Source organism: Homo sapiens, chromosome 6 (genome assembly GCF_000001405.40).
Source record: "Homo sapiens chromosome 6, GRCh38.p14 Primary Assembly".
Classification (NCBI taxonomy): domain Eukaryota; kingdom Metazoa; phylum Chordata; class Mammalia; order Primates; family Hominidae; genus Homo; species Homo sapiens.
In genome coordinates, this window is record NC_000006.12 from 88,202,012 (window position 1) to 88,490,369 (window position 288,358).

The following is a 288,358-nucleotide window of genomic DNA, read 5'->3' on the forward strand; positions in this document are numbered from 1 at the left end:
ATAAAGACACACATAGACTGAAAATAAAGGGATGGAAAAAGATATTCTATGCAAATGAAAACCAAAACAAAGCAGGAATAGCTATACTTATGTCAGACAAAATAGATCTCAAGACAAAGACTATAAAAAGAGATAAAGAAGGTCAGTATATAATGATAAATGGGTCAATTCAGCAAGATGATATAAAAATTAAATATATAAATATATATGCACCAAAATATATATGCAGTAAATATATATGTACCCAATAGTATACATGTATGTGTAAATATATATGCACCTAGGATTGGAGCACCCAGATGTATAAAGCAAATACTATTAGAGCTAAAGAGATAGAAAAACCCAATACAATAATAGTTGGAGAGTTCAACATCCCATTTCAGCATAGGACAGATCATCCAGACAGAAAATTCACAAAGAAGCATCAGACTTAACCTGCACTATAGGTGAAATGGACCTAATAGATATTTGCAGAACATTTCATCCAATGGCTGCAGAATATACATTCTTCTCCTCAGCACATGGATCTTTCTCAAGGATAGATTATCTGTTAGGCCACAAAGCAAGTCTTAAAAAATTCAAAAAAATTGAAATTAAATCAAGTATCTTCTCTGACCACAATGGAATAAAACCAGAAATCAATAACAAGAGGAATTTTGGAAATTATACTAACACATGGAAATTAAACAACACACTCTCAAATGACCAGTGGGTCAAGGAAGAAGTTAAGAGGAAAACTAAAAAATTCTTAAAATGAAAACGCAACATACAAAACCATATGGGATACAGCAAAAACAGTACTAAAAGGGAAATTTATAACTATAAGTGCCCACATCAAAAAAAAAAAACAGAAAAACTTCAAATAAACAACCTAATGATGCATCCTAAAGAACTAGAAGAGAAAGAACAAACCAAACTCAAAATTAGTAGAAAGAAATAAAGATCAGAATAGAAATAAATAAAATTGAAATAAAAAATATAAAAGAGCAGTGAAATGAAGCACTGGTTTTTTGAAAAGATAAACAAAATTAACAAACCTTTAGCCATACAAAGGAAAAAAGAGATAAGACCCAAATAAATAAAATCAGAGATGAAAAAGGAGACTTCACAACCCATACTACAGAAATTAAAATGATTATTAGGCTACTAAGAGCAACTATAAGCCAATAAACTGAAAAACTTAGAAGAAATGAATAAATTCCTAGTCACATACAGCCTACCAAGATTGAAGTATGACGAAATCTAAAACCTGAACCGAACAATAACAAATAACAAAATTGAAGTTGTAATAAAAAATATCCTAGAAAAGAAAAGTCCAAAACCTGATGGCTTCACTTCTGAATTTTACTGAACATTTAAATAACTAATATTATGCACTTAAATATGCACTTAAACTATTCTGAAAAACAGAAGAGGAGGACATACCTCCAAATTCATTCTATGAGACCAGTATTACCCTGGTATGAAAACCAGACAAAGACACATTAGAAAAGCAAACAAACAAAGAAAAACAACTACAGGCCAATATCCCTGATGAACATTATGCAAAAATTCTCAACAAAATATTAGCAAATGGAATTCAACAACATATTAAAAATGTCATTCATAATGACCAAGTGGAATTTATCCCAGGAATGCAAGGGTGGTTCAACATACACAAATCAATCGTTACATCATATGAACAGAATGAAGGACAAAAACCATATAATCATTTCAACTGATGCTGAAAAACCATTTAATAAAATTCAGCATCCCTTCATGATAAAAACCCTCAAAAAACTGTATAGAAGGAACATACTTCAACACAATAAAAGCCATAGCTAGTATCATACCAAGTGGGGAAAAACTGAAAGCCTTTCCTCCAAGATCTGGAACATGACAAGGATGCCCACTTTCACCAGTGTTATTTAACATAGTACTGAAAGTCCTAGCTAGAGGAATCATACAAATTGGAAAGAAAAAAGTCAAATTATCCTTGTTTGCAGAGAGATGCTATAATCTTATATTTGGAAAAACCTAATGACTCCACCAAAAAACTGTTAGAACTGATAAACAAATTCAGTAAAGTTGCAGGATACAAAATAAACATACAAAAATTACTAGCATTTCTGTATGCCAACAACAATCTGAAAAAGAAATCAATAAGGTAATCCCATTTACAATAGCTGCAAATAAAATAAAATACCTAGGAATAAATTTAATCAAAGAAGTGAAAGATCTCTACAATGGAAACTATAAAACATTGGTGAAAGAAATTGAAGAGAACACAAAAAATGGAAAGATATTTCATGTTCATGGATTGGAAGAATCAATACTGTTAAAATGTCCATACTGTGCAAAGCAATCTACAGATCCAATGCAATCACTATTAAAATACCAATGACATTCTTTGCAGAAATGGAAAAAATAATCTTAAAATTTATATGGAACCACAAAAGACTCCACATAGCCAAAGGTATCCTGAGCAAAAAGAACAAAACTGGAGGAATTGCATTAGCTGACTTCAAATTATGATACAAAGCTATAGTAACCAAAACAGTATGGTACTGGCATAAAAACAGACACATAAACCAATGGAGCAGAATAGAGTACCCAGATATGAATTCATACATCTGCAGTAAACCCCTTTTTCAACAAAGATCCTGAGAACACACAATAGGGAAAGGACAGTTTCTTAATAAATGGTGCTGAGAAAACTGGGTATCCATATGTAGAAGAATGAAACTAGACCCCTACCTCTTACCATATACAAAAATCAAATCAAAATCGATTAAAGACTTAAATCTAAGACCTCAAACTATGAAACTACTAAAAGGAAATATTGGGTAAACTTTCCAGGACATTTGTCTGGGCAAAGATGTTTTGAGTAATACCCTACAAGCACAGGCAACCGAAGCAAAAATGATCAAATGGGATCACATCAAGTTAAAAGCTTCTGCACAGCAAAGGAAACAGTCAACAAAGTGAAGAGACAACTCACAGAATGGGAGAAAATATTTGCAAGTTATCCATCTTACAAGGGATTAATAACCAGAATGTATAAGGAACTCAAACAACTCAATGGGAAAAAAATCCAATAATCCAATTAAAAATGAGCAAAAAATCTGAATAGTCATTTCTCAAAAGAAGATATACAAATAGCAAACAGATATAGGAATAGGTGCTCATCATCATTGACCATCAGAGAAACGCAAATCAAAACTCCAATGAGATGTCATCTCACCCCAGTTAAAATGACTTTTATCCAAAAGGCAGGCAGTAATTAATGCTTGTGAGGATGTGGAGAAAAGGGAACCCTTGCACACTGTTAGTGGAATGTAAGTTTGTACAGCCACTATGGAGAACAGTATGGAGGTTCCTGAAAAAACTGAAAACAGAAGTACCATATGATCTTGCAATCTCACTGCTAGATCCATCCCCAAAAGAAAATAAATCAATATTTTGAAGATATATCTGCACTCTCACATTTATTGCAGTACTATTCACAACAGCCAAGATTTGGAAGCAACCTATGTGTCCATCAACAGAAAAATGAACAAAGGAAATGTGGTATATGTACACAATGGAGTACTATTCAACCATAAAAAAGAGTGAGGTTCTGTCATTTGCAACAACATGGATGGAACTGGAGGACATTATGTGAGATGAAATAAACCAGGCACAGAAAGACAAACTTCACATGTTCTCACCTATTTGTGGGAGCTGAAGTCAATTGAACTCACGGAGATCGAGAGTAGCAGGATGGTTACCAGAAGATGGAAAGGGTAGTGAAGTGGGGAGAGTGAAGATGGTTAATGAGTACAAAAATATAGTCAGAAAGAATGAATAAGACTTAGTATTTGATTGCACAACAAGGTGACTACAGTCAACAGTAATTTATTGTACATTTAAAAATAACTCAAAGAGTATAATTGGATTGTTTGTAACACAAAGAAATAGTACATGTTTGAGTTGATAGATACCCCATTTACCCTGATGTGATTATTACACATTGCATGCCTGTATCAAAATAGCTCATGTACCCACAGAGTTAAATTAAAAAATTTAAAGATGACTTTCCTCAAGAAGTGAGGAACTGGATAACTGAAAGCACTTATACTTGTGGAAGTAGCGCAGGACTTCCATATAAGGTAATTACATATCAGCAGAGAAACAAGGGAAACATCACATTAAAAAACTACAATGAGTGATTATGAAAAACAACCAATTATATACTATAAAAATAAAATGAATACAGCTAAAAACTGGGTGAACGGCAGAATAAGCATAATTGAAAAGCAAGTTAGCGATGTAAAAGACTGTAACAAGAAATTATCCCAGAAGATAACACAAAGGGAAAAATAAGAAGAACAACATAAAAGAAAAGTTAAAACAAAACATGAAGAACAAGGCTTGAGAGTCAACATCAATCCATTAGGGGTCCCAAATTGAGAGAATATGGAGAATGCAGAGGGAACCATACTTGTTGATGACGTAGAAGCCAGAAAAGTTCTAGACCTAAAGAAAGATGTATGTCCTGAAATTTAAAGAATCCATCAAAGAACAACATAACAAAAATAACAACAGGAGTAACAAAACCCTATTCCAGATATTTCATGGTTATGTCAAGCCTAAATGGAAAAATTCTAAAAGTTAGAAGAGAGAAAAAAATCAGATTGCTTCTAAAGGAATTGGACTCGTATAGACAACCTTACTTCATAGCAACATCATTGGACACAATGGGGTAGTGGAGCATCAACTTCAAAGAGTTGAGGTGAAATAGTTTTGTCTGTAATTTTATATACAACTAAATTCTCGTTCATATATGAGGGCAGAGTAAAACATCTTCAATCATACAAGTCCTCAGAAAGCTTATTATTCAAAGACCCTTTTAGCTGGAGAATCTATGCCAGGAAGAAGAAAATGAATTCCAGGAGGAAGTAGTTGGATGCATTAATTACATAATTAAAAACTGATAATAAAATAAGTTTATTTCTAGGGAAGTAGTGTTTGGCTTTTTTACTGTAAACATGAAATTAGATACGATTGAAATTCTGTAATTATTTCCTTCAATTACAGTCATGCATCATTTAATGACAGGGATACGTTCTGAGAAATACATCATTAGGCAATTTCATTGTTATGTGAACATCATAGAGTGCATTTATACAAACCTAGTTGGTGTAGCCTACAACACACCTAGGCTATAAGGCATAGCCTATTGCTTCTAGGCTATACACTTGTACAGCATGTTACTCTACTGAATATTATAGGCAATTGTCACACAATGATAAGTATTTGTGTATCTAAATATAGAAAGGTACAGTAAAAATATGGTATAAAATATAGAAGGTGTCACAACTGTATAGGGCACTTACCATGAATGGAGCTTGCAGAACTGGAAGTTGCTCTGGGTCAGTGAGGGAGTGACTGGTGGGGTACATGTGAAGGCCTAGGACATTACTGTACACTACTGTCTTTATAAACACTGACCACTTAGGCTAAGGTAGATTTATGTTAAAAATTTCCTTTCTTCAATAATAAATTAAACTTAGCTTACTGTAACTTTTTTACTTTATAAATGTTTAATGTTTTAACTTCTTGACTTGTTTGTAGTGACACTTAGCTTAAAGCATAAATAATTGTACAGCCGTACAAAAATATCTTCTTTCTATGATTACTCTATAAGCCTTTTTTCTATTTAATTTTTTTTTGTAAATTTTTTTTTTAAAAACTAAGACTCAAACATACACATTAGTCTAGACCTACACAAGGTCAAGATCACCGATATCACTGTCTTACACCTCTACATCTTGTCCTACTGGAAGGGCTTCAGAGATAACATGCATGGAGCTGTCATCTCCTATGATAACAGTGCCTTCTTCGAGAATGCCTCCTGAAGGGCCTACCTGACACTGCTTTCCAGTTAACATTTTTTTAATAAGTAGAAGGAGTATACTCTAAAATAAAGGTAAAAGCGTGGTATAGTAAGTGCATAAGCCAGTAATATAGTCATTTATTATCATTATCAAGTATTATGTACTGTACAAAATTTTATATGCTATAGTTTCATATGACTGGCCGTGCTCTAGGTTTGTTCACATCAGCATCACCACAAACACACAAGTAATGTGTTGCGACAGCTACAGCATCACTATGTGATAGGAATTTTTCAGCTCCATTATAATCTTACAGGACCACTGCTGTATGTGTGGTCTATTGTTGACTGAAACATCGTTATGTGGCACATGATAATATATAATATGTCACAAGCCCATAAAGGTATAAACAGGAATAATCAGAAGCTTGATATTCTCTGATTAATCAGGCTCTGGCCTTTAGGGGAAGCCCCATGACCTGATGCCTGAGGAGGGGAAGGTCAGAAGCCAGGACTGAAACAGGCTCTAAACTCCCCACAAAGAAGACTGAAGAGCAAATGTACCACAGAATCCCTGACACAGAGCCACCTCTAACCTTTAATATACCCTCCTGAAGATGTGTATCTTCAATTTCTGTCAACAACTAGTTCTTTGCCAGTTTCAAGAACTCTTCAAAGGTTAGCAAGATTTATAGTGAGAGAAAATATGACAAATCAAATAAAATCGAGTATTAGCAGAATATTGAGATCTCAGAAATGCTCTGACTTGCACTCTATACCTTTACCTAACTTTCCTAACCCCTTTCCAAGTCAAGACATAAAAATCTTTGAACCGTATAAGGGTTTTCCCCTTAGCTATGGCCCCCCCATCATCCAGGTAGCTGGTGGTCTCATCAGAAGTTCTTTCTCTTGGCAGCTCAGTGTAAAAGCAGACATTTGTTAAACAAAGTTGCCTGTAATGACTCCCTAAGTCGGGAGAATTTTAGCTTTCCCTCCCATTACTGTCAGGATTGGCACTATGCCTTTGGAGGACATCTGTTGTTTGGATTGCCCTGCAAACCTCCATCTTCCTGGAAGCACCACACTCCCTCCCCACGATGGGAGCTGACGTGATCCTGTCTCCCTGGTCCCAGTGATTGGCCCAGGAAATGAGCTCATAACTTATGGGCCAAAATCGTTCTCAGAATTTTCTGTTCACCTCCAGAATTGGGAGAGATGAGGACCTTTTTCTCTCAGAAATCTGTGTGGATGTGATCTTGGTCATGAAAATATTTCCAGGACATGGAAGAAGAAAGTTTGTCAATGAAGTGAGGAAAACCAGAGAGACAGCCGTAAGGGGCTATGGGATGGAGTGTTAGTGGAGTGGGTCCCTGGGTCTTACGGCATTAGTTATACTCCATCCTGGATTCTGGGCCTTACATTTGTTCCTTTTGCCTAGCTAGTTCAAATTGTCTATCATTTGCAACCAGAAGAGTCCTGTCCACTTCAGTGTTTTCCCCAGAACAGGTGCACAATAAAGGTCACTGGCTCCAGGGGAGCAGACCAAGAATTAGTTCAGCATAAGTGATCAGGCTCCGGAAGAGGAAAGTGAGTGGGCCTAGCCAGAGCATCCTTGCAGGGGAAGAGCATGTGTATTGGGTGGGGTGGACCATGGGGGACCAATTTTGCAAACAGGAGGCAAATAACCAACCACATGGCAGCAGCTCATGCCAACAGAACACAGCAGAGGTGACAGTAAGTCCCAGTAGGAAAAGGTCCTTGATCCAGAAATTAAAAATAACATTTAGGGAATTCTGTTTGAGCATTGTAGGATTGGGACTGCAGTGATCTTTCTGTCGTCTAATATTTGATATGCGTTGGTTTTCCTTTGTCTTAATAACACTGTCTCTTTTCACTTTGTACCAGTATACTTATATGTGAATTTATGTACGTAATTCTAAAGGGGAAGGAGAAAATTGATGTCAGTCTATTGGGCTTTCTAACAGAGAGATTTTCTCAGGACTCTGGGTGAGGAATCAAGCCAAGAAGAGTATAACTATCTAAAAGAGAATCCCAGACCTTGAGGGCACAGGCCTTGTGTGACCAAGGGTTGCTTCTAACTTCTAATGTTGCTTTCTGTGGAACTACAGTTTTCATTTGTGACCACAATTATTACTTCTTATATATCAGATTAGGGAAATCTCCAAAGGTTACCTTTTTTTTTTTTTTTTTGAGACGGAATCTCACTTCTTCCCCCAGGCTGGGTGCAATGGCATGATCTTGACTCACTGCAACCTCCACCTCCCAGGCTCAAGCAATTCTCCTGCCTCAGCCTCCTCAGTCGCTGGGATTATAGGCATATGCCACCACACCCGGCTAATTTTTGTATTTTTAGTAGAGACAGGGTTTCACCCTGTTGGCTAGGCTGGTCTTGAACTCCTGACCTCAAGTGATCCACCTGCCTCGGCCTCCCAAATTGTTGGGATTACAGGCGAGAACCCCCATGCCCTGCCCAAAGGTTAGCAATTTTTTATAGTGGGAAGATGGCTTTGAACCGAATAAAATCAACGATTAGAAGACTGTTTACATTCCAGATGTGCCTTGACTTGTCTTGTATCTTTTATGCACCTTTTGCTTTACTTTAATCATTTATTTAAAGGTGGGAATCAGCTTAGGTTTGTACCAGGAGCTTGGTATAAAAATTATTTAACAGGTTGCTAGAAGGAACTCTTCCAGTCTCAGTTCTGACTTAAGTGCCAATAGAACATATAGCCAGAGTGAACATGAGAAAAATCTGCATCTGCTCAAGTTACAAAGGGATTGTGAAGATTGAGATTGAGATAGAAATAGAGAAAGTGCATGAAAAAAGGGGAAAACTTGGTGATGACACTGTTTTCAGAGAGCTGTTACCACTCTTTGAGCTTCCTAAGACAGGTAGCGGGTTCTAGCTCCATCAGCTCAAGCTTCATAAGGGAAGCTTATCTGGGGTGACTGACAGAACTTTGAAATATGTTGGGAGTTGAAAGACACAAAGACTGATGCCTAGAAAGTTAAAGTATACCTGTGTCAACAGGGCTAAAAGTGGCTGTATTGAGAGCAGCTCGAACTTCCAATATTGCTGGACCAACAAACACTGAAGTGTTTTCTGTGGACCAAATATGAATCATTTCTGCTCTCATATGTTAAGGTTTTCTTGTGGCTGATGTTGACCGAAAGTCAGTTGTGTTTATTTCTCAAATGTATTTATGCCAGTCATGCTTATTATTATAATGAAATAATTTAAATAAATAGTATGTGATAACAATGAAAAATAAATATGAATGTAAACACAATCATCATTTTTGAAAATTATAATAAAGGCAAGTCATTAAACAAATCATGGTTTAATAATCCAGATTCTGGGATTATTAAAAGTTTATTACTAAGTGACAGAGTGTGCCTCTTATTATCTCATATTTTTACCCAAAATGCTATGTGAATAAACCCATTTTGTAGCCCCATTTAATTCCAAATGAGAACAAATGTTGGCAGAGAACATACCGTCATTTTCTCACAGAGAGGAGCACTGTCAATCGCAAAGCCATTGTCTTGGCCACCAGCTAGGGAAAGTAATAACTTCCAGAAATTCTATTATTTGTGTGCCAGTAGGTCCATATGACCATTGCAAGGCAAGTCTTTTAGTATCATCTACCACATACTTCACGTCAGTTCATTCATTCATTCAATTCATATTGATTGAACTCCCACAGGGAGACTGGCAGAGAGACAATGCCTCCTATTGAACCAGCAGAGAAAATCGTGTGACTCATCTGATTCCATCAGTAGGCTTCTGTGGGGGAATCCTGAAAAAAGGATATAGCTTGTCATGGACTCTTTCTTCTGATAAAGCTCGCTGTGCTGGAAACATTAATAGCCTACGACTTGCTTCCAGGTATGGCATTCAGTTACTGTCATGCATTGTATAAGGATGTTTCTGTCAATGATGGACTGCACAATCCCATATGATTAAAATACTGTATTGTTATTGTACTTTTCTATGTTTAGATATGTTTAGATATGCAAATACTTAGCATTGTGTTATAATTGCCCACAGTATTCAGTACAGTAACTACTGTACAAGTTTGTAGCCTATGGGCAATAGACTTTGCCATATTGCCTAGGTGTAGAGTAGTTTATACCCTGGAGGTTGTGAAAGTATACTCTGTGATGTTTGCACAATGATGAACTTGCCTATTGACACATTTCTCAGAACATGTGTTAAGAGATACATAACTGTATCTATATCCATGGTCTGGCTTGTTGCTGGTGGAGGATAGGCTCCACCACAACACAATGGAGTGTTGGTTACACATGGATTTATAGATCCCGGGGCAGTGGCCCTGGGCCTTGCCTGTCATACAGGGCCAGGCAGCCCAGCCCAGGTAGTGGAGAGGTATCTTGGTGCCTCTGAGTATCTGAGGGAGACAAGCTGGTTCTCATGCATAAAAGAAACGTTATCATCAATTTCTCTAGTATTGATCAATTTCCATTTGCCTGTTGAATTTGTGTTAATTTTCCATAACCCTCAATGTTCATGAAGTGTTGAAAAATGCTAATAAGTGTTTGTGATAGAAGCTGTAAAATTACTGACTTTTAAGTAACCCTATTTCTATTTCAAAAGTGACTTAGACACCATATAAAATTATAGATCAAATCCCTTCCTATCTTAGTAGGGTGTTTTAAAAATTGAGACCTTATTCACAGAGTACTTATAACTTTTTTAAGAAAGGAATTACATAAAAATGTAATTGATATTAGGATTTGTAAATATCTTAATGCATTCCGGAATTTGAAAATAATACCCCCTCCGTGTGCTATAAATTTCTAAGTATATGAAATACAGTGTCTTAAATAGCCATTGTGGTTACATCCTATTTATCTCAAATCATGTGGCTATGAGCTTTAATTTTGAGCAATCATGATTCAGACAGGAGAAATTAGAATGGATGTTCCACCAACTCTATGTGTTGTCTCAAGTTAGCTATTAGAGAAGAAAATTGAATTGTCCTAATGTTTTCTTATCATTAATATGAATTTAAAACTCTCTTAGAGTTCTTTCTCAGTTTGGTAAATGCCAATCTATATAGGAATGAATGTTACTTGTCAGAACACTGAATTCTTACCAAACATGTATTTGATGATAGTAGGGAAGAGAAAGGGGATATGCAGATATCAATTATTCCTGGTGATTGGCAACCCACACTAGTCCTCTCATCTGCTCATTAACTGACTCATTCTATGCAATTTATTATTTAAGGAAGAGAAATAGTGAATTTGAGAAATTACCATACCTCATTCCTGACTCAGTGACTCCAAAAGAGGAATCAGCAGGAAGACTGTGTGAGCTTGAATATGGAAAACTAGACTATCCTTTGTTCTGAAGAGGCCTTATACCTCTTCTTGCCCTTGCCCTGTGTCTGTCAAGGTTACCAGGAAAATGCAAGAGTTTCTATCATTCCTCTCTAGCCCTTATTCTAGATTATTTCTCCCTCTTAGATGAACTCAGAGGCACTTGTCATGATGTGGAGGCTGTGAAGGGGCCCAGTGAGAACATGTCTGTAGACTGACTGTCCTTAAATGGAGTGGGCCATTTTGATAGGAGCAAGTGCTCCTGCAGCATATACACAAAGGACATGGCACAGTTGATCAGGAAACCTCCAGGCAGAATTTGATTATAAGCAGGCATATTTTAATGTAGCTTGGCAGTATACAGTATTTGCAAGGGAGAAGAAAATGCATAAAGCTACCATTTGGGGGCATTCAATAAATGCCAGAGACCATGCTATGTGTGCTACGACCCCAATCTCATCCTGTCCACACAATGTCTCCAACAGGATGATATTACTTTTATGCCCACAAGGGAACTGAAGGCTATAGAGACCACATAAGACCATGTAACTAAGAAAAGCAGAACCTTGATAAAAGTAAAGGATTATCTGAATTCGTAATCCACACATTGACCCCTACCAGGGATCATAACTAAATGAGAAAGACAATATTCATCCTTGAAAAGATGTTTATTAAAATCTAAAGCCATGGAGGTATTTATTAGATTGAAACATGAAATTGAAATATTCAACTGTTTGACCTGCAAAAATGGCAAGTTCATATGATTTAATCATATATATTTATAACTCCTTCTGTGGAAGACATTCACAGATGGGGGGAACACATTGCACGGCTTCCCATAATCACATGTTTTTATTGTGTAACATAACAAGAAAAATCACCAGAGCAATATATATTCACTTAAAGTGTATATAATTAAGAAAGAAAGTTTCTATGCATTAAAAATTAAAGTTTTACCATTGGGAGATAAAAAACTGGGAATTCTTTGTAAGTAATACATCAGCTCTGATAAAAGCTGACAGTTTGACATAGAGTAGCCCAGAATACCAAAGCAGACATTGTATGACAGAACAACAAAATAAGATAATCTAAATGTAGTGTAGGAGAAAGATACTTCTCTGGCCACTCTTGTTGGATTTATTTATAATTTACTATGCATTTGTTTAGCTGTTTAGTAATATGAATACAGTTCTTTCATTGTGCATATCTAGTTAATTTCAGCTAATGCTTGCTCTTATAAAATTCCAAAGTAAAAGAGTCACTTGAGTACTGTGGTTGTCATTGATACTGTTGACCAAATCTGTCCAGCTTTTCTCTCTTTCAGACACAAGAAAATGGAAGTGGCATTTCTGAGACCCCTGTGGCTGGGTGAGGCCTGTGACTAGCTCCAGACAATGAATTATGAGCAGAGCTAACATATGTCATTTCTGGGCTAAGCATTGAATTGCTGATGTGAGACCTTCTAGAGCTCTCTTTTTCCTGTGGCATGACAGTTGGCAATTGATACAATGGCTGCTTTCTCAGTCTAGATCCTGGGAGGAGAGAAGATTTGGAGCAGAGCTCCTAGCCCATCGTGATGGATATATAGCACAAGAGAGAAATAAACTTTATTACAACAAGCCACTAAGAATTTAGGGTTGCTTATTACAGAAGCATTCCCTAGCCCATCTTGACTGATGTAGGTGTCTTGAATAGCTCAACTACATTTTAAATCCCCATTCTAAAAATAAAAGTTGGGTCTATTTGGTTCGAGTATTTGTATTAGTTCTGATAAACAGACTATGTACCTGACCTACAAAATGGTGCCTGAAAAGGGCATTTTCCTCTGTGGGTGTAAGCTACCTTTTTTACTCACAAATAGGACCCTTCATGTCCCGTGATCAGTCCCCCAAATGAACTATCCCCTGATTGAAACAAAGCCTTCACAAAGGTAGGGAGACTTCAGACAGCTTCATAGGAAGTAGGATTTCACAGGAAACAAAAGCTCTATCTGAAAGAGAATTCCTCTCTCTTTCTCTCTGTCTCTCTCTGTCTCTCTCTCTCTCACACACACACACACACATACACATACACACACACACACACATAATTTACCATGCAGTCAAATTACTTACATTCATTAAAATTACTCATTTAAGCTGCAACACTGTCACCAGAAGAGTCTAATGACAAAGATGATGCCTAGAAATGTTAAAAAATCCACTATAATCCTTTAATATATTAGCAAGAGTTATTTATTGGCTAGAATTTTGTGATCATAGAGGCAATAGAATACCTGATTGTCAAATTGGAACTCAAGAAAGAGACACTAAAGGCCTAGGCAGACACTGGGGACTGACCAAACGAACTGACTTCACACTATGAACAGTAACACAAAAGAGTGGTGGGGAGCATGAAAAACTGATTTTGCCGACTTAGGATTTCACCCTGGAGAAGAGACCATTTTAACAGTGATTCCAAAAGAGGAGTCAACAGGAAGACTGTGTGAGCTTGAGCATGGAAAACTAGGCTATCCTTTGTTCTGAAGAGACCTTATACCTCTTCTTGCCCTTGCCCTATGTCTGTCAAGGTTACCAGGAAAATACAAGAGTTTCTATCATTCCTTTCTGATTCCAAATGAGGTTTTTCTTGAGAAAAATCCCCATAATTAGAGATGTATATCAGTAACATGATATAAGGGGAAAACAAATTTCTGTTAAGAACCCTGAGTCTCCGTAAATACATTTATACATTTTTAGTCTACTAGGTAAGATTTGCCTATTTATCAGCTGCTGCCAAATATGTAGCAATTGTTCTAATTTATAGAAAACTTCTATTGAAATGTGTAGCTATAGGCAAGCCTATGAAGCTCCTCACATTTCAGCAAAACAGTGAGTCTTGTCATAATGCACTGATATCTGCAAGATGCTAAGTACTATTACAGGTCTGGTCATGCCTAGCAATCATGTGATGAATGAGAGCATATCACAGAAAACAAAATATGTATGAAAACAACATTCATTTTAAGAAAAAATATGAGATAAAACATGACGACATATTTTGTTGACAAGCAAAAGAGAGAGAGCCTTCGCCTCTCTTCCCCACACTCAGCATCTCTGCCAGCATGGATCTTTGAAAGACCTGACCATTGCATAGGTAATTTATGCAGCTCTTGTAACACCCAGACACTAATGCAAATTCCCTGCTTAATAATGCTGACCTTCACTGCACCAAATCAGGGCCTAGCAACCAGAAATTTCCCTTCAATCTTGCATGGAGGAGTTAACATTTTAAAGCCTGTCATCCTGCATAGGCAGCTACCATTTAACTGTCATCAATACAGCTTTTAGAATTTAAATTGAGTAGCATATAAAATACTCCTTAGCTGCAGGTAATTGTAGTTTATAATTTGTTTCCTCCTTTGAATGTTCTACTGCAAGATTCTGTGCATTCTCAGTTTTGAAGAGTGGGTCAAGAAATATGGTTTGATAAATAAACCAAGGCTAAGCCTAAAACCTTTGACTTAAATTACATTGAAGTTTTAGAACTGTATTGCACTTGTTTTTAACTGCTTTAGTGTAATAATTTGCTATGGCTGCCATAACAAAAAACTACAGACTGGGGTGGCTTAAGCAACAGAAATTTGTTTTCTTTCAGTTTTGGAGACTGGAAGTCCAAGCCAAGATGCCAGTAGGTTTGGTTTCTTCTGAGACCTGTCTTCTTGGTTTGCAGATGGCCACTCTCTTGCTGGGTCTTCACATGGTTTTTCCTTTGCATATGCACATTTCTGCTGTCAATTTGGGTGGCTGAATATCTTCTTTTTATGAGGACACCAGCCAGATGAGATTTGGGACCACCCTAATGGCCTTATTTTAATTGAATCACCTCTTTAAAAGCCCCATATCTAAATACAGTCCCATTCTGAGATACTGGGGGTTAGGGCTTCAACAAAGGAATTGTACAGAAGGACACAATTTAAGCCCATCATATTTAGTACACAGAATATGATACAGCCTTTTCATGATCACTCAGAATCTCAGTGTTAGCCATTCATATGTTTTTCCATGTGGTCAGCATATAGAGAGTGAGGGGGTTATGGATCGTACTTTTTTAGAGAAGTCCCTAGAATCACTTTGCCGCCTGGAAGCCATAGACCTTTGCTGTTCATTACTGGAGTCACTAGCCACATGTGGCTATTTACATTCAAATTAACTAAACTTTAAAACATTAAAAACTTAATTCCTCATTTGCACTAGTAACATTTTGAGGGTTCAGTAGCCAGATGTAGCTAGTGGCCACCATACTGGGAAGTGCCAATATCGAATATTTTTATTATCACAAAATTCTATTAGACAGTGCTGCTGGACTATTGCGGCTTTCCTGTTGAAATGAACTTGTCCCATTTTTACCTGTTATATCTTCAAGAGAGCTTGACACAACCAGAGTCCCCAGGAGCTATGCTATTTTACCCTGTGTTTTGTTCCCTTTCTCTTTATCATGGTCATCTCAATTCCTCACTGTCATTGTTTTTGGTCACTGCCTTTACTCTTCATCATATTTTCTCCTAATTCCACTTTTCTGCCTTTTAATTTCTTGCTTTTTTTCGTTCTCACTCACTCTTTTCTTTGGCTTCATTTTCTCCTATCCTTTTCTTTGTTGGAATGGCACAGTTTTGCTCTGAATGGTTTTGTCAACCCGTGAAAAATTCCCTTTCTTCTAGTCAGTAAATACCATTAATCTTTATGTCGTTGGCTACTCTTGAAATTTTATTGGTGTTGCAATCAGATCTGCATCTTAGTTTAAGAGTGCCTCATGTCTGAATAGTGGATAAGATGGCCACATATTGTGTCTGGAAAGCACAGCAATTGCAGGAAGTTTGTTTCCTCTTATTCCTCTTTTTGACTCTGGTATCAGCTCCCGAGAGGAAGGAAGGGCTCTGGAGTCAGTCTGCCTGAGTTCAAATTGTGTTATCATCACCTACTAGCTATTAGGTTTTAGCAGGATTTAAGTTCAGTTTTTTCATTTGTAAAATGGAGTTTAAGAACAATATTTACCTTATAAAGTTGTTAGGATTAAATAAATTGACTTGAGAAAATGGTGTCTACAATATAACTCAATAGGTGGGAGCAGTTATTATTTCTCAGGAAAAGTTTAGCTCTTTACAAGATTGCTATTGACCTTGTCCACTGCACAGTACTGAGAGTGATTCCAAGCAGAGGAACATTTTTTTTTTCCATGTAGACTCTTTTTGGTGCACCTATTTCATACTCAATTTCTGCTAGGCATTCCATCCATTCGATCAGTCTGCCGTCTATCTACAGAAACAAGGTTTAAGCACAGATTAGTATAAGACTGGGAATAATCTGATGCTAAATCATATTCAACAGAAACTATATTTTGTAAAGTTTGGTAAAGATTGTGCTTAGTGTGACCTGGACTCATCAGGAAAGCCTTCAGAGGTCCCAGAAAAGAATAATTTTCCTTCCATAGAAGAAAAGGAGGAGAAATCAGAGCCATGTGAGGAAGATGTTGAACCAAGGTAGAGAGACTGGACTGAACATAGAGATGAAGCCCTGGGTAGGGAAACAGGATAGATGAATGGGGGTAAGAGTGAGCAGACTGGCAGGTACAGGAGTCAAAATCTGTGTGGGGACCAGAAGGGGACATTTTAGTTATCTCAGTGTCTCAATGTAAGTAATTTCCTATATAATTTTAAAAAAATATATGCTGTAATGTATTTTTGATTGTTTAATTTATTAAGCTCCCTTTCAATGACTTTATTTCTAAGTTAGAGCCTTTCAAATTCTCATCTCCCCTCAGGTTTTTAAGAATGAGTTCATCTTAGCATCATCCACATATGTAACGAAAATTCACCAACATGTCAAATATGTCATTAACAAAATATCAAATTGCAGTGAACCTCCCATTGACCAGAAGAACATTAAATAACTCATGTGTAGAACAAGATGTAATTGTTCATCATTCTTCAAGATGAATATATGTGAAGAGAAATTCAAACAATCAGTTTATTTCAAATCTACATTTATTTTGTACCATCTATGCATCAGAAAAATATACTTGATATTTAAAAGTATACAATAGAAATATAAGAAATACCTTTACCTTCAAATAGTAATAAAACACTTATGCAAAGAGAAACAACTAAATGATATCAAGTGATTTACGTTTAAATGACAAAGTGAATAGTATAGTATTAACTGGTATGAAATCTTATTAATGGGAGAGATTAAGGGATGTTGAGAAATATCATCATAAGAGTTGCTGATATTTGAGTATACCTTAAAAATGTGTAGCATTTAGTTAGGTGAAAAGAAAAAAGCCACTCTTCTTGCTAGGGAAAAACATTATGAATAGAGTACAGAGGCAAGAATGAGCCAGAGTTCTCCTGGGCAGTGTGAAAAACAGAGGCCAGAGTCACACTGGACAGTCTGCAAAGATAAGGTTTTTGGATAGAAAATTAAAGGTGAGACTTCAGTGATAGATGGATATTTTTTCTCTGAAACACAAATCTTCAATAAGTATTTACCCCAGGTGGCAAAGCATGACTCTCTGACAAAATCATAGAAACATCCTAAATGGTCAAAGTACCTACTGTAATGCAGAGTATAGTGTTAGTTATTGCAGTTTTTTAACAGGTGCACATTATCAAAATTAGTGACCTGGGATGGAGAGTTGTAGTCCCTGAAATACATATTCCAAAGTGGCTACTCAGATACTAATTGGTTTTATCCAATTTTGCCTTATTCATCATAACCTTTCTCTTAAATTCTTACTTTCTTCTTTCCCTGTTTTACTTTTCTACTTTTACTTATCTAACTACCTTTTTCCATATGTCTCCTAGAATTTAGTGATACCCAAGGACATTTTTAGTTTCAAGCTAATAAAATTTCTTCTTTCTAATTCATTTACTCAGCAAATATTTATTGAATACCTACCGTGTTCTGGGAAACTAGTCTAAACAGATTGTTTAATGAACCAAATAGATTTAAAAATCTCTGCCCTTAGAGAGCTTTAATTTAGGTAAGTAGAGAGAGATAATGAAAGGAAATCATGAAATATCCTCATTATTATTCCATTTTAAAGGTGAAAGAACTCATATTCAGAGAGATTAGGCGAATTTCCCGAGATCATGTAGTTACTAACCACCAAAATAAAGCTGAAACTCTTATGTATTCAGTCGCAATTACTTACAGTGAAATAAATGATTACTAAATTGTATACACATAAATCTTCAGTTGGCTTTTGGCACCTGAGATACACATCTGTTGCCTCCATCAATTCTACACATTCTTTGTGTCTTTGTTTTGAAAGACTGGCGTTAAAGCTTCAATGAGAAGCAGCATGAGGATCTCTAGAGTTAGACTCTATTACTAATCTTTGTGTCTCTGCAGAATACACAAATTGAGAATAGGTGGTAATTTGATCATGTTCCACTTAGCTCCACCCTTGACAGTTACTGGATATCAGCACCCTGGACAGCCGCTCTTCAGCCAACCCCTTTCAAAGTGATTCTCAATAAAATACTGCACACTATCTTCTCTTCTTCTGCATTTTAAGTATAATATGGCTATTATGACATTTCCCTACAGCTAATTGTCCAGAACATATCTAACCTCTATGTACTCAATTAGTTAAGTGGTAAAAAGTGCATAAGAATGACATTTGAATTTAACATTCCAAACAGAACATCTGGTTTAAGTGAGTCAAATAATAAAATTTGCACAGTTTTGCACCACCACGTGGTGGTATTTTCTTATTTATATATTATTTATATTTATTGACCATGACTGCCTTAAATGAATTGTCAAAAATTTGAACATCATATAAATATTTGGATGTATAGAAATTAGAAGCCAAGGAAATTCCCTGATCTAAATATACCCTACAAATATGAATGTTCACTGGCTGACAGGATTGTAATTTAGATAACTTCACTACAGTGAGAAAAATAAAGCCACTTTGGAAAGGGAGTCCAGCCTCCCAAAATAGAGAGGCTGTTTGCAAAGAAATTCAGGAAATGAACGCAAGACAATAGGTTTCTTCATTTGGAATTGTGAGGCGGTAAATTCCTTATTATTTATAAGAGGAACAGTAGACTTCTATGCTGGCATTTTGATAAATGATAAGACTTAGTGGAAAGAAAGCTTGTGAATTCTAAGCAGAGACTTCTCTCAATTACTGCATAGTCATTCTTTTCTGCATGAAAGGAATACTTTCCTGAACAACTTATGTTGTAGTCTGATCTTTGTAATTGTTTATGGTGTGGTTTACACAGAGGAAATTGACATTCATAACTTTTATTATGTTTATTATTATTATTATTATTTTGAGATGGAGTCTCACTCTGTCGCCCAGGTTGGAGTGCAGTGGTGCGATCTCTGCTCACTGCAAGCTCTGCCTCCCGGGTTCACACCATTCTCCTGCCTCAGCCTCCCGAGTAGCTGGGTCTACAGGCGCCTGCCACCACACCTGGCTAATTTTTTGTGTTTTTAGTAGAGACTGGGTTTCACCGTGTTAGCCAGAATGCTCTCAATCTCCTGACCTTGTTATCCGCCCGCCTCAGCCTCCCAAAGTGCTGGGATTACAGGTGTGAGCCACCACATCTGGCCCCAACATTTGTAAATTTTAGAATCAATCACTTACATAAGGTAAATGTACCTATAACTCATTGCTAAAAGATAAAATAAATAAACTAGCCAATGCAAAAGAAAGAAGGAAGGAGGGAAAAAAAAGAAGGAAGAAAGGAAATGAATTATGGGAAGAAGGAAAGACTCTTAACTTCCATTATGAAGAAATCTTGGTGGCAAAACGAATGAAGTGAATTTTCTAATTTCTTCAGTGCCACCTAATTTCATACACATAATGTATACAACATATAATTTGAAGTGCCAGTATGTGGTAGGCACTGTGTAGGGCAGTGTAAAAATTGTATATGACCAGAAAACTTTTCAGCTTTGAAATCTCCATTCCTTCAATGTATTGGTTGCTTTGACACAGTATAAAACTGACCATTTCCAAGGCTGGCAAAGTCCCTGTCTATGATCAGCTTCTCAGAAAAGATATCCAACCATCCTGTAAAATGGAGCAATCTGCCTATGAATCAGCTATGGAATTGGGAACTGTAGGTGTCACGACTGTGTCTGTGCACTTTAGTCTTTTTACAGTTTGTGTCAGTGAGGTCTTGTGGAAATAACTAGAACTTAAACAGGATCCAGTGTTCAAACACTTCAAAGTGCAGAAACGCCTCCAAAGATCCACAGCACCGCTTTGTAGGGAAGGTACAGACAGGAAAGTCACATAGAAAGAGCAGATGTCTTTGGCTTAGTTTAGAATTGTAGCTCTGTTTCTTCCTAGTTCCTAGTTCTTTGGCAAATAACTTAAATGCACTGAGCCTTAGATTGCTTACCTGCAGCATGGGGTAGTTATATTTACCTCAGTACCTCAATGTGAGGATTACATAAGGCTGTTTATGTGAAAGCACTGTATAAATTCTAAATCACTCTAGAAATATTATAAGAGATAGTATATGCCTAAGCGATGAACAGAATGGCAAAGATAAAGATAGAACAATATGTCTGCACAGTTTTTGTTGTGTAGTAAAATGCAGTGCAAATCTAAGGCCTTACTCTTCACCATGGCCTATGCATATAGGTGGAGATTTTGGAAATGTCTTTTTTTTTTTTTTTTGAGATGGAGTCTCGCTCTGTCACCCAGGCTGGAGTGCAGTGGCGCAATCTCCGCTCACTGCAAGCTCTGCCTCCCGGGTTCACGCCATTCTCCTGCCTCAGCCTCCCAAGTAGCTGGGACTACAGGAGCCTGCCACCATGCCCGGCTAATTTTTCATATCTTTAGTAGAGACGGGGTTTCACCTTGTTACCCAGGATGGTCTCGATCTCCTGACCTTGTGATCCGCCTGTCTCAGCCTCCCAAAGTGCTAGGATTACAGGCGTGAGCCACCGCACCTGGCCTGGAAATTTCAAGACCAAATTTTTGTTAATGAATATGGTGGAGAAAAAGTAATGAAATAATGGAATGTTCTGCTTTATCTTTTCCACCTATTCATTTTAGCCTGGCAAGTGAATGTGTACAGAAATGTGTGTGTGGAGGGGGTGTGAGTGTATAGTATATGTGTGTGGCTATGTGTGTATAACCGTGTAGTGTGTGTATGCACATGTCTGTTGTGTGTGTGATATATGCATTTGTGTGGTTGTGATGTGTTTGTCTATGGTGTGTGTCTGCCTGGTACATGTGACATGTGAGAATGGGGGGTCTGCATGTGGATAGTGGGGTGTTGTGTGTGTGTATATCTGACATAAGGCTCTGGAACTGATATTTTAATTGTACTTAAATGTACAATTAAAAGAAAAGAATTTCAGTGAGTCCATTTATTCATATTTTTTATTTTTTTATTCTTGTATTCTTGTGTCACAATTTGAATTCTTCTCATTCCCACATATGCCCTTGGGCCTAAAGTTGTCTTGGCCCAACAACAGTAAACAGGCAATGTCTAAATTAAATATTAAGGTCTGACCTTTCTTTTTCCATCTCATAAAGAACATATAAAGGCTAAATACTAAAGATTGTGGGACTAAAAGCTTTTCAGAGAAGCTGTGCTGATTTGGTTCACATTTATATTTTTGTATATGGGACATTTACATTTGTTCTAAATATTCCTGTAAAACATCCCAGACTTTTATCACCTTCAAACTGTATGATATTTAAGACATTTAATTTACTCATGTAGGATGAAAAATAATTGAGATAATTTAGCTGATAGTTGTTTAAAATATATATTTATTTCAAATTTCTACCAAAGTGGTATATGGCTCTAACTCTTCTAATAGGTCACTTTAAAATTCTTATTCTCTGGCTTTTTTCCTGCAGTAAATCACTATTGATTGATAATCTTATGGCATGAAGTAGTATAATGATGTACTTCTAGCATTTAAAGAAAGAGATTAAAGTTTTTTTGATAGTAATAATTGCCCTTTTACTTTAAAAATTGTGTTTCTGAAAATGATGTTATTCTGATCTCAAGTGGCATCCTATTCAGCTTTCATGCAACAGTGAGCATCGAATTGAGGTAGAAAGTACATGCACACAGCTTTTTATTAGAGATTTTTAAAAGAACACTATAGAAAGTGTTCAGTAGAGAATATGACTTAAACTGTGCATTTATTTGAAACATTAGGCAAACCAAATGGAGCTATTTTGCCAATTTAGCCATTGCATAGACTGGTGGCTTTACCCTTTCTATTTTTCAGTGTCTAAGATCAGGTACTCTTTGGTAACATGGTACAACTGGCTGGTCTAATACTTCCAAAATCCCTGAAGCCTTAAGTAAGGTCAGAAAATGTCCTCAATATAGGCCAGTGAAAATATTACTAATTTAGGATTTCCTTTCAGTTATTAAAATATACATACACATTAATATATGTTAACTAGGAAATAAAAAATTTCTATGTGGAGTTGTCAGGAGGAAAGGCCACAGATCACATGCCTTCTTCCTAATGCATTTCTGATTGCCAGCATATTGTGTGTGTGTGTGTGTGTGTGTGTGTGTAAGCATTTAAAAGAAAGAGATTAAAGTTGTTTTAATCTCATTTTAGGCTGGCAAGTGAAAATGTTGCTTTGTTGTATTATTTGACTTTATTCTTTCTTTCTTGCTAGCTAGCTTCATTTTTAGAGGTGGGGTCTTGCTTTCTGGCCCAGGCTGGAGTGCAGTGGCACAATCACAGCTCACTATATCCTTGAACTCCTGGGCTCAAGGGATCCTCCTACCTCAGCCTCCCAACTCTTGTTTTTTACTCTGTTTCTGACTATTACTACTGCTAAGAATATATTGAAGTAGTAAAAACCCATTTTTCAAAACAAATGTCTTATATAGGCTTTCATAAACAAATTAATAACCTTTTATAAACTAAATTGATGTATGTTGTGTTCCTTTACTTAACTGATTAAAAGGTTAGAACAATGCAAAAGTGCTTGATGGTTATAATGTGTACACTAAAGCTGACATACTGGCTGATGACTGGCAAAAGCATTAGCAAGTCCAATCAATGCGACCAAATATCTGAAAGGAAAAATGTTTATTACTTTTGCCTAGTAGGAATAGAGATAAAGAAGGTAGACTATAGAAAAACCTAGGTTTTTCAGGAGTCTAGGAAGTCTATCATCCTATTTTCTTTTCTCCTGTATCCCCACTACTGCTTCTCAATTTTACCCTCAAAATACAAATCTAATGATCAATGCACATAAAACTGTTGGGAAGGTGCTAAATGAAGGTGGTCATAAATACTAAGGCACAAATTTGACCTGTGGTAAACTAGTGATGACACCGGTTGCTGAACATATATGTTCACTGGTCCCTGCTCTGCACATACGTTGTATAGTTTCCATGTGTTCATAACTCAGAGATGATTCTTTTGTATTTTTAGTGCCTAGAAACCATAACATGATTACTGGTTGATTGTTTAGAAAAACCAGTTCTTTCTCCGCCACCTTAGGTTTCCCCAAATCATGTGTATATACATCATTCTTTCCCTAAAAGACTCACATGACAAAGACAAACTAGCTGCTCACCAAATCTGTTCTCTTGGGATTATAGCTTGACTGCATTTTCCAACCTCCCTTCTAGCCAGGTGAGGTTATATGACTAAGTTCTAGCCAAGGGAATGTGGGGGGGAAATAATGCAGTGATGATCCATAAATGCTTTTGGCATGGTCCTCTACTTTCTCTCCCCATGTGCTATCTGGATTTTGATCCCAGGGCCATCTAGGGCCCCATGTGTTGAAAACGGCAGATCATCCATCATCCTGGATCCCTGAATGACTATGCAGAGCAGAGATATTTTTCTACCACAAATCAGAGATCATGTAAGAAGCAAATAATTGTTTATCATGTTAAACCATCAAGATTTTAGGATTTACTTTTTTTTTTTTTTTGACAGAGTCTCACGCTGTTTCCCAGGCTGGAGTGCAGTGGTGCAATCTTGGCTCACTGCAGCCTCTGCCTCCTGAGTTCAAGCAATTCTCCCGCCTCAGCCTTCCAAGTAGCTGGGAGTGCACCACCATGCCTGGCTAATTTTTGTATTTTTAGTAGAGACCGAGTTTCAACATGTTGACCAGGCTGGTCTTGAACTCCCGACCTCAAGTGGTCCACACCTTGGCCTCCCAAAGTGCTAGGATTACAGGTGTGAGCCACTGCACCAGCCAGGATTTACTCTTACAGCATCCAGTATTACCTTAACCAATACAATAGGTCACATTCAAATAAAACTAATATATGTTTCAGCTACTACCTGTCATACAGCAGATGCTTAATAAAATATAGCTATTATTAATCACAAAAATGTTATTTTACCTATCTTGCTTATATAAGTCTCTATAATATGTTATATTGAAGTAGTAGGAGACAGAGACAAGCAGTAGTTACAGAGAGTTCTGCTTTGCTGTCATCCATAGGGAATTCAGAATCCATTATTTCTGCTGGAAAATAAGTACAAACAAGCTTAGTCAGGGGTAATATTAGGCACCTATATAGTGTCCTTCATACAGCACAGTCTTAATCAGTGCTTGCTCATTGTACTGATGAAAATATTGAGTAATTACTTCATCTTCCTCTATCAGTCCTTTTTCACACTGCTATAAAGAACTGCCCGAGGTTGGGTAATTAATAAAGAAAAGAAGTTTAATCAACTCACAGTTCCACGTATCTGGGGAGGCCTCAGGAAACTTAGAATCATGGTGGAAGGGAAAGCAGGCATATCTTACATGGCAGGTGAGAGAGAGTGTGTATAGGAGGAAATGATAAACACTTATAAAACCATCAGCTCTCGTGAGAACTCACTGTCACGAGAACAGCATGGGGGGGATCTGCCCCCATGATCCAATCACCTCACACCAGGTCTGTCCCTCAACACCTGGGGATCACAATTCAAGATGAGATTTGGGTGGGGACACAAATTCTAACCACATCACTCCCCTCTGGCCCCCCGTGATTAGGTTATGATCTGGTAACTTTTGCAACAGACCATGGAGAAGACAGAACTGTTATGGTACCCTGGCAAGGTTAGAAGCCTAACTGAAAGCAAATGCTCCAAGCACATCAAAATGTTTTAATATTGATAGCAGAAAACACTTGTTTTGGTTGACATTTAAATTATATCTGAATATAAGGCTCTAACATACAAAATAGTACATAAAGTAATAATTCAGAAAATGTCAAAATTCATAATGGCTTATTCTCACTTGGGTATGACATTTCTCAAAAGACTGAAATATCTCTTTGCAATTTGGTTGTTAGAGCTCTAACCTAAATTCATACAAAGTGAACATTCAATGCTAAAATTTCCATTTTTTAATGTATTACATTGGAAATATAATATGAAGCAGCCATCGTTGCCTTAAAATACCATCCTACTGTATGTTCAAATAGTGGTATTACACAATGGCTTTTTTGAACAGAAGTCTTAAATTCATGGATCTATTAGATGGGAAGATTATTTTAGGTAAACTATAACTTTTTATTTAAAAAGGGGGGTTAGGAAGTAGACTCTGTAATTAGTTATAAGAGGCCATCATTTACCATTTCTTGACATAAGATTCATCCCCAAAGGAAAGTAATATATTATTTGAATTTGAATTTTTATAATGCACATAGTATTTACATTATTTGTAGTATTTACTTTTTTGTAGTATAAACTTTTTATTAACATAAAACACACCTATAGAAAAGTGCACAAATTATAAATATACGACTCAATGAATTTTGCAAAGCTAATCTACCTGTGTAACTAGCACTCAGGCTTAAATACATGATGCTATCAGTATCCCAAGAAGCTCATGCTTCCAGTCACTAACGCGTTGTCCCAAGAGTAAGAACTACCTTGACCCTCAGTACCATACACTACTTTTGCTTCCTTTTGAACTTTATGTAAATAGTATCACATAGGAGCTTTAATATATATTGATAGATTTCCAAAGCAGTTGTAAAAAATCATACTCCTGTCAACAGAGTATCAGAGATCCAGTTGCTCCCATACTCACCAACACTTAAGAGTGTGCGCACATTATTTTTATAATAACAATAGTACTAATGGTTAATAATTATAAAGCCATCTCAATTCAAAGGAACTAATATGAGGCCTAGACCACTTATTTTTAAAATGGGGAAACAATATTTAAATTTTTATTATGAAAATGTTTATACTTACAGAAAATTAGAGAAAAACACCTAGATTTAACAACAGTTAATATTCTGCCATAATTCTTCAACTATTTTTTGACCTTAGTAAATTACAAGAGAAGGACAGAACAAGTGGTGAAATAAGACTCTCCAACAATCATTCATCCACAGAAACATCAACTTGAACTATTCAAACATTGAAAATACTTTCACAAGAACTAAGGAAACCAGGTGAGAGATTACAGTACCCAGTTGTAGCACAATCATAAGAAAAAATACATTGAAGAGGGTAGGAGAACAGTTTTATATTGTCTGTATCAACCCCTCACCCAGTCCCAGGCAGCAGTATGGACAGATATATTGTCCACTTTGGAGAGAGACAGGGAAGTGAGCACAGGGCTTTTTCTTGGACCCCAACAGCAGCACCAAGAAGGGCTCCATGGCTGCAGACCCCAGGCTGGTACTTTTCTACTGAGCCTCCAAACCACCATGGCTCAGTGGTGAACACAAAGGCCTAGGTTTCAGGCCAGTGCAGGAGAAACAATCTTCAGTTTGCACCACCACCAGGCTGACTTCAATGACCCTGGGTTCTGGACAGCCCTAGAGGCAGACAGGTCTCAGCAGCCCCAGGCTTCCAGTCCACCCCAGTGCCATATTGCCTGCAGTGAACCTGGGCTTCAGGCTTGCTCCAGCACTGTCAGCCCCAGTGCTTCCAGGCTTCAAGTACACCCCAACACTGCACAAGCCTTAGCAGCTCCAGGTTTTGGAACCATGCCAGGCACCCTGACCAGAATCTCTGGACAAAGCTGACTGTTGAAAGACTTTCTCAGACAAAGCCAGTCTGAGAAGATTGGAATAAGTACCTACTTCTTCAAATGTGCATACATTGGTACATGGCCACAACGGTCAAGAGCAATCAGTGAAACATTACATCACCAAAGGGACAAAATAAAATGCCAGGAATTAACCCTAAAGAATTGGAGATGTATGAACTGCCTGACAAAAAATCTAAAAGAACTGTTTTCAAGGAAATTCAGTGACCTTCAAGACAATACAAATAAATGAGTCAACAAAATGAGAAAAACGATTAATGATCAGTATGAGAAATTTAATAGAGAGATTGAAAATTAAAAAAAAAAATTAAACAGATCCTGGAGCTGAAAAATATAATGAATAAAATGAAAACTATAATAGAGAGCATCGACAGTGAAATTGATCAAGCAAAAGAGTCTGTGAATTCAAAGACAGGCAATTTTTAAATACTGAGGAGGAAAAAAGGATGAATAAAATAGAAAAGCTTTCAGAAGTTATGAAACAACATCAAAAGTGTAAATGTTTGAGTCGTAGGAGTTGAAGAAGAAGAAGAAAAAGATAAAGGGGTTATTAAATAAGCCTTAAAAGCTTAATTAAAGACATAGTAGCATAAAATTTTCCAAACATGGAGAAAGAGGTAAACATCCAAGTACAGGAAGGCTAAGGTCTCCAATCAGACCAAATCCAAACAAACCTACCTAAAAAGATATTTTAATCAATCTGTCAAAATCAAAGGCAAAGAGAGGATCCTGAAAGCAGCAACATTAAAAGACAAAACAACATATAAGGGAGTTCCAATACAGGTAGCAGCACATTTCTCAGAAGAAACATTATAGGACAGGAGATAGTGAGATTATATATTCAAAGTTCTGAAGACAAAAACTCACAACTGAGAAAACTGCACTCCTGAGCAAAGCTGTCCTTCAGAAATGAAGGAGAAACAAAGACTTTCCCAGATAAACAAAAGCTAGAGAGTTCGTCACAACCAGACCTGTCTTACAAGGAATACTAAAGGTAGTTCCTCAAGAATACTAATGATTAACATAAAAACATCTGAAAGTATAAAACTCACTGAAAAAATAAATACATGATCAAGTTCAGAATACCCTAATACTGTAATGATGATGTATAAGTCATTTTTATCTTTAGTATAAATGTTAAAAGACAATCAATTAAAAATAATAATAACTACAATTACTCACTAAGAGACATACAATACAAAAATGTAAATTTTGATATTAACAATTCAAAATGTGCAGAGAGAGTGGAATAAAAGTTTAGTGGGGTCCTTTTTGCAACCCAAGTTAAGTTGTTTTCAGCTTAAAATATCCTATTATAACTATCAGTTTTTTTAAAGTATCATAGTAACCACAAAACAAAATCCTACAGTAGATACACAAAAAATAAAGTTAGGACATCAAAACGTACTACTAGAAGCCAAGCATGGTGGTGTGTGTCTGTAGCCCTAGCCACCTAGGGGGCTGAGGCAGGAGGATTGCTTGAGCTTAGGAGTCTGAGGCTTCAATGGGCTATGATCACACCTGTGAATAGCCAGTACACTCCAGCCTGGGTAACATAGTTAGACCTTGTATCTAAGAAAAAACAAAAACAAAACCCACATATGCTACTAGAGAAAATTGCAATTACTTAACTAGAAAAAAATAACAAGAAAGTAAGAAAAGAACAAAGAATCTACAAAACAGCTAGAAAACAATTAACAAAATGACCATAGTAAGTCATTATCTATTAATAATTAGCTTGAATATAAATGAATTAAACTCTTAAATCAAAAAACACAGAGTGGCTGAATGGATTATAAAACAAAAGCCAACTATATTCAGTCTACAAGAGACTTACTTCACCTGTAAGGACAGACATAGCCTCCAAGTTAAGGGATGGAAAAAGATACCCCAAAGAAAAGAAAACCATAACAAGGCAGGGGTAGCTATATGTATATAAAGCAGACTTTCAGTCAAAAACTATAAAAGACATAAAAAAAGGTCATTATATAATGCTAAAGTGTTTAATTTAGCAAAAGGTTATAACAACTGTAAATATGTATGCACCTAACATCAGTGTACCTAAATACATAAAACAAATATTAATAGTTCTAAAGGGAGAGATGTACTGCAATACAGTAATAATAGGGAACTTCAACACTCAACTTTCAGCAATAAACAGATCATTCAGAAAGCAAAGCAACAAGGAAACAACAGACTTAAACTATTCCATAGATCAAATGGATCTAACAGACATATACAGAACATTCTACACAATTGCAGCAGAATAAACATACTTGTCAACCACAGCAGAATAAACATTCTTCACAACTGCCCATGGAAGATTCTCCAGGATAGATTATATGTTAGACCACAAAACAAGTCTTAGAATATTTAAGAAGACTGAAATAGCATCAAGTATCTTTTCTGGCCATAATGATGTAAAACTAGAAATCAATAACAAGAAAAATTTTGGAAATTTCACAAATACATGGAAATTAAACAACATGCACTTGAACAAGCAATGCATGAATAAACAAATTTTAAAATTTCTAAGAGAAATGAAAATGGAAGCACAACATACCAAAAGTTACGAGATACAGCAAAAGCAACTGTAAGAGGGAAGTTTAGATTAATAAATGCCTACAACAAAAAAGAAAAATATCAAATAAATGACCTAATGTTTCACCTCAAGGAACTAGAAAACCAATAATAAACTAAGCCCAGAGTTAGTAGAAGGAAGGAAACAATAAAGATCAGCATAGGCTGGGCACAGTGGCTCATGTCTATAATCCCAGCATTTTGGGAGGCTGAAGCAGGCAGATCACTTCAGGCCAGGAGTTCCAGACCAGCCTGCCCAACATGGTGAAACCCCTGACTCTGCTAAAATACAGAAACTAGTGTCATGGCACACTCCTGTAATCCCAGCTCCTCAGGAGGCTGAGGCATGAGAATCACTTGAACCCAAGAGGCAGAGGTTGCAGTGAGCTGAGATCATGCCACGGCACTCCGGCCTGGGTAATACAGCCAGATTCTGTCTCAAAAAAAAAAAAAAAAAAAAAATCAAAGCATAAATAAATGAAATAATGATTAGGGGAAAAAATAGAAAAGATTAAGATTAACAAAACTAAGGTTGAGTTTTTGAAAAAATAATCAAAATTGACAAACCTTTAGTTAGACTAAGAAAAACAGAGAGAAAACTCAGAGAAATAAAATCAGAAATGAAAAAGAAGACATTACAACAGACCCAACAGAAATACAAAAGATCATAAGAAACTATTATGAACTATTATATGCCAAAAAATGTGATAACCTAAAAGAAATGGATACATTCCTGGGCACATACAATGTACTAAGATTTAATTATGAAGAAATAGAAAACCTGAACAGACCAATAACAAGGAGATTGAATCAGTAATAAAAACTTTCCCAGCAAAGAAAAGCCCAGGACCTGATGGCTCCATTGCTGAATTCTACCAAACATTTAAAGAACTATACCAATTCTTTTCAAACTCTTCCAAAAAAGGAATGCTTCCAAACTCATTTTACAAGGCTAGCATTACCCTAATACCAAAGCCAGACAAGGACAGTACATAAAAATAAAACTCCAGACTAATATCCCTGTTGAACATAGATGCAAACATCATCAACAAAATACTAGCAAACCAAATTCAACAGCACATTAAAAAGATCATTCATCATAATCAAGTGGGACCTTTCCCAAGGATGCAAGGATGGTTCAATATACACAAATCAATAAATGTAATACATTACATGAACAGAATAAAGGACAAAAATCGTATGACAATTTCAATAGGTGTAGAAAAGGCATTTGACAAAATTTAACATCCTTTTATAATAAAAACTCTCAACAAATTATGTATAGAAAACATGCACCTCAACATAGTAAAGACCATATATGAAACTCACGGCTAACATTATACTCAACAGAGAAAAGTTGAAAGCTTTTCCCCTAATATCTGGAACAAGATAATGGTGTCCATTCTTGCCACTTCAATTTAACATTGTATTAGAAGTCCTAGCTAGAGCAATTAGGGAAGAGAAAAAAATAAAAGTCATTAAAATAGGAAAAGAAGTGTTTAATTATCTCTGTTTGCAAATGGTACGATCTTATACATAGAAAACCCCTAAAGATGCCACCAAAAAGTTATTAGAACTAATAAACAAATTCAGTAAAGCTACAGGATACAAAATTAACAGACAAAAATTACTAGCATTTCAATACACTTACAGTGAACTATCTGAAAAAATAACCAAGAAAATAATCTCATTTATAATAACTATAAAAAACCCACTTAGGAATACATTGAACCAAAGAGATGACAGATCTCTACATTAAAAACTATAATAATGTTGATGGAAGAAATTGACAAAGACACAAATAAATATAAAGATGCTCCATGTTCATGAGTTGGAGGAATTAATATTGCTAAGATGTCCATACTACCCAAAGTGATCTACAAATTCAATACAATTTCTATCAAAATACCAATGACATTCTTTACAGAAATAGGAAAAAAAAATCCTAAAATATACAGAACCACAAAAGACCCTCAACAGCCAACACAGCCTTGAGCAAGAAAAACAAAACTGGAGGCATCACACTACTAGACTTTAAAATTTACTACAAAACTAGAGTAACCAAATCAGTATGGCACTATCATAAAAATGCATATAGACAAATGGAGCAGCATAGAGAACCCAAATGGAAATCCACACATTTATAGCCAACTGATTTTCAACAAAAGTGCCGAGAACACACAATGGATAAGGGACAGTCTGTTTAATAAATGGTGTTGGGAAATTTGGATATCCACACATAGAAGAATAAAATTGAATCCCTATTTTACATCACACACAAAAGTCAACCCAAAATGGATTAAAGACTTAAATGTAAGACCTGAAACTACGAAATTACTAGAAGAAAACATTGGGGAAAAATTTCATGACATTGGTCTGGGCAATAATTTTCTGGAAATGACCCTAAAAGAACAGGCAATAAAAGCAAAAAAAAGAATAATGAAATCACATCAAACTAAAAAGCTTTTGCACAGCAAAGGAAACAATCAACAGAATGAAGAGACAATCTACATAATGGGAGAAAATATTTGCAAACTATATATGTGATAACGGGTTAATATTCAGAATATATAAGAAATTTAAACAACTAAATAGCAAGAAAATAAATAACTCGATTTAAAAAAATGGACAAAGGACCCAAATAGACATTTCTCAAAAGACGACATAAAAACAGCCAACAGATATATGAAAAAAAAAGCTCAGCATCGCTAATCATCAGAAAAATGCAAATTAAAACCACAACAAGAGATCACCTTATACTTGTTGCAATGGCTATTATCAAGGCAAAAGATAACAAGTATTGGTGAGGAAGTGGAAAAAAGGGAACCCTTATACACTACTGATGGGAATGTAAAGTAGTACAACCATTATGGAAAACAGTATGGAGGTTCTTCAAAAAATTAGAAATAGATTACAGTGAACCAGAGTATAATTTTTTTATTAAAAATAGAACTGCCATATGATCCAGCAATCTCATTACTGAGTAAATATGCAAAGGAATGAAAACAGTATGCCAAAGAAATATCTGTACTCTCATGTTTATTGAAGTATTGTTCACAATAGCCAAGATCAACCTAAGTGTTCATCAGTGGACAAATAAATAAAGAAAATGTGGTATATATACACAATGGAATACCATTCAGCCATAAAAAGGAAGAAATGCTGTTATTCATGACAATGTGAACGAACTTGGAGGATGTTAACTGAAACAAGCCAGGTACAGAAAGACAAATACTGCCTGATTTCACTCATATGTAAAATCTTTAAAAGTTGATCTCATAGAAGCAGACAATAGAATGGTAGATATCAGAGGCTGGGACAGTTGAGGTCAAAGGATGTGGCTGATGTTGGTCAAAGGATACAAAATTTCAGTAAGATATGAGAAACAGGTTCAGGAGATCTATTGTACAACATGGTGACTATGGTTAGTGTATTGATTCTTAAAGAATGCTAAGAGAGTGGATGCCAAGTGTTCTCACCACAAAAATAATAACTACCTGAGGTAATGCATATGTTAATTTGCTAGATTTAGTCATTCCACAATGTATATATGCTTCAAACCATCTTTTTTTACATGATAAATACTTACAATTTTATCTGCTAATTTTAAAATAAAATGATACAACAAATAAAGTAAACTACATATGTCAAGACATTTCAATCTAAACTGTTTAGTATACATTTCTTTAAAAGTAAGACTATTTTCCTACAGAATCATAACACTATGACATCTAACAAATTTACAATTATTTCCTTTTAACATCTAAGATCCCATATACACTCAAATTTCCCCTACTTATCCAAAAAATATATTTTTACAACTGACTTATTTAAACCAGGATTTGCTAAAGTAATACACATTTTATTTTATTCCATCTGGTTGTATGTTTCTGAAGTTCCTTAATCTGAGAGTCCATGCTCCACCTCCCTCCCTACTTTTAAAAATGATTTGTTGAATTAACAAAGCCACTTATCCTGTAGGATGTCCCACCTCCTGGATTTGCCTTACCATTTCTTCATGATCTCATTTAATTTGTTCTTCTATCCCATGTATTTCTCATAAACTTAAAGTTAGATCAAGCTTTACTTTAGAGCAGTGACCTTCACGTTGCATCACCACAAGATGCAGACACCATCTCATGTCTCACCATCAGTCATACAAAGACTAATCACTGGGTTAAGATAGTGACTCTGAGACCTTTTGATTATAAAGTGATATATTTTTCCTTCCAACCTTCCCTTAATCTGGAAGATGACTCTATTTTTATGTTAACAAAAATAAATTATGAAAGAAAATTAAAATATAAGGTGTGCCCTGGCAAAATTGTTAGGGAAGGTTTATCTACAGCACATATATCCCCATTTTTAATTTATTTGGCCCTTCATTTTTCTTCTTCCCCAACATATTCCATGGCCTCTACTTACCTCCTACATATATAGTGGTACTAGACCAATGACAAGTCGGTAGGAAAGGTATCCTGGAAGAATTTTGACTCTAAACTCCTATGTGCAATGTTCACAAGCTGGAAAAAGAATACCAACATCCTTTGGATTATTGCCTGTGTGGTGGCCTTCATTTTCAAGATGTTTTATAAACATTGGCTATTGGGTCAACCACTTTCTACAACTGTAACAATGTCCTCTTAAAGACAATTTATTTTACAAATGTGGACTAGTCATTAACTATTAAAAATAGTTATTATTATTAGTCTCACAAGAATGTCACCCTCTGACGGGACCAATAATAATATAAGACATAACAGCAGGAAGAGGGGCTTTTTTGGGTAATGTTTTGATAGTTTAGAAGAAGCCATAATAAGAAGGCAAGATTCTTCTTCTATCAGTGTACAAGAGCTGCACAATTACTCCGTGAACATTTGTCTCTTCAATGCACTATGTCAATCCTGATGTTTTATTGTCCCATGAGGCATATTATTGGGTCTCAAGCGTGGAAAAAAGCTAGGAGAATATTAAGCCCTGAATATGAAGGATGGATACTCACCATGTGCTCAGCAGCCTGGAAATCATTATTTAATATTAAGTTATTAGATGATTACTGAGCCAAAAGGACATAATATCCATTATGTAAATGTTCAGTCACGGACACTGTGCCCCAACACTTATTAACTCCAAGCTGAATATTGAATGGCATGCATCCAAAACTAAACATGTTCAAACAGACAAGTACTTTGTCTTTAAAAAGCAGGACCATTCGGTCAGTAGTACATTATGTCTTACAAATAAGAGAGCACTTTTTCTTGAACAATGTTAAACACTCTAGCCAGTAAAAGTGAGAGCTGGGGATGAAGCAGATAGTGTGCTGGGAAAGGGAGAGCATTTCACGGCTACCTGTGAAGTTCACATTTTGTCCTGCCTCTATTTGAACAAACATTCTCAAGGTGCAGCACAATTCCACGTGCAGAGGGCTGGTGGCTATACTCTGCAAGTCATTCAAAGATTTAGAAAAGAAATTCTCCTCTTTATAATGTTATGTATAACAGTAAGTGACTTTCGTATAATTCACTGGTTTATCTGTTCATCTTAGCATTTTCAAAAATGAATTCATGACTCTGTAATGCAGCTTTTGTGGGTCTTTGAGTTTTATAAAGTTGGCCTGACAACCTTTTATATATAGTAGCCCACAGAGAGTAAAGAGATTTTTTTTATTTTATCAGTCTTCCTGTGGCTCTGAGGGAGTTCCCCTGTCACATAAAAATTGCCTTTGTTTCTTCAAATGCTGTACAACCCCTAAATGACCAGTGTTGGGAAGACTTTTTGCTCCCATTTCGTACACCCAATGTTTGTCTTCCTTTTCAAGTCCTGGTACATTGTTTAGCATGGGAAAGACGCCCATTAAAGGATTGTTGAATTAACACATGATAAAATAAATCGTTGTATAATATCAATCAGAGTATGTGTTCTGGGCAAGTCTTGAAGCTTAGATCGTGAAACTTAAATAATTTGGTCAGTGTAATCATTTCCAGAGCAATTGAAACCATTTAATCCTTCTGATCTTGGCTTTTTGTGGGAGTGGGGGCAGAGTACATGAGTAAAGTACCAGAGGGAGCTGTTTTTATAATTGTGTTCTTTTACTCTTATGAGGAAACCACTACATAAATGTGAATCTCATAGGGGCAACATATGTTTCTAGAAAATATGCAACAACATGTGAGCTAGCAGGAGAGAGAAGCCATGAGAACTTTCATTTCTCATGGAAGGAGTTGATTAGCAGGCACAGCTAGCTGCTCAACTTTGACTTGTTTCTCACGTTTTCTGGGGAAGAGACTCCTGTCTCTGAGATATAGTCCTAGATCCCTGCTGCCTTGTCCCTTGAAGAAAACTGACTTCTTGTAGTCTGTGGTCAAACTCCTGTGGCATTTTGTCCTGCCTTCTGATGAAGGCTGTCTCTTGAGGCTTTCAGCTGGATCCCCTAGGACTGGCTGCCTCCTACTGGTTTTGCTGAGAACATTCCACTCATCAGCCTCTGCCCAGAAGATTAGTCCTTTACCTGCTGGCCAGCTCTGATCTTTCTAGATAGTAAATTGGCCAGGATAGGAGATACTGACCATTTCAGGAAGAAGTTACATTGTCACTATCTACCTAATTTGGGAAGTAAACTTCACTTGCCATAAACAAATCAGTACTCTTGTCTACTATGCTACATCACCTGGCCACAGTCACTGGATCTTGGCATCTGCTGCTGGGCCTGCCATCTCTCAGTTGGTGGCAGATACTTAGGGGGTCACAGTGAAAAGAATGCTCGCCTCTTCAGGCCCATTTGTATCCTGTCAATCACTCAGAAGAGCAGGGGTGTTGGATTATGTGTTAGGTCTCTCCTTCAAATCTTGCAGGAGACCATAATGACACCACCACTTTCTGGAGACCAGCCTTCCAAAAGCAGTCAGGAGAGAGAAGAATGTAAATGAAAAGTTCCTGGATGCTTAGAGATAAATGACCAATTCAAGAACCAAAGGCCTAAATATTACAAAAACACTGCATAGTAAAAGGAGGAATTTCCTGACCAGTGGCCAATGTCTCTAAAAGGTAGATCTTTAGATGTGAGCCCAGAAGTAAGTAGTATAGATAGGAGAGAAGCAGGGTGAAAATGAAAATAAATCAATGGAAATGAGCACTAAAGGCTGTAGCAACATCAGTCGGAAATAGCGATAGAGACAGTGGGCAGGGCCCTTCTGAACATTGGTAGAAAGAAAGCTAATGCAGGGAGAAGGGGAGTTAGGTGCAACTTGGACGTCTTTGAGGATAGGGCTAGAACCATCTGTTAACTACAGATGGTCCCTGGCTTTTTTCAGCTTTATGATGGGTTTATCAGGGTACTAAATGCATTTTTCACTTTCAATATTTTCCACTTACAATGGGTTTATTTGGATGTAACCCCATCATAAGTTAAGGAGCAGCTGTACAGAGAAAAAGTTGAAAACATATCTCTACCTCACAACATAGAGAAAAATAAATTCCAAATGAACCAAGGACTTTCATGTGAACGACAAAACTTTAAAAATTTTGGAAAAAATACAGGATAAAATGTTTATGAAATTTTGAAATTTCAGTGTATGAAAAGATTTCTTCACCAAGTTACAAAAAATATGCAACCCTAATAGGAAAAGATTCATAAGTTTGACTCCATTAAAATTAAGAACTTCTTTTCCTAGAAAGACACCAAACAGGGGAGTGAAGAGATAAGCACCAACTGGAAGAAAGTATTTGCAGCACATATAAATAAAGATGTTATTCAAAATATTTAATAACAAGTGTAGTGTAGGCATCACTAATTAAAATAGATGCCAATGGTCAGACTCACTGGCTCACACCTGTCATCCCAGCACTTTGGGAGGCCAAGGTGGGCGGATCACTTGAGGTCAGCAGTTCGAGACCATCCTGGCCAACATGAAACCCCATCTCTACTAAAAATATGGAAATTAGCCAGGTGTGGTGACATATGCCTGTACTACTACTCGGGGGAGGCTGAGGCTACTTGGGGGAGGCTGAGGCAGGAGAATGGGTTGAACCTAGATAGCAGAGGTTGCAGTGAGCCGAGATTGTGCTACTTCACTCCAGCCTGGGTGATAGAGTGAGACTGTCTCAAAAAAAAAGGATGCCAACAATAAACCACTATCACATCACAACACTACCAATACATTGCAGCTCAACATCGCTGTGTATAACAAAAGACAAGAATATAGAATATATAAAGAATGCCCATATATATATGCACATACATATATATGAGATAAACAGATAGTAGAGTGGGCAAAAAAAAGGTATTTCACAGAAAAGGGAACATGAAGTACTATACTAATATATAAAAAGACTTGGCTCTGTGGCTCATGCCTGTCATCCTAGCATTTTGGCAGGTCAAGGTGGGTGGATTGCTTGAGCCCAGGAGTTCGAGACCAGCCTGGGCAAGATGACAAAAAACTGTCTTGGCAAAAATTATAAAAATTAGCTGGTCATGATGGTGCACACCTAAGCACCAGCTACTCCAGAGGCTGAAGGATGATCACCTGAGCCTGGGAGGTTGAAGCTGCAGTGAGCCAAGATTGTGCCACTGCACTCCAGCCTGGGCAACATAGTGAGACCCTGTCTCAGGAAAAAAATATATATATATGTGTGTGTGTGTGTGTGTGTGTGTGTGTGTGTATGAAAAGACAAATCTCCTTAATAATCATGAAAATGTAGATAATAAACCGCCATAAAATCCTGTTTTTCAGCTACCAGACTGGTAAAAGAAATGAAAAAGTTTAGTCAGCCATAGTACTGGCATAAATGTGGAATAATAGTAACTCCCCTTCATGTTGACAGAAACATATACTGGCACAATCACTTTGGAAAACAGTTTGGTATTACCTAGAACATTTGAGGCATGCATGCACCCTACAACCCAGCATTTCCACTCATAGGTGTAAACCCTGGAAAAATTCTCACCCATGTGCACCAGGTTACATGTACAATACTGCTCTTTATATCATTGATTGTAATAGAAAAAATGAAAACAATTCAAATGCCCACTGATATATATATGTATCATATATATATCATATATCATATATAATATATATATATAAAATATATAATATATATATAATACTTTAAGTTCTGGGGTACATGTGCAGAACGTGCAGGTTTGTTACATAGGTATACATGTGCCATGGTGGTTTGCTGCACCCATCAACCCATCATCTACATTAGGTACTTCTCCTAAGGCTATCCCTCCCCCACACCCATACTTTCCAACAGGCACCAGTGTGTGATGACCGCCCCCCAACCCCTCTGTCCATGTGTTCTCATTGTTCAACTCTCACTTATGAGTGAAAACATGTGGTGTTCGGTTTTCTGTTTCTGTGTTAGTATGCTGAGACTGATAGTTTCCAGCTTCATCTATATCCCTGCAAAGGACATGAGCTCATCCTTCCTTACAGCTGCATAGTATTCCATGGTGTATATGTGCCACATTTTCTTGATGAGGTTGTTTGTTTTTTTCTTGTAAATTTGTTTAAGTTCTTTGTAAATTCTGGATATTAGTCCTTTGTCAGATGGCTATATTGCAACAATTTTCTCCCATTCTACAGGTTGCTGTTGACTCTGATGATAGTTTCTTTTGCTGTGAAGAAGCTCTTTAGTTTAATTAGATCCCATTTGTTAATTTTGGCTTTTATTGCCATTGCTTTTGGTGTTTTAGTCATGAAGTCTTTGCCTATGCCTACGTCCTGAATGGTATTGCCTAGGTTTTCTTCTAGGGTTTTTATGGTTTTAGGTCTTGTGTTTAAGTCTTTAATACATCTTGAGTTAATTTTTGTATAAGGTGTGAGGAAGGGATCCAGTTTCAGTTTTGTGCATATGGCTAGCCAGTTTTCCCAACACCATTTATTAAATAGCGAATCCCTCCCCCATTGCTTGTTTTTGTCGAGTTTGTCAAAGATCAGATGGTTGTAGATGTGTGGTGTTATTTCTGAGACCTCTGTTCTCTTCCATTGGTCTATATATCTGTTTTTGTACTAGTACCATGCTGTTTTGGTTACTGTAGCCTTGTAGTATAGTTTGAAGTCAGGTAGCATGATGCCTCCAGCTTTGTTCTTTTTGCTTAGGGTTGTCTGGGCTATGCGGGCCCTTTTTTGGTTCCATATGAAATTTAAAGTGTTTTTTTTCCAATTCTGTGAAGAAAGTCAATGGTGGCTTGATGGGGATAGCATTGAATCTATAAATTATTTTGGGCAGTATGGCCATTTTCACGATATTGATTCTTCCTATCCATGAGCATGGAATGTTTTTCCATTTGTTTATGTCCTCTTTTATTTCCTTAAGCAGTGGTTTGTAGTTCTCCTTGAAGAGGTCCTTCACAACCCTTGTAAGTTGTATTCCTAGGTATTTCATTCTTTTTATAGCAATCGTAAATGGGAGTTCACTCATGATTTGGCTCTCTGTCTGTCTGTTATTGTTGTATAGGAATGCTTGTGATTTTTGCATATTGATTTTGTATCCTAAGACTTTGCTGAGGTTGCTTATCAGCTTAAGAAGATTTTGGGCTGAGATGATGGGGTTTTCTAAATATACAATCGTCATCTGCAAACAGAGACAATTTGATTTCATATTTTCCTAACTGAATACCCTTTATTTCTTTTTCTAGCCTGATCGCCCTGGCCAGAACTTCCAATACTATGTTGAATAGAAGTGGTGAGAGAGGGCATCCTTGTCTTGTGCCAGTGTTCAAAGGGAATGCTTTGAACAGAGTTTTTGCCCATCACTATGATATTGGCTGTGGGTTTGTCATAAATAGCTCTCATTATTTTGAGATATGTGTCATCAATACCTAGTTTATTGAAAGTTTTTAGCATGAAGGGCTGTTGAATTTTGTTGAAGGCCTTTTCTGCATCTATTGAGATAATCATGTGGTTTTTGTCATTGGTTCTGCCCACTGATACTAAAATGGATAAATAAATCATGGTGTTATATATTTTCGCAGCAAAACACACAACAGTGAAAATGAATGAACTATAGCTATATGAATGAGTCTCAACAACATATCACAAAATGAAAAAGCAAATCATAAAGGATATATGCAAATTCATTCATGTATACAAAGTCAAAAGTAAGAAAAAACACCTAAGTGTTTAGGATCAACAAGGAATGTTGGGGGAGGTATGGGATAGTTCTATAGGAAATTAACCAATTTTATTTTATTTTATTTATTTTTTTATATTTTTTATTTTTTTGAGATGGAGTCTCGCTCTGTCGCCCAGGCTGGAGTGCAGTGGCACGATCTCGGCTCACTGCAAGCTCCGCCTCCCGGGTTCACGCCATTCTCCTGCCTCAGCCTCCCGAGTAGGTGGGACTAGAGGTGCCCGCCACCAAGCCCAGCTAATTTTTTGTATTTTTAGTAGAGGCAGGGTTTCACTGTGTTAGCCAGGATGGTCTCGATCTCCTGACCTCATGATCCACCCGCCTCTGCCTCCCAAAGTGCTGGGATTACAGGCGTGAGCCACCGCGCCTGGCCAAAATTAACTAATTTTAAAATGTAATTTATATTTCATCATTCCAAACTTAGAGTCCTGAGTTAAAATAAAATTGCAGTTCATTGGCTGTAAACATTTTGTTTGTTTTACAAAATATTTCCTGATCCAAACAAGCAAGTAAGCATGAAATGTCATTTAAAACAATCTGATTTGCATTATTAGACAAAATATATCCCTTTTATCTATAGTTTTCTTTATAACTAATCTTTTTCATTATAACTTTGTTTATAATTTGAGACTTAATTTTTAATAATTTGTTTAAAATTTTTCTTCCTATATTTTGAATAAGAAAAATAATTTTTAATCTTGTGCATTGAGTGATTTCAATGTATAGATACATATACATCTATATAACAATTTTTAAAAGGGTATAACTTTTGTTTAAAATTCACCTTTATAACTATATGTAAAAGTTTAACACATTTGTTCACAACTAACATTATTTTTAGCTTAATTTAATTTTAATTTCTACTCTTGAATATTTTATTACTTTTATGAGACACTTTAGAGGTTGGATTATTTTCAATTAATTGGGTAAATCTATTAAAATTTGTAATTAGTTTTAATACTCAGATAAGTTTATTTTCCAACAATGACATTTTTAATCTTCTGTATTCAAACATGTAATAAATGAGCATAATATAAAATGCCCAAAGTGCAAATTGATTTATTAAGTATAAAATTAACAGAGCAGCTATCTTTTAAAATAAGTTTTTAAACCTGTAAGATAATTATTTTTTAATTATTATTAATCAAATAAAAATATACGGACCCATGCTTAGAACCATATCCTTGTGATAATGTTTTCTCACCTCACAATAAATAAGTAAAGAAAAATAAGTCTGCTCGTATTGCTCTAATAAACTAATATGTTTTAATTTTATATTTGATCCAGGATGGGAAGAAAGTTTGCAGTGTTCTCAATATTTGAATACATTTATTTTACATTTCTATAAAATATCACTTTTTTTTCTTCTTTTTATTTTGGGACAGAGTCTCGCTCCGTCACCAGGCTTGAGTGCAGTGGCGCGATCTCCACTCACTGCAACCTCCACCTCCCACGTTCAAGCAATTCTTCTGTCTCCACCTCCCAAGTAGCTGGGACTGCAGGCGTGTGCCACCAGGCCCAGCTAAATTTTGTATTTTTAGTAGAGACGGGGTTTCACTATGTTGGCCAGGATGGTCTCCATCTCTTGACCTCGTGATCCACCTGCCTCGGCCTCCCAAAGTGCTGGGATTACAGGCATGAGCCACCTCACCCAGCCAAAATATCAGTTTAATACTCTGTAACTGATTACAGTTTTGCAATGTGCTAAAAGCATACTATGGCATGAAATATTACCATTTTAGTTTACATACGATTTCCTTTTTACATTTGTAAGACATAGGCCATTTGCAATGCAGTGTCTTTGTTGTATTTCTTTTTTTTTTGAATGTTTTTATGATGAAAAGCAGTGATCATTGTGCTCTCTATTTTCCATTACTAGACAGGTAATTTTACTCCTGTGTTAAAGCATTATGCCTTTTCCAGAAGTGTTGAAAAACTGTCATGTTGTACATGCATTTCATACTTACCGAGTCTGGCATTTGGAAACTTGAGAAAATCCTGCAAGTGAGGCTATTATCAAACACAGAATTCTCTATAGAAACGAACTGAGATCTGGGACAAGTGAAAGGAAGAATACCTACTGTATGGAAATTAAAATAGTCTCTGCAACACTCAACAATGAAAAAGCTCAAATTCCACTCCAAGGCAGAGATATCACAAATGGCTTCTGGCTCACAAAGAAAATCAACCCAGGAAGATGTGCTGATTTACACTGCTGATATGCCTGAAAAATGGGCATAGGAAGAATATAGCTTTCAAAACACAGAAAGGCGGGTGAATAATTAGATTTGTACTAGGAGATACATAATGCAGAAAGAGTCCTTCAGAATGAGTACCATACAAAAGGGATGCAGGACTGGAGTGAGGACCAGGGCGGACGCTCTGCCTGTGTCTCAACCTGAGAGCTGCTCCAAGAAGCGTCCAGCGAAAATGATGGTTTAAGAAGAATTCATTAAGGTCCATAATGGGTACCCAGAGGTGATCATAAACTTGCAAAGAAAGTCTGTCACTTAGTGCTGTCTTATTACAGTCTCTGCACTAGGTGTTACATAATTTCCCATTTCTCTAACAGATGGAAAAAGCACACTTTGATGTACCTTTTATTAATTTCACTGGCTTTTGAATTGTCTGAACTGTGGAGACCTACTACAATGCACCAGCCTGTTCATTACAGCTCTTGTCTACTCAGTTTTTGGAGAATGAATGAAATAGCCTAGAAATTGAAATATGAACTGTAGTTAAGTCCATGAGGACGGTTTGTCTGCATCAATAAATGTGCAGGGACACATATGCAGTGTGCTGCGATTCCAGGGAAGGATGAAATTGCGTACACTCCTACATTTTTTGAAGGCACACATCCATCCCTATCCTAAACAGCCTATAATGACATTTATATCACCCTTTACGTCACTCCTTTTTCTTTTCTTTTTCCTTCTGTCTTTGATAAAGGTGGAAGGGTGAGAGGTGATGGGAAGCAGAGTGAGTGAAGATTGTCAACGTTTTCTACACAGCCTCTCTCTCTCTCTGTCATGCATACAAATAAACACACACAAACTGTCATGAGTAGATCAAAACCCAAGGCCCTGACCTCGACTTAAAATCCAGGGCAAAGATTAAGAAGTGCCCACACTTTAGGAAAGTGAAGTTAAGTCCCACATCCATGGACCATGTCCTCATAGCATGATAAAGACAAATCTGTACTTTCTGACTTGGTTCAAGTCCTAGCTCCACCAGCTCTTTGGCCTTAGATAAATTGCTTAATCTCACTAAGCCTTACTTTCCTCGTGTACAAATGACTGACTAGCCAACATCCACTGCAGGGTCTCTCAGCCTCAGCACTGTTCATATTTGGGGCCTGATAATTCTTTGTCATGGAGCTGTCCTATGCATTGTAGGATATTTAGCCATACCCCCTGGCTTCTACCCACTAGATGCCCAGTAACATCCCCTCCCATCCCCAGTGTGACATCGAAAAATATCTTCAGACATTGCAAAATGTATCCTGGGTGACAACATTGCTTCTGGTTGAGAACCACTTTTCTATTATTTTGATAAGTGCCAAGAGATTTTCTAAAATCTCTTTGACTGTTAATTGTATCAATTCTTTCCAACATAGAGATGGGTACTATCATTATCTGCATTTCACAGAGGCAGACACCGAAGCACAGTAAAATTAAGTACCTTCCTGGAGATTACATGGATTTAGGAGGCTGAGCTTGGACAGCAAACCAGACATCAGGCTCCATGTGAGTACTTTTTACCTCTATAGTCTGAAATGATCAAAGCACCAGGCTCATATAACTGACTTGAGTATTCAATGACTCAGCGACTGTAGAGGCTACCACTACTGTTGCTGTTGTCACTATCAAAAGCACAGCTTATCCCTTCTGCAAGTCAAGGCTTTATCTATGAATCTCAGGGACAGCTGCTGCCCTGCCACACCCCCAGTCTGTGCCTCAGGAGAAGGGAGGAGGCAGCATTTCTGTTGGACTTCCCTCTTCATCTGCTGATTCCCACTTCGGTTCAGTCCTCCATCTCATTTCCATCACTATTTGATTCAAAGGTTCAGGGGAATCACAAGAAACTTCACATTCAGAAAGAGGGGTACTCAATATAGAACCAGTGCTTCCCAAACTTGGCTGCACTTGGGAGCCTCAGGAGCTCGGCAATACTGACTGGTGCTCAGAACCCTAACCTAGAGATTCTGCGTTAACTAGATTATAGTGAGGCCTGGGTATGGGGATTTTAAAAAGCCTCCCAGGTTGTTCTAACATGCAGCCCAATGTTTTGAGCCATTGACCTGAGATATCTTTTCTGTACTAATCTATTTTCAGTCCATGTGATTTTAATATCATTTACTGATTAAATTAAAGTGCTGTTTTATGTCACCAGGTGGTAACTAACTTGCAATTTACTTCATAAGCTATAATCACTTCATAATGGAAAGTGTGCAGAAAAAAATGAATGCAGGAGAGAAGAATTTAGTTTAGATTTGCTGTTTTCATGAATGCTGCCCAGAGGGTAATCCAATTACAGATGAATAGCCCTTGTTCTCTGGACAGAAACTCAGTGACAGTAGACAGGGGAGTTTATCAGGCTAAAAAAATAAATAAATAAAATAGAGTCTTTAAAGTCTAAAAATAAGTGATTGGCTAAATAAAGCTTATGTTATGAAATGGTGTGCTTCCTTCCATAAAGGTCATTGTTCTGAAATATATATATATACTAACACAGAAAAATGATCACAATATGTTATCCAATGAAAAAATTGGGTTACAAAATTGTGTATACATGACCACCTGTTTCTTTGTACAACAAAAATAAATATTCATAGGATGTATTTAGAAGGTTGTTCTCCAAAATGTTAACAGTAGTTGTTACTGGATGATGAGATTGAAAGTCATTTTTCTCCTTTCTGTCTCTTGATATCTTACAAATTTTCTGCAATACTTGTGTAACACAAATATATAAAAAGAAATGTCAAGAAATTCAACTCTCCTAGCCAGGCATGGTGGCATGTGCCTGTAATCCCAGCTACTCAGGAGGCTGAGGCAGGAAGATTGCTTAAGCTCAAGAGTTGGAGGTTGTAGTGTGCCATGATCATGCCTGTGAATAGCCACTACATTCCAGCCTGGACAACATAATGAGATCCTATCTCTAAAAAGAAAAAAAGAAAAAAGAAATCCAACTCTCTTTGTTCTAATCTCATATTTAGGGAAGCATTCTTCTAGTCTATAATCTGGCAGATTTAGCGGACCTATCCCAAAATGAAAAGGTTATTCTAGCTGGCTTTAGGCATCTAGTCTCAGGTAAGTTAAAACCACTAGTATAGTTTTTAAAGTAAATTTTTGCTGCAGCCAAGGTCAGGCCTGCAAAAGTCAGTGGACCAGGGTCTAATTCCCCACGCTCCATGGTGGGGCCTCCCTGGGAAGCTACCCTGAAACAGCCATATGGCCTTACCCTGTCTCCTCACACACAAAACCATATGCATGGGATTTTGTGTGTATGCTTTCATTTGGAGATCTTGCCTCAGCCACTCTTCTTCTAGGTGGGCCATTTAAATATTCAGACAATTTCATTATGAGGTCAATTTTGAGCTGGACCTAGGATTTGCATTCCTGTTTGAGAAAATAGTAAAAGCAGCTGAAGACATGTTGCTGAAAGCATATGGAGACAATAAAAGTATAGAAATCTAACTCTTGTATTCACAGTCTTTTATTTTGAAAGCAAATGCCTAATAAAATCATATCACCAACACAGAGCTTTGTATGTGATAAATATTTGATGAATGAGTAAATGAATGAGCCAACAAGCAAATATAAACAAAAGCCATCCATGTAGAAGGAAAATGAATTTTACCTAGTGTGGGGTAGGTCCCTCAGTGAGCCAACCTTATCTTTTTTTTGCACTTTCAGATTCAGACTTTTTCACAGATGAGTGACACATAGTTCCTGTGGTTAGAAGCAATTCACAGACTTCTAGTGCCAGAGTTCATACGATAAGCCAGGTGAAAATATCTTCCGAATGGAAAGAAAATTAAGAAAAACCCTTTCTTTACAATATCTACTTTTGTGTGATTGTTATATCCTTTTCAGAAGCCATTTTTTTTTGGTCTGATACATATACCATGCCTAATTCTACAATAATAGCTTAGTCATCACATTCAGGAATTAGAAATATCTTCGGGAAATCATTTAGTTCATCCCTAAACCCCTACCACACTGCCCCTCCACTCCTGTTTCTATAAAGAAAAACACCTAACCTCTTATAAACACAGGATTCTGATTGCATCATAAAGGCCTCCAAGGAAAGCGATCCTATCACTTTTCTTAGTAACATTTTCCAAGGTTTTATTTATCAAAGTGAAATTAAGAAATTATTAATTTGATCCCAGGTATCAGTGTTTATAATCATCACAATACATTATCATTCTATTGATAAACTAAAAATAATTTCCTTAATGTATTCTTTCTAATCTGAGTCAAATCTAAAATTAATCATCTATAATTATCAAACCTAATTTAATTAAAACTAGCTGTTCACCATCTGGTCTTATTTGTATAAATTTAAGAATCTACCATTTCATAAGAAATTCCTCTATTTAACCAATTATGTTAAGCATCATTACTATGTAATTAATCTCAGTTCAAATTACATTTGTTGTCACTTGACAGAAAAGTAATTTATGTGATAAAAAAGCAGTTGACCAACTAATTATTCTGCCAATTGGGGTCTTTTATCTCAATGTTTCACCTTTTTTTTTTTTTTTAAAAAAAGGTATTTTGTAAGAAAACATTCTTTTTGAAATATGAAATTAGCTTTTATCATTGCAAAGTAAACATAAGAAATTATATTTGGAATGAATCATCATTATGTTTTGCAGTTTCAAGACCTTTATCTAGATAAATTAGTAAACAAGGAAATAAATTAATGGTAAAAACAGGCCATAAATTTAAAACCAAATGCACTAAGTGAAGAAAATTCATAGGGAAGTAGGAATTAGGTAAGAATGTATGTATTCCCAAAAGCAGCTTTCTGCAGTATTCTTGATTGCAAGCTACATTCAGATTTGTTTCCCTCTTTGTGATTGATAAATCTAATAGAAGAGATGAATAGTTACTGATTATGAAAAAGATACCTTTATAAATAATTCTTATTTTTATGCATTTCTTTTTGAAGGCTTTCGGAAAATCAATGATGCTACCGTAAAGAGTCTTAAAAAATGTTGTTCAGTTGTTCTCCTTAAATCCTGTCATGTGAGATTTTGATCATCAAAGGACTGAGTGAATTTCTGAGTAAAAAGAAACAATTTTGAAGACAAGACTTCCTTGCTTGAGTAGGAGCTGGGCAGAAAATCCAGAGTATGGCAGAAAAAAATAAAACCATCTAGGATTCTTCCTCTGGCTCCAACCTTGCTCTAGATGAGTGGAGCCAAAAAGGGAAGGAGAAGAATAAGAAATGGACATATGTCCAAATCTAAGAAACACTTTGTAGGATAAAGAAAGAACTTCTTTCTACAAACAGGGCTCAGTAAGGAGTCAAGTAATATTGTGTTCCTCTATTTGTTCTGTTCTTATTCTGTGCTATAAGCTGGTGCAAGTGTACTAGGCATTCAAAAGTTGCCAAGTTTCATAGAAGTGGAGGCCATGTAACAAGAGGAGCTATTAAATATTTTTTTTATCAGCCTGATTAAGAGCAAAAACATGGTGGCAAATTTTTGTAATTTTAACATTGATTTTAAGTCTTAAAATCATGGGCTGTGTATTAAATAATAGAATTACATCAATGTTAAATCTTCTGAATGTGATCATTGCACTGTGGTTATGTAAAAGAATACCTTGTCTTAGGAAATATACACTGATATATTTAGAGGCAAATGGGGCACAATTTTTAAAAATTGTATATGTATATATGTATATTGTATATGTATATAGTATATGTATATATATAAATTATATATGTATGTATATATATAGCCATATATATGTATATATGGCTCTCTCTCTCTCTCCATATATATATATATATATATATATATATATATATATATATATGGCAAAGTGCCAAAATGTTAGCCATTAATGAACCTGGGTGAAGGAGTTCTCTGTGCAGTTCTTAAAATTTTTCCATCATTTGAAATTATTTCTGAATAAAACTTTAACAAATAAAGAGTATAACCTCAAGGAGTTGTCTGCATCTGAAAAACTAACAATTAGTGATCAGTGTATTGGGCTAAATCGTGTTAGATCTTCAGGTTCTGTGGTTGGAGCAGTTCTCATCTCCCTTTCTCCTAGCCAACCTCACGTCCCAGCCCCACTCCATAGAGTGTGGAGAGCTTCTTAACACGCCTGATGAAACAGAACTCTAACCGGGAAAGTATAAGCTATGAGAAAATTTGATGCAAAGAACACAACAGCTGATGCTCTGTCCCTAATGGGAGCAGAAAATGTTCAGTTTTTTTCTCTGAACACGCATCTCTGCAGTGAAACACAGACCCCCACTTTTCCACCAGCTTCCATGAAAACCAGATGGCATCTCTCGGATAGAATACTCATGACTACAAAGGTGGCATGTGGGTCAGCGCCAAGATGATCACTTACACGGCAGCTGCAGATGGTGGTCCACCACATCCTGAGGCAGGAATAATGAGAACAACATCCACTTCATCATCATCTGAATATCCAAACAAACACCAGGGGAAAGTTAATGAACACAGCAACGGGGCATGTCCCAGGAGGGGAGAGGGGGTAGACTGGCTTACCTGAGATGAAATGAGAACTGCAGCAAAACATATGCAAAACATTGAATTTGGCTTTTAATTGAGAATCAAGGATGATGGATCTATAAAAAGAGAGTTGTAAACTGTAAAGCACTATAGAAAAGGGAAAAATTATTTCTGTCCGCAAAACTGAATAATGAAAACAAACGTGTTTCTTAAATGTTGCAGCAGTGGGAAGAACTTCTCTAAGATTAATAATAAAACACTTTCATCAGGACAGATGGGGTGGATTTAATGTACTGTCAGAAACTAAAATGGCAGTTTCTATAATGTATATAAGTAATGCAATGGGTAGATGCAATATTATTGAATTAGTCTTGGTAATTATAGCTGATTATCTTTAGATAGGAACTACAACATGATAAACTAGATGAGTACCGGGACCATAGTAAATGATGTAGTTGAACATTCTCTAACTTGCCTGAAATTACATAATTACGTGCATGCTTGATTTCCAGTGTTATTTATTCACATCTTTTAATTATCAACAGGCAATTAACTTTTGCTGGGGAGAAAGAACAAAGGAATTATTGGGTGAATGGATGGAAGAAGGGCAGGAAGGATGAATGGCTGGGTGACCGGATGGACAGGAGGATGATGAATTGAAGGTGGTTGGGTGTTAAAGTGGATGAATGAAAGAATGGATGGGTTGATGGGTGAATAGAAGAATAGAAGTGTCTGCCATTGCTGAGATGAAAGGATGAAAAGATAGACAGATGGAAGGATGGATAGAAAGATGCTGGGTCTGACTAACATCAGCCCAATTAAAAGCCTTTGGATTTTAACAAAGCAAAGTTATTTAATAGAATACAGTTCTCAAATAGTCCATTGTTCCTACAATAATAAAATTGGATTGACAGTCAACTCATTGAATCTTTGCCAGGGGAATGGCCATTGGTTTGGCAGAGGTTCTACTTTTATCTCAATAATATTTCAACTTCCATTTTCCTTCATTTTATTTCAGTTACTTAAATAATGTGTCTAATACAACATTGATATACTGCCTTTGTGGAAGTTTTATACCTGTATTTTAACTTATTTAGTTGAAGTGATCCATCTGCTTGTTTATTTGCTGTTTTTATTCAACAAACATTGAGTGTCTACTGTGCCAGTTAGTGTGATGGAGGTACGATGGTAAGCATGCAGAATCATTCCTCGCCCTCACAGTGCACTAATCAAGTGATCATTTAAATACAGGCTTAGTGAAAAAGTGCGGTCAGTATTATGATGAAACGCCATGTTGAAATTGAACAAGGTTTCTGAGAAATCAGGTTGAAACATTCAACTCACAGTTAATCTACTGTTGTGTTTTTATTTATTTTTATTTATTTATTTATTTATTTATTGAGACAGAGTCTTACTCTGTTTCCAAGGCTGGAGTGCAGTGGTGCGATTTTGGCTCACTGCAAGCTCCGCCTCCCAGGTTCACGCCATTCTCCTGCCTCAGCCTCCCAAGTAGCTGGGATCATAGGCACCCACCACCACACCTGGCTAATGTTGTATTTTTAGTAGAGAGGGGGTTTCAGCGTGCTAACCAGGATGGTCTCGATCTCCTGACCTCGTGATCCCCCCGTCTCGGCCTCCCAAAGTGCTGGGACTACAGGCGTGAGCCACCACGCCTGGCCTACTGTTGTGTTTTTAACTAAGCCTGTATTTGGTGAGCTGAATTTACTTACCATATTGAAATGCTAAATTGCTTCTATTTTCTAAAGTTGTGTGTATTACTGAGGTGTATTCCATAATTTTAGGATGGTTTAGGCGTGTATTTTATTATTCATAATCATGAAGCCATCTTAAGTATTTTGGTCCATGAAAACAAATATGTTACAATCAGCTAGGTCAAGTTAATATTGTTATGGAGAACTGAAGGGTTCCAAAATGGCCGAATAGGAACAGCTCCAGTCTACAGCTCCCAGCGTGAGTGACGCAGAAGACGGGTGAGTTCTGCATTTCCAACTGAGGTACCAGGTTCATGTCACTGGGACTTGTTAGACAATGGGTGCAGCCCACAGAGGGTGAGCTAAAGCAGGGCAGGGCATTGCTTCACCTGGGAAGCGCAAGGGGTTGGGAAATTCCCTTTCCTAGCAAAGGGAAGCTGTGACAGATTGTACCCGGAAAATCGGGACACTCCCACACTAATACTGAGTTTTCCAAGTCTTAGCAAAAGGCATACCAGGAGATTATATCCCACACCTGGCTCAGTGGGTCCCACGTCCACGGAGCCTTGCTCACCACTAGCACAGCAGTCCAAGATCTAACTGCAAGGCAGCAGCAAGGCTGGGAGAGGGGCGTCTGCCATTGCTGAGGCTTGACTAGGTAAACAAAGCAGCCAGGAAGCTCGAACTGGGTGGAGCCCATCACAGCTCAACGAGGCCTGCCTGACTCTGTAGACTCCACCTCTGGGGGCACTGCGTAGTTGAACAAAAGGCAGCAGAAACTTCTGCAGACTTAAACATCCCTGTCTGACAGCTTTGAAGAGAGTAGTGGTTCTCCCAGCATGGAGTTTGAGATCTGAGAATGGACAGACTGCCTCCTCAAGTGTGTCACTGACCCCCGAGTAGCCTAACTGGGAGACACCTCCCAGTAGGGGCTGACTGACATCTCATACAGCCGGGTGCCCCTCTGAGACAAAGCTTCCAGAGGAAGGATCAGACAGCAACATTTGCTGTTCTGCAATATTTGCTGTTCAGCAACCTCCACTGGTGATACCTAGGCAAACAGGGTCTGGAATGGACCTCCAGCAAACTCCAACAGACCTGCAGCTGAGGGTCCTGACTGTTAGAAGGAAAACTAACAAACAGAAAGGAATAGCATCAACATCAACAAAAAGGACATCCACACCAAAACCCCATCTGTAGGTCACCACCATCAAAGACCAAAGGTAGATAAAACCATGAAGATGGGGAGAAACCAGAGCAGAAAAGCTGAAAATTCTAGAAATCAGAGTGCCTCTTCTCCTCCAAAGGATTGCAGCTCCTCACCAGCAATGGAACAAAACTGGACAGAGAATGACATTGACGAGTTGACAGAAGTAGGCTTCAGAAGATCGGTAAAACAAACTTCTCCGAGCTAAAGGAGAATGTTCGAACCCATAGCAAAGAAGCTAAAAACCTTGAAAAAAGATTAGATGAATGGCTAACTAGAATAAACAGTGCAGAGAAGACATTAGATGACCTGATGGAACTGAAAACCATGGCACGAGAACTACATGACGCATGCACAAGCTTCAGTAGCCGATTTGATCAACTGGAAGAAAGGGTATCAGTGATTGAAGATCAAATGAATGAAATGCAGCGAGAAGAGAAGTTTAGAGAAAAAAGAGTAAAAAGAAATGAACAAAGCCTCCAAGAAATATGGGACTATGTGAAAAGACCAAATCTACGTCTGATTGGTGTACCTGAAAGTGACAGGGAGAATGGAACCAAGTTGGAAAACAGTCTTCAGGATATTATCCAGAACTTCCCCAACCTAGCAAGGCAGGCCAACATTCAAATTCAGGAAATACAGAGAACACCACAAAGATACTCCTCAAGAAGAGCAACTCCAAGACACATAATTGTCAGATTCACCAAGGTTGAAATGAAGGAAAAAATGTTAAGGGCAGCCAGAGAGAAAGGTCTGGTTACCCTCAAAGGGAAGCCCATCAGACTAAAAGTGGATCTCTCAGCAGAAACTCTACAAGCTAGAAGGGAGTGGGGGCCAATATTCAACATTCTTAAAGAAAAGAATTTTCAACCTAGAATTTCATATCCAGCCAAACTAACCTTCATAAGTGAAAGAGAAATAAAATCCTTTACAGATAAGTAAATGCTGAGAGATTTTGTCATCACCAGGCCTGCCTTACAAGAGCTCCTGAAGGAAGCACTAAACATGGAAAGGAACAACTGATACCAGCCACTGCAAAAACATGCCAAATTGTAAAGACCGTTGATGCTAGGAAGAAACTGTATCAACTAATGAGCAAAATAACCACCTAACATCATAATGACAGGATCAACTTCACACACAACAATATTAACCTTAAATGTAAATGGGCTAAATGCCCCAATTAAAAGACACAGACTGGCAAATTGGATAAAGAGTCAAGACCCATCTGTGGGCTGTATTCAGGAGACCCATCTCATGTGCAGAAACACACAGGCTCAAAATAAAGGGATGGAGGAAGATTACCAAGCAAATGGAAAACAAAAAAAAGGCAGGGGTTGCAATCCTAGTCTATGATAAAACAGACTTTAAACCAACAAAGATCAAAAGAGACAAAGAAGGCCATTACATAATGGTAAAGGGATCAACAAAAAGAGCTAACTGTCCTAAATATATATGTACCCAATACAGGAGAACCCAGATTCATAAAGCAAGTCCTTAGGGACCTACAAAGAGACTTAGACTCCCACACAATAATAATGGGAGACTTCAACACTTCACTGTCAACATTAGACAGATCAACGAGACAGAAAGTTAACAAGGATATCCAGGACTTGAGCTCAGCTCTGCACCAAGTGGACCTAATAGACATCTACAGAACTCTCCACCCCAAATCAACAGAATATACATTCTTCTCAGGGCCACACTGCACTTATTCCAAAATTGACCACATGGTTGGAAGTAAAGCATTCTTCAGCAAATGTAAAAGAACAGAAATTATAACAAACTGTCTCTCAGACCACAGTGCAATCAAATTAGAACTCAAGATTAGGAAACTCACTCAAAACCACACAACTACATGGAAACTGAACAACCTGCTCCTGAATGACTACTGGGTACATAACGAAATGAAGGCAGAAATAAAGATGTTCTTTGAAACCAATGAGAACAAAGACACAACATACCAGAATCTCTGGCACACATTTAAAGCAGTGTGTAGAGGGAAATTCACAGCACTAAATGCCCAAAAGAGAAAGCAGGAAAGATCGAAAATTGACAGCCTAACATCACATTAAGAGAACTAGAGAAGCAAGAGCAAACACATTCAAAAGCTAGCAGAAGGCAAGAAATAACTAAGATCAGAGCAGAACTGAAGGAGATAGAGACACAAAAAACACTTCAAAAAAATCAATGAATCCAGGAGCTGGTAAAAAGATCAACAAAATTGATAGACTGCTATCAAGACTAATCAAGAAGAAAAGAGAGAAGAATCAAATAGATGCAATAAAAATGATAAAAGGGATATCACCACTGATCCCATAGAAATACAAACTACCATCATAGAATACTATAAACTCCTCTAAGCAAATAAATTAGAAAATCTAGGAGAAATGGATAAATTCCTGGACACATACACCCTCCCAAGACTAAACCAGGAAGAAGTTGAATCCCTGAATAGACCAATAACGGGCTCTGAGATTGAGGCAGTAATGAATAGCCTACCAACCAATAAAAGGCCAGGACCAGACGGATTCACAGCCGAATTCTACCAGAGGTACAAAGAGGATCTGGTAACATTCCTTCTGAAACTATTCCAATCAATAAAAAAAGAGGGAATCCTCCCTAATTCATTTTATGAGGCCAGCATCATCCTGATACCAAAGCCTGGCAGAGACACACAAAAAAAGAGAATTTTAGACCAGTATCCCTGATGAACATGGATGCAAAAATCCCCAATAAAATACTGGCAAACTGAATCCAGCAGCACATCGAAAAGCGTATCCACCATGATCAAGTGGGCTTTATCCCTGGGATGCAAGGCTGGTTCAACATATACAAATCAATAAACATAATCCAACATATAAACAGAACCAAAGATAAAAACCACATGATTATCTCAATAGATGCAGAAAAGGCCTTCAACAAAATTCAACAGCCCTCCATGCTAAAAACTCTCAATAAACTAGGTATTGATGGCACGTATCTCAAAATGATAAGAGCTATTAATGACAAACCCATAGCCAATATCATACTGAATGAGCAAAAACTGGAAGCATTCCCTTTGAAAACTGGCAAAGACAGGGATGCCCTCTCTCACCACTCCTATTCAACATAGTGTTGGAAGTTCTGGCCAGGGCAATTAGGCAGGAGAAAGAAATAAATGGTATTAAATTAGGAAAAGAGGAAGTCAAATTGTCCCTGTTTGCAGATGACATGATTGTATATTTAGAAAACCCCATCATCTCAGTCCAGAATCTCCTTAAGCTGATAAGCAACTTCAACAAAATCTCAGGATACAAAATCAATGTGCAAAAATCACAAGCATTCCTATACACCAATAACAGACAAACAGAGAGCCAAATCATGAGTGAACTCCCATTCACAATTGCTTCAAATAGAATAAAGTACCTAGGAATCCAACTTACAAGGGATGTGAAGGACCTCTTCAAGGAGAACTACAAACCACTGCTCAAGGAAATAAAAGAGGACACAAACAAATGGAAGAACATTCCATGCTCATGGGTAGGAAGAATCAATATCGTGAAAATGGCCATGCTGCCCAAGGTAATTTATAGATTCAATGCCATCCCCATCAAGCTACAAATGACTTTCTTCACAGAATTGGATAAAACTATTTTAAAGTTCATATGGAACCAAAAAAGAGCCCACATTGCCAAGACAATCCTAAGCAAAAAGAACAAAGCTGGAGGCGTCACGTCACCTGACTTTGAACTATACTACAAGGCTACAGTAAACAAAACAGCATGGTACTGGTACCAAAACAGAGATATAGACCAATAGAACAGAACAGAGCCCTCAGAAATAACACCACACATCTACAACCATCTGGTCTTTGACAAACCTGACAAAAACAAGAAATGAGGAAACGATTCCCTATTTAATAAATGGTGCTGGGAAAACTGGCTAGCCACATGTGGAAAGCTGAAACTGGATCCCTTCCTTACACCTTATACAAAAATTAATTCAAGATGGATTAAAGACTTAAATGTTAGACCTAAAACCATAAAAACCCTAGAAGAAAATCTAGGCAATACCATTCAGGACGTAGGCATGGGCAAGGACTTCATGTCTAAAACACCAAAAGCAATGGCAACAAAAGCCAAAATAGACAAATGGGATCTAGTTAAACGAAAGAGCTTCTGCACAGCAAAAGAAACTACCATCAGAGTGAACAGGCAACCTACAGAATGGGAGAAAATTTTTGCAATCTACCCATCTGACAAAGGGCTAATATCCAGAATCTACAAAGAACTTAAACAAATTTACAAAAAAAAAAAAAAAATCAAACAACTCCATCAAAAAGTTTGCAAAGGATATGAACAAACACTTCTCAAGAGAAGACATTTATGCAGCCATCAGACACATGGAAACATGCTCATCATCACTGGCCATCAGAGAAATGCAAATCAAAACTACAATGAGATACCATCTCACACCAGTTAGAATGGCCATCATTAAAAAGTCAGGAAACAACAGGTGCTGGAGAGGATGTGGAGAAATAGGCACACTTTTACACTGTTGGTGGGTCTGTAAGCTAGTTCAACCATTGTGGAAGACAGTGTGGCAATTCCTCAAGGATCTAGAACTAGAAACACCATTTGACCCAGAGATCCCATTACTGGGTATATACCCAAAGGATTATAAATCATGCTGCTATAAAGACACATGCACACGTATGTTTATTGTGGCACTATTCATAATAGCAAAGACTTGGAATCAACCGAAATGTCCATCAATGATAGACTGGATTAAGAAAATGTGGCACATATACACCACGGGATACTATGCAGCCATAGAAAAGGATGAGTTCATGTCCTTTTTAGGGACATGGATGAAGCTGGAAACCATCACTCTGAGCAAACTATCACAAGGACAGAAAACCAGACACTGCATGTTCTCACTTGTAGATGGGAATTGAACAATGAGAACACTTGGACACAGGGTGAGGAACATCACACACCGGGGTCTGTCATGGGGTGGGGGGAGGCGGAAGGGGGGAGGGATAGCATTAGGAGAAATACCTAATGTAAATGATGAGTTAATGGGCACAGCACACCAACATGGCACATGTATACATATGTAACAAATCTGCATGTTGTGCACATGTACCCTAGAACTTAAAGTATAATTAAAAAAATCGTTATGTAATAACAATATTGTTATTGTATATGGAAATACAGTCTAAATTGTTAAATGCACATATCGCTTTTAATGGCTGACGCTTCTTTTCCCCTTGAGACTGAATCTGGGTCATTTTCTGGCTTTTTCCACCTTGCCTTCAGAAGACTTTTTTTTGAGGCACTTGATACAGAAAAAGTTTTGAGAGAGCTTTTTTCTCTCCCTAAGATTTAAGAACATTTCTGACCATTTTACTCATATTGTTTTTAAGTCCAAGCTATAGTTCACCTTTGTTTATGTTAACTTAAGAAATTTTTTAAGACTAATGTTTTTCCAGTTGCAGCCTCTCTCCCACCAACCCCAAACCTTACACATTACTTCCCACTCTAGAATTCAGTCTGTAGATTCCAGTTTACTTAAATGTGTCTTTTAATGGCATGTTGGAAAGAGCTCAGGATTCAGGAGCTGGATTCTTGGGTCAAATCTATTAGTAATTCCACTAGTAAATGTTTATTAGTCACTTACCTCTCTATACCTCATCTGTCAAATGTAGATAATATCAATTCTTTCACAGAGCTATCGTGATAAATAAGGTAAAGTCTATTCTAATGCTATGAAAGTAATATGCTAATTTAAGCACTTAAAATGTAATTATCAGCTGATTGTATTTCTTTCCACTGCCTTTGCCCACTTTGGTTAAAACAATTCAGCAGCCTTTGATGTAGTAGCACAGTGCCGGCCACATCCCAGGTACTCAAAAATATTAACTTCTCTCCTCCCTCCCTAATAAAAATTTAAAGTGTCAACTTGAGTTTAGAATAAACAGAGATTAATGGTTTTACTAGTTCCCTTAGTACATCCCCTGGCTGCAACTGTTTTTCTCCTGGCAGGCAGGTGGATAAATACAGTGTTTGGCTTTAGCTAAGCAGGGTAGTAGCTAGCACATACAGCACCTCAGTGTAAATATCAAGAGGTCTCATTCTCCCAGCTCAGCCCTGCACTAGGGTGCTTGACAGGATTTGGGCATCACTAGCACTTAGATGAGTCCACTTTGTTCAGTGCACTAACTGCACAACCATAGAAGGCAACCCTGTAACCACTCAAGAAATGGGATATTGGAAGTTTCTGTCATTTAGCTATCACTGTCATATCATTCATGCTGAAAATATTAGCCCAGCTATTTCCAATCATAAGATTTTTCACAGCCTCTTCTCTTCTACATCTGTTGACTTGAAATCATGAGACTTATGTATATTAGACTTGTAAGACAAGCTCGTTTGCCTCATCATGGAACTGTATCTTTTAAGATATTTTTCTTTTCATTTTATACTACTACAGCCATCAAAATGGTGCCTTATAATTGAGCCAGAATTAGCTGAGATTAACAAGTGTGCTTTTCCTTGATTGTTCTTATAAAAAGCAAAAATATTCCCTCTATTAAAATAACACAAGAATTTGCAGTGAAGGAACATCACATGGGGACTTCTAATTTACAAACTTCCCACTGAAAATACTAACTCATGTGTCTGTTTGGTCTGTGCCGGGAAAAAAGTTTCTGAGAGGAAGGAGATATCCATCCAAGCCCTTTAATTACTTCCTCTTGCCCTTCCCCACGTGATCTGAAGTTTCTTGGATCTATGGCAGAGTGAAACATTCCTTAAATGGTCATATCTCCTTATGGAAAAAGATAGTTGCTATAGGAGCAGCAGGAATGAATGTGATTCCACCACAAGGCTTACCTTTTTCAAGGATTCACCATAAGCCAAGCAGGAAATCTAGGTTGAATAGACAGGAGATGTGGACTCTTAGTGCTGATGATGTATGCTAGATGAAGGGTAGGCAGGTGTGCAGATATTCCCAAACATGGATAGCTCCTTTTGAGCATGCCCTGGGGACATGGAGACAACACAGCCACTGTCTGAGTCTCCACAATTCCTTCTTCCGATGTTCCAAGGAACAACAGCAGAAGCACAAATGGTCCCCAAACCTCTGCGTAGAGACACTGCATGGAGTGGTTAGGGTCACAGACTAACCTGCAAAAACTTGGCATTTCAGTTACTTTTGGGTAAAGCAGTCTTTACAGGGTGTGCTGGGGCAACTTAACCACAATTTATAGCATTGTTTCTATGGGAAAACATGCTGTACATTTCAAAAGCTAGTTTATGAGTGGATTTCAGAGCCCAGCACAGGTGTAGATCAGAATTTATTTTTAAAAATAATTCCCATTCACGGTGGAATTAAATAAACACTTAAATATGATTACAAACTCTCTTACTATTCCTTACACATTTTGTCTGTCAAACTTGTTTTTAGACATAAGTTTAACCAAAAATGCTAACTTTTGGTTCTCAGCACTTTCCTTCTAATTAATATGAGTTAATATTTGCATTGATAATTTACAGTATTTTAGTTCATGAAGCCCTTTGACATATTTGAAGTCTTCACAATAACAGCGAGAACTGAGTGACTGTTGTTTTTTCCCATGTCGTAAGTGAGGAAACTGAGGCTCAATGAGTTTGGCTTACTTGGGTTAAAATAGGATTAAGCGAATAGAACTGGAAGTCATCCCAGGCCTGATGGCAAATGCCATGAGGCTCTTTCCGCAACATCCCACTGTATTGTAAAAACCTTCTGATCATGACAGAGCGAGAGAAATCAAATCGTGCTGTCTCACTAAAGGAAAGTCCTTGATGACTTTTTCCAACCGGGAGACTGTTAGCAGGTTGCTTCATTAACTAACTGGAAGCCTTCCCCATTCCTTATAATCAAAACTTGGCTCACTCTTGCACCACATCCTTCCCTTTGCAATCAGCAGCGTGCCTTTGATGCAGACCTTGGGCGTTTTCTGAAAGCAGAAGTGTGTTTTTGATAATGAACTATTCAAAACAGCATTTAAACAAAGAACTTTGGGTTTTTAAACAGAGTCTTAAAGCCATTTACTTCCCTTTGAGCAATATCCACATCCTTCTACAGTTACCAATAGACAAAGAAAATAGAAACATTTGCCTTCAGCAAATGTACTAAGAGGTCGCCCACAGACATAGATCCCAGTGTGGAAACCAATTGAAACAAAACAGACTAGAGTAAATGGATCAGTAGGGACACTGAGTCTTATTAGCATGGTTTTGTTTTAGTCCTGAATCTAGTGTTTATTTCATGAGTAATCAATTGCTTTTTAAGAAATGTTCAAGAAAGGAGAATCTATAAGCAATTATAATATCCTATTCCATTATTTAACATTATTTAATATTACCATCAACAAGCTCTTTTTCATTGTATTTATATTTCTACAAATAAAACCATATTTCTCAATCTTTTTATCTATGAGACTACAAGATTAGAAATTCAGAATTCCTCTTTAAATAAATACTTGATATTCCTTTTTTTAAATGTGAGAACTTTTTATTATCCTCCCTTCATCTTCATTGACTGTTGTCTAGCACATAGCAGACATTTGATAAATAGCTTTTGATGGAATGAATGTTGAAATTACTTATTAATTCAGTAAGTATTTATTCATATCATACTATCAGTTCATACTACAAGAGATATTGGAGTCAGAAAAAACAATAAGGAAGTTATTGTTACAGAAGCCCTGACAAAGTGGTGACAATGATAGCCAATGAAGGAAAGAGATATTGCAAAAGCAGAATTAGCTTGACAATGGACTCTAGGGCCTAAAAAAGAGGGAGCAATCTAAGATAATCAATCTTTTTGAGCTTCAGTGACCGTGATAGGGAGAAGTGTTAGGTTAGGAAACAGGATGAGAAGCAGCTTTTATGATGAAGAGATAATTATTTTTCAGACCCTTTAAGTTTGAGGTACTAGTGGGACATCCAGGTGAAAGTCTGGCAGTGGACTCTAAATGTGAAAGCGGAGCTCAGGGAAGGAGGCAGAGTGAGGCAATGATGTGGTGAGGCCTATCTTTACTGAGGTGTCTGCAATCCTGAAATTGCATAAGATGGCCGTGGGAAAGAGCACAGAGGGAAGAGAGGTAGTGACACTGATGCTGCAGGGCAGAAGGAGGGAGGAGGGCCAGGGAAGGAGCAATCTGAGAGGCAGGAGGAGAAGCAGCAGAGCTGAGAGGGGTGGAAGCCAGAGGGAGACAAGCATGCCCAGGAGTTGCTAGGCAGCCAGCTGACAGGCAAGTGAGTGAGAAAATGCCACTGGGAAGGAGACCCAGGTGGCCTCTGCAGAGCCGTTTCAGGAGATGATGGAAGCTAAAGGAGAAGCAAGAAAATCGAAGGTGAGGAGGTGAAAGGACCATGTGTAGACTCAGCTCTTGAATTGTTCAGAGGTTCCTGGAAAGAGCTGAGGCCTGTCTCAAAGATATTATTACAGAATCCTGAGTCACATTCATCATTCTGAAGGTTTGCTATCTTCTTTTCTTTAACATTTTTTTTTCTGAAACAGAGTCTTGCTCTGTTGCCAGGCTGGAATGCAGTGGTGCAATCTCAGCTCACTGCAACCTCCACCTCCTGGGTTCAAGCGATTCTCCTGCCTCAGCCTCCCGAGTAGCTGTGACTACAGGCACGTACCACCACGCCCAGCTAATTTTTGTATTTTTAGTAGAGACGGTGTTTCACCATGTTGGCCAGGATGGTCTCTATCTCTTGACCTCGTGATCCGCCCACCTTGGCCTCCCAAAGTGCTGGGATTACAGGCATGAGCCACCGCACCTGGCCTTTCTCTAACCTTTTTGAAAAGTCTTTTATAATCCCTTTAAATCTCCCTTTCTTCCATTCTGTGTCTGGGCAATTGCCACATTTACTATTCTTTTCCTGTGGTATTTCTAAAGTTCCTTTCTTCCTCCTCAAGATATTTTTCTGTAGTTATTATTTCCTCCCTTGAATATTGCAACATTTTGAATATTGAACATTTTATCTACTATTTTCTTCTGCTCTGGACTATTTCCTGTGACTATCTGCTTACCTCTTTGGAGATGGATTCCACTTACAACTATACCCCTATTTAAGTCTGGTTGGTTTGTATACTAAATCTTTTTAGCCCTTCACAGTTTAGCCTAAAAGCTCTAAAAGGTGATAAAATTTATTATTGACCCTTCTAGTTGTTGCATTTGCTTTCTAGACTTTACAGAACCAGCATAATTGATATTTACTAGGAATAAAGTTTAGGCAAATATAACCTTACAGATGCAAGTAGTAAGCTTTGTGGCATTGCACATTTTCTAAATCAGCTAACTTTATCTCCTTAAGAATTGTTTGTAGACAAATAATACCACAAAGTAATATTATCTAGTTTTTAGTGTAATTTTTATCCATTCTTTAATAAAAGAATAAATAGCAAACATGCCATTTTGGAAAATAGAAATGTGACAGTCTATTAGTATTGAGCTTTGTAGCATATAATTTCGCTTCTTTAAAAGATACGTGTAATGCACTCTTTACATCCTTTCACATCTTTTCATCCTTCACTGACACCTTTGTCCATGTCACCAATCTCATTGGCAAGAAAATCATCTGCAGCATGACTGGTGGGATGAAGGCAAAGGCTGACCAAGACGAATCCTTGCCATGAGTCACCATGTTGGCTGCCCAGGATGTGGCCCAGAGGTGCAACGAGCTGGGCATCACTGCCCTACAAATCAAACTCCAGGGCGCAGGAGGAAATAGGACCAAAACTCCTGGACCTGGGGCCCAGACAGCCCTCAGAGTCCCTGCCTGCTTGGGTATGAAGATCGGGCAAATTGAGGATGTCACCCCCAACCCCTCTGACAGCACTTGCAGCAAGGGGGGTCACCATGGTCACCATCAGTGAACAGGACTCCTCAGATTATTGTTTTCTGTTAATAAATGGCCTTTATGTAAACTAAAAGAGGGAAGCATTGCGTATTATAGTACCAGGAAGATTGGGATTAATATTTCTGCTACTGAAGTAGTTAGCACTTTGATTTTCTCTTCTTTAAAAGGAATATTTGAATTTTGTTTTTAAATAGTAACTTTGATTACTATTTTGTCTTTTGTAAGCACCCATGATTTTTCTTCAGTTTTTGGCCAATTTGACCAAGACACAGATAATGATGATTAGACATAGACAACCTTGAAATATTAAAACTATGATACAGATAGTGAATACAGTATCTTAATAAGTACAAAAATGGCTAGATTGTACAAAGAATGCCTGGATTATGCCCATATTATGTACATTCAGAAGTCTTTTGTAAATTTTTTCTCTGGGGAAAATTTCACAAAAGCACCCTCTTTCTACTTTGGATTAGCACTTAACAATTGTAAATGTTGATCCTTCACTTGTAAAGAGTGAAAAATCTTCCTTACTTTTCCACCTCTGGAAATAGAAAAATGTTTTTTTAAAAATCAGCTGCAGAATATATTCCAAGCTAGTTAAAGATACAAGATTTTCTGAAGAGTAACTTGCAGCCAGGGTTATCATTGGTTCATAGTTTACTCTTAGCATAAGCTAATGAATTTGAAATAAACCTGGCCCAAACATGTTAGGAGACAAAGCTCTATTATAACCCAACTCTAAGCTATCATTTATTCACTGGGAAAAAAAAAAAACTCAGGAAGAAGCCTGCCAACAAACCAGATGTCACCATCAGTAGACAATTATGTTCCACAGCTTGGCACCTGGGGCCCACAGTCATAATCCAAGAAGGAGGAGAAATAAAAAGTAGAACATTCTGGCAGACTCCAGACTGAAAGATTCCAAATGGCTCATGGAGAAAATGGAGGCTAAAGAGCTGCTTCTTTAATTCTCAGGAAGGAGACCCCAGAACTGAAACATGATCACTCTACCTATTGAGGATGTCATGATCCTGACAGATATAGCAGAGTCTACAAGGGCCTGGAGTGCTCCCAGGGGCTGGCTTTGGGAGCTGGCATGGCAGCATTTGTACACTGGAAGATTTACCATGTCACAGAGACGATCTCGTCTTTTGGGATAAATTACCAACCGAACTGAAAACGTTTCCTTCTTTGGCAAATTTTAAGGATTGAAAAGGACTTAGGATTTAGAGGTGATCTCGGTGAAATACTGTCCAGAATGTACTGGACTGAACTGCATAAAATAACTTTTCAAAATCTGCCTTATTCCATAATTAATCTATGATTAAGAAACTGTAGATTTACATGGAGAATCTCATCAAGGCCTCCTTTTTCTCAGCTGAGAAAAAAATGAACTCCCTCTTTTGAAATGCATTTCAATAGAAAGTAGACACTTTGCAATCCTCAGATGGTTCCAACATGAAGAGCCTAATATATGTGTTCAACTTTTATGTAATCTAGGAATTAAGGACATAAATGAAAGTTGAAATAATCAACTTTTATTTTTATTTTTATTTTTTTCTTTTTTTAATTATACTTTAAGTTCTAGGGTGCATGTGCACAACGTGCAGGGTTGTTACATATGTATACATGCGCCATGTTGGTGTGCTGCACCCATTAACTCGTCATTTACATTGGGCATATCTCCTAATGCTATCCCTCCCCCCTCCCCCGACCCCACAACAGGCCCCAATGTGTGATGTTCCCCTTCCTGTGTCCAAGTGTTCTCATTGTTCAATTCCCACCTATGAGTGAGAACATGCGGTGTTTGGTTTTTTGTCCTTGTGACAGTTTGCTGAGAATGATGGTTTCCAGCTTCATCCATGTCCCTAAAAAGGACAGGAACTCATCCTTTTTAATGGCTGCATAGTATCCCACGGTGTATATGTGCCACATTTTCTTAATGCAGTCTATCATTGATGGACATTTGGGTTGGGAAATAACCAACTTTTATTAAAAGTTTTCTGAACATTTCTTTATATATAAAGATTCCACTTAAATGGAAACTGCCCGTGTTCAGACAAAAATAAAATGTCTACATTAGATTTATTGGTTCAGCCTGTAACTAAACAAAACAACTAAAATATTGGTTAAGTGGAGACCGCTTTTTCCATTTTTCTCTGCCTTTATAAATCACCAAATCCTGCATAAAGCAAAAGAGATTGTAACTGAATTTAAAGATTATGTTTATTGTTATGTTTAAAGATTATGTTTATGTGTGTATGGTTATCACATATGTCCATGGTTGAAACTGATTTTTATAAAATTGAGGAAATATTTTTATTAGTTTTGAATAGTTATTAATGTTTTGTTTGGATAGAGCTAACTGGCCCACTTAAATTAGTCTATGAATCCACAAATAATTCTTCTCCACAAACAAACCTTACCAAATATCTTAAACTATATATACTACATTTGGGGCAAAGGGCAAGACTCTTCTTTATGTATGATAACTATAGTGCCAATTAGCTAGTTAATTAATATATGTTAAGTGATATAAATAAATTACATGTATAATTTATTACATAACACATTTTTAATTATACATTAATATTTGCCTAAACTTGGAGTTCCAGAGTCTATCTTTTAGACTTTCAATAGTTTTGATCATTCTTTCATGATGAGGTAGCACATTAATTGCTTCTGGAAATGTGATGCTTTTAATGTAGTGGTTTTCGAATGTTTTGCTTTGGGAATCATTTTATTAAAGGTTAAAAACAAAACAATGAGCACATGTCCCACTGCCACCACCAACTCCTACTTCCTCTGCCTTTGGCCCTTCTTACCAAAACTCTCTGTGGACATTATCAGAAAGAGCTTTGCTATGTATTTAAATGATACACATGAATAATGGCATTCTAGTTTGCCTCTGATGTGAACAAACAGTACTATTCTCTGACGGTTATAAATGTTAGTGCTACCAGCCCGTGTGTCACTCTTGATCGATGGGAAATTGTTTTCCTAGTGACAGGAAACAACAAGCTGAGAATCAGAAGTGGTCTCTGGCCATGCCACCCTGAGTGGGCAAAATCTCGTTGGAGAATCAGAAGTCCCCAATTCTATTGCAGGATTTGCATGATCGGATAGATAGCCTCTCTGCATCTGAGTTCCCTCAGTTGTCACGAATCATTGTTATTTCTGTCTCTGGTTCTCGTCACAGAGATAATAAATTCCATTCTGAGGGCTGTGGAGAGCTACGACCCTTCCGCAGACCTGTGTAAATTGAGAAGGCATAAGCGGCAAGCCACAAAGCAGTCCCTTTGTCTTGCTGCTGAAGCTTCCACACTCCCACACTCTCTCTGACACCTGTCTATCCTATTTCTAAAGTGGCAGGGAAAATGCCTGGAGTTAAGGGCCACACTCATTGCCAGCTCCAGCGGAATAACTTGGAACGGATGGAAAAATAAAGAAGTGATTTCTCTCTTCCTCAGCTCTCACAGGAGGTCTATGGTACTTTCTCAAGGTCAAGGAAAGAACTGAAGTGGGTGGAGAATTTCTGCAGAACACTTCAAGGCCCTTTGAAAACTGAAAGGGACATACTTTTATAATAGTACATGCCATATTGTAAACTCCTCTGCAAAGTTTCTTGACAGAAATAATGACTTTGATTGCTATAGCTCAGATAAATTATCAAGACACAGTAGGAAAAAGGGTAAAATAAAAGAGAAAAATACTTCATCATTGATGTCAGCTTTTAGAAAATTATTGTATATAATATTTGATTTAAGGAATATCTACTCTTAGTTTGAGGATCCCTGGTGAATTTCTTCCTATAATTTATAATCCAAACTGATACTTGCAGTTCTGCTTCTATATAGCCCAACATATTTTAGTAGGAAAGGGGAAATCCAAAGGAAAGTTTGGATAGCACTATATGCTCCAATGTTTCCTGGCATTGGGAAGGAGATTTTCTCAATTTTTCAGCTTCTTACCCTGCAGAATGGAAGCAATTAGTTAGGATAAATGCAGGGAATTCTCCATAGCATTCCCTGCTATGTAGAAAGAAGTAGAAATCAAGAGATCTGGGTCTGCTTCCAGCTCATTACTAACCATCTGTATGCCATTGGGAAAGTCATATAACCTCCCCAGATTCTAATGTATTACTCTATAAAATAAAATAAGTGGCTTATTTATTCATTTGAAAACATTTGTTAAGCACTCAGTAGACTGTGGCACTGTGCTAGGCTCTGGAAATAAAAAGCCAAATAAGATGCTGTCCTTGCCTTCACAGAGCATGCAGCCAAGAAGGAAGGGACAGAAGCATAAACAAGTGCAGGAAAGGGTAGATGCTGTCATGGGAAAGTTGAAGAGACCCAGGACAAGCAAAGGAGGCATATTGGTTGGAGTGGGCAGAAAGTAATTTCTAAGGTTTGTGAGTCTAAAGTCAGGGCTTAAAAAAAAAAGAATTTGTCAAGAGGACCTCAGAAGAACAGTGAGTTGGAGGAATTTCCAACCACTGTTCCATTCCAAACCAAAGGAATTTCCAAGAACAAGAATCAGTAGATGAAAAACACAGGGGTATAGAACAGTCTGGCGTGATAGGAAAACCACAGGGTTCAGGGTGGACAGAGAAGTTAGGAGCCAGATGGTGGAGCATACTAAGGAGTTTGGCACAGGTATGACCTTTAGTACATAGGCATGAACTTTAGTCTATGGCATAAGCTTTAATCTATGGCCATAACCTTTAGTCTCTGGGCATAGACTAGAGGCATGGCCTTTAATGTAAGAGGGTAACCTTTAGTCTGTGGGCATGACCTTTCGACGTGGTCAAGCAGAGCAGATTTATATGATCACTCTTGCAAAAAATATGGAGGATACTGAAAGGGAGAATTAAAAGGGGGCATTGTCTTACCTTATCCACGAACCCTTCTAGGAGAAGCTGCCCCACCCACTGCCCCTGCTGAAAGCAAATGAGCTATATTATCTACCATGTGACATTACCCTTCACTACACATGATTGGGTCAGGTACAGGTACCTAATGCAAGCATGGCAAACCTTAGCTCTGGATGAAGTGACTTAAAAAGATGAGCTATATTCAGAGTCCACTTGGGCAAAACTCAGAGAGCAGTATCATGAGTATTGATAAGGATCTAGAGAAATGGGAACCGTCAGGCACTGCGGGTAGAAATGTAAATTGGTAAGCCATTCTGGAGATTGAGTTGGCTATATTTAGTATAATTAATTATGCATATATCCAGCAATCCAATCTTGTTTCTGTTTATGTAAAGCAGAATATGAATGTGACTAATTGTGACATTCTCCCTTAACAAGTCCATAAATGGACACATACAAGGTTGTTTGTTGCAGTATTGTTTTGAGAACAGGGAATTGGAGGCCACACAGACATCTATCACTATGAGAAAGATAAGTAAAATATGATGGATGCATACACCAAAAGAACCGTAGCAAGCAGAACTAGATGTGTACAGAGAAACATGAAGTGTAAAAACAGTGTTGAGTAAAAAAGTAAATAGAGCTATAATATAACATCATTTATATAGATTTTAAATGGAGACCTACACAAAGCAACACTATATATTTTTCAGAGTCATATACTAGCCAAGGATATATATCACACATATGAGAGTCAATGCTTTTGATGGAAATGGAAGTGGGAAAGAGTCAGGATAAGACAGAAAAAAAAAACAAATAATTAATATGGCCTTGTATAAACAAATTATAGTGTGTCTGAGTAGAATGAATGCAATTCCATACACTTGTGGTCAGGAAGGAAAATTAAAATGTGAGTTTACAGAGCCATATTCTCTCTTTAAAAACTAAGAAACAAGGCAAAAGTTTGCATTTCTAATGAGTTAGAAAGGGGTGTGGCTAAGTCACATTTATGATAAGATATCAGGATGAAGATCTGCAAATTTGCAAATTCTTCCTTCTAGTCTGCTGAACCTTTTTAAATGCAGAAACACCCTTTAGCGCCCATTTTCTTGAAGTCCAACCATTTTGTAGCTTTTGACTAGTTCTCTGTTCCTGCACTCAAAGGAATCGATATTTAAAAAAAAAGTACCAGGAACATGACCACAGTCAGAGACACCTGTCAGGATATTGCTATAACTATCCAAAGGAGAAGTGCTGAATAACCCAGCGGTGTGGATGGGGGTAGAGATCAGTACTAGAGACACAGATTCAGGGATCAAAAGATGAGAGAAGATTGTTGAAGTCCTATGTGAATGAGTGAGATCATGGTTATAAACAAGGAGAGGAGGGGAGAGTTTAAGAGTTGTGTAAAGAGGAGCCACAGAAGAGAATGAAGAAGAACCAGCTGAAGAGAGGAACCAACAAAAGGGACTGAAAGGGAACAGCTGGAGAGGGAGAAACTCTAGGAGGGAATGCCATTATGGAGACCAAAAAAGAGGAAAGGAGCAGCCAATTTGATTTTTACTGCTAAACCATCAAGTAAGTTGAGAAACAGAAAGGTTCCATGGAACTTCCAATTGCAAGGCCATGGTGACCTTTTCCAATAACAGTTTTTGTGCTGTGGTAATGGCAGGAGTCAGTCCAGGGAGTCAAGAGTAAATGGGGTGCTACTTATTGCCCAGGCTGAAGCTGGTTTATCCCACCCCAAAGGACAAAGCCCAACTCACTGGTTTTCCTATGACAACACAAGTGAGAAAAATAACCGAGAGTAAATAGAACATAGTGAGATTAAATTAAATGAAATAAAGATGCTTTTTAACAAAAAAATGAAGTCTAAATTATTTTAAGTATAACCACAAGATGAAGCATTGAAGACAGTAAATGTAGAGTGTCCTTTATGGGTTTTGGTTAGGAAAGTTGCACTTGAGCTCTAAGCCTCTTCCAATTCTAATAGTCAATGATTATAGCTCATAAACTATAGTCCATGAACATAAAAATAACTTGATGTTAAAGAACTAAATAACTTACTTCTTTATTTTAGGCTGCTTGTTGTAGAAGGAATCTGTGCTTATTGTAAATTTAAGCAATGCAGAAACATATAAAGTCAAAATTAAGTCCTCTCTTTCACCTCTACCTCACCCTAATCTCAATCCCCAGAGACACCATATTTTCTAGGCACATGCAAACATATATATGTACATAAATTGTAATATAATGGATTAATTCTATCTTTGAACATTGTATCTATAAACATGAGTGATATTAAAAATATTAAACTCAGTGTGATGGGGTAGCAGCTAATCAGAACGGCTGTCAGTGCTAAGCAGCTGGGTTGAGTGGTGTGACATATTACATTTAACCAGACCCAGCAGAGGTGCGGGAGGCCTGGCATGGTGGTGGGAGCTGCACCTCAGTGTCTGGCCACAGCTACATGGCCTCCGAGTTTTACTCTGACTCTCCAGGATTTTTCTATAAGACACATGATATGCTTTAATAAATTGCCTTTTTTATTTAAACTGGACAGAGTGGTTTTTTTTTTTTGCAAGCAGAAACAACAGTGGAATATAAAAAGAATTAAAAGATTCTCAGCCGGGCTCGGTGTCTCACGCCTGTAATCCCAGCACTTTGGGAGGCCGAGGCGGGCAGATCACGAGGTCAGGAGATCGAGACCATCCTGGCTAACACGGTGAAACCCCGTCTCTACTAAAAAATAAAAAATAATTAGCCGGGCGCGGTGGCGGGAGCCTGTAGTCCCAGCTACTCGGAAGGCTGAGGCGGGAGAATGGCATGAACCCAGGAGGCGGAGCTTGCAGTGAACCGAGATTGCGCCACCGCACTCCAGTCTGGGCAACAGAGCGAGACTCTATCTCAAAAAAAAAAAAAAAAAAAAAAAAAAAAAAAAAAAAAAAGTCAGGTTCTCATCCCATTTAAACCAAGAATTTTGATCACCAGCAAATTTTGTGATCTGTAACGATCTGCACGGCAGTAACCAAATCTGAAAGACTGGTATCTCTCTTTCCTCTTTTTTCCACATAAAGAGTTGTTGACCTATGGCAGCTGTTGAGTGCCAGACCCTAGGGGTAGATTGATCTATAATCAGGACTGCTCTTTTGCACAAAATAATTTCCTTCCTTTAAATTTTTCTTTAAATACACATTACCTTATTTTAGATTTTTTCTTTTGTAGTTTATAAAGAAAAAGCAATCAAGAGAAAAATAAATTCATTTGCATATGTCTGCTCTGGAGAAAAAATATACTCTTTTTTCATTTCTTTCTTGATTACATCAGCAAAAGGCATTTAGAACACAGCGCTTTCAAATTAGTGCTTCAGGTCCTGATTATTTTTGAAGTCTTCATGAAATATTATTTAAAGAAGGAAGGTTTCTAAATTCTGTCAAATATACCAACTATGCATAAGTTAATGCTAAGAAAATAAACTTTTTAATTTTTGATGTAATATAATACACTGAGAATTGTTCTATGCATGAAACAAGAAGGGAGCATTACAAGTGCGGAAATATATTTCATATGTTCATTGTCTGTGCTTTGATATATGCATAACTATATTGCATTCTAGGAGCAGCTAATTTCCATATAAAGTGTAGCTACTTTCAATTTTACTATGTCTTGTCTACAAAGGAAGCTTTGATTTGTGTGCCCTAGGCTAGATCAGAGAATGCATCATTTTCTTGAAGTTCCTTTCTGTCATGCACAATTGGTGAGTTCCAGCACTGATTATAACATGGATGTTTAGAAAGACATTACCCAAAAGGGAAAAAAATAAGATAAATTGCATCAAGAAAGGCTAGCAAAATCAAAGAAAAATGATCAGAGAGAACCTGATGGCAATCCTCCCGAATTGTACACATTTGGGCATTAAGGGGCAATGAACCTTGGCCTATTCTGGTGATTATAACAGCTATTTCAAGCCTAATAGAAGAAGTGAAATTCTGCAGTCATATCAAAGCATCTGCCATCATTTGATCCTCTGTGATGGCTACTGCACATTGGTAACCATCTTCTTTGTAGAGCTGAAGGTGGACCAGCTGAGCTCACGTGAGGTGTGACTTGTGCAGTAGCAGAAGACCTCACCTCCAAATATTTCCTCACTGACATTCATCAAATTTTATCTTTCAATTCCTTTTGATGATGTGTGCTTTTGAAGTGGATTAATGAATTCTATTACCTGGAGGAATAAAATCAAGTACTCATCCAGTATCAGCCTATCCTATAATCTAATTATTTTACCTGATTACTATTTAATGGAAAGAGAGGCAAACTAGGAACAGGGAGTTGAGTTCTAGTCCCTGCTCTGTGGCTGTGCACCTCCGGGCAAATCACTTCTCTCCTTCAGTCTTAGTGTCTTCATCTTTAAACTGACGAGATGATAGTAAAGATCTCTCCTAGTTAGGAAATTCTGACTTGGTGACTAGATTATTACCCTTTTAACTTAGCACCCTGAAGGAATGGAAAAAAGAAGCAAAATTTTGATGGATTTGAGAATGAGAGAAGGAAGATAGGAGGTAAGTCATTCCGAGGCCAAAAGTGAGTAGAGATTTGTTAGGGAAGAGATACAAGCACTGAAAAAATTAAAATTGGGGAAGAAAACAAACTTCTGATTCTATACTTGAGTCATATATTTTTGAAATATTTGTATAATACTAAAAATACTGGATTTGATTTTCTTTTGAAAAAACCTTTATTGGCTTGGATTTATTAGTATCATTACAAAAATATAGAAACTGCATGCCCCCAACCTCATTATTGTATCTCCTACAAGATAACTATTGTTAATAATTTGGGGTTTCTTCTTGCAGACTTTTTTTTTTCATGCCTATTACCATATGCAAGGAGGTTTTTTTTTCTTTTTTTTGGTATGCACTTTTATTCAACTGGTCTCAAGTTAGTGTACAGTTAAGCCCTGGCTGCCTCCACCCACTCCGAGGGAGATGAAAAGCCTTCATACATCTCAAGTTGGGTGACAAAAAAGGGGAGTCACAAAGGCTGATCATTCAAAATTAAAAAAATAAAAAAGTATTAAGGCAAAGATTAAAAGATTTTTGCATTATATAATTTACCCAAAAGCAATGCTATTACCTCCCGTGTGTGGACTCGGGAGAGGACTGGGCCATTCTCCTTAGAGAGAAGTGGGGTGGCTTTTAGGAGGCAAGGGACTTCCTGTAACAATGCATCTCACGATATTTGGAATGACCATTAAAAAAAGAACAATGTACAATCAAAGTTCTCGGCCACATTGCAGAACTTTGGGGGATGCTCGCTCCAACCAACTGCTGTCACCTTCACCGTTCCAGTTTTTAAATCCTGAGTCAAGCCAAAACAAACAAACAAACAAAAACAAAAACAAATAAAGCCATGCCAATCTCATCGTGTTTTCTGTGCAAGTTAGGTTTTGTCAAGAAAGGGTGTAATGCAACTAAGTCACAGTCAGCCTAGAAGCATTTGTGGTGGACGATGGAGGGGCCGGACTCGTCCTACTCCTGCTTGCTGATCCACATCTGCTGGAAGGTGGACGTGGAGGCCAGGATGGAGTAGCCAATCCACACGGAGTGCTTGCACTGGGGAGGAGCAATGATCTTGATCTTCATCGTGCTGGGCGCCAGGGTGGTGATCTCCTTCTGCATCCTGTCTGTGATGCCAGGGTACATGTTGGTGCCGCCAGACAGCACTGTGTTGGCGTACAGGTCTTTGTGGTTGTCCACGTCACACTTCATAATGGAGTTGAAGGTAGTGTCATGGATGCCACAGGATTCCATGCCCAGAAAGGAAGGCTGGAAGAGTGCCTCGGGGCAGCGGAACCGCTCATTGTCGATGGTGATGACCTGGTCATCTGGCAGCTCATAGCTCTTCTCCAGGGAGGAGCTGGAGGCCGCCGAGGCCATCTCCTGCTCGAATTCCAGGGCGACGTAGCACAGCTTCTCCTTGATGTCACACATGATTTCCTGCTCAGCGTGGTGGTGAAGCTGTAGCTGTGCTGGGTGAGGGTCTTCTTGAGGTAGTTAGTCAGGTCCCCGCCAGCCAGGTCCAGACGCAGGATGGCGTGGGGAGGGCGTACCCCTCCTAGATGGACAGAGTGTGGGTGACCCTGTCACCGGGGTGCATCACGATGCCAGTGGTACCTCCAGAGGCATACAGGGACAGCACGGCCTGGATGGCCACATCCATGGCTGGGGTGTTGAAGGTCTCAAACATGATGAACTGGGTCGTCTTCTCATGGTTGAGCTTGGGGTTCAGGGGGGCCTCAGTCAGCAGCACGGGGTGCTCCTCAGCAGTCACACGCACCTCGTTGTAGGTGTGGTGCCAGATCTTCTCCATGTTGTCCCAGTTCGTGACGTTGCCATGCTTGATGGGGTACTTCAGAGTCAGGATGCCTCTCTTGCTCTGGGCCTCCTTGCCCACATAGGAGTCCTTCTGACCCATGCCCACCATCACTCCCTGGTGCCTAGGGTGCCCCACAATGGAGGGGAAGACGGCCTGGGGAGCCTTGCGCATGCTGGAGCAGTTGTCGACGACGACGAGCGCGGTGATAGCATCATCCATGGTGAGCTGGCGGCGGGTGCGGACGCAAGGCGCAGCGGCAAGGACAAGGTTCTGTGCTCGCTGGGCTGACGCGGTCTCCGCGGTGTAAGGAGGTTTATATATATTTCTACAACATCTCCCCTACCGCTATAGTAACTTGCTCTTTCTTTCCTTCCTTTCTTTCTTTCTTTCTTTCTTTCTTTCTTTCTTTCTTTCTTTCTTTCTTTCTTTCTTTCTTTTTCTTTCTTTCTTTCTTTCTTTCTTTCTTTCTTTCTTTCTCTTTCTTTCTTTCTCTTTCTTTCTTTTTCTTTCTTTTTCTTCCTTCCTTCCTTTCTCTCTCTCTCTCTTTCTTTCTTTCTAACTCTCTTTGTCTCTTTCTTTCTTTCTTTTGACGGAGTTTCACTCTTGTCGCCCAGATTGGAGTGCAATGGCATGACCTCGGCTCACTGTAGCCTCCACCTCCCAGGTTCAAGCGATTATCCTGCCTCAGCCTCCCTAGGAGCTGGAATTACAGACGTGCACCACCAAGCCTGGCTAATTTTTGTATTATTAGTAGAGACGGGGTTTCACCTTGTTGGCCAGGCTGGTCTCGAACTCCTGACCTCAGGTGACCCACCTGCCTTAGGCTCCCAAAGTCCTGGGATTATAGGCATGAGCCACAGTGCCCAGCCTTCTTTTCATTTAATACTATAGTAGTGTGATCCTCTCTACCTATTACATAAAATACTTCAGGTGAACATCCTTGTACATGTGTTTCTGAAACACTTTAGCAAGCTTGTCTGCAGGATAGATTTCAGAGAGTGAGATGGCCAGGCCGGGCACATGCACTTTAAAGCATGTCAGCTATTACCTGCCTTAGCCCTGTTTCCACAGGGCTTGTGATGAGGGCTTATGCATTAGTACTTTCTGAGGAGCATGATCCCAGGGAGAGGGAATGAGAGATAAGAGTGAAGGGGGTAAGGAGGGAGAGCCAATACTAAAATGCCTTATTGAGCTGGCTGCTGCTTTTATTTTATTTTATTGCTATTTTTTTAAATAAAGTTTTCATAGTCTTTAATTGGTTATTTTGCTGGTTATTGGTTAATAAATTGACAACGCAAGGAGGGGCCATGGGTGAGCTCCCAGCCAGGCTCCCACGTCCAGGCTCAGGCAAGGATGGCTGCTGCTTTTAGTTGGCTGGTTGCTTAATCCCACAGAAACTTCCGTGAAGCCAAAGGAAATATGTCTCAAGACTGTCAGAGAAGCCATATGAAATGTATTTCAGGACCATCCATTGTGGTGAGGAGGGGAGAGTGGGAAAGGGAGAAGCCTTTATCCATCAGGTCTGTCTCCCACTTGTCAAATGTTTGCCCATGAGTTGTTCATTCTCCAGCACTCTGGTTTGCACATGTGTCGGCCCTTGAGCACGTTCCTTTGGAGTCCTTCATTGTGGGTCATCCAAGAAGCCTGGGGGTGGGGCAGGAGATAAATCCACTTGTTTTTGTGTGAAGCCCACCTAAGTCCACATTAAATCACTGTAGTCATGACTGGAATAAGACACAAGTGTTGTCAAGGAGATCTGAAGTGGTACATGAAAGATTTCAGATACACTAACAACCTGTCTCACAAAACTATACCGATTTACACTCATCAATCATGCAAAAGTGTCTTCTTTCTTTTCTTTAACAACAGTGGATCTTGTCCCTAACTTTTGCCAATATGGTGGGTAATATGGAAAGTGTTTTCTTCTGTTGTGCATTTCTGTGCTACTGAGGTTGAATATCTTTGCAAATGTTTATTAGCCTTTATATTTTGTCTTTTGTGAATTGTCTACTATATTCTTTGGCTTTTTTTCTATTAGGTGGTTCTTTAAGGCTTTTTTTTTATTAAACAGAGAAGACTACTTTCTGAAGTTCATGTTCGTGAAGTTTTGTAAGTACTCTCCTTAATAATCTAAAATATGAATATGCTGTTTTCCACTTGCCCAATTTCTAGCACTTAGTGTGAACTGAAGACAGTAGTCACATACATGTTCTTTATATTAGCAAAATTACTATTTTTTTCAGTATTAGACTCAGAGCACAATATTCCATAGGTAATAGCACATATGGTTTTTATTTAATTGTGAATGCATTTACTTACAAATGCTTTCCAGAACAAAGTCACACTTTAAGCTTGTCCTTTCCTATTTTGTTTCTTGGGATAATGATTGCATAGTCTCTTTTTTTCCTTGCAGAGAAGTATTTTATCCTATCATAGTTCAACTTCATTCTTATTTGCTACTTGTTAAATGGCTTCTGAAAGAAAACAAGGACTTTTCTGTAAACTGCTCATGATTTCACTTCAGATCTAATAGTGCAACTGCCACATACAATCTTGTCATTCAGCTATCAACCAACCAAGGTCTTCTTGGTTTTATCCCTTGTTTTACAAACCTAACTTTTGTTCTTTTCTGCTATTTCCATTGTGATTATAAAGGATTAAGTGCCTGGAGTTTCAAGGGATGTAAACTCATTGCAGTAATATTGCAGAAGATAAAAACAGAGGGAGCTACGATATGTTTTTATAATTTTGTGTGTGTGTGTGTGTGTGTGTGTAATTCCAGGTATATTATAAGATGAACCTGATTTTCTAATTATTGGTTGGAACAAAACACTAGAGTAAATAATTATACATGTACCATTTTTAAAAAGTAAGTACATTTCTAATAGCATGCCTCCTAAGTAAATCTTTCTTTGATAAATAGCATCTGTGACTATTTTGTTTTCATGGCCTAAAGAGGTTGGTTGTGACTTGGGGAAAGATGACTCTACCTCTAACTCCAGGTATCACCTTACTTGGTATAAGGGTAATTCCATCTTTCTTACCTATTTTTTGTTCAAGAATGAGCTGTGTCCTAATTCTGACTAACAAGACAAAAGGGAAGTCATGCTGAGGGACTTCCAGGAAGAATTTCTTTCTTCCTGACAGAGAGCCAGAGGGAGGAACTTTCTCTCTTTTTCTCTGTGTGCTGTCATATCTGGATATTATGCCTAATATGGCTGTAGTTAATTCACTGGCAATTTGCAGATGAAGCCAATACTGAGAATAACAGAATGGGGACATGAAAATAACCTGGGTCTTTGTTGATGTAATTGAGACATTGAATCAATCAACCCTGAAGTCTATCCTACTTCTAGATTTCCTGTGCGACAATACATCTTCTTCTTGCTGGAACCAGTTTTGAATTGGGATTCCTCTATATTACAAACCAAAGCACCTTACTAAATCAGCTTCTTTCCACACAGGGACAGAGAAGGTAGGCTCAGTCTGGAGAAATGTACAGGCACCCTTTTTCTTTTAAGGTTCAGAGAGCCCATGAACTGAATCTGGTATATCACAAAGCTTGCAGAGAATAGAGTTTTCACACTTTTTCAAGGTAAGACCACAAGACTCACACTCTGTTACTTATAGGCTATGTTACTTGGGCAAATCACTTGAAGTCTCTGAGCCCCAGTTTTGGCATGGTGTTCAGGCGTGGTGGCGTGCACCTGTAATCCCAGCTACCTGGGAGGCTGAGGTAGGAGAATTGCTGGAGCCTGGAAGGCAGAGGCTGCAGAGAGCAGAGATCGCGCCACTGCACTCCAGCCCGGGCAACAGAGCAAGACTTCATCTCAAAACACACACACACACACACACACACACACACACACACACAAAACTATTAAGTGTTTCCTCAAATCCAAGATTCTGTCAATTGTAAGGCCCTCTATTAAGAAAGAAAAAAATGCTGCCAATTAAAAATTAAACTATGCCTTAACATTGTGCATTTGTCATCTTTTGACTTTGACTTTTTTCCCCATGTATTCCAGGGGACTTGGCAATACCTCCTTCAGTTGCACTGGTTGGCATGTGATAGGCAGTCCTGTTGTATGTATCTGGGTGGGGGGAGCAGAACATAACTCAGCTTCGTCCACTTGTGGGGTCTTCCTTTCTTAAGTTCCATAAAGTGCTTGCTGGTTGCTTTGAAAATGGATGGAATTATGGTTATTTCTCCAGCAGTGAATATTTGCTTTATCAATATCAAATTTATGCCCCACTGTTTTGTTTCTATTCATTTCTCTGTATACAAAATCTTTTTATTTCAATGTCAAATTATGCTGTAATCTTTTAAAATACATTTAAAAACCACAAACTCAACATGAGCAGTAAAAACCGCACACTATCAGCAGTAAGATGTGAAATGTAAAAACTTGTGTCTTAGAATTAAAACAAGGTATTTATGAAATGACTATGGTAGAGATGAAAGAGGCAAGTAACAGGGATATAGTCAAGTTTTTCTATTGTCCACTTTTTGAGGGAGAAGATTCAACTAATTGTATAAAGATGTTTAAAATGAATATAGGTAAGTGATAGAATAAAAACAGTTTAAAGAAAGATACCATTTTTTTTTTCCTGTACTAAATTAACAAAGACTCAGAAAATGAAAAAGATTCAATTTGGTGCAGAAAAAGAGAAACAGACATTCTCATTTTCTGCAAGTATTAATTTTTATAGAAGTAAGATCTGAGGCCCGCCTTACTTTCTTTTGTGCCTGGATATCTGGCAGAATAATTTCTTTAACCTGAGTTTCTTGCTGTAATAGAAAAATACGGAAAAGTAGAGGTAATGAGGTAGAGAAAATATTAACAACTGGCACTAGGATTCTCAGGGAGAGAACAGTCTTTGGAAAGTTGCTCTGAGAGATGTTTGTAACAGAAGGTGCTCTCTACCCTCACCCCAGGAACTGGGTGTTGGCAGGCACCATGGCTTTGAAGGGAGGGAAAGCTACTCTTTGTGAGGCAAGGGGAGGGATGTTTTACTTCTAAGGGAAGGAAGAAAGTGGCAGAAGAGAGACAAGTGGGGAATAAGGGAGGAAAGCCAGCGAGATGGAAAGCTGCAAGGACGCAAGAAACTTCATGGTGGCGAGGAGAACACAGCTCTTTGAGAATGACCACGACTCTTGTTTGTCCCAAGTTATCTCCCTTTCCCCTCCACTTTCTCCAGGAAATCTTCACTAAAGTCAGCTAAACCCACCAATATTTTCTATAAATGATTTTTTTTTAATTGTAGCTTTTGAGGAAATGGGTAAAGAGCCCTAGGACATGGAAGAATTGCCACGCTGTAAACCAGGTGCCAGATGAGAGCACCCCCTGCCCCAGTCCTGCCCCAATCCCTTCCTGGAAAACCTGCAGAAACTGGTGGGGATGGCTTTGCTCTCCTGCAGGCTGTGCGTTGGGCAGGAGGGCAGTTTATTTGTTCAATACTTACTGATCATCTACTATGTGCTAGGCATCGTTCTGAGTAGCAGGAAGTAAGGAATGTAAACAAAGGATCTTAATTTCTGTGAGTCAGATCATAAGCAGAGACAGACAATAACTATGATCTAATGTTCTATTTTCACAGCTGCTATGAGGAAAAATAAGGTAGGATAAGAGAGTAGAGATTGATAGGAGTGAGAGTGAATGCCTGTTTGGGGAAGTATTTTAGGCATGGACGGCAAGTACAAAGGCCCTGTGGCAGAAACCACCTAATGTGTGTAGAGGAAAGTCTGCCAGACATTGTGCCTGACTGACGCGGGGAGGGGAGAGTGATGGGAGACAAGGCCAGAGAGGCAGGGGCCAGGTCGTGAGGGCCTCCTGGGAAGAATACAGCCATTGGGTTTTATTCTGAGAGTAATGGAGACATTTGAGGAGAGAAGCAACAGGATTTGATTTCCTGTTTCAGAAGATAACTGGTATTGTGTGGAGAAGAGGCTTAGGTGACATGGGTGGAAGCAGGAGAACCAGATGAGATGATAAAATGATGAGGCTGGCATGGATTAGGGTAAAGGCAGAGAAGGTGGTGGGAGTGGATTTATTCTGAATGAGAAATTGACAAGACTTGCAGATGGATTAGATATGAGATATGAGAGAAAGAAAAGGATAAAAATGACACCTAGGTTTGTTTGCTTATTTTTTTAAAGAAATAATTTGTGATTTAAATTATAATTTTAAGAGCAACATATGTTCACTGCAGAAAATTTAAATAATGCAGAAAAATTTAAAGAGAAAAATAAATTACTCATAATTCCAGAATTGTAGACATTTTAGTATACAACATTGTGTGTGTGTGTCTAAGTGTCTATGTGTGTGTCAGTATATATATATAAATATATATATAAATATATAAATATAAATATATATAAATATATATATAAATATATAAATAAATATATATAAATATATATATAAATATATATAAATATATATATAAATATATATATAAATATATATATAAATATATATATAAATATATATATAAATATATATAAATATATATATGGATGTACATATATATGGATGGATGGATTATCTGAATTTTCCAACTATACTTGTAGTTAGAATATATTTTGAGTATATTATTTTATAGATTGCTTTTTAGAACATTTTACTTTAAACTATTTTAGACTTACAATATTAAAAATAATTGCAAAATACTAGAGTTCCCATATTTCTAGTTCCCATTTCACCTAGCTTTTCAGAACATTAACATCTTACATACTACAATGATCAAAACTAGGAAATTAACACTAGTATAATGCTACTAGCTACACTACAGGTCTTACTCAAATTTCATCAGTGTTTTCCACTAATGTCCTTTTTTTCTGTTCCAGGATTCCACATTGATTTTATTGTTATTTTTCCTTAGTCTTCTCCCATCTGTGAGAGTTCCTGTTTTTCCTTGTGCATGGCACTTGAAGAGTATTGATCAGTTTTTTTTGTAGATGTTACTTGATTTGGGGTTTATATTTTCCCATAATTGAAATGAGGTTGTGCGTTTCTGGCACAAATGCTGCTGTGTCCTTCTCAGCACACATCGTAGGTTCATCATATTGATACAATATTGATATGATATCCATGATGTTGAATTTGAACACATGGTGAAAGTGGTGTCTTCTGGCTTTCTCTACTATAAAGTCACTATTCTCCCCTTTGTAGTTAAAATATATCTTAGGGGTGACAGTTTGAGACTATGCAAATACTGTTTCTCCTCAAATTTTCACCCAGCAATTTTAGATTCTGTCAGTGGATTATGTCTGCAAAAATTATTACTGTGGTGTTTACTAATTTGTGGTGATTTTCTATGTCTCCTGTGATTTTCTGTTCTCTTACTTTCTGCTATATTTATTAATTGAAATTATTCTGTAAGGAAGAGCTCTTCCTTTCCCCCCGTTTATGTATTCATTTGATTATTCCTTTAAATCTGTATAGATTCATGGATATTTATTTTATTATAGGGGTTAAAATCCAATACTGTCATTATTTTCACCACATTTATTGAGGTATAACTGACAAAAAAAATCATGTGTATTCTAGGTGTACAACATTATGTTTTGATACATGTATACATTGTGAAATGATTACCACAATCAAGCTACTTAACATATCCATCACCTCACATAGTTACCATATGGTGTGTGTGTGTGTTTGTGTGTGTGTGTGGTGAGATTACTTAAGATCTACTTTCTTAGCAAATTTCAAGTATACAATGCATTATTATTAACTATAGTCACCATCTCCTACATTAGCTCTCCAGGACTTATTCATATTATAACAGAGAGTTTGCACCCTCTGACCAAAATCCTCCCATTTCTCCCAATTCCCATCCCCTGGCAATTATCAATCTATTATTGGTTTCAATGAATTAGACTATTTTTGGATTCCTCCCACATGTGGTAGCATGTAGTATTTGTCCTTTTGTGCCTGATTTTTCATTTAGCATAGTGTCCTCTAGGGTCATCCACGTTGCCACATGTGGCAGGATTTTATTATTTTTTAAGCCTAAATAATATTCCATTGTATCTTCTTTACCCATTCATCCTTCAAGAGATACTTAGGTTGTTCCCATATCTGGCTGTGGTGAATAATGCTGCAATGAACATGTGGTTGTACATATCTCTTTGGGATAGTGATTGTATTTTCTTTGTGGGACAGTGATTGTATTTTCTTTGTATCTACACACCTAGAAGCGGGATTGCTGGATCATATAGTAACCCTATTTTAAATTTTTGTGAGACACCTCCATGCAGTTTTCCACAGTGGTTGTACCAATTTGCATTCCCACTAATAGTGTATAAGGGTTTTCTTTTCTCCACACACAAAATATAACACTTGTTATTTCTTTACTTTTTAGCAATAGCCATTTTAACAGATGTGAAATGACAAATTATTGTGGTTTTGATTGGCCTTTCTCTGATGATTAATGATATTTCACACTTTTTTATATACTTGTTAGGTATTTGTATATACTTTTTCAAAAAATGTCTATTCAAGTCCTTTGGACATTTTAAAATCAAGTCTTTTTTTTTTTTTTTTTTTTTTGCTATTGGGTTGTATGGGTCCCTTAATGGACATGTGGTTTGCAAATATTTTCTCTCATTCTATAGGTTGCCTTCTGCTTTGCTATGCAGAAGCTTTTAAGTTTGATGTAGTCCCACTTGTTTATTTTTGCTTTTGATGCCTGTGCTTCTGGTATCATATCTAAAAAATTATAGGCCAGGCACGGTGGTCATGCCTGTAACCCCAACACTTTGGGAGGCTATGGTGGGAGGATTGCTTGAGGCCAGGAGTTTGAGACCAGCCTTGGGAACATAGGGAGACTCTCTCTACCAAAAAAAAAAAAAAAAAAAAAAGACTTTTTAAAATTAGCTGGGTGTGGTGGCACAGTCCTTAGTCCCAGGTCTTCAGGAGGCTGAGGGTTGATATATATCTCTCTACATATATTTTTATTTTGATCATTTAACCACTTTATGTCACTTGATGGGAGAATTTGTTTACATTTAAACTAATTGTTGATAGGTAAGGATTTATCGCTACCATATACTAACTGTTTTTTAGTTGTTTTATAGATTCTTTGTTTCTTTATACCTCTCTTGCAGTCTTTCTGTGTGGTTTATTCATTTCTATAGTGATATATTTTGATTCTATTTAACTTTTGTGTATCTACTGTAGGTTTTTGCTTTGTGCTTTCCCTGAGGCTTGCTTAAAACATCTTATAGTTATAACAGACCATTTTAAACTGATAACAATTTTGATTGCATACAAAAACTCTACACTTTTATTCCTCCCATTTTATGTTTTTGATGTCACAATTTACCTCTTTGTATATTGTATATTCATTAAAAATTATTTTAGTTATAGTTATTTTTAATACTTTCATCTTTTATACTGGAGTTATAAAGTATTTACAAACCTCTATTACAGTATTAGAGTATTCTAAATTTGACTATATATTTACCTTAACAATGAGTTTTATGCTTTCAAATGTTTTCATGCTACTAGTTAGAATCCTTTTGTTTCACTCTGAAGAATTTTCTTTACAATTTCTCGTAAGGTATTTATGAAGGATAGATTTGCTGGGTAAAGTATTCTTTGTTGGTGTTTATTTTTCTTTCAGCACTTTGAATATATCATCTGACTCTTTTCTGTCCTGGAAAGTTTCTACTGGGAAATCCACTGGTAGCCTTATGGAGGTTCCCACGTATGTGCTGTTTTCAAATTTTTCTTTGTCTGATTTTTGAAAGTTATTGTAATGTCTCAATGAAACCTTCTTTGGATTAAACCTGTTTGGAAGCTTCAAGCTTCATTTACCTGGAAGTCCCTGTCTCTCCCCAGGTTTGGGAAGTTTTCAATCACTATTTCTTTAAATAAGCTTCCTTCTCATTTCTCTTTTTTCTCCCTCTCTCAAATTCCCATAATACAAATGCTAGCTCTCATACTGATGTCCCATAAATTCCATAGGCTTTATTCACTTTTTGATTGTTTATTTTTCTCTTCTGTATAACTCTGAATAACCTGTCTTTGAGTTCACAGATTTTTTTTTCTTCTTGATCAAGTACGTTGTTGACAGTTTCTGTTGCATTAAAAACTTTTCACTCATTGTATTCTTCAGCTCTAGAATTTCTGTTGTGTTCTTTTTTATGATTTCTATTTCTTTGTTGAGCTTCTCATTTTGTTCATGTATTGGTTTTCTGATTGTGTTATCTCTGTTCTTTTGTAGTTTGCTGAGTTTCCTTAAAACAATTGTTTTGAATTATTTGTCAGGCAATTCATAGCTCTCTATTTCTTTGAGGTTATTTACTGGAATATTAATTGTGATCCTTTGGTAGTGCCATGTTTCCTTGATTTTTTAGGTTGCTTGAAGTCTTGTGTTGCTGTCTTCACATTTGAAGAAATAGTCACTTCCTTCAGTCTTTATTTACTGGCTTTAGGAGAGAAACACCCTTATCAATCAGCCTATCTAGGGATTCTCAGGCTCTCTCAGACTTCTGTGAACGTGCCCACTATGCACATTCTATTCCTTCGTTAAGGAAAAGTCTCAGGATTGTATGCATTCATTCACTTGATCCCACAAAGCCAGGCTAGGTGCTGAGTTGCTACTGTTTGTTTTTTCTAGGGCAGTGCCCTGAAATGCTGAAGTTTATATGCCTTCTCTCAATCTGACAGAGTTGATTCAGCTGTCTTCACAAGACACTTACACTGTCTAAGGGAACATGCTCAGGACGCAGGCCTGAAGGTAATGAAACATGCAGAACTTTTGGAATTTCTGTGGACCAGTTAGGGGAGGGCCCACAGGCAAGTTGTCCCAAGCTGCTTGTAAGCAGGCTTCCTAATGAAGCCACAGAGCAGTTAATAGGGTCCAAGACCTTTCTTACCTGTTCCCAGCCTCTTCCAGCTTCTCAGTTGTGCTGATTACCTTAGTAACCTGGGTAAGGTCAGGAAAAATGTGGGCTTCTTTGGCAGCATTCTGCACAGCTGGGGAAGCTGGACACTCACTATGGTATCATCTCCCCTTGTGAGAAAAATCTTGATCCTAGGGGATTTCTCTTGGCACTGAGCTGGACTGCCTTGGGGGAGGGATAATCTGCATAAGTGATACTTATGTTTTTACACCCTCCAAAGCATTTATTCTCAAATTATTTGTCCAATGATGTGCTGAAAGCTTTCCACTGTATTCACAGACTCCCACAGAGCTAGACTCATCCATAAGTAGTTGCCAAAATCTATGCTTCTGCAGGAGAATAATGATATTCTCCTTGGCCATCTTGCTGATTCACTCTATTATTATGTATTTAATTGCTCAAATTATTCCAGCTCTGGCTATTAGGAGCTCCTTTAGGTTGGCTAGAGTATTTTTCAAAGTCCTTAGACTTCTCTTTAAGATTATGAAATATTAGACATATAATTAACAATATACATAATATTTATAATATAAAAAACAGTATGATGAAAGTAAGTGTACCTAACTCCTCAATATTTTAACCTTAGTAATTGAGTGAAGATACAGGAAAATGAGAGAAAAGAAATGAAAAGAAAAATCAGTAGTTTTGTTTCAGATATGTTAAGTTTGAGTTGCTTATTAGATACCAGTTAAGGGTGCTAAAGAGAGGGTTGGACATATAAGTCTGGAGCTCAGGGTGGTGGTAAAGGCTAGTCGATAAAACCTGAGGGGGTTTAGGCTGACATCTATGTTTCAGAAAGAAGAAAAATATCATGCACAATCCCACCACTCAAAGATAAATTCTGTTAACTAACATTTTTAAGTAGCTCCCTCCAACGCATGTTTTTATATGGCTAAGATATACTGTATGCACAATATCACATTCTTTTTTCTCACTTAACATTGTAGTAGAAACATTTCCAATTTGTTATTAATATCCAAACATATTCACATGCCATAATTTATTCTTAGCATTACAAAAATTTACACCTATATGTCTTGGTTTTAGATTCTTTTCTCTGAATTTTCTTGTCCTAAGAAAAGCTAAGAGGAGCTCTTCTGACTTTTATAGTCAATATCCTAGTGCTCACCAACCAATTTCTAAGGTTAATTTCAAAGTAAGCTACAAGTTACATCTACCCATTTCAAGGAGTCTGTGGTTTTTTAAAGAGCAATACCAACTTCTAATGAGCATTTAACTCCACAATATGCTGCTTCCATAGAAATACAATAAAAGAAAAATCAGGCATCCATCCTGATGGGAGAAAAAAGTTACATAACCCTAATGTATCAGGGACTTATTCCCTTTGAAAATCTTAAATTTTTGTCCTGTGGAACTCAAATCATAAATTTTGAAAATCAAACAGCAACGATAGACTATAACAGCCACAAAACCTAAAATAATTCATCCAAAAATCCAGACTGGAAGATGAAATGACACTCTTCGGAAAGCAACTGCTTTTATTCAAGAGCTCTGACAGTTGAGAAACAAGATCAAATCAATAAGATACAGAAGTGTAGTAATCATGCATGCTGTTTAAACACCCAGAAGATAGCTCTTGATTTTCTGTGAAAATTAAGGAGAGGTGGGCCAGTCCACCTGTTAGTAAAAAATGTTATTTAAGTATTTCTGAAGATCTTTTATCCCAAGTGCCTCTGCTTCTGCCTCAACTCTGTGCCTTAAATGTTCCCAAAACGGACAGCCAGGCGCGGTGGCTCACGCCTGTAATCCCAGCACTTTGGGAGGCCAAAGCAGGCAGCTCACGAGGTCAGGAGTTCAAGACCAGTCTGGCCAACACAGTGAAACCCCGTCACTACTAAAAATACAAAAAAAGTTAGCCGGGCATGGTGGTGTGTGCCTGTAATCCCAGCTACTCGAGAGGCTGAGGCAGGAGAATTGCGTGAACCCAGGAGGCAGAGGTTGCAGTGAGCTGAGATCGCGCCACTGCACTCCAGTCTGGGTGACAGAACGAGACTTCATCTCAAAAAAAAAAAAAAAGAAAGAAAGAAAATGTTCCCAAAATGTTAATGATCCTACTTAAAGTTCTTAAGGCTTCTGTTTAAATGCAATTATATAGAAAAAATTTAAAAATTTTCTAACTCCATTCCATACTCCTTTCCAGTTATTCCCTAGCAAGGATAACAATGTAGGAATCAAAAATGTTCTTCCTGGGCTGGCCACAGTGGCTTACGCCTGTAATTTCAGCACTTTGGGAGACCGAGGCAGGAGGATCACTTGAGCCCAGGAGTTTGAGATCAGCCTTGGCAACATGGCAAGACCCCATCTCTATAAAATTTTTTCTTAAAAATTAGCCAGGCATGGTGATGTGTGCCTGTAGTCAGGTGGGATGATCGCTTGAGATCATGAGGTTGAGGCTGCAGTGAGCCGTGATTGGACCACTGCACTCCACCTTGGGTGATAGAGTGAGACCCTGTCTCAAAAATAAAAAAATTAAAAAAAAGAAAGAAAAAGAAAAAAATTTTTTTTTCCTTTAACTTTTTAATTTATTGCTGGTCATTCATTTAGCAAGGACCTGAAGGAATGAAGCCCTAAAGAGAAAAATTTACATGTAAAAAAACTTATCTATTTTGATTTTGATTATTTTATCCATGATGTGGTTAAAAAACAATCAACAGTGCAGAAAGGCTTGGACTGAGAAGAGCAGCTAAATTTTGACTGAGATCTTTGGAGAAATGTGTGGCACATCCAGAAGACAGCTGAGTGTCCTGTGGCACGTGAGAAAACAGTAAAAGGCAGTAAATAGGGAAGACACGTTACAGTCAAATTTCACTTACTTAGTCACTTTGCCTAAATCTAGCTCTAAAAGAGAGAGAAACAAGGGAAGTTAATTTGTTGCTGTTTTATCTATTTAGTTCAGTCTTCCCTAATTAGGTCTGTAAAGTATTGTTTCACTTCTTCTATTACTCTCAGGTCAATGTACTAATCTGCAGCAAATTTATCATAAGGCAGCTAGGCAGGCCAGGAGCAGAAGAATGCCCATGGTTACTCAGTGGAAACAGGTGGTGCTCTAATTCCTTTGCCAGGGTAGTTTCACAGAGGTTCAAGGGGCAGCTGAGCCTTCATTCTCACCTAGTATCAATGAAAGGGAACAAGGTAGCATAAGATGGAGATAATTTGCACTATACTCTTTTTCAGCAGAGTCAGCCAGGCACAATGAGGAGTTGAGCTTCATCCCCTACTCCAAGATGGAAAGAGAACAGAATAGTTGGTACTCTGATTCCTCTGGAAAGAATTGGCACAGCATTTTTCAAGTGCTGAAAGAAAATAACAAGTAACCATAAATGCTATACCCAGCAAAAATATCCTTCAGAGATGAAGGGAAAATCAAGGCATTTTCAGAGAAAGGAAAACAAAGAGCATGTGTTGCCAGCAGGCTTGCCCTTAAAGAGTGGCTAAAGGAATTTCTCTAAACAGAAAATAACAGATGGAGACTGTGACTTGGGAAAGAAATAACAATGAAATAGACAAAATAGATGTAAATACAATAAACTACCCTTCTCCTCATGAGATTTTTCAAATTATGTTTAATAATTGAAGAAAAAATTGTAACATTTGATGTGGTACTTATATATGTATAAAAAATACTTAAGACATATTTTTTAAGCAGGGAAGGTAAAAAGACCTACATGAAAGTAAGGTTGCACACTTTGCTTGTAGTGGCAAAATACCAGTTTACTGTGATGTGTTACATATGTATATTGTAATACTTAGAGCAACCTCTAAAAAACTATAAAAACAAATATATACAAAAGCACCACATATCAAAATGTAAGTCAAAAAATTTTCAAGTAATTCACTAGAAGGCAGAGGAACAAGATTCAGAATGAATAAACAGAAAATAAATAATAAAATGACATACTGAAATCCTAAAATATCAATAATTACTTTAAATGTGCATGATCTAATATGCCAATGAAAACAAAGTTGGGTAGTGTTTTTTTTTATTCATATGGGATAAAAAATAATGCAGATTTTTAAAACATGACCCAACTATACCCTGCCTATGTGAAATTCACTTCAAAGTGAATACATGGGTTATTTGAAAGTAAAAGAATAAAAAACAATATATCACGCAAAGTAATAAAAAAGCAGCAGGAGTGTCTATATTAATATTAGATAAAGTCGATTTTAGAGTGAAGGAAATTAGTAGGAGCAAGGAATATATATAATAATGAAAAGATTAACCCACCATGAAGACTTGTAAACACTAAATATGTATTCACCAACAACAAAGCTTCAAAATATAGGAAGAAAAAACTGATAGAGATGAAAGAAAAGCACACGTGGCACATGAATGGCTGTTATTTGAATTTTTATCCTCATTAGAAAATAATGCAGTAATGATAAATTGCAATGTCATCTCTGGCCATGGAAGACTTAACAAGACTTCAGCTTCCTCATCTGTAGAGTTAGACAGCAATTATGATTTGGACTTGACAAGAAATGGAATATGCTAACCCTAAGTGTTGCCCAGTCATTTCCCATGGTCATACCAGATACTGCCAATTTTTACCTTTTATTTATTTGCCAATAATTTATGGATTACCTACTTTATGGTAGTAGTGATGCAGTGGTGCCTAAGGACATGGGATAAGTTCGATGGAAGCATATAACAGTAGGAACAAAACAAAGAGATAAAGAGGATACTATAAATTAACCACAGAATATGCGAGAAATGCCTGAGGGCCAGATGGCATTAAGAATGAAGTATATGGAAGAAATGCCCACCTAGAACCCAGAGATACTCTGGTAGCTGAGGAAAATAGATTGCAGGCAAGCTTTTGAGTTCTGTTCCTTTTTATATTGCATATGACCTGGAGTGGGTCCCAGCTCCATCACTTCTGTGAAAGAGCCAGCAACAGCAGCAGCAGTTCAAATCATTTAGTGCTGGAGTGGAGGGGGACTTACATCATTTCTGACTGCTTCAGGTGAGGAACTGATGGTAAAAGTTATCTGTAGGACATCCAGCATTGTCATATCCTCCTCCATATCATCTGTGCTAGCCGATTACAATCAAAGGAGTTGACCACCTAACAGTGTGCTCTTTTTTCCTATAAGGCATTTTATGAAAGACATGGTTGCTAAGTAAGATAGTACCCAATATGAGTTCTTACTACCTAAAGCTCTTTCTCTGGAAGTATATCCATTCCTTCCTTCTTATCCTTAAAAGGAGAGACACAGGCTAGGGCTTGGACTATACCAACAATGACATATACTGAGACACGTTACTCAGAAGATTAGCTGATGTCACCAGAGGAAGGAAGGAAAAGTTCATGAACAAAAATAATTAAACACTGGAAGAGTATAGCCAATATAAAAAGGAAAAATAGTATAGTGAGTAGATGCTTCCGTAACAAATAAAATAATAAAACAGGACGATCAGTAATTTAAACGAAACATCATTTTTATCTTCAAAAAGATAAGGAACAATTTTGGTAATCAATTGGTAATCAGTTTGGACAATGACATACTGAAGTCATGTCCAAATTGATGTATAAAATAGAGAAATTTATGACAAGAAGTCATAAAGATGAACATAAAAATATTAAATATGAAAAAATTAATAGATAAAATTAGAAAGACAATAGATGAGCTAAATAGCATTATGATTACAATTGGTGCCAAATGATCAGATTGAAGAACTAACCCTAGAAGACAGCAGAGAGATGCAAAATGGATGGTTTTTTATGTTAAAGGGATATAGAAGATAGAAGTAGAAATACCAATAGCCAATTTAAAGAAGTCTCAAAAGGAAGAACGATAAAGAAAAACACAAACAAGAGGGAGAAAATAGACAGTGATAAACCTGTCAGAAATAAAGATGGAAATCTCAAATTGGAAGTTTCCATAGAATTTCAAACAGGATAAAGATATACCCATAACTAGCCTCATTACAATAAAATTTGACACTCTCACTTTAGAGTTAAGTTTAGTAATACCTAAAAGCTTCCAGAAAGAGTAGATCACTTCGAAAAGAACAAGAATTGGATGGATACCTGACTTCTCGACAGCAACACTGAATATGAGAGGACAATGAACAAATATTTTAAAAATATTAATGAGAAAGAACTTTGAACCTAGAATTAATATTTAGCCTGACTATCATTTAAATGCAAGAATAAATAAAAAAGTTATCAGGCATATCAGGCATAAAGCTTCAAACATTGCTACATAAAAACTTTCTTCGAAAACATTCCTTTTTTTTTTTTTTTTTTCTGTCACCCAGGGCCACGATCTCAACTCACTGCAACCTCAACCTCCTGGGTTCAAGTGATTCTCATGCCTCAGCCTCCTGAGTAGCTGGGATTACTGGTGCCTGCCACCATGCCCAGCTAACTTTTGTATTTTTATTAGGGACAGGGTTTCACTATGTTGGCCAGGCTGGAACTCCTAACCTGAGGTGATCCATCTCCCTTGGGCTCCCAAAGTGCTGGGATAACAGGCGTGAGCCACCGTGCCCGGCCTGAAAATACTCTTGAGGAACTACATGAATAAGAAGAGAAATAAATTTAAAAAGATGCTATAAGAGACATGGGGCTCAAAGGGATCAAGTAACTTAGAAAATATATTGTTTTAAACAGAAAGGATCAAATCAGAAAAATAAAAAATACAACACAAATGAACAAAAAAAGAAAAGAAAAAGAATGTGCATAACCCAGAACTTGCATTTTACATGATAACATCTGGGAATTGGAGTTAACGGAGACGACAAAGAAGATGATAATGTGCTAAAGCACTTATCCTGCTTGGGGACAGAGATATGATTGATTGATAGATAGATAGGTAGATAGATAGAGTGAATGATACAATTAAGAAATTAAGATAAATCTTACATAGGCACAAATGTCAGAATGACAAAATGAAATGTATAAACTTTCAACCCAAAAGAATGAAAGCGGAACTATCCAGTGGCAGGCTTCAGGAATGGAGAAAATAATAACATATAGTTAATATAAAATATGAAGTAAAGTCATAAGAAATAAACATTATAATTATAATTAAATAAACACAAATATGTTAAGCTCATTCTGAAACAGTGACTCTCAGATTGGATTTAAAAATAAAATCCAGTAATACACTGTCTATAAGAGATGTACTTTTATAAAAAGAACATAGAAAAGTTGAAAATAAAAGGATGTGAAAGATACACCTAGCAATTATGAAAGCTAGCAAGTTTCGTATGTGATGAAATAGAATTCAAGAGAAATATAAACCATAAGGAACAAAAAGAAACATCATCTTGACACAAAAAACAATATGTTGTGGGAGGTAATGAAATTGAGATAAGAAATATAGCTAAGTTACAAAATTTGGATATAAAAGGAAGGGAAAGACTGGATGGTAGCTGATGAGAGAAATGGGATTGTGGAGCGTATTTTTAGTATATACTAGTAGAGTTCTTGAGAAGGTGGTAGGACCTGAGATGCAGAACATAGGAAGAGAAACAATAGTCCCACAGTAAAACGAAAGAGGGGAAGACGAGGCACATGCAGGTGGGCCTACAGATTTCGTGGTGGAACAACAAGGCCCTTCTGTTTTGTTGACCCAGGGTGGGACCTTACATGGTTTTCAGCCCTGTATTTAGTTTGCAGACAGATGAAACTGTTATCAGAAAGAGGTCGAGATCCAGACCCCAAGAGAGGGTTCTTGGATCTTGCACAAGAAATAATTCAGGGCCAGTCCATAAAGTGAAAGCAAGTTTATTAAGAAAGTAAAGGAATAAAAGTAAACCCCGAGGGCTGCTGGTTTCCCATTTTTATGGTTAGTTCTTGATTATATGCTAAACAAGGGGTGGATTATTCATGCCTCCCCTTTGTAGTCCACATAGGGTAACTTCCCGATGTTGCCCTGGCATTTGTAAACTGTCATAGCACTGGTGGGAGTGTAGCAGTGAGGACGACCAGAGGTCACTCTTGTGGCCATCTTGGTTTTTGTGGGTTTTGGCTGCCTTCTTTACTACAACCTATTTTATCAGCAAGGTCTTTATGACCTGTATCTTGTGATATCCTCCTATCTCATCCTATGACTTAGAATGCCTTAACCATCTGGGAGTGCAACCCAGTATGTCTCAGCCTCATTTTACCTAGCCCCTATTCAAGATGGAGTTGCTCCGGTTCAAATGCCTCTGACAAAACTTGTGTCATCTTTCATACATCTAAGATGTTGAAAGATGATCTCTATGCATCTAAATTACTCCTGCACTGAACAACAAGCAAAAGAAGAAAAAACAAAATTTCACATTCCACAACCAAAATGCTTATCACATCTCAATAAGCACACAAAGCTTGATTTTTATTTCTTATTTGTATAATATGTACATTTTTTCATAATGCTGGTCTCTCTGATATGTTTAAAGACATAAAAACTAAGTGTATAAAATTCAGGCTAAGTTAAGAAGTATAAAATATATACAATTCAGATTTCCAATCCAGTTTTCAAATCCCAGAGATGCAGCTAAGCTTTGAAAGTTTAGATGTGCGTCTGAACTAAGCCTTTGAAACTTCTGTTGTTTGCCATCTCTGATGGAAATGTCTGCTTCAGGAATGTGCCTTTATTACACTGAGAATGAAAACCATCAGTTACAGTAAGTGGCCTGATGTCTTCATGAGGGACTTCAAAATACATGAAAGAAAATCTTGCCCACTGAACCACAGTAATGGTGTGTCCAGTACCAGTGCACAACAAGGGTCAGAGAAAGGGAAAGCTTGAGTCTGGCTTCTCTGGTCTAAGAAAATAATGGAGACTTTTTTTTCCTGGAAACAAAAAACTGGTGCAACATGTGCCTGGAGAAGAGAACAAAGGTTGCTATTTTTTTCTTAATGACAGCTCTGGGTTCTGAAATTGAGCACGGCAGGTAGGAAGAGCGTGTATAGATTTCAAAAGATATCTAAATGTTACACAGCCACTTTCCTTATGAACAAGCAGCACCAAATGTGTTAGCAGTTTTCTTTGTTTTTTTTAACCAAAAACAAGACATTCTGACAAAAAAACAAAACAAAACAAAAAAAACCGCCTGCTATTCTTGCCTCTCTCTGCCTTGACTTCACTGTCAGAAAGGAGAGATTTGTCCATGATGGAAGTTGGGGGCCGTGAAGGGCTAACCTGTCCATTCTGATGACTTCCCACTTTCAATTAATTCCCAGCCTCAGGGGATGCCTCTCTCTTCTCCTCTCTTTGTTTTTATAATTGTCATTACTGTTTGCTAAATGTCTCCCTGCATGCTCTTTACTTCAATACACTGTTTCAGGACAATTATGGATTCCTCTACTCCAGGACATTTCACAAATAAATCATGGAGATTGAGAAGTCTGTCTCCCATGCCTGATGCTATTTTATGCATTTACAAGAAACTCTAAAGGGAGATTTTTTTTTAAAGCATTGATCGAATGTGCAAAGTATAACAAAAAGATAGGTAATATTTTTAAAAGGTATTTGTGACAAGGCAATTTGATCAGCCTAAATTAAAGATTAGATGTCGGAAAAAAAAGGAATTTGTAAAAGTAGGTACAGAATAGTTCAAGGAGGATGTGAAAGTCTCAATTACTGCTTGATAATAAAAACCAGAGGCTAGACCCCAGCCGTGCATCAAAAGACTGCATTGATAGCTGATGAAAAAACAAAGATGAATATTCAATGTGATGTCATTATGATTGGAAATGTAAATGTGTCTCCAAAAGGCATAATTCCAGTCATTAGGCATCTAAGAAAAGATCCTTTCCTTGACTTATTTATGGCTAAATTCACAGATAGATGACAAGTTTTGTAGGATGGAAGAAACATGTCAAATGCCTTGCCAAAAGACTTAGAGGGGAGGGGTTGTGAGTGGTAAAGGAATGAAACCCTTCAAGGTTAGGATAATAAAGCAAATCATTCTGTTGTGAAAATACATAAAAGGAGGTTTCTAAATGAGGATGGATTAATTTTGCCCCCAGTAGATGAAATTAGATCATGAAAACTTCTGTTTAGATAAGAGTGAGGTGAGTAACAATGAAAATATGAGGAAATAGAAAGAAGTAGAATGAAGTAGCTACTCAAATCACTGAAATAGAGGAATGAAAAGGACCAGTCGTTTCTACCACAGCTTGATAGCCACATTTGTGCAATGGTCTCTTGCTATTACAGTTAGCATCCCTCCCTCACCCACCCCCAAAAAGAGTAGGAGGGAAATCTGAATACCCAAGACATTTTTACAATCCCTGACAATTTTATGACCTTTGCATGCACAGCATTACTTATTTTTCTCTGCATTACATTGAGAAACTCTGGTCATGTTCAGTTGAATTTCTAACCTGAAGTCTGTGTCCTCAGAAATGTGGAGATCATTATTCTGGGCTGGCTGTCTTTGGCTGTGTTGGTATTATCTACATCTAAAAACAAAATTGGCATGGAAGTGGGAATAGAAAGAATGAGAAAAGAGGAGGCGAGAGGGTGGCTCAACAGTTGAGACAGGTTTTCAAGAGTAAACCTCAAAAGGGCTTCTGGCCAGCAGGGTCAGGAGCAAACTTTTCTTATAGCCTGAGGCTTTTTTAAAGGGCCCGGTGGGGAATTGTGCTTTGAAGCAAGATTCTATTAGGGAGGGTTTGGAGAAGTGCTGGCTGTTCTGTTAGGGCCATTATGCTCTGTTGAAGCTATGGGCAGGGGTGACATTCGGGGTTCTGGCCAGGTGGCCAAATAGAAACTCAAAGCTTAAGACGGTGGGGTGTTCTGAAGATGGCGGCACTCTTGTCCTATCAGTTTGAAATGGTTTACAGTGGAAAAGCAATGGGACGAGTGTTATCCGATCTCTATATAACCATCTAGCATAATTTGGCCTCCTGTATGTTACCCTATTTTCTTCTTTGTCTGTAAGCTTTCTCAGATGAGGTGAACAGATGGTATATTGGGAGACAGGCTGAAATGAATGGAAAAAAAAGTGCATAGTACTTCAGTAGAAGGTGAAAAAGATGAGACCAAAGTGGACCCGATTCCCAGCCTCCCAGAGATCGTATTGGCGGCATCTGTTTGTTTTTAAATCAATTTTCTTCTTATTTCTTCCTCAATAAGACTTTGCTGAATGTTTTCACTTTAGTGTTTAAGTGAAAAAAATAGCACGTGGTTTATCTGGTGCCTTACCTTAATGAAAAAATACTGCCTTTAATATTTCCTCTGTGTTAACTGACTGGCTTAGCTCTTGATGTGATGAAAACAGATTATCCGAAGACCCATTCCACTAAAAGCAGATTCTGTTGATGGCGCGTCCATCCTAATGATTCAGGAGCTCAGTTTGCCTCCAGCAGAGAAACACCCAAAACAAGAAGGAAAAAAAAAGATAGTGGGAATGAGAATACAATTGTGGTTGCTACTTAATGGTTGAGATTTCTTATAACACTATCACAGGAAAACTGCTTGCCAGGGTTATGACAGTAATATCAAGATTTAGCTTAAGACTAAAAAATTACAATAATTTCTCTTCTTCCCTCCTGTTACTCCAACCTAGGAAGCCAGCTAAGTAAACACTATCGTTGTAAAGCAGATGGAACCTTTCCAAGGAGAGAAAAGCTATAGAGATGACTGAAAAAAAAAAAATCAAGGTGCAGGCACCACACAAGGGCAGGGCTGTAGTTTCAGCAGAGGAAACATTTGCTTATTATACTCATGGAACTAAAGATGCCTTGTGCTCACAGGCTGGCCTTTGGTATCCTATCTTAACACGATGCAATTATAAACTGTGCATAAAACTGTGATTATGACCCTAAAAATGGGTCTATCTTCCTAATGTCACCCATCAATTGTACAATGCCAGAAATCTCTCCAGTAACTGGTCTTGTTCAGCACTGAATTATTTTTCTATGATTCATTTGACACTTAACATTAGTTTCCTAGGGCTGCCATCACAAAGTACCACAAACTGGTGGCTTCAACAACAGAAATTTATTGTCTCAAAGTTCTGGAAGCTAGAAGTCTCAGATGAAGGTGTCGCCAGGGTTGGTTCCTTCTGAGGACTGTGAGGGAGAATCTGTTCCATGCTTCTCCTAGCATCTGGTGGTTTGCTGGAAATCTTTGCCATTCCTTGGCTTGTAGTTGCATCCCCTAGTCTGTGCATTTGTCTTCTCATGGCGTTCTGCCTGTATCTTTTCTTATAGTTCTCCCACAATGCATGTCTCTGGGTTGAAATTTCCCCTTTTTCTAAAAACTCATATTGGGTTAGTGCCAATCGTATCTTATTTTAATCTGATTAACTCTGTAAAGACCCTCATTCCAAATAAGGGTCACATTCTGAGGTTCTGGGGGTTAGTGCGTCAATGAATCTTTTTGGACAACACAATTCAACCCAAGACATAACCTAAACTAGTTGGTGATAATTCAGCTGTTTTTTTTTTTCAGCTGTCCTCAAATGAGAATCACTATCTGTCCCTAAAATGAGAATACTAGTCAAAACTTCTGATGTAAAGCTGCTCTCTCAAATGACTCCAAATCCTTCCAGAATAGAGCTGTACCTCTTCTGTACCTAAGCAGCAGGGATGACAACGTGATATTTAATTCCATGTTTTCTTTTGGGTGTTTTACTAGGGTTCCAGGGCTTCTAGTGATTTGCTTCTGCTGACAATCAAGAGGGTGTTGCATCCACTGCGCCAGCTATTGATGGCTCCCAAAATGTGTAGTACAGCCGTGGAAAACCCACTCCTCCCACCAGCAATGCCACCTGTACCAGATGACTGTTCACTGGCCTTTCTTTTGAGGTTGGAGAAAACCTCATTGTTGAGGGAGTTTGCCCCAGTGGTATCAGCTCTTAGAGATCTTAAACGTTAAACCCCTTATTTTAGCTTGCTGTCCCTGCTACTGGGACTACCAGAAACATTTCCCAAGATTGGGGCTGGAGATAGTTGAAGGTATCATTTGCTGTGTCACGTCACCTGATATTATAAATGTAATGCAATGTATATCGTGAACTTGAAAGCACACACATTATAAGTGGCCTGATAAGCCATATCTGGGGGCTTGAACTTACAAGGGAGGAAGATGACATCCCGAGTTTTAAAAATGATTGCATGATAGCATGGTGAAAAAGTTGTGTGTTCACCAAGAAGTCACTACTTAGGCATCAGATGTAGTTTAGTCATCTGTTTACTACTGCACATAACCCTCCCGTACTTGGGCCATGTTCAGAAGCCAGAATATTCATGGATTTGATATAAGCATGAAGATTTTTGGCTTCCACAAGTGTGCCTCACCTGGGTAGCAAATTTCTCATGTGTGTCCCAAGGCCATAGATTGAAGTTTTTCTTTTATCTCTTTACCCACCAAAGTTCAGCCACAGTAAAAACACCACTGTGGAGACTTTTATCAAATAATTCAAGGATTTAAGAAAAGGGAAATCATGTAACTAGGAAACAGACTACTGAAAAGATTATTTGTGGGGTCGTGAATATGTATTTCATTGACCCTTTACTTGTCTGTGATAGTAATGTGTAACTGGAATTCACTCAACCCAATGGCAACCAGTGCACTCTGCAGGCATGTGGAGGTGCATGCTCAGTGGTTTGGAAAACTTAGTAATAAAAGTCAAATGGTCTTCTTTATATTGTGGGAAGAAAGTGCTATTTCTTGAGAAAAATGGCAATTTTCACTTCTATTTTTCTTTTCATGAGTCAGATGTCTATATCATGTGGGTTTAAAAAATAGAGAGAGAGAAGTAATAAAAAATAATATTACTAACAGAAGACAGCATATTTCAGTGTTGACTTTTAAATCTATATTGCAACATACACATTTTGTTTTTATTATAAACATAAGGCCATTTTTTCTGCAAAAGGAACAGAATGCTAACTATTTGTGATGAGACTGAAAGCAAATAAGAAGGACTCCATTGTATTACCATTCAGTGAAAATTGGTTGCTTCTCCAGAATGACATAAAGAACTTTTCCTGCAGTCAGTTAGAAAGTAACTTGAAATTGGTAAAACATATAAAACAGCTCTCAAGTTGAATAGCAGGAGGTTGAAAGTTGAGTTTGTACACCACTCACATGATACTTAGGGAAAAAATTCAGTAAGTACAAAAAAATACCTTTGTCTCAGTGTTAATGGAAGCAGAAGAAGTCATGCAAGGCAATAAAATATGAAAGACCGTGCTGGGGAGAATTACAGGAAAGAGTCTCTGGAACCACGGTTTTTCAACAGATTCATTCTGATACTTCCCTAAGGCTGCAGAAATCTACCTATTGTCCATGTCACTCCTGAACACAGAGGCTGAACAATAGTTACCAAAACTTCCTTCTCCTAGGAAAGAGGGAGCTATAGTACTGTTATTGTTTGTTCCTGTTGCAGGAGAAAAGACGTGATAACAGGGAGGCCTGCATGTGACTGGGTGATAACAGGAAAAGCTATCTCTCCAGAGGGGAGCTTGCCCATTGCTTATTACTGACAAAATGAAGAGTGCCAAAGATGTGGGTCATTTCTGGGGAAAGATAAAGTGTTGGAAGCCTGGTGTGGTGACTGAAGATCAGGAACTCTGAGAGCTAGGTCAGGCTCCATTATTACCAGCCCTGTGACCTTGGGCAAGTCACACTGGGGTCTGAGTCTTGGTTTCCTTCTCTATGTTATGAGCATAAACCACTAGACTAGAAGTATTGGTGATATTGGGGTGATGCAGATTTGCAGGGACACACACACACATAAATCACAGTGTCAAAATGGGAGCAGAAACCATTTTATGACTAGCTGGACTAGTGCCTGTACCCTGTAGTAATCTGGACTACCGCTTGTTGCTTAAGTTCAGGTAAACTTAATGGGTCTTCTCCTTTTGCTTGAAATTCAACTGTTACTGCCAGCCAGTCCCTGGAGACCAGAGCATTCAGAGTTCACACACACACAAAAGAAAGCTAGAGAAATGCCAGCCCACTCTCCCAATCCAGACATTGCGCAAGCTTGCCACACAAGGCTGGGTGCAACAGGTCAAAGGGAGAGGATTCGTGTAATGCACATGCCTTTTAAAACACAGTTATCTGGATCACCAGTAAGCACAGTCCAGTCAGAATGGAATTTGGAGACAGAGGCAGGAGATGGAGGGGTAGGAGATTTCCCTGCTACCAACTGATTTCAAAGTTCTATGGTGGTAATCAGATCAGACAGTGAGGTGAAATCCCTTTTCTGAACTGTAAAGTTCTCTAGAGATATCATAGGTTATATTGTTATTATTAGAGTGAGTCAGAAGAGAGATTTTGCTAATGAACCACCACAACAAATCACTGTGGCAGAAACATGCTTGAAATGTCTTTGAGCCTCCTACTTTTAGGAATGCCAATCCAGTCTTAGTGGTGAGCCTTTAGAAAACATTGGGTTTTCAATCCTATTCAACAAACCAGAAGTAGGAGGTGATTACTTTAAAGCCCAGCTTCCCACATTGACATTGATACTGGTATTAACTCTGACATGTAAAATTAGAGTGCTGTGGTTCAGGGACCTGCCTCTGTGTCTTGCCTGCTTGAACTCAAAGGCAAGCTAATGTGATAAACCAATAGAGAGACACCATTTGAAGAAAAGAGTAAGTTATTAGTTCTTTGGGTACTTTACTCTGAGGAGCAATTCCAATTTACTCTTCAAGTTTAGAGGTGTTCAAATTTAATATTTGAATACTAAATTCCCAGTTTCTCCCCTCTCTTTGTTCTCCCTTTCCTTTGTTATCAAAGAGACTTCAAGAATTAGAACCAACCCAAATCCTGAGCAATACAGAAGTAGGTGAGCATATTGCACTGCATCCATTCAACTGGGCACTGTGCAACCAAAGGTGAACTGTTTGTGATGTTACAGACTAAATGAGAACAGTATCTTATAAGTGGTAAGCAGGGTTTGATTTTCTGATAGCTGTCTGGAAAAAAACCTAAAAGTATATGTCTACACACAAATTATCTATGAATACAAAATATTTATTTCCTTCTTTTCACTTTCCTCCATGTTCTATATTTTATAAAGATATATAGAATATGTTATCCTCAAAAATAAGTGTTAATTTTTTTATTCATTAAAGCATAACTTCAATTCTAAGGTATATCTTGGGAAATGTGACACCTCAAAACCATCATGTTTTTCAGATTAATATAGAAAATATGTGGTCAGTACCTATAAAGTAGGCCTACTTGTGAAGGATAGGGTCAGAAGAGTGGCCATGAGTTGTTAGGTACTTCTGGAGAAGCCTGAGAGCAGCCTGACTTGAACGCCGCCAGCATGGCCCCAGTGAGAAATAACGAGGTCCTCAAGTAAGAGTCTCCCTGTGCTCCAAGAAGCATGCATTGTGGAAATAATTCATTATCTCACCTAACAGCCAGTCCAGAAATAGCAGGATCCGCATGACTGGTTGATTCCATCAAGAACACAGGGTCATCCCATCTCTGAGCTCTGCCATCCCCTGTGCTTGTAGCAAGCTGGATGCAGCAGCTCCAGCCACTCTATCCAGATGTGACACCATCAGAGAAGAACAGACTGTCTGACTCTGGTTCTGTAATGAGAAAGACTTTCTCAGAGGCTCTCCAATGGGCTTTCCCTCTTGCCTTGTTGGCTGGATTGGACCACCTGACTATTCCGTGTCACTGAAAAGGGCAGTTGGATAACCCTTAGACCATTCTCATCAGCACCAGGATAGGCAGCTGCCCTGGAGGCATTGTTCAGCTACATGGGAGAATGGAGAATGCCTAAACAAAAACAGGGTCCTTTAAGAACAATGAAGAGGCAATTGATTCTAGGTGGGTAACCAAAAGTGTCTAGCACAGTCCACTGAACATGAACTATTTAGATTCTTATGGCAAGTGGGTAAGATTCTCTTTTATTGGTCTGACTTCTTCCCTGAGCAGTCATCAGAGACTGTATGTCTTGACCAAAGGTAGTGACTCCTCTCAAAACAGCCATTTTCCCACCACTCTCTTCTACTGGGTTCCAGAAACTACTCTCTGCTCTTATTTGTCAGATCTGTGGATAGCTTCAGCAGTTTCTAACCCCATGGCATTGCCCCATCTCTTTCCACACAGCCAGCCCACAGCTTTGTAAATTATTAAACACTCCTTAAATTATTCTGATTTAAGGCTATGTAATTAATTTCCTGTTAGAAAGCTGATACTGTGCCCATTCATACTGCTCACTCGTATTACAGCTATCTACCACAGGGAAAACTATAGACATCAATAGCCTTCCAAACTGTTTTTCTTACCTTTACACATCTATATATGTGTATACATATACATGTACACATGTATATGTATATATGTAAACATGTAATTGTTTTGATTTTAATAAATTATCATGTTATATATATATTGTTCTGTTATTTGCCTTTTTACTCCTACTCTGTTAGGAAATATTTTCATGTCAATGTGTTTTGATTTATCTTTACTCTTTATAGTGGCTAAATATTATTTGTTACTGTGAATTACCATAATTCATTAACCTCTTATCAGTACATATTTAGCTTTATTTATAATTTATTATTATAAGAACAATGTCACAATATACATCCTTACACATACATCTTTTTCATATGTGTAAATATTTCTTTAAGAGAAAAAAATTCCTAGAAATGGAATTGTTGGGTCCAAGGGCATTGCTTTTAAATTTTGGTTGAGACCAGAAAATTGCCTTCCAAAAGAGTGTCACTGATTTCCACGCCCACCAACATGGAAGAGTGGGCCAGTTTCTTTATTCTTGCTTACATTATTCATCTTTTTCAATTTGGGCATTCTAATGGGTGGAAAATATCTCATTGTTGTTTTGATGTGCATTTTCCTGATTACTATTGTGGTTGAGCATCTTTTCATATGTTTGTTGGCCATTTGGATTTTTTCTTCTGGGAATTGCCTCTTCAGATCTTTTGTGTATTTTTTCTATTGGTTTGTTTGTCTTTTCTTTTTGATATAAAGGAGCTTTTTATATGTCTTATACATTAATCTTTTGCTTATTAAATATGTTGCAAATATTTTCTCCTAGTGTGTCACTTATCTTTTAATACTATTCGTGTTATTTTCTGGCATATAGAATTTACTGATTTTGTAGTCAGATCAGTACTTTTTTTCTCTCTCTTTCTAACCCCAAGTGAAATTAAAGAAAAAAAATTTAAAGAGGTAAAGTCTCCTAATCCTCTTGTGTGTTTATTTTTTAAAATTAGCATAATTTAAAATTGACTGTTTTCCTTGGTATACAGTACTATGAATTTTCATAAATGTGTAGATTTGCATAACCATCACTTCATTCAGGATAAGGAAAAGCTTCATCACCCAAAAATATCCTTGTGCTATTCCTATTTAGTTACATTTTTCCCTAACCCCCAACTGTTGGCACCTCTGATCTATTCATTACTATTGTTGTATCTTTTCCAGAATGTCATTTAAATGAACTCATTGAGTATATAACTTTTTGAGATTGATTCTTTTACTGGGCATGATGTCTTTGAAATTAATTTAAGACATTGCATGTATTGATAATTCTTTCATTTTCATTGCTGAGCAATATTCCATTGTGTGGATATAGTTACAGTATTCATCCACTGAAGGTCATTTGGGTTGCTTCCAGTTTTTGGTGATTATGAATAGAATGATTATAAATATTCATGCACAGGTTGTTGTGTGAAAATAAACAGAAATTTTTAATTTTGACATGATCCAATCTATCAATTTTTTTCTTTTATGGATTGTGCTTTTATTGTCATCTCTAAGAACTCTTTACTTAACCCCTGCTTACAATGATTTTCTCCTATGTTTTCTACCTAAGGTTTATAATTTTGACTTTTACACTTAAATCTATGAACCATTTCGAGTTAACTTTTGCTGTAAGCTGTGAAGTTTGGCTCAAGTTTTATGTTTTGCATATGGATGTTCAATATTTCTATTTTGTTGAAAAGACTGTCTTTTTTTCACCTTGACCATTTATCCAAATCAATTGGCCATAATTGTTGGATCTCTTTTTTTATTTTCTCCACTTTATCTATGTGTTTATCTTTTCACCAATACCACACTGTCTTGATTAGCATAGCTTTACAGCAAATCTTAAAATTAGGTAGTGTGATTCCTCCAATTTCATTTTCTTTTCCAAAATTGTTTGACTTTTCTAGTTCCTTTGACTTTACCTACAAATTTTAGAACCAATTTGTAGCTCCAAAAATTGCTGCTGTAAATTAGTTTCAGGAGTATGAGCATCTTTACTATGTTGAATCATTCAGTCCATGAAGACAGTGTACTTCATCGTTTATCAAGGTCTTTATTTAAAAATATTTTTTATCAGCATTTTGTAGTTTTATTATTCAAATCCTTTAAATGTTTTGTTAGATTCATACTTAAATATTTCAATTTTTTGAACCACTGAAATATTTAATCTTTTACCATTAACTGTTAATATATGGATCATATTGACAAATTTTCAAACATTGAACCAGTCTTGCATTCACAAATAAACCCCCTTGGTCATGGTGTACTATTCCTTTTATGTATTGCTGGATTTGACTTGCTATTATTTTGTTGAGGATTTTTGTGTCTATGTTTATAAGGGATATTGGTCTACAGTTTTCTTTTTCTTGAAGTGTCTTTATCTGGCTCTGGTATCAGTGTAATGCTAGGCTCATAAAATAAGAAGTAGTATCTCTTCTATTTTCTGGAATAGAGTGTGTAGAACTGGTGTTGTTTCTTTCTTTAAATATTTGGTAGAATTTGCCAGTGAAACTATCTGAGCCAGAAGATTTCTTTTTACAGAAGGTTTTAAGACACAAATTTAATTTCTTTATTAGTTATAGGACTAATTGGGTTGTCTATTTCACCTTGAGTAAGTTTTGGTAGTTGGTGATTTTTAGGACATTGATCCATTTCATGTACGTTGTCAAATTTATGAGTATAGAGTTATCGACAGTATTCAATTATTATTCTTTTAATATCTATGAGGTGCAGTGATATCCCCTTTTTCATTTCTAATGTTAGTAATTTGCATTTTCTCTCTTTTTTCTTTTGTCATTTTTACTAGAAGTTTATAAATGTTATTGATCATTTCACAGAACCAGCTTTTGGTTTCATTAATTTTCTCTGTTGCTTTTCTGTTTTCTATTTCATTGATGTTGGCTCTTGTCTTTATTATTTTCTTCCTTCTCCTGGCTTTAGATTTCTATTGCCCTTAATTTTCTAGTTTGTGAAGGAGAAAGCTTAGATTGATTCAAGACCAGTCTTCTTTAATACTATAAGCATATAATGATAATGCTATACATTTCCCTCTTAGCTGTATCATACACATTTTGATATTTTGTATTTTCATTTTTATTAAATTCAAAATATTTTCTAATTTTCCTTCAGAGTTCCTCTTTGACCCTTGGATTGTTAAGATATATTTTGTTTAAAATCCAAATGTTTGGAGAGTTGTCTTTATGTTATTGGTCTGTGTTCTATTACTGTCAGAGATCATAGTTTGTATGATGTTGAATATTTTTAACTTGTTAGGATTATGGTCTGTCTTGGTGAATGTTTCAAGTATACCTGAAAAGAATGTTTAATCTTCTGTTGTATGAAGTGTTCTGTAAATGTCAATTAGATCCAGTTGTTTAATGATATTGCTCAGCACTGCTATATCTTTGTGTGTGTGTGTGTGTGTGTGACAGGGTCTCACTCTATTGCCCAGGCTGGAGTGCAGTGATGTGATCTCAGTTCACTGCAACCTCTGCCTCTTGGGTTCAAGTGATTCTCCTGCCTCAGCCTCTCAAGTAGCTGGGATTACAGCCATACGCCACCATGCCTGGCTAATTTTTGTATTTTAACCCTTACCATGTTGGCCAGGGTGGTCTCAAACTCCTGACCTCAAGTGATTCACCTACCTTAGCCTCCCAAAGTGTTGGGATTACAGGCGTGAGCCACCACACCCAGCCTGCACCCCTATATCTTAACTGATTTCTGTCTATTGGTTCTATTAATTATTGAGAAAGGAGTACTTGAGTTTCAAAATATAATTGTGGATTTGTTTATTCTTCTTTCAGCTCTGTTATTTTTGTTTCATCTGCTTTGCGACACTGATGCCAAATGTAACCATATTTAGGATCATTATGTCTTCTTATTAAATTGACTATTGTTTCATTACATTATTTCCCTCTTTATGTCTGGAATATTTATTTGCCAAATATTAATATATCCACAACTTTTTTTAATCAGTGTTTGCATGGTATTTTTTAACCTTTTCACCATATATTATTACATTTTTGCATAACACTATTACAAACATATTTCTTATCTACCTATATCATATATCCAAAGTGTGTTTCTTGTAGCCAGCATATAGATGGGTCACATTTTAAAAAATTCATTCTTCTAATCTGTCTTTTAATTGATGTGTTCATACCATGTGCATTTAATTTAATTATTGGTTTCCTTGTATTTCGAACTACCATTTTATTATGCATTTTTTGTTTCCTCAGTTTTTCATTCCTCTGTTTCCCCCTTTCTACCTTCTGTGGGGTTATTTGAACACATTTCTTATTCCATTTAATTTATTAACTATATTTTTTGTATCTTTGTTATGAAGTAAATGTTTGTGTCCCCCAAAATTCATATGTAGAAACCCTATCCTCCACTGTGGTGGTATTGGGAGGAAATTACCTTTGAGAGGTAATTAGGATTAGATGAAGTCATAAGGGTGAAGCCCTCAGATGGGATTAGTGTCCTCATAAAAATCATGAGAGAGCATCTTTCCTCTTTCAGCTCTACACCATGTGAGAATACTATGAGAAGTCGGCAGCCTGCGACCTGGAAAAGGGCCCTCACCAAAATTTGGCCATGATGGCACCCTGATCTCAAACTTCTAGTCTTTAGAACTGTGAGAAATGAAATTCTGTCATTTATAAGCCACCCAGTGTATTGGGTCTTATTATAGTAGCCCAAACTAAGACAATAGCTTTTTTAGTGGTTACTGTACAATATACACACTTAACTTTTTACAATCTACTTAGAATCAGCGATTTACCACTTCAAATGGAATGTGGAAATCTTACCATTTTATAGGTCCCTCCTCCATTTTATGTTGTAGTTTATAAATTATACTTACATATGTTGAAAACATCATCTTTTAATAAATGTTCAAACATTTTTACGTACATTTACTTATTTATCAACTTTATAATCAGTTTGTCTGTGCCCTTAAAACATTCATCTGGGGTTTGATTGGAATTTCAATAAAGTTGTAAATACTTGGGGGAGAATGACCACTGCTAAATAAAATGCCTGGTGTCTAGTAAATAATTATTGAGTGAATGAGAAATTTGTACTATTGAGAGTTCCCATAGTGGAAGATGTTATGCCTTTCTATTTACTTACATATTTTAAGTTTTCTTTTAAAAAATATTTAGTCTAGTCTTATGTCATGGTAATTAATCTACACATGAGTGGTTTCAACTGAGCCAACCATAATGACACTGTGACTCCCTTGACCATAACTGATTTGTTCAGGGATGCACACTTGACTCAAGCTGTGACAATCATAGCTCTTATAAGAAATTGAAAATTCAAGAAAAGAGAGAAATAGTTGTAGTTTCTCTGAGGTGCTGGATGCAGTAAGATGTGGGGCTCTTCTACTAAGGGCAGTTATGTCTGTGTTTCATAGAGAGGAAGAAGCAGAGACCCAGCTAGCCCCTTGCATCATGTGAGAACACGTGAGAAGGGACCTCTGCAAACCAGAAAGTGGGGCTGTCACCTGACATTGAGTCTGCTGATGTCTTGATCTTGGACTCCCCAGCCTCTAGAACAGTGAGAAATACATTTCTATTGTTTATAAACTACCCAGTTTATGGTATTTTGCCATAGCAGCTTAAACAGACTAAGACACTTGCCCTTCCTGCAGTTAACAGGGTGACAAAATTGTCCTTTTTGCTATGTTTATCAAGTTGGGTTTTTGTCATTTAAAACCCAGAAAAGATCTAACTATCATAAACGTCCCTAATGATTCAAAGAGGATTATCTCTAGGCTGCCAAGAAAATATACTACAGACACTACTTTCATGAATAGGTAATGATTATTATTATTATAATCAACTCAGTATTGCTATGTAAATGATAGCTTTTAAAGTATTTAAGGTACTTGAAAACTAGTTTCAAAAGTTGTTTAAACATTTTCCGTGCAATCTTGCCCAACTTAATTAGCCTGGTAAATTATAGTTAATATGAATCCATCAAAGATAAACTTCAGGCTAGCCTCTGTCAAATTACCTAAAATTATGTATTAATTAAGTAGTAAATTTTTTCAGGTGCTAGAATAAGCTACCATAATTAGAAACCAGAGATTTTCTAGAATATGAAAAGTCTTACAAGCATTTCAATAGTAACAGATCAGACTGCCAAATGAATTACTAGTGATACCATCATTACAGCAATGTCATTATTCTAAATGAAATGCTAAGAAAACCTTTAGCAGTTAATGCTTTAGGATGGCAAAGAAGGGCCCAGTGAATTACCTGTAATAATATATGAATGTTCATTAGCCCCTTTTGCTCAAATCTACATAACTAGGTCTTGTTATTTTCTGCTAAAATACCTGCCTCATCTTAAACCCACATTCACTCAGACTCTGAAGCCAACCCTATTCCTTCTCTAGTTTAAGGGGAATTTAAAAGCCCTTCACCAGTAGCATCGAGGTTCATGGTTAAGTCAGCTTTAAGGTTATTCTTGCTGTAATCTTGTTTCCTATTTAAGGCTCAGCTCTCTACCTGTCAAGGGTCCAGTAAAGTTCCACGGCCCTTGAGGATGAGGAACCAGTCTAATCCCATAGGTCTTAGATCCAGAGCCTTGTCCCTGAACCCTGGTAGTTGCATCTGGGCCCTATTATTGTTATGGGACCTTTGGGGTGTCGCTTTTCTGGCCTGAAACCTCTGGCCTGTGGTGCCTCTGCCCAAGTTTTGCTCAGGCCCATTGGGCTCATGCTGCCCACTTGGCCTGGCAGGCTGCACTCGGCTCACACTACTGGCCTAGATCGCATGCCTGCCAAGGGTGAATCAGTCATGGAGCGGTGAGGGGTGTGTGAGTGAGCATGGGATCCAGCCACTGCACAGTCAGACACGCTGGCTGCTGCAGCTGGGTGGGCCAGCATGGGCGCCGGCTATTTGCCAGGCTGTGAGGGTGTGGATGGACCAGGCACACTGCAAGCAGCTTCCCTCGTTGGCACCAGAGACCACAGTGGAACCCGTAAGCTTGGAAATGCCAGGCACCGCACACCTCCAAAGAGAGAGTCACAGCCCTGGCTCAGGGAGCTCCCAGGTCTGGGCTCCCCAAGGGGCTGCAGCTCTTCTCTCCTTCTCTTCACCCACAACATGGTGAGCAAGGGGCATATTTAAGCCCTGTTTGTGTTACAGCTCTTTTAGCTCCACCATTCAGTGGGTTCCGAGTTCTTGTCCTGCAACCAGGAAGAATGAGGTATGCAGATAAGTGGAGGGTGAACAAGATGAAGAGGAGCTTTATTGAGCAATAGAACATCTCACAGAGGACCCACAGTGGGTAGCTCCTTTACGCAGCCAGGGTGTCGCATCAAGTGTTCAGCTCCTAGCACAGAGGAGACCCTGGAGTTGGAAGCTCCTCTCTGCAGGCAGGTTGTCCTGTTGTCTTCCCAGCTCTCAGCAGAAAGGAGGCCCTGGAGTGGGTCTACAGGTAGGCTGTCTTGTCACCTCCCAGCTCCTGGCAGAGAGGAGGCACTGGAGTGGATTGCTCCTCTCTGCTGCCAGTTGTCCCAATGTCTCTTGCTATCAGCAGAAAGTGTTGCTCCTCTCTGCAGCTGGTCATCCCATTGTCTCCTCAACTGTGGCTGAGCCTGGGTTTTTATGGGCCTCAGAGGGGAGGGAGCGTGAAAGGATTGGGCCATGGGAAAGGCACCAGGAAAGGCACCGCAAGTTCCCACTCCGGTCTGTGAGACTGGCAACCCGGCCCCCAGCCTTCAGGCCCTCCATGGCCTGAAGGTGGGAACTCATGGGGATCCACTGCCTTCCACCCAGGAGTCTCTCTGCCTCCTGCTGCTATTCATGGTGCCCAGGGCTCTGCCTGATGTTCTGAGATCTGAGTGGGCTCAGAGAGCAGGGAGAAGCCAGGCAGCAGGAGGAGGCACTTCCGAGCCTGCCAGGTCAGGGGGGCCTTCCTGGACCCCCAAGAGTGCAGGGATATCTGAGTCTGCTGCTGCGGCTTCAGCAGCAGCAGCTGCACCTGGGGTGGGGGTGGGGCTCCTACCTGCTCCATGGAGCAGGAGCCTGGGTCTGCACCCAGCTGGTTTACCTGCCAGACTGTGAGCCCCTTGAAGTCAGGCACAGAATTCTATTCATCTTACATTCTAAGTACTTACAAATACTTCTGAACCTTCATAGATAGTCAGTCAACATGTATAATAGTAAAGTTGAGGTACAATAATACTTAAAAAATTTCTCTATTAAACAATATATTACCATCCCCAGTTACTCAGAAGACCTGAGAGACACTTTGTTGATTAGTAATCTTGTACCACAAAATTCTGTCCCTCTACTAAGTGCCGTGATACGCAGGAAAAAGTAACAAGACCCCACTATTTTACTCCATCTAAATTTGTCTTGAATATTCAGAATGATGCCAACGTTCTTCAGGCCACAATAGTACCAGACTCAAGGACAATACTGAATTTTTCCAACCTACTTCAGTGCGTCTTTGATCTTTGGCTTTAGAGCATTCAGCAATTTTCATAATGAATTATGGCATCCTGGATTTTACAGTGATAATTATAAAATAGTCATGCTAAAATATCAACAACCATTAAAAAATATAGGAATGTATGGTATAAAAGTTAAGATCACATGATCTAGAGTCACACTTGTGATTAAATCCTGGATCTGGCTGTGTAATGTTAGTCTAATATTCACTTAACTTCCATAATGGTGAGTTTTGTCCTCTTACTATGGGGACACGATTAAATGATTTAAAGTGTCAAGCATAATGTCAGGCACATAGAAAGTACTTATAAAAAAGTATTTGCTTATCATTATTAGCTATTATAAACTTGTAGGAGAAGCAACATCTCTTTTTTTATAATTTATTAATCAAAAACTGTTTATTGAACACCTTATTATGTGAGAAACACTGAGCTAATTATTTTGGGGAATATGAAGCTGTAAAATGCAATGTCTGAGGACTAAAGTTTATAATTCAAAGGAGGGGTAAGTCACGGACCAAAAACTAGACCCAAGGACAGAAAATAGGAAGTGACCCATGAGAAGCATATACAAAACACTTCCAGAGTTTAGTGGATGGAGGGTGAACACACAGGTCTCAGAGAGGAGGAGCCCTGGGCATCCATCCTGCACATTCTTGCACATTCCTGCTCTGTGCAATGATGTGCACATAAAAGGTGTCCCATAAATGTCTGGTTTTCTGTCCCTTACCCGCAATGTTCTGAACCAGTAAAAAGTAGTTGCTCTTAAAAAAAAAATGCTAATCTGAGTAATTTAAGGGATTTTTTTGCTTCTACTATTTATGATTCTACCACAGTGATATTTAATTGTATGGTATTCTTTAAGAACGTGTAAAGGGATCCTTGCAAGTCTGCCTAATAGATACTCATTAATTCAGCCAAGCTAAAAGAGCTGTAAATGAAACTGACAAATACTATTATCCCACTTGCTATATTTTTCTTTTTAAAATCAGCAGAATATAGTTTGAGGCTCTCTAAACTTCTGACACTGTGCTGGGAGCCAAAAGGCCACAGATAATTAATGTGGAATGGTGCTGAGTCCATTTCTCTTTCATCTTTAATATGTAGTAAAAGCCACAGGAATATCCAGTCCAGAGGTTTGAAATCAGTAGCCTTGATGTCCCTTAAAAGGCATCAGATGTAATTACCCTCACCCCTATCCTCCCCTTCCTTTTATGTAGGCAAAAGTGAGGAAGTGCCTGGGTCAGTAGAGGAGAGTTAGCTTCCTGCACTATGTCCTTTGGAGAGAGGTGAATCTTGTCCGCCTGTAAGGGTGGGAAGAGAGGTCCTTCCCAGGGGTTTATGCTCTGGGGAATGAAGAACAAGCCTGACTATTTTGGTGACTGATGCCAAGATTATAAAATCTGCGTTGAGTTTATATCCAGTCAGAGTTTATAGATGACTATGTATCAAGTTTTGAGGGCTTTAGAGCCAGCCCTGAAATCCTTAAATGCCAGGGCCTCGAATGACACCATTCAACATTTATTCCTTTGAGTTCTGCATATCTTGTCTTTGCAATTCTCCTTTTAAACACAAATGGCTCCGGGAGACAAAATGTTGCTGAATACTGTTATACTTTAGCAAGAATTGGTTTGTCAATATCCCTCTCATCGTCATCATCATCATTATCATCATCATCGTCATTCACAGCCATCACTTATTGAGTGCCTGTTTTATTCCAGGCATGCCATATCTGGGATAGAAGTGGTAAATACACAGAAGCTTAAACACAAATTTAGAATCATTCTTAGCAGTCATACATGGGGAAGACAATTTTAAATTATTTAGCAAAATTCTTCAAGTCAAGTAAGTTGTTTTTCTCTGGTCAACTTCTAAGTATCCAGTTCCTTACATTAGCACAAAATAGCTTATATTTGGGTTTGAAATGTACATTGTGCTTGTGCTTTTGTTTAAATGTAAGTGTGCCCATTACTCTGGGAATTCGAGATTACTTCTAAACAAACGATAGCATTGCACTCTCTGAAAGTCTCTATTGGATGGGAAACTGTCTGGGTTCTAAACAACCTTCTTTTTTATTTGTATAAATTTATGGGGTGCAAGTGCAATTTTGTTTCATGCATAGATTGCACAGTGGTTAAGTCAGAGCTTTGAGGCATCCATCTCTCAAATAACATATATTGTACCCATTAAATAATTTCTCACCTTCCACCCACCTCCACTCCCTAACAACCTTTTCCGGGATGTCAACCGGCTCACCACTCCACCACGGCAGGGAAGAGCACAATGTCTTTGAAACTGATGCAACCTCCACTCAGACTTGGGCATCCATGCTGCACATTCCTGGATTCCTGGCTGGGCGAGGTCAGGGTGGGAAGAGAAAGAAGGGAGATGTTCACACTCTCCCAGGAAGAGCAAGTATTACAAATGGAGGATTATTTGGTTCTCTCTCAATCTCTCCCTCTCGCTCTCTCTCTCTCTTTCTCTCTCTCTCTCCCCCCGACCCCTCTATCCTCCTCTCTGTGTGTGTGTGTGCATGTGTGGAAAAAATATATATTCTTATCAAGAGATATATGCTAAGGTGCAATTTTCTGCTTTTGTCACAGATCCTTGTGCAAAAATCTTAATTAGACTGCTACTTTATAGAGTCACAACTGGACTATCCAGGCCCACCACAGGGTGTCTGCTGGTGTTACTGGCTGTCTTGGCACTTAGGTCCCCATCTAAGCTGTTTCCCATGTGCACCAGAGACTCTGCCTTTTCTGTGATTGTATGATGATAGTTGAGTTACTCTATAACTAATAGTAATTTATTTTAGTCACCTGTGGCCACCAATACAGATTTGAAATTCAAATGCACTCAGTTGAAAGTGGCACACTTACCCAGCACAGAGCCTTCTCTTCCTTTACTTAAAATTGCACTTGCTTCCAGTCCCAAGCACTCCCACCTCCCTTCCCTCATTTACTTTTCTTTTTTTTTCTCAAAACATGTTTCACCATCTGACCTATTATATGTTCTATTTATTTATTGGTTTGTTTTCCATGTTCTCACCAGAGTAGAAATGAGCTCTCAAAGTAAAGAAATTTTTTTCTTGTGTTGATTATTTTGTGCCTAGCAAGCATTAGCATAATATCTGGCACATGATAGGTACTTAATAAGTAACTACTGAGTCTAATAAATAGGTAAAATTGTTCCATAATCATTTGATAAATGCAAAAATAGTACAAGAAAGATGGGAACTTTTAAAGCTACAGAAAAGCACCAAGAAGAAAATAAAAACACCCTCAGCCAGAAATGTTAATATTGTGGCATGAATATATCCAATGTTTTTTTCTCAATTTGTCCTTGATTAACATTACACTGCACATTTTGGCTTGTAATCTGTTTTTCACATGTAAGCAGTTTCTCATATAATAAAATTTTCTTCTACTGCATGATTTTAATGGGTACATAATATTTTATGGTATAGCCATACCATAAGGTATTTAATTAGTCACTTGTTGACTATTGAGTTTTTTGTTTTGTTTTGTTTTGTTTTGTTTTTTGAGACTGAGTTTCACTCTATTGCCCAGGCTGGAGTGCAGAGGCACGATCTCGGCTCACTGCAACCTCCGCCTTCTGGGTTCAAGTGATTCTCCCTCGTCAGCCTCCTGAGTACCTGGGATTACAGGCACCCGTCACCAGGCCTGGCTAACTTTGTATTTTTAGTAGAGATAGAGTTTCGCCATGTTGCCCAGACTGATCTCGAACTCCTGACCTCAGGTGATCCATCGGCCTCAGCTTCCCAAAATGCTGGGATTGCAGGCATGAGCCACCTCGCCCAGTAGACTATTGAGTTTTATTATAGGAGACTTCTTTGAAAATCCTTTTTGCTGCCATGTATCTAATTCTTCTCTATAAGAAGCATATGGAATAAACAAACTGAGAATAAGTATCCTTTCTTAAATAAGATGTGTCATAGACCACATAACTCTTCCTAGAAATAAGCAGCATAGATGCCATAAAGCAAGTACTGGTTAATACTGAGGGTCAACTTGATTGGATTGAAGGATGCAAAGACCTGTTCCTGGGTGTGTCTGTGAGGATGTTGCCAAAGAAAATTAATAGTTGAGTCAGTGGACTAGGGGAGGCAGACCCACTCTCTATCTGGGTGGACACCATCTAATCAGCTGTCAGCATGGCTAGAATAAAGCTGGCAGAAGAAAGTGGAATGAACAGACTTGCTGAGTCTTCTGGCCTTCATCTTTCTCCCATGCTGGATGCTTCCTGTCCTCAAACATTGGATTCCCCGTTCTTCAGCTTTTGGGAACTTACACCAGTGGTTTGCCAGGGGCTCTCAGGCCTTTGGCCACAGACTGAAGGCTACACTGTCGGCTTCCCTATTTTTGAGGTTTTGGGACTTGGACTGGTTTCCTTTCTCCTCAGCTTGCAGACGGCCTATTGTGGGACTTCACTTTGTGATCGTGTGAGTCAATTATTTTAATAAACTCCCTTCAACTATACATCTATCCTATTAGTTCTATCCCTCTAGAGAACCCTGGCTAATACAGCAAGAGAATGTCCACAAAAAGTTTTCTTGTTTGCTTGATTGTTTACCTTAAATTCTTTATAAAGGAGGGCAAAACCTGCTCTTCAATGTCCCAAATGAGATAAGAGAATTTCCCACAATTTCTGCCTTAGGAAAACAATGTCTTCTATAAAGGGGATCAGATCAAACTCCTTTTGCTTCTTGCAGTGGCCACCCAGAAGTTGACCAGGTGACTCAGTCAACTTTGCCAAGGTCACCTCCATCATCAGATGAGGCCGTCTAGGACTCAGGACCACACAGGGAAATATGGACTTACCTTGGGCCAAGGGCAGGGGCAATGGGGATGAAATATGTGTTACTAGGTATTGCCAGACACTGTGTCTTACAGGGAGTAGAAAGCTTTCAGAGGGGTCTATGTCTACTAGTGTCCTGTAATTTTCATCTTATATCTACCAAAAAGATATGATCTTACCCAAAGAAGAAATTGTCCCTAATTTTAGCAGCCCTCTAACAGTGTTGCTTCTAAGTTTTCACATTTATAAATAGTGCTGCTTGATTATCTTTATAATAAATTTTGGTGCACATCAATGATTGTTTTCTGAGGTTAAATTTCTGAAAGATATGTTAATAAGTAAAAGAACATTGAGATTTTTGGCTTTGAAATTTTTGCTGGTGTGTCCTCAGAAAAGTTGTACCAATGTACCTACCATTAGCAGTTGACAAGCCTCTTTTCTTACAGTCTTACCAATTGCCAGTTATCTTTTTGAAAAAAAATTAAGTATATATTTCATACATATTTAAAAGGTTTATAGACAGGTTTAAACTCATTTCACAACATCATTTCTAATTAGGTGTGAGTTTCATAGACCTCAGATGGTACTGTAGTGGGACTTGAGACCATGTTACAGATAGCATCTCCAGAAGAGCTTCTTAGAGAGATTTTTATCTAGTTGCATCATATATTTTCAAAATATTTCCATTCTAAATATATGTCTGTATACTTTCAAGGAATGTAAAATTCAAAGTATGAGCTACCAATGACTTTCTTCACAGAATTGGAAAAAACTACTTTAAAGTTCATATGGAACAAAAAAAGAGCCCGCATCGCCAAGTCAATCCTAAGCCAAAAGAACAAAGCTGGAGGCATCACGCTACCTGACTTCAAAGTATACTACAAGGCTACAGTAACCAAAACAGCATGGTACTGGTACCAAAACAGAGATATAGATCAATGGAACAGAACACAGCCCTCAGAAATAATGCCGCATATCTACAACTATCTGATCTTTGACAAACCTGAGAAAAACAACCAAGGGGGAAAGGATTCCCTATTTAATAAATGGCGCTGGGAAAAATGGCTAGCCATATGTAGAAAGCTGAAACTAGATCCCTTCCTTACACCTTATACAAAAATTAATTCAAGATGGATTAAAGACTTAAACGTTAGACCTAAAACCATAAAAACCCTAGAAGAAAACCTAGGCATTACCATTCAGGACATAGGCATGGGCAAGGACTTCATGTCTAAAACACCAAAAGCAATGGCAACAAAAGCCAAAATTGACAAATGGGATCTAATTAAACTAAAGAGCTTCTGCACAGCAAAAGAAACTACCATCAGAGTGAACAGGCAACCTACAAAATGGGAGAAAATTTTCGCAACCTACTCATCTGACAAAGGGCTAATATCCAGAATCTACAATGAACTCAAACAAATTTACAAGAAAAAAACAACCCCATCAAAAAGTGGGCAAAGGATATGAACAGACACTTCTCAAAAGAAGACATTTATGCAGCCAGAAGACACATGAAAAAATGCTCATCATCACTGGCCATCAGAGAAATGCAAAACAAAACCACAATGAGATACCATCTCACACCAGTTAGAATGGCAATCATTAAAAAGTCAGGAAACAACAGGTGCTGGAGAGGATGTGGAGAAATAGGAACACTTTTACACTGTTGGTGGGACTGTAAACTACTTCAACCATTTTGGAAGTCAGTGTCGCGATTCCTCAGGGATCTAGAACTAGAAATACCATTTGACCCAGCCATCCCATTACTGGGTATATACCCAAAGGACTATAAATCATGCTGCTATAAAGACACATGCACACGTATGTTTATTGCGGCACTATTCACAATAGCAAAGACTTGGAACCAACCCAAATGTCCAACAAAGATAGACTGGATTAAGAAAATGTGACACATATACACCATGGAATACTATGCAGCCATAAAAAATGATGAGTTCATGTCCTTTGTAGGGACATGGATGAAATTGGAAATCATCATTCTCAGTAAACCATCGCAAGGACAAAAAACCAAACACTGCATGTTCTCACTCATAGACGGGAATTGAACAATGAGAACACATGGACACAGGAAGGGGAACATCACACTCTGGGGACTGTTGTGGGGTGGGGGGAGGGGGGAGGGATAGCATTAGGAGATATACCTAATGCTAAATGACGAGTTAATGGGTGCAGCACACCAGCATGGCACATGTATACATATGTAACTAACCTGCACATTGTGCACATGTACCCTGAAACTTAAAAGTATAATAATAATTTTAAAAAAAAATTCAAAGTATCAAAGTAGTAGGTAGCCAGATGCAGTGGCTCACACCTATAATCCCAGTGCCAAGGCAGAAGGATCACTCGAGGCTAGGAGTTCAAGACCAGTCTGGGCAACTTAGTAAGACCCCACATCTACAAAAGAATATATATATATTAGTCAGGCATAGTGGCGCATGCCTGTAGTCCCAGGTACTTGGGAGTTTGAGGCAGGGGGATTGCCTGAGCCCAGGAGTTCGAGGCTACTGTGAGCTTTGATCGCACCACTCCAGCTGGGCAACAGAGTGAGACTGTCTCTCTCGCGCTCTCAAAAAAAGTAGTAGGTAATTCTAAATGAGAATCCAAACATGACTATGCCATTATATTCAAACCCAAATCTAAGAACTTGGATTTTGTTTTGCTGTTTTTTGTTTTTTTTGAGACAGGGTCTCACTTTGTCACCCAGGCTGGAATGCAGTGGCATAATCACGGCTCACTGCAGCCTTGACCTACTGGGCTCAAGCGAGCCTCCCACCTCAGCCCCCACCCCAGGTAGCTGGGACTACAGGCATGTAGTAGTCCCAGTAGGCTAAATTTTTTGTATTTTTTTAGAGGCAGGGTTTTGCTATGTTTCCCAGGCTGATCTCAAACTCCTAAGCTCAAATGATCTGCCCACCTCGGCCTCCCAAAGTGCCAGGATTACAGGTGTGAGCTACCACACTGGGCCACAAGCACTTGGATTTTGGGATAAGCATAGTTTCTCTCTTATGGACAATTCTGTAGGGCTCTTTCATACATAGGTAAAATAGGATGCATAGTTATAGTGCAATTTTCTAGAGAATTTTGCAAAATACAACATTTTTGTAATTACTGCTGAAATACCTGGATTTATTTCCATGGATTCTAAGCCACAAATGCACATTTATTTTTCTGGGAACATCCCAAGAACTATAAACCCAAGCTTTTAAAAGGAATGTAGATCCTTTTTGTTATCAGCCAGTATTGCTGGGTGACCAGAGAATCTTTTTGCTCTTTGTTTGCATTCTTGGGGTCAGCAGGGAGTTCAAATTAGTCCAGCCCTATTGCTGCTTTTTGGCATACACCGTGCTGGCAATATTTCTTTTTGCCTCATCAGTCCCAGCTTGAATGTTCACATACAGCCAACTCTTCCCTGTACCTCCTATGAGATGGTCTGAGCCCATTTGAGCCTGATTTAAGGTTTACTTCATCTATAAAATGAGATTTCCTGCATCCCAAATCCTACATGATTGCATTTGAATCATCAAAGCTTTGATCTCCTTCATTTGGTTTGGATCTTTGATGTACCATGTTATCAATCATTAAAGGTATTTTTAATTTTTGTATCCACAGCTACAATTCATTTGTTTTTCCACATTTTTAACCTGTCTCATTTTCACCCAGGACCTGGAAGGCTGTTCCTTCCATGGTTGAGCTTCTTGGATCTACCTGTCTTGTTTTAGAAAGGGTTAAAAGTATAGAAAAGGCAAGAAAAAGTATAAAAAATTACAGAAAAGTTTAAAAGTGTCTATCCCCTGGTTTGCAATCTCATATTCCCAAAATGTCTAACAATATTGTTATTTGAAAGGCACTGTCCAAACAAACATATTGCCCCTATTGACCTGAAATTATAAATATGCTTATTTTTTTATATATTTTTTGTCCAAGACAAAAAATGCATAAACACAGCTGATTTTTTGTCCAAGACATGTTCACCAGAAATTTCTGTTAAATAAAAATGTTATCTTAGACAATAACGTATTTGTGTTTAATAGATTGCCATGTTATATTAGTAAGAAGCATGACCCTAACAAAATGTGGGAAAAGAGGAGAGGAGGTCAGAATATAGGATTCAGAGCATAGGAAGCACAGGTGTAAATGGAAAACTGCAATGAATGCCCCAAGAGAACCCTATGCTAACCCCTAGGGAGGCATCAAAGAGGACAAAGCACACACACATAGTAGCAATGTCTGTCTATTATTAGGGACCTAGGATGTTTCAGGAATGTGACATAGTAATTTTATGTATTCAAATTCATAAAACCTGATGACCTCTCTGGCATCCATGTGTGATCACTTCCTACACAGAGGCTCAGCAAAGCTCAGGGACTAGCCCAAGCTTGAGGTGCTAGCAAGGGCCAGAGCTCAAGCTGGGCATGGCTGCCTGGCCCAATACCATTTCATGTACTTGCCGCTTGCCATTGATGTCCCCAGTGAGGAGAAAGAGGGAAAGGGGAAGGGAAGCTTTCTGGGGACAAAGAGTTTACAATGCCTGGTGTCATCTCTGACATCTGGGACACTTAGCACCTAAGGAAATATGTAAAAATCAGCTAAAAGCAAAAGTTTAAGCCATGCAGTCTTCAGAGCTTTATAGATCACAAGGTTTATTGTAGCCAAATATAAAATGCAGTCTCATGTCTTTCAGATTCAATATTCTTTTTTGGAGGAAGATGTAAGAACCTGAACTTGTTTATTAATATTTCACCTTGTTACTACTTAGATACTTTATACTACTCATATACTATAAAAAAGTATTTACAGCAGATTTAATAGGCTAAAAATGACATCAACAAAAATACAACATAAATAAAAATAGTGGCATGAAATGAAATCACTGTTGAGATTAATCCAAAAGGGCACACCATCGGTCTGATAAACTTGCTATGAGTAAGCTCTTGTCTTTCCAGTATGGGACAAAAGAACAGGGTGATAACATATCAATTCAGTGTGCATAAAATGAGGTAATTCAATTGCTTAGATAAGAATCAGGCAAAAATATGTCCACAGGTCCATTAAATGAAAGGAAAACATCAAATTAATATTGATGTTTACAAGTAAGGCACCATGCCTAGAATATAACACATGCTTAATAAATGGCCATTATTAACATGATCATCCTTGAAAAAAAAAACAGTTGCTGTGGTTTCTGGTTTACAATGGCATCTCTTCACCAGTGACAAAACATATCTATGATGCAAAAGCAAAAATTCCTTATCAATACTGAAAACTAAAACTGACATATACTCTATTGCAAATAATGAGAGAACAGACAATGAAATATAAGCCCCGTGGTCTAAGTTGAATAAAACAATTTGTATTCAATGCATGTCATATTGCCAGAAACAGAGCAAATCTGATGGTTAAAAATAAAACAAAAGATACATTTTCCCCTCCCAACCTGTGACCTCTGGCTCAGAATTATAGTCTATGCCAGCTAACAAACTAAGCAGTTCACTCTTTTTGATGAGGTCAAAATAATGCTCTCCAGACCAAAATATCAGTACCTCAAATCCTAGAAAATAAAAGACAAGAAAGTAGGATTTAGTCTGGTATGACGCATGGTGCCCCAACATGGGTGATTCAAACAAGTCAAATTCTGCCTCAAGAACAAAATGAGCAGAGAACAGTGAAAAGACTAGCAGCAAGGAATGAGGCTTCTTGGGTGTCAGAAAAATAGCCAATAGGTAAGAAGATAATCTCATCACCTCTGTCAGTGCTCTGTGCAATGAACACCTACCTGTCCGAGTCTGAAGATGAAGCCAGAATTAGGTATACAAGATGATCACCAGCTATAGACCCCCATGGAGAGTGAGCAGAGCCAGAGGCAAGCAAACAACTGCCTATTGTCCAAGTCTAGGTCTGGATGGAGCTCTCTGATGGAGGCTAAGGAGAAAAAAAATAGTTCAAATATATTGCAGAACCTGGGGAAGAGATTTCAAAACAAACAAAGAACATACTTCTGAGACAAATATACTACTAAAGTCAGAAGAAAATTAGTAAACTGGCACTCTTAATTGCATACTAGACACAGGATCTTTATGATGTAAGAGCAGACAAGTCTTTACAAAATCATATTAGTTAGAACCAAAATTAATTGGGTTAAGATGTCCTGTTTAAACATAACAAAACCAATCTGCTTAGGTTAAGGGGGGAAAAGTAATCAATTCTATCTGCCTATAAAAGATATACATAAAGGAAATAATACGGAAAGGTCAGAAACAATGTATTATAGAGACTGAGAGGGGAAAAAACAGGCTAACCATAATTGGAGTAAATGAAAAAGGGGGAATCACAAAGATAATGCCAAAGGATTCAAGATAAAAGCATGGAACAAGTAAAAAAAGATCATTTTATATTACAAAAGGTAAAATTCATAATAAAGAGATTTTATATGTGTGAATCTGTAAGCCCTATATAATATAGCATCATTATAAATTCTAAAAACTGTTAGATATGCCAAGAAAAATGGACAAAAACCAATTATTGGAGTGCTAAGCTAAAAGCACATCTTGTGCTCTATAAACTTCTTTCACAATATCATGCAAATTTTACAAAAACTGTCATATATTCTCCACCAGAAACCTCAATAGTTTCCAATAAAAAGAAAACAAACTAGACATATGATCTGTCTACTTTGTATTAAAACAATAAATAACAAAAGTTTAAGCAACAATGAAAATTTTAACTTCTTTATAACAATAAACACATAGTTATCCTCCTCAGAATGATACTCTAAAAACTTTTAAAAACTATTTTTTAAAAACAGAACAATAGGTACATAATAGTTTTAGATGATAAAAATGGAAACAATAGTCTCAATGTTTAAAAAAGGAAAACAAGTAAGTCATTCAACTCTTTAGAGAAAAATATCAAAAAACCTAAAGAAAGAACTAAAGTGAATAAGATGTGTTTTAAACAGTCACACAAGTAAGCAACAAAGGAAGCAGAATAAAGTTGACAGAGCTCTGGCCGACTGAACTGCAGAGAAAAGAACAGTACAAGGAGTGAATAGATATAAGTGAGAATAATACGGAGAATGTAATGACAGACATAAATTTTAAAATTATAAAACAATGTGTTGTATTACTCAATGCTAATATTATAAAATTTCAATGAAATATAAGCCTTTTTTAAAAAATATAAATTATTGAAATTGACTGAAGAAGGAGTCAAAATCAAATAGACTCACAACTACAGTTAACACAGAAAAGGTGTAAAAGAAGTAGTGGCTCTGAAATCAAGTAGAGTTTTTTCACATGTTCAAAGAACAGCTAATGCTACACAAATTGCTCCTAAGAACAAAAAGATATAGGTAGCTACATAATTTATTTTATAACGCCAACACAGCTCTGATACTCAAGCAAAAAGAAAAGCTAATCCCTTTTTGATATATCCCAAAACCAGAAATAAATTGCTAGCAGACTAAATTCAAGGATATGTTATAAATCACCCAAGTGAAATTTATCCCTAGAATTCAGATCTATTAAATAAATTCAATAAGAAAAAATTACGGGATAGATAATAGACATGCTGAAAGAGATTTTTATACAGCCCATTCTTATTTTCTTAAGGATTAGAAAACTAGAAGTTGAAGACTTTCAACATTATTAAATCACCAAAGAATATCACATTTCAAGATAAAATACTAGAGGCATGCCTGTTATGATCAGGGGCAAAGCAAAAATATCTGCTATAATGTTATTGTACAAAATCATACACTGAGTTCAAGATAATAAAATAAAATATAAAGCAACCAAAACATAAAATGTTTTAAAACATGAAAAATAGGTGACAGCTTACTATTGTTTACTGATGACTTGATTATAGGTCAAAAACTTCTGTTGTGTCATTCACAGTCCTGAGTAATCCTATCACAGTTCTTTGGTTCGTTTGTTTTCTCTCCCATCATGGTCATTCAGCCACGCATCCTCCTCCGCCTAAGCAAATTATCTGCCCCTCTCTCATTAGATGGGAACCCTCTCAACTTCCTGCTACTCAGTCTACCAACCTACCTGCATCTGAACACAACCTCTTTCTTCTCCCACAAAATCCTAGTGATCTCACCCTTCTCCCTCCATCCTTTCCCACCTTCTCAGGAACTTTACATTATGAATTATCCCTTCTTGCTTTGACAATATCAACCTCTCCTTACTCCTGTTTCTCTTCAATTACTTCTTAAATATGATAAGTCTCTCCCATCTTTCCAGACTCCCTGTTCCTTCTCTTCCAATTCTATTTGGTTTTCATCTTCATGGCCCCTTCTTCTTTACAAAAATCTGGCAAAATTATTTATATTTATCACCCTCATTTTCTAGCCTTCTACTTGGTCCTTCAACCCATTCTGACCTGGTTCCATCTACACTACTCCTCAAAAGGAACTGTTTTAAAGACCATCAATAACCACCATGTCACTAAAGGTAATGAATATTTTTCAGTCTTTATCACATCTGTCGATCACTTCCTTCTTGAATTCTTGTTTTTCCAGGGAACCACACTCTACCGGCATTCCTCCATTCGTGGTCTCTCATCCTACTTGTCTGGCTTCTAAATGTTTGGATTTCTCAAACTTGTGCCCAGATAACAGTTTTCACTTTGTAATCTCTATTTAGGTTTTATTATCCATACCTGAAACTTATAAAGGAGAGCTATGCTGTCCTATGAGGTAGCCACCAGCCATATGTACCTACTGAGAACTTAAAATACGGCTCATCTGAACTGACACATGCTGTAAGTGCATACACAGATTTCAAAAATTTGGTATAAAAAAGAATGTGAACTATCTCGGTATTTTTATGTTGATTACATGTCAAAATAATATTTTGGATATACTGATTAAATAAAATGTATTATTTTGTATGGCTAATAGAAATTTCTAATTATGTATGTGGCCTGCATTATATTTTTATCAAGCAGTGGACTGATCTGGATAGACATTGGCCATTTCAAAATTTATGACTCTGGATAAGACCTTTTGTTTGAGCTCCAGATAACAAAATCCAACTGCTTACAGGTTTGCATTTTCATATTACATATTGTGGTGGTTATTAACATATTCTTTCAGCTCCAGATCAACTTTTTTATATTCTTGTGATGCTAGGACTGGAACTCTGCTGTTCGCATTCTTTCTTGTCCAACTGGCTGCCTTTAGTTCTGCCAGGGCATGCCCCAGCATCACCAGCGATAGTTAATAGTTCTTCACCCTGGCTGCAGCAGTTGGTTCCAGATTTTGTTCAGCACTCCAAAGCCAGCTTCATTCCCCAACCCCTCCTCCCTAAGAGTCCAGCATCAGCCAGTGCCAGGCTGGAGGTTTGGTGGTCTGCCTCTCAGCTCTGTAGGGTCCTTCCTCAAGCTCTAGATTCTAAAAACCCCAGCCTCTTCCCTTTTTCCACTCAGCCTTATGAGGAGTAGCTGCTTTCTCTTGTTACTAACTCTGAATTGCTTCAGTGTTTCCCTTTTGTTCTTTAAAATTTTCTGATACTTATTTAATAAATTCTGCAGATTATAATACTGTTAATAGAACTTGTGTGGTTTCTGGTTTTCTGAATGGAACTTGACTGATATATACAGGTGGTGCAAACAGAGCATGTTCAAAATGAAATTCATTCTCCCTACTCCAAAACTTGATCCTTTTTCAGTGCTCACTGTCTTAATAAATGGCATTAATAGCCACCCGGTTTCTCACGCCCTGAGGAAGCTCTGAGTGTCATCCTGATACTCATACATCTTCCATTAGCATGGCCTGTTTTACTCCCTAAGTATTATTGGCATCCACTCAGTTTTCTTCCTTTCCACAGTCAGCTTTATTGTCCAGTTTTTCAGGGGTCAACTGCTCTGCATCCACTCTTTATCTCCTTACAATCCATTCTTTGCACTGCAGCTTGATTGACCCATTCAATAGGCAAATTTGATTGTGCCACTTATCTCTTCAAAAGTTCTTCCTGGAAAGCCCTGGAAACTTTCACCTACTAACTCCTATTCATTCTTCATCTCTCAGCTGAAAGAGCCCCACCTCACATAAAGTTATTCAACATCAAGACTTGAATACATGAAGAGAAATAATAAATAAATAAATAAATAAATAAATAAATAAATAAATGGGATTTTTTCTAAATCAATTATAAATATAACATAAGGCTAATCAAAATGACCAATGGAAGGTGGCATAACTTTGACACTAAAACTTAATAACAGTAGCCCAAAATGTTAAACCGATCTCACTTATTAACATGGAAGCAAAAAATCTTTAATAAAGTAGTGGAAAATAAGATCTTTTCCTTTAATGAAAATAATACGCTATGGCCTAGTAGGATTCAGGAAAAGAAACCAAAATACTTCAACATCAGGAACTGAATTAATAACATTTATTTTACCAATTGAATAAATAAGAAATATGTGTCAATCACTATTTGCATTTGATAAAATGTATGATTTATTCATAAAATCTCAACCTGAAGACAACATCGTATGTAATATCAAAGCATAAAAACCAAGAAAAGAATGACCACGGTCTGTATCATCAAAGAGTAATGCAACAAGACCAAAAGAAAATGAAAGACATAAATACCAGAGAAGAGATAAAATCCCTGTTATATATAGAAGATAGGGTTGTCTCCCTGTAAAACCAGTCAACTGAGTTAGCTCTTATAAACATAGTGAAACCAGTATCTTTATGATATACCATTAAATTCAGTTAAAAGAATTAAAAGAGTCATTCCAAGTGGAAGCAAATATATTGAATATTGAAGAATAGACTTATCAAGTAATGTGCTACCGCAATATATTTTTTAAGCTACAATCAATTTTCTTGTAGGACATAAGAGAAATTTGAATTATTGTAGAGATGCCATGTACTTGAAAGCTTGAACGATATTAAAATGCCAATTTCTTTCCAAACAAAATCTTACACAAAAGGAATTTGACAAAAGCCAAACATTTCTAAACTTACGTAAAATAAAAATTACTTAATGAGAAGAGCCAACATTTTTGAAAAATAAAAATAAGAAATGAGGCTTGTCTTGTCAGAATTTAAAATCCATATATTATAGAGTGAAAAATGAATAAGCCCAGTTCAGTGGTGTGTGCCTGTACTCCCAGCTACTCTGGAGGCTGAGGCAGGATTGCCTGAGCCCAGGATCAAGTCCAGCCTGGGCAAAATAATGAGACTCTGTCTCAGAAAAAGCAAAATAAATCAGAAACAGAAAAGTCAAATACTGCATGTTCTCACATGTAAGCGGGAGCTAAATAATGTGTACATATGAACATAGAGTATGGAATAACAGACATTGGAGACATGGAAATGTGAGAGGATAGGAGAGGGGTGAGGGATGAGAAATTACTTAATGGGTGCAATGCGCACTACTTGGGTAATGGCTACACTAGATTGCACCATTATGCAAAATATCCATGTACCAAAACTTTGCTGGTACCCCCTACACCTATAAAATAAAAATTTTAAAAATTTTAATGAGATTAAAAGATTAAAAATATAAATATAAACTTTATTTAAAAATTATAAATAATAGGAGAAATGGCATAGAGGTGGGTAAAAAAATCAGACAATATAGAACATATGATTTTAGTACATAATAAATTTTCTACTTCAAAGCCATTGGTAAGTGATAGATTATTTAATAAATAGTATTGAAATATCTAGCTACTCATTTGAGAAAAAAGATGAATCTTTTCCATATCACAAAATCAAGTAAACTTCAGAGATTTAAATGTTTAAGAATAAAAGTTAGCTGGGCGTGGTGGCGGGCACCTGTAGTCCCAACTACTTGGGAGGCTGACGCAGGAGAATGGCATGAATCCGGGAGGCAGAGCTTGCAGTGAGGCAAGATCGTGCCACTGCACTCCAGCCTGGGCAATGAGCGAGACTCTGTCTTTAAAAAAAAAAAAAAGAAGTAAAAGCATTATATGAAAATTTATATAAAAATGAGGATATAGGAATGTTCAAAACAAAGTGAAAACTGTAGGAAAGAAAATATTGAAAATTTGACTACCTAAAAATTAAAAGTATACATACATTTAAAAAACACAAACAAACATAGGGAAAGAAACAAGAAAGAAATATTTGTAATATTTATTACAGAAGAGAACATGGGAGAGATATCTTACAAACCAGGAAAAAGATATATAACCCTATAAGAAATGAACGAAGAATATAAATTGGCAAAATAAAATATACGAATATTCAAAATGTTCAACATCACTAACAATCAAAGACCCTAACTGAAATTGCCTTGACATAACTTTCCCGCTTTTATTAAATTGGTAGAGACTCATAAATTATAGTAAACTGTGATAAGGATGTAATGAGACTAACACTTATTACAAACTTGCAGTAATTTTAAAAATTTGGTATCACTCCTTTTGCAATTAGGTTTTACAGTGTATATCATAAAAGTTTAAACAACTTTTAAGGAAATAATTTAAAATGTGGTAAACAGTTTATATATTGTCTAAGTATATTATTAAAGCATTTTTATTATTGAAAATCATTAGCAATCAATCATCAGTTATAATGGAATGATTACATATGGGATATCCACCATATATCCATTAAAATTCACATTTTGGGGAAATACGTGGTAATGTACTGATGTATCAGTTGAGATAGTTTTAGTTCAAGTAACAGGATCCTACTTTAGTAACAACCATCATGTTATAAGGAAACTGGGCTGTCTTACAGAACCAAAATAAATGCTGAATGAGGAAGCCTTAAGAAGGAACCGGCCAGGCACGGTGCCTCACACCTGTAATCCCAGCACTTTGGGAGGCCAAGGCAGGCAAATCACCTGAGGTCAGGAGTTCGAGACCAGCCAGACCAACATGGTGAAACCCCGTCTCTGCTAAAAATACAAAATTAGCTGGGTGTGTGGTGGCGCATGCCTGTAATCCCAGCTATTTGGGAGGCTGAGGAGGCAGAGGTAGGAAAATCGCTTGAACCTGGGAGGCAGAGGTTGTGGGAGCCGAGACTGTGCCACTGCACTCCAGCCTGGGCAACAAGAGCTAAACAATGTCTCAAAAAAAATAAAAATAAAAGAAGAAGAAGAACCCAACTAGGGGTTGCTCTGAAGTCCTCAGCAGCAGGAGCTCTCAATTCTTCTGGTGTGAGCACAACGATTCAGATGTGTCCACTTAACCATCATCCATCTCTTAATGCCTCCTTTCAGTTGCTAGAAGGCAATCTGGTTGGTGCAGCTTTGGTTACTTTCTCTCTGCTTGACTCAATCAGCCAAGCAAAGATTCAAGGTGGGTAGCATCAACGCTGCCTTGTAAGACAGCCACTCCAGTAAGTGCCTAGTACAACCTATGTTATAAGCCTCATTTTCCAAAACAAGGTCTAAAAGTGTATAGCCTAGTTTCACATATGTGGGTGTATATATTAAAATATTGGAGGAATATGGGAAGAAAATACTTCAAAATGGTAGCAGCTGTTGTCTATGAGTGGCAAGTTTATGAGTCACTTTTTATTTTCTTCACATCACCTGTATACACAGTAAAATTATTATTATAGCAATATAAATTTGGCTACAATTCCATTAGCCATTGGCTGTACTCCTCAGCTAAGTCCCCATTTTCAAACAAAAGTATGCTAAAAAGGGGAGTGTGGGGTGGCGGTGATAGGAAAATCAAACAGAGGGAAAGCCTGCTAAGGAAGTGCCAATCTCTTCTTGAGAAGTAGAAAGCTTAAAATGTGTGTCCGGTTGTTCCCGGTATTCTCATAGCCCGGTGTGTTAGTCCATTTTGTGTTGCTGTAAAGGAAAACCTGAGGCTGGGTGATTTATAAAGAAAAGGGATTTATTTGGCTCACAGTTGTGCAGGATATACAAGCATGGCGCCGGTGTTTGCTCCACTTCTGATGAGGCCTCAGGACTCTTCTACTCATGGCAGAAGGCGAGGGGAGAACAGATGTGACACATGGTGGGAGAGGGATTGAGAGAGGGAGAGAGAGAGGAAAGAAAAAAGAGAGAGACAGAAAGAAAGACAAAAAGAGTGGGTGGTTCCAGTCTCTTTTAAAAATAACTAGACTTGTGTTAACTCTTTACCTCAGGGAGTTCACTAAGCCATTCATGAGGGATTCACCTCCATGACCCAGACACCTCCCACTAGGTCCCACCTTCAACAATGGAGATCACATTTCAACCTGAGATTTGGAGAAGACATACTTCCAAACTGTATCACCTGGTTTCTCCAGATTGGATTCAAAATGGGCACCAGCTCATTAGAAGTTTCCTGGAATTACTGCTGATGTCCTGCAAGTCCCAGTCAGCCACAGGGCCCAGAATCATCCTCATCATTATTGTTAAATTGTCCATACTGCCCAAAGCAATCTACAGAGTCAGTATGATGTCTATCAAATACCACTCACATTCTTCACAGAAATGGAAAAATTAATCTTAAAAATGTATATGGAAGCAGCTGGGTGTGGTTGCTCATGCCTGTAATCCCAGTACTTTGGAGGCTGAGGCAAGTGGATCATTTGAGGTCAGGAGTTTGACACCAGCCTGGCCTACATGGTGAAACCCTGTTTCTACTAAAAATACAAAAATTAGCCAGGCGTGGTAGCATGCCTGTAATCCCAGCTACTCAGGAGGCTGAGGCAGGGGAATTGCTTGAACCCAGGGACAGAGGTTGCAGCAATCGCACCATTGCACTCCAGCCTGGGCAACAGAGCAAGACTCCATCTAAAAAAATAAAAAAAATATGTAGAACCACAAAAGACCCAGAATAGCCAAAGCTATCCTAAGCAAAAAGAACAAAACTGCAGGAGTTACATTACTTGAATTCAAGTTATACTACAGAGCTATAGTAAGCAAAATAGCATGGTATTGGCACAAAAACAGACACATAGAACAAAGAAACAGAATAGGGAATGCAGAAACAAATTCATTAATCTTCAGTGAACTCATTTTTGACAAAAGTGCTAAGAACATACACTGGGAAAAAGACAGTCTCTTCAATAAATTGTACCGGGAAAACTGGATATCCATATGCAGGAGAATAAAACTAGATCCCTGTCTCTCACATATACAAAAATTAAATCAAAATGGATTAAAGGTTTAAATCTAACACCACAAACTATGAAACTACCACAGGAAAACATTGGGGAAACTCTCCAGGACACTGGAGTAGGCAAAGATTTCTTGAGCAATGCCCCACAAGTTCAGGCAACCAAAGCAAAAATGGACAAATGGGGTCACATCAAGTTAAAAAGCTTCTGCACGGCAAAGGAAACAATCAACAAAGTGAAGAGACAACTCACAGGATGGGAGACAATATTTGCAAACTGCGCATCTGACAAGGGAATAATAATCAGAATGTATAAGGAGCTCAAACAACTCTATAGTAAATCAGATTATTATATTATCTAATAATCTGATTACAAAATGGGCAACACCTGGGGGTGGTGGCCCATGCCTGCAATCCAAGCACTCTGGAAGGCCAAAGCAGGAGGATTGCTTGAGCCCAGGAGTTCAACACCAGCCTGGGCAACATGGCAAAACCCCATCTCTATTTAAAAAAAAATACATAAAATTAGCCAGATACGGTGGAGGCTGAGGCAGGAGGATCACTTCAGCCTGGGAGGTTGAGACTGCAATGACCCTGGTCACACCACTGCCCTCGAGCCTGGGAGATAGAGTAAGACCTGTCAAAAAAAAAAAAAGAGGCAAAATATCTGAATAGACATTTCTCAAAAGAAGACATACAAGTGACAAACGGGGATATGAAAAGGTGCTCAACATCGTTGATCATCAGAGAAACACAAATTAAAACTACAATGAGATAACATATCACCCTAGTTAAAATGGCTTTTATCCAAAAGACAGACAATAACAAATGCTGGCGAGGAAGTGGAGGAAAGTGGGAGTGTAAATTAGTACAACTACTATGCAGAACAGGTTAGAGGTTCCTCAAAAAACTAAAAATAGAGCTACCATATGAACCAGCAACTTCACTGCTAGGTATATACCCAAAAGGAAGGAAGTTAGTATATTGAAGAGATATCTGCACTCCTGTGTTTATAGCAGCACTATTTACAATAACCAAGATTTAGAAGCAACCTAAGTGTCCATCCACAGACGAATGGATAAAGCAAATGTGGTACATATACTCAGTGGAGGACTATCCAGCCATAAAAAAAGAATGAGATCCTGTCATCCGTAACAACATGGGTGGAACTGGAGATCACTATGTTATGTGAAACAAGCCAGGCACAGAAAGACAAACATCGTATGTCCTCACTTATTTGTGAAAGCTAAAAATTAAAACAATTGAACTCGTGGAGATAGAGAGTAGAAGGATGGTTAACAGAAGATGAGAAGGGTGATGAGGGTAGTGGGGGAAGTAGAGATGGTTAATGGGTACAAAAAAAATAGAAAGAATGAAAAAGACCTAGTATTTGCTAGGACAACAGGGTGACTACAGTAAAAAAATCACTTAATTGTACATTTTTAAATAACTAAACAAGTATAACTGGATTGTTTGTAACACAAAGGATAAATGTTGAGGTCATGGATACCCTGTTTACCCTGATGTGATGATTACACATTACATGCCCGTATCAAAATATCTTATGTAACCCATTAATATATATACCTACTCTATATCCACAAAAATTAATAATTAAAATATACAGATATATTTTTACATCAGAGCAGTCATAGACCACTAGCTGGCATCAAGCCACTCCTGGGCCAGGCCAGTTTTAGATGGCCTTGTTGGATTTCCAGAACACCAGGTGAGTCAGTTACACAAGCTTGCTCTGGTCATTTTGCATGTTTGATTATTTTAGAGCCATTCATCACATAATGAGGTTTTGCTGCATTACTTTCTTTCCTCATTTTTAAAAATTCACTTTCATTAATTGTTTAAATAGATGATTCATTCACTTCATTCAGATCCCCATTGAAATAATGGATCTAGGCAATGTTTGGCAATTTCTGCTAACATCACATTTTCTGTCTCTTGCTAGAACACTGTATATGAAGTCTTCTTGTCAAAATATCAAAACTATATCTTCTCAAGCCTCCATATCTAACCTTCTACTTACAGATAAACTGGGGATAGTGGAACCTGCAAAATGACACCATGGAAGCAATCAGCAAAAGCCAGAGTATTGGCAAGTTTACAAGACGGTCTGGTGTCTTAAAAAATAAATTTCAAGGGGGAAAACAAAAAAAAAAAAAAAGAAAGAAAGGGAAAGTTATAGATGATTAAAAGAGATTTAGTAATCAAACACCATCAAATCATGATATGAACAAACCACTGTCAGAGAATGAGGGATTTTGCAACTGACTGTTTTATATTTTAAGTTATTGTTAAAATATTAAAATACAATAATCACATTTTTATTTGTAGTTTTTAAAGTTCTCATATTTTAAAGATAAATACTAATATTTGTGTGTTAAATTATATGATGTCTGGAATTTGCTTCAAAATAATCCCACACGACAATAATGGGAGAATTTAACACCCGACTGTCAACACTAGACAGATCAACGAGACAGAAAGTTAACAAGGATACCCAGGAATTGAACTCAGCTCTGCACCAAGTGGACCTAATAGACATCTACAGAACTCTCCACCCCAACTCAACAGAATATACATTTTTTTCAGCACAGCACCACACCTATTCCAAAAATTGACCACATAGTTGGAAGCAAAGCTCTCCTCAGCAAATGTGAAAGAACAGAAATTATAACAAACTGTCTCTCAGACCACAGTGCAATCAAACTAGAACTCAGGATTAAGAAACTCCCTCAAAACCGCTCAACTACATGGAAACTGAACAACCTGCTCCTGAATGACTACTGGGAACATAACAAAATGAAGGCAGAAATAAAGATGTTCTTTGAAACCAACGAGAACAAAGACATAACGTACCAGAATCTCTGGGACGCATTCAAAGCAGTGTGTAGAGGGAAATTTATAGCACTAAATGCCCACAAGAGAAAGCAGGAAAGACCTAAAATTGACACCCTAACATCACAATTAAAAGAACTAGAAAACCAAGAGCAAACACATTCAAAAGCTAGCAGAAGGCAAGAAATAACTAAAATCAGAGCAGAACTGAAGGAAATAGAGACACAAAAAAACCCTTCAAAAAATTAATGAATCCAGGAGCTGGTTTTTTGAAAGGATCAACAAAATTGATAGACCACTAGCAAGACTAATCAAGAAGAAAAGAGAGTAGAATCAAATAGATGCAATAAAAAATGAAAAAGAGGATATCACCACCGATCCCACAGAAATACAAACTGCCATCAAAGAATACTACAAACACCTCTACGCAAATAAACCAGAAAATCTAGAAGAAATGGATAAATTCCTTGACACATACACCCTCCCAAGACTAAACCAGGAATAAGTTGACTCTCTGAATAGACCAATAACAGGAGCTGAAATTGTGGCAATAATCAATAGCTTACCAACCAAAAAGAGTCCAGGACCAGATGGATTCACAGCCGAATTCTACCAGAGGTACAAGGAGGAACTGGTACCATTCCTTCTGAAACTATTCCAATCAATAGAAAAAGAGGGAATCCTCCCTAACTCATTTTATGAGGCCAGCATCATCCTGATACCAAAGCCGGGCAGAGACACAACCAAAAAAGAGAATTTTAGACCAATATCCTTGATGAACATTGATGCAAAAATCCTCAATAAAATACTGGCAAAACGAATCCAGCAGCACATCAAAATGCTTATCCACCATGATCAAGTGGGCTTCATCCCTGGGATACAAGCCTGGTTCAATATACACAAATCAATAAATGTAATCCAGCATATAAACAGAACCAAAGACAAAAACTACATGATTATCTCAATAGATGCAGAAAAGGCCTTTGACAAAATTCAACAACCCTTCATGCTAAAAACTCTCAATAAATTAAGTATTGATGGGACGTATCTCAAAATAATAAGAGCTATCTATGACAAACCCACAGCCAATATCATACTGAATGGGCAAAAACTGGAAGCATTCCCTTTGAAAACTGGCACAAGACAGGGATGCCCTCTCTCACCACTCCTATTCAACATAATGTTGGAAGTTCTGGCCAGGGCAATTAGGCAGGAGAAGGAAATAAAGGGTATTCAATTAGGAAAAGAGGAAGTCAAATTGTCCCTGTTTGCAGATGACATGATTGTATATCTAGAAAACCCCATTGTCTCAGCCCAAAATCTCCTTAAGCTGATAAGCAACTTCAGCAAAGTCTCAGGATACAAAATCAATGTACAAAAATCACAAGAATTCTTATACACCAATAACAGACAAACAGAGAGCCAAATCATGAGTGAACTTCCATTCACAACTGCTTCAAAGAGAATAAAATACCTAGGAATTCAACTTACAAGGGACATGAAGGACCTCTTCTAGGAGAACTACAAACCACTGCTCAATGAAATAAAAGAGGATACAAACAAATGGAAGAACATTCTATGCTCATGGATAGGAAGAATCAATATGGTGAAAATGGCCATACTGCCCAAGGTAATTTATACATTCAATGCCATCCCCATCAAGCTACCAATGACTTTCTTCACAGAATTGGAAAAAACTACTTTAAAGTTCATATGGAACCAAAAAAGAGCTCGCATCGCCAAGTCAATCCTCAGCCAAAAGAACAAAGCTGGAGGCATCACGCTACCTGACTTCAAAATATATTACAAGGCTACAGTAACCAAAACAGCATGGTACTGGTACCAAAACAGAGATATAGATCAATGGAACAGGACAGAGCCCTCAGAAATAACGCCGCATATCTACAACTATCTGATCTTTGACAAACCTGAGAAAAACAACCAATGGGGAAAGGATTCCCTATTTAATAAATGGTGCTGGGAAAACTGACTAGCCATATGTAGAAAGCTGAAACTGGATCCCTTCCTTACACCTTATACAAAAATTAATTCAAGATGGATTAAAGACTTAAACGTTAGACCTAAAACCATAAAAACCCTAGAAGAAAACCTAGGCATTATCATTCAGGACATAGGCATGGGCAAGGACTTCATGTCTAAAACACCAAAAGCAATGGCAACAAAAGCCAAAATTGACAAATGGGATCTAATTAAACTAAAGAGCTTCTGCACAGCAAAAGAAACTACCATCAGAGTGAACAGGCAACCTACAAAATGGGAGAAAATTTTCGCGACCTACTCATCTGACAAAGGGCAAATATCCAGAATCTACAATGAACTCAAACAAATTTGCAAGAAAAAAACAAATAACCCCATCAAAAAATGGGCAAAGGACATGAACAGACACTTCTCAAAAGAAGACATTTATGCAGCAAAAAGACACATGAAAAAATGCTCACCATCACTGGCCATCAGAGAAATGCAAATCAAAACCACAATGAGATACCATCTCACACCAGTTAGAATGGCAATCATTAAAAAGTCAGGAAACAGCAGGTGCTGGAGAGGATGTGGAGAAATAGGAACACTTTTACACTGTTGGTGAGACTGTAAACTACTTCAACCATTGTGGAAGTCAGTGTGGTGATTCCTCAGGGATCTAGAACTAGAAATACCATTTGACCCAGCCCTCCCATTACTGGGTATATACCCAAAGGACTATAAATCATGCTGCTATAAAGACACATGCACCTGTATGTTTATTGCGGCACTATTCACAATAGCAAAGACTTGGAACCAACCCAAATGTCCAACAATGATAGACTGGATTAAGAAAATGTGGCACATATACACCATGGAATACTATGCAGCCATAAAAAATGATGAGTTCATGTCCTTAGTAGGGACATGGATGAAATTGGAAATCATCATTCTCAGTAAACTATTGCAAGGACAAAAAACCAAACACCGCATGTTCTCACTCATAGACAGGAATTGAACAATGAGAACCCATGGACACAGGAAGGGGATCATCACACTCTGGGGACTGCTGTGGGGTGGGGGTAGGGGGGAGGGATAGCATTAGGAGATATACCTAATGCTAAATGACGAGTTAATGGGTGCAGCGCACCAGCATGGCACATGTATACATATGTAACTAACCTGCACATTGTGAACATGTACCCTAAAACTTAAAGTATAATAATAATAAAATTAAAAAATAATAAATAAATAAATAAATAAAAAACAATCCAGTAGGTGTTAGGAGTATAGATAAGACAAGATTGGCCGTGAGTTAATAAGTGTTGAAGATGGATCACGGGCATAGGGGATTCACTGGACTACTCTATTTTTTCTATGTTAAAACATTTCCATAACAAACATTTAAAAAGAAATGACAATGTTTTCATTCTATACCCCTGAATGCCTCATTTCTAGTTCTCCCTAGGTAATAGCTATTTGTAGTTTCTTATGCATCTTTCCGGAGTTTTTATGTGATATATTCTTTTTATAATTAGAAACATTAAAATATATACTATTTTTAAAAAACAGATTTCTTGGGAAATACATAACTTTCAACCTAGCAGTTGACAGTTATTTGAGTTCATTCTACAAGACTAATGCTCATTTCCTTTCAGACTTCCATGGACACAACAGCAGATCATCGGGACCAGTGTAAGTGCTTGAAAATAATCACAAATAATGACAGCAGACTCATTCCTGGTGACTTGTTTCCACAGGAATGAGAATAAATCAGTGGCAGAAAACTCTTAAATTTCAGCCTGAGGGTCATAGGAGGCCATTCCATTTTCAAAGGGTTGTGGCTATTTATAGCTTTTATGTTTGGAGGGGATGAAAAAATATCAAACATAAATTTATTTCATTGAAGAACATTACCTAATCCTAAGTATGAAAACCAAGCCATTACTCAGGGAGATCTGACAAGCATTCTGCCTATACATGTGGCCATGGCAGTGGGTGGCTGCTAAACCCCATCGTTTTTAGCACAGCTGTGATTGTTCTGAAATTCTGCCATTCCATAGTATTTTTGAGTGAAAGGTAGATTTACATGGGTTTTAAAGAATGCTGGTTTACAACTTTGAGTCATACTGAGAGGGCTTTCTGTGGGATAATTGAAATGCAATGCATTGAAAAGCTGAAAATTGGGATGAACTCAAATTAATATTTGATGAGAAGCAATACATAAAGAGTTTGAGGAAGGATTGCAGTCTCAAAAACTCAAACGAAAATAAGTTTAGGGAGAAGTTATTTAAGGATATTTTAAATAATTTAAATAATTATAGTCAATCCAAATGCTGTTGGTACATCTGTCTTTTTATTGTTTAGTAATACTAGATTGTGGTTGCAGAACAATACGTGTTCTCTTCTTTATGCACATCCAGCAGCATGAATCTTGGCAATATATCATCTGGGAAAATTGTTTTTTGGGTGATGAATTGCCAGGTTAAGGGTATTATATTCCTGCTATCATGCCTTCATTATCAGAGCATTTAAAAAATATATTTCTATATGATACAGGAGTATTTTTGTGATAAGAATTAATATAACACCTTAACAAGCAGTTTAAGAAAGTCAACATGATAATTTTAGATTTATACTCAACAATGTTATATAAGCAATGTAAATAATAACATTAATAGCAATATTTTTAAAGCTGTGTAAATAATACCTACTTATAAAAGTGAAACACAAGCAAAAGAATAATACAAAGGCATTTTTAGCAACAAATTCATCAAAATAGACAAGGATAAAGAAATTTCATGTGTAGCACCAGAGGACAGCATAATTAATTTCACTTTTTTTGGTTTGGAAAATCCATGTGTGTGTGTGTGCATGTGTGTGTCAGAGGGTACAAAGGCAGAGATACTAACGTGTATGCAAAGAAACCATAAACTCATAGTTTTTTTGCTCTGGTTTAAAGCAGTAAGTAATTACTCAAGCTATGCAATGAATTTTTATGTAGGTAAAATTCAGGACTTCTTTGAGATGTGAGACATTTAAAACTAATTAATAGTTATTAATATTGGAAAATTCCCAGGCTTTAAAAAAGTATTTTTTTTAATAGAAGCATGTGGTAAAGACAGAGTGTTAGAGAAGGGCTCACCATTTTCTCTGTTAAGTGAAATACAAGACAAAGCAATGAAAAAGGACCACTTACAACTACCATGAAGCCAGCTAACAAAAAGGACAACTACCAGCCAACAAGTCCCGATCAAAGGACTCGAAGAGCATAAACAATGGGGCGGGCATGGGGATGAAGAACGGTGGATGTTTGTAACATGGAAAAAAACTCTTGGCAGTGTTGCTTAGATTATTGTGTTGTTTCTTTATATTTTTCCTTTCAATTCCACATTTCTCATTTAGAAAACACTACGCAAATATATACAAAGGCAATACTATATTTCACCTTTTGTTTACTTGCCCTGAGACTTATTTATAATGTAATATTTTCACAACTACTAGCCAAATGGAGTTCAAGCTTTTAAAAGTATAAAAATTCAAAATGTACTTACTAATTTTTAAGCTTTTGTTGTGTATATTTACATGTCCACACATGTATGTTTAGACTATTGTTTTTGAGTATTATTCTGATAATCTTTCATACTTGTAAATTTGTTAACTAAAATTGATTTGGGGGAGAATTTGAGTTACCTTCTAATAGTAAATACTCATTTTAGTCCTTGCAGTGTACAAAAGAAAAAAAAAACCTGAAAACCTTGGGTATCGATTGCCATGTACGTTCTAGCATGCACTGTCTATATAAACCTTTACAACCCTCCTTTCCCACAGATATAATGCCCCCATCCATAAAAGACCTGGCACCATGCTAGCCTGTTACAGGCGCTTGACAAATATTTGATGATCTGTTGAAGAAATTGAGGCTGAAGAGCTATATAATTCATCCAAAGTCATCTGCTTTGTGTGTGACAGATCTTGGATTCAAAACTCAGGCTTCTGATTCCAAACCCTTTCCCCTCTCTGGAGTTCCTTCTTTTAGATTCAAAATATGTGCCAAGTATTGCACTTGAGTCCACTTAAAGATAAGAGAGTTACCTGAGGAATTGTTTATGAAGATACTGTATCAGAAAAGAAGCAACTTTTTAATACAGGACTTTGAATATATCTCTGGCTTTAGAATTCAGGAATCATAACTCCCCAGCCCAGGAAAAAAAAAAAGCAGAAAAAAAACAAACCCTACCAACCAGGTTATAAGATCTGTGCCCTTTATGTGAAAATTGTTCAGTGGCATATTATAGGCATATGTCTTCAAGTGTACTTGGGAATCAGAAGATGGACTATAATAATGGGAAATGGGTTGCAGTCCTTCTCCAGATCATAAAATGCAATCGTTTATGCCAGGATGACATATGGGGCTGGCGGCCTTCCTGCAGTGAACTAAATTCAGAGGAATATTTCAGGGTCTTCTTCCCAGGGAGAGCACTGAGTAGTTGGGCATTCATCCACTTCTTATTTTTCAATCAATAAATATTTGTCAAGTGCATTTTAAGTACATGTAATTATATTTTAATTAACATTTCCTCGTCTGCAAAGTGAGGACAAAAATAGAACCTATCCTATAGAGCTGTAAGGATTAAATGTGAGTGTGTGCAGAGTGCTTAGAACAATACCTGGCATTCAGTAACTGCTCAATAAATGTTAGCTGTAATGATCAGGTTTTTATAATGTACCAGACACTGCATTAGGTGCTGGAAATTCAATGACGAGTTTGATATTAATCCTTTTCTCGGGCAATTCACAGTTCAATGAAGGGAGGCATACTTGTAAACTGATGACACATAGATAAGACAGTAGATGGTAGTGTAGGATGCCCAAAGGAGGGAGTAGCCAAGTGAATTTGGGGGTCAAGAAAAGTTTCATGCAGGAGGTGAAAATCTGAGTCTTCATGGATAAGGAACTTTATCTTGTCAGCAATGAAAAACCATTGATGCGCTTTCAACAAAAGGGCATTATAAACAGATGTATGCTTTAGAAAACTCATGGGTGAAAGTATGAAAGATAGATGGAGCGGACAGGGAAAAGATATGAGTGGGGGCAGGGAGAGTAGTCAGGCTATGCTTGAAACAGACCAGGCAAGAAATGAAAATGGCTTGAACTGTGAGCAGTAATGAATGGGCATAGAGGGAACCACAGATTCAACAGCTTTCAAGAGAGTCGGATGGAGAAGACATTGGGATCATTGGGTAGGGTAGAAGTGAAAACGAAGGTTGGATACCATTATTCCTGACTTAAGTGCTTTTGAAGTGTGTTCAGCAATGTGGGGAGTGAAGGAGGAGGAGGAGCAAATGTGGAAAGATAGATAATGAATTCTGCTTTGAATATAGTAAATTGAAGATGCTGATAGAACATCCTGGTAAAAATATGCAGTAGGTTTTTAAATGTAAAGGAATGGTGAGGCTAGAAATAGAGATTTGGAGGTCATCAGCATAGCAATGGACATGGAAACCACCAACAGTGAGTCCTCAGAGAGACTTTGTAAGCAGAGAAGAGTGCTAAGGACCAAAAGTGATGGCATATATAAGTGATGACAGAGAAAGACAAGCCTGAAAACGAGGCTGAGAAACAGTAACTAAGGAGATAGAAGTTGAACTAAGACAGAGTGGTGTCACCAAAAGCCAAAGAGAGTCTAGAATCTCAAGAAAGTTGTCAGTATAAAATATCATTAAAAGCACAACAGGAAGCCTGAAAGAAGCCTATTGGATTTGAAGACTAAGGGTTTGTTGTTGTTTCAGTCTTTGCTAGGACAGTTTCAGTGGGAGCCAAACTGCATATGTAGGTTTCCTGGCATATGCAGTTATCTGTGTGTGCTTATGTATGCATGTGTGTGTTCTTGTGTGTTTGTGTGTGTGTGCACATGCATATACAGTATCTATATTTCCTCTTAAGTTTACTACCTTCATAAGACTGCCTAAATATTTTATATTGCATGTTTCTCTCCCACTCACATTTCTAGGTCTCTCATGTATCTGTGCCTGAATTGATAGTCTGAGCATTCATAGGTTGAGTTCCAAACTATATGCAGCTTAATTGGCAGTGTTTTTCAATGCTTCCACTGTAATAAACATGGACAAGTAAAAGCACTTCCCCCCGAGGCCTTCTCCTAAAGACTTCCTAATGACTTTCAGCAAACAGAAAAGAGCCACTCTTTATGATTTCTGTCACATCCACTCACAAAATACCCTGACAAATCCCTGTCTTGATAGGAAGATATGCCAGATCTGCAAGTAAGTGTTCCTCAAGTCAGTTCAGTATGAAGCAATGTCCTCCAACTTCTACCACAAGTGAGCTGTTTCAAAACAGTCTTAAGAAACTCTAAAGAGATAGTTGTTATGTAGTTTTCCCCATGGCAAGAGCAGACCCTCAGCACTGCAGGTCTTTATGCTCCAATTTAATCCATTCAAACTCAAACATATGAGCAAAAAATCTATATGTGAATGTTTAACTTTTAATTTGGAAATAATTATAGATTCACTGGAAGTTGCAAAGATCATACAGAAAGTTTCTATATACCATTCACCGAATTTCCCCTAATGGCTACACCTTATGTAACTATAGTACAACGTCAAAACCAAGAAGTTGATATCAGTAAAATGTGTGTGAATAGCTCATGTGATTACCCTGGAACCCCCATGGCAATCAAGGCACAAAACTATTCCATCACCATGAAAATCTCCTCATGTGATCTTTTGTCATTTCAAAAATGTTATAGAAATGGAATCATACAGTATGTGATCTTTTGAGAATGACTTTTTTCACTCAGACAATGGCTTGAGATCCATCCAAGTTGTTGCAAGTCTCACTAATTTGTTCTTGTTTATTGCTGAGTATGGATGTACCAGTTTATATAATCATTTACCCACTGAAGGATATTTGGGTTGTTTTCAGTTTTTTAGCTATTACAGATAAAGCTACAATGAACATTCATACACAGAATTTTGTGTGGACTTAAGTTTTTATTTCTCTAAGATAAATTCCCAGGAGTGTGATTGCTGGGTTGTATGGTAAGTGTATATTTAGGTTTTTTGTTTTTTTAAAGAAACTAGTGAACTACTTTTCAGAATGACTAAATACTATGTTACTTTCTAACAGTAGTATATGAGAGATTCGGTTTTTAACATCCTCAAAAGCATTCAATATTGTCACTAGTTTTTATTTTAGCTTTTCAAATAGGTGTGTAGTGACAATTCATTGAACTTTTAATTTGCATTGCTCTGATGTAGTGATGTTAAACATCTTTTATTTGTTTATTTGCCATCTGTGAAATGTCTCTATGTATTTTGTTCATTTTCTCATTGAATTGCTAGAGTTGTGTGTGTGTGTGTGTGTGTGTGTGTGTGTTTTTGTTGAGTTTTGAGTTCTTTATATATTATATACATCAATATAGGATATCTATATGTCCTCTGTCAGGTATGTGATTTGCAAGTATTTTCTCCAAATATGTAATTTTGTCTCTTCATCCTAATAACAGAATCTTTCACAGAGCATAATTTTCAATTTTGATAAAGTCTAATGTACCAATTCTTTATTTTATGTTTTGTTCTTTTGGTGTCATATCATATTTGGATTTTAAGATTGAAAATTCATTTGAATTTCTGGAGGACAATTAAATAATCAGTATTGATTCAAAAACTTATCATACCTGAAATGACAGATGTCTGGGATTTGCTTCAAAACAACCCAGTTTGGAGAGTGTATTAGGTCTTGCATTGCTATACAGAAATACCTGAGGCTGGGTAATTCAAGAAGAAAAGAGGGTGTATTGGCTCATGGTTCTGCAGGCTCTACAGGAAGCGTAGGGACATCTGCTTCTGGGGAGGCCTCAGGAAGCTTCTAATCATGGCAGAGGGCAAAGGGGGAGCGAGCACTTCACATGGTGAAAGCAGGAGCAAGAGGGGGGCAGGTGCCACAGGGGGCAGATGCCACATACTTTTAAACAGCCAGATCTCATGAGAAGTCACTCACTATTGCAAGGACAGCATCAAGGGGATGGTGCTAAACCATTCATGAGAAATCCACCCCCATGATCCAATCACCTCCCACCAGGCCCCACCTCCAATACTGGGGATTACAATTCAACCTGAGATTTGGGTAGAGACACATATCCAGACCATATCAGAGGGTAAAGTGAGGAAGAAGTAGGTGGAGACAGATATGAACAAGAATGGCCATCAATTGATCATTGTTGGGGCTGGGAGGATAGATACATTCAGCGCATTATATTATTCTTTCCACTTTTGCATACATCTGAAATTTTCATAATAAAACGTTAAAAAAATAAAACCAGCACATATCCTTTGACTGAATAATTCAGTTTGGGAAACTTTACCCTAAGGAAAATATTGAAATATTGGAAGAAGAAGGCTATTTGTAGAGAGAGATGTTTATAGCAACATTATTTGTGAAAGTGGGAGGACAAATCAAAAACAATACAAATAGCTAACGATTAGGGAATGGTTATATATCTATGGTATATCATCTCCAGAGACCATTATGGAGCCATTAAAGTGATAAATGTGAAGGCTGAAGATATAAAAAAAGTTTTTTTTTAACAAAATAATGTTAGAAAAAACAAAACACAATCCTTCAACTGTAATTTAGCCAGCTATGGTACTAGAATAGTGTGATTTTATATTTCTGCAACAAAATTTTAGTTCATTGCCCTTAAACAGTTTAATGATCATTTTTGTTGTCATAAATGAAATAATATGGCACCAAGAATCATACCCTCCTAGAAAACACTGGCAGATCTAGGCAGTACGACAGGCAAAGGAGTCTCTTGTTCCACCACCTCAGTATGAGGATAGATGGTAGCACCTCACCCCACCCCAATATACACCCATAAGTGTATTGACGATGTGTTAAAATTCCTGACAGTTACATACAGTATTTTACCAAGACTTATAAAAATTAAACAAAGGGGGATGTAAGTGCAAAAGACATTAAATGTTAAGCCAATTAATGGCTAATTTAGAAAAAGTTACTAAAGAGATATATGAGGGGACTTTTAAAAGTTTGTGGAAATTGAATTCAAAGATAGAAATTAAAAACAAATACTTTATTTTTCAACATAAGCACCATCGAGTTCAAGACAATTTTGTAAGTGATGATACCAGCCATTTAGTTCATCCCTAAAGAACTGAGCATCCTGGGAATTTAACCATGTCAATGTAGTTTTGTTTTGTTTTTGTTTTTGCCTTATTACCTGAAGGGTGTCCTTTACAGATTTTTTAAGATTAGGAAACAAAAAGAAGTCAGCGGGGGCCAAATTAGGAGGCCAAATCAAGGTGAATACCTAATGATTTCTCACTGAAACTCTAGAAAATCACCTTTATTTGATGAGAAGAATGAGCAGGGGCATTATCATGGTGAAGGACTCTGTAGTGGTGCTTTCTCAGGTGTTTTTCTGCTAAAGATTTGGCTTTCTCAAAACAGTCTCATAATAAGCACATATTATTGTTCTTTGGCCCTCCAGAAAGTCAGCAAACAAAATGCCTTGAGCATCCCAAAACAACTGTTGCCATGGCCTTTGCTCTTGACTGGTCCTTATTTTCCTTGACTGGACCACTCCCACCTCTCAGTAGCCATTGCTTTGATTGTGTTTTATTTTCAGGGTCATACTGGTAAAGCCATGTTTCATCTCCTGTTACAATTCTTCCAAGAAATGCTTTAAGATATTGATTCCACCTGTCTAAAATTTCCATTGAAAGCTCTATTCTTGTCTGCAGCTGCTCTGCTCATAATGGATAACAAACAGTTTTGGCACCCATTGAATGAAAGTTTGCTGGACTTTAATTTTTTAGTCAGAATTGTGTAAGCTGAACCTATTGAGATGTCTATGGTGTTGGCTATTGTTTGTGCTGTTGATTGTTGCTCCTCTTCAATTAGGGCATAAATAAGATGAATTTACTCTCGCAAATGGATGTGGATGGTCTGCTGCTATGGGCTTCATCTTCAATATAATCGAATCCCTTCTTAAAACAAGTTATCCATTTGTAAACTGCTGATTTCTTTGGGGAATTGTCTCCATAAACTTTTTTGTAAGGCAGCAATGATTTCACCATTCTTCCACCCGAGCATCACCATAAATTTGATGTTTGTTCTGGCTTCAGTTTTAGCAGAATTCATGTTACTCATGTTACTCTGATAGGGGCTCTTTTCAAACTGATGTCTTATCCTTCTTAGTGCCTCAAACTAGATATCAAACTAACATGTCCTGTTCAGATATGTTATAACAAATTAGTACAAGCTTATTTTGGCACAAAATTCTTTGAAATCTGTACATAATTTTTTCATAATATGCATTTTTCATGAATTTTTGGAGACCCTCATATTTCACTTGATTTATAACTTGAAGGAAAATCAGCTTTAGTGTATGCAATGTTCACACATGCTTCCTAGATAAATGTGGTATATGAAAAGAAGGGTCAGATCATGGCTTCTTAAAGGCAACAGGTCTAGTTTGTGTTGGAAATTGAGATGGTTTTAAAATTTATCCACAAATTCTTTGATATCCCTATCATCAAAAGATGGAGACTAATTCCCTCAAGTATGGGCTGGACTTAGTTACTCACCTTAACGCATAGATGGGGTGGAAGTGAAGGTGTGTGACCTCCAAGATTAGGACATAAAGGCGTGTGGCTTGCTGCTCACCCTCCCTCAGATCATTTGTCATAGGCAACACAAATACCATGTCATGAGAACACTCAAGCAGTCCTTAGAAGAAGCTCATGTGAGAAAGAGCTGAGGCCTTCTGCCAACAGCCACGTGATTGAGCTTGAAAGAAACTCCTCCAGCCCCAAAAGTCTTCAGATATCTGCAGCCTCTGATGATATCTTGATTACAACCCGAGGAAAGACCCTGAGCTGGAATCACCCAGCTAAGCTGCTCCTGAATTCATGACCCACAGAAACTGTGAGATAATAAATGTCTGTTGTTTCAAAGCATTAAATTTTGGAGTAATTTGTTACACAGCAATAGATAATAAATTTCTAGAACACTTCTAGAAATTTTATTTAATGTGATTTTTAAGAATATATGTTTAGTGACATTTTATTAATATCTCCTAATCCCTGATAGTCTCCTAACAGACTGTGATTTTGCCAGTAGAAGTCTTATCAACTAGAAACTTTTTCGGAAACATAATTCTACAAAGGCAAAAAGACATCTAAATCTAAAACCTATACACCCATATAATGTGGACTAGAAAGTATTTGTGATATAAATAATGTTAAGGTGAAAATGATTTGTGAATACTTTTAAGATGTTTAAACATTAACAATGTAAAATATCTTTTATGTTAATATTAGTTCCAAAAGTTTGTCTAAAATGTTTCATTGTTTGAAATTTGTTTTATTTCCAGTTTTACCTTTAATATTTATGCTAAAAAGAAAGAAAGGCAAAAGAAAGATGAACAGATTCTAGAGCTTGAGAAACATAGGACCCTTTATTTGTGGAAATATTTCTCTTGTGACACACATGTTTGGATTGTTAGGAAAACACCCTTTCTTTCTTGGCAGACAAAAGTATTATTGTCTAAACGTGTACCAGTGTTACTTTTTTTTTTTAAGAAAATAACATAATATGTCATATTCTAGACATGCTTTAAGAATTCTTTTCAATGCTTTCTGTGACTGTTTCTTTGGTCAAGTTTAGATTCTTTCCCTTCATCAAAGGTTTCAACTAATAGTTACCACCAGAGAAGTGTTTGGAATCTTGAAAGAAAGGCTACAGATCTCAAAGATCTCAAAGTCTTTGATTTTTTTATACTCATGTATGAACTAGGAGACATATTCTGTAATGACATTATAGTATACTCCATAAGAGAGGGTTTATATTTCATCTTAGGAAGCAATCCAGTGAGAAACAGATTCGCTTCCAAATACCACCACAGAACTAATGTAATGAAAATCTTTCTACTGAGTATGGGGATATCCATCCATATCAGGCTGAGGGAGAGGAAGACGGGTTTGGAATAATGATCATGCACCATGAAAGGCAGACTTTAGTTAAGTAAGGCAAAAAAAGCTTTCCTGATGCTGAACAGCCATGAAAATGATACATTCTAATGATAAAACCCAAGCCTGATTAATGCCTGTGGAAACTTGACTCAATAGAATTGAAATATGATGGACCAAAAAGGGGATAGTACCAGAAAATATTTAAGGTATAAATGTAAGGTGAAAATATCCCTCAGGTACTATACCAAAGTAACTTGGGGAAGCAAGAACATTTGCTTTTGATTCCTGGACTTCGAAGAATACAAAGGTAAGAAAGCCATATGTTAATTTGATAGTATGGTAGGAAATCTCCATGTTGAGTGGCTTTGAGTAATGAAAGAAATTGTGCAGAACTCATGTCTGTGCCCATGAGATGTTTAACATATTCCTAAGTGGCTTCCATGTCATAGTAATCATACTAATTAAACTTAAAATAGGTGACCTGTCATTTAAGGCATAGGATTAAGCCTTACAATGTGTAATAATTAGAAGCCAATGCACAGACTTTCAATAAAAATAATGGAAGCCTTATTGGAAAAATAGACATCAAAATATCAATGTACAATGTGGGATTTCTCAAAGAAAAAAATATAGGATTAATAGTGGAAAAAAAGGTACCATGATTTATTGTTTTTAAGAAAAAATCAGGGAGGATGAGCCAAGATGGCCGAATAGGAAGAGCTCCAGTCTACAGCTTCCGGCGTGAGCGACGCAGAAGATGGGTGATTTCTGCATTTCCATCTGAGGTACCGGGTTCATCTCACTAGGGAGTGCCAGACAGTGGGCGCAGGACCGTGGGTGCAGCGCACCGTGCGTCAGCCAAAGCAGGGCGAGGCATTGCCTCACTCGGGAAGCACAAGGGGTCAGGGAGTTCCCTTTCCTGGTCAAGGAAAGGGGTGACAGACGGCGCCTGGAAAATCTGGTCACTCCCACCCCAAAACTGGGCTTTTCCAACAGGCTTAGGAAACAGCGCACGAGGAGATTATATCCCGCATCTGGCTCAGAGGGTCCTACGCCCACTGAGTCTCGCTGATTGTTAGCACGGCAGTCTGAGATCAAACTGCAAGGTGGCAGGGAGGCTGGGGGAGGGATGCCCGCCATTGCCCAGGCTTGCTTAGGTAAACAAAGCAGCCAGGAAGCTCGAACCGGGTGGAGCCCACCACAGCTCAAGGAGGCCTGCCTGCCTCTGTAGGCTCCATCTCTGGGGGCAGGGCAGAGACTAACAAAAAGACAGCAGTAACCTCTGCAGACTTAAATGTCCCTGTCTGACAGCTTTGAAGAGAGCAGTGGTTCTCCCAGCACGCAGCTGGAGATCTGAGAATGGGCAGACTGCCTCCTCAAGTGGGTCCCTGACCCCTGAACCCCGAGCAGCCTAACTGGGAGGCACCACCCAGTAGGGGCAGACTGACACCTCACACGGCCGGGTACTCCTCCGAGACAAAACTTCCAGAGGAATGATCAGACAGCAGCATTCCCAGTTCATGAAAATCCGCTGTTCTGCAGACACCGCTGCTGATACCCAGGCAAACAGGGTCTGGAGTGGACCTCTAGCAAACTCCAACAGACCTGCAGCTGAGGGTCCTGTCTGTTAGAAGGAAAACTAACAAACAGAAAGGACATCCACAACAAAAACCCATTTGTACATCACCATCATCACAGACCAAAAGTAGATAAAACCACAAAGATGGGGAAAAAACAGAGCAGAAAAACTGGAAACTCTAAAAAGCAGAGCGCCTCTCCTCCTCCAAAGGAACGCAGTTCCTCACCAGCAACGGAACAAAGCTGGACGGAGAATGACTTTGATGAGTTGAGAGAAGAAGGCTTCAGACGATCAAACTACTCTGAGCTACAGGAGGACATTCAAACCAAAGGCAAAGAACTTGAAAACTTGGAAACAAATTTAGATGAATGTATAACTAGAATAACCAATACAGAGAAGTGCTTAAAGGAGCTGATGGAGCTGAAAGCCAAGGCTCGAGAACTACATGAAGAATGCAGAAGCCTCAGGAGCTGATGCGATCAACTGGAAGAAAGGGTATCAGTGATGGGAGATGAAATGAATGAAATGAAGTGAGAAGGGAAATTTAGAGAAAAAAAGAATAAAAAGAAACGAGCAAAGCCTCCAAAAAATATGGGATTATGTGAAAAGACCAAATCTACGTCTGATTGGTGTACCTGAAAGTGACGGGGAGAATGGAACCAAGTTGAAAAACACTCTGCAGGATATTATCCAGGAGAACTTCCCCAATCTGGCAAAGCAGGCCAACATTCAGATTCAGGAAATACAGAGAACACCACAAAGATACTCCTCGAGAAGAGCAACTCCAAGACACATAATTGTCAGATTCACCAAAGTTGAAATGAAGGAAAAAATGTTAAGGGCAGCCAGAGAGAAAGCTCGGGTTACCCACAAAGGGAAGCCCATCAGACTAACAGCGGATGTCTCGGCAGAAACTCTGCAAGCCAGAAGGGAGTGGGGGCCAATATTCAACATTCCTTTTTTTAGTTTTTTAAAAGAGCAATAGTTTATTTATGAAAGTAATCTTTCCCTATTATATTGAAAGACTTTTAATGGTTTTTTTTGTATTTCTATAACATCTTTATACTACTACTAAAGTATAGAATTTAAATAAAATATGTGATGTAGTTATAGATTAGTCTTTTTTTATTATTATTATACTTTAAGTTTCAGGGTACATGTGCACAATGTGCAGGTTAGTTACATATGTATACATGTGACGCTGGTGCGCTGCACCCAGTAACTCGTCATCTACCATTAGGTATATCTCCCAATGTTATCCCTCCCCCCTTCCCCCACCCCACAACAGACCCCAGAGTGTGATGTTCCCCTTCCTGTGTCCATGTGTTCTCATTGTTCAATTCCCAGCTATGAGTGAGAACATGCAGTGTTTGCTTTTTTGTTCTTACGATAGTTTACTGAGAATGATGATTTCCAATTTCATCCATGTCCCTACAAAGGACATGAACTCATCATTTTTTATGGCTGCATAGTATTCCATGGTGTATATGTGCCACATTTTCTTAATCCAGTCTATCATTGTTGGACATTTGGGTTGGTTCCAAGTCTTTGCTATTGTGAATAGTGCCGCAATAAACATACGTATGCATGTGTCTTTATAGCAGCATGATTTATAGTCCTTTGGGTATATACCCAGTAATGGGATGGCTGGGTCAAATGGTATTTCTAGTTCTAGATCCCTGAGGAATCGCCACACTGACTTCCACAATGGTTGAAGTAGTTTACAGTCCCACCAACAGTGTAAAAGTGTTCCTATTTCTCCACATCCTCTCCAGCACCTGTTGTTTCCTGACTTTTTAATGATTGCCATTCTAACTGGTGTGAGATGATATCTCATTGTGGTTTTGATTTGCATTTCTCTGATGGCCAGTGATGGTGAGCATTTTTTCATGTGTTTTTGGGCTGCATAAATGTCTTCTTTTGAGAAGAGTCTGTTCATGTCCTTCACCCACTTTTTAATGGGGTTATTTGTTTTTTTCTAGTAAATTTGTTTGAGTTCATCAGATCAATAGAACAGAACAGAGCCCTCAGAAATAACGCCGCATATCTACAACTATCTGATCTTTGACAAACCTGAGAAAAACAACCAATGGGGAAAGGATTCCCTATTTAATAAATGGTGCTGGGAAAACTGGCTGGCCATATGTAGAAAGCTGAAACTGGATCCCTTCCTTACACCTTATACAAAAATTAATTCAAGATGGATTAAAGACTTGAACATTAGACCTAAAACCATAAAAACCCTAGAAGAAAACCTAGGCACTACCATTCAGGACATAGGCATGGGCAAGGACTTCATGTCTAAAACACCAAAAGCAATGGCAACAAAAGCCAAAATTGACAAATGGGATCTAATTAAACTAAAGAGCTTCTGCACAGCAAAAGAAACTACCATCAGAGTGAACAGGCAAACCACAAAATGGGAGAAAATTTTCACAACCTACTCATCTGACAAAGGGCTAATATCCAGAATCTACAATGAACTCAAACAAATTTACAAGAAAAAATCAACATTCTTAAAGAAAAGAATTTTCAATCCAGAATTTCATATCCAGCCAAACTAAGCTTCGTCAGTGAAGGAGAAATAAAATACTTTATGGACAATCAAATGCTGAGAGATTTTGTCACCACCAGGCCTGCCCTAAAAGAGTTCCTGAAGGAAGCACTAAACATGGAAAGGTACAACAGGTACCAGCCACTGCAAAATCATGCCAAAATATAAAAACCATCGAGACTAGGAAGAAACTGCATCAACTAATGAGCAAAATAACCAGCTAACATCATAATGACAGGATCAAATTCACACATAACAATACCAACTTTAAATGTAAATGGAATAAATGCTTCAATTAAAAGACACAGACTGGCAAATTGGATAGAGTCAAGACCCATCAGTGTGCTGTATTCAGGAAACCCATCTCATGTGCAGAGACACACATAGGCTCAAAATAAAAGGATGGAGGAAGATCCACCAAGCAAATGGAAAATAAAAAAGGCAGGGGTTGCAATCCTAGTCTCTGATAAAACAGACTTTAAACCAACAAAGATCAAAAGAGACAAAGAAGGCCATTACATAATGGTAAAGGGATCAATTCAACAAGAAGAGCTAACTATCCTAAATATATATGCACCCAATACACGAGCACCCAGATTCATAAAGCAAGTCCTGAGTGACCTACAAAGAGAATTAGACTACCACACATTAATAATGGGAGACTTTAACACCCCACTGTCAACATTAGACAGATCAACGAGACAGAAAGTCAACAAGGATACCCAGGAATTTAACTCAGCTCTGCACCAAGCAGACCTAATAGACATTTACAGAACTCTCCACCCCAAATCAATAGAATATACATTTTTTTCACCACCGCACCACACCACACCTATTCCAAAATTGACCACATACTTGGAAGCAAAGCTCTCCTCAGCAAATGTAAAAGAACAGAAATTATAACAAACTGTCTCTCAGACCATAGTGCAATCAAACTAGAACTCAGGATTAAGAAACTCACTCAAAACTGCTCAACTACATGGAAACTGAACAACCTGCTCCTGAATGACTACTGGGTACATAACGAAATGAAGGCACAAATAAAGATGTTCTTTGAAACCAATGAGAACAAAGACACAACATACCAGAATTTCTGGGACACATTCAAAGCAGTGTGTAGAGGGAAATTTATAGCACTAAATGCCCACAAGAGAAAGCAGGAAAGATCCAAAATTGACACCCTAACATCACAGTTAAAAACTAGAAAAGCAAGAGCAAACACATTCAAATGCTAGCAGAAGGCAAGAAATAACTAAAATCAGAGCAGACCTGAAGGAAATACAGACAAAAAAAACCCTTCAAAAATTAATGAATCTGGGAGCTGGTTTTTTGAAAGGATCAACAAAATTGATAGACCACTAGCAAGACTAATCAAGAAAAAAAGAGAGAAGAATCAAATAGATGCAATAAAAAATGATAAAGGGGATATCACCACCGATCCCACAGAAATACAAACTGCCATCAAAGAATACTACAAACACCTCTACGCAAATAAACTAAAAAATCTAGAAGAAATGGATAAATTCCTTGACACATACACCCTCCCAAGACTAAACCAGGAATAAGTTGACTCTCTGAATAGAACAATAACAGGCTCTGAAATTGTGGCAATAATCAATAGCTTACCAACCAAAAAGAGTCCAGGACCAGATGGATTCACAGCCGAATTCTACCAGAGGTACAAGGAGGAACTGGTACCATTCCTTCTGAAACTATTCCAATCAATAGAAAAAGAGGGAATCCTCCCTAACTCATTTTATGAGGCCAGCATCATCCTGATACCAAAGCCGGGCAGAGACACAACCAAAAAAGAGAATTTTAGACCAATATCCTTGATGAACATTGATGCAAAAATCCTCAATAAAATACTGGCAAACCAAATCCAACAGCACATCAAAACGCTTATCCACCATGATCAAGTGGGCTTCATCCCTGGGATGCAAGGCTGGTTCAATATGCACAAATCAATAAATGTAATCCAGCATATAAACAGAACCAAAGACAAAAACCACATGATTATCTCAATAGACGCAGAGAAGGCCTTTGACAAAATTCAACAACCCTTCATGCTAAAAACTCTCAATAAATTAGGTATTGATGGGACATATCTCAAAATAATAAGAGCTATCTATGACAAACCCACAGCCATTATCATACTGAATGGGCAAAAACTGGAAGCATTCCCTTTGAAAACTGGCACAAGACAAGGATGCCCTCTCTCACCACTCCTATTCAACATAGTGTTGGAAGTTCTGGCCAGGGCAATTAGCCAGGAGAAGGAAATAAAGGGTATTCAATTAGGAAAAGAGGAAGTCAAATTGTCCCTGTTTGCAGATGACATGATTGTATATCTAGAAAACCCCATTGTCTCAGCCCAAAATCTCCTTAAGCTGATAAGCAACTTCAGCAAAGTCTCAGGATACAAAATCAATGTACAAAAATCACAAGCATTCTTATACACCAATAACAGACAAACAGAGAGCCAAATCATGAGTGAACTCCCATTCACAATTGCTTCAAAGAGAATAAAATACTTAGGAATCCAACTTACAAGGGACATGAAGGACCTCTTCAAGGAGAACTACAAACCACTGCTCAATGAAATAAAAGAGGATACAAACAAATGGAAGAACACTCCATGCTCATGGGTAGGAAGAATCAATATGGTGAAAATGGCCATACTGCCCAAGGTAATTTATAGATTCAATGCCATCCCCATCAAACTACCAATGACTTTCTTCGCAGAATTGGAAAAAATTACTTTAACCTTCATATGGAACCAAAGAAGAGCCCGCATTGCCAAGTCAATCCTAAGCCAAAAGAACAAAGCTGGAGGCATCACGCTACCTGACTTCAAAGTATACTACAAGGCTACAGTAACCAAAACAGCATGGTACTGGTACCAAAACAGAGATATAGATCAATGGAACAGAACACAGCCCTCAGAAATAACGCCGCATATCTACAACTATCTGATCTTTGACAAACCTGAGAAAAACAACCAATGGGGAAAGGATTCCCTATTTAATAAATGGTGCTGGGAAAACTGGCTAGCCTTATGTAGAAAGCTGAAACTGGATCCCTTCCTTACACCTTATACAAAAATTAATTCAAGATGGATTAAAGACTTGAACATTAGACCTAAAACCATAAAAACCCTAGAAGAAAACCTGGGCATTACCATTCAGGACATAGGCATGGGCAAGGACTTCATGTCTAAAAACACCAAAAGCAATGGCAACAAAAGCCAAAATTGACAAATGGGATCTAATTAAACTAAAGAGCTTCTGCACAGCAAAAGAAACTATCATCAGAGTGAACAGGCAACCTACAAAATGGGAGAAAATTTTCATGACCTACTCATCTGACAAAGGGCTAATATCCAGAATCTACAATGAACTCAAACAAATTTGCAAGAAAAAAATAAACAACCTCATCAAAAAGTGGGCAAAGGATATGAACAGACACTCCTCAAAAGAAGACATTTATGCAGCCAAAAAACACATGAAAAAATGCTCATCATCACTGGCCATCAGAGAAATGCAAATCAAAACCACAATGAGATACCATCTCACACCAGTTAGAATGGCAATCATTAAAAAGTCAGGAAACAACAGGTGCTGGAGAGGATGTGGAGAAATAGGAACACTTTTACACTGTTGGTGGGACTGTAAACTACTTCAACCATTGTGGAAGTCAGTGTGGCGATTCCTCAGGGATCTAGAACTAGAAATACCATTTGACCCAGCCATCCCATTACTGGATATATACCCAAAGAACTACAAATCATGCTGCTATAAAGACACATGCACACGTATGTTTATTGCGGCACTACTCACAATAGCGAAGACTTGGAACCAACCCAAATGTCCAACAATGATAGACTGGATTAAGAAAATGTGGCACGTATACACCATGGAATACTATGCAGCCATAAAAAATGATGAGTTCATGTCCTTTGTAGGGACATGGATGACATTGGAAATCATCATTCTCAGCAAACTATCGCAAGTTTGCTTGCGACAAAAAACCAAACACCGCATGTTCTCACTCATAGATGGGAATTGAACAATGAGAACACATGGACACAGGAAGGGGAACATCACACTCTGGGGACTGTTGTGGGGTGGGGGTAGGGGGGAAGGTTAGCATTAGGAGATATAACTAATGCTAAATGACGAGTTAATGGGTGCAGCACACCAGCATGGCACATGTATACATATGTAATTAACCTGCACATTGTGCACATGTACCCTAAACTTAAAGTATAATAATAATAAAAAAAAATAATAATAAAAAAGAAAAATCATAGTAAGATAGAAAACTAAGAATGTGGAACATGTGACACAAGGTTCCAGCTGTATGATGTCTTAGCCATACCCTTTTTACTTTTGTTTGCTAAGTATTAAGTGATGCTATATATGTAATACTCTTCTATGCACCCTATTTAATAAAAACAAACATACACAGCTAATCTCACAAATTAAACATAGAAAATGGTGTTTTACATCTGTAGCTCTAAAAATTCAGAAGTACATCGTACCTGGAGTGCCTCTTATCCATGAAGATAATGCTATGGTCCTTCTATGGAGAGGCTTTGAACTTCATGCCATTCCCAGGAGTGGTGCTGGCCTATTTAGGGTCTTTCTTTTGGCCTATGTCATGTTGTTATTAGCTGACTGATGACATAGAGGTGAAGGTCAGGAGCAGAGAACAGAGGGAGGCTAACTGAGCTTACCAGAGCCACATGCATGCATGTCTCACAGAGCTCTACCTACATTCCTTGACTCATAAAGAAACTCTGAAGGAATTAGATTTATTGTGTAAGCTGTGAACTGCCCTAATGACAATCTTAACAATGTACTCAAAGCTGCCCAGCAAATGTCCAACTGTTCTTTATTCTACATAGAGGTATAATTTACAAAGAGGAGATAGTCTTTAAAATTGTAGCTGAACAAACACCTGATGCAACATAGTTATTGCAATGTAGAAGAAAAAGGCAAAATGGTGCCTTTTTTTGGTAATGGTTAGATTTTGGAGTTTCCTTTTTGAAAATGAATAAATATAATCAATCGCATATGATTATTCTGTGATCCCCAAAAGCATGGTCTTCTGCTTGCAAGGGAAATTTTAAAAAGCAATGTTACTGTTGATTTCACATCCTAAAATATCAAGATGCCAGTTTATTTTATAGAAACTGTACTAGTCACATAGAAGGTTTTGTTTTCACAGGATTCTTTTTCATGGGAAAAATAATTATATATTTTAACCATAGAAATTAGTTTTAAAAAATTAGACTTTTCTTCCTTGATGTTGCCTAATGTTTGGGGGTGGGGAAGGAGAGATCTAGAAAAGTGCTCTGAGAGTGAGGGTGGCCTTTTCAAACTACACTTTCATATTCACACCAACTCCATTGAGAGTCTCTACTGTAGGCATCCACTGTGTGGCTCATTGTATGGTACCACTGGGTGGCAACACGTCCCTCCCTGGGTTTGGAGGAGAAATGACTTAACTTCGCTAAGGGAGATCAATGCAAGATGAATCTGATTAAGAGCTGAAGTTGTGAGGGTGAACCACCCAGGTTCAAATTTTGACTCTACTGCTCCCTAGTTGTGTGACCTTGGGCGAGTTATTTAACTGCTCTAAGCCTTATTTTTAAAATGGGGATAATAACAGAAACATGCTTGCAAGTGAGGATTGAGAGATTTCAATTAGGTTAAGTAAGTAAGACACTCAGCACAGTGACAGTGCATATTAACTAGCACTCAATGAAAGTTACACAGTATAGCCATTGTCCCTAAAACTATTCAAAAAATCTCAGATCTGTTTAAGAAAGAATGCTGCTCTAGTGTCTAAGTGGGGACTTAATTCAAGGTATTTTCTCTACACAGTTGTAAAGAAAAGTCTTCCATTGGGTGGAATTTGACTAAATCTTCTCTAAGTTTTCTTTTTTCATTCTAGGACTCTGCAATGCAATTGAATACAGGAACTTTTGCCCCTTTGGCAGTCTCTATAGAATGAACACTGTGTGAGCAGATGATGATTATATACTTAGTAATTTCATTGTAATTCAAAGTTCACTGGTCAGGTTCATGCCTACAATTTTTTATTTCAGTTGTCCTCAGCCGACCTGATTCTCATTATCTGTGAAGATTCCCATGGAATGATTCATCAGACTTTGCAACAAAACTCCTAAAGGTCAGCCAGTTGGTCTAGGAGAAAATAAGATTCCTGTGCTGAATTTTATTTTGCCTGCAAAAGTGCCATCCTTAGTGGCTTCTTGCTGTTGAGGTTCAAAGTCCTCCCCAAGTGTGTCCTAAATTATGCAACCATGTTTGCTTCCCTCTGCTTCCTTCTAACTGTTCACTCAAGGCTCCAGAACATGCCTTCCTACTGTTCCTTCTGTGAGGAATAGAACCATCCTCCTCTTCATCTCTCTGTTCTTCCCTTTAAAGTCTTTCAAAGGGCAGTGCAAATTCCCTGCCTGCCCTTGCCTTGGCAAAACAGATATCTCTCTCTCTTCTACTCCCTCCTTCTCTTCCCTCCCTGTCTCCCACCTGCCTCCTTTCCCTCCTTTTTTCTCTGTCTCTCTCCTTCTCTCTTCTCCTCTCTCCTTCCTTTGAATCTCCATAGCCTCTGTGATCTGACCCATTCCCTTACTGCTTCAGATAACATGCTTTTTATTGTTGGAAAACCTCTTTAATGTCTATATGTTATCTCAACTAGACTGTACATTACCTGAGGAAGGCACTGTACTTCTTGACCTTATCACGGTCTGAGCATGTAGAAGAACTTCAATATAGATGTTACTTGATCAACTCATTACAGAATACTTCCAATTCAGTGAAACTATCCACTATAGGATCCAAAAAGAGGAATTATTACTGATATTCAATGAAGGCTTTTTATGAGCTAGGCACTGTTTTAAGTGCTTTAAAAAGCATTAATTTGTTGTCTAAAAGAGTTAACTCACTTTATTTAAATGTATACTTGCCACGAGCCAGGTGCTTTGCCTATGTGTCTCATTTCTCATTTAATCCTCACTTCAACCCTGTGAAATAACTATTATAATCACCAGTTTAGAGATAAGAAAACTGAGGTTCAAAGAAAGCAAGTTCCCTAGGTTATATGGCCAGTTAGAGGTGGAAATGAAGTGCAAATCAGACGGGGCTGATTCTAAAACCCACATTGTCTCTGCTACACCATACTGCATAGAATCCACACTGCCATGCAAAACAAGCCAGCCAATGCCTGACTCTCTGAGAGCTTTCACAATGGCATCTCAACTGCTCCTGGACTGAACCATTATTTAGACACTGTTGAGCTTTTGCTGCTGGCAAAGGCAGCAGTAGAAATTTTTGTGCAGTGTTAGAATGTTTTAAGTAACCCAGTAGATGATAAACGCCCGCTATGCTTATAAGGTTGCCATTGGTGGCCAAGTTGATTTTGTCTGTCTTGCAGAGCAGTTGAGCTCTACTACACAAATACTACATGGGGAAATTCCTATTCTGCTGGTTCTGAAACAACAAAATCCTAAGGTGTACAGAAAGAGCACGTGGAGACTGGCCACAAGCTGGGATTTTGCGCTGAGGAGCCAGTGGGCCACCAGGTTGTGAAAAACTCAGGCTGTCCAGATAAATTAACACACCAAAACCACAAACAGAAAGCACATTTCTTAGTATTGCTCAGTAATTTCATCTCCAAGTAATGTAATAATGTAAAAGCAATAAAAAGGTAAGTCTAGCGGGTGTAGGGAAATGGGTTTTCTTGATCCGTTGCTGGTGGTTATGTATACTGGAACCACCTTTCAGGAGACAAACTGGAAATACATATTGAAATCATATCTTTGAGCTAGCATTACAGATTCCTCTGAGCTAACTAGAGGAAAGAAAAAAAACACATGGCAGTGAGAATCATTTCCTTCAGGGCACCCATATTCACTTACGACCAATCAAATGGAGCAGTCATCTGCATCCTTGTTGAATTGGGGATTTGAGGGAGAAGGAGATGTGTTTTATTATGTTATTTTTTTCCATATAATAAGAAACTAAAAAAAATCAAAAGGATATACAACACATAGTGAAAACTCCCCTTCCTAAACCCCATAGCCACCCAGTTCCTCTCTCTTGAAGCAACCTGTTACTAGCTTATGAGTCCTTCCAGAAATATTTTATGCAAACACACACACACAGACCACGTGAATGTCTTACCTTGTGACCAGGACTATATACATAGGCATCCCTTTGTATCCCCAGGCAATTGGTTTCTGGACCACTCCTCCTTATCCCCCTACTTTCCTATACCAAAATCCTCAGATGCTCAAGTCCATTATATAAAATGGCATAGTGTTTTCATATAACCTATGCACATTCTCCTATATACTTTAAATCATCTCTAGATTACATCCAGTACCCTAACGCAATGTAAATGTTATATAAACCGTTGTTACACTGTCTTGGTTTTTTATTTGTTATTTTTATTGTTGTATTATGTTTTTTTTTTTTAATATTTTCAATACTCAATTGGTTGAATCTGTGGATTTGGAACCTGCAGATACGGAGGGCTGACTATATATTTGGCATTCAGGTGACTTTTGTTTTGCAGTATATTCATTCAATAGGGGTAGAAGACTGTAATATTAGTTATAGGAGAGGCACTAAGCTTTAGGGTAAATTTTATATTAGAAATGTATTTTATTGTCTAATCATTGAGGATCTGATCTCATCAATTCGCTGACTTTCATTATATCCACCTGGAAAGAATGGCCATGAATATGGAAACTTATGTTGTCCTTGGCCACAAATGTTTGAAACTCTCCAATCTGGACTAGTTGTCTTTTCTTCCTAGGATCCTCCTTCACCAAAATCTGGGAATCTTTTTTTCTGACCTGTGTTTGTATGCTTTGTTTTCTTCATGCACCCTTCCTCTTTCTTGATATGCTTTCTGCTTTTGGTTTGGTACGCCCTCCAGGAGCCTCCTGAGAAAATATGAGAATAAAATTTTTGTATGTCTGAAAATCTCTTTATTCTACCCTTTCCCTTGACTGATAGTTTGGCTGAGTATTGAAATTCTAAGTTGAAAATAATTATCTTTCTGACTTTGAAAGCATTGCTCTAGTGTTTTTAGAGGCTTTGTGGAGGAATCTGAAGCTGTACCAATTCCTATTCTTTGCACTCCTTCATTTGTAGAGAGCAAGAACAAATAAAGCCAGGCCACAGTCATCCTTACCATTCTCCTACTCCTTGTCTCAAGGCAAGATACTCACATGGTCTGGGCTTCTCTCCTGAGTTGGAAGTGACTGCTGATCTATGAGGTCCTTCCCAAATGTAGGGTTCACTTGTGAAGATATAGATAAGAATATTCTAAAACCCCTCTGAGTAGGAGAATTGTTTCTTATCATCACTGTTTAATAATCATGAAAATTATTGCTTTTATACTTCTTATCTTTATCCAACCCTTTTCTTGACTCTATTCACTGATTTGGGGAAAACACATTAATTCAAACTAATAGGCATGTCAAGATTAATGAAAAGTCTAAATTACAGAGCATATTCAAACCATTACCGGCATCTGTGTTGCAGTGGAGTGAACTTTGGATTATGCATCTGAAGACCTATGTTCAATGAAGTCCCAGCTTGGCTATGTCATGTGTTCTTGGACTAGTCCATTGTCCTCTTTGAGCCACTGCTTCCCTCTCTATAAAATAGGCATGATGCCTATCTCACAGGGTTGCTGTGACAATAAAACATATCACATGCAGTGGTTTAGTACATTGTACAACAAAGCATCACACACATGCGGGAAGCGCTCTCACAGTCATTTAAAGCAGATAAATGATACTGTCTAGTGTACTTCCTTGGGGAACCTAGTTTAATATATAGATAAGAGTGTGTTACTTGCATATTTGTTAATATTAATGTGCTTTTAGGTTGCTTAGTAACTGTTCTACTTAAGTTAAATTTTTTGCTATAATAATTAGTTTAACAAATCCTTTTTTCCAAGACATCATAAAACTAAACTTTAGCCCAAGTCCTTGTCTAAATTATTAGAAACTTCAAATACATAAATTTTATTGCAGTTGTACTTGTTTTATCATTTAGAAAAACATAAAATTGCCACTCCAGAGTAGCAAGATTTTTCTGGGAATAACATTACTGAAATAACACTGAGGTTTTGGTGATTTGAAATAAATGGAACCCTGTTATTATTACTTGAAGCTGAATTGGGTTTTTTAGTGGAAAATAAAATAGGACAAAAGTAACTTAAAGGAAGAAGTGGCAATTTTATTTATTTTTTTATAAAATTGTACAGACATATCTTATAAAATGCCCCAAACAAAGCAACAATGACTATAGATTGGATTGAAATGGGTTTACATGCCAGCTACATTTGACATTATACCTCAAGGACTCTTGCCCTTTCTATGTACTGCTGTTTAGATCAAAGAAATAAACAAGAAGCATCTGAGAATTCTGTCATTCAGGAGGAAATATAGTTAAATACTGCCAAACATATAAAGGGGGATTCAACCAAAATTGAAACCTAATGAGAATATAGGAGTCATCTTTTTTCTTCCTATCACAGATTTCTCTGATCAAAGTGTCCTTATTTCTAATATTATCGCACATTTGTGAAAAGAATTTGGTATAGTTCAGTCTTTGATCAGGTAATATCATTTTATTCCACAAATATGTACTGAGCACCTGCTATGTACCAGGCACAGTTCTAGATGCTGTGAATGCAGCAGAAAATAATATATACAACCTTTCTTGCCCTCGTGGAACTTCCATTCTAGAGACTGTCCAGAGACCAGTCAGGTAAGAAAAGCCTGGGTGGCAGACATTCCAGAACATGAGAGGAAGTGATGATCATGAGCCAGTATCATCTTTCTCTTGGTGCTTAAGGGAACTACAAGCCTTTGGCTCCAGTATATTTTGACTCCAGACCTGATTCCAAAACTTCTACTTTTGTATACATCTGGAAGGCAAAGAGAGACTCAAGGCACAGTGGTCTGAAGAACCTGGGTGCATATGAAGGAATCGTATCATCTAACTGGAAAACTCACTGGTCTCCTCTTTCACCAAAACAACAAAGGCAAGCTGCCAATTTTATCTGGTATAGCAGAAGTATTGCAGGACAGCCTCAGTTTTTAACATTCTGTCCTGTTCTCCTCATGAGTACACACATACTTGTCACACCATGTTCTTCTAACTTTGGGATGGGAAAATGTGGCCTCTGTCACCATAAATCAAATACTGGAGCAGCAGCTGAGACATTTTAACTCTGCAGTGCCAGCACCATGTAGCAAAGACACCAAGGGGAGATAGACTGATTAACAGCCACAGTAATGGCTGCAATCGTGAAGAAAAGATCCATAACTGTTATATGCCAGGAAGCCTCGTGGCAACTGAGGAGTAGAAGAGGGGACTTTCAAAACATCTAAAACCATGTTGAGAGCCATTAGGGAGAACCAAGCACTACCTAAACAGTAAACTTTTCTTCCTATTTTCCTATTGCTTCCCTGATTGGGTAAGAGAGAGCTCTGATGTGCTTACTGAAACTCTCCGGTTGAAATTCTGGCCACATCTAGCTTTTCCTGCCCTGCTCTTTTCCTATTGCAAATTCACCATGTATAGTCTTCCCTAAGAAATGAGGTCATAGAGGCAGAACTGGAATAAACATCCATCCAGTCACAAGCTCCTCAATATAAAATAGTCTCAGCTTTGTATCATTTGACTAGAGGTTCCATTTCTTCTTAATAACAAAACAACAAATTATATAAATGTGTATTTGCATTTTTGGAAGTTCACTTTAGTTTTGTAGGAATGGAGACTGTCTTGTTCTCTACTCTCCTTTCTGATCACGTCCAGAGATGTGAAGTCTCGCTTGCTCAAGTTATTTGATTTTGTTAAACATAACGTCACAGATTTTTTGAGCCAAATCAGATTTTATAGGTCACCTAGTCCAAACCCTCATTTAGCAGATGAAGAAACTGAGACCCAAGGAGGTTAAGTAACTATCCCTGGTCACAAATCCAATCAATAGCAGGGTGAGGGGTCACTGACCCAAACCCCACAGTCATTCCACTGAATGCAAGAACACACCGAATTACATTGCCAACAGACTTCTCATATCCCCAAGATCCTCCAGTGGTTTGGGGAGGAAATGAAATCTCTTACAGAGAGATTTCACAGGGAGGCAGGAAAAGCACTCAAGTACATAGAAGCAGCAAGATCCCCCGAGAGTGACCTGAAGCTTCCCATGTATTCAAATGCATGGGGGCATTTTTGACCACTCTTGGAGCATTTCCCAGCCTGTAGATGGTACAGTTGGGCATAGAGTAATTTAAGGGAGTCATCTTTGTGAACTCTTGTGCCTGAGGACTTTCGTTCATATCAGATGCAGGAATCATCAAATCCTAAGATCTGTATGATTCTTGATACATGATATAGCCCTAGCCAGTGGCTAGGACATGTCATCACATGTAGTATAGGAAGCTTCATTTGGACAAGCATGAACAGAAGCCCCTTTTCATCACAGTGGATTTCTAAAACTGATTTTGTATAAAGATGACTGCAATAAAATGGGCTATAGTTGCCATAGAAACATGATTTCTAGAGTTTGGTAGCAGTTTTACGTGTGTATGTGTGTGTGAGTGTGTATGTGTGTGGGGAGGGGTGTATTCTTGACCAAAAAGGAGCTGCCATAGACACGTAGCACCTAAAATGGGTAAAACCAATTTGCTTACACCATAGTCATGCATCATTTATTTGGCTTAGAGATGATTTATTAGCTCTCACATGAATTAATTAAATATTTAATTTACCGTCCTCTGGTTTGCCTCCATAGAATTTAGAAGGACTTCGAGATGTTAATTTAAATAGCTCAGTTCTCTTTAATATGCTACCCACTAACTTTGAACTGCTACCTTTTTTCCTCCTTGAAAAGTGTCTCCATAGCAAAGAGAATCATTTAAAATTATTCTATTGCCCAGAATTTCTTTTAAAGTGGTGGGTACTTAATACATTTTTGTTGGTGATAGTAACTGAAAAATTTCTGGAAAACATGGGCTAATCCTACAATTCTTCCCATCTTCTCCTGCCCCTTCAATTTATTTAAAGCTACAAGTAAGGGCAACAGTTCACCTGTCAGTCAAAAAGCACCGTGGCCCAGAAACAGGAAGAGACACACCCTTCATGGTCATAGAACCTACATGAACTTTGTGGCTGAGCTTTTTGACCACCTCACATGCCACTGAAAGCATCAAGCCAACTACCAGACTTTTAGAATGGGCATTTTATTAAAGAGTTCACAGATTTGAGATGGGGATAAGCAACAGTCTAGCTGTACTGGTTCTTTCTTTCTTCTGGAGTGGGTACACAGTCACTGGAAGTGCTGAATACAAGGGAGTGAGTGTGGAGAATTTAATTATGGGTGTTGATTAGGCAGCTGGATAATTGGGACTGACAATGGTGTCTGTATAGCACAACAAGGCAGAAATGGTCCTGGTCAATGTAAAATTGGTAAAATTTGCTGGGTTGTTTTCTCTCTGAAGATCTGAATTTTGACTACAGTAGTCAAGTATTCCCCTAATTGTGTGTTCTGTCTGCAAATGTATTTAGGAAGATTTTTTATCCTGGGACTTTATGAACAACTCAAAGTATAAATGGTTAGTAAAACTGAAAAGGGTTTAATGTGGCTGCTAATAAATAATATAAATAAAAATGATAATCCTCTAGCTTTTATCTGTTGTCCATCCTAATACTGCCAAGGATGGAGTTAGCAGGTACATTCATGTACTGAAGGGGCAAGGGTAACAAAATGTACCCTTTCTGTAAAACAGGGAGAAATTCATAATTTTCTAGCCAGTATTTACATTCTTAGGAGCCCTAATTCCCAGTACTTGGCAATCTATATTTTCATTATTCTGGTTAAGAATTACCCTCTCCTCACTAATGACTCAGAGGAATATAATGTTTCAAAGCAGAATTTCTTGACGTAGTTTCCACAGAAAACTTGTCCTGTTCTTTTGACTAATCATTTCAAGATCTGAAAAATACAGAGTCCTGGATGGTCCCTAGGGACTTCCATGATGAATGGTTGACATATTAATACTCTAAGAAATCATGCAGTAAAAAGACTTGCCTAACATTACCTTTTTTTTATTTCTCACAAATTTACTTGACCATGGAATCTGTTGGTCAGATTATACCTATCAACCTCCTCGGGTACTTTACAAAACCCTGTCCTACAGCAGAAATCCTCATAGAATGCTGTCATGGAGAAGTTAACCATCTGCTCAATGCTTTCTGCAAGCTCAGGAATCTCTGCTACTTTACCCTCAAGGTGAGATCACACAAGTCTAGTAAAATGAACTCACTATTTCACAAGGATGCCATATGGCTACTAAAAACTTCTTCCTTATATTGAGCCTAAACTTGTGATTCAGGAGCACTCACTCATTGCTACTAATTCTAGTCCCTGGAGCCACACAAGTTAACATTTTCTTCTATTTGGCAGGCTTTCAAATATCTAAAGATAATGATTATATACATACTGAGTTAATACATACTACTACAGGTTAACAAGCTCATGTCGTCAAATTTTTGGCTTGTGATGTTATTTTCAGTTCTTCAACATCCTAATTTTCCTCAATTATGCTTTACTTTGTCAATGTCCTTCTTATAACATAACCCCAAAGACTGCAGTTATGACAATATTATGGATATAATTAGAGCATTTAAAGACAGTGGGATTATTACTTCCCTCAGTCTCAACTATCACTTCATAGATTGCCACAGGTTGTGTTTCTGGAAAACAGGCTCTGAGATAGAGATTAGTGTGTGGGATCCACACCCACGGAAGGAAGAGATGGAAGTGTGACAGGACAAAGGGAGAAGTTGAGTAGAGATGCAGGATTGACAGAAATTGTCTCTCAGAGTTGACAAGTTGGCGATAACCAAGTTTAGGTGAGAAGGCTTACCTTCTATACCTTTCTCCTCCATCATCCATTCGTCACTGGATGAAGGCCACCTAGAAAGGGGGTGTCATCTCCTTAAGAAAGGCAATCCCCAAAGGGACTGTCACCTGAGGGCTGGCAGCTGGCCACACTCCCAGCAGTGGAGGGAATAAGTCTTCCATTCCTGAAAGCTGTTCTGACAGCACATGATGGCATCCATCATACAGCTCATCCATGACCTTATAGACCCCAATGAGGGTTTATGTTAAACTCGACTGAGGACCGTGAATGAGTATCAAGGAGGTGAATGACATGACTGTTTTTGCATTTTTAGTGGCTCACTCATGCTATTGTACAGAAACTAGAGTGGAGCCAGGGTAGAAGCAGAGGAGACAGTCAGGAGGCCAGGGCTGAAGTCCTGGGTGAGACAAGGCCATGGCAGGGCCTAGAATGATGGCAGTGGGTGAACATGGAGAGACGTGACTACAGGTGGATCTATTTCAGAGAGAGAGCAGTTAGATCTTGTAAACAAAGTGAAGTCGATTGTGAGGAGTGAAATGGGGTTGGACATGACTCCAAGGGCACTGGCCTGAACCACAGAGGGAGGAGGGAAGTCATCACCAGGACAAGGAATACTGGAGGAGGGACCATTAGGATGAGGGTACAGAGGGGACATGCTAAGTTTGATGAGTATGAGACATCCAAAAATATAAAGTAAGCAGTTGTAAATATAGATCTGGAGCTCAAAAAAGAAATCTGAGCTGGCAGTATAAATTTGGGAGCCCATCGATGTGTATTGAGCCCTTGGAAAGAGATGGATATTCCAGAAAGATCCTATAGAATGAGAAAGAGAGAAAGGAAAAGGAGGTCCAAGACAGACACTTGAAAGGCCCCAAAATCGAGGGGCTGGTTAACAGAGGGTGACATACAGAGGAGACTGAGAAGGAAGGAGAAGAGAGAAGAGCAGAGGGAAAGCCAGAGGGTGTGGTGCCATCAGAGCCAAGGAAGGAGAGCATTGAGGAAGGAGGGAGCAGCAGTCGGCGGCAAATACTGCAGAGGGGAGAGTGAGAGAAGAACAGAAATGCCCAAGGGGAGTTATTGCTGAGTCAGCACTGCTTAGTAAGCACTGCTTCAGACAGACCTAAAAGATGTGAAGGGAAGAATAGAAATGCTTCTGTTTTATTTTGTTGTTGCTGTTGTTATTGCTATATTTTCAGCATCCTTCCTTCTGGCCACCAAGCACATGGCTTGGTGAAGAGTGGTCATCACATCGGCTGGCTGGCGTCTGGGATGGCACATGGCCCAGGCTGTGCCATCCCCTACTGTGTTCATTGTCCATGGCTGCTGTAACAAATGACCCAAAACTGGGTTGTTTAAAATAACAGGAATTTCTTCTCTCCTATGCTGGAGGCCAGAAATCTGAAAGGAAGATGCCTTCAGGGTCATGTTTCCTCTGGAGGTTTAGGGGAATATCCATTCCTGAGCTGTCCCAGCTCCTAGTGGCTGCTGGCATTCCTGGGTTTGTGTCTGCATCACTCCCATCTCTGCCTCAGTGGTCACATTTCCTTCTCCTCTTCTATGAGTAGATCTTATTATATCACTTATAAGTACACTTGATATGGCATTTTGGGTCCGCTTTGCTTGGAAATCTCCTTAGCTAAATATCCAAGTTCATCATTTACAAGGGATGCTGTCCACACAACTCTAGGGCACAATTCAGCTAAGTTTTGGTCACTGCATAACAAAGATCACCTTTCCTCCAGTTTCTAATAAAAAGTTGAGCCTTCATTAGAGGTGTCTTCAATGTTTATATTTCTACCAATATTTTGTTCAAAGCAATCTAGATTTTTTTTGCTGTTGTGCACCTGAAAATTCTCCCAGCCTCTGCTACTATTTAATTCCAAAGCCATTTATAAACTTTTGGTACCTGTTAAAACAGCACTGCATTTCCAGATGCCAAAGTCTGTATGATTTCCTATGGCTAAGCTTCTCCTCCTGTCACATCACTCATCTGAAGAGAAGGCACAGACCCCAACAGGGGCTCACCAGGGGCCTTCTCTGGGCTTTTAAAAACTTTGCCTGAAGTGAGAAGATCCTTGTTTATTCTCTAGTTAGGACTGTTAGCCTATGAGTCTAGGGTTGAAGGCAACCAGGTTCTCAGTAAGGTAGAGAAAGTCGATGTTGTCTATCTAGTCTGAAAAAGAAGGAAGCCAGCACACTAAAAGCACAGACAAGAAACACATATAGAGTGTGAAGGTTCATTTTGTATCCCATTTTCTACATCCCATTGCTCTTGAGGTCATGATCAAGCATGAGAGACTCCTTTAGATGTTGAATAAACAAAGCGGGGGGGGTGGTCTGAGGGGCAGAGGACACTTGGAGAGAGGGTGGCTCAGGAGGGAAGGGGTCAGCAGCTCCGGCACTGCAGAGTGTAGATAAGAAGACTGCAGAGACTGCCCTGGGTTCAGCCATCAGGAGTGACTGGTTAATGCTTGAGAACACAGCTCTGGGTGAGGACTGAGGCAGGATTGGAAAGGATTGGCCAGTGAGAGGGAAGTAAACAGGCTCAGAAGGGCACATGGGGATGAATGAGCTTTTGGTAGGAGAAGGAAGAAAACACAGTAGATGCAGGTAGGATTGGCAATTTATTGGCAGAAATATGAGGATTTTTATTTTCTCTATAAAATATGAGGCCAAGTCTGTTGTGCATGAGAAAGAGAAAAGCAGTAAAGTGTGCTGGGACTGGGAATGAGGGTGATAGACAGGAGTTCTGGGGGCTGAGAGTTTTGAAGAAAATGGAGAAGATAATAAAGTTAGTGAGGATGATGAAAAAATACCTGACTTGAAAACCATCCAAAATTGCCTGGCAATTTTGAGAGCCTGATTGAGCAGCCCTGTGAACCAAGTCACATTGCTGCTCATATTCAATTTGGGGCAGCCAAAGTCTCAAGGTCTCCAAAGGGTTATCAATCCAGTCCTCCTTGCTAAAGAAAACTCAGTCCTATGAGTTCAGTTCCTGAGCCTCTGAAGCCAAATGGAGATTGAGTAGAAAGAGATAGAACTGGGGAAAGGGAGGGGATGCTGCGCTGCATAGGGTTGAGATTTATTTTTGACCAAGACTAAGGAATAAAGGCAGAAAGAAAAAGGAAGAAAAACCAAAGGCCATGTTGGTTAGGACAGAGTTTAGTTTGGGGAGTTGAGAGTAGGAAGGAAATTAAGGGAGCAGCTGCCTGCCAGTGGGGAATGTTAAGTGTGAAAGAAGTAGATACAGATGAGTTTTAAGATGTTTCTTTGTGCATTTAGAACATATACCTGCTATGGGACTGTTTTAGAGGGATCTTTCACATTTCTGCATTTCTTGCAGATGATCCAGACTGTCTTTTAAAGAATGATTGTCTAGCAAAAAGCCTTGGAAAGTAGAGATGGTATCTCTCTCCAGAGCATTGAGCAGGTATACTTACAGCCCAAATATAACAGTCAGGTTCCCTAATCTCAGAGTTTCTCTCCTGTAATGCAACCCACTGTGTGTGCAGGTGTCATTTGGCCCCCTTTGGGCCACCATGTAAGAATTGAAACACTGGAAGTGGAGCAAAATGCTGATACTCTGGCCACTGCTACTGCTGTAAATGATAAGCTGTTCTCACCTTAGATTCAGTAATCTCATGTCTTCTAATGGCATAGTCAGTAGCTTACAAGTAGGGTAAAATCTCCACCCTGCACAGTTCTTGATGGTACCATCTATCCATCCACTTTTTAAAAGACTAAAGCACAAATTTGAATTACTTAGATGATATTTTTCTGTCTAACAGTTATTTATTTGAGTTGACACTATGAAGAGAACAGGCTATAGCCACAGGGCCCAACTTTTATTCAGGTTATATCCCACTTCCATCTTTGCCTGTAATCAGTCCATACTAGTCCTTAAGAGTAGATTAATGCCACAATGTGATTTTTATTTATTTCTTTATTTTTACCCTGCCACGCTCCAAAAGAGGACTGGCGTTACCTGACAAAAATTCATCAAATGCAACAAAATAAAAAACGAGTAAATGAGGAAGCTGTGTTAAAAGAAGAAATCAGGGCAGGATAAATAAAAATGAAACTAGGCATGCATGCTGTCACGTCCTGGAGATGGGTCATAGATCCGGTACTGAGCTTTTTTACAGGCATTGCAAAGATGAAACTATGTAAGGCCCAAATGTACTTGCTTTTCATGTGCTTCATTAAGTTTATTATCAGCTTTTCCCTACACAAGATTTGTATCCTCATAAGTCTAGTTTAGGGGTGAATCACAAAATCCAAAAACTATTTACACTTTATTCACATGAGCATTATTGGAGAGAGGAAAACTAGTGCAACATTTAACTCTATCACTTACTATTTGTATGAACCTGGTAAAATCCCCTAGTCTTTCTGACTGTCTATTGTGTATCTATAAAATTAGGGGCAAGACCAATCTCACAAAGTTCATTTGTTCATTCATATTTTCATTCAAATACATCATGAGTGCTTACAATGTCCCAGGTTCTGTTCTGAGAACTGAAATAGGAGTGAACAAAACATCATGGAGTGTATATAAGGCAGGAGATATGGGTCAGAAACAGTGTAACTAAGTAAATATAGATTATCTCAGGTGATTTTACTATGGAATAAATAAATCAGGCAGGGTGTGGTGGCTCACACCTGTAATCCCAACACTTTGGGAGGCTGAGGCAGGCGGATCACCTGAGATCAGGAGTTTGAGACCAGCCTGGCCAACATGGCGAAACCTCATCTTTACTAAAAACACATACACATACACAAAAATTAGCTGGGTGTGGTGGCGTGCACCTGTAGTCCCTACTAATCAGGAGGCTGAGGCAGGAGAGTCGCTTGAACCCAGGAGGCCGAGCTTGCAGTGAGCCGAAATAGCGCCACTGCACTCCAGCCTGGGTGACAGAGCAAGACTACATCTCAAAAAAAAAAAAAAAAAGAAAGAAAAAAAAGACATCATGGAGGGGCACAGTGAATGCTGGGAGAGGGCAGGAAGATTGCAGTTTTAAAGAGAGATCAGGGAAAGTCTTATTGAGAAGATATGAGTCAAGCAGAGATCTGAAGAAGAGAGGAGTGAGCCTATGGATACATGGGGAAGAGCACTCCATGCAGATGAAACCCTAAGGGCAAAGGCCCCAACTCGATAGCTGGGAACAGTGAAACAGAGAAGGAGGGAAATCCAATCCAAGGTCATTATTGAGCTGTAATTGTATTTGATCTTTATACTTTTTTCTAGTTTCCTTTTTTTTTTTTTTTTTTTACTACAAACATATATTACTTTTACAACTGGAATGTAGTTTTTCCTTATATACATGACCTCACTGGGGACCATCTCAGGAGCCATGTAGAGTGTGCCTGAAGATTGCCCATTCAAGAGATGGGGGGAGGAGGATTCATCTATGTGCTTCTACCCCTGACTGTTCATGGGCTGCCCCTGAAGCATGTGTCAGAGTGGCTGAATGGGTTCCTGCTGCCTCCCCATGCAACATGAGAGAAAGAACCCTGAGCACACAGTGGACAATAGGTAGGCAGATAGGGTGTCATGTTGTCAGCAGGCAGCTGGCAGCTGCAGCTATGGCTGGCATAGGGGTGGCCAGGAAGATGTGAAACACAGCATGAGCACCTCTGCATTCACAGCAGGGAACACTTTGGGGTCTGTAAAGATGAGTGTAGATACGTTTTCTAGAGTTCAGCATCAGGAAGTAAAATGATGATTTCTTAATAAATTTAGCTATGATTTAGTGAGCAGTGACATGGACTTGGTGAAAAGATTTCATTTCTAGCACAGCACATGCTCCTTTCCCACCTTGTGGCATCTCCAAGGCTCAGATTCATTATGTGAAAGCAGAAAGCAATACTTCAACAGCTGGTATAAAAATGAAATTAGATGATAGAGACATTTACATACATATACATATATACTGAATATATGTGTATATGCTATCTTTGTAAAGTGAATACATAGAATTTTATAAAATGTGAGTCCCTATGGAAATGCTCTTGTTGGTCCCCATCACGATGCTGAGCAGAGCTCTGGCAGGGGAAGGGTCCTGGGCAAGGCTTACACAGACCTCTTGGATCCCACACAGCCAGCACAGCCAGCTTCCTATTTCCTGAAGAGCAACATAGTTGAATCTGGGGCACCAGTTCTTCCCACTCTGTTCTCTTTCCTCCTTCCCAGTGTGACCCCTTTCTGTTATCAATCAATGAGTGTGACCATCAGAGAATCCCACTGTGGCCACTGAGATGCTCTTTTACAACAACATGCAGTGTGGATTCTGCCAAAGACTCCCCTACCTACACTTATTTTGTCAGAGAAAACCACTGACAATGTTCAGCCCACTCTACACCGTTGTTTTATTAAGTGAAATCCATAATCCATAGAAACCAGGAATGTTAAATTGTTAATAGTACCTTAAAAGTTTCACTTCTTCCCTTTAATTATTTCATTGAACTTTAAAGGAGGCAAAAGATTATAATTTGTAATCATAAATTTGTATTGTTTCCTTAATTTGATTTGATATATCCCAAGATATACCTTATGTACTTTTTTTTTTTTTTTTTGAGACAGAATGCCACTCGGTCGCCCAGGATGGAGTGCAGTGGTGTGATCTCAGCTCACTGAAACCTCTGCCTCCCGGGTTCTAGCAAATCTCCTGCCTCAGCCTTCCAAGTAGCTGGGATTACAGGTGCCTGCTACCATGAGCAGCTAAATTTTTTGTATTTTTAGTAGAGACAGGGTTTCACCATGTTGTTCATGCTGGTCTTGAACCCCTGACCTCAGGTAATCCACCTGCCTTGGCCTCCCAGAGTGCTGGGATTACAGGTATGAGCCGCTGAGCTCAGCCTGTATCTGATATACTTTATATGAAAAAAATACAGTTGTAAAAGTAATATATGTTTGTGGTTAAAAAAAGGAAACTAGAGAAAAGTATGAAGATCAAAATACAGACAATGACTTCTAATATGTTGATGTATTTGTTTCCAATATAGTCACTTTTTATGTACTTGGGATTTTTTTCAGAAGTACAATTTTGTATCCTGTTTTTCTCTATAATTTTATAGTGAGATCATTTTCATATGCAAGTGTAAAAAATCAGAGGTTAGCAGTAGAAAAAGTGAGTGAAAGGGAATTCAGCACCTCTGCAACGGACAGATGGGTCCTCTCAGGCATGGCCACAGAATAAGGTGGAGAGGAGAGCTCTGGGCAGGTGAATAAAGACAGGCCACAGTGAATAACTAAGGACTAGAAGCTTCTGATGTGAGCAGAGGGACGAGAATACTTCCCCCAGTTGTCCATCACACACTGTTGTATCCTAGGCAGCCTCAGAGCAAAATCCCACATGCCCACTTGGGTAGTCTGATGCTGTTTCTAAATAAATTTGCTGTCCAACCATTTTCTGTTGGCTGTCCAGATAAGGTTTTATTGTTTATTGCTATACAAATCTCCAGGAGTCAGATTTATTCTTTCAGCTTCACATAGTCCCCCATGTGAAACTCAAAGAAAATAAAAAGCTGGAAGATGTGGGAGGAAGAAGTGATAAGCTTAGGGATTCTTTATTCAGTGAATAGAGAATTATTTTCTCTGAATTCAAGGTTATATTCACTTTCATAGATCAGGACGCTGGTCTTTACATTCGGATTTCAAGGAAGGCTACACTTATAAATTAGTAAAATGTATGAGTCATCCCAAAGTTGTGTTTGATCCAAGATTCAGCTACCAGCCTAGCATAACACCCAGCATCTGTCCTACATTCAGTGGGCCCTTTATTAAAATATCATTCCTGGAATCAACCAGTCTTGGTTTTAAACTATAGAATTTTTATTGCTGTCCACATTAATACACAATTACCAAAAATACTAGACTCTTGTTAGAGGTCAGTGATGATTTGAGACTGTATATTTATATGTTAATGCATGCTTGGATTATAAGGCAGAGCTTCCCAAAAACCACAGCAAGTGTAGTTTTCAAAAATGAACTTTGGATAATAACCATGACCCCTGCATTCCAAAGACATTACAAGATGTGAACCACACTGTTATGTGGTTGTGGCTTTTGAAACAAAATTAATCTTTTGGGAAATACAAGGCTCAAGAGGAAAAAATAAGAGAAAAAACTGGGTAACTCAGTGAAAAGCATACAAAGATGGGTTCCATTAAACCAGTAGAAAGTTTCTTTTCAGGTCAATTAACCTCACAGATCATAGAAGTTATTAAGCTGAATTATTTATTCAAAGGATAAAACCCTAAAGGAAAGGAAGAAGATCTTTAAATGGCACTGCCTTGCACAGATTTTAGGCAATAAATCAAGTTCCCAAACAATTTCAGTTACTAAAGTCCTGAAGTGTATTAGATTACCAAATCAAGTGATATAGAAGGAGGCAGCACAGTCCATGTTTGAATATATATGCATTATTGCATTCATGCCTGACTCTGCTGAGTTAGGAAGAAATGCACGTGTTTTCACAGGTAGAATAATTTTCCAGCTTTTAGTCCCAAATGGACACAACACTGACACCAAGAAAATTGACAGAATATTATTGAAGCTTAGATCCTGTTATATGTGAATACAAATGCTTTGCTCCTTTTGAACCCTTAGCAAAAGGGAGCGCTTCTTAGAGATTAGGGTCTCCTGCAGGAGATGAGGAGCAAGCATCAAAATTGGCAGTTTTGTGCTTTCATGCAATCAATATTGTTTATGAATTGCTCCAACATGGCTGCATCCATTTAAAGTGGGGGAAGAAAGACACTACAAATACACACACTTGAGAATTTCAGGAAATTACCCAAATGCTCAAATCCTTGCTGGGGGCAATGGTTTTCAATAGGAGTTTACATGATAAATCCATGCACTGAATACATTTAAAAAATAATAATCTGGCAGTGCATGGAACAATAGCACACCCATATCGCCTGTTTATTTTGAAACAGTCCTTTGTCAGAATGTGTCTGAAATTAGGCCATCAAAAAGGAAACAAGACAAAGAAGGCCCAGAATGACTGAAGCAGGCAAGGCCGCTTATCCAGTAGACCCTGACAATGCCACGCATGCTGCGGAAACTGCTCAGACAAGAGCTTACAAAGAAGCAGACAAAGCCAGCATGGAAACGGGTGATAAGCAGAGATCTGCGGCCATCAAGAGGGAGAGAAGAGGAGGCAGCTGCAAAGACTGAGGCCAGAAAACCAATGGAGAGTCAGGTAGTAGATAAATGCAGCGATAGTAATGATGCTGCATTTATCTGGGCTGGAATTCACTGGCTGGGTGTCACTATTGTCAGTGTGCTCTTGGTCATCTGACGGCTTGTGAACTACTGATGAACAAGGTTGATTTCCATGGCCAAAGTTATGTTAGGGTTTTGAAAGGGAGAGAAAAGATCTTGTAGATCCCAAGTTTGGTTTTGAAAAATATCATGTCTGAAACTAGAGTAAACAGCAAAGGCTAAATTTTCAAAAACAAAAAACTAGGGCCAGCATTTGTGAGAAAGCCCATTCACACCCACACGCTGGCTGGCGCAGGAGATGTGGGCATAACTTGCAGGGAAGTTGCTTCGGAAGTGAGAGCCCACTGACAGCCGTCATATCTCTCCCAGCATAATCTTGTAGTTACAGCCCCATCTTCTGTGAGTGCAAGATTGCCACTTTTTTAAGAACTTTTTTTAACACCTGAGTCATTTCTTTACAAGGGACAAGTGTTCCCACAAGACAAGTGATGTTCAAGGTGCCAAGAGAAGCTGTTTTTGTGTGTGTTTTGTTTTGTTTTGTTTTGTTTAAAAAAAAAAAAAAAAAGGAATGGGCAAGAACCATAACTCCAAAATATCCTCCTGGGCTGAACTTTCCATTTCCACACCTGCAGTTTTCTAAGGTGTGCTTAAATGATCCATTTAAGGAATTTTGCCAGCTAGTCCGTTTTGTTTTGTTCCTTCTACTGTGGATGGATGAAAAAGCAGTTATAAAACCATCGCTAAAGAACCAAAGGCAAAGACAGGATTCGTACATCCTAAACTCCCTGTTCTGGATTCTCGGTGGATGTAAGAATATCAAAAGTTACATTGCATTTTCCACAGTGGAGAAATATAATTTAACAAAAGCACCGTGAGTGGTACATAAACTCTTTAGTAGCTGGTTAAAAGGTTAAAGGAAAGGAGAGTAAATAACTCATCCTTAAGAAGGGAGAAGACTCCCTGATCCTGGTTTTAGAAATTGATCCCTAGTTCAAGCACAAAGCAATGACGGGGAAAAAAACTGACCACAAATATTGTTTTCTCCCCATTATGTCTCACTCCAGCCTGCATAATTAGTTGGAGAAAGTTTCACGTCTGATAGCCCCACTCTCAGTCCATGTCTGCAAAATTACGACTGTGTTGTGGTTTCTTAGCTCCGAAGACTCCATGGGCATTTAGCAGGAAGGCCACATCTCTCATTCAGCAAGGTGGCAGGTTTTGCGGGGGTTCTGGGGAGTTTGTGATTGCTGCTTCGTGTGCACAGAGTGAGAATTGCTCTTTGAAGCACATCCATAATTTCAAAGTGAAAAGCAGTCTTTGAGAAAAGTGCCTGTGATAGGTAGTCTCCTAATAACAGTAGAAAATTATTTCCACAGCATTTGGGACTCTAACAACCCTGGTGACATCTCCTCCCAGTTCAGCAGTCACCATTCCTCTTTGGGATTACAAAAAGGTGATAGCACGCCTGGGCCTCATTATAACAAGACTCCAGGGGGTGTGGAAAGAGCTTTTCTCCAGTCTAAAATAATTGTGTCAGCTGTAAAAACTGTGTACTGACCCCCTTTGTATCAAAGATCATATTGTGATGAAGAGGCATCTTTCTTTCTTTCTTCCTTGTAGTTACATTCCCAATGCTGGAAGAAAAGATTTCCCTGTGTGATTACCTTGAGGGGTACCAGCACTGTTAATAACAAGTCAGTCCAGCCCAGATTCTAAATGTTAATAGACTGACGGGCCTGGGGGAGAGTTTTCAGCTGGGGAAGCGGGCTGGCAGCAGCCCATCTCCCAGCATTGACTCATGCCTGAATCACAGCCAGGCTGGCAGGATGTTGTTTTGGGGAAGTTCACAGGCCTGTCAAAAACCTGCTGTTGCCATTGGCTGATATTATGCAAGATTCCAAATGATATTTATTTATATTCTCCTTTGAGTTTGTTTTGTGGCTCCCCCTCCCCCCTACAGGCACTAGAGCTTCAAGTGACCAAAAAGAAAAAGAACATTTAAAAGATAGGCAAGAGCTCATCAAAAATAAAAGGCACTCTGCCACCGAACTCCCTTCAGCTCTCAGGTCAGAGCAGTGCCAAGCAATTTGCTCTAATTCATTAAAGCCCTTTCTTCACTCTTCCATTGGACAGGTGCAATTGAGAGACAGGCCTGGGGATAAGGCAGAGCCCCCGTTTAGATTTCCACCCATGGCAAAGAAAAACGTGCAGTTGCATGCAGGCATATTCCTTTCCACACTTGTAAAATATCTTTATAACTTGCTGGGCTAACAGATTAAGCATTTAACTTCTCTGATGGGGTTTAGCCTAGGACTGGGAGGATTTCCTTTGTTTCATGTCTGACTGATGATGGGTGTGAGGGCGGGGCAGTGACTGTGCAGCTCTTAGAAGATTCAAGGAGACTTGAGCTTTTCAATCTCAGTTTCTCCCACTCCTGGAGTCTGTAGGAGTTTAACTGGAGAGCTAAGGAAATTCTCCCAACTGTATATTATGAAGCACTGATAAGTTCCTTTGCAGAAACTTGGTAGGCAGAAAGAGTGTGAGTGAATTCATTTATATGCCTAATTTAAGACATAATTGAGAGGCACAGTGTTCTAATAGATGGAGTTCTGGCTGAGGAATTAAGAAACCTGAGTTCCATTCTTAGCACAGATGATGGCTCAGTGCAGGGAAATCAAGGGCTGGCACTTTCCAGAGGAATTTGAACTCTAGAGACAGTCAATTCAGGACACAATTATTCAGAAATACAGCCATGATCCCCATTATCTAGAGCTTTCATTGTTCCGATAAAAACCAAATTTAGCTCTCCCTAAATTCTTAGCAAAGTCCTAATAAAAAATGGTATTTGAGTTGAGCCTCTAGAGGGGAAAAGAAGGTATTATTTAGCATTCACTCTTCAAGGGGGAGCTTTCTTTGGAACATTGTTCAAAGCAGACCTGTGGTGTGGAGGAGGGGCTCCCCCAACCCTGGTGATGGGGAGGCACACCAGGGCTCTTTCAAGTCCTGCCTAGGGCACTGGACACAGCTGTACTACTGCCTCCCTGAAAATATGACCTTGGCCATTAGCCTGAGTGCTTGGTAGTTGTTTCCATCTAAACAGCACACTCTGGGAAGATGTGGGGAAAAGCAAGAGAGATCAGATTGTTACTGTGTCTGTGTAGAAAGAAGTAGACATAGGAGACTCCATTTTGTTATGTACTAAGAAAAATTCTTCTGCCTTGAGATTCTGTTAATCTATAACCTTACCCCCAACCCCGTGCTCTCTGAAACGTGTGCTGTGTCAACTCAGAGTTAAATGGATTAAGGGCGGTGCAAGATGTGCTTTGTTAAACAGATGCTTGAAGGCAGCATGCTCCTTAAGAGTCATCACCACTCCCTAATCTCAAGTACCCAGGGACACAAAAACTGCGGAAGGCCGCAGGGACCTCTGCCTAGGAAAGCCAGGTATTGTCCAAGGTTTCTCCCCATGTGATAGTCTGAAATATGGCCTCGTGGGAAGGGAAAGACCTGACCGTCCCCCAGCCCGACACCCGTAAAGGGTCTGTGCTGAGGAGGATTAGTAAAAGAGGAAGGAATGCCTCTTGCAGTTGAGACAAGAGGAAGGCATCTGTCTCCTGCCTGTCCCTGGGCAATGGAATGTCTCGGTATAAAACCCGATTGTATGCTCCATCTACTGAGATAGGGAAAAACCGCCTTAGGGCTGGAGGTGGGACCTGTGGGCAGCAATACTGCTTTGTAAAGCATTGAGATGTTTATGTGTATGCATATCTAAAAGCACAGCACTTAATCCTTTACATTGTCTATGATGCAAAGACCTTTGTTCACGTGTTTGTCTGCTGACCCTCTCCCCACAATTGTCTTGTGACCCTGACACATCCCCCTCTTCGAGAAACACCCACAGATGATGAATAAATACTAGGGGAACTCAGAGGCTGGCGGGATCCTCCATATGCTGAACGCTGGTTCCCCGGTTCCCCTTATTTCTTTCTCTATACTTTGTCTCTGTGTCTTTTTCTTTTCCAAATCTCTCGTCCCACCTTACGAGAAACACCCACAGGTGTGTAGGGGCAACCCACCCCTACAGAAGATTTTAGATTTAGAAGACAAAGCAATCAATGCTCATAGCTTCACTGCCCTTACATACACTGCAATCTGCTCTCTGCCTAAAGTTGTTGGGAATACTAACGAAGTAAATGCAAGTAATTTTAGGAAACTTTCTCAAGCCATCATGATTATATAAACATAAATCTCAAGTACAGTTATCACCAAATTATGTTACCAAATATTCCCCTCGAACTAATGATCATTTAACGAATTAACAAAGTGGTCCACTACATAATACCGTAATTGGAGGTTCCACACAAAATAGTCACTTCCTCTCCAGCACTAAGAACCTCTTTTGATTTATTTTCCCCATGTGTCTTAATTTGTTGAGTGTCAAAAATTGTATTCCTATCATTTTTGGCTTTATCAATGATGAACATGTTTTTATTATATTTTACTGACTTGGTCTTTCACTAGACAGTTATTGGTGTCAAATATGGACCATGCACCTTGCTAGGTATTTGGGATGCAAAGACAGATGTCTATCCCTGGCCTTAAGGAGTGACAGTCTGGAAAGGAAAGACAGACCAGTCAGGATAGGACTGGGTCACAGGCGCTCCGGTATGAGTCTCAGGTTTAGTAGAGATGCAAAGATGAGAGAGTATGGGAAAAGGAATAGGAGAGAGGAGGTAATGAATAGATATTTACTTATTTTTCTCAGTGGAAAAACAGGGTGTAGCCTTCTGAGCAAATTCAAGGCACAGCACAGTGTGAGGTGTTTGATGAATCTCAATGTTTGGAGCTAAGACATAGTAGAGAGCAGATGAGAGAAGGGCATAAGAAGTATGCAGAGGTCAGATCTTTGGAGTGCTGCTCATGCTTGTCTAGACTTTATCATGTAGGCAATGGGAAGTTATGGAAAGATTTTATCAAGACAAAGACATGACTCCGTATGCTTGAAAAGATCACTCTGGGGGTGGTCCATGGATAGAGGCTGGATTAGAGAGAGGTTTAATAAATATATACGCCCAAGTACACATTTTCTCTTCTATTAACAAAACCTGTATTTTTCTTGAGAAACTAACTGCTCCCCATGCACAATTGATGGGGGTTGTGTAGGATAACTTAACTCTTAACTCTTTTTCTGGCTCATTTGGGTAAGAGCAAAGGACAGCCCATCCTGGGATTTTGCTGAAGCAGTTAAAGAGGAGGCTGTCTCTTTCAGCTGAGATGGCAAGAACAGGCTGTAAGCCTGGAACTGAGCTGCCACCATGATGCACATTGGGAGAGCCTGCCTAGATGGAGTCGCACAGCGGAAAGTCCTAGGGTATAAGGATGGAGTGAGACAGAGCTCTCATTATATATTTCTATGATCTGGACTGAGCTGTCCCTGGGCCTTCAGATTTCTCAATTGTATAAGCTTATTTAGTTGAGTTTTCTGTCACTTGCAACCCAAAGTTTCCTAACTAATGCAGTGAAGAAGGGAGACCAGTTCTAACAAAACAGTTCAGATGAGAGATAAGAAGCGGCCAAACTAAGGCAGTAGCAGCAGGATTGAAGAAAAGAGTGACAAAAATGAAAGAAACTAAGGGGGCAGAAAACTAAGATTCAGTGACTGATTACATCTGAGGGTGAGGAGAGGAAGATACCTAGGATGATCCCCAGGTTTTTCACTTGACTGCCATGGCAGTGAAATTTACCACCATAGAGGATAGTTGATAAAGAGAAGGTACGAGGGAGAAGAGAATGAGTTTGATTTGGGATATGTTGAATTATGTCCTCAGGGACATCCAGGTAGAGATTAGAATAAGCAGTTTGATAATGATTCTGGAAGTCAGTAAAGAAGCCTGGACAAGCTTGAAATTGAAAATAACAACTGTAGGTTACAGATTCCTACAACTCATAACAACTATTTGAGATCCCAAGATCCCAAGGTGGGAGCAATCAATGGATATGAACAAAAAAATTGCTGTTTCTCAAAGAAAGTGCAACTTATGTTTTTGGTATGACACTTCTTGTTTTTCAGAACTGTTTAGGACATTGTTGAATTTTAACATCTCCAGATGCTGGCACTAAACGCTGGAGCACCTTCCATCCTTCAGTAAATGCAACAACTGGAAATGGCCCCCTATGGTTCTCAGTGTCCCCTGGAGGGGTAGTATCATCTTCCATACGCCGTGTGAATCACTATGACTAGTGTGTGGATCTGTGTGCTAGCATATGGGTAGCCTTCTACTCCTGTGTCCTTCATACAAATATAGAGGAAATCGCTCATCTGTAAGTTCAATGAAAAAGCCGCACAATGAATCCAACTCTGAAAAAGCTGAATGCTTTCACACTATGTCATCCTGCCTGCCTGTCCTGCTCTTCTCAGAACCCCAATCTTCTTAGATGAATGCTCAGAAGCTCTGTCTCCTGTAGCCACCTTCAGCCCACATACCACCTGTGCAAAAATGTACATACATATCAATGTGCATGAGCATGGTGTCACAACACACATCTAACTTTGTGTCTGTTTGCAGATGCGCATCCATGATATGGACCACTTGTGCCATTTCTAAGTTTGGGAAATATTTAATATCATTCAAAGCCAACCAATATGGCAGTATGCTTTGAAAGTGAAATTCTAGTAACATAAAAATCACATTTATCTGAAAATGAGCAGGTTTCCATGTGTGAGTAGTAAGGTACCCATGTGTTGAGAGTGACATGTAACGTGGGGTTTGTAAAAACCTCCGACAATGTTGAATATATAAAAGACATTACTGAAGTATGCAATGATTGGCTCCTTGATTCAATGAGTAATAGGTACCTCTCAGACTAATTTGAAAGCCTTCATTTTTTTTTGACAAGCTCTTTAATTTGCACAGTATCATGAATTAACTTGTATGTAAACATAGCAATTTGATGAATTAAATGCATTAAATAAAACGCATTGAGTGCATGAGATTTTATACACTTGCTCTTGGAGTAAGAATCTCAAGGAAATTAAGCTGTCTTTATCTTTTAAAGCAGAAGCTACAAGGGGCTAATTTTTTCTCTCATTTCTATTGGAATAAGAGAGGCTGTTGGGGAGGCAGGGGGAAGAGAAGAAAGGAAAAGTAACAGGAATCTAAAAGCAAAGGAAGAGTCATTGTCCATCAGTGCCATGTCTACTAGGCTAAAGGACAGTTTTCAGGCCCAGAGCCTGTGCAAGACAGAGAAGAACATAAATTTTAAAACATCTGGTCAACATTTCATGGCATCTTCACTTAATTTTCAAGTTGAGTCACATGTGTACCTGACTAGTTTATACTTTCCTTCCTACACCATTACTACTAAAGCAGAGACAATGGGAGGTAGAAAAATGAACTAGAAAATGTCTTCTCTCTACTGTATTTGCTACCGTATGTTCTACAGTGTGGTGAAGAAACTGGAGCCAGATACACTTGCTCCAGGGTGTAAAAAGGAAGCGGGGAAGAGCCAGGTCATTTTCTCTGCTCCTTTTTTTCCCAGGGAGGGGGCTCTCCAAGTGACACAGGATAGGAGAGCTCTGAAATTGGGGCTCACCCTGGGAGGGTCCTTGGCTTTGCTCAGGAAAGAATTCAAGAGTGAGCCAGGAGTGGAAGAAAGCAGGTTTATTGAAGTGGCAGTGTATAGAGAGTAGCAGTGTATAGGCCATTGGCTATCAGTATTTATGTTTATTTCTTTATTACATGCTAAATATGGAGTAGATTATTCATGAATTTTCCAGAAAAGGGGTAGAGAGTTGCCAGAACTGAGGGTTTCTCCCCCTGTTAGACTATATAAGGTAACTTCTGGACACTGCCATGGCATTTATAAACTGTCATGGCACTGGTGAGAAAGTTCCTTTTAGCATGTTAATGCATTATAATTAGTGTATAATGAGCAGTGAGGGCAAGCAGAGGTCACTTTCATTGCCATCTTAATTCTGGCTGGTTTCAGCTGGCTTCTTTACTACATTCTGTTTTATCAGCAGTGTCTTTGGGACTTGTGTCTTGAGAAACAAGTCCTGCCAACTTCCTATCTCACAAGTGCAGAGCCATTTACCAGAAAGAATGGCTTAGAATTGAGCAGTAGAGAGATCTGGCAACTCTTTGGGCTTTATATCTACTAAAACTCGGAAGAAAGCACAAATGTAGGTGTAAAAAAATGTTTTTGAAGCGTACTCAGCAATTTTCTTCAAATTGCATTTGCTTTTAATGTGGCAGTGTCATCCTCAAAGTCCCAGGATGAGCTACTTGTCTCACACTGAACAGAGTCTTATTCAGGATAAGCTGCCTCCTGGCAACGACCTCAACAACAAAGAAAGTCTTCTATGAATTGAAAATGCCAAGTTTACTTTTTAATATGCTTCACCAACGAACAAATAAAATTATGATACTGTTTTGTGATATCACATGGACCAAGGACAATTCTTTACCTCTTACTATTCCTGTGAAAACTAGATTTCCAAGACTCATTTTATTTATAAAATAATTATAATAATAATAACAGTAGTATTAGCACTAGCACTGTTGACAGGAATAGTATCAATAGTACTATGTATCAAAAACCTCCATTTTGTACTTGATTAATTGTAGCAATTATTCTCCCCATTTTATTGTTGAAAACACTGAATAGTAACAAAATCAAGGGACTTGCCAGAGATTACCCAGCTAGGAAGTGGTAAAGCAAAGTTTGAGGCTAACTCTGAAGACCTCACTTTTCCTGCTACAGCATTTCCTTATGCCCATAGTTTTCAAACATTAGCATGCATCAGAATCACCCACAGGACTTACTAAAACACAGATGCTGGGCCCTACTCCAGAGTTTCTTTCTGAGTGGGTCTGGAGTGGAACCCAAGAATTTGTATTTTTAACAAGTACCCAGGTAATGCTGATGCTTCTGGCCCAGAGATTGCACTTTGAGAACTACCACTCTATTTATATATTTTTTTTTATCATCCTTCTGTTCTCTGAAGGCTGTCTGCCCTTGTATTCAGAAGACCAAAGTGCTAATTCTACCTGGCATTGCTTTCTCCAATGTTGTCTGAAGACATACGTAAAATATGGGTTCATACTAAAGATGGAAACATGTTGGGTTAATGAGGCATTACCAACAATTAATGTCCTTAATGTTTAGCAAGCTCACAGGCTGTGAAAGGCAATTGGATGCAGGAGTCCCAGTAATGGTGCTCTTTCAAAGAAGTCCTTTGGGGAACATATTCTTATTTCAAAGGTAATGTTATTGAATATTCTTATGATAGTAAATCTGTATACTTTGTGGAAGTAACCTAGAGTCACCCAAAGTCTAATGAAGTAAATAAACAATAGAACAAAAATAAAACACATGATTTTAGACTTTTTATAAAAGGTCATTTTCTTGTGTGCCCTTTAGACAAATCCTGAATAAGATTTCAAAGGAAGAGGTTCAAACTTTCACAGAGTAATGGTAGGTTTCCAATGTAACTGCTTTGTGTATGTGGAAAGGATTTGGATCAAACAACTGTAACATTCCTCAAACTCTGAAATACAATTCAGTAGGAGGCTGTATCATAAAGTAATCTCAGTGCTTATCACTTTATATTGTCAATTGCAGCGTCCACAAATTCCATGGGAAACCAGCTGTATGAAATATTTTTCAGTGAACCTTTATTGAATCAACACATACATATGAAAATGTAAACAAATTCTAAGTATACGGCACAATGCATTTTCAGAACGAACACCTCCATGAACTCACCACCAGGTTAATGAAGCCTTACCAGCACCCCAGAAGTCCTCACCCTCTTGCCTACCCCAGCCACAACTCCTCTTGACGTAACCACTCTTCTGACTTTTATCATGACTGATTAATTTTGCTTATTTTTGAACTTTAAATGCCCTTGTGTCTGACCTATACCACTCAATATTATGCTTATGAAATTCATCCATATTATTGATGTAGCGATAGTGGTTCATTCTCATAGTGACATAGTATGCCATTGTATAAATAGACTACAATTAAAAAAATCATTCATGTTGTTAAAGGACACTTGAATTGCTTCTAATTCGGTGATATTACAAATGACATTTCTATGAACATTCTGGGGCTTGTCTTTTGGTGCCACCCCACATGTATCCCACCTAAAAGTGGAATTACTGGACTACAGAACATGCCCATGTTCAGTGTCAGTAGATACTGCCAGTTCTCCAAAGCATTGTGTCAAGGCACTCTCCCTTCAACAGTGTACAAGACACTGCACATCCTTGCCAGCACATGACATTGTCTGCATGTCTAAGTTTACCCATTCTGGTAGGCTTGTGGTTGTATCTAGTGGTTTCCACTTGCATTGCCCTGTTGACTCTGTACCCTTTTTCATGTTTACTGGCCATCTGAATAGTCTCTGTTGTAAGGGACCTGTATAAAGTTTTTGGTTTTTTTTTTGTTTTACTGGTTTGCATGCCTTTTTCTTATTTACTTTAAGAATTTTAGAATATATTTTGCATATGAATTATGTGTCAGTTGCATGTTTTGAAATTCTCTCTCTCATGCTTGCCTTTTCACTCTCTTAATGGTGGCTTTTAATAATTAGAAGTTCTTAAATTTTAATGTAGCCCAATGTACTCTTTCTCTTCACATTCAGTGATCTGTGTGTGCTTTTAAGACATCTTTGCCCATCCTAATGTCAGGAAGATAACTCCCAGTTTACTTGAAGGAGCTTTAATGTTGTGCCTTTCACATTTCAATGAACAATCTATCTAGAATTAATGTTTGCCTTTGGAGTGAGATAGGGGTCAATATTTGATTTTTTCCACTATGGATATGCAGACGACTCCAAATAATTTATTGAAAAGACCACTTTTTTCTCCATTGCACTGTGATGTCATTTCTGTGAATACATGTGTGTGTCTCTTTTTGGTCTCCATTCTTCCAATTTGTCTACTCAACTGTCTTTTCACAAACACCACACTGTCTTAATTACTGTGGCCTTATATTAAGTCTTGACATCTGCAAGTATAAGTTCTCTAGCTTTTTCCTTCTTCATTATTGTCATTTGCCACCCCTTGTATTTCCAGATATTTGAGAATCAGCTTCTCAGATCTGACAAAAAATTAACCTGGTGGGATTTTAATTATGACTGCAATAAGACTATAGATATTTGAAGTGGGGGAGAACTGACATCTTAACCAATTAAATCTTCCAAATTATGAACATGCTATGTTTCTCTATTTATTTAGACCTTCTTCAATGATTCTCAATAATATTTTATGGTTTTCTGTATAGAAACTACAGTTTCCCTTCACATCTTTTGGTCAATTTACCCATAAGAATTGGTGTTTTTACTTTTACACTGTTGGTGGGACTGTAAACTAGTTCAACCGTTGTGGAAGACAGTGTGGTGATTCCTCAAGGATCTAGAACTAGAAATACCATTTGACCCAGCCATCCCATTACTGGCTATATATCCAAAGGATTATAAATCATGCTGCTATAAAGACACATACACACATATGTTTATTGCAGCACTATACACAATAGCAAAGACTTGGAACCAACCCAAATATCCATCAATGATAGACGGGCACCATGGAATACTATGCAGCCATAAAAAGGGATGAGTTCATGTCCTTTGTAGGGACATGGATGAAGCTGGAAACCATCATTCTTGGCAAACTATCGCAAGGACAAAAAACCAAACACCACATGTTCTCACTCATAGATGGGAATTGAACAATGAGAACACTTGGACACAGGAAGGGGAACATCACACACTGGGCCCATCGTGGGGTGGGGGGAGCGGGGAGGGATAGCATTAGGAGATATATCTAATGTAAATGACGAGTTAATGGGTGCAGCACACCAACAAGGCACATGTATACATATGTAAGAAACCTGCACATTGTGCACATGTACCCTAGAACTTAAAGTATAATAAAATAAATAAATAAATAAAAGAAAAGAATTTGTGTTTTAATGCTATTGTGGTAATAATGTTCATTTTCTATTTTACATGCTGTTATAGATATATAATTGATTTTCATATATTGATCTTATATCTGGCAACATTAATAAATTTATTAATTCTAATAATTTATCTATAGACTTTTCTATTTTCTACATACATAATCATGTTACTTCCATATTTAGATAATTTTCTTTCTATTCAGTCTCTCTCCATTTTTCCTCTTTGATTTATTGTACTTGGTAGGTCTCCTTATACAACCCTGAATAGAAATGGTAATAGCACCAAGATGGCCAAACAGGAACAGCTCCAGTCTCTAGCTTCTAGCATCATCAATGCAGAAGACGGGTGATTTCTGCATTTCCAACTCAGATACCTAGTTCATCTCACTGGGACTGGCTGGACAGTGGGTGCAGCCCATGGAGGGTGAGCTGAAGCAGGGTGAGGTGTCACCTCACCAGGAAACACAAGAGGTTAGGGGATTTCCCTTTCCTAGCCAAGGGAAGCCATGACAGACTTCTTGGAAAAATGGGACACTCCCACCCAAATACTGCACTTTTCCCAAGGTCTTAGCAACTGACAGACAAGGTGATTCTCTCCTGTGCCTGGCTCCATGGGTCCCACGCCCATGGAGCCTTGCTCACTGCTAGCACAGCAGTCTGAGATCGATCTGCGAGATGGCAGCCTGGCTGGGGGAGAGGCATCTGCCGTTGCTGAGGCTTGAGTAGGTAAACAAAGCTGCTGGGAAGCTCGAACTGGGCGGAGCCCACCACAGCTCAACAAGGCCTACTGCCTCTAGACTCCACCTCTGTGGGCAGGGCATAGCTGAACAAAAGGCAGCAGACAACTTCTGCAGACATAAACGTCCCTGTCCCACAGCTCTGAAGAGAGCAGGGGTTCTCCCAGCATGGTGTTTGAGCTCTGAGGATGGACAGACTGCCTTCTCAAGTGGGTCCCTGATGCCTGTGTAGCCTAACTGGGAGAAACCTCCCAGTAGGGGCCAACAGACCCCTCATAGAGGTGGCTGCCCCTCTGGAATGAAGCTTCTAAAGGAAGGGTCAGGCAGCAATATTTGCTGTTCTGCAATATTTGCTGTTCTGCAACCTCTGCTGGTGATACTCAGGCAAACAGGGTCAGGAGTGGACCTCCAGCAAACTCCAACAGACCTGCGGCTGAGGGACGTGACTGTTAGAAGGAAAACAAACAGAAAGGAAGAGCATCAACATCAACAAAAAGGACATCCACTCCAAAACCCCATCTGTAGGTCACCAACATTAAAAACCAAAGGTAGATAAAACCACAAAGATGGGGAGAAACCAGAGCAGAAAAGCTGAAAATTCTAAAAATCAGAGCACCTCTTCTCCTCCAAAGGAACACAGCTCCTCACCAGCAATGAAACAAAGCTGGACAGAGAATGACTTTGACGAGTTGACAGAAGTAGGCTTCAGAAGGTCGGTAATAACAAACTTCTCCGAGATAAAGGAGGATGTTTGAGCCCATCACAAGGAATCGAAAAACCTTGAAAAAAGATTAGACAAATGGCTAACCAGAATAAACAGTGTAGAGAACCTTAAGTGACCTGATGGAGCTGAAAACAATGACATGAGAACTTCGTGATGCATGCACAAGCTGATTTGATCAAGTGAAAGAAAGGGTATCAGTGACTGAAGATCAAATTAATGAAATAAAGCAAGAAGACAAGATTACAGAAAAAAGAGTAAAAAGATACGAACAAAGCCTCCAAGAAATATGGGACTATGTGAAAAGACCAAATCTACGTTTGATTGGTGTACCTGAGAGTGATGGGGAGAATGCAACCAAGTTGGAAAACACTCTTCAGGATATTATCCAGGAGAACTTCCCCAATCTAGCAAGGCAGGCCAACATTCAAATTCAGGAAATACAGAGAACACCACAAAGATACTTTTCGAGAAAAGCAGCCCCAAGACACATAATTGTCAGATTCACCAAGGTTGAAATGAAGGAAAAAGTGTTAAGGGCAGCCAGAGAGAAAGGTCGGGTTACCCACAAAGTGAAGCCCATCAGACTAACAGCAGATCCCTCGGCAGAAACTCTACAAGGCAGAAGGGAGTAGGGGCCAATATTCAACATTCTTAAAGAAAAGAATTTTCAACCCAGAATTTCATATCCAGCCAAACTAAGCTTCATAAATGAAGAAGAAATAAAATCCTTTACAGACAAGCAAATGCTGAGAGATTTTGTCACCACCAGATTGCCTTACAAGAGCTCCTGAAGGAAGCACTAAACATGGAAAGATACAACCAGTACCAGCCACTGCAGAAACATGCCAAATTGTAAAGACCATCAATGCTATGAAGAAACCGCATCAATTAATGGGCAAAATAACCAGCAAACATCATAATGACAGGATTTAATTCACACATAACAATATTAACCTTAAATGTAAATGGGCTAAATGTCCCAATTAAAAAACACAATCTGGCAAATTGGAAAAGAGTCAAGATCCATCAGTGTGCTGTATACAGGAGATCCATCTCAAGTGCAAAGATGCACATAGACTCAAAATAAAGGGATGGAGGAAGATCTACCAAGCAAATGGAAAGCAAAAAAAATCAGGGGGTGTAATCCTAGTCTCTGATAAAACAGACTTTAAACCAACAAAGATCAAAAGAGACAAAGAAGGCCATTACATAACGGTAAAGGGATCAATTCAACAAGAAGAGCTAACTATCCTAAATATATATATGCACCCAATACAGGAGCACCCAGATTCAAAAAGCAAGTCCTTAGAGACCTACAAAGAGACTTAGACTCCCACACATTAATAATGGGAGACTTTAACACCCCACTGTCAATATTAGATCAGCGAGACAGAAGTTTAACAAGGGTATCCAAGACCTGAACTCAGCTCTGCATCAAGCGGACCTAATAGACATCTACAGAACTCTCCACCCCAAATCAACAGAATATACATTCTTCTCAGCACCAAATCACACTTATTCCAAAATTGACCACATAATTGGAAGTAAAGCACTCCTCAGCAAATGTAAAAGAACGGAAATCACAACAAACTGTCTCTCATACCACAGTGCAATCACATTAGAACTCAGGATTAAGAAGCTCACTCAAAACCACACAACTACATGGAAACTGAACAACTTGCTCCTGAATGACTACTGGGCAAATAATAAAATGAAGGCAGAAATAAAGATGTTCTTTGAAACCAATGAGAACAAAGACACACTGTACCACAATCTCTGGGACATATTTAAAGCAGTGTGTAGAGGGAAATTTATAGCACTAAATGCCCACAAGAGAAAGCAGGAAAGATCTGAAATCGACACCCTAACATCACAATTAAAAGAACTAGAGAAGCAAGAGCAAACACATTCAAAAGCTAGCAGAAGGCAAGAAAAACTAAGATCAGAGCAGAACTGAAAGAGATAGAGACACACAAAAAAAAAAACTTCAAAAAATCAATGAATCCAGGAGGTGGTTTTTTGAAAAGATCAACAAAATTGATAGACCACTAGGAAGACTAATAAAAAAGAAAAGAGAGAAGAATCAAATAGACTCAATAAAAAATGATAAAGCGTATGTCACCACTGATCCCACAGAAATACAAACTACCATCAGAGAATACTATGAACACCTCTACACAAATAAACTAGAAAATCTAGAAGAAATGGATAAATTCCTGGACATATACACCCTCCCAAGACTAAACCAGAAAGAAGTTGAATCCCTGAATAGACTAATAACAGGCTCTGAAATTGAGGCAATAATTAATAGCCTACCAACCACAAAAAAAGTCCAGGACCAGATGGATTCACACCCAAATTCTACCAGAGGTACAAAGAAGAGCTGGTACCATTCCTTCTGAAACTATTCTGATCAATAGAAAGAGGGAATCCTCCCTAACTCATTTATGAGGCCAGCATCATCCTGATACCAAAGCCTGGCAGAGACACAACAAAAAAAAGAGAATTTTAGACCAATATCCCTGAAGAACACTGATGCAAAAATCCTCAATAAAATATTGGCAAACCAAATCCAGCAGCACATCAAAAAGCTTATCCACAACGATCGAGTTGGCTTCATCCCTGAGATGCAAGGCTGGTTCAACATATGCAAATCAATAAACATAGTCCATCACATAAACAGAACCAAAGACAAAAACCACATGATTATCTCAATAGATGCAGAAAAAGCCTTTGACAAAATTCGACAGTCCTTCATGCTAAAAACTCTCAATAAACTAGGTATTCATGGAATGTATCTCAAAATAATAAGAACTATTTATGACAAACCCACAGTCAATATCATGCTGAATGGGCAAAAACTGGAAGCATTCCCTTTGAAAACTGGCACAAGACAGGGATGCCCTCTCTCACCACTCCTATTCAACATAGTGTTGGAAGTTCTGGCCAGGGCCATCAGGCAAGAGAAAGAAATAAAGGATATTTAAAATTAGGAAATAAGGAAGTCAAATTGTCCCTGTTTGCAGATGACATGATTGTATATTTAGAAAACCCCGTCATCTCAATCCAAAATCCCCTTAAGCTCATAAGCAACTTCAGCAAATCTCAGGATACAAAATCAGTGTGCAAAAATCACAAGCATTCCTATACACCATTAACAGACAAACAGAGAGCCAAATCATGAGTGAACTCCCATTCACAATTGCTACAAAGAGAATAAAATACCTAGGAATCCAACTTACAAGGGCTATGAAGGACCTGTTCTAGGAGAACTACAAACCACTGCTCAAGGAAATAAAAGAGGACACAAACAAATGGAAGAACATTCCATGCTCATGGATAGGAAGAATCGATATCGTGAAAATGGCCATACTGCCCAAAGTAATTTACAGATTCAATGCCATCCCCATCAAGCTACCAATGACTTTCTTCACAGAATTGGAAAAAACTACTTTAAAGTTCATATGGAACCAAAAAGGAGCCCACATTGCCAAGACAATCCTAAGCAAAAAGAACAAAGCTGGAGGCATCAGGCTACCTGACTTCAAACTATACTACGAGGCTACAGTAACCAAAGCAGCATGGTACTGGTACCAAAACAGAAAACTAGACCAATGGAACAAAACAGAGGCCTCAGAAATAACACCACACATCTACAATCATCTGATCTTTGACAAACCTGAGAAAAACAAGCAATGGGGAAAGGATTCCCTATTTAATAAATGGTGCTGGGAAAACTGGCTAGCCATATGCAGAAAGCTGAAACTGGATCCCTTCCTTACACCTTATACAAAAATTAATTCAAGATGGATTAAAGACTTAAATATTAGACCTAAAACCATAAAAACCCTAGAAGAAAACCTAGGCAATACCATTCAGGACATAGGCATGGGCAAGGACTTCATGTCTAAAACACCAAAAGCAATGGCAACAAAAGCCAAAATTGACAAATGAGATCTAATGAAACTAAAGAGCTTCTGCAGGGCAAAAGAAACTACCATCAGAATGAACAGGCAACCTACAGAATGGGAGGAAATTTTTGCAATCTACCCATCTGTCAAAGGGCTAATATCCAGAATCTACAAAGAACTCAAACAAATTTACAAGACAAAAAAACAAACAACCCCATCAAAAAGTGGGCAAAGGATATGAACAGAAACCTCTCAAAAGAAGACATCTGTGCAGCCAACAGACAAATGAAAAAATGCTCATCATCACTGGTCATCAGAGAAATGCAAATCAAAACCACAATGTGATACCATCTCAAGCCAGTTAGAATGGCAATCATTAAAAAGTCAGGAAACAACAGATGCTGGAGACGTTGTGGAGAAATAGGAACACTTTTACACTATTGGTGGGAATGTAAATTGGTTCAACCATTGTGTAAGACAGTGTGGCAATTCCTCAAGGATCTAGAACTAGAGTTAACATTTGACCCAACAATCCCATTACTGGGTATATACCCAAAGGATTATAAATCATGCTACTATAAAGACACATGCACATGTATGTTTATTGCAGCACTATTCACAATAGCAAAGACTTGGAACCAACCCAAATGTCCATCAATGATAGACTGGATTTAAAAAACGTGGCACATATACACTGTGGAATACTATGCAGCCATAAAAAATGATGAGTTAATGTCCTTTGCAGGGACATGGATGAAGCTGGAAACCATCATTCTCAGCAAACTGTCACAAGGACAGAAAACCAAACACTGCATGTTCTCACTCATAGGTGGGAACTGAACAATGAGATTACTTGGACACAGCGCGGGGAACACCACACACCAGGGCCTGTCGGTGGGTGGGGGACTGGGAGAGGGATAGCATTAAGAGAAATACCTAATGTAAATGATGAGTTGATGGATGCAGCAAACCAACGTGGCACATGTATACCTGTATATCAAACCTGCATGTTGTGCACATGTACCCTAGAACTTAAAGTATAATAAATTAAAAAAAAAAAGAAATGGTGATAGCAGACATCCTTATCTCATGGCATAGCTCAGAAACAAAGCTGTATGTTTTTTACCATGATGTTTGACATTTACTGGATGTTGTTGGGCTTTCTTAGTCAAATTAAAGAAATTTCCCTTTGTTCCTAGTTTGCTAAGAGGTTTTTAATATGCGTTGAATTTATCAAATGTTTTTTCTATATTCCTTAAAATGACTGTATGACTATATTTCTGCTTTATTTGGTTGCTATAGTTAATTGTATTGATTGATTTTCAAATGTTAAACCACACCTAAACATTCTTCAGATAAACCCAAAGTAGTTGAAATTTATTACCTTTTAATTTATAGATGGATTAGAATTGCTACTATTTTGCTTTGGATTTTTGCATCTAAATTTATGACAAAGTTGATCAGGTTTTATCATGTTTTGGTGTAAAACTAATGTTAGTCTTACAAAAAAGTTGGGAAATATTCTCTGAAGAGATGCGTAAGCTTGAAGTCACTTCTTCCTTAAATATTTGGTAAAACCTGCCAGTGAAACCTTTGAGGATTGATTTCTTTGTTAGTCAATTTTTAATTCAAGAAACTAATTTAATTGGCATAGGATCATTCAGATCTTTTGGTAAGACGTGAGATTCTAGAAATTTGACAATTTCATTTAAATTTTTTAATCGATTGGCACAAAGTTGCTTATAATATCTTTTTATTCTTGTAACATGTAGGATTTCTACTGATGTCTTCTTTTTAGTCCTTATATTTGTTATTTGTGCCTATTCTCTTTCTTCCTTGACTGGAAGTTACCAGTTGCATTTGTTCAAGGCTTCGACTTTTGTCTTCCTTCAACTTTTTTTTCATAAACTGTAATATTTTCTAAACTATAAATTCTGTAATCACACAAAGAGTGCAGAGCAAGAGAAACCTCAAACAACAAGGACTAAACATCAAAGACTATAGGAACACCACGAAGTACATTACAGACAAGATTCTGAAACATAAGTTATTAACTGGTTTCTTTACATTTTTATTTCAGTAACTTTATTGTAAAATTATTGTTATTTATATATTTTAAAGTACCAAATTCACATCTATTCTCACATAAAATTTAGCTTTCCACTCATATTAATGCCAAATATCTCATAGCCAAATTTTAGTGATGTTTTTATGTCAATTTGTGCAGAAAAATAAGACACAATTCAAGAGTCAGATGCAGATGGTTCTACTAAACATTTGTTTTCTATTTCAGTAATTTCTGACTTTATCTGTATAATTTATTTCCTTCTACTTCCTTCAGATTTCATTTGTTGTCATTTATCTAACTTTCTAGGCTGGATATTTAGATCATTTATTTTATGACATTTTTCTTTTTATTAGTTTATGAGCCCATAAATTTTCCTTCTAACAAGCTTTAGCTTCATACCAAAGTACTTGTATGTCACATTTTATTATCATTAAGTTTAGAATACTTTCTTATTTTCATTTAATTTATTCTTTGATCCACAGATTGTATAGAAGTATACCTTTTTATTTGAAAAACATTGTGGATGTCCTATTTGTTTTGTTTTTTTGTTTTAATTGTGATTTATTTATTTCTAGCTTAATTCCACTGTGTTTAGTAAGCATACTTTGAATTGTCTTAATCTTTTAAAACTGTTAAGTCTTACTTTATGTCTCAGCATATAGCCAATTTTGATTAAATATACTTGACTTTATAGTTAAAGTGTGTTGCCTATAAGAAATATACGATTGGGCTTTTTTCTTTTTCATCTAGCATGAATTTTAGTTTAAACATTTAGTCCATTCATTTTGAATGCAATTATTTATATATTTGAGTTTCTGTCTAAAATTTTAAATATTCATTTTCTTTTTGTCTCATATATATATATATATGGGTTTTTGTTATTGTTTTTGATGCAGAGTCTCACTCTCTTGGCCAGGCTGGAGTGCAGTGGTGCAATCTTGGCTCACTATAACCTCTGCCTCTTGGGTTCAAGCGATTCTCCCACCTCAGCCTTCTGAGTAGCTGGGACTACAGGTGCCTGTCACTACATCCAGCTAATTTTTGTATTTTTGGTAGAAACAGGGTTTCACCATGTTGGTCAGACTGGTCTCAAATTCCTAACCTCATGTAATCCACCCACCTCAGCCTCACAAAGTGCTGGGATTACAGGTTTGAACCACCACACTTGGCCTATATTTGTTTTATTTATATTTTGTGCCTTCTTTTGGATTGAGCAAGTATTTTTCTTCCACTTTTTCTCCTCTGTTAGTTTCTTAATTTTTCTTTTTTACTATCATTTTAGTTATTATCCCAGAAATTACAACATCCCTCCTTACTACAGTCTAATATGAATGAAAAGTTTTACTACATAATCAGCCAAAGCTAAAGCCTTAAAGCACTTTAAATTTATCATGCTTGCTTCTGTATTTTGGCATAGTTGTTACACATTTTCCACATATATTGCAAACATGCAAAGGCTTTGTTATTATTGTTGTTTTTTAATCTATATTCACCTAGATTTATTCATATTCTCACTTACTCTTTTGCTGTTAATTTTTTCCTGCATTTCTTTGCTTTCATTTGGGGCTACAGTCTTTCCTTAGTGTTTCTTTGTCTAGACATGTCTTTATTTTACTTCACTAAAATTCTAGTTGGCACTTACTCACTTTTGGCACTTTAAGATGTAATATTATTGTTTCCCAATATTTCTCTTGAGAATCTTTTCATTCGTCTTCCTTTTTCTCTTTTGAAGATAGTTTATCTTTTTTTGCCCCTTGGCTACTTTTAAGATTTTTCCTTTGTCTTTAGTTTTCAACAGTTTTACTATGATGTGCCGAGTTGCAGTTTTCTTTGTATTTTCTCTGGATGGGGTCTGTAGTGCTTCTGAATTTATAGCTTGATGTTTACATTTTCAGTAATTTTGGAAAGTTGTTAATCCGTATTTCTTCAAGACTGTTTCTGCTCCATCCTCTCCCTCTCTCTCTCTCTCTCTCTCTCTCCTGACATTCCAGATGCACATGTATTAGAATTTTCAACATGTAGCTTATGTCTGCTTCAGTCTATATATTTTGTACTATCATCTCTTCCAGTTCCCTTATCCTCTCAACTGTGTCCATCTGATACTGAGTTCCTTATTATAGCTATTGTACTTTTCAGTTCTTAGAATTCTATTTTGTCTTTTTTTGATATATAGATTCTAATTATCTGGTGAAATTTTCCATCTCATAGTCTGTTTTCTCAGATATACCAATCGCAATTCTTAAGAGAAAAATGTATGACTGATAAATTAAATAGCTTGGATTCCCATAAGTCTTTGTCTATGGTGTGTTTTTCTCTTTGTTTTGTTTCTTAATATGAGTGGCAATTTCCTATTACTGCCAAAAATCATTTTTGGAATATTGTAAAGTCACAATGTTACCTCCCTCCCTAGTGAATTTACAATGTCCTTTGGCACAGAGTGAACACATCATTGTTACATTCTTTGAAGATTTAGTCTACTTAATCCTTAGGGTGTAGCGAATTGAAAGCCTAGGGCATTTACTAGTATCCACAGTTTTGGCTTGGCAGGTGTTGGACTCAAATTTTTATCTCCTTAGCACCATAAAACGGCCACATACACACAGACACACACACACACACACACACACACACACACACACACACACAGCCCTCCACTTCACTCTGCTTTTTAGCTGCTTTCTGTTCAGCTTCATAGCCTCTGGCCCTGCCTGGTTTCTAAATCACAAAATGCATTAAGGGGAAGACTAGTGCCAAATGTGAACTTACTTCTCTGTACTTGCCTTCTCTCTGGGATCTTGGCCCTTCAAGACCTGGTTGCTTTATCAGGCCCAAACTCCATTTTGTTACCCCAGCTCTGAGAAATCACCTGTACTTCTGCTTAGCTCCTCAGCCTCTTTCTTCATTTCACAAATTGGAAAAATACCTCTGGGGAAAAGCAGCATGCAGAATATTCCTCTCGCTGCAGTAAACTTCTCTTCTCTCTTAGATCTTGGTCTCTCAAGTCCTGGCTGCCTTGCAACCTCTAATCCCTTCAAATAACAGTTTTTGCTTTTCTTCTTCTTTTTTTTTCTTCTGGCTTTCTAGTTGTTGTCAAGGGACCTTTTGGTATTTTATAAATGACACCATCAAATCCAGAAGCAGATGTCCTCAGTTCCATGGACTATTTGTTATATAACACCTTCCCTCCTCCCCATGTCAACTCCAGCTCTCCTGTAGATAGCCGTAGCACAGGATAATGCTCTATATATCTCTTCTGAAAACATTGTTACCCCAAATTTATTACTAAATTATTAAAAAGAAAATCTTATTCTGCATTTAACACATACTAGACTCATTGCTGAAATGACTCCTACAAAATACATACAATAAATTTTAAGACTACGCTTTGCATGAAGAAACTCAGATTTCCCAAGAAATGCCTATGGAAGTGTGTCTTCAGGAGCTACAGTACTGTTTGAATCAAGGGCACATGCAGTCCTAGTCAATAACTGAGCATGGAAGAAATACCAGATCCTGGACATTTCTACTCAACATGGGATTCTGCTACAGGGAGTCTTTGTACCAGTACTCTGCACTGAATTGGCCTGGACTTTTGAAATGGTACCACCAACTGAGGCTCTTCCTATGCAAACTTTCTTCCTTCCTTCTCTCCTTTCATAGGTGCCAAACCTACATTTCAATATGAAGACTCTCTCTGCCCACTCCTGCTCCCTCTCCCTTTATCCTTAATAAGTGTTACTCCAAGTACACTTTTGTACTTCTAACTCCATCTTACTGTCTGCTTCCCAGAGGACGTGAACTGATACACACTCACATAAACCTCGCTCTTCTAGATATATCTCCCTAACTTACTCATGAAGGCTGAAGAAGTAGAAAATCTTCATTGGGCTTTCCCACCAGTTTCTATTGTGTGTAATAAGCTGATATTTATCTAATTTCCCTGGGAACTCAATATTGGGCACTTCTCAAATGTTGACATATCTTCTCTATATAGTTTTTGTGGCTTTTTGTTGTTATTGCTGTTTTTTGGGGAATAAACATATTTATTCGTGCATCCTTCCCTTTGTTCTTTAATTTATTTAATTTTTAGTTTTAATTTTATTATTTTTTAAGGACAGGGTCTCTTTCTGTAACCTAGGCTGGAGTGCCATGGAGTAATCATAACTCACTGTAACCTCAAACTCCTAGGCTCAAGTGACCCATCTGCCTCAGCCTCCCAAGTAGCTAGGGCTACAGATGTGCATGCCACACCTGGCTCCTTTATTTTTTAATTTAAAAAGAAAATCTTATTCTGCATTTAACACATACTAGATTCATTGCTGAATTTTCTTTTCATAAAAAGAAAGTAATAAGAATACAGGAAAAAAAAACCCAAATAACAAAAAACCTTAGATTCCAGCAGTTCACGTCCAATCGCTTTTTGGCATCTCTCATGCCCTTCAGATCATAGGCTCCTCCATTCCTCCTCAACCATGTACAGCCTTTGTCATCCTATGGTTTCAGTCCATGAATAGGCTGCCTGCTTACTACTTATGGCCCAATTGTAACCATGTTTCTGAACAAACACCTAATACACTGTTGGTTAGCCTACGTGAGTGGCTCCAAAAGTTTGAGCATTATTTCTTCTACTATCAAACAACACCTGGAAGGCTCTGGGTTCCTTTCTTCCTCTGTTTCTGTTAGAAATTGCACAGCCAAGGCAGTAGGGGGATGTAGCTAAAGAGAAGAGAAATCATAGAACAACTGCACTAATAGCAAGTCTGAGAAAAGGGCTTGCCAAGAAGCCGAACTTAAGGAGAAGAAGACACAAGGCAACTATCACAAAGCCAGTGATTTTCCAAGGACTGGCATTTCCCTTAGAAGTATGGTCACAGAAAAAGCTCTTGATGGCCTGTGGGAAGCTTGTAATGGCTTCCCGGTTCCCTTCCATTACTCGTACTAAAATAACTCTCATTTTAGAAAACATTTTCTCAGTCATTCTCCTAAAACCCATGGTCAGGCTGAACAGTTTCATTATCATTATATTGCAAAGAGGAAAACTAGGTCTCTGACTAAAATGCCCACTCTAAAGCAGTCATGAGCACAAATGGGTCAGTGACAGAACTGAAAAGAGGCTGACATGATTCTAACACATCATGCATCTCTGGGTTTGCCAATCCCTCCTGTGGTCTCATGGTCAAATCTGCGCTGCTGAATAATTTTAAGGAAATAGCGGGGTCTTGACAGCTAGAGAAGATGAGCTTTCACTCTTGCACAGTGTCTGACACCAGGGTTCCAATTTTGATTGTCTTACATGGATCAGTAATTTCCTCTTTTCTTGACAGGGACCCCACACTGAAGTCTACTATATTGTACAGGGTAAAGCGTGCAATAAAATACAAGTACAATAAACTCCAATGAGAAGATTGAAAATATAACTGATAAGCAAAAGGATCTCAGAACAGTAAACTGGAAATACTTGAACTGCCAAAGATAAGATGATACTGGAGCAATTTTTCAATCTTAATTATAGTGAACTCTCTCTTTTTTTGGTCTTGCATCCCTCTGTGGATGAGTCAATGCTTCTTTCTTTTAAATTCAGTAGGAAATTTATGGTTGAGCTAGATAAGAAAAATGTGCAGTATTTGTCTGATCTAGTTTGCCATTATTTGCTGATGTTAGAGAGAGTGTGTGTATGTCAGGAATGTTCTTGCCCAAACTGTGAGATAACCCGGTGTTGCACCCTCCTACCATCCCTTTCAGCACTCTTCCTGGTGAGATACCCAGAAGTTTCCACCCCAGGAAGCCAATTCTGTGTGCTCTTCTTACTCTCCACTCCCTGTCATCCTTGACCTGCTGAGGTGTTAATTCTACCAAGCTGTCAGAGCAGAGCATGAAATGCTGGCCTCCAAAGCTTGGCTCAGCTTCTTCCTTGCCTAGAATTTCCTCCCTGCCCTTCTCCATCTGTTTAATTTCTGCCTATTCTTAAAGGTATACATATTGGCCAGTACTCTTTTGATTATAAGTAACTAAAATCATACTCGGCCTAGCTTAAGCCAAAGGGCATTTTTTGAACTCAGATAACCAAGGCCAGGGCAGAGTAGAAACTAGCTGACCATAAGATGTCTGGAGTCAGGGTTCCAAACGCTGTCAAGACCCACTGTCTTCACTTTTCATCTGTGATACTCAGTGATTCAGCTTCATTCTCTACAGGGAACTTGCACATAACATTGGAAACTTGGTCTTCTGCAGCTCAACCCTTTCCAGCTTTGCCAACAGAAAGGAGCATTAGGCCTTCCTTAGGTTAAAGTTTAAAATTCTGTGGAAGGACACCGAATGGCCTAAATTAGGTCACATAGTCATATTTATGTGCATGGGAATAGGCCAGTATGGTTTGCAGGGCCCAATAGGGTTACGTGGTTGGAGAATAAAAAAAGAGAATTCCCTAAAAGTATTTCCCAAAAAGATGGAGCTTTCTCCAGAAGAAGAAAAATATGATTGGTAGACCAAAAAATTGAGCATCCTCCTATATTACAGTTTTGTTCTGTCTCTGTTCAAAGTCACCATCACATACTTGGGCAAGTCACTTTGACTTTCTCCACCTCAGTCCCTTCAACTACAAAATTAAGTTGAGTTGAATTATCTTTAAAGACCTTTTAAGGCCTAAATTTTATATGTTTCAAGGGTCCTTTATCAATCATGAAGGCTTCCTTGTGCATCCTATATTACTCTCTCCCTTCTCTGAATTGCAGCATGCCGATGTAATTTATACAGATAATATGAAGAAAAATGATTATGCTGGACTTCGTAATTATCTTCAGTTAACTATTTGGAGTTAACTATTGGAGTTTACTATTAATATCATTAATAACTTAGGATATTAAGAATATCAAATATGTATGGCTCCTAAAACAGAAGGTTCAACAACAAATTGTTGAATTATGATAAATTATTCACTCAGAAAACTAGAGAGGAGCCAATAAGAGTTAAATAAAAACAAGATAAAGTTACATTATAAACCACCACTACAAAAAGGAAGAAAGAAGTTGAAAGAAAGGGATTTATCTTGCAGCCAACAGGTAAGATGGTAATTTGAGCCCAGGTATTAAATATCTCTTGAAATCATCACCCTAGTCAGGCTGGAAAAACTAGTGGAATGTAGGGGACAGAAATGTGGGAGAAATTTCACCCTAGCCATGGTAAAATGAAAGCGCATCATCTATGAGCCACAAACTTCAAGGAATTTCAGCTAGACATATTGCAGATATAAATAGAATTATGAAAGATATTAAGCTATCTTCCTAAGGAAGCAATGCCAGATTGTAAGAAAGAAGATGAGATATCAGAAAAGTCACCATAAATATGTTATAATGGGGTTTTGGCTAAAAGCATGCAAAAGACAAGGAATAGAGATAGAAGCCAGTTCTGTTGGAACTCATTTCAACAATTTGGGTAAACATATTCAGTAGTTGCTGCTGAATAATTCACATGTTACTGAATAAAACTGATGAAAGCTAATAAGAGGGGCTTCTTAATGCAACAAGCTTTTCCTGTCCAGTAGTAGATAATAGAATGAGGAAGCAGGCAGATATTCTTATCTTCAGTATCTGAAGTGGAGACTGAGATGAATTGAAAACACAATCAATGAGATGGTCCCTAGTGCACTAGCATCAGATGAAGTTTGTCTTTTTAAAACATACAGAAAATGGAATTCGACATTTAAAATATCTTACAAATTTAATAGATATTGTGTGCAATGAAACACATAACAAGTGCTCATACGAGCTCACCAGAAAAAAAGAATAAAATGGTTATCAAAGATACAATAAAAGCAAATTTAACTGAGGTAAAGGAACATGAATTTAAAGACTGAAAATTCCCTGCATGCCAAGCAGAATCAATGAAAAGAGACTCACATTTAGACATATTCTGGCAGATTGTTGAACAAAGCAGAAGAAAATCTACAACTGTCAATACAAAAGTTGCTGAGAAAGAAAAAAATAAATTCTTTTTTTCAGATTTTTCTTCTGTTATATAAAATGAAACAAATCGCGATATATTAAAAGAAAAAAGTTGTGGCCAAGAATTCTATACCCAAATTTATACTTGAGTAGAAATAAGGAATGTACAAAGAGAACAGAGAGACATTTTCAAATGTGCAAAAGCCAAAAATGATATAATATGCAATAGAAAAAAGTGAAGAAATGAGAAAATAATAGAATCAAGGAAATTTTGAAACAATCAAAATAAAGTCTAAATAAATGTTTTAAATATGGTATATAAATGCAAATATTAAAATAATTTGTAAATAAGTACACTTAAGATATAAATACTAATTTATCAATATTAAAATTAATAACAATAATAAAACAGGTAAAAGTCTTAAAGTATGCCAACCAAAATCAAGATGGGAGACTAAGAAGGATGGAAGTAAAACTCATCAAATAGTATACTTAAAATTGGTTTTATTGTTTGTAAATTATACCTCAATAAATAAAGCTAAATATATGTACACACACATACATATATATATGTACACACATATGCAGAATATATTCTAGACAACTATATGCAAATAGGCTCAAACATTTAGATGTAATAAACATTTTTTTAGAAAACACAACTTTAGATTCTGAGGAGCCAAGATGGTAGAATAGGAACAGCTCCGGTCTACAGCTCCCAGCGTGAGTGACGCAGAAGACGGGTGTTTTCTGCATTTCCATCTGAGGTACCGGGTTCATCTCACTAGGGAGTGCCAGACAGTGGGCACAGGTCAGAGGGTGCGTGCACCATGCGTGAGCCGAAGCAGGGCAAGGCATTGACTCACTCAGGAAGCGCAAGGGGTCAGGGAGTTCCCTTTCCTAGTCAAAGAAAGTGGTGACAGACGGCACTTGGAAAATTGGGTCACTCCCACCCGAATACTGCACTTTTCCGACGGGCTTAAAACACGGCGGCGCACCACGAGATTATATGCCGCACCTGGCTCGGAGGGTCCTACGCCCACGGAGTCTTGCTGATTGCTAGCACAGCAGTCAGTGATCAAACTGCAAGGCAGCAGCGAGGCTGGGGGAGCGGCGCCCACCATTGCCCAGGCTTGCTTAGGTAAACAAAGCAGCCGGGAAGCTCGAACTGGGTGGAGCCCACCACAGCTAAAGGAGGCCTGCCTGCCTCTGTAGGCTCCACCTCTGGGGGCAGGGCACAGACAAACGAAAGACAGCAGTAACCTCTGCAGAATTAAATGTCCCTGTCTGACAGCTTTGAAGAGAGCAGTGGTTCTCCCAGCATGCAGCTGGAGATCTGAGAACGGGCAGACTGCCTCCTCAAGTGGGTCCCTGACCCCTGACCCCCAAGCAGCCTAACTGGGAGGCACCCCCGAGTAGGGGCAGACTGACACCTCACACAGCCGGGTACTCCAACAGACCTGCAGCTGAGAGTCCTGTCTGTTAGAAGGAAAACTAACAAACAGAAAGGACATCCACAACAAAAACCCATCTGTACATCACCATCATCAAAGACCAAAAGTAGATAAAACCACAAAGATGGGGAAAAAACAGAGCAGAAAAACTGGAAACTCTAAAAAGCAGAGCACTCTCCTCCTCCAAAGGAACACAGTTCCTCACCAACAACAGAACAAAGCTGGACGGAGAATGACTTTGACGAGCTGAGAGAAGAAGGCTTCAGATGATCAAATTACTCCGAGCTACAGGAGGACATTCAAACCAAAGGCAAAGAAATTGAAAACTTTGGAAAAAATTTAGAAGAATGTATAACTAGAATAACCAATACAGAGAAGTGCTTAAAGGAGCTGATGGAGCTGAAAACCAAGGCTCGAGAACTACATGGAGAATGCAGAAGCCTCAGGAGCTGATGCGATCAACTGGAAGAAAGGGTATCAGCAATGGAAGATGAAATGAATGAAATGAAGCGAGAAGGGAAGTTTAGAGAAAAAAGAATAAAAAGAAACGAGCAAAGCCTCCAAGAAATATGGGACTATGTGAAAAGATCAAATCTACGTCTGATTGGTGTACCTGAAAGTGATGGGGAGAACGGAACCAAGTTGGAAAACACTCTGCAGGATATAATCCAGGAGAACGTCCCCAATCTAGCAAGGCAGGCCAACATTCAGATTCAGGAAATACAGAGAACACCACAAAGATACTCCTAGAGAAGAGCAACTCCAAGACACATAATTGTCAGATTCACCAAAGTTGAAATGAAGGAAAAAATGTTAAGGGCAGCCAGAGAGAAAGGTCAGGTTACCCTCAAAGGGAAGCCCATCAGACTAACAGCAGATCTCTCGGCAGAAACTCTACAAGCCAGAAGAGAGTGGGGGCCAATATTCAACATTCTTAAAGAAAAGAATTTTCAAACCGGAATTTCATATGCAGCCAAACTAAGCTTCATAAGTGAAGGAGAAATAAAATACTTTACAGACAAGCAAATGCTGACAGATTTTCTCAGCACCAGGCCTGCCCTAAAAGAGCTCCTGAAGGAAGCACTAAACATGGAAAGGAACAACTGGTACCAGCCGCTGCAAAATCATGCCAAAATGTAAAGATCATCGAGACTAGGAAGAAACTGCGTGAACCAATGAGCAAAATAACCAGCTAACATCATAATGACAGGATCAAATTAACACATAACAATATTAACTTTAAATGTAAATGGACTAAATTTACAATTTAGTCCAACTAAAAGACACAGACTGGCAAATTGGATAAAGAGTCAAGACCCATCAGTGTGCTGTATTCAGGAAACCCATCTCATGGGCAGAGACACACATAGGCTCAAAATAAAAGGATGGAGGAAGATCTACCAAGCAAACGGAAAACAAAAAAAGGCAGGGGTTGCAATCCTAGTCTCTGATAAAACAGACTTTAAACCAACAAAGATCAAAAGAGACAAAGAAGGCCATTACATAATGGTAAAGGGATCAATTCAACAAGAAGAGCTAACTATCCTAAATATATATGCACCCAATACACGAGCACCCAGATTCATAAAGCAAGTCCTGAGTGACCTACAAAGAGACTTAGACTCCCACACATTAATAATGGGAGACTTTAACACCCCACTGTCAACATTAGACAGATCAACAAGACAGAAAGTCAAGAAGGATATCCAGGAATTGAACTCAGCTCTGCACCAAGCAGACCTAATAGACATCTACAGAACTCTCCACCCCAAATCAACAGAGTATACATATTTTTCGGCACCACACCACACCTATTCCAAAATTAACCACATACTTGGAAGTAAAGCTCTCCTCAGCAAATGTAAAAGAACAGAAATTATAACAAACTATCTCTCAGACCACAGTGCAATCAAACTAGAACTCAGGATTAAGAATGTCACTCAAAACCGCTCAACTACATGGAAACTGAACAACCTGCTCCTGAATGACTACTGGGTACATAATGAAATGAAGGCAGAAATAAAGATGTTCTTTGAAACCAATGAGAACAAAGACACAATATACCAGAATCTCTGGGACACATTCAAAGCAGTGTGTAGAGGGAAATTTATAGCACTAAATGCCCACAAGAGAAAGCAGGAAAGATCCAAAATTGACACCCTAACTTCACAATTAAAAGAACTAGAAAAGCAAGAGCAAACACATTCAAAAGCTAGCAGAAGGCAAGAAATAACTAAAATCAGAGCAGAACTGAAGGAAATAGAGACACAAAAAACCCTTCAAAAAATTAATGAATCCAGGAGCTGGTTTTTTTGAAAGGATCAACAAAATTGATAGACCGCTAGCAAGACTAACAAAGAAAAAAAGAGAGAAGAATCAAATAGATGCAATAAAAAATGATAAAGGGGATATCACCACCGATCCCACAGAAATACAAACTACCATCAGAGAATACTACAAACACCTCTATGTAAATAAACTAGAAAATCTAGAAGAAATGGATAAATTCCTCAACACATACACTCTCCCAAGACTAGACCAGGAAGAAGTTGAATCTCTGAATACACCAATAACAGGAGCTGAAATTGTGGCAATAATCAATAGCTTACCAACCAAAAAGAGTCCAGGACCAGATGGATTCACAGCCGAATTCTACCAGAGGTACAAGGAGGAACTGGTTCCATTCCTTCTGAAACTATTCCAATCAATAGAAAAAGAGGGAATCCTCCCTAACTCATTTTATGAGGCCAGCATCATCCTCATACCAAAGCCTGGCAGAGACACAACAAAAAAGAGAATTTTAGACCAATACCCTTGATGAACATTGATGCAAAAATCCTCAATAAAATACTGGCAAAACGAATCCAGCAGCACTTCAAAAAGCTTATCCACCATGATCAAGTGGGCTTCATCCCTGGGATACAAGGCTGGTTCAATATACACAAATCAATAAATGTAATCCAGCATATAAACAGAACCAAAGACAAAAACTACATGATTATCTCAATAGATGCAGAAAAGGCCTTTGACAAAATTCAACAACCCTTCATGCTAAAAACTCTCAATAAATTAGGTATTGATGGGACGTATCTCAAAATAATAAGAGCTATCTATGACAAACCCACAGCCAATATCATACTGAATGGGCAAAAACTGGAAGCATTCCCTTTGAAAATTGGCACAAGACAGGGATGCCCTCTCTCACCACTCCTATTCAACATAGTGTTGGAAGTTCTGGCCAGGGCAATTAAGCAGAAGAAGGAAATAAAGGGTATTCAATTAGGAAAAGAGGAAGTCAAATTGTCCCTGTTTGCAGACGACATGATTGTATATCTAGAAAACCCCATTATCTCAGCCCAAAATCTCCTTAAGCTGATAAGCAACTTCAGCAAAGTCTCAGGATACAAAATCAATGTACAAAAATCACAAGCATTCTTATACACCAATAACAGACAAACAGAGAGCCAAATCATGAATGAACTCCCATTCACAATTGCTTCAAAGAGAATAAAATACCTAGGAATCCAACTTATAAGGGATGTGAAGGACCTCTTCAAGGAGAACTACAAACCACTGCTCAATGAAATAAAAGAGGATACAAACAAATGGAGGAACATTCCATGCTCATGGGTAGGAAGAATCAATATCGTGAAAATGGCCATACTGCCCAAGGTAATTTACAGATTCAATGCCATCCTCATCAAGCTACCAATGACTTTCTTCACAGAATTGGAAAAAATTGGTTCATTTGGAACCAAAAAAGAGCCCACATCGCCAAGTCAATCCTGAGCAAAAAGAACAAAGCTGGAGGCATCACAGTACCTGACTTCAAAGTATACTACAAGGCTACAGTAACCAAAACAGCATGGTACTGGTACCAAAACAGAGATATAGATCAATGGAACAGAATAGAGCCCTCAGAAATAATGCCGCATATCTACAACTATCTGATCTTTGACAAACCTGAGAAAAACAACCAATGGGGAAAGGATTCCCTATTTAATAAATGGTGCTGGGAAAACTGGCTAGCCATATGTAGAAAGCTGAAATCGGATCCCTTCCTTACACCTTATACAAAAATCAATTCAAGATGGATTAAAGACTTAAACATTAGACCTAAAACCATAAAAACCCTAGAAGAAAACCTGGGCATTACCATTCAGGACATAGGCATGGGCAAGGACTTCATGTCTAAAACACCAAAAGCAATGGCAACAAAAGCCAAAATTGACAAATGGGATCTAATTAAACTAAAGAGCTTCTGCACAGCAAAAGAAACTACCATCACAGTGAACAGGCAACCTACAAAATGGGAGAAAATTTTCGCAACCTACTCATCTGACAAAGGGCTAATATCCAGAATCTACAATGAACTCAAACAAATTTACAAGAAAAAAACAAACAACCCCATCAAAAAGTGGGTAAAGGACATGAACAGACACTTCTCAAAAGAAGACATTTATGCAGCCAAAAAACACATGAAAAAATGCTCACCATCACTGGCCATCAGAGAAATGCAAATCAAAACCACAATGAGATATCATCTCACACCAGTTAGAATGGCAATCATTAAAAAGTCAGGAAACAACAGGTGCTGGAGAGGATGTGGAGAAATAGGAACACTTTTACACTGTTGGTGGGACTGTAAACTAATTCAACCATTGTGGAAGTCAGTGTGGTGATTCCTCAGGGATCTAGAACTGGAAATACCATTTGACCCAGCCATCCCATTACTGGGTATACACCCAAAGGACTATAAATCATGCTGCTATAAAGACACATGCACACGTATGTTTATTGCAGCACTATTCACAATAGCAAAGACTTGGAACCAACCCAAATGTCCAACAATGATAGACTGGATTAAGAAAATGTGGCACATATACACCATGTAATACTATGCAGCCATAAAAAATGATGAGTTCATGTCCTTTGTAGGGACATGGATGAAATTGGAAATCATCATTCTCAGTAAACTACCGCAAGAACAAAAAGCCAAACACTGCATATTCTCACTCATAGGTGGGAATTGAACGATGAGATCACATGGACACCAGAAGGGGAACATCACACTCTGGGGACTGTTGTGGGGTGGGGGGAGGGGGGAGGGATAGCATTAGGAGATATACCTAATGCTAGATGACTAGTTAATGGGTGCAGCACACCAGCATGGCACATGTATACATATGTAACTAACCTGCACATTGTGCACATGTACCCTAAAACTTAAAGTATAATAATAATTAAAAAAAAAACACAACTTCAGAAATTTGACAAAAGAAGAAACAGAAAACATAAGTTGTTATGTGTGTACTAAAGACATCAAATCTGTAATAAAAACTTCCCCACACAGCATTTGACAAAATCCAATGCTAATTTATGATAAAAACTTCCAATGAATTATGAAGAAAAATGAACTTCTTTAATCTGAATAAGTGTATCTCAGAACAAAACAATAAAAATCATATTTAATGGTGAAAATTGAATACCAGCTCCCTGAGATCAGGAATAAGACAATAATGTCTCAAGAATAAGATAATCACCACTACTATTCAACTCACACTGAAGAACCAAGCCAGCAGCACAAGACATGAAAAATAAGCAAAGGTTTTAAGGATTGGAAAGGAAAAAATAAAGTTGAAAATATTTCCAGATAATATAATTTTGTGGCTAGAAAATCCAAAGTCATCTACAGATAAACTATTTGAATTAAAAGTAAATTCAGCAAGATTGCTGATACAAAGTCAATATACAAAAACCATCTACTTAGAAATAATTCCATATATAAACACAAAACAATAAGAAAATAATATGTGAAAAGCAATAACATTTACAATTGCATCTAATAAAAACACCAAATACCTAGTAATATATTTTACAAAAGACATTGAAGACTTCTATTCAGAAAACTGCGAAACTTAATTGAGATGAATTGAAGAAACCTAAACAGATAGAGAGATATATAATGTTTGTGAGTTGAAAGAGCCTATATTGCAAAGCTATCAATTTTCTCCAAATTAAAGTATGTATTCAATTCCCAAAAAATCCCAGCCAGGCTTTGGTGGTGGTGGTAGTGGTGGTAGTGGTGGCGGTGGCAGTGGTGGTGGCAGTGGAGGTGGTGGTAAGGATGTCTTTAATTGACAAAATAGTCCTAAACTGTACATGGACTTTTAAAGATCCAAGAACAGCAAAGATAGTCTCCAAAAAACTAATCTGGAAAACTTGTAACACCAGATATCAAGATTTATTGTAAAGCTACAGTCACAGCACAAAGATATGTAAATAGACCAAGGGATCAAAATAGAGCCTGCAGAAACAGACACACAGTTATATGGTCACTTGATTTATAAGAAACGTGTTACTGCATGAGATAATGGTCTTTTAAATATAGACCCCTCAAAAATAAAGTATGACCTCATACTATACTTGCAAATCAATTGAAAACCAGTCCTATGTGGAAGTTAGATCTCAATGTGGAAGATGAAAAAAAACCCTCTAGATTATCATATTATAGTATAACTTTATAGACAAAGCTCTTTTGTTTGTTTGTTTAAGAGATGAGGTCTTGCTTTGTAACTCAGGCTAGAGTGCAGTGGCATGATCAGAGTTCACTATAACCTTGAACCCCTGGGCTCAAGCGATGTTCCTGCCTCAGCCTCTGAGTAGTGGGACTATGGGTCTGTGTGACCACACCTGGCTAAATAGCTTTCTTTTAAGACAGAGAAAAAGTCATAAGAAAATAGAAAAAGATGGATAATTATGTATACTAAAAGCAAGGACTTGTGTTCATCCAGAGACACCTATAAAAGAGTCGAAGGCAAGCCAAGGTATAGAAGATGTTAATATGCATATATTTGCAAATTACTCATACTCAAAATATATAAAAAATTTTTTCTTTTTTTTTTTTTTTTTTTGCAGTTGCAAGATTTAATAGAGTGAAATAGAGTGAAAACAGAGCTCCCATACAAGGAGGGGACCCAAAGGGGATTGCCATTGCTGTCTCAAATGCCTGGGTTTATATCCGGATCCTTGTCCCTCCCACTGTGCTCTCAGGCAATTGATGATTGGCTATTTCTTTACCTCCTATTTTTGCCTAATTAGCTTCTTAGTGAGCTCTCTGATTGGTTGGGTGTGAGCTAAGTGGCAAGCCCCATGTTTAAAGGTAGATGCGGTCACCTTCCCAGCTAGGCTTAGGGATTCTTAGTCGGCCTAGGAAATCCAGCTAGTCCTGTCTCTCAGTCCCCCCTCTCAACAGGAAAACCCAAGTGCTGTTGGGGAGGTTGGCTGATGACTGCTCTAACTGCTTCCTGCTGAATTGGGTCATAGTAGGGGTTGTGCAGTTGAGATTTCCTCGGGAGGGGTGCCTTCAATGTCATTAACATTGGAGCATGGGCTAGGAGGTTGATCAGGGGTCTGCAGTGGATCTTAGTCATGGACTGCATCTGGGGCTCCATTTGAAGAATGATTTGTAGTTTTACAGTTTCAATTCTGGAAGAGACAAACTTAACAAGGAGGTTAAAGATACAGGGATTGAAATGTATGGTCTGCAATGCAGGGGATTATTTCTTTGGCACACTATAGAGGCCCTGCTTGATAGTTTTGAAAAGGCCTGGTGCAGTAAATAATAATTTGGCCATCTCATGGGTGCTATCAATGCATAAGTGAAAGGTTTGGTGAAGGGTTTTAAGTAATTTCCACTGGTTAGCTGCAGGCATAAGTATTTTTCCTTCTTCGGTGGCTAGCCATCCTGAGGGGAGGAAACTATGTCTTCATGAGGTTCCTCATTCTATTTCTTCTTCCGAGTACTGGGGCTTGGTTTCCTGGAGGGGATTACCCCATACTAGGGGTCCTTCTATAAGCATTTCTAATGGAGGGTCCTGCCTTGTGGCTCTTTTGGCTTCAATATCCGCTTGGTGGTTCCTTTCTATTTCCCTTTCCTTTCCTTCCTGGTGACCCCGGCAGTGTAAGACTGCCACCTCTTTAGGTTTCGGTACAGCCAATAGTAATCTCCTGATGGCTTCCTGATGTTTGATAGGTATTCCCTCGGAAATTAGGAATTCCCTTTCTCTCCATATTGCTGCATGGGCATGGAGGACTAGGTAAGCATACTTAGAGTCTGTATATATATTTACCCTTTTCCCTTCTCCTAATTCTAGTGCCTGAGTGAGGGCTATTAGTTTTGCCAGCTGAGCACTAGTTCCTGGAGTGAGGGGATTACTTTCAAGTATTCCATTACGACTGACCACTGCATACCCTGCTTTTTGAAGTCCTTTTTCTACAAAGGAACTTCCATCAGTATACAAGTTGAGGTCGTGATCAGTCAAGGGCACCTCTAAAAGGTCCCCTTGAGTGGCATAGGTTTGAGCAATTACTTGTTGACAATTATGTTCTTTCCTCTCTTCATTGTCTGGAAGAAATGTGGCTGGGTTAAGAGTTGCACAAGTGCGCAGTCGCAGCACTGGCTCTTCAAGTAATAGAGCCTGATATTTAAGTAAACGGTTGTCTGACAGCCACAAGTCTCCTTTAGCAGTGAGTATGCCGTTCACATCATGAGATGTCCACACAGAAAGATCTCTTCCCTGTATTATTTTAACTGCTTCAGATACTAAGACTGCTACTGCTACCATTACCCATAAACAATGAGGCCAACCCTTTGCCACTACATCAATTTCCTTACTCAGGTATACCACGGGTTGCAAGCTCATCCCTCAGACCTGCGTAAGGACTCCTAGAGCTATTCCTGTTTCTTCTGTGACATATAAAGAAAAGTCTTGCCCCGTTGGCAAGCTTACAACTGGGGTTTGGGTTAGGGCCTTCTTTAGGGCCTGGAAAGCCACTTCTGTTTCAGGTGTCCATCTTACTATATGGGTATTGGCTTTCTGAGTTTCCTTAATTAATGTACATAATGGCCTGGCTATTTCACTGTATCTGGGAATCCATATTCGGCAGAAGGCTGTTATGCCAAGGAACCCTCTTAGTTGCTTTAGGGTTTTGGGATGAGGATAAGCCAGTATACGCTGGATACGTTCCTCTCTGAGGGCCCTGGTGACTTTGGATAATTTTAGCCCTAAGTATTTAACCTGCTGTGAGCAGAGCTGAGCCTTTTGTTTGGAGCCACAGGTAGCGAGGAAATTTAAGAGCGCTTGGGTGGCTTGATGCCACAAGGTTTCTGAATGGGTGGCTATAATTAAATCATCCCCATACTGAAGAACAAGAATGTCCAGCTATGACAATTGGCTCAAGTCTTGGGCTAATGCCTGGCCAAATAGACGGGGGCTATCCTTGAACCCTTGGGGTAAAACAGTCCAGGTGAGTTGAGACATTGGATCTTCAAAGGCAAACAAGAATTGAGAGTCAGGATGTACAGGGATGCCGAAAAAGGCATCCTTAAGGTCCAGGACTGTAAACCACTCTGCTTCCTCTGGTATTTGGGAAAGCAGAGTATAAGGGTTAGGTACAGCTGGGTATAGAGGAACAACAGCCTCATTGATAATCCTGAGATCTTGCACTAACCTCCACTGTCCATTGGGTTTCTGTACTCCTAAAATTGGAGTATTGCAGGGGCTATTGCATGGTTTTACTAGGCCTTGGGCTTTTAGGTCCTTAACAATCTTTTGGAGTCCTTGTTGGGCCTCGGGTCTGAGGGGGTGCTGCCTTCAGTAAGGAAAGGAGGTGGAATCCTTTAGTTTAACTTGAACAGGATGGGCATTCTTTGCTCATCTATGTTGTCCTTCTGTTGCTCAGACTTCAGGATTAATTCCTTCCTCAAGCAGGGGACAACAAACAGGTGTTCCTTTTCCTACGTTCAGATGTATAATGGCCCCTGCTTTTGCTACAATGTCTCTCCCTAACAAGGGAGTGGGGCTTTCAGGCATAATTAGAAAGGCATGTGAAAAGAGTAAAGTTCCCCAGTCACAATTTAGTGGCTGGGAGAAGTATCTAGTGACTGCCTGTCCTAGGACCCCTTGGATAGTGACAGATGCGGAGGACAGTTGTCCGGGACAGGCGAGTAAGACTGAGAAGGCCGTGCCAGTGTCCAGGAGACAGTTAACCTCCTGGCCCTCAATGGTCAAGCATACCCAGGGCTCTATGAGGGTGATGGCATGGGCTGGTGCTTGCCCTGGGCACCCTCAGTCCTGCTGCAGGATCATCTGGTTAGTGGCTTCTGACTCAGAGGACCTTCATCCCCTGGGGCAATGGGTCTTCCAGTGATTCCCTTGACATAAGGGGCATGGACGAGGGGGTGGCTTATTTCTACTTGGACAATCTTTTTTAAAGTGTCCTTGTAGACCACACTGGAAATAAGCCCTATTAGGCATTTGATTTGCCCAGCTTTTCCCTTTTCCAGAGCCTCCAAAGTCTGATTGCCTGAGGGCCGTGACTAAAGCGGTGGCCCTTTTTAAATCCCGTTTGTCCCATTCTGCCTGCTCCTCCTGATCTCTATTATAAAAAACCGAGGTTGCCAAGTTCAATAGGGTTTCTAAGTTTTGCTCTGGGCCTAAGGTGGACTTTTGAAGTTTTTTCTAATGTCTGCAGCTGACGGAGTGATAAACTTATCATTCAAGATTAGTTGGCCTTCAATAGAGTCAGGTGACAGAGAGGTATGCTTCCTCAATGCCTCCCTTAGTCTCTCCAGAAAGGCAGTAGGATTTTCTTCCTTTCCCTGTTATAGTGGGTGTTATAGTGGATATCATTTAATAATTCATAAGCTTCTTCCTAGTTTTCCTTAGTCCTAGCACGCAAGTTAGCGAATGTCTGTGGCACCAATCTCCATGTTCTGATTCTGTGTCCCAGTGACGGTCTACACTGGGAACTGCCTGCTGGCCTGTGGTGAATCGTTCTTTCCTCTGTTGTCATCCTATCATTGACCTGGCTGAGATACCAGAGATTGCCAAACTCTCAGGCTGCACTTATGGCGGCACTTCTCTCATTTGGGGTTAGTGTCTGATTTAGCAGTAACATGATATCTCTCCATGTCAGATCAAAGGATTGCCCCAACCTTTGTAAAACATCAATATAGCCATCAGGGTTATCTGAGAATTTACCTAGGTCTATTTTAATTTGCTTTAAGTCTGAGAGAGAAAAAGATACATGCACTCTCTGGCTGGGCCAAATTCTCCTCCTCCCACTGCTTGGAGGGGGCAAAATCAGGGAATATTGGCACTGTTTTGTTCATCGTTTATCCATTTGTCTATCTCCTTTGGACCATTCGGGTAAAAGGGGGGTCCTTATTATTTGGGGAAGGAGTCAGGGGGATGCTGGGATAGGGAGGTAGAATCTGAGGGCTTCCTGTAGGACATAAACCACACTTTTTACATAATTATGAGTTGTCTCTTAATGAAAAGAAAGTTTGCAAATATGGCACTTCACTCCATTTGCCCTCCTTTCTACAGAAGAGGTCTGGCTGTAAGATGGTGTTATAATTTATACTTCCCTCAGGAGGCCAAGTTTCTGCCCCTTGAAGAGGATATCGTGGCCAGGCGGTACTGCAGAAGAATATAAGTCATTTCTTTCTTAGCGTCTGAGGGTCAAATTGGTCCTAATTCTCCAGAATACATCTCAGGGGCATTTCTGCCTTGGGGTGGGGGGAACATTTCCCATCTGAAAAAAGGACATAGGGGTGCCAGCACCCTTAGTCATTTTCCATCGAGCGTTAGTCCTAGAGCATCCTCTAAGGGCCTAATGTTTATTCTTTTCCAGGGTGCATAACCACCCATGGACCTCTGCTTATTGGATTAGTTATGCTAACTGATGTAGCAGTTCTGCACCTGTTTTCCCGCCTCTCTTGACCACAAAGAAAGGGGTCCGGGCTGCTGGATTCTAGTGGTCCTTTACCAGCGTGCCCAACATTGCCTTTGGGCTCAGGGGTGAGATCCTTTCCAGGGTGCGTAACCACCCATGGACCTCTGCTTATCGGATTAGTTATGCTCACCAATGTAGCAGTCCTGCACCTGTTTTCCCGCCTCTCTTGACCACAAACAAAGGGGTCTGGGCTGCTGGATTCTAGTGGTCCTTTGCCAGCGTGCCCAACATTGCCTTTGCACTCAGGGGTGAGTCCTAGAGCTGGGCTGGGTTCTTGAGTATTTCATAACAACCCAGCTGCCCCATCAAGATGCATTCCTATAAAAAACAATTCTTATGTAAATTCATTTCAGAGAGGGTGTAGCGAACCTTTTGATTCAGGATTGAGATAGTCTTTTGATTCTGTAAGTACTTTAAGGCTTGGCTGAGTGCAAACAGCTCACATGTTTGAGGAGACCAATTATTAGGCAATTTTTCTCACTCTGCTTCCACACCAGTCTCTGTATCAATTACTGAATACCCATTGTGGTTTTCTCCTCAATCGCCTGGGAGGAACCATCTATCCTCCGGTCCTGAAGGGAGTTCCTCCTAGGTCTGGTCGGACCTTTGTATGGTAATTAAGATTTAAATCCCCTGTTAGGAAATCTGCTGGGTTAAGGGAATTATCAGTGGTTGGAGTTACATTACCCTTTTCTAACACAATAGCCCCATACTTTAAGATTTTTGATTTAGTAAGCTACCTTTTTGCTTTTTTTTTTTTTTTGACTTAGAATAGTTTAACTGGTGAGGTGTGCTGTCAACGAAGTTTCCTCAAAAAGTTCCTTTTCTACTTTTAGCAAAGCAATTGCCGCTACCGACCGAATGCATTTGGCCCATCCGCGGGTTACTGGGTTAAGGATTTTTGATAGGAAAGCTACAGGTTGTCAGTGGCCTCAGTGCTTTTGGGCTACGCCCTTATTTACATTGACAACAAAGTGGCATTGAAGTGTTATAGGGTCACGGAGAAGACCTTCAATTATCAATTACAGGTTTTAAATTTACCCTGGCTTTTAAAGGAATAGGGCACACTTTTTTTTTAAAACTATTTCTATCTTTTTCTTTCTTTCTGTCTTTGACTCTGTCTTTGTCCCTCTCTCCATCTCTCTCTCTCCGTCTCTCTCTCTCGCTCTCTCAGTCTCTCTCTCTTAGCCATTACAAACTTGGGGCCCTGGCAAGGGTGGTGGGGAACGGGTCCCACATAACTGCCCATAACTGCCCATGTCAAGAGCTGTATACCTAAATCGGGAGGGACACCAGGGATAAGACTGCCTGGGTTATAGTCTAGCTGCCTAAGGACGCAGCGTAGAGCTTCCTTAGATCCCCTTGGAGATACGACTTGCTAGAGGAAATGAAAGTCTGAACCATTAGTACCTAGGAGGCAGGGATCAGAGGAAGTAGATTCAGAGGTAAGGAGAATTTTGGGGCTACACTTTCAAGAAAGTCGTGGTCGGGACCCAGGAGGTATGGGTCAGAAGGAAAGGTGGGGCGCATGCACAGGCGACTGCTGAGTAGAGACTTCTGGCTGTGCCATGATCTCAACCGGCTACTGCCGGGAGTTCAGGACAACAGCTTTCTGTCTCTAGGCGGCCCTTGGCTTCCCCAAGAAAACTGAAAGTGGAAGCCGGCGCGAGGCAGACCAACGTCCCCAATAGAAGGGTTGGGGGTTGTTAGAAATCCCTTCCCCAGATAGCCTCACACCTGAGTCTTAAGTCCTGTGGCCATGCTAATCGTTTTTAACTGGCCGACAGGTGCCTGGTATTTTCCTCCAGTTCTAAGGAAGGATAGGACAGAATAGCAAGTGAAAGTGGTCCGATATTACTCACCGCTTTGGAGGTCCCTTCGTGGTCGCCAAAATGTTACCGGGGGGTCCTTGCTCACAGAGCTCCCAAGATGGTGGTGGGCCACTTCCAAAATGGCGGCGGGCCACTTCCAAGATGGTGGCAAGCCCCGTGTTCTCTGACCTGGGGTTCTTGGCCTCACAGATTCCAAGGAATGGAATCTTGGGCCATGCGGTGAGTGTTATAGCTCTATTAGAAGTCGTGGGTCACGGAAGAGAACCATGGAACCCAGTGACTAGTGTTCAGCTCGATTAGGACGAACCCAGGCACTTAGCCATGCAGGAACAATGGCAAGCCTTTAGCCCAATCGGGAGTGGCAATGGGCGCCTCACTGGATCAGGAGCACAGCAGACACCCTGCCGGATTCAGAGGGATGGGTGTCAGCGGCGGGTCTGCGAAGGCGGCAAACAACAGTGGTGGACGGCGAGCGAAAGCTCAGTTTGAGCCGTAACAAACATGGACCAGAAGAGGGCAGTTGCAAGATTTAATAGAGTGAAATAGAGTGAAAACAGAGCTCCCATATAAGGAGGGGACCCAAAGGGGGTTGCCCAAAATATATAAAAATTTCTAACAATAAATTTTAAAATTCTGACCTAATAGAAAAATTGGCAAAATGCTTGAACAAAAACTTCTCAAAAGCAAGTATTCAAAACGTCACAAATATATATGACCAAAAAAATTGTTCTGCCTTTTCAATCATCATTTAAATATAAATTGAAACCACAATGAGGTGCTACTGCATACTTAGAATAGCAGTTTAAAAATTACCAAGAATTGAAAAGTATGAGGAGCAACTGAAAATCTCATACACTACTTCTGGGGATGTAAACTGGCAACAACATTTAGAAAAAGCTTCTTGGCATTGTTTCTAAAGCTGAACATATACATGCCCCTAGCACCCAGCAATTCCACTCCTTAGTGCATAGCCAGCCAAAATTCATACATATTTAATCCAAAGGAAATGTACAAAAATATTTATGGCAACATTATTTATAATAGCTCCGACTGGAAATAAACCCAATGCCCATTAATAGTAGAAAGAATAAGTAAGTGTTGGTATGGTCGTATAATGAAATACTACCTAGCAATAAAGATAAACAAACTGCTAAAAACAACATATATGAACCTCACAAATACAATGCTGAGATAAAGGAGATATAAGTATACGGGCCACTCACATAAAAAGTTCAAAAGTAGTCAAAACTAATCAGTGGTATAGACCTCAGGATAGCAATCATCTAAGTCTGGGAATTGGTAGCCCAGGTGGGGTGCACAGAGGAGGCTTCCAGGGGGCTTCCTTTCTCATCTGTATGGTGGTGACACAGAGGGACTGATTCATAATAAATTAATCACACATACACTTATGATTGGTGTCCTTTTTTTATACAACCATATAAAAATTATCTAAAATCGGCCAGGCATGGTGGCTCATGCCTGTAATTCCAGCACTTTGGGAGGCTGAGGCAAGCAGATCATGAGGTCAGGAGATCGAGACCATCCTGGCTAACACGGTGAAACCCCGTTTCTACTAAAAGCACAAAAGATTAGCCGGGCATGGTGGCAGGCGCCTGTAGTCCCTGCTATCCGGGAGGCTGAGGCAGGAGAATGGCGTGAACCTGGGAGGCAGAGCTTGCAGTGAGCCGAGATCACGCCACTGCACTCCAGCCTGGGTGACAGATCGAGACTCCGTCGCAAAAGAAAAAAAAAAAAAAAACCTAAAATCAACCTATGAAGTATCATATCTATTGATGAAAATGGTGATGTAAGTATAAAAAAAGACAAAAAGTTAAAATGTGGTTGTTCCTGTATGTTAGAAATAAGAATTAATTAATTTACAATTAATTTAAAGATTACTATTTTCTTTTCTGTGTTGTTCTCAGTTTTCAATTTTTCATGTTTGACCAAGAATCACGTTTCCATTTTAAAAGGGAAATTTAAAGTATTTTAAATAGAGTAAGACCTCTGCAGGCTGACCCATCAGTTAGCCGGACCAGGAAGATAGATCATAGTTAACAGATGAATCCAATTATTTCTTTTTTTTTTTTTTTTTGGCAGCGTCTCTCTCTGCTGCCCAGGCTGGAGTGCAATAGCGCCATCTTGGCTCACTGCAACCTCAGCCTTCCCAGTTCAAGCGATTCTCCCTGACTCAGCTTCCCGAGTAGTTGGGTTTACAGGCATCCACCACCACGGACCCAGCTAATTTTTGTATTTTTAGTAGAAACGGGGTTTTGCCATGTTGTCCAGGCTGGTCTCAAACTCCTGACCTGACCTCAGGTGATCCGCCCTCCTTGGTCTCCCAAAGTGCTGGGATTACAGGCATGAGCCACCGCGCCTGGCCTAAGAAAATGCTTCTTAAAGAAGTTACTGGGCTGAGTAGGAGTAAGTGATAAGCAAATAAAAAATGAATCAGTCCAGAGGAGAATAAAACATTGTACTTCAAGTTAAACTCAGTGAGAAATGATCATATGTTGTATTTCATTACCCCTTTATAGTTTCAGCATGGTTTCTTGTCCATTTTCTCATTTTAACCTCACAGAATTGTATGAAAGAATTGCGGAAGGGGCTATCATTATCATTTCATAAATAAACACATGAGTACTAGAGACAGAAAGTAACATGCCAAAACCTAGAGCCTGGCAACTATTTGTGGAAAAATAACAGTGACCCAGAAATTCTTGTCCCAATTGGTTTACCTTTTATGAGAAATGGCAGTAGATACTTTTAAATATTCAAAGATACTCAAAATATACCCTACAAGTACTCATCTCAAACATTATTCAAAAACCAATTATAGACAAAAAAGTTGTAAATTTTTTACATTACTACCAGTAAATAATTTAAAATAATTTAAAAACAGGAAATAGAAACTAAGACCTTAGGCGTTAAAATGTAGGAACATAAATGAATTTACAATGAGTTTTAAAACCAAATAAACTTATGAAATTAAATATAAATAACTAATAAATATTACCAAGTTGAATCTAGAAAATAAAAACAATTCTAAAAAATCTTGTACTCTGAAATATATAATAGTCTGAATCCATAACTATTAACATAGTCAATATTGGCATGTGTTTGACATATCAGGAAGTCAAAAATTTTTTTTTATTCCTAAACTTTGAAAATTAAAGATATGCTTACGGTATTTTTTTAACTTTTAAAAAACCATCAGCAGAATTTGAAACAAAATAACCCCCTTATATTCTCTACAGAGTAAAAGATATGCAAATGCAAGAAGCACACATAAACGTAAAACAAGATGATTGGAATGAGAACTAGTAGCTCATTTAGATCAATGTAAATGACTTAAACTTTTAATTAATAACAAAAACTCTAAGATCGGATTGGAAAATAAATTCTAGCCAGAAGATTCTTACAAAAGACACTCAAAAGTGATGCTGAAACTTTAAAATTGAAAAATGAATAATATAGTTGGATATTTGTCCCTGCTCAAATCTCATGTTGAAATGAAATCCCCAGTGTTAGAGGTGAGCTTGGTAGGAGGAGTTTGGATCATGGGGGTAGATCCCTTTTGGCTTGACGCTGTCCTTGAAATAGTGAGTTCTCGTAAGAGCTGGTTGTTGTCAAGTGTGGCACCTTCACCCAACCCCTTCCCGCTCTCTCTCTTGCTCCTGCTTTTGCCATGTGAAGTGCCTGCCCCTCCTTGGCCTTCCACCATGAGTAAAAGCTCCCTGAAGCCCCCCTAAAAGCTGAGCAGATGCTAGCACCATTCTTCCTGTAAAGCCTGTAGAAGCATAAGTCAATTAAACCTCTTTTCTTTATAAATTACCCAATCTCAGATATTTATAGCAATGCAAGAATGGCCTAACACAATGAGTTTACATCAAAGACAAAGAAAAAGCAAAGGCAGAAATATTAATATCAGACAAAGATGATTCAAGCCACAGACATTGACTATGGTAAAAGAGAAATATTTTATAATGAAGCATCCCCATACTGAATATATAGCAACTAAGAAATATATAAAATGGGCAAATAAATGTATACAATAAAACCTTTTGCAAAAGAACAATGTCAGAGGCAATTATAGTAGAAGCCGTAATACAGTATTCTCAATCTCTGACAGGCTAAGTAGACATAAATAAGGACATGAAGCTTTAAATAATTTAAATTCCAGCCCTGAATTAACAGATATATAGTATTTGTTCTCTACAGGTAATATACTTTCTTTCTTAAATTTTATTTTTAATTGAAAAATAATAATCGTATATATTATATATTTATGGGATACAGGGTGCGTTTTGATCCATATTTACACTATGGAATGATTAAACCAAGCTAATTAACAAATACATTGCCTCATGTACTTATTGTTTTATGATGAAAACATTTAAAATCTACTCTTCATAATTTTGAAATATACAATGCATTATTATTTAATACTTTATTTTTAATTGTCTGTTCTTCATTTCCAAAAAGTGACTACAACTTTTGAATTCAAAAAGCAGACATTGTGTGACCCACATGCTCAGAAAGTCAGACAGGGCACTACGTCTACAGCCAGTAACAAAGGCTTAAGACAAAAATCTCAAACAACCTGAACATTTTTTAAAAACTCTGTCTTAAATAACTATCGGGTAAATGAAGACATCAAAATTAAAATCACAGATTCTTTTTAAAATAACAAAATTAGGAACATCACCTTTTAGAATGTGAAAAGTGGGGACAAGAGCTGTACTTCATATTTTAGAAGTTAAAGGAATTTTTCTCTCTTTTATCCCTTTTTTTAAAATCTGGGTCTTTCTGATTAAGTTCTCTTAGCTGGTGAGATTTAAATATAGTCATCTAATTGTCTCTAATAAAAGTTGGAAAACGAGACTACATTCTCTTGGCGTATCTGCCCCAGCAACTGACCTTAGAAGCAATTGAATTTCTGCAGCTGAGCTGTAAAGCAGGCACTGGAGTTGACGCATCACTGAGTTTATGTCCAGTGACTGGAAATGCCATCCATAATAACAACACCTCTGCTCAAAGTCATCCTCAGCTAAGTTTCTTAGCTGTCTGAAATATTTGCGATCTATATCTGCCTTTGTAGAAAGGATGCTGTTAGAAGACATTGTCAGGGTAATATAATAGCAGGTTGGACAGGAGAAGGGGAGCATTGTCTAGCTGAGGCAAATTTCATACTTCTGGTACCAGCTTAACCTGAGTAACAGGGCTGCTGAGGGCCTGCAGGGCCCCACTCTGGCTGGACAGTGATAATATGTATGGGGCAGAGGGGAACGGCAGCGCATCAGGCTGGATGACTCTGATAACTGGGAAGTCAGCTGTGGCTTTTGGCCACCTGTTGACAAACACAACAGTCCTGTAATGAAATTCAGTAAATACAATGATAAGCAAGTTTCATCTGCACCATTTCAAAAGAAGAGTTTTAAAATCTGAATCTGGGACTTTTTACACTCCACTGAAGGCAATAATGTCAGTATCAGACAGAGCCAAATTTTCTCTGTACAATTTGGAATGAGAAAATGGTTCTGCTTCCGGAATACAGTGTCTAATATCTATATGCTTGCTTAAAGTCTATGAAATGCAGGCCGCCTAGTCCCATTTCCATAGAGATCACAATAGGCAGGACCCTGAATCCAAAAAGCTCCCAGCAATCTAGCATGGGTTGTCTTCAAGGGACAGCACAACACTATTGCCTGGACTGGGATGAGGCTTTGGTGTGCCTGAGAGATTTGCGAAGTAGAGAAGTGTCTGAGCACATGCCTTAAAACATGACTTGCCTCAGAAACACTGGGTCCAAAGACAGAAACAAAAGTAGGGTGGTGGCCAAAATGCCTTTGGATATTTAACAGAGACAGATGGTACGTACAGTGATTTTAAAACTACAGTTTGCAAAGTGCCTCCAAATATTAAAATGTGGATACAAATCAGTGTCCCTTCATTGGGGAAAGAAGAGAGGCTGTTTTTGCAGAACCTCTAGTTTGCTGTCCAAACATTTAACCTAGATTCTACCATTTAAAACTGGTACTACTTGAAAGTAAAACCAAATGTGACTCTTCCGTCTGATACTCTTGCCTCTCAGCAAACTCTCTCCTATTTATTAATTAAATATATTATTTGTCATTGGTAAATAGTGTGACATTGTGCCTTGGCTCTTCCTACCCTTTTCTGCTTTGATTTTTATAGTTCCTATGAATGTTGAATTGTATTGCTCCCTTTTCTACCCTGGAGATAAGTACTCTGAGCCATCCACATTGTTTTGCTAAGCCCATTGAGGGTTAAAGCTCCAATTTTTTAGGTGATTGTCCAGAGGCAGGGGTTGAGTTTGACCTTGAAGTGGTTTTTCTCCCAAGTCAAGTCAATTGGCTAATGCAGGAACTAAATGAAGGCTGTGAAGCCATGGATTTCCATAGTTGTCTTCTGGTTTGTGATTCTTCCCATTGCTTTTCCATTATGCTGGAATCTTATAGAAAATAGTTTATGGCTCATTAAAATAAAAACTGTAAAATTATATTGCAAGATAAAATAACTATTGCTGAATTAAAATTTTCATGTATCTTCACATAGTCTCATGGCATTAAGAGAAAATGCATTTATGTCATGAAAAAGGATGGCATTCTTAGAGATGGTCACACTATCTAGCTAGAGCCATATTGACCTCTATAACTTGTGTGTGAAAAGTGCTGAGCTTGTGTCCAAAACTGACTTTATTTTTATCTTGTGCCGTTGCTTCAAATTTGCTCTGTAGGAAGTTTTCCTCTTCTTTTTCTTTGATGACAACTGGGGCAAGCTCCATAATTTTTTTTTAAGTATAATTTACATATGGTAAGGAAATCCATTGTAAATGCACAATTCAATGATGGTAGTAAGTATCTAGTGAGTTGCACAACCATCATAACAACCCAGTTTTAGAACATTTCCACGACTCCCCGACCAAAATTGCTTCAAGCCCATTTACAATGAATCCCTGCTCCCTCCCCAGACCCAGGAACCACTGATCTACTTTCTGTCTCTATAAATTTACCTTTTGTGGTCACTTCATATAAGCAGAATCATACAATTTGTCGTCTTTGTGTCTGGCTTGTTTCACTTACCACAATGCTTTTGAGATTCATCCATATTGTAGCATGTATCTGTGTTTCATTTCTTTTTATTGCTGAATGGCATTCCATTCTATAAGTATGCCATGGTTTTGTTCACCCATTTGCCAATCAATGTGCATTTAGGTTGTTGCCATTTTTGGCTGTTATGAATAATGATGCTGTGAATTTTCACCTACATATCTTTGTGTGGACGTATATTTTCATTATCAGTTGACCTTAGTCAATTGATGGGTTAGTTTTTGGACTCTCAGTTCTGTTTCATTTTTCTATTTATGTATCCTTACATCAATACTAAACTTTCATGATTACTACAGCTTTATATTAAGTTTTGAAATTGGATAAGTCATCCAAGTTTGTTCTGTTCTAAAATTGTTTTGTTTTATGTAGATCATTTTCATTTCCATATAAATTATTGGATCATCTGCCACTCAGAGTAAAACCAGAGAAGCAGAACCAGTAGGAAAGATATATATTAAGAAATTTATTATGAGAAATTGGCCTATGCAATGGTAGGGGCTTTTTAAGTAAGACTAAAACCCACAGGCAGGCAGTCCAGAAGGTCAGGCTAGAACTGTTGGGCATGAGCTAATGCTACTGTCCAAAGTAAAATTTTCTTCTTTTTTTTTAGGGATGCCTCAGACCCAGTTTTAAAGTCTTCTAGCTGACTGAATCAAGCCCATCAAGATTATCCACCATCATTTCTCTTAAAGTTAAATATTCATTAATATTATGCACACCTGCAAATTTCCTTCACAGCAACACCTAAAATTAGTGTTTGATTGAATAGCTGGGGACTGTAGGCTAGCAAAGTTGACACATTAAACCAACAAACAAAATTACAATCAGGTTGTCAATTTCTATAATGAAAGCCTGCTGGTATTTTGAAAGGGAATGTGTTGGTTCTGTATATCAATATGAAGACAACTTCCACCTTAACAATGAGTCTTTCAAACCAAAACATAAAATGTCTCTCCATCTCTTTTTTAATTTATCTCAGCAATATTTTGTAGCTTTCACTGTGGGAAGATTTTTAATTACTAACTCAATTTCTTGACTTATCATAGGTCAATTAGATTTTCTGGTTCTTGAATCAGTTTTGGTAATTTGTATCTTTCTAGGAACTTTTCCGTTTCATTAAGTTGTCTAATTTATTGGCATAAAATAGTTAATGATATTCTCCCTTAATCATTTTAATTTCTATAGTACCAGTAATTCTGTCCCCTCTCTTATTCCTTATTTTGGTAATTTGAGTCTTTCTTCTTATTTTCTCTGTCATTCAAGGTAAGGGCTTATCAATTTTCTCTATCTTTTGAAAGAATGAACTTTTGCTTTCATTGGTTGTCTTTATTATTTTTGTTCAGTTTTGTTTTGTATTTCAATAATTTTCAGTCATTATCTGCTTCCTTATACTTGCTGTTAATTTACTTTGTTCTTTTTCTAGTTTTTTAAGGTAGAAGCTTAGATTATTGACTTTTGATAGCTTTATTCTTTTCTGATAGGTTTTTAAAGTTACAAATTTTCTGCTTAGTACTACCTAGATTTTTCCATATACTTTTATATATTGTGTTTTTGTTTCATCCAATTCAAAATATTTTTTTACTCTCCCTTTTGATTTATTCTTTGACCCATAGGTTGTTCAGAAGTGTGTTAATTTCTACATATATTGGGTTTTTACCAGATGTCTTTGTATGGTGAATCTCCAATTTAATTCTTTCCTAGATTAGCATATTGTATAACCTAGAGAATGTTGTATGTGCACTTGAAAAAAACTGTATTTTAATTCTTTGGATCAAGTGTTCTATAAATATCATTTAGAGCATGTGGGTTGATAGTCTTGCGGAAGTCTCACATACCCTTGTTGTTTTTTTGTCCAATTGTTCTATCATTTATTGAAAGTGGGCCATTGAGATCTCTAACTATTATTGTTAAACTGCCTATTTATCCTTTCAAGTCTGTCAATATTTGCTTCATGTATTTTGAGGCTCAGTTATAAAATACATATACATTTTAAATTGTTGTATCCCCTTACTGTATTGATCCTTTTATAATTATGAAATATTTTTAGTAATATTTCTTATCTTAAAGTTTGTTTGATATTATTGTAACCACTCCAGCTCTTTCATAGTTACTTCAATATGTCTTTTCCATCCTTTTACCTCCAAACCATTTCTGTCTTTGCATCAAAGGCATGTCTCTCATAAACAACAATTATTGAGTCTTGTTTTCTTTGGTTCAGACAGACAATCTCTGCCTTTTGAGTAGGGTGTTTATTCCATCCACATTTGTGTAATTATTAATATCACTGTATTAGACAGACAACTTCGCTATCTGGTTTCTATTTGTCTTATGTTGGTTTTGTCCCTCTGCTCTTCCTTTGCTACTGTATTTTGTGCTAAGTAAATATTTAAATGTCTAATCCAAAAGGAAAATCTTCTAAGCCTAGAGCTAGATGAAGAGTGTTAAACATGAAGCCAAAAACATAGCTTATAAGAAAGAAATTAATAAATTGGACTTCCTCAAAATTAAAATTTTTTTGTTCTATGAAATACCTTTTATCAGAGGGTGAAAACACATGTTACAGACTGGAAGAAAATATTTACAAACTACACATTTAACAAATAATTTGTATTTGAAATATATAAAGATATTTCAAAACTCAACAATAAAAAAACAAAAACTTTAATTAGAGGATGAGCTAAAGACATGAACAGATATTTCACCAAAAAGAAGATGCACAAATAAACACAAAAAAAATGTTTACCATCATTATCCATGAGAGAAATGCAAAGTAAAACTACAGCAATATAACACCTGTGCACCTATTAGAAGAACTGAACTAAAAAAATCGTGATTATACAATATGCTGACAAGGATGCAGAGAAACTAGATCCCTTATACATTGCTGATGAAACTACAAAATAGTACAGCCACTCTGGAAATCTTGCTATTTTCTTATAAGACTAAATACTAATGCACTTTTCATACCACCCAGCAACTCTCAGGTGTTTTGTTTCTTCAGAGAAACAAAAACCTATGTTCATACTAAGACTCATACAAGAATGTTTACAGTAGCTTTATTTATAATAGCCCCAAACTGGAAATAACTCAAATGTCTTTCAACAAGTGAATGGTTAAACAAAGTCTGGAAAAACCACACAATGGAATACTACCCAGCAATAAAAAAGAACAAACTACTGATATAGCCAACCATTTGGATGGATAAGTGTATTTTACTTAGTGAAAAAAAAGGCAATTCATAAAGCAACACACTGCAATATATGATTCCACTTATATGTCATAATGAAATGATACAACTATAAATATGGAGAACAGATTAGTGATTTTTGGAAGACGAGGATGAGGTCAGGATCAGATGTGATTATAAGCACACAGGAGTTCTTTGCAGTGTTAGAATAGTTTTGTATTTGATTGTGGTAGGATTACACAAATTTATACTTGATATCAAATTGCATAGAACTAAACACCACACACACAAGTGCACACAAAAACCAGTGAAAAACTGAATAAGGTCTGTAGTCTAGTTAAAACTATTTTACCAATGCCAATTTCCTAGTTTCTCATATGTATTATACTATAGTTACAAAAGATGTCACAATTTAGGGACGCTGCTTGAAGGATACAAGAGAATCTATGTATTTTTTGCACCTTTCTGTGTCTATAATTGAAAATAAAAAGTTAAAAACAAAACACACATTCACACACATACATTTAAAAGTGTCCAGTTCAATATATTAATCCATACTTCAATTTTCATCTAAAGATAATGCTCCTTCTTGGAGTTATTCCTCTTCTCCAGGCTTGCTAAACTTGATCTCTTCCTCCATCGGCCTCAGTGATGAAGATGGAGGTTGGGGGAGAGTATGGAGGAAATAAGGGAAGAGAGAACAGAACAGTTCCTGTTTGATTGGCACTGCCTGAGGATGGTATCGTGTTCTTCAGGCCTGGCAGGTCTTCAAAGTCGACACTGTCTCATCAGCACTTCTATGGCTTCTGCAAAGACCCCCCGCTCTTTGTTCTTCAAACCACAGCCCTCTGACTAAAGGCAATGCCTCTTCATTGCTGGCCATCCTAGTCCCCTCTCTGCCTCTGCTCCTACTGATACACCCCACAGCTTGTGAAGGCCAACACTCTCACAAGAGATTGGGCAGAATCTCTGAAAGCAACCTGAGGCCATTGTGCTTTCCATACTCAGTAACTGGGATTCCTATACCTTTGATCTGCTGACAGAAGTGGGTGCACTCAACTTTATGGCTATAAGCCACTGGCACTTTCGCACATGTGAGTTGAGCATCCATTCTCTATGTATCTCCCTCCATCCCATTTTAGTAAGATCTTCTAGAATACTCATCCTTATGGAATTCTCATAATAACATCAAAAGGAAATACTACTACTACCTCAACAAAGATATATATTGCATCTGATATCACTGCATTTGGTCTTAAAAATGAAGCCCCATGACTAGTAGAATAAATGTTAATTGCAACTTGTCTGATTCATTTCTCCTACCTAATAGAGACACAGGACAGTATCTTAAATTTAGATTTAGTGAACCATTTTCATTCAGACTACAAAACATGCCACCCATCCTGAAACAAATTTCTGGACCACTATAACACTGCAGTTTAGCAAACAATTAAACATACACACACAGAAATCAACCTTAACTAGACAAACTTCACACATAAGATGGATCTTTGCAGGGTCTGAAGACTGTCATGGAACTCTGCAGCTTGAGCAAGACTCTGTAAAATGACACACTAATAAGCAAAAAAGAGAAAGAAAAGTTCGAGCAAATGATCCAGCAGAGCTGGAGGGAACTAACAGGCAGAATCCTAAATTGGATATGTCACATTTTGGCAATAACAGCCACTTGTGATTAGTATGAGACAAGGCACTAACAGGCTAAAGGGCCCACGAGAAACCTAAATAAGTGGAAAACAAATGAACCTCCAACAAAGAATGAAAATGAAGACAACTCAATCATTGCAGACTTCCTTGTCTTGTCAGCACCTTCACTCTTCCTTCAACTTCACACTGTGCAGTGTTTCTGTCCCCTGAATTTTCCTTCTCAAGGCCACCCCATCCCAACATTGGAGCCTGTGCTCTCAAGCCTGGATTATGATATTAGCTCCCTAACTTGCGTCTTTACCTTCCGTCTGCTCCCTCCAATTTCTCCTACATGAATCACCAAACAAAACTTCCTCAAAGGCCATTTTCACCTCATCACTCCTGGGGTCAAGAATTTCCTGCTTCTTGAGACACACATAGGCTCAAAATAAAAGGATGGAGGAAGATCTACCAAGCAAATGGAAAACAAAAAAAGGCAGGGGTTGCAATCCTAGTCTCTGATGAAACAGACTTTAAACCAACAAAGATCAAAAGAGACAAAGAAGGCCATTACATAATGGTAAAGGATCAATTCAACAAGAAGAGCTAACTATCCTAAATATATATGCATCCAATACACGAGCACCCAGATTCATAAAGCAAGTCCTGAGTGACCTACAAAGAGACTTACACTCCCACACATTAATAATGGGAGACTTTAACACCCCACTGTCAACATTAGACAGATCAACAAGACAGAAAGTTAACAAGGATACCCAGGAATTGAACTCAGCTCTGCACCAAGCGGACCTAATAGATATCTACAGAACTCTCCACCCCAAATCAACAGAATATACATTTTTTTCAGCACCACACCACACCTATTCCAAAATTGACCACATACTTGGAAGTAAAGCTCTCCTCAGCAAATGTAAAAGAACAGAAATTATAACAAACTGTCTCTCAGACCACAGTGCAATCAAACTAGACCTCAGGATTAAGAAACTCACTCAAAACCGCTCAACTACATGGAAACTGAACAACCTGCTCCTGAATGACTACTGGGTACATAATGAAATGAAGGCAGATATAAAGATGTTCATTGAAATCAACAAGAACAAAGACACAACATACCAGAATCTCTGGGACACATTCAAAGCAGTGTGTAGAGGGAAATTTATAGCACTAAATGCCCACAAGAGAAAGCAGGAAAGATCCAAAATTGACACCCTAACTTCACAATTAAAAGAACTAGAAAAGCAAGAGCAAACACATTCAAAAGCTAGCAGAAGGCAAGAAATAACTAAAATCAGAGCAGACCTGAAGGAAATAGAGACACAAAAAAACCCTTCAAAAAATTAATGAATCCAGGAGCTGGGTTTTTTTGAAAGGATCAACAAAATTGATAGACCGCTAGCAAGACTAATCAAGAAAAAAAGAGAGAAGAATCAAATAGATGCAATAAATAATGATAAAGGGGATATCACCACTGATCCCACAGAAATACAAACTACCATCAGAGAATACTACAAACACCTCTATGCAAATAAACTAGAAAATCTAGAAGAAATGGATAAATTCCTCGACACATACACTCTCCCAAGACTAAACCAGGAAGAGGTTGAATCTCTGAATAGACCAATAACAGGAGTTGAAATTGTGGCAATAATCAATAGCTTACCAATCAAAAAGAGTCCAGGACCAGATGGATTCACAGCTGAATTCTACCAGAGGTACAAGGAGGAACTGGTTCCATTCCTTCTGAAACTATTCCAATCAATAGAAAAAGAGGGAATCCTCCCTAACTCATTTTATGAGGCCAGCATCATCCTCATACCAAAGCTGGGCAAAGACACAACCAAAAAAGAGAATTTTAGACCAATATCCTTGATGAACATTGATGCAAAAATCCTCAATAAAATACTGGCAAAACGAATCCAGCAGCACAACAAAAAGCTTATCCACCATGATCAAGTCAGCTTCATCCCTGGGATACAAGGTTGGTTCAATATACACAAATCAATAAATGTAATCCAGCATATAAACAGAACCAAAGACAAAAACCACATGATTATCTCAATAGATGCAGAAAAGGCCTTTGACAAAATTCAACAACCCTTCATGCTAAAAACTCTCAATAAATTAGGTATTGATGGGACATATCTCAAAATAATAAGAGCTATCTATGACAAACCCACAGCCAATATCATATTGAATGGGCAAAAACTGGAAGCATTCCCTTTGAAAACTGGCACAAGACAGGGATGCCCTCTCTCACCACTCCTATTCAACATAGTGTTGGAAGTTCTGGCCAGGGCAATTAGGCAGGAGAAGGAAATAAAGGGTATTCAATTAGGAAAAGAGGAAGTCAAATTGTCCCTGTTTGCAGACCACATGATTGTATGCCTAGAAAACCCCATTGTCTCAGCCCAAAATCTCCTTAAGCTGATAAGCAACTTCAGCAAAGTCTCAGGATACAAAATCAATGTACAAAAATCACAAGCATTCTTATACACCAATAACAGACAAACAGAGAGCCAAATCATGAGTGAACTCCCATTCACAATTGCTTCAAAGAGAATAAAATACCTAGGAATCCACCTTACAAGGGACATGAAGGACCTCTTCTAGGAGAACTACAAACCACTGCTCAATGAAATAAAAGAGGATACAAACAAATGGAAGAACATTCCATGCTCATGGGTAGGAAGAATCAATATCGTGAAAATGGCCATACTGCCCAAGGTAATTTACAGATTCAATGCCATCCCCATCAAGCTACCAATGACTTTCTTCACAGAATTGGAAAAAACTACTTTGAAGTTCATATGGAACCAAAAAAGAGCTCGCATCGCCAAGTCAATCCTAAGCCAAAAGAACAAAGCTGGAGGCATCACGCTACCTGACTTCAAAGTATACTACAAGGCTACAGTAACCAAAACAGCATGGTACTGGTACCAAAACAGAGATATAGATCAATGGAACAGAACACAGCCCTCAGAAATAACGCCGCATATCTACAACTATCTGATCTTTGACAAACCTGAGAAAAACAACCAATGGGGAAAGGATTCCCTATTTAATAAATGGTGCTGGGAAAACTGGCTAGCCATAGGTAGAAAGCTGAAACTGGATCCCTTCCTTACACCTTATACAAAAATCAATTCAAGATGGATTAAAGACTTAAACATTAGACCTAAAACCATAAAAACCCTAGAAGAAAACCTGGGCATTACCATTCAGGACATAGGCATGGGCAAGGACTTCATGTCTAAAACACCAAAAGCAATGGCAACAAAAGCCAAAATTGACAAATGGGATCTAATTAAACTAAAGAGCTTCTGCACAGCAAAAGAAACTACCATCACAGTGAACAGGCAACCTACAAAATGAGAGAAAATTTTCGCAACCTACTCATCTGACAAAGGGCTAATATCCAGAATCTACAATGAACTCCAACAAATTTACAAGAAAAAAACAAACAACCCCATCAAAAAGTGGGCAAAGGACATGAACAGACATTTCTCAAAAGAAGACATTTATGCAGCCAAAAAACACATGAAAAAATGCTCACCATCACTGGCCATCAGAGAAATGCAAATCAAAACCACAATGAGATACCATCTCACACCAGTTAGAATGGCCATCATTAAAAAGTCAGGAAACAACAGGTGCTGGAGAGGATGTGGAGAAATAGGAACATTTTTACACTGTTGGTGGGACTGTAAACTGGTTCAACCATTGTGGAAGTCAGTGTGGTGATTCCTCAGGGATCTAGAACTGGAAATACCATTTGACCCAGCCATCCCATTACTGGGTATATACCCAAAGGACTATAAATCATGCTGCTATAAAGACACTTGTACACGTATGTTTATTGCAGCACTATTCACAATAGCAAAGACTTGGAACCAATCCAAATGTCCAACAATGATAGACTGGATTAAGAAAATGTGGCACATATACACCATGGAATACTATGCAGCCATAAAAAATGATGAATTCATGTCCTTTGTAGGGACATGGATGAAATTGGAAATCATCATTCTCAGTAAACTATCGCAAGGACAAAAAACCAAACACCACATGTTCTCACTCATAGGTGGGAATTGAACAATGAGAACACATGGACACAGGAAGGGGAACATCACACTCTGGGGACTGTTGTGGGGTGGGGGGAGAGGGGAGGGATAGCATTAGGAGATATACCTAATGCCAAATGACGAGTTAATGGGTGCAGCACACCAGCATGGCACATGTATACATATGTAACTAACCTGCACATTGTGCACATGTAGCGTAAAACTTAAAGTATAACAATAAAAAAAAAAAATTTCCTGCTTCCACATTGACTACCTACCTCTCAAGAACTCTTTAACTCAACTTTAGGAGTAAAAGCAGATTCTCTCTGTAAGAGTGTACCCTTACAGACTTGTAGAGAATACATAAAAACTCAAGCACATTTTAATGCTTTCTGGTATTTCTCAAGACTGAGCCAGGGAGAAAAGTGACATCTCTTGTCTGAGAGGGGGTTCAGGGTCTCCAATTCTCACCACTCCAGGCAAGGTGCAGATCAGGCTGATGGCATAGAAGGGAATGGGCATGGTTCCCGCCAGCTGGGGTCCTCTCTTCTCCAGACTAAGAGGATGTGTGCTTTGGTGGTCAACTCCAGCAGATGCCACAGCAGCAGCACAAGTAGCTCGTGCGTGTTCTCCTGTCTCAAGATGTCCTCATAAATTGGCCATAAATCCCCTTCTTCTTATGGCTCCTGGATCTCTGAATAGAGTCACTAACCAATCATGAGTGGATAAGTGTTAACATTAATATATGACTAAAGCTAAATACCACCTGTAATGGGTTGAATCGTGTCCCTCAAATAGACATGTACAAATCCTAACTCCCTGTACCTGAACATGTGACCGTATTTGGAAATAGGGTCTTTGTAGAGGTAATTAGATTAAGAATCACCAGATGAGAACATCCTGGATTTACAATGGGCCTCAAAGCCAATGACTGAAGTCTTTATAAGAAAAAGGAAAGGAAGATTTGAGGCACAAAGACACGCAGGGATAAAGGCCATGCCACATGAAGATGGAGGCAGACATTGGAGTTCTGCAGTTATGAGCCACACAACAGCCCCCAGAAGCCAGAAAAGAAGTGTCATGGAAAGGGATCTCCCTCGGAGTCTCCAGAAGGAACCAACCCTGCCAACACCTTGATTTTGGACTTCTGGCCTCCAGAACTGTAAGAGAATCCATTTCTATTCTTTTAAGTCACCAAGTTCGTGGTAACCTATTTGGCAGCCCTAGGAACCTAATTTGCCACAGTAGAATGAGCTTTTGTAAACAGAAGTAAATCTTAAATTGTATCAAAAAATGTAATTATTATTTTAATTGTATTATAAAAATTTTTGTAGTCAGATTTTAAAAAGTTTATTGCTATAGTTTAGAGACAATAATTTCTCATTTGCTGCATTTCGCCCATGGCCACTGAAGTACATATTCATGATAGGAATAGACATTTACTTTCAGCTGAGGTTAATGTAAGAGCAAGATTTCTAAGGTGCCTAATTTTTTCCTTACAATTGTTTTTATCTTCTTCAAATTCTTTTTACGTGTGTATCTAAGATAACTTATCGCTGACATACATAATTTGGGAGTTAAAATCAACTTTAGTTGGCCAAGTTAATATTTATCCTCAAATGATATTTCTTTAAAACTCCCAAATAGGGCTTTTATTTTTAAAGACTCATGATCTAAATATGATTATTTAATTAAAATTATAAATTAAATGCAGTTCTTTAAAGTTATTTTGCATACTAATATAAATGTTGGTACACCAAACAATTCCACAAAAATTATAACATATAAACTAATCTTTAGGGTAGCATTGTATATTAGAAATATAATGTAAGCCACATATGTTGTTTTAAATTTTCTGGTGATCACATTTTTAAAAGTAAAAAAACTAAAATTAATTTTAATGATATATTTAATTTAACCCAGCGTAGTAGTCCCTCACTAATCTGTGGTTTCACTTTTCATGATTTCAGTTACCTGCAGTCAATCATGGTCTGAAAATATTAAATGGAAAATTTCATAAATGTAACAATTTGCAAATGTTAAGTTGTGTGACAGTCAGTAACATGATAAAGTCTCACCTTGTCCAGCTCCATCCTACCTGAGTCATGAGTCATCCAAGGGAGCTGTAGACACTCCCTGCCCTCATCAGATCCACTGTCATGGTGTCACAGTGCTTGTGTTCAAGCAACTCTTATTTTACCTACTAATGGCCCCAAAGTGCAAGAGGAATAATGCTGGCAATTCACATATGCCAAAGAGAAGCAGTTAAGTGCTTCCTTTAAGTAAAAAGGTAAAACTTTTCAACTTAATGAAGAAGGAAAAAATCATATGCCAAAGTCGCTAATATCTGCAGTAAGAACAAAACTGTGAAATTGTGTGGAAGGAAAAAGAAATTCATGCTTGCTAGCTTTCCTGTTGCACCTCAAACTGCAAGTTATGGCCACAGTATGTGATAAGTGTTGTCAAGATGGAAAAGGCATCAAATTTGTGGGTGGAAGATGAACAGAAACATGTCTCGATTGATGGCAATTGGGTTCAGCACTATTCTCAGTTTCAGGCATCCACTGGTGGTCTTGAAACCTGTATCCCCCACAGATAAGGGAGAACTTCTGCATATCCAAACTATTACCATTTTACCATGTAACCAATATAAAACATTATTGAGTTATTTTACCTTCTTTTTTTTTTTTGAACCAAGTTTTCAAAATCCAAGGTGTATTTTACACATACAGCACATCTCATTTCAGAATACCCACTTGTCAAGTCTCATTAGTCATATATGGCTAGTGGCCACCATATTGAGCACACAGCTCTGCGATTCCTCTTGGCCATCGCTACACACACCTGCTTGAATGACCACTTCCAAATATGTCAGTGATTTTTGTGACAAATTGCAAGTTGACAATATTTTATTAATATTTCCAGACTGATAGAAAGTAAAGTTATTGGCCAGATGCAGTGGCTCACGCCTGTAATCCCAACACTTTGGGAAGCCAGGTGGGTGGATTGCTTTAGGTCAGGAGTTCAAGACCAGCCTAGCCAAAATGGCAAAACCACATCTCTACTAAAAATACAATAATTAGCCAGGCATGGTGGCCCATACCTGTAATCCCAGCTACCTGGGAGGATGAGGCAGGAGAATCACTTGAACTCGGGAGGTGGAGGTTGCAGTGAGCTGAGATCGCACCACTGCACTCCAGCCTGGCAAAAAGAGTGACACTCCATCTCAAAAAAAAAATTTTTTAAGAAGAAAAGAAAGTTGTTACATATAAGAAAATTCTAAATGTTTCTATAACAGTGCTCTTTCAATATTAATGTCACTTTTTCTTTTAAATGTTATTTTCTAATGAGAACTCAGTATAAACCAAATTTGGATTTCATTCAAGGGAGGGTTTTTTTTTAGGAATTATTGAAAGATCATTGATAAGTAATTTTCTTATCTATAGTAGTCCAGGACTTGAACCCAAATTTAGCAATGTATGGTGGCTCTACTGACTTTATATGCTCCTTGCCTCTGATTCATTCCCACTGTCAATTCTATCATATCAGACCATACCCTAGGTCCTTGAAATAACAAAAAGATCCAAAAGTAAATTAGAAAAAAAATGTGTAAAATTACAAGCCTGATTTTTAACTCATGAAAAATGGTAGAAAATATATATCCATGTTCATAGGCAAAAGGAGGGGCAATCCAAGATTCCATCAATGAGTGAATGGATAAATAAAATGTGATAGAGACATCCAATGAAATATTATTCAGCCTTAAAAAGGAAGAAAATCCTGGCACATGCTATAACTTGGATGAACCTTGAAGGCATTTTGCTAAGTGAAATAAGCCAGTCACCGAAAGGCAAATACTGTACAATTCCACTTACATGAGGTCCTTAGAGTAGTCAAATTCATAGAGACAGAAAGTAGAATGGTGGTTTCCAGGGAGCGGGAGAGGAGATAATGGACAGCTGTTTAATGGGTATGGAGTTTCAACTTTGTGAGATGAAAAGAATTCTGGAGGTGGATGCTGGTGATGGTTGCACTACAATGTAAATGTACTGAACGCCCAAGAACGGTGCACTTGAAATAGTTAAGATGGTAAATTTTATGCTACGTATATTATATCACCAAAAAAAAGGTAGAAAAGAAAATCCAGTCACCCTAATAAAGGCTCTCCTACCTAAACACTGACAATGCCCAACTCCCATACAACATTTTCCTTGTGGATTTCTGAGTACTGTCATAAAGGACAAATTATATTTGTATATCCACAAATTTCATTTTATCCCATGATTTCAGCCTTATTCTCCGAGAGTTTTGACCAGGCCAGTAACTGATAGCTTATACAATGTGACCATTGTTTCTTCCCCCAGTATCACCTACCAACAGGACCACGAGGCCCCCAGTCCAGAATCTGGAGAATCAACAAAGGGCATGAAGAACACAGAGACTGCATAATCTGGCCCAGAGTCACAGAAAATGGACGTAATCACTTCCTGGATACTGATGTTTTCTGTGTCATACCTTTTCTACAAGGCCCTGGCAATGTAAGCTATGACAGCTGGTTGCCTGTCGTCATTGGCACTTGGTGGATGACGGCTGCATCCATTAAAAGGTGTGTGCACCATGCCAAGAGTGTTCCCAGCTCTATGTGAGCATCACAGTGTGCACCCTAAGTTCAAGCTGCGTGGCTGTTTTTCCTGCTGTGTCTGAGAATACTGCAAAAGCTGGGGATGATTCTAAAGAACAAGAAGTTCAAATGGTGCTACAGAGCCTCCTGGGAACAAAAAGAACCACAGGACACCTGGGAGTTCCCATCATTCTGCACTTGCTATAGGTTTTGGCCCCAATTTTTGCCACTATTCAGCCCTGGTACTGGCTTTTGGCCTCAACCCAAATCCTCAGACCACCTCAACCCAAATCTTCTTGGGCTCACCACATAAAGTCAGATTTTCCGAGTGAATAAAAATGAAGATGCTTTTGGATGGGACCAAGACCCAAGGGTTATAAACCCCTTTAAAAACTGAGTTTAGTATTTTTTGTTTTTTAAAAAGAGAAAGAAAAAAAGAGAATACTCATGGCTTTGGTAGCAATATAAAAAAAGGAAAAGGCAATAATAACATCAATACTCACCACTCTTTCAAATATTAGACAGGGAAGCAGGCAAGAGGTGCTACTTTTTCTATTTCTTGGTCTCTTCTTCAGATTTGGAGATAGCTTTGCTTGAAGGATAGCAAGAGACCTTTTAAAAAGATGAAAGTAGAGTCTCGTGTACTAATGAAAAAATAAGACAAAAATTCAGGATGCCAGACCTAGGGCTGCATTTGCTCTAGTCACTGGAAGAGTATGGATTTAAGACCTCTCGCAACCTGTGATCTGTAGAAGGGTGAACACAGAAAAAAAAAGAGTTATTTTTATTTTCTGCTTTTATTAAAAGTTTATTTTAAAAGTTACAATATTTGTATAATACTATTTAGAAGAAATAAAAAATACTTAGAAACATAAAGAAGTTAAACCACACATAATCTTACCACCCAGACAACAGTTATCAATATTTTGATGTACAAGATGTTTTTTAAAGAAACAGACCAATATACTATATGTTATGTTACTTGCTTTATTTTAAATTAAGGAATTTATATACAAAGGGCATCAATTTTCTACTACTGCATTAAAAAGTACCCCAAATTTTAGCAACTTAAAAAACACAAACATTTTTTAACTCACAAAGTTCATGTGGATCAGGAACCTGAGAGTGGCTCGGTTGAGTGGTTCTGGTGCTGGATCTCCCATGAAGTTGCAGTGAAGAGGTAAGCCAAGCTACAGTCATCTGAAGACCGGACTAGCCATTTCCAAGCTCCCTGCCCTGGTTTTTGGTTTTCCCTACTCACCTGTTGTTGAACTCGGTATTTTAGTTCCTCTGCACACGGTTGCCTTAGTATCTTCAGGACATGGCAGCTGGCTTCCCCAGAGCAAGTGATCCAAAAGAGGAAGAGCATGAAAGCAAGATCAAAACGGAAGCCATGGTGTCTTCCATTACCCAATGTCAGAAGTTACATACACCATTTCTGCTGTATCCTCAGGGTCACCCAGACCAACAATGAATGTGAGAGAGTTTGAAATACCAAGAGGCAGGGATTAATGGTGACCTTCTTAGAAATGTTGCCACAAATAAAATGCACAGATTTTGTGTGTACATTGATGAGTTTTGACAAATGTCATATGCAACCATCACTAATCACAAAGTATTTATGTCTGTCCAAAAAGCTTTCTCATGACCTCTTTCAGTCAATCCCTGCCCACCTCCCCAGCAGCAACCACTGTTTGTGGTTTTTCACCATATAATCATTTTCATTTGTTATTGTACTTCTTATAAATTGAATCAGACAGTATGTACTTTTTTCTGTCTTGCTTTTCTTACTCAGCAGTATCACTAAAGATTCATTCTTGTTGCTAAATGTTGTTCATTCCTTCTTATTGCTGCCTAGTATTCTACTGTATGAATATACCACAAATTGTTAATTAATTTACCTATTTACAGACTTTAGGTTGTCTTCAGAGTTTAGAGCTAATACGAATAAAGCTGTTGTTAACATCTTTGTACAAGTCTTTTTTTTCATGGGTGTATGTCTTCATTTATCTTGGGTAAAAACTAAGGAGTTTAATTGCACATCACAGGCTAGATATATATTTGATCTTATTTTTAAAATTGCCAAATGATTTTCTGAAGTGATAGTATCATTTTACACTTCCACCAGCAATTTATTAGAGTTTCAGTTACTATATGTACTCACCAACATTTAACTTCCCATTTTCAAGTTGCAGCAATCTCGTAAGTATGTAGTAATCTTTCACTGAAGTTTTAAGTTGCATTTCCCCAATGTCTAATGTTATTGAGCACCTTTTTCATGTGTTTATTGGTCATTTACATTATCTTCTTTTGTGAAATATCCACTAGTATTTGGGAAGTATCTTCTTTTGCAAAGTATCTCCTTGTTTATTTTAATTGGGTTATTTGGTTTTTCAATATTGAATTGTTGGCATTGTTTGTTTATTCTGATTACAAGTATTTTGTCAGCTATTTGGGTTGCAAACCTTTGATCCCAGTCTGTGGTGCACCTTTTCATTTCTTTAGTGGTGTGTTTTTATGAGAATAAATTTTGATAATGTCTAATTTACCAATTTTATGTTTTATGGTTAGTGCTTTTGTGACTTAGCTAAGACATTTTTGCCTCTCCCAAAATTGCAAAGATATTATCCTTGTTTTCTTTTAGAAGCTTTATAATTTTTGCTTTTATGTTTAGGTCTATGATCAATTTTGAATTACTTTTTTGGTTTATGGTGTGAGGTAGGGGCTAGGGTACATTTATTTTCTCACATGGATGTCTAGTTTTTCTAGGATTGTTTGTTGAAAGGGTTTTCTTTTCCCTTTCAAATGCTTTGTGCCTTTGTTAAAAATTAACTGACTGTATATATCTGCATCTATTTCTGGTCTCTATTTCATTCCACCAATCTATTTGCCTAAACTTATATCTAAGTCAATAACACACTATCTTGATCAACTATAGCTTTACAATACATCTTGGTGTAACCTGCTTTTGGCACAAAACAAGATGTTATGAGTATCTTCCCAGGCCAAAATTTCTGTGACATCTGCCGTTTTTATGAATGCATAGTACTCTATCATATGCATGAATTATAATTTAATGAACAAATTTCTAATTGTTGGTTTTTTAGCCTTTGTATTTTTAAATATCACTGAAAAATTCTGCAGTGAACATCTTTGGCATTGCCCTTAGTTATATTCTATGAATAAATTCTTAGAAGTGAAATTGCTAAATTAAAGTGTGTGCTGGTTGTTAAAGATTTGGTATATATTGCCAAACTGTACAAAGATTGTGTCAGCTTACCCTGCCACCAGCTGAGAATGAGAGAGCCAATGCTGTGTATTATCATTTAAAATTAAAGCCGCTGTGTGATTTTAAATGATAGATGAAACTAGTATATCATTGCTGATTCAATGTGCATTTATAATTACCCGTAAAAAAAAGAATATTTTACGTGTATTGACCACACAAATACAAATTTTCTGTCTTTTAAGTTGCCTGTTTACATCATTTGGTCATTTTCCAATTGCCTTTACTTCCTTTGTAATGGACTAAGGCCAAAGCTAATTGTAGTCTCAATGTAGAAGTTCTTTCAGGCCCAATTCAGAATAATTAAATATATAATTTTTTTTCTAGAAATAGTATAAGTGAAATAAAAATGCAAAAAATGCTATTGAATATTTCTATTAAAATAAATTTACTCACTATAATTATAATATCACATAGTTGCAATGATTAGCTCATTTTCTTTATCTTCTACATAAAACTCAGGCTCTGCTACTTTAGGGCTTTGGCACCACACTCCATCTGTCCAGATGGCTTCTAACTTCCTAATTTGTCCTTGCCTTGGCCTGAAAACTTGTCATTTCTGTACTCTTGACCTGTTCCTTCTCGATGTGTTTCTTTGCCACTCCCTAGCTGTTTCTTTCAAATTCCCCCTAAAAATTATTTTCACCTATCAAAGTCTTTGACCAATCTAGCCTATTGCCAACCTTTTCTTATTGAAAAATAGAATGGGGGCAAAGACACTACAAAAAAGACTCAAAAATGTTAAAAGGGAAAATTTTGTATCACTTACTGAACTGTTGTGCCTGCTTCCCTTCATCAGCTGAGTGTCATTGTTTAGAACAGGAAATTTCCCTCTGATCTTTGTACCAGGAATAGTTATGCTTTTGAGCAGCTGGTTTGTTTTTACTTATGGATCTCATGAATCATTTAACTGATCCTGTTCTCCTATCTGAGTTAGAAATCTCAGAGTCAGATTTTCAGTCCATCTGTAGCAAGTGGATTGCTTCTCAGGACATACTTTCTGTGCATTAATCCCACTCTTATTTTTCATCATGGCTTTTTCTACTTATTTTTTCTGTGCGTCTCTTATTTTTCTTACTACTTATTGTCCACTCACCTTGACTTTTTTTAACTTACAAAAGTAAAGTCTTATAGTACATATTTTGAAAACTGACATAAAACCCTTTATTTCAGAATAAGATGGGTTAACTCTAAATACATAGACGATCTATTTCTAATAAAGAGAGAATTTGCTTTAGCCTAATGTCATAATTTATGTCTTGCCTATCAAGAACTAAAGACTCCTGAGATTAATACCTCTTGGACACTAATCTTATCCCCATTTGGAAATAGAAAGGAAGATTTTCAAAAAGTTAAGTGAATTGTCCAAGATCATAGACTAAGTTAGTGCCACGGGTCCCTAAGGGACTTTTGCTTCCTCAACCAGCACATTGTTTATGAGCCCAGCATTCCACTTGCACTTGGGTCATGACTGCTTGGGCTAGTTAATTACTTTGAAAACATATTCAAAAAACATGATCCTATGACAGCCACCTTGGGTTTTAGATCTATGGAAAGTTGGTGTAAGGTCATTGCAAAGTTAATTGTTTTGTTTTGGTTTGGTTTTAGAAGCAGCTATGGTGCAGCAAAAATCATTGCTTCTTGACTTTTCCAAAAATCTATAACTCCAAATTTTAAAAAATTACTGCAATTTTCTCCATCCTCACTGCTCAGAAAAAAGTACAAAGTAGCGATATCACAAAAGAAAATGCTGTTATATTAATGAAAGCATTAACTTGTTAAATGTTAAAACATACAGAGATGCTAATGAAATTCAAAGTTAGGTCAAAATTCATTTGAGTTAGACTTGTCAGAGGAAATTAAATGCATAGTTGAGTTAGGATTTTAGAGGAGAGTAAGACTTGAATTATTTAATCCACGTTGGAAAGTCTTCCAGGAAACAGTGAGGGTACAGAGATAGGAATGAGGAGGTCATATTGGAGATGAAAAAGTACATTTGGTTAAAGTGAGGAGACCATTTTAGGGTTTGGGGTTGAAACTGTATTTCCCACCTTCATAGAGCACAATGAAAGCCAAGGGAAATTTTTTATTTTGTCCTCAGGGTGACTGGAGATCACCATAGGTTCCTGAATAGGACAATAATGGGGTGACCTTTTGTTTGAGTCTGCAGCTGAGAGCAGAACAGGAGGTGGCATTTGGAGGGATTATGTTAGTTAGGATTGCCTCCCAGGGACCTTGTGACTGGAAAAGAAATGTTCAATTTAAGACTTATTGTCCGGAAGGAATAGCGAGAACTTAATGCTTTATTACATAAGAGGAAAGTGGAAGAAGGATAATTGTAAGGCCTCATATGTTGGCAATGAGACAGTTTTGAGATGTTAAGAAAGCATTTGGAGACATGAACTTGGAGACCTGATAAGAAGTCAAAACTAGAAGGGATCGTGTGGCATTTTAAATCATTCAGTTCAGTAACTCAATTACTGAGTTTCCACTTAATATATAATACTATACCTGGCACCATAGAAAGGAAGGAAGAAAGGAAATACACAGTAAGGCAAGACTTAAGTACAAAGGGGTGTAGAATAAGAGTGAGGACCATAAACCTAAATCAGGAGCCAGCTGAGGTATAACAAGTCTTTCTTTCTTTCTTTCTTTCTTTCTTTCTTTCTTTCTTTCTTTATTTATTTATTTATTTATTTTTGGAGACAAAGTCTCCCTCTATTGCTCAGGCTGGAGTGCAGTGGCAAGCTCTTGGCTCACTGCAACCTCCACCACCTGAGTTCTAGCAATCCTCTTGCCTCAGCCACCTGAGTAACTGGGATTACAGGCATGTGCCACCACACCTGGCCAATTTTTGTATTTTTAGTAGAGATGGGGTTTCACCATGTTGACCAGGCTGGTCTCAAACTCATAACCTCAAGGGATCTGCCCCCTCGGCCTCCCAAAGTGCTGAGATTACAACCATAAACCACTGTGCCTGGCCTATAACAAGTCTTAAGAAGAGAAAAAAAACTTTGCCTAGCAAAGAAAATAATCAACAAGGTGAAAAGGCAATCGATAAAACAGAGGAAGAGATTTGCAAAACCATATATCTGATAAGGGGTTAATAGCCAGAATATATAAAGAACTCCTATGACTCAAAAACAACAACAAAAAAACATATTTTTAAAATGGGCAAATGGCTCAAATAGATATTTCTCCAAAAAAAAAGATACACAAGTGGCCAAAGAACATATGAAAAGTTACCTAAGATCACTTATCATCAGGGAAATGCAAATCAAAACCACAGTGAGATATCTCATATCCATTAGGATAGCCACTATCAAAAAAATACACCAGAAAATAACAAGTATTGGTGAAGATGTGGAGAGAAATTGGAAGTCTTGCACACTGTTTGTGGGAATGTAAAATGGTGCAGCTGCTATGCAAAATAGTATGGAGTGTTCTCAAAAAATTAAAAATAGAATTACTATGTGATCCATCAATCCCACTTCTGGGTATAAAGCCAAAAGAATTAAAACCAGGATCTTTTTTTTTTTTTTAATTATACTTTAACTTTTATGGTACATGTGCACATTGTGCAGGTTAGTTACATATGTATACATGTGCCATGCTGGTGCACTGCACCCACTAACTCGTCATCTAGCATTAGGTATATCTCCTAATGCTATCCCTCCCCCCTCCCCCCACCCCACAACAGTCCCCAGAGTGTGATATTCCCCTTCCTGTGTGCATGTGATCTCATTGTTCAATTCCCACCTATGAGTGAGAATATGCGGTGTTTGGTTTTTTGTTCTTGCGATAGTTTACTGAGAATGATGATTTCCAGTTTCATCCATGTCCCTACAAAGGACATGAACTCATCATTTTTTATGGCTGCATAGTATTCCATGGTGTATATGTGCCACATTTTCTTAATCCAGTCTATCATTGTTGGACATTTGGATTGGTTCCAAGTCTTTGCTATTGTGAATAGTGCTGCAATAAACATACGTGTGCAAGTGTCTTTATAGCAGCATGATTTATAGTCCTTTGGGTATATACCCAGTAATGGGATGGCTGGGTCAAATGGTATTTCTAGTTCTAGATCCCTGAGGAATCGTCACACTGACTTCCACAATGGTTGAAGTAGTTTACAGTCCCACCAACAGTGTAAAAGTGTTCCTATTTCTCCACATCCTCTCCAGCACCTGTTGTTTCCTGACTTTTTAATGATTGCCATTCTAACTGGTGTGAGATGGTATCTCATTGTGGTTTTGATTCGCATTTCTCTGATGGCCAGTGATGATGAGCATTTTTTCATGTGTTTTTTGGCTGCATAAATGTCTTCTTTTGAGAAGTGTCTGTTCATGTCCTTCGCCCACTTTTTGATGGGGTTGTTTGTTTTTTTCTTGTAAATTTGTTTGAGTTCATTGTAGATTCTGGATATTAGCCCTTTGTCAGATGAGTAGGTTGCGAAAATTTTCTCTCATTTTGTAGGTTGCCTGTTCACTCTGATGGTAGTTTCTTCTGCTGTGCAGAAGCTCTTTAGTTTAATTAGATCCCATTTGTCAATTTTGGCTTTTGTTGCCATTGCTTTTGGTGTTTTAGACATGAAGTCCTTGCCCATGCCTATGTCCTGAATGATAATGCCTAGGTTTTCTTCTAGGGTTTTTATGGTAAAACCAGGATCTTAAAGAGATATTTATATTATTCACAACATCGAACAGGTGGATGCCACCTAATGTCCATCAACAGATGAATGGATGAAGAAAACATAGTACATATACACACAATGGAATATTGTTCAGACTTTAAAAAGGAGGAAATCCTGTCATATGTGGCAACATGGATGAACCTTGAAGATATTATGCAAACTGAAATAAATCAGTCACAAAAACACAAATACTGCATGATTCTACTCTGTGCATAGAGTTAACGCCGCTGAACCATATGCTTTAAAATTATTAAGATGTTCTACTTTCTGTCTCTATGAATTTATCTATTCTAGGTTCCTCATGTAAGTAGGTTCATACAGATGTGTCCTTTTGCAGACAGTGGCTGTTTAAGTCAGAAGGCAAGGAGGAAGAGAAACAGCCACAGAAGTTGGCAAGGCCTGGCAGGATGGAGAATCCGGAGTTATTGCTTAATGGACACAGAGTTTCTGTCTGGATGATGAAAAAGTTCTGGAGAGAGATTGTAGTTATAGTTGCACAATGCTGTAAATGTACTTAATGCCAATGAATTATACACTGAAAAATGGTTATGATAATACATTTTGTTATATTTTACCACAAATAAAAATAATAATAAAAAAATAAAATTATTAAGATGGTCAGTATTATATGTTTTTTCACCACAGTTTTAAAAATAGGATACATTTCCAAAGATGTGAGCACTGAAAAAGAAATTTCTAGGGTCCAGAACTGAGACTTGGAAGAGGCCATAATTTGAAAGGAACTCTTGGAAAAGACAGAGGAAGAACATGAGAGGTTGAATAAAGAGTATGATAACCACCATAGCTGAGAGAAAGGACGTGCTACAAGGACAACCAAATGAAACAGAGTGATAAATCAGACATCAAGGAAACAGAAGAATCATTACAGACCTTAGATGGGACAGTTTCAACATCCATTAACTGCTCCAATACACAGGAATTTACTGAGCTCCAACTATGTGCCATGCACTGTTCCAACAGGGAACAAATGGGGCAAAGTCTCTCTTTTTCATTGTGTTTGCAGACAACCAGTAAATACATGCCGACCAGTAAAGAAAAATAAACAATCCAAGAAGGCTGATGGGGGACACTGTTTTGCTATTTTGGTTTTCAAAAATAGGGTGACCAAGGGGATATGTGAGCAGAGACCTAAAGGAAGTCATGTGACTCAATAGGGGAAAAGCATTGGGGTAGAGGAAAGAGCAAATGCAAATGCCTGAAACATGGGGCACGCTTAGCCAGGAGACCAGCATGGTTAAAGCACAGTTCACAAAGGAAGAGAAATAAGAGATGAGCTCTGAGCAGTGGTCAGTTGGCTGTGGCACCAGTGACCAAGAGGGAGGGGTATGAAGTTCACAATAATTCCAACAGTTGCTAGGGAAATAAAAAAGGGATGCAATAAACTGGTGTTGAATAGCTCATTGGTGTCACCAGAAGTTTTGTTGTTTGTTTTTGAAGAAAAGTGAGATGTAAACATTTTAGAGGGGGGAGAAGAAGAGATTGAGAGAGCTATGAAACAGGAGGGAATTATTATAGAAGAAAAATCCTTTCAAAGGGAAAAAAAGGAAATCCAAAACAGAGTTAAAGATATTTGATTAAGGAAAAGGAAGAAATGCCTTCATCCAGAGGTCCTGGATAAAGATTCAAGAATAAGCCTGCAGCCAACCGTGGCTGCTTTCAGCATCACTTCTATACAGCATAAAGTCAGACAGTATAAATTTAACTCAAATAGAAGACAGATGGTCCTAGGAGTCTGTAGGCATAGATAGATATTTGAGGTGATTCATTACAGCCAAGTAAAGGAAGCTTCTGGTTGTTGACTTAATAAATTACTACAGGATCTTTACAAAAACTGAGGCTTGGCTAGATATGGATCTAATATTTTTGGTCATCACAACAAGAAAAGGGGAAATAGTTTGATCTTCATTTTCCTTAAGGCTTATAAAAAGATTAAAATCGTCTTAAAAGGAATCTAAAACAAATACTTCACAATAATTTAGAAAGTTTATATACACACTAGAATACATTAGCAGCATGATTTTATGGGGAGAATCATGCCAGATAAAACTAAAAAGCTCCAAACACCACAATCTGACTAAATGTTTGAGAGATTTAAATAATATTAGACCATACTATTCCACATCAGGAATGTTAGCTTAAACAGTCTTTGCTTGATGGTCCCTCTGTCTTAAAAAGGTTTGCAGTAAACAAGGTACTTTGGGTTTGTGACAAGCAGGCAACACAGTGTCTTGAAATTTAATGTGTGTGTTTGGTATAATTGACTAGAGCTCAGGCCCAGTACTGAAAACCATTAGAAAAAGCACAAAGAAGATAAAAGACAAACTGACAGCAAAGTGCCTTTCTGTAAACCGTAAGGCAATGCCTACCAAGTACCAAAATGTCTTTTGTGCAGGCCGATAGCAGTCTTTACCATCACTAACTTTTTTTTAAGTTGTGAAATACAGTATTCCTACAAAAACATGTACCAAACATACATGCATAGTTTAATGAATGATAATCATCCTCCTCCCTTCACGTCCCCCTCAGGGGTAACCACCATCCTGAATTTTATATAGCTCATTCCCTTGCCCTTCTTTATAGTGTTTTCAGCTATGTATGTATCCTCAGATAGCATATTGTTTAACACCAGCAATGGATTTGGGATCCTGTTAGACTTACATCTTACCATTAGTATTGACCAACACTGAGATTTTCACCATCTAGCTGGTATGAAATTACACTTCATTATGGTTTTAATTTACATTTCCTAATTACGAGTTTGAGCATTTTTTCATGGTTTATGGGACAGTTGGAATGGTTCATCAGATAGTAGCTTTTCCCATCTTTGTTTTGGCTTCTTTTATTTTTTTTTTTCATTTTGATTTCTAGGTGTTCTTTATATAATCCTTTGAGTTATACATCTTACAGATTTCCCCTAGTTTGGGGGCTGCTTTTTCAATAAACAGCCATTCTTACTATTCATATAGCCAAGATTTACCAATCTTCCCCCTATGGTTTTAGCCTTTTCTATTTGGTTGGGCTTGCTCTTGTCCTAGCAATAATTCAGTTTTTATAAATCATGTGTGCGACACATTAGTATGTAGAATGTGTATTTTCAAACCATTAAATGTATTGTTCTTTAAAGGTCCATTAGATCAAGCTTAATTGTTCAGTTAAAATCTTCTTTAGCTTACTAATTTGTCTGCCTGATCTATTAGTATTTTAGAGGGTACTATAGTAGTAAATTTATCCATTTTCTTTATAGTTCTGTCAACTTCTGATTTATATATTTTGACAATATGTTATTTTGTGCATACAGTTTAGATTTGCTATATCTTTAAGATGAATTAAAAATTTTTAATGTTCTATTGTGGCTGTCTTTATTATTGCCCTGTAGCCATTTTATCTAATATTAATATAGCTGCCTCAGATTTCATTTGATTTTTTGTCTGATATATCTTTTTTCTATTATTCGATTTTAGATATTTAGATATCCTTGTAATGTATGTGGTCTATTTAAAGTAGTATATGGCTGGGTTTGGGGGGTTTGGATGGAGGTTTTATTAATTTATTTTTATTATTATTTGTTTTTTTTAATCCAGCCTGTTCATCTTTATATTTTACCTGCAGAGATTAGTCCATTTATATTAATTGTGATTAACAATATAAAGCCATCCCCTGCTTAATGTCAATAATCTACTCCTAAAACATCAGATATTTTGCCTAAAAACACTAACTAGGAGTCTGTTTTCTGTTATTCTATATAAGAAAATGTATAACATGTAATGCATTATATGTTAACCCTATCTCTCAACTAGTTTTCTTAAGTAAAAACATTGTTTTCTAAAACAAATAATTCCATCAAAAAGTGAACAAGTTACATGAATAGATATTTCTCAAAAGAAGATATACAAATGGCCAAAACTAACCTATGAAAAAATGCTCAACATCACTAATCAGGGAAATCCAAGTCAAAACCACAATGAGATGCCACCTTACCCCTGCAATAATGGCCATAATTATTAATAAAGCCTAAAAACAATAGATGTTAGTGTAGATGTGGTGAAAAAGGAATGCTTATACATTGCTGGTGGGAATGTAAATTAGTAGAACCTCTATAGAAAACAGTATGGAGATTTCTTAAAGAACTAAAAATAGATCTACCATTCGATCCAGCAACACCACTACTGGATATCTACCCAAAGGGAAAGAAGTCTTTATATCAGCACGTGCATGTTTATCACAGCACAATTCACAATTGCAAAGATATGGAACCAACCTAAATGCCCATCAACCAATGAGTGGATAATGAAAATGTGAGCTATATATGTATATATACACACACACACACCATAGAATAGTACTCAGCCATAAAAAACTTGGATAGACCTGAAGGCCATTATTCTAAGTGAAATAACTCAGGAATGGAAAACCAAATTCTGCAAGTTCTCACTAATAAGTGGAGGCTAAGCTATAGGTACATAAAGGCATGCAGACATAATGGACTTTGGAGACTCAGAAAGGGAAGATGGGATGGGGTGAGGGATATAAATCTGCATATTGGGTACAACATACACTACTCAGGCGATGGGTGCACTAAAATCTCAGAATTCACCACTATATAATCAATCTATGTAACCAAAAACCACTTGCAACTCCACAGCTATTGAAATAAAAAATGTTATTTGAATACAACATTGTTCTCTGATTACCAAACATGTAAAACTGCATGCATACTGTGAACATTATGTTTACAATATGGCAAAGCAAATAACAACAGCAATAAATAAATTTTGTCAGAAAAAGTACAGTGAAATTTTTTAATAAAAACAAGACAATTACCTGTAATAAACTGTCACTCACTGAGTGAGGAGAAAACTTGATACTTGAAAAAACTGAGAGAGAAGGAGAGCTGACAGTAATTGTCACTGGTTGTGGAAAGTGCTCATGTGGATGAGTGGGATGATAAAGAGTAATTTCAAACAAACCATCCAACTCAGAAACTAATGGAAACTCTCCATCATTTGTCACTGCTGAAAATGCACCTGAACAAAAGGGCCATGAAAAATTGTCAAAGGAGGTGACCAACATTTAAGGGAAAAAAATTTGTAAAATGTAGCTTTGTTTAAAATCCCATTATTTGCATTTGTTTTCTTCTTTCTTCACACTTTTCTTCAATACTTTTTAAAATTGTGTGTGTGTGTGTGCCTGTGTACATGTGACTCATTCATCACTAGTCAAAAATAGAGGCTAAATACAAAGGCACTTCGAAAATGCATTCAGGACAAGTATTACAGTGGCAAAGGCCAGTTCCCAAGGAGTGTGAGCTGTGTTGTCTCGCTTAGGGCCAGCATCTCCTTTTTGCTGGAACTCTGAATGCTTTTCAGAAAATCTTCATGAGATTCTGATGACTTATCCATTGTATTTGGAATGTAACCTGATACCTTTCCAGCACATCATTTTGTTAAAAATGCTATGAGTATTTGGAATGTAATTAGACACCACTTCTACATAACCATTGGCTGATAAAAATTTATATTCAGAGATATGTTCCATGATATTTGGTTATTGAAAAGAAGTATTCTACTGGAAACATACTAGTTGAAGAAAACTCTGAAACATATGCTTGTATTTTAATTTGCTTTCACAATCTGATTATTCTTTTCCCAATTGTATTTACATTCTCTGTTCTCCTCCCTACCTCTTTCTTGCCTTCAAGTCCAAATGTGGGCTGGTTTATGATTATTAATTATCAGAGAAGATATTAGACATTGTACTTTCACATTTTCAAAACCAAATTCAAGTCAGGTAAATCACCTGGCTGTCCCCTTCCATGGGATGGCCTTCATTTCACATTTTCCATTGCACTAAGTGTGCACAAAGTCCTGGCTGATTTGGAGGTCGCCTCTTGAGACTCTCCTGGCTTTAGCTGGCATTGGCTCTCCTTCCCTGTGTCTGTGCTGCTGCCAAAGCTGAAGCACGAGGTCTCAGTACAAAAGCCAGCCTCAGTGCTCCTGCCACCCAAGGTTCTGCTTTGACTTTAGCTCCCACCTCTGAGAAGTTCTTACTTTTGTACCAGTTCAACAATGAATTCTGAAAGATTTTTTTAAAAATTATTTCACTTGTTCCCATCAAAAAGACCGAGGAGGGCATCTGATCTGCCCGCACCACCCCCTTTATGATGTCTTTATTATTACCCATACCCAGAGAGTTGAAAGACTGCCAATTAGTAGCTTCATTTGTGCTAAATAAATCCAAAAATAAACTACAGACCAAAGAGTGCTATAATGTTTTAATGTGGCAAAATGCAACTTAAATCATAAGAGTAAAATTCAGGTGAATTGTTTATCCAACTGTCACAGAGGGCTTGTATTAAGCTTAGAGAGGCAGGTTGCTCACCAAATTTAGCAGGTTTACTGAGTTTGAATAGGGCCATTACTATTTTGGGATATCTGTTTTCAAAAATGTTACACTGTTTTTGTTCAAAATAACATTCTTATGAACACAGGGAAAAGCCTGGTAAAAAACAGGGATTATCTCTGGGTGATGGGAACTGTGGCTAATTAGCATGTTATTTCTGCTTATCTTTTTCCCTAAAAAGTCTACAATACACGTGTTTTATTTTTGTGAAAAGAAAATTGGCAATAGGTTTTCGAAGGCAAAGATATTATATAAAATATAGCATTTGGGGACAGGGAGAGAGTACCTACCTGGGGGCACCAGAAGATCAGTGCTTTGCTGTAGATACCACTGTGCAGACAGGTGCCTTTGATCAGAAAGAAGCAGAAAAAATTATAAGATGACGTGTGGTAGTAAATGGCATGGAAATGTTTAAGCATGGCAAACATAGCAAAGAATAATTTCAAAATGTTATAGGTCTAAGCACTCAGGAAGATATATTCCATTAACTCATAATAAAATGATGTAACTAGAAGATGTAAAATGAAAACAGTTCTTTTGAAGGCTGACAATGAAAAAACACTTCCTGAAATTGCCTAAGATTAGAAAATATATTTAAATTTTAATTAGGATGATTAATCCACTCAATATTCTACACACACAGGAAGGTACAAGGAGAAAAGCTGGCTCCTGCTTGAGGAAGCCCTTGCTGATGTCAGCAGAGTAGCTTCCTTACACAATCCATTCATTCAATTAGCAAATACTGTTGTGTACCTACTATATGCCAGGTACCACATTGAGTCCTGGGACCCACAGACAATAGTATATCATCTGTGCCCTCAAGAATCTTAAGCTTCTTTTAGGAAGATAGATTTGTACATGCACTACAGTGTAGCATGATAGAAGCATGTATATTAAGGACTAAATCCCTTCATGGCTTCCCCACAGCAGTGTTCTCTCCTATCTCCTGGCCATGTTATTAAGGGTCTGGTTTTTAGTCTTGGTATCTGACCTGTGTTCTCCAGTCCAGCCTCATGGGTTCAATTTTACTTGGTATACCTTTGCTGAGAGCAAAAGAAACAATTCCAATCACCTATTGCTTAAACAAGAGGACTTAACTAAATTTACATTAGAGGAACTAGAGTTCCAGTTTGTGGTGGAACAGTCACGTCCAGACCCTGACCTCCTTTCTATATTGCACAGTCAGTCATTGATGGTTAGAATATTTGGCCCCCAAAAGTGGTCAAGAAAGAAAACTCAGATACTGGTACTGGTGTTTTGCAATAGAGGACATACAGATTGATGGCCTCTGATCTAGGAACTTTCAGAAACTGCTTTAATTTTATAGTTTCTGCAGAATTGAAAAACTGTAACTCAAAGGGTATCTTGGTGTGTATTCAGGAGTACAGGCATGTGATACAATTGCTCCTATTTCCAAGGCCGCTTGAAGACTTAAATGTGAGACAATAGAGAGGCTTGAGAGTATGATGGGAAAGACGTCCATAACTTTCTGGGTTTCATGGCCTATGCTTCCTAGGGCCTCTTCTAGAGAAACTGTCCTATCCCTGGGTCTTGAAAGAGCATCCTAGGGCCGGGCACCATGGCTCACGCCTGTAATCCCAACACTTTGGGAGACCGAGGCAGGCAGGTCACCTAAAGTCAGGAGTTTGAGATCAGCCTGGTCAACATGGTGAAACCACAACTGTACCAAAAATACAAAACATTAGCCAAGTGTGGTGGTACACACGTGTAGTCCCAGCTACTCAGGAGGCTGAGGAAGGAGAATCGCTTGAACCTGGGAGGTGGAGATTGCAGTGAGCCGAGATCGCGCCATTGCACTCCAGCCTGGGTGATGGAGCATCCCAAAGGGAACATCACTATTGAGAGAGTAGGTCAATCCAATTTTCAGAAGAGTTTGAATTTAGCAATGGAAACTGTAGTGAAGCAGAAGTCATAATATAGAATTGGAGCTGTGGGCTTAATGGGTCATGGGAAAGATGAGTAAGAGAAGCTAATGAAAAGGGCAAGAATACACAGATGAGAGAAAAGCAAAGAGAGAGATTGTGTAGCCCCAGATATAGGGAAAGCATTAGTTTTTCACTTTTGTCTCTGAATCTATACATATCCATGCAATGACCTCACATTCACATATAACAGCCCCTTCCTGGGTAGCTTGGATGGCTTTTTCTTTGAATTCTAAAGAGCCTCAACTAAGACAAATCAGAATACCATTGAGCAGAACCAATTTACTACTTGGCATAAGCAATATTCAAATGCTTCAGTGGGTAAACAAGCTGTAGTGAAAACCAACAGAATACTGCAAAACAAATGGAGAAAAATGCACTGCTGGCTACCATAACACCTAATCATACAGGGCAAATGGATTGCATGTTCAACTGGAAATTCAAAGAATAACCAAGATACATGCCACAGGAGACATTTTAAGCCACCTTCTCTGATGGAAATAACAGCTTGAGTGCCTTGATTAACTACTCCTCTCAAAAATATTATGAAATCAGGAACTTCCAATAGCAGCAGTAGTGATATTAATTTAAGAGTAATTCATAACTGAAGGCAACAAGCTAAGTCTTCATGACAGTTCTCTGAATTTTCCAAATCATGGTATGGTCTGATGAAATGAAATAGTCAGCTTTTGCTTTCTACTTGGCAATACCAGAAGATTTTATGTGCCTGAGCCACAAATGCATTTATACAATCTTTTTCAATACTTACAACTCATCTATTAAATGGTAATGGTCTATTCCTCCAATAAAGACAGATTATTCTTTCGCTTAGGAGATAAACCTATAAACTGGTTTCTTGTCTACAGCACTCATCCATTATAGATCTTGTGCCTTCTGAAAGATGAATAATTATAGCCCCTGAGGAGATTTGCTATATATAGTGCTGTGGTAGTCATCAAATTGGAGGGAAGGCTGATAGGTGTGGGCAACAATATAAAACGAACAACCCTCTTGTCTGCCAGACAGAAAGTAAATCGGTGAGAACAGCCCTCATTACTGCAAGTTGAGTGGGAAATGTGTGGCATCCAATTTCTGGGCATGTACTCTTTCTCTCTGTGATAAAATAAATATGACACCATGAAAACTTACTTATCATAAATAAATTTATCTAATGAGTAAGTAAAAGAAAGATCATATATGACTTACGAATGAGTTCATTTGGGGCTCTTTTTTTTTTATAAATAGTGCACCCTTTTTTATAAATAGTTGCCCATATTATTTTTTGCCACACAGGCAGTCTGTATTCCTTAGGGAAAAATGGCAGATCAGAAATCAGAATCTAACAAGCTGTGCATAATAAATGTGTAGCATATGTTACGGCTGAATTCATTCCTACTGTCTGCAGCATATACATTCTACCTAGGATTGCAGAAGTGCTTGTTATCTTGATGGCACTGAAGCAAGGAGAGAAGATGACATGAAGAATGCCATATATAGCTCAAGATATTGCCCCCTGGGACAATGTCAGAATTCCTAGCAATAAATCCATGGGAATAAATTCAGGAATCACTAGGGCTTAAAATTACCATATTCCAATTATAGATTGTTCTTAACAGTCCCATAGGTCCTATGGACTCACTTTATAAGTTGTGTTGATTTCATTATAATGTACATCCTTTAAAAAATGCAGATTATAAATGACTTGGGCCTTCTATTAATTCAGTATATTCTTTGGATGATTCTGTTCTAACAATTCTTACTAGTAATGCAAATCCTTCTCTCTGTAGTTTCCAAATCCCCAGTTTCTTCTATTTAAAATGTCTACATGATTTATTATCTTATCCTTCATTCAACAAATATTTATTGACTGCCATCTATGTGTATAGCATTATGCTAGACACTAGGAGAGATGTAAATATGCATAATACACACTCCTAGCCCTCTAGAAAATGAATATTTTTCAGGACAATGAGATATGCACGTATTAAAAGTGAAATATCAATGCAGAAATTAAAATAATGCAAAACCATAAAAGAGATTTCTCAAAGCAGTACATTTTGAAATGCCAAGTAACTAGTATAGACAAAAAATAAGAGATTAGAAGAAACAATAATCTTTCAGTGCTCAGTGGTTAGAAAAAGCCTCCTGGAAAAGGAACAGATATGCATTGGATAGTTTTAAAGGAGGCTCTCTGGGCATGGTCAATACACAGAAGTGAGCTAGGCATTGTGTGTTAGGGGAAAATGGACCACTTCTCAGATTGGAGAGAGGTTTAACTAGAGTTCAGGAGAACAAGCAGGAGAGTAATTTCAGCATCGTTTGTAGAGCATCTTGACTAGGATTCTGTGCTTTAGCTTCAAGGTAACTGGTGTCCATAAAATATTTTATTATTAAATCAACTTTATATAAGTATAATTTGTATGCAGTCAAGTACACACATTTTTGTTTTTTTATTTATTTTTTAACTGACAAAAACTATATACTTATGGTATACCACATGATGTTTTGAAATATGTATACATTTGTGGAATGCTTAAATTAAGATAATTAAACACATATATCATTACCATTTTGTAGTAAGAACACTTAAAATCTACTCTCTTAGCAATTTTTAAGAATACAATCCATTGTTGTTAACTGTAGTTACCATGCTATACAATAGATCTCTTTAATTTCCCCTAAATGAAATTTTGTAATCTTTGACCAACATCTCCCCAATCCTTCCCCCAGCCCCTGGTAACTACCATTCTACTCTCTGCTTCTATTTCAGCTTTTTTAAAATTCCACTTATAAAAGAAATGCACACTTTTCAAAGGTACTGCAAGATGAGCTTTAACAAATCAATACAGTCATGTAACCACCACTGCAATCAAAGTAGAGAAACTCTCCATCACTCCAGAAAGTTCTCTTGGTTTTATTATCAGAATCAACAAGCCCATTTAAGACTTCAGGTCAAATATGCCAGAATGACTGCCTACTTATGTCTCCTCTCACTCTGAAGACTCTGATAAAATGAAAATAAAGGAATAATATATATTTTATATATAATACATGACCATATGTATTTATCCATGAGGATAAAGAGAATGTGGGCTAAGATATCAGCAGACAAGAAATTTCAGCACATCTTTGGACAATAGAAGGCACATAGATCTGCAGTAACTGACTTAGCAAAGGAAGTCATATTTGAAGGAGCCTCAGAGATGAGAAACCACTTTATCCAGAGAATCCCTGTGATTCTCAGACTATCAATCTGATATTGCAGAAAGAAGGGATGAGGCATGAAGTTGAACAACAGAATTGGTTGAAAGTCTTCATGTATGGACTAGCTAGATCCTCTGGCTCTCTCCTCTATGTTGTTCTGTCAGCAAATATACAGCACCTACACATTCCAAGCTCTCCAAGTGAGAGAAATGAGATTTACTTTCCTGAGAACTCACAGGAAGAAGCTTTGAACTCAGAGATGACAGACCTAGTGAGGGACATTAAATGAAGAAATTAAATGAAAGATTGAATACTGCATGGTAATTGGTCTCATGACATTGGCAGCTAGGTATATGGCCCACAGGCAGGAAACTGGAGGATTCTTCTCACAAAAACTAAATGCTCAGAGAGCAAAATTCCAGAGAGTGACTTTTAGGCTCTATTTCAAAATCAAATGGCCATTTCACTGCCTGATCACCCTGCAAAAATGTTTTCCAGCTTAATGATTCTCACCTGCACATACAAAGATTCCCAGAAAGTCTCTATTTCTTCTTGATTTTATTAGAAATAAACAGCTAAGCATTATTGTCATTTTAGGAAAGCCTCCAACATGTATGGGAAAAGAGAAAATAAAGAATAAAAAGGACAAAGAGGGAAGAGAGTAAGTACAGAAAACAGAAAAAAATCCTTCCCAAAGTAAATACTTTTAGAGAGATAAGATAATATGTTGCATTCATAAACTAAGAACAGAAAGATTTCAAAAAAGAATCATTAAGAATCAGAAAGTAATGTTGAAAATTAAAACTTAGAAAGAATCAAGAAACTCTTCCAGAAAATAAAGCAAAAAGGCAGAGTTAGAAAAGAAGAAAAAAAGATATTAAAGTTTCAACCAAGAAAATACATCTGAGTTCCAGAAAGAGAAAAGATAAAATAGGAATAAGAAAATTGCCAAAGAAATGCCCTAAGAAAATTGTGTGATTATCTCCCATTGTCAGGTAGATATCCACAAGAAAATAAATCATTCTACCAAAAAGACACATGCACTCACATGTTCATCACAGCACTATTCCCAATAGCAAAGACATAGAATCAGTCTAGGTGCCCATCAACAGTGGATTGGATAAAGGAAATGCGGTACACATACGCCATGGAATACTACACAGCCATTAAAAAAGAATGAAATCTTGTCCTTTACAGCAACACGGATGCAACTGGAGGCCGTTATCCTAAGTTAATTAATGCAGGAACAGAAAACCAAATACCACATGTTCTCACTTACACGTAGGAGCTAAACACTAGGTACTCACGGACATGAAGATGGCAACAATAGACACTGGGGATTACTAGGAGGGGAGGGAGGGAGGAGAGCAAGGGTTGAAAAACTAACCATTGTGTAGGTACTGTGTTCACTACCTGGATGGCCAGATAAATCATACCCCAAACCTCAGCATCATGCAGTATACCCATGTAACAAACCTGCACATGTACCCCCAGAATCTAAAATAAAAGTTGAAATTATTTTTTTTTAAAGAAAATTACGTGAGTATCCAGGTGGAAAGGATGGCTCAATAAATTGCAAACAGACTCATCATAAGACATATTATTATAAATTCCAGTATATCAGAGATTAAGAGAAGATTAATAATAATTTTTAAAGGGCTTTCAGAGAGAAAAATAAAGCCACTCACAAAGGAACATGGATCAGAATGGCAGTGGATGTTTCAATAACCACACTTGATACCAGAAAACAGTAGAGCAATATTCTCAAAATCCAGAAGGCAAATTATTTATAAACTTGAAATGTATACCCAGCCAAAATATCAGTTGAGCATGAGAGTAAAAGGAAGATACTCTCAGAGAGGAAATTTCTCAAAAATTGTCCTCCCATCCGTCCTTCCTTGAGAAACAACTGAAGGATGTTATCCATAGAAACAAGGAAAATGATCAAGATAGGAAAAGACATGGAATCTAGAAAATGTGGAAATTCAATTGGAAAGTCGGGAATGAAATTCCCAGGATGATGTTGAAGAGAGGTTCCCTTGTGACAGTCGGCAGGGTTGGTCAGGGGGAGGGAGAAGGAGCACAGATGGTTCTGGGGGGGTTGCCAGGGGGAAAAAAGGAGTTCATAGATTTTCAGAAACATTTTAAAGAAAATTCTATGAGAAGAAAAAGGAAGCAATTAATAAATTCAGGTTGTGGGTACACCAAGAGCAACTGAAAAATGCAAGTGAAATAATCAGATGAAGGGGGCTTTAAACAAATAAGTCTGAAATGAGCAGAGAATGGGAGTAATATAGGATGCAGATGTGTACATGCATGTGTGTGTGCATATGAACTAGTGTGCAGATGAGTGAATGTGTGCTTGTGTGTGTGCATGAGTGTGCTGCAGAGGCGGGAGGTGAAGACAGAGGAAGAAGGAAGAATTATACTATATTTACAGGTCCCTGTTGCTGATGTAAATCTCAGGCTGCTTTACGGAAAGGTCCTTCAGATGATTACAGAATCTCCCCATTTGCCTTTCCAGCCTACTGTAAGGTGAGAGATCTCTGCCAACTCTGCCACGTGGCCTGTGGTTTGTTATATCTTCTTAAGAGTCGGTATTTCTCCTGTGCAGCCATCTCCACGGTGCAGCCCTTGACCTGAGGCTTGAGGAGTTTGGTGGTATTGTGAAGTCTGTTGATGTGAGAAGGCTTCCTGGGGTCCATATTATAACCCCTGTGCCAAAGTCTGTTGTCATGTCCTTGAGCTGAGTTGTGTAAAGCAGACTATGTAGAATATGTCTCAAACAGTACATTTTAAAGCCTCTGTGTGGTGCTTCCACCCGTTAAAAGGGTTTCGGCAAAAAGTACAGGAGCCAGGGAGGCTCCCTGTTGATTTTGAGAAGGCGGATGACTCTTTGCCTTTTAAAAGTCTAGGTGGAAGCCACAGTGGGAATGCTATTCTGCAAAAATGTTTGCTTTCTTTCTTTCTTTCTTTCTTTTTTCTTTGCTTCCTTCACTATTATTATTGATTGTTGTTATTTGTCATTAAGATCCAGGACACAAAAAAACTTTAAAATATTATTTATTTCACACAGCACAATCTTATAGAAATTATGCCAATTATACCAGGATGGAGGTAGAATAGTAGCCTAGCCAAAAAGAACAGCAGGAATGACAGTGGCATTGGGTTGGGGTGGCACCAGATCACTAGGAGGATCCTGACAGGGAGTTCCAGGCTGGCAGCCACCCCTGGCACCTGGGCTCAGAGAGTTGGGTTCAGGTCCCAGCTGTGAACTGAGGCAAATGATCTGACATGTCTATAAAATAGAGGTCATTATTCATATTGTGAGATTGCTTCAAAGATTCTATAAGTGCAAGATTTTAGATGTAGGAAATAATAAAATATAATTTATTATCATAATTCCTAGAATAATACATATAATAATTATATGATGTATGATATATAATTACCAATACATTTTGTAATATTATATATAATATATAAAATATCCTTCCATCTTTCCATGTTTGATACATTGTTCCCAACTTATAGACAATTAAGCTGTTATTGATAGGTAACTGGAATCACTATGATGTCAGTTCTCACGTTATGCCCCTGGTACAAAGATCAATTTTTCAGCCGAGGCAGCCACTAAGGAGTAAAAAGAGCCCTGATGTCCTTAGGATCTAAGGCCAGGGGTCTCAACTCTGCTATACCTCCTGACCGTGCACCCTTGGTCAGGTCATGCTTCCTCTCTAAGCCTGAATCTTCTCATCTGTACCACGAAGGGGTTGGATGGATAGGCTCTAAGTTTCTCTATCAAGTCAGAAATTCTGTTTCTTATATAAGACATTTGGACTGGACATAGGCATGAGCAGCAACCCCGTTAGTTATCTATTACTGCATAACAACTTACCCCAAAATTAGCAGCTTGGGCAATATCATTTCTGTGGATCAGGAATCCAGGCTCCTCTTTGCTGGCAGCCTCTGATTTGGGGTCTCTCACAAGGCTGTGATCAGGCTCTTGGCCAGGGCTGCAGTCATCTCAGGGTTTAAGGAGGGTGGGGACGGGGATCCCATTCTAAGTTCACTCATGTGGCTCTTGGCACCATTTAGTTCCCCAAGGATTGTTGAACGAAAGGTCTCGCTGGCTGCTGGCCAGAGACATCCATTCCTTCCGTGTGGGCTTCTCCATAGCGCTACTCAAAACATGGCAGCTAGCTTTCCCCAGAGTGACGGCTCTAAGAGAGAGAGGGAAAGAGAGAAGGTGCCCAAAATAGAAGCCACAGTCTTTTTGTAACCAAACCTTGGACGGGCATTTCATTGCTTCTGTCAAATTCTATTTATTAGAGCAAGTCAATAAGTTTGGCTCACATTCAAGGAGAAGGGGCGACACAAGGACATGTGGGGTGGGAGGCAGGGACCCGTGGGCCTCTTAGAGTCTGCCAATCACAGTAACTAATGGAGATTCATCAGGACATTTCCTTGTAGTTGGAATCATGATACTGTTTACCCACTAGTCCATTCATGCAGCAAATATTATGCATTGCCTTCCATGGCAATGCCTTGTGTTATACATTCAGAGGCAGCAAAGACAACAGCCAAGAAGGTCCTTGTCCCCATCTATTCACATTTGTACTCAGGGAAGGGAATTGGGGGAGGCAATCAGAATTGCTTGGAGCTGCTTCTCAACTCAGTGTGTCCATAAGAAGCCTGCACACACAGTGATTCCAATATAATTTCTGTTAAGAACTATTAATAAGGGAAAAGGTAAGACTGGTACTGAAAGGATTACAGTAAAAAGCGGAAATGGGGAAAGAGTGCAAGAGGATTCTCTTGCCCTCAGGCCCAGAAGTGCTCCCCCAAGTGGCTGTTTCTGAGAGATGTTTTTGGAAGAATCACGTGCTATGTAATGCCAAGTTCCAATAAAGAGCCAGAAGGTGGCTGCTTCCATACCAAACCCTCCCAGTGCCCTCTCTTTTTCATTTTATTTATTTATTTATTTATTTATTTATTTATTTATTTATTTATTTATTGAGACAGAGTCTGGCTCTGTCACCCAGGCTGGAGTGCAGTGTCACGTTCTCGGCTCACTGCAACCTCTGCCTCCTGGGTTCAAGCGATTCTCCTGCCTCAGCCTCCAAAGTAGCTGGGATTACAGGCGTGTGCCACTACGCCCGGATGATTCTGAGACGAGGTTTCACCGTGTTGGTCAGGCTGGTCTCAAACTCATGACCCCAGGTGATCCACCCGCCTTGGCCTCCCAAAGTGCCGGGATTACAGGCGTGAGCCACCAGGCCTGGCCTCTTCTTCTATAATTTTCTATGCCCACTTCCCCTACCAGATGGAAAACTTAATTGAGAGCAGTGTTTTTGTCACATTTATATCTCCCCACCTCCAAGTCGCCCCTTTCCAGTCAATCTCCCTCTAGTCCTATTTAGTTTAATGTTTTGTACGTGGTATGTATTCAATAAATTGTTAACTTAAAAAGTAAAATAAAATGAGATACAAAGTACTACAGAAGTCCAGAGGAGGCAGCACACTTCACTAAGAATATCATGTGAAGTCTTTCTGGGGGAGACGGAATTTATATTTGGTTTCCTTTGAAATTAATTTTTTGCCAGTAAAGTTTTAGTTCCAGTCCCTGTTGGTGAGAGGGTAGCAAGGCTGGGAGATGAGGCCTGTGCAAGACATGGTGGGCCAGGGGTGAGGGTTGCTTATTCCTTCCATGTTAACCATCCATGGCCTCTGGACTTTCTGGCCTTCTTTTATTTTATTTAATTTTTTTTTTTTTTTTTTTTTTTTTTACTGTTCTGAAGGTACCTAAGGTACATCAGCAGTTTTATCTTTCTTGATGCCAAGACACAAGGGGAAAATGGTGTCTTCTTTAAAGGCTGATCACTGAGTGTTGTGGGGCACCACTTAGCAGTCCCATGAGGAGCCTCTGCATGGCACAAGTGTCCCTGAATGAGTCAAATGGTGTCCTCCAAAAACCCACACCTACTCAGAACCTCAGAATGTGATCTTATTTGGAAATAGGATCTTTATAGATGTAATTAGTTAAGGATCTTGTGATGAAATCACCGTGGATAGAGAGTGGACTCTAAATCTAATGACTGGTGCCCTGGTGCCCTTATAAGAAAAGGAAAGGACACATGAAGACAGAGGCAGATTTGAGTTATGCCTACTAGGATGTTGCCATTTATAATAAGAAATATATATTCTTGTCTTCCTTCCCAGTTCCTGACACAGAAATTCTAATTCCTTGGAATTGCTTGAATGAACATCTTTTGTTCCAATGAGTCAACTCTTAGGGGTTCCTGGGTGGGGGTTGTCACCAGAAAGACCAAGCCATGATTAGACACTTGGAAGTTTCAGCTCCATCCCCCATTGATAGGGTTTGAATATGTGTCCCCTCTAAATCTCATGTCAAATTGTAATCACAAGTGTTGGAGGTGGGGATTGGTGGGGGCAATTGGATCATGGGGGTCAATTTCTCATGAATAGTTTAGCACCATCCTCTTGGTGCTGCCCTCGTGATAGTGAGTGACTTCTTAGGAGATCTGGCTGTTTAAAAGCATGTGACACCTTGCTCTCTCTCTCTTGCTGCTGCGTCCACCATGTGATGTGCCTGCTTCCCGTTCACCTTAGGCCATGATTGTAAGCTTCCTGAGGGCCCCCTAGAAGCAGATGCTACTATGTTTGCTGTTCAGCCTGTAGAACCGTGAGCCAATTAACCCTCTTTTCTTATAAATTACTGGTCACAGGTATTTCTTTATAGCAATGCAAGAACAGCTTAACACAGAAAATTGGTACCTGGAATGGGGTGTTGCTATAAAGACACCTGAAAATGTGGAAGCAGCTTTGGAACTGGGTAATTGGCAGAAGTTGGAAGAGTTTGGGGGGCTCAGAAGACAGGAAGATGAGGGAAAGTTTGGGACTTTTTAGATACTGATTAAATTATTGTGAACAAAATGTTGACAGTGATACAGACAATGCAGTTCACACTGCCAAGGTCTCAGATGGAAATGAAGAACTTATTGGGAACTGGAGCAAAGGTCACGCATGTTATGCCTTTGCAAATAACTTGGTTGAATTCTGTTCATGCCCTAGGAATCTGTGGAAGTTTGAACATTAGAGTAATGATTTAGGGTATCTGGGAGAAGAAATTTCTAAGCAGCAAAGTGTTCAAGATGTGGCCTGATTGCTTCTAACAACCTACAGGAGGAAATAAATGACTTAAAGGAGGAAATACAGGAGAAAATAAATGACTTAAAGTTGGAATTTATATTTAAACAGGAAGCAGAGCTTAAAAGTGGAAGATTTGCAGCCTGACCATGAGGCAGAGAAAGAAAAAGCTTTTTCGAGAGAGGAATTCAAGCAGGCTATGGAGCAACCACTTGCTAGAGAAGTTTGCCTAACCAAAAATGAGCCTTGGAACTTCTCCTGTGGAGAAGCAAACAAATAATAATAATTTTTAAAAATTAAAAGGAGCCAAGTGCTGATTGCCAAGACAATGGAAAAAAGATGTTGAAGGCATTTCTGAGATCTTCAAGGCAGCCCCTTCCATCACAGACCCATAGGTGTAGGAGGGAAGAATGGCTGTGTGGGTGAGGCCCAGGGCCTGGCTGCCCTGTGCAGCCTTTGGACACTGTTCCCACATTCAGGATGCTCCAGCCCCATCCTAGGCTCAAGGGGGTTCAGGTACAGCTCAGGCTGCTGCTCCAGTTCCAGAGGGTGCAAGCCATAAGACTTGGTGGCTTCACGTGGTGTTAAGCCTGCAGGCATACAGAATTCAAGAGTGAAGGAGGCTTGGCACCCTCCACCTAAATTTCAGAGGGTATATGAGAAAGCCTGGGTGCCCAGCAGAAGCTTGCTGCAGAGGTCAGAGACCTCACAAAGAGTTTCAACTAGGGCAGTGCAGAGGGAAAATGTGAGGTTGGAGTTCCCACATGGAGTCCTTAATAGGGCACTGCCTAGTGGAGCTGTGAGAAAGGGATCACTGTCCTCCAGACCCCAGAATGGTAGATCCACTGGCAGCTTGCACCATGCACCTGGAAAAGCTACAGGCACTCAACAACTTGTAAGAGCAGCCATGGGAGCTGAACCCTGCAAAGTCACGGGGCATAGCTGCCCAAAGACTTGAGAGCCGACCCCTTGTATTGGTGTGTTCTGGATGTGGGACATGCAGTCAATGGAGATTATTTTGGAGCTGTACCATTTAATGACTGCCCTTGGTTTCAAAGTTTGGGTTTCAGACTTGCGTGAGGCCTGTACCCACTTTCTTATGGCCAATTTCTCCCTTTCGGAATGTGAATGTTTACCTAGTGCCTATACCCCCATTTTATCTTGGAAGTAAATAACCTATTTTCTATTTTACAGGCTCATAAATGGAAAGGACTTGCCTTGTCTCAGATGAGATTTTGGAGTGTGGACTTTTGAGTTAACTCTGGAATGAGTTAAGTCTTTGGGAGACTGTTGGGAAGGCATGACTGTATTTTGCAATGTGAGAAGGACATGAGACTTGAGGGGCTAGTGGCAGAATAATGTACTTTGGATCTGTGTCACCTCTAAATCTCATGTCAAATTATAATTCCCAGTGCTGGAGGCGAGGCCTGGTGGAAGGTGATTGGATCATGGGGGTGGATTTCTCATGAATGGATTAACACCATTCCCTTGGTGCCGTCCTCAAAATAGTGAGTGAATTCTTGCAAGATCTGGTCATTTAAAAGTGTGTGGTACCTCCCCCTCCATTCTCTCTCCAGCTGCTGCTTTCGCCATGTGAGGCGCCTGCTCCCCCTTTGCCTTCTGCCATAATTGGCTTACTCCCTATGGCCTTGCCAGAAGCAGATGCTGGCACTATGCTTCCTGTGCAGCCTGCGGAACTGTGACTCAATTAAACCTCTATTCTTATAAATTACCCAATCTCAGGTATTTTGTTACAGCAATGTGAGAACTGCCTAACACACCCATCCTCCAGGAATAGAAGAGAGGCTGGAGACTGATAAACAATCATGCCTACGTGATGAAGCCTTTATAAAAATAAGTAAACTGCAGGGTTCAAAGAGCTCCTAGGTTGGTGAACACATCCACGTGCTGTGAGGGTAGCTCACTTCAACTCCACAGGGACAGAAGCTTCTACACTCAGATCCTGCCAGATCTCACCCTATGTATCTCTTCATCTGGCTGTTTATCCATATTCTTCATTATAACCTTTTCAATATAATAAATTGATAAGCATAAGTGATTCCCTGAGTTCTGTGAACCTCTCTAGCAAATTAATCAAATGCAAGGAGGGGGTCATGGGAACCTCCGATTTGTAGTCAAGTGGAACAGAAGTTGGGGGTAACCTATTGTGATTGGCATCTGAAGCTGGGGGGCAGTCTTGTGGGATTGAGCCCCTACTCTGTGATATCTGTAGCTATCTCCAGGTAGATAGTATCAAAATTGAGTTAAATTATAGGACAATCAATTGATGTGGGAGACCCATTTCCCACACACACATCTGGTCACAGAGGTGTTCTGTGTTGAATGTGTGAGCGTAGGAAAAACCATTTGGTTTTCCAATCTCTAATATCTCCGAAAGCCAAGAAATGCCTTGAGCCACCAGAAGCTGGAAGAAACAAGGAGAGATTCTCCCTCAGGGTCTTTGGAGGGAGTACAGCCCTGAAGACACCTTGCTTTCAGACTTCTGGACTCCAGAACTGGGAGAGAAGAAATTTCTATTGTTTTATACCACTACATTTGTAGTGCTAGATCATCTCTGTGTTGTTTTTACCATCTGTGAAATCTTGAGTGACTATATAACTTTCTAATCTCCAAAACTGAGATAGTAACAATACCTACCTGATATTGTAATTGTGAAAGCTGATGCAATAATGTTCACAGCACATAGAAGTACGTGCTTAATACATATCTTAATAAATGTTGATTTTCCATGCTACTATAAAGACACATGCACACGTATGTTTATTGTAGCACCATTCACAATAGCAAAAACTTGGAACCAACCCAAGTGTCCATCAATGATAGACTGGATTAAGAAAATATGGCACATATACACCATGGAATACTGTGCAGCCATAAAGAAGGATGAGTTCATGTCCTTTGCAGGGACATGGATGCAGCTGGAAACCATCATTCTGAGCAAACTACCACAAGAACAGAAAACCAACCACCACATGTTCTCACTCATAGGTGGGAACTGAACAATAAGAACACTTGGACACAGGGCAGGGAACATCACACCCTGGGCCTGTCATGGGGTGAGGGGCAGAGGGGAGGGATAGCATTAGGAGAGATACCTAATGTAGATGAGGAGTCAATGAGTGCAGCAAACCAACATGGCACATGTATACTATGCAGCAAACCTGCACGTTGTGCACATGCACCCTAGAACTTAAAGTACAATAAAAAATGTATATATATAATAAGAAAAAACAAAACAAAAAATAAATGTTGATTTTCATCATTATTGTTATGAGCTAAAACACAGTATTAGTGGAACCAATCAAATTATTTTTGGAGCTGTCCTAATATATAAGAGCAAGAAGGAGACTTGATTAGATTAGAATCCTGCTGGGACAAGGCCTTTTTAGTCCCTAACCTGCTCCCTTGAAATTCAATCAGTTGAAATACAAATATACCTATACTCATTTTTGTAAACTGAAATTTTGCAATAATTGATAATTGGGAAAGCTATTAGTTTTATATATAAAACAATTACTAAGAACTTTCAAATAGTTAAAAAGGGAAATAGAACAGACATATAATGAGAGAGTGTGTTAGCTAGTTCATGTTAGACATAGCATAATTTCGGCTCAGCGCGGTGGCTCACGCCTGTAATCCCAGCACTTTGGGAGGCCAAGGCGGGTGGATCTTGAGGTCAGGAGATCGAGACCATCCTGGCTAACATGGTGAAACTCTGCCTCTACTAAAAATACAAAAAAATTAGCCGGGTGTGATGGCATGTGCCTGTAATCCCAGCTACTTGGGAGGCTGAGGTAGGAGAATCACTTGAACCTGGGAGGCAGAGGTTACAGTGAGCCGAGATCATGCCACTGCACTCCAGCCTGGGCAACAGAGCAAGACTCCATCTCAAGAAAAAGAAATAGCATAATTTCATTATTGAGCCAATATATTTATAAAAATTAAAATATAAATACACATAAAGACCTGTATTGTTCAATACAGCAGCCACTGGCCCCATGAGACTATTGAAAACTTGAGATGTGGCTAGTCTGAATTAACATGTGATGTAATTGCAAAATTCAGGCTGTAGTTGAAACATAATATGAAAAAAAGAATATAAAATAGCCCACTACTAACTTTTATATGGATTACATATTGAAATGATATTTGATATGTTGGGTTAAATAAAATGTATTACTAAAATTAATTTCACTTGCTTCTTTTTACTTTCTTAATGTAGCTACTAGAAAATTTAGAATTACATATGCATCTTGCATTTGCATTTTCCACTATATCTCTATTGGATGTCACTGTGCTACACATAATGAGAGGCTGCAGCCCCTTCCATGTATCCATTCATACCTTTATTCTACCATCCTCAGTCCTTTATACTATTATTAATAGGAATGCTAAGATAAACGCGATGGTCCCTGTCCACATAACCAGGTTTAGAGTTTCTTGAATTGGGGTAGGATGTGTGGAGACAGGGGGCCCGGAGCCAGGGGAGTCAGCCCTCGTCTGATTCCTGTTCAAGCTCCAGCAGCTGCAGGCCTCACACACGCTGCTCTTTGCTACCCACTGCTCTTTATCTTCATCGCAGCCGTTTCTTTCTTTACACCTCACTCCTCTCCCTCTGCTCCTCTCAGCTCCCGTGGGAATGGGACACTCAGATGCGCACACACATGACCACACACGAAGAGCTCACCTTCATCCTCCTCTAAACCAACCCCAAAGAGCTGGCTTCCTAACAGGCTAGTCCTTTGTGTGTGATGCTTTACTAAAAAGCATCAGAGTGAGTCCTTTGTTTGAGGAATTGGTTTTTAAAAAGAAATTATCCCAGACAAACACGGACATTAATAGCTCTCTCTCCCCTCCCTCTCTCTCTCTCCTTCTCCTTTCCTTCTTCTCTCCCCTCCCCTGACTCTTTACAAAATTCTACAATCCACTTGTCTAACCCACATCAGTATCTAATAGCATAACATCACAGAGGAAAGTGATTTTTCACGTCCGCATCTGCTCTTTTACAATTCAGTTTCTTCCCCGCAGTTCTCAGGTGGAGAAAACTGGCCACTGCAACAAGCTCTAGGAACTCCCATATGTTTGCCTGTGGTTTGCAAATTAGCCTTCCTTCTTTTTTCCTATCGAATTAATACAATTCTTTCTATGTTTCTTTGGGGATTTTTGCTTATTTTTGCTTCTTTATGCCCTTACCTCATTCTAATTAGGTTTTGAGGCAGTAAATAATTTCATATCTTTTCAATATTCTTATCTTCTAAAACTTGTTTATGTTGGTCTTTTTAGAGCCCTCCTGCCCACCCCCACAAAAGGCCTTGGTATTCCATGAAATAAATAAAAACAGTGCTTTAAAGTATGGCACGTGGAGTGAACAAAGAACCCTTGGTTTCTACTTGCTAGACTTTTATTTGTCCTCACACTGTATTCCCTGTCATAGTAACAGGACTACATTATTGATTCGTGTTCAACTTCCAGACTACCCCTCCATCCCTGTCTGTCATTCTTGTATTATCTGCAATTCCCAACAGAGCATTCATTTCACTGTCTTTCCTGTTATCCTGCAGTTTTTCATCTTGGATTCCATTCTACTTGCTTACTTGGCAAAGAAAAAAATATTAAGGATGGTTGTTTTTAGATTCTAAGTGAAATTGTGTAAGATGATAGTTCTAGCCTCTTTTATTTTTTAGCTTATCTTATTCCCAAAAGTGAAAAATGTACCTGCTACTTACACCATAATTCTTTTAGTAGTGGTTACTTGGTCCAAATCAAATTTCCTTTGCCTTCAAAATAGCAAATACATCAAGAGCGTTGTTTCATTCTATATATTGAATTATAGAATATCCATATTTCCTGGCCCTGAAGATTTCTTAATATTTGCAGGATCTGGTTCTAGAACACTATCGTTTCCTGACAACTCAGCTAAAGAAACATAAAAGGGCATAAGAATTTGGAGTCAGAAAAAGTTGCCTTTATACACTGTTTTTATTTTTAGCATTTTGATGCATAATGCCAATTTTAGTGTTACAGTTTTACAGTATCTAAATCTTACCGTTTTATAGTATTTAAAAATGTAATTGACAGTTAAAATAACTTTTGCCATTTGATGAGTTTTTTAATGGAAAGCTAAATAATAGAAATATTCAAACCACATATAAAATAAAGATACATTTTAAAAAGTAAATTAGGAAAGAAATGAAACCCAAGGCTTTAAATCTTTTTTAATAACCTTTATTGGAATGTCCTAACTAAATAAATATGTTTCCATTATAGAAAATATGACCATGTAGGTAAAGGCACAAAGAAGATATAAAATTATTTTAGTGAGTTTATTTTTTTATATCATTAATTTCTGGGATGTTTGTAATGTTTAAGACTCCTTCTTGCTCTTATTTTTCCTTTTCATGGTAACCTGCTTTTTCTTTTATGAAGGTCATATGTTCTCAATTCTCATTCTCAATACTCAGTGACAATGTTACCTGGATTTCTTTTCATTTTCTTAATGTCCACCACTGATTCTCTTTTCCTGAGGCAATGACTCTGATGGTCCAGCTAGATCTTCTATACTAACTCCTGATTCTCCTCAAATGCCTAGTGATTTTATGATGACTGTACATATTTACAGGTTTAATATTAGTAGCTGATATGGAATGGATTGCTCTGGTAACTGTAGAAATCATGAGGGTTAATTTCCCCAGGTTGGCCTACTCTGAAGTTGATTTTTATAGGAATGCAGGCCCTACCTCACCACTGCCTCTCAAAGCAGACAAAATCTGGGATTATATCATACATCCCAAGCCACAATCATGGCTCTTTCCCTGCCAGCTTCCAGGTAATTCTGATATAAAATTAGGGAATCCACAATTTGCTGCAGAAGGTGGGAGCAGGATTATCCAATTTAACAAGCTACCGATTTACCATTATCACCTTCTCCCGTGATGTAAACTTGTGAGAGTCCCAGAAAAGCTAAAATTCTGTCAAGATGCCATAAATAAAAACCCATCGATCAGATATACTTTTAAGAAGAAACTAGAAAAGGTGACTACCAAGTGGAGAAGAGTACTTAACTCAACCTCACCTTCTCCAATTGTCATACCCCCATGTGTGGCACAATTAATTGACACCGGAAACTTGGAAAAAAAACATGTACTTGCCAGGAAGCCCTTTCTACTTTGACCTTCTATAAAGTTACACCAAAAACACCAGTATCAGGTATCACCAAATATGGGATCAACATGAAGCTCTATGATCACAGAGGGAAGAGAAATAGAAATTTTAGTTACGTGGACAAATAATTTTATCAAAATGGCAGGAGGTCAGGCGCGGTGGCTCACGCCTGTAATCCCAGCACTTTGGGAGGCCGAGGCGGGCGGATCACAAAGTCAGGAGATCAAGACCATCCTGTCTAACATGGTGAAACCCCATCTCTACTAAAAATACAAAAAATTAGCTGGGCTTGGTGATGGGCGCCTGTAGTCCCAGCTGCTCCGGAGGCTGAGGCAGGAGAATGGCGTGAAACCAGGAGGCGGAGCTTGCAGTGAGCCGAGATCGCGCCACTGCACTCCAGCCTGGGTGACAGAGTGAGACTCTGTCTCAAAAAAAAAAAAAAAGTACAAAAACCTTACGTCCCAAACCTTTGCACTTTTCCCCATATTTGTCCTCTCTCTGAAGATATCTTGCAATTATCTTTCATTGTATTGTTAGCCTAACTCTTCTTCCCTCTGGATCTCTGTACCCATTCTGATCTTAGCTTTGAAGAAACTTAAAGCAAAGCTTGCTTTCATCTGGCAGACACAGAGTATGAGTTAGGAACCTGATACATTTGGGTTTTCATAGTGGCTCCACCCCTTACAAACTGCATGACCTTAGGAAATTACCTAAACTCTCTCATCTTCGGTTTCCCCACCTGTGAAACATTAATGACAATGCCCAACGCATGGGCAGCACATTACCAAAGTACCAAGAGTAGGGGCCCAATTAATGATATGATGAGTAGGAATCCTCTAATTTTTAACTGGAGCCTTTAGAAATTTGAGAATTCTAGAAGTTCCTTTCATGTACAATACCCTGCATGGGTGCTGGGAAGAACACAAAACCTCCAGTGTAATCACATACCTGCTCTCAAGGAAAGTACGCAAGCCCATCCTGATCAAAATGGAGCTCTGAATAGAATTGGCATAAAAGTCCCTTTTGCAAAGACAGCCCTCCTGGAGACAATGCTAAAGCTTAATCCCAAATCTTTTCTGTATTCCCTTGCAGGAGGCAAAGGCAGGTGGCAATTTCACTGAGCTCTGAAAGCCATTTAATCCCCTTCTGGAAAACATTTGAGTTTGCCTCACTTCATTGCCCAGGCTCCCCTCATGGGTATATGAGCATTCAAGGATATCTTCTCCTGGTTCTAAAAACTCCAGGGTCTAGAACTCACTAGAGCCTCCTTTGCCACGGGGGAAAATACCAATGATGTTTCCTTAAAGTTAGAATCCATTTCAGCAAGGTTGGATTTCTTACCATTACAAATAAGAAAGTTTTTATGCAGAATTAACTCAGGTATTCTACAGAACAAAGGTTAGTAAAAGGATTATAGGTTTCCTTCCTATTTTATATGTATGATTTTTTATTTTTAATTTAATATTGATTGTACTAAAACTAAACTCACCTGCATGCACCAAAACATGAAATAAATGAAACCCAAATATAAGGTAAGAATTAACATTCACTTTTATTAATGACCTTCCTCCTATTTCCTTGACTCCAAAAAATATTTTTTCCTACAGCACCCTTTGCTATCAAATTGAGACCCTCCTACCAGGTTAAAGTCTGAATCAAAAATCCTCCCAGTACTGGTATTTGAGAGAGTTTTGCCTAGACTCACACTTTGTGGGGGTGATACAGGACAGACAAGCCCCTAAAATGGGGCTTAGTCCAGGAGGGTTCTTGGCTTCACCAGGGAAAGAATTCAAGGGTGAGCCAGAAGTGTTAGACAACAATCTTTTATTGAATGGCACTGCTCCTTGCAGAGCAGGGCAAACTCATGAGCAGTGCATCCAGAGTTGGCAATGTATGGGCTCTTGGCAAGTGTGTTTATACTCACTTATACCCACTTTCAATTATATGTAAATTAAGGGGTGGGTTAATGCAAATCAAGGAGTTGGTTATTTAGAACCTTCTAGAAAAGGATTAGTAACTTCCAGATCATTGCCATGGAAAGGGGTGGTAATTTCTGGGTCATTGCCATGGCATTTGTAAACTGTGATGGCGCTGTTGTGAGTGTCCCATGCTAATGAGTAATGAGAGCAGCCAGAGAGCACCCACATCACCATCTGCTGGTTTCTTCAGATTTCTTCACTTTATCCTGCCTGGAGCAGACAGGTCCATAATGCTTCTTTGGTCATCAGGGTTATGACCAGAAAGCAAGTCCTGCCAATCTCCCATTTCAGAGGGACAGGCGATTTCAGGGAAGTAGATGTCTCCTCCTACGGGGTTGGCCTGCCTGTGTTACCAGGAAAAGCAGCACTGAAGCACCCCTTGTTGATGGCTGAGGGCGGATCTGCATGGGGAGGCCACTGATGTTACTTTATCCATGATGTAGGCACTTTCAGATTTGCACACTTCAGAAAGCATGCTCATATTTTGATGAAAAGTCCCGTGTCTTCTGGTTGCCCTCGTCACAAAACAAATACAGCTGTGAAAGCACAGATGGGCAACAGCACAGGTAGAGTGTTTGTAATTGAAAGTGTTTACCTCTGAGGAGGGAAGGGCAGCAGTTACTAGTCCATGGGGCTCAGGACCCGGCTGAGGACACTCAAAAGCCTCCTACTCTGGGAAATCTATAGATTGAGGCAAATAATCAGAACCTTTTATCAAGCACATGGGAAAGGAGTGAGGCACTGTGAGCTCATCTGGAGCATGTGGTGGTCTGTGCCCACCCTGTTAGCTGGGGAACAGAACTGGAGGCAGAAGCTTGAGCTTGTTTCCACAGGAGCCCATAAGGAGGATCTGGACTGGGCAACTGCCTCTACTCCCCTCCCCTAGAGACAGTGGTTACTACACCCACAGGGGACTTCAGGGAAAATGGAGGTGGGAGTACAAGAAAGCTGCAGTGGTATGTAGTCTGGGTTCAGTTGATTGGTCAGTGCTAATGGTCAGATCAGATGTCCATGAAAAAAAAAAAATGCCTGGCAGGAATTTTGTGATTTGTCCCCTCACAGGATAGATATAAGATGTTTCATAATGTACGTACTTATTTCATATACATAATTCACCTATTTTTGATTTTTTTACACATTTTGGAGACCTAAACATTTCTTTTCGCTTTCCAGGAATGCTGGGACTTTGGTCAGAGGGTGTGCTGTGACATGGGGAGAGGCAGCCCAAATGCATTCTCTACATGTTGCCTTCTGTTTGTGGCAGATAGAGCACTGTGGGCCATCACCTTATGGGTTGAGGTAGGGCAGTTGGTGTAGAGCCATCGGTGGAGCCAGGGTTGAGGGCAGCTCGGAAAGAGGGAGTCTCTTGCAGTAGCAACTTTTGGAGAGCAGTACCAACATTGCCACAGAGAGTAAAGTGTGTGTGGAGTGGACATCAGTCGGCACAAAGAGCCATCAGGAGCAGTGGCTGCCTCAGAGCTGCTCTCATGGGTCTGTGGTCGCCATGTCTACTTCATTTCTCTTGTGCAGCCCACTGGCCACTCTCCTTGCATTCCCCAGACCCAGAAAGTGGCAGCCTGACTGGCTTGACCAATTATCACCCCTGCTATGGTGCACAGAACCTTCACTTGGCCACCTCAGGTCATGGGCCAATGTTTGAATGAGAACACGGGCAATCCAAGGTACCCTGTGCAAAAACGGACACAGCACTGCTCCTCTACACTTCCCAGCCATTTCCGGTTAGGCGTGGCTGTGTGACCAGTTGTGCTACTGGGCTGTGAGGGGATGATGCTGCATGTCACTCCCGGGGAAGAGGTGAAAAGCCCATGAGTGGCATCCATTCTCTCTCCCTGCCTTAATAGCCAAAGGCATTCCACCCTTGCCAGAGATGCTGAGTGACAGCCGTGGGCAGAGTCCCCCAGCAATCGCCATCACTGCAGTTTACAACAAATAGGTAACACGTGCAGGAAACGAACCTTTGGGAGCTCAGGGTGATTTGGTTACAGAAACATAACATCAGCTCTCCTACCTAATGCATCCTGAAACCCAAACCCTTTTCCAGACTGAGAGAATTTCTGTTCCTTAGACCCCAAAGTCTAGGCCACCCACCCACAAATATGAGATGGCAGTCACAACTGTGCAGAAGTAACATTAACCAAAATACACAGAAATGTTCATAAGGATTATCTCTGCATAGTGAGAGCATGGGCAGTTTTTATGCTCTATCTTCCTGTATTTTTCCAATTTTCTTCAATGTATATATATATATTCTTTTATAATCAGAAAATAATATCAACATTATTTTTTAAAAATGAGTTTGTTGCATTGACCTCAGTAAAACATATTGGGACAGACAGGTGTTCCAAAAATGGTCCTTCATTGCCACGGACACAGTTTGCTTGCCCCTTCCCTGCCCTCTGGCTTCTGCCTCACATTTCCTTGTAGCTGTGCTTACCAAGGTCACCCGTGACCTCCACAGGGCCTGGGCGCTCATCACCCCCAGTGTGCCACCTGCGCTAGACCCTAGCTCCCTGAGGGAGGGCCAAGATGTTTCGAAACAAGGTGTCAGCAGGACGCACTCCCTCCCCAGACTGGGGTGTAGGGTGGGTAGAATCTGTCCCATGTCCCATGCCTGTCCCCTAGTTTCTGGTGACCTCCAGCATTCCTTGGCATTCTTCAGCTTGTCATCCCATCACTCCTATTTCCGTCTTCACATTGCCTTCTCTGTGTGTGTCTGTCTAAAACTCCCTCTGCCTCTCTTATGAGAATACCTGTGATTCTATTTAGGGCCCATCCAGATAATCCAGAACAAAGGCCTGTTCTCAAAGGCTTTCCCTTCATCACGTCTATTGCCATAGAAGATAACATTCATGGGCTCCGAAGACTAGGACACAGACACAGATTCTGGTGATGTGGGGTGGCCAGCACTCAGCCCATGACACCTAGCATAAAATGAAATTAACATTCCATAATATTTATTAAATGGATCCATAAATTGCAAATAAGTGAATGACTCCTCAAAGGCTGACCTCCTCTGTGAAGTCTGGTTGATTCCTCCCTAGGCTGACTAGGCACATCTTATCTACTCCAAGCCCGCTGCATGCGATTCGAGACCCAGGCTCCTGCTGACGTGCTGGAACTGTGGATTTACTTGATTGTCGCCTCCACACCCCATCTCTCCACCCCGTGCACTTCCTGGGGCAGAGACTGTGCGCCACATTCCTACCTCTCTGCTCCCAGGCCCTCGCTCCCTCTCTGGCACGGAATTCAATGTTCGTTAAGCAAACAAGTGACCTCCTCCTAAATCAACTACAGGAAATAAGAAAAACGATTGCTAAATTACCGCAAGCCTCCCTCTGAATTTCCCTGGCTTACAAAAACTATGTTTGATTGAGCTGCAACATGGGAAAGTGCTTCATTGTATCTAGAAAAGCTGCATTTGGACCTGACCCTATGGCCTTTGACCATCTAATACACATTTTTGGCACGGTGCTCTTTGGAAAGAGGGAGAGACTTTGTTTCCCTTTGTCTGGTAGGTTGTTTAATAAAGTCAGTGGCGTGCTGAGCAAATCCACACGGGCCTGCAGCCCTTTCTCTCAAGGCTGATGGGAGGATTAATCTCCATTGGTGATGCTTCTTTCTTTTGCAGTCAAGTCAGCGGGAGCTCCCAGCTCAGAGTGAATCTCACCAGATGGAAAGCTGGAGGTCTAGGAGTTGCCGAACATAGAATCAACACTATAATTATTAGTCACATTAAAGAATTAAAGTAGAGAGGCCTGCTATGGAAATCAGTATAAGGATAACTAATGGCAGAGAGGGTGTTAATGCATTAACATTAAAACCACTTTTCTCCTCATAAATGAATCAGAGATAATCCAGTAAAGTGGTATCTGTGCTTGTTTCAGGGACCTTGGTTCATCTCAGGCATTGTTCAAGATCTGCACTTCTGGTCAAGCTGATCTCCGTGTGATGTTAATGTTAGGAACTCGACCATAGATTGGCTTAAAGAGATATCGCTCCTCATATCAAATCTCAAATTTCATACTGGTGTGAGTTCTGACCATCTTTGAAACATATTAAGGCTCTAAATCATGAAAGAATGCTTTTGCAAGTGCACACATTTGAGAACCCCCTCCCCTGCTGTAATTTTCAGTTGAGAACAGAATTGCCACATTTAGAGTGCTGACATTTGACAGTCTTACCTGCACCCTCTTTATCCAGACAGACATGACACAAATACACATTTGCTACTGACATGAAGGCTCCCCAAGGAGCCACCATGTTTACAGATCAAAGTGAAGGTCAGCACTCCTACCGTCAGGGGATCCAGAACCATTGGGAAGAAAACAGGAGCAAAATGACCTTTTAGCAATGAGGCAACTGGAAAGATCTGTGGTTGTCCTTGTGTGATGTGACAGCCAGGGCTTGCAGAGATCCAGGGAACACAGGACAGTGAGGAAAGAACCTGGTGGAGCCAAGGGGTGCTCCCCAGTGAATATGCCAGTCCCTGCAGACTCTGGGCTGGTCCTGAGATCCTGCCCTCTGCTGACAGGATGGTACCATCAAAGCACCTCGCATCGCTCAATGCAAGGGTGGCAAACCTTTCCCTGAGTTCCTCACATTTTCATTTCATGACTTTAGCTATTGCCTTCCTGCACGCTCTTTCTTTTCACAAAAGCTGTTATGATTTCCTATTGACTTCCTGTCTTTTGCTTCACCCATCACAGTAGCAAGCCTTGAGCTGCCAACAGGAAAGAAAGTGACCTCCACTAATACATTTCTTCAAAACTAGTAATCAATTATGTTAGCCTAATTTTTTTAAAATAAGAATGTATACTCTTTTGCATATAAATAGAAAAAACTGGAAGAATGTACACCAAAATGTGGATGATGGTGTTCTGATTGGGAATAGGGGAAGAGAAAGAAAACAGATGCTTACTACACTTTGCTTTTGCTTGATTTTTTTTTTTTTTGCAAGGATCCTACATTACTTTGGCAGTTTGAAGACATCAATAAAGACATTTTTCTATTTTAAAAAAGAGCACAGCAAGTTTATTTTTGCTTCCTACTTTGTCAATGTGAAGCAGGAAGTCATTCTGAAATTGCAATTTGTGGAGAGATGCGTGTGTTTTTGTTTGTGTGCATGCACTTGCATATCTCACAATAGAAAGCACACATGCACACAAGGAGTACAGAGAGAACAGTGCCACTTAGGGCTCTTGCCTTCCATCTGCAAGACTCTGAAGTGTGAATTCTCCATCTGCACTCCTCTGCCTGTGCATGAGAAACAGTCAACTCCTCTTTTTCCTCTCATAGCTGTGCAGCAGGGACCTTTGTGCCACCAGGGAGTAGGACTCCTTTCATGAATGCCAGGAATCTTCATGGAGAAGGTGGTACACTGTGCCTGAGCACCCAACACATAACTAACAAAAAAAGATGGAATGAAGATGACCGATAGGAACATGCACACACAGATTCCACCAATCCACAAAACATATATAGGTAAATAAACATTAAAACAAGGATATGAGGAAAAGAGAAGGGATAGTGGGAATTATTAAAGTGACTGGAAATAGATAGAGCTGATCTAAAGATGCCTTGTGTTGAGGGGGATGAGAAGAGAGGAGGGAAAGAAGGGAGCAGAATCTCCTCTTCCTAACTTCTTGTCCTAAAATCATGGCTTAGAAATACAATAACTCTCCAAAAACAGTGGATACTTTTTGTTCCACCTTATAAATGCAGAGAGCTGGAGGCAGCATTCCAGCCACACTTACAATAAGAAATTCCAGCCACACTTACAACAAGAAAAACTAGGATAAGACACAAATGGAAACTTTTCCTGCACTCATCAGAGAACTGAGTTGGCAGGGCAAACACCCAACCTAAAATCTGAAAAGACAGGCACGTGCGGGGAGAAACCAAGCATTCGCTGACCTGGAGATATGTGGCCAAATAGCAAATAAGCTGATAAGATTTAGCTAAAATTTTAAGGAGTTACTAAGGGCCAAGTGTTGTCTAGCAAGACAGTGTGAAGGCCCTGGGGCCCACAGAGAGGGGTTCATGCCCTCTTGCCAGTTTTACTCTACAAACCTCACCTGACACTTGTTGGGAAAACCAAGGAGAATGCTGAAAAAGCCTCTATCCATGGTGCTGGCTCAGAGAAGGGAATAGCGGCCACTGATGAAACTTCACCCAGGCCCATTTTCCTCATCTCTCCTGTGAATGAAAGCTTTAATCTGCAGGAGGAAGAGCAATGAAAATGAACACCTAAACCACGGTAGAAACCTACTGCAGCAGTGAGAAGGGAACAGAATTTTTAAAGCTCTCCCACTAGGGGAATGGCAGGCTCATGTTCCAGGACAAGCACTAGCAGTGGAGGAAGGGCAGGAACACTTGTGAGGCCCACAGCCCCAACCCCCAGGCTCACAGAGCTTACCCACACCTGATACTAAATCAGAACATCAGAGAACAACCCAACACACACCCTTCCCCCCATACCACAGTAACAAGCACTAAGTTAAAATAACAGTGGAATACAACTGAAAGAAGTGCAGGTGACAGCCTGTCTCTGGAGAGTAGAAACAGGAAAGTCATCTGGAAAAATAGTAGCCCACATCCTAAAAACAAGTTACCATGAGAGAAATTTGAAACCTGTGGTACACTAAGGGTAACCCAGCCCAAGAAACTTCAAATTCAGCCCAACTCCTGACTAGATTAACACAAACCCTCACACTAAAGGCCTAGAAGGAAAGATGTACTCATTTCCAAGCAAAAAATAATAATAATTACTTCAGTATCTTTTGTCCTATATCTCGCTTATGGCTTCCATAAATATACGTAGAGAGAAAAAAAGCTTATGTATATATACATGGCATACCGAAAGGTAAGGAAAAACACACTCTGAAGAGACAAAATGATGAACAGAAATAGTCTTAAGTATTACACAGATGGTGGAATTATCAGACAGAGAATTTAAAATAACAATGACTGATATGTTAAAGGTTCCAATCTGACACACAAGATCACATAGATAATTTCAGCAGAGAGAAATTATACAGTAGAATCAAAATCAAATCAAATCAAACCCACAGTATTGTAACACACATAAAGAATGCCTTCAACACAACATCCGAGAGCTGAGATCGTGTCAAATGGTCTAACATAGGTAAAATTGGAATCCCAAAAGTAGAAAATAGAAAAAATAGGGCAGAATAAATACTTGAAGAATATAATGGCTGAGAATTTTCTAAAATGAATGACATACACTAACTACAAATTTTTAAATCTCAGAAAACATCTAACAGAATAAATGCAAACACAAATACATGCACGCACACACACTCCTCTGGGTTCATCCTATTAAAACTTCTGGAAACCAAAGACAAAGGCTATCTTGCAGGCAGCCATAAGAAAAAGACAACTTACTGGCAGAGGAACAAATTAAAACTACATGAAATACCACTATGCACCTATCAGAATGACTAAAAAATAAGCTGACAACATGAAGTGCTGGTGAGGATGTACTGATATCCCACCAGCACTATATTGCTAGATATCCCACATCTACATATCTATCCTAGAGAAATAAACATGTATGTTCACACAAATGTTTGTCACAATTTTATTCATAATCACCAAAAACTCAGAACAATTTAAATGTCTTTCAATGAGTAAATGAATAAACACAATGTGTTACACCTATGCAAAGGAATTGCTTGAATAAAAGGGGAGTGAACTATTGATACACACAATGGCACAGATGAATCTCTAAGTCGTTATGCTGGACAAAAGAGCAGTCTCGAAGTTTACATATTATATGATTCCATTTATATACCACTCTGGATAAGACAAAACTACAGTGATGGAGAATCAGTGGTTGCCAGGATGTGGTGGTTGGGGGTGTGTCACTACAAAAGGGTACAAGGGATTTTTTTGGGTGATAGAACTGTTTTGTATCCAAATTGTGGTTATTTTTACATTAATCTATATGTGTTTAGACTTATAGAACTATTCTTATGCAAAAGTCAATTTTCCAGTATATTAATTTTTTTATATTTAATAACCAAAACAGAAATGAAGAAATGGATTGAGACGAAGAGACGCTGTGACATTTTATATCCAAGAAACTCATGTGGTTTGTTCTTCAATTATCTTTGGAGTAATTAATCTGGGTCCTGATTTTTTAATAGCATGGAGTCCTCTTGATTCCTGATAAGATTCTAATTATACACAAGGAGAGCTCCCTTTGCCTTGCTACCAGCTATCATGCAATTATGCATTGGGTCAGAGGTTTCCTCAGCAAAAGGGTGACATTCTAATGGTGTGACGGAGGCCCACCAACACCACAATAAATATACATATCATAAAGCTGAAAATTTCTGGCCCATTCTAATGCATTATTAATTTATGTTTTGTTCTTCTAATGTTTTTCTCTCTTGCTTCCAATCTAAGAATATCTAACAGATCTAATCTAACATTCTTTTATTAGCACTTGCTTCAAAGGAGATTGGAATAGGAACTGCAGAAGTAGCCTGAAGTCAGCCAGTCTTCCTGGCTTTGGTTTGCTAAAACCTAATCTAAATGAGGGGACTAGAATTAGGGTTAAGGATGAGTTGTTAGAATTCCTTTGAAGGATAGCTGCATCCGGCAGAAGAGAAGGGGATACAAACTTTCAGGTCCCAACAAATGAAGACCCATAACCAACTGCCTTCCAGTGCTCTGGATTGAATCTGTGATAAACGGGAAAGCAAGATGTGCCTGGGAGGCAAATCCAACCTGGAGTTCCCAATCACAGCAAAGCTTCCGGACGGAAACAAATCACTCTAATGAAAACAATGTCAGGGTGATGCCTAGGGCTCCCTGAATAGTTGCTTTACATGACTCTCCTGGAACCTTCACTCGTCCGAAAAGGGCCAGGAAGAGCACTAATAATGAACGATGGTAAATTTTCTGCCAGCCTAGCTAGGTGTGAACTGGAGTCAGACTCAGTCTCATTTAAAGAAAATGAAATATTGTCACATTTCTTGAATACACTCAATGCTATCAGGTTCCCACCCATGTACCTTCAGCAACTATCATTTCCATGCTTGCTGGCCCAGTTTCCAAATGCCAAAATCTCCAAGCCTGTCACTAAGAGCTCTCTGTGGCAGCTGGAGTCAGCTCTGCCTGTAGGAGGGCCAGCCTTTGAAGTTCCAAACAAATAATACTGCCCAGGAGCAACCTCCAACCAATGACTAGTGGCTAAATACCCCAGCTCAGTTGCCCCTCAGACAGGATAACTGTAAGTTTTATACTGTTTCTCAAATTTCTCTAGTGGAATTAAATGCCAGTTGCCCGAAGTGGTAAACTGCTTGAAGAAATGCCCATATGGCCTTCCTTCCCTTCTGTGTCTCACTTCCCCAGTGACTTACTAGTATTTCCGGAGATTGCTTTCTATACAAACCACTTAGGCTGGATACGGTGGCTCACGTCTGTAATCCTAGCACTTTGGGAGGCTGAGGCAAGTGGATCACCTGAGGTCAGGTGTTCAAGACCAGCCTGGCCAACATGGAGAAACCCCGTCTCTGCCAAAAATACAAAAAGTAGCTGGGCGTGGTGGCAGGCACCTGTAATCCCAGCTACTTGAGAGGCTAAGGAGCTAGAATCGCTTGAACCCGGGGGCAGAGGTTGCAGTGAGCCAAGATTATGCCACTTCACTCCAGCCTGGGCGACAGAGCAAAACTCCATCTCAAAAAAAAAAACCAAAACAAAAACAACTTATACTCAAACTTTTGTCTCACAGTCTGCTAGGTAGACCAAAACAAAGACTGCCAAGGTCTTGGCTGCGAATTAATATCTACTATATGTTTTAATCTTTTAAATGATTTCTTTACTGATTATTATTTGGAAGAACATTTATTCCCCAACTTCCTGTTTCCATAAGTGGAAGGATAGTTAAAAACACTTCCAGAATCTTATGCCACTCATTGACACCTTTACATGAGTTATCTGATTGGTGAGTTCAGGAAGATGAACTGAAAATGTTTGGCTCAACTGTCTCATCTGGGCATTATCATTATCATTTCAGATCTGTCCACCTACAGAGAGGGTGTCTTTCTGTTCTATGCAACCCTGTGGCAGTTACCAAAGCAGGATATATCTGTTACTGCACAAGTAAGTTGTCTCATTCAGAGGTTAAGGATTACTACTTAATCTAATTTGGCCATTAATCTAAGGCCTTCTTTAATTCTCTAATGAACTTTATCAATAAGAAAGTTCAATGTTGGGCCAGGCACAGTGGCTCACACCTATAATCCCAGAACTTTGGGACACTGAGGCGGGTGGATCATTTGAGGTCAGAAGTTCAAGACCAGCCTGGCCAACATGGTAAAACCCTGTCTCTACTAAAAATACAAAAATTAGCCAGACGTGGTGGTGGGTGCCTGTAATGTCAGCTACTCAGGACACTGAGGCAGGAGAATTGCTTGAACCCAGGAGGCGCAGGTGAGATTGCGCCACTGCCCTCCAGCCTGGGCAACGGAGGAGACTCCGTCTCAAAAAAAGAAAGTTCAATATTGATTTCTGTCTCTCTTGTGTTATGTTTCCCAGCTGATTACAAATTTAGGAAATAAAGAAGGGGAAAATATTTAATTATTGTTTTAAATGTTCTCCCAACAATTCTTGAAATTAAGCATGTGCTTGATTTGTTTGTTGATCATTTGTATGGGTATAGAATTCTGGCTTGACAGGGTTTTTTTCTCTCTGTCCTTTAAAGATGTTGTGCAACTGTTTTGTTTCTGGTGAGAAAACCACTGTTATCCTTCACTTTAGTTCCTTTGTGTATGACATGTCTTCATTTCTGACAATTTTGAGTAATTAGAATATTATGTGCCTTGGTTAGTTTTTTTAATGTTTCTTATGCTTAGAGTTTGCTGACCTTTTTGGATCTCTGGGTTTATACTTTTCGTCAAATCTGGAAATTTTTCAGCCATTATTTCTTCCATTTTTTTTTGGTCTGTTCTCCCCACTCCTTCAGGACTCTAGGTATACATATATTAGGCTGTTTGATATTGTCCCATAGCTCACTAATGCTCTTTTAATTATTTTAACCCTTTTTTTTTCTCTGTGTGTTTCATTTTGGATAGTCTCTATTGCTATGTCTTCAAGTTCACTAATTTTTTCTTCTGCAATGTCTAATCTAATTCAATCCAGAGTATTTTTCATTTCAGACATTGTAGTTCTTATGTATTTTTCATCCCAGACATTGTAGTTCTCATCTCTAGAACTACTCTACTCAAGAAACTGAGGCAGGAGAATTGCTTGAACCCAGGAGGCAGAGGTGAGATTGCACCACTGCACTTCAGCCTGGGCAGAAAAAAAGAAAAAACCATCTCAAAAAAAATTTTTTTTAATTTGGGTCTCTTTTATATATTTCATGACCACACTTAATATTTTGAACATCTGGATTACAGTTATAATAACTATTTTAATGTCTTTGTTTGCTGATTTTAACATCTGCATCAGTTCTCAGTTTTGCTTAGTTGATTCTTTTTCTCCTCATTGTGGGTTGTGGGTTTTTTGCATCTTTGCAAGTCTACTAATATCTAACTGGGTATTGAAGATTATGAATTAAACCTATCTGAGTACTGTGTATTTTTATATTTCTATAAATATTCTTGAGCAGCTTTGTTCTGGTATGCAGTTAAGTTCCTTGGAAACTGTTTGATCCTTTCGGCTCTTGCTCTTAAGATTTGTCAAGTGGGTTCAGAGTAGCATTCAATCTAGGTCTAATAAATTTCCACAGCCAAGGCAAGACCCCTCTGAGTGCTCTGCCCAATGCCCATGAAGTATGAGGTTTTTCTATCTGGTTTACAGCAACAGTGTGCGATGGCCATTATTCTCAAGAATCCTTTTGGGTGCTTTCTTTCAGGACTCGGGTTGTTTTCTCAAATGCATGTGCGATCAGTGTTCTGTTGAAGACTCTGGAGGCCCCTCTACACATCTCTGAAGCTCTATCTGTACAACTCCTTCCTCCAAGGCTTTGGCCTAGTCCTATGCATTCCAGCCACGGTGATCTCCCTGGACTTCAATTCTGGATACCTCTGGGCTCCGCCTGAGTTACCTTCCCCATGCTGTGGCCTGAAAACTCAAGGCAGTAAACTAGAGCAATAGTAAGTTTCACCTGGTTTGGTTCCTGTCTGTTAGAGATTACTAGTCTTCATTTCGAAAGTGAAGATGAAATAAACGTTTTTTCAGGCAAACAAAAGCAGAGATAATTCATCACAAACAGGTCTTTAACAAAAATGTGAAAGAAAGTTCTTCTGGCAGAAGAAAAATTATACGAGATGGAAATTAGAATCTACACAAAGGAATGAAGAGTGTCACAAATGGTAAATATGTGGGTAAATATAAAATCCTTTTATTCAAATGCATAGCCAGTTTTCCCAGTACCAGTTATTAAATAGTCCATTATTTTCCCATGAAAATGAAATGCCTCCTTTATTATATGTCAAATTCCTTAAATATACTTGGATCTGTTTATCTGTTCTTTTCCAATGGCCTATTTGTCTATAACTACATCATAGTATCATTCTGTTTTTATTTCAATCACTATATAATTGAATTTTTATTAAGGCAAGTTCACCTAGTTGTTAATTTTCAAAATTTCCTTGATAATTTTCCCATTTTATTCTATGATACAAACTTAAAAATTAGTTTGTCTATTCCCTTCTCTCTGCCCACCCCCTCCAAAAAACATCCTGTTGAACCTCTGACTAAAATTCCAATAAATGCATATGCTAATTTTCAGTGCAACGGTTAGCTGAGAACAAGTTTCCATTAGGAGACTGGATAGAGAAAGAGCTCAGAAACAAGAGGCACGAAAAGTAAAACTTCCCTTATTCTTAACTTTGCTGGGAGCCAGCAGTTCTC

General features: G+C 38.4%; 3 long non-coding RNA genes and 2 pseudogenes across 8 annotated transcripts, besides 4 other annotated features; 2 read left to right on the top strand and 3 right to left on the bottom strand.

The window, feature by feature from the left end:
* Positions 18,576-18,776: a silencer, noted in NCBI's record as "peak5945 fragment used in MPRA reporter construct". NCBI's record gives its function as "represses an SCP1 promoter by STARR-seq MPRAs in K562 erythroleukemia cells {active_cell/tissue: K562}" and the evidence as "EXISTENCE:reporter gene assay evidence [ECO:0000049][PMID:32103011]".
* RPS14P9 (ribosomal protein S14 pseudogene 9) lies at positions 63,159-63,574 on the top strand (annotated as a pseudogene).
* On the bottom strand, positions 73,294-75,062 carry ACTBP8 (ACTB pseudogene 8; annotated as a pseudogene).
* On the bottom strand, positions 77,024-97,612 carry LOC105377884 (uncharacterized). The gene is made up of 3 exons (XR_942758.3): positions 96,850-97,612; positions 78,803-78,938; positions 77,024-77,233 (listed from the first exon to the last, which is right to left on the bottom strand). It is a non-coding gene; the product is annotated as an uncharacterized LOC105377884 (long non-coding RNA).
* A 115-nt stretch (positions 97,613-97,727) lies between these two features.
* On the bottom strand, positions 97,728-240,908 carry LOC105377885 (uncharacterized). 6 transcript variants are annotated; one of them, XR_007059669.1, is made up of 6 exons: positions 240,831-240,908; positions 240,073-240,315; positions 121,989-122,134; positions 113,573-113,718; positions 102,029-102,209; positions 97,728-99,373 (listed from the first exon to the last, which is right to left on the bottom strand). It is a non-coding gene; the product is annotated as an uncharacterized LOC105377885 (long non-coding RNA). The 6 variants fall into 6 exon arrangements; XR_001744250.1 differs by having other exon boundaries at positions 97,728-102,209; XR_007059670.1 differs by lacking the exon at positions 240,831-240,908 and adding an exon at positions 240,667-240,817 and having other exon boundaries at positions 97,728-102,209.
* Positions 110,305-110,806: an enhancer, noted in NCBI's record as "H3K4me1 hESC enhancer chr6:89022035-89022536 (GRCh37/hg19 assembly coordinates)". NCBI's record gives its function as "activates a minimal SCP1, AML or CMV promoter by ChIP-STARR-seq in naive H9 embryonic stem cells {active_cell/tissue: H9 hESC(naive)}" and the evidence as "EXISTENCE:reporter gene assay evidence [ECO:0000049][PMID:30033119]".
* Positions 148,396-149,595: an enhancer, noted in NCBI's record as "MED14-independent group 3 enhancer chr6:89060126-89061325 (GRCh37/hg19 assembly coordinates)". NCBI's record gives its function as "activates an origin of replication core promoter dependent on BRD2, BRD4, P300/CBP and CDK7 cofactors, and independent of MED14, by STARR-seq in HCT116 cells {active_cell/tissue: HCT116}" and the evidence as "EXISTENCE:reporter gene assay evidence [ECO:0000049][PMID:35650434]".
* LOC124901358 (uncharacterized) lies at positions 176,189-183,436 on the top strand. Its single transcript, XR_007059671.1, has 2 exons — positions 176,189-176,438; positions 182,532-183,436. It is a non-coding gene; the product is annotated as an uncharacterized LOC124901358 (long non-coding RNA).
* Positions 179,867-180,808: an enhancer, noted in NCBI's record as "OCT4-NANOG-H3K27ac hESC enhancer chr6:89091597-89092538 (GRCh37/hg19 assembly coordinates)". NCBI's record gives its function as "activates a minimal SCP1, AML or CMV promoter by ChIP-STARR-seq in primed H9 embryonic stem cells {active_cell/tissue: H9 hESC(primed)}" and the evidence as "EXISTENCE:reporter gene assay evidence [ECO:0000049][PMID:30033119]".
* Positions 240,909-288,358: the final 47,450 nt, after the last annotated feature.